At 43.8% G+C, this 243,268-nt stretch overlaps 16 protein-coding genes and 1 non-coding gene across 19 annotated transcripts; 5 read left to right on the top strand and 12 right to left on the bottom strand.

Annotated features, from left to right (window-relative positions):
- Positions 1-726: 726 nt before the first annotated feature.
- Positions 727-29,011, bottom strand: crebrf (creb3 regulatory factor). The gene is made up of 10 exons (XM_072375508.1): positions 28,874-29,011; positions 22,920-23,164; positions 19,292-19,417; positions 17,604-17,779; positions 14,173-15,308; positions 13,884-14,081; positions 12,680-12,869; positions 12,530-12,603; positions 12,198-12,317; positions 727-8,944 (listed from the first exon to the last, which is right to left on the bottom strand). Exons 2-10 carry the CDS (start codon positions 22,926-22,928, stop codon positions 8,826-8,828), a joined length of 2,148 nt encoding a protein of 715 aa, XP_072231609.1. The 5' UTR covers positions 22,929-23,164; positions 28,874-29,011; the 3' UTR covers positions 727-8,825.
- A 4,972-nt stretch (positions 29,012-33,983) lies between these two features.
- On the bottom strand, positions 33,984-48,038 carry LOC140279996 (prenylcysteine oxidase 1-like). The gene is made up of 7 exons (XM_072375242.1): positions 47,839-48,038; positions 46,758-46,964; positions 46,299-46,473; positions 45,272-45,483; positions 44,975-45,115; positions 41,109-41,520; positions 33,984-35,737 (listed from the first exon to the last, which is right to left on the bottom strand). Exons 1-7 carry the CDS (start codon positions 47,945-47,947, stop codon positions 35,488-35,490), a joined length of 1,506 nt encoding a protein of 501 aa, XP_072231343.1. The 5' UTR covers positions 47,948-48,038; the 3' UTR covers positions 33,984-35,487.
- A 724-nt stretch (positions 48,039-48,762) lies between these two features.
- tcerg1b (transcription elongation regulator 1b (CA150)) lies at positions 48,763-67,301 on the bottom strand. Of its 3 annotated transcripts, none has more exons than XM_072374245.1 (20): positions 67,225-67,301; positions 64,491-64,722; positions 63,580-63,732; positions 63,125-63,407; positions 62,802-63,044; positions 62,139-62,198; positions 59,181-59,381; positions 57,084-57,190; positions 55,378-55,466; positions 55,123-55,283; positions 54,943-55,028; positions 54,709-54,840; positions 54,425-54,633; positions 54,168-54,318; positions 51,768-51,932; positions 51,454-51,636; positions 51,138-51,317; positions 50,984-51,067; positions 49,895-49,995; positions 48,763-49,552 (listed from the first exon to the last, which is right to left on the bottom strand). In XM_072374245.1, exons 1-20 carry the CDS (start codon positions 67,269-67,271, stop codon positions 49,351-49,353), a joined length of 3,069 nt encoding a protein of 1,022 aa, XP_072230346.1. In that variant the 5' UTR covers positions 67,272-67,301; the 3' UTR covers positions 48,763-49,350. The 3 variants fall into 3 exon arrangements, with proteins under 3 accessions (XP_072230346.1, XP_072230347.1, XP_072230348.1); XM_072374246.1 differs by having other exon boundaries at positions 55,378-55,463; XM_072374247.1 differs by lacking the exon at positions 62,139-62,198.
- Positions 67,302-69,946: 2,645 nt separating this feature from the next.
- Positions 69,947-72,401, bottom strand: LOC140280279 (uncharacterized). Its single transcript, XM_072375583.1, has 4 exons — positions 72,275-72,401; positions 71,822-72,061; positions 71,512-71,743; positions 69,947-70,250 (listed from the first exon to the last, which is right to left on the bottom strand). The coding sequence occupies exons 1-4, from the start codon at positions 72,393-72,395 to the stop codon at positions 70,052-70,054; spliced, it is 792 nt and encodes a 263-aa protein (XP_072231684.1). The 5' UTR covers positions 72,396-72,401; the 3' UTR covers positions 69,947-70,051.
- A 2,643-nt stretch (positions 72,402-75,044) lies between these two features.
- LOC140279992 (clathrin interactor 1-like) lies at positions 75,045-86,812 on the bottom strand. Its single transcript, XM_072375237.1, has 12 exons — positions 86,609-86,812; positions 83,847-83,951; positions 83,664-83,760; positions 82,078-82,186; positions 81,742-81,918; positions 81,047-81,215; positions 80,734-80,950; positions 80,576-80,657; positions 80,407-80,484; positions 78,126-78,439; positions 76,623-76,803; positions 75,045-76,447 (listed from the first exon to the last, which is right to left on the bottom strand). The coding sequence occupies exons 1-12, from the start codon at positions 86,647-86,649 to the stop codon at positions 76,155-76,157; spliced, it is 1,863 nt and encodes a 620-aa protein (XP_072231338.1). The 5' UTR covers positions 86,650-86,812; the 3' UTR covers positions 75,045-76,154.
- Positions 86,813-92,162: 5,350 nt separating this feature from the next.
- On the top strand, positions 92,163-101,178 carry LOC140279961 (pinopsin-like). The gene is made up of 5 exons (XM_072375183.1): positions 92,163-92,505; positions 94,263-94,431; positions 94,582-94,753; positions 94,827-95,060; positions 101,002-101,178. The coding sequence occupies exons 1-5, from the start codon at positions 92,163-92,165 to the stop codon at positions 101,131-101,133; spliced, it is 1,050 nt and encodes a 349-aa protein (XP_072231284.1). The 3' UTR covers positions 101,134-101,178.
- A 52-nt stretch (positions 101,179-101,230) lies between these two features.
- tpst1l (tyrosylprotein sulfotransferase 1, like) lies at positions 101,231-111,365 on the bottom strand. The gene is made up of 6 exons (XM_072375182.1): positions 111,102-111,365; positions 108,146-108,816; positions 106,384-106,542; positions 106,028-106,281; positions 103,106-103,307; positions 101,231-101,690 (listed from the first exon to the last, which is right to left on the bottom strand). Exons 2-6 carry the CDS (start codon positions 108,551-108,553, stop codon positions 101,655-101,657), a joined length of 1,059 nt encoding a protein of 352 aa, XP_072231283.1. The 5' UTR covers positions 108,554-108,816; positions 111,102-111,365; the 3' UTR covers positions 101,231-101,654.
- A 1,650-nt stretch (positions 111,366-113,015) lies between these two features.
- crcp (calcitonin gene-related peptide-receptor component protein) lies at positions 113,016-118,805 on the bottom strand. The gene is made up of 6 exons (XM_072375335.1): positions 118,729-118,805; positions 117,724-117,760; positions 117,553-117,651; positions 115,167-115,261; positions 115,022-115,079; positions 113,016-113,764 (listed from the first exon to the last, which is right to left on the bottom strand). The coding sequence occupies exons 1-6, from the start codon at positions 118,734-118,736 to the stop codon at positions 113,609-113,611; spliced, it is 453 nt and encodes a 150-aa protein (XP_072231436.1). The 5' UTR covers positions 118,737-118,805; the 3' UTR covers positions 113,016-113,608.
- A 1,903-nt stretch (positions 118,806-120,708) lies between these two features.
- LOC140280070 (serine protease FAM111A-like) lies at positions 120,709-123,904 on the bottom strand. The gene is made up of 2 exons (XM_072375334.1): positions 123,844-123,904; positions 120,709-122,526 (listed from the first exon to the last, which is right to left on the bottom strand). The coding sequence occupies exon 2, from the start codon at positions 122,398-122,400 to the stop codon at positions 120,724-120,726; it is 1,677 nt and encodes a 558-aa protein (XP_072231435.1). The 5' UTR covers positions 122,401-122,526; positions 123,844-123,904; the 3' UTR covers positions 120,709-120,723.
- Positions 123,905-127,758: 3,854 nt separating this feature from the next.
- asl (argininosuccinate lyase) lies at positions 127,759-136,871 on the top strand. The gene is made up of 16 exons (XM_072375245.1): positions 127,759-127,872; positions 128,048-128,242; positions 128,608-128,691; positions 130,578-130,634; positions 130,702-130,799; positions 130,897-130,974; positions 131,061-131,138; positions 133,955-134,007; positions 134,094-134,156; positions 134,243-134,357; positions 134,443-134,527; positions 135,321-135,380; positions 135,467-135,550; positions 135,946-136,026; positions 136,271-136,377; positions 136,483-136,871. The coding sequence occupies exons 1-16, from the start codon at positions 127,858-127,860 to the stop codon at positions 136,625-136,627; spliced, it is 1,398 nt and encodes a 465-aa protein (XP_072231346.1). The 5' UTR covers positions 127,759-127,857; the 3' UTR covers positions 136,628-136,871.
- A 148-nt stretch (positions 136,872-137,019) lies between these two features.
- Positions 137,020-154,099, bottom strand: ca4c (carbonic anhydrase IV c). The gene is made up of 8 exons (XM_072375246.1): positions 153,953-154,099; positions 152,101-152,145; positions 140,873-141,037; positions 140,656-140,801; positions 140,280-140,372; positions 140,138-140,204; positions 139,712-139,875; positions 137,020-138,371 (listed from the first exon to the last, which is right to left on the bottom strand). The coding sequence occupies exons 1-8, from the start codon at positions 154,005-154,007 to the stop codon at positions 138,183-138,185; spliced, it is 924 nt and encodes a 307-aa protein (XP_072231347.1). The 5' UTR covers positions 154,008-154,099; the 3' UTR covers positions 137,020-138,182.
- Positions 154,100-155,223: 1,124 nt separating this feature from the next.
- On the bottom strand, positions 155,224-184,062 carry aldh3a2b (aldehyde dehydrogenase 3 family, member A2b). Its single transcript, XM_072375179.1, is given in 12 exon segments — positions 155,224-155,326; positions 158,763-158,888; positions 158,890-159,002; positions 163,584-163,683; positions 163,774-163,940; positions 164,014-164,155; positions 164,229-164,346; positions 165,798-166,006; positions 166,118-166,203; positions 167,937-168,168; positions 181,308-181,478; positions 183,965-184,062. Coding segments are annotated over 11 exon segments (1,470 nt in total). The 5' UTR covers positions 181,470-181,478; positions 183,965-184,062; the 3' UTR covers positions 155,224-155,311.
- Positions 184,063-189,961: 5,899 nt separating this feature from the next.
- Positions 189,962-191,210, top strand: LOC140279962 (uncharacterized). The gene is made up of 3 exons (XM_072375184.1): positions 189,962-190,132; positions 190,242-190,420; positions 190,519-191,210. The coding sequence occupies exons 1-3, from the start codon at positions 190,000-190,002 to the stop codon at positions 191,107-191,109; spliced, it is 903 nt and encodes a 300-aa protein (XP_072231285.1). The 5' UTR covers positions 189,962-189,999; the 3' UTR covers positions 191,110-191,210.
- A 114-nt stretch (positions 191,211-191,324) lies between these two features.
- On the top strand, positions 191,325-191,398 carry trnat-agu (transfer RNA threonine (anticodon AGU)). Its single transcript has one exon. It is a non-coding gene; the product is annotated as a tRNA-Thr (tRNA).
- Positions 191,399-191,724: 326 nt separating this feature from the next.
- vtnb (vitronectin b) lies at positions 191,725-200,344 on the bottom strand. The gene is made up of 8 exons (XM_072375180.1): positions 200,170-200,344; positions 196,531-196,647; positions 196,225-196,455; positions 194,905-195,044; positions 194,558-194,714; positions 192,584-192,742; positions 192,164-192,499; positions 191,725-192,074 (listed from the first exon to the last, which is right to left on the bottom strand). Exons 1-8 carry the CDS (start codon positions 200,231-200,233, stop codon positions 191,938-191,940), a joined length of 1,341 nt encoding a protein of 446 aa, XP_072231281.1. The 5' UTR covers positions 200,234-200,344; the 3' UTR covers positions 191,725-191,937.
- Positions 200,345-202,478: 2,134 nt separating this feature from the next.
- Positions 202,479-213,349, top strand: slc13a2 (solute carrier family 13 member 2). Its single transcript, XM_072375468.1, has 12 exons — positions 202,479-203,378; positions 205,064-205,192; positions 205,604-205,740; positions 206,964-207,211; positions 207,280-207,457; positions 207,536-207,658; positions 207,759-207,968; positions 208,052-208,152; positions 208,254-208,369; positions 209,869-210,030; positions 210,113-210,250; positions 212,605-213,349. The coding sequence occupies exons 1-12, from the start codon at positions 203,277-203,279 to the stop codon at positions 212,734-212,736; spliced, it is 1,776 nt and encodes a 591-aa protein (XP_072231569.1). The 5' UTR covers positions 202,479-203,276; the 3' UTR covers positions 212,737-213,349.
- A 1,778-nt stretch (positions 213,350-215,127) lies between these two features.
- On the bottom strand, positions 215,128-230,873 carry unc119a2 (unc-119 lipid binding chaperone a2). Its single transcript, XM_072375480.1, has 5 exons — positions 230,195-230,873; positions 220,117-220,230; positions 219,232-219,331; positions 218,967-219,139; positions 215,128-216,572 (listed from the first exon to the last, which is right to left on the bottom strand). The coding sequence occupies exons 1-5, from the start codon at positions 230,457-230,459 to the stop codon at positions 216,460-216,462; spliced, it is 765 nt and encodes a 254-aa protein (XP_072231581.1). The 5' UTR covers positions 230,460-230,873; the 3' UTR covers positions 215,128-216,459.
- Positions 230,874-243,268: the final 12,395 nt, after the last annotated feature.

The raw sequence follows: 243,268 nt of genomic DNA, 5'->3' as shown, positions 1-243,268 counted from the left end.
GTGAGAAAAGATTCTGAGATAAATCCCAAATCATTCAGTCTGTTCAAATATCTGGTGATACAGAACTAAATCCTTTGCATTCAGTATTAAAAACAGTTAAGCAATGAATATCACATCAGCCTCACTGTTTGACATTTCTGAGGAAAACATCTTGAATCTAGTTGTTGTGGTTTTTTAGAAGAAAAAAAGAAAAGGTCGGCGTTATTTTCCTGTAACGGAGCGACCAAAAGTTACAGCGAAGCAAACATTTGCTGAACTTATTTCAGCTCTGTGGGATCTTTATATATCTTATTTCAGCATTATGGACCCACAGCCCCTTGTTTGTTTTAGATTCATTAAAACATTGAGCTTTTTGCACGTTTGCGGACATTTCTTTACTGAGAGCCGCTGTGACGGAGTCAGTTTTGATGAAAACTGGTTTTAAAAACACCTTTTTTTTTAGAAACAATAGACTAAAGATCTAGATGAATATGAACAGTTTGATGATTTTTTGCAGTAATCTCACAGCCATGTCAGGGAAGAACCTGATTCTCTTTAAATGATCACCGGACACTGGCTCCTTCACCTAGCAGCATTGTTATAAAATGATATTTTTCCCTCCTTTCCGTCCATCTCCCTGTTTGATTAGAACTTGTGAGACTGTTGACTCGCTCTGAGCAACCCGAAAACATCTGAATAAAGCAGGAGTTTGAGTCATTAAGTCAAGCAAACACACGAGAACCAGAGTAGGGTGCTAATGGTTTTATTATTTTGATATTAAAATCAATAAACATAATCAGACTAACGTGATTACAAGCAGAGCTGCGGTACCAACTCCCGGCTGATACCACAGAGAAAGAATGATTCAAGAAAAGAGACGAGATAAAAAAAGAAAAACAAAGAGAGGCACAAGAACACAACAGAGATTCAGGGCAGGTGTCTGCAGGGTGTGGAGCAGAAGCTCTGAAACAGAACGAACCAAGACAATGAGAGACATCTCCATGCCTGTGCATAAAGCCACCGACTGTGCCTCAGAGGGGGGGGGGGAAGAGAAGAAGAAGAAGAAGAAGAAGTGACACAATGTAAAAGAAAAAGTTAGTCAAAACAAAAGTAGAAACCCAGCACAACATTTATTACACAACATAAATATAACAACTGTCAAGATATTGTATTTGAACAGGCATATATGTGAACTACAAATATAGACGTCGTTGCTAAAGAGAGGATCAAGTTAGTTTCAGCAGGATACACTTTCTGCAGGTTTCGCTTGTTTATGAAATTAGAATCACCAAGAGATCTATTATAGAGCACTTAGCAATGATGTACAGCCTTCCTACTGAGACCGGGGAGAGGAACACACACAGGACTAACTACAGAAAGATCCCATGCTGTCGATCTACTCAAAGAAGTTACCATACGAGACCAGAAGCATCAGAACAGCGGCGTGGAGCTGTGGAGCTCAGGCTGAGCGCACCTCCTGCATCCTCTACATGAACGGGTTTCCTATAAAATCGCCTTACTGTCCGCTATTATTCGGCTATAAAAAAGAGAGAAAAGAAACAGAACAGATGCTTTGAGATAAGGTTTTTGTTTCGGTTAAATGTGCCTTGCTCCGTGCGTTTTGGCAAGTCTGGAAGGAGATGCGAATCACTGCGGTGGTGGATAATGATGAGCTGGACGTGTAGAAATAGAAATTATTGTCGAGAGTGGGTTGTTGTTGTTTGTTTCAGTAAAAATCAGTCTGCAGAAGGGGGGGGGGGGCTCCCCCTTCATTCACTGCAGAGGGAAGGTGAGGGGTCTCTGCCCACCAGCCTTTAATGACCCCTGGCTAATCTCAGGGGCTCCCTGACGAGACAACTGCGAACCAAAGCCCTTCTAACAAAGAAAAACAATCAATCGAACAGGAAAAAAGCACAGAAGGAGGAGGCAGCGTCTGTCACAGTGAAGTTTTTCCACAAAACTTACAAAAAGTCTCCACGAAAGCTCAAGACAGCAAGCAAACCGCAGAGTTAGCTGGAACAAGAGAGGTTTACTTTGCAAATCAAACCCCCAAAGACACAACACTGACCTCCCAGACAGAGATCACTCAAAGTCACAATGAAATCCTGGTTTCTGTGGAGAAAGCAGGTGAAAAAACAGCCGAGGGCGTCCAGTTGCATCTATAAAGACATTACGGCAAACTGCGAGACTCTTAAGAAGTCAGAGAACCAGTAATACGCGTTGGCCAATTAGTTTAAAAGAGCAGGTTAGCATCTGAAGCTGGCATCAGGGTTTAAATGTTCCCTTAAACGACGACTTCCACCCGAAGCAAGTTGTTTGGAGGAATGTCGATAAAAGCATCAACAGGAAACTGTGGAAACTGTGGGAAAGTGGCTCTAAAAACCTCCTCAGAGCCTTTGAAATGAGTCCAAATCTCTTCTGTTGTCAAATCGAGTCGATCGATTTCCCCATGGAGGCGATAAGTGATCAGCAGGTTGATGCATTGATGACTTTTCTATCCGTGGAATGGCTTCATGCAGTAAGCTGAAGGCTGATTTCATTGTGACTCTGAGTTCCTCCCGGGACTCTCGGACGCCTGCTTCAGTGGAAAAGCTGCTAAGTTTAGATTGAATATCCGTCTCCTCACATGTTAAATTATAGGACTTCACAAATAAATATCAAATAATGGTTTGAACACAGAGACCAAAGAAAATGGCATGACATAATTTTGGGAAAAAAAAGAAAAAGCATATAGAGTCAAAGCATAAATATCAAACAATAATATTAATAAAAAGAGGTTTAAACACATAAGCAAGACAGCAGCCACATAAAGATACAACATTCAAGATCTTTTCTGGATCCTGGTGATCAGAGTCTCCTCCAAACAAAGCCGAGCAACAGGAAAGAAGCGCCACCAGACACTCGTCTGTCTGTGGGATCCTGCTGAGGAAGACTAGTCTACATTCATCAGCAAAGCAGCAGCAGCAGCAGAGTTATACCTCGCCAAGTCTCGCCATGTACAGCAGTCAGAAACACAAGCCTGACCGGAGTCGTCAACACAAAGAACAATATGGCTAAAAATTCAACACAGCCATGTTACTGTAGCACCCAGCCACGGACAGATTAGCACCACAGGTTTCCTCCATGCTCAGTTTGTCGCTGCGTTCGCCACTTAGTGCCAACACTGACTTCAAGGAGGGTCTGGCACTTCATTATAGCAAAGGTACGAAATGTAAAGTCCTTTTTTTTATTGGTTTTTCTGGTTTTTTCTTCCTCTGTTGTCACGAAAAGAGGCAGCAACACAGTGCTCCACGTCCAAACCCCAGAAGAAGAATGCAGGGTTGTTATCTCCCTCTGTCACGGACACAGTGGAAGTTTCCTCGTCTCCACACAGACGCACCAGCACAGATAGCAGCAGCAGCAGCAGCCAATACGGGAAACACAATAACGTGGCGTAGTGGGCAGAGAAGGAGTTAAAAAGAACCGAACCGGGTTTCCCAAAAGCTCGTCTCCTTCTCCTAAAAGCATCCAATCACTCAGACTGTTAAAGGGTCTTTTTCAGGGGCTCAGATGAGCTTTTGGGAAACCCAGCTCCTCGTCTCTGTGGGGAAACCCCCTCCAGACTGACAGAAGGTGCAGATTTGTGTTCTCGTATATTTGATTAAGGCACCTGGTTCAGCAGGCATCATATTTCAAAGGTTTTTCGTTTTTTTCTGTCCTCATAAGCGCAAAAAACCAAGTGCAAGGTGAGGAACGCTGTTGGTCTGTTGCAGGAAATAAAAGACGTGGGACCCGAAAACAAACGGGGGGAGGGTGTGTGCGGTGGAAATCTACTGTAAGTGTGTCACAGACACCCTCAAACCCAAATGTGAAGTCTCTTTGTGCTCGTTCAATAGCAGCAAGTCTGAAGTCGTACGACTGAGAGTACAGAGAGCCCCCGAAGCCATGCAAGAGCTGTGTGACGATTGCTTCCCAGTCTGAGGGATTCCAGATGTCTCTCAGCGCTACGCAGGGGACCAGCATGCAGGAGCTCCTGCTGCATTTCCACCTGGGGGGGGGGGTGATGTGGAGAGTAGTAGCACATAGCCTCCAAGGATCCCGCTTTTTTCTTTTCTTTTCTTTTTTCTTACAAGAACAAGGGAAACATTTGAAATGATACAGAGGAAACTGAAAGACAGGCTCCGGGGTTCGACAGCACAGCCAGCAGGTCTTACTCTTCACCTTCACCGGACCCCCGCCACAGCTCTTTAAAGAGGGGGGGGGGGCACTTAAACACTCTGCTCGTCTCAGTCTGCTGACGATAAAAAAAGTCCTGATATTTTCTCTGGAAACGGGCCTCGTGGAACTCGGTGGCACCACAGAAACAGAAGAGTTTCAGGTGAAGCGCCTCGGCTGCGGTGTCAGACCCAGAAGGCTGTCTTTTACAAAAGAAGCAACGCCGCGCCTGAACAACAGCGATCAAACAGGTCAGTAACGCAGAAATCATCATCCGGCTTCTCTGCACGCAGCAGGAATCCACCAGAATCCTCCTGATTGGTCCAAACAAGGAAAAAGGACAAAATCACGCCATCAACAGAACTCTGAACCCATGAAAATGATCGGGGGGGGGGCACTACTTCATGGATGATGAACAGTAATCAGCACCATGTGACAAACCCCAATTGGATCACTGGACATCGGAGTCAAGTCCTCATGAAGGGAAGATGCTGCAGATTTTTCTCAAATGAAATCTTGTGTCAGTCTGTTGGCCTTTTTTTTTTTTTAAAGTTTTTTTTTAAACTTTAGAGCATTGCACCATAGTGATTGACATTTATAATTCATCATAACACGCACGCACACACGCGCACACACTCACAGACAATATTTTGTACAGAGTAAAGAATGGCGACAATAAGTGGAATACATAAATATATTTTCTTTTTGATTTTTATATGTGATCACATATAGAAGAACGATATTACCCTGATTTGCTGAAGAAGAGCTTTATGGATCCACGTAGCTTTCATTGGACAAGAGTAGCACAAAGTTACACACTCTATTAGCTTAATAGTTGACTGTATAGGATTCATGTCATCAGACGTAAAAAAAAAAAGAAGAAGAGGAAGGAATAGTTTTACTGGCGTGGATTTCCACTCCTTTCCTTACTGTTAAAATGCCACAGAGTCTCCTGGTTTCAATGTAAAGTTGCACAGCTTGCGCCTAAATGTAAAAACCTGTGAGGACTCCTCCTTGAACCGGCCTCACGATCGACAGAAAAACGCGCTCGCCTCTCTCTCGCCTGAACCGCGGTTAGCCCCCTGTCAGACTTTGTATCAAATCATAGCTGAAAAAAAGAGAGAAAAATGCTTCAAAACTTTATCATAAGACACACGTCAAGTAGTTCAGACTCTTTGAAGCCACTTTCATTTCCACGTCTGCTACTCCAGTCGAGGTTGTTTTGAGCCACTCAGGCTGACTGCTTTCGTTGTTGTTGTTGTTGTTGTTGTTGGTTACCGTAGCGACAGGACGATGTCATAAACCCAGGGCGAGCCCGTTAGCTACAAACACGTCTGCCATGTCGTTATTTTCGCTTGTGTGGATGTGAAAAGTCATTTCAGAAGGCAATAAGTGTCCGGATTGAGTCTCCATTTGTAATTGGCTTGCCATACAGTACAGTGATATAGTAACTTCCCCCAAGGCGGCCGGGAACGCGATCTTCCCGGCCGCCCCAGGCTAAACCCCCTCCTCATTAAGTCACAAGTAGAAATCAGTTTACAAATGATAACAATATAGCTCTCTGAAGAAATGTGTCTACACTGTACATCACCCTGAAGAGGAAGCCAAAGCAGAATCTGTTTTTCCATAGGAAACCTCTACTGAAGGCAAATGAATCATGACACCAAGGGGTCAGCATCAGGATCAACGTAGGGGCCCTGGAATCAAAACCCTCTTTTTTTTCTTTGTTTAGTTTTTTCTCGTTTTTCTTTAAGACCACAAACGCACCGTCCCTGACCAGGAAATGGGCCTCTCCTGTCGAGCCTCCCAAAGCCAAGCGATGATACGCTCTCGCACAATACTTCATATCATTTCATGGCCTCGGAAACCTGCGGATCGGACCCTCGCCAGGCCGCACGCACGCCCCCGTTTCCCGCTCCTTCGCAGGCCTAGCCACGCCAGGTAATAGACTTATCCGAGCAAGTAGTCCTCAAGTACACTTGCAGCATTCACACGAGGCCATTTAGCAGCAAATGGAAGAAAAAAAATGCTTTTCTTTTTGTTTGTTTGTTTTTTTTCTTTTTTGGACAAAGTGCTTTTGTTTTTTAAACATATAAGGTAATCTATACATATATCTAACACTTATTAACTAATTTTATTTACAAAACTGCCAAGGAAATAGCTATGGACGGTAGGGGCGAGCAAGTCGTGAGGCTACAGCTACGCAAAGAAGTCAAATAAGATGTATGGATACTCAGAAAAAGCACCGTTACTCCCTTTTTAGACCAAACAGAAAGGATTGTATTATATCATATAGATATAGATATATATAGACACACGTATAGAGCAAGAAACCAGAACAGAAGCCATCTTTTCTGTTGAGGAAACTCTCATGACTTCAACTCAACCTCAGGCTATAATCCGCTGGTTGAATTTTGAGCCGTTGTTTCTTGTGATGACGCGACTCTAAGCGACTCCAGGCTGAAATGCTTTTGGCCTCGTTTCAGCGCCTGAGACGGCGCTGCAGCTGGTTCCTCGCCTGCCCACACATCTCCACAGTGTTGTCCTCTGTCCTCACTAAAGCCAGCTTATTCACATGCTCCGCACCGCCTCCTGAAATAAACCGGGTTGCTTTCACCTCGCCGGTCGGAGAAGGAGAGCAGAGGAGGTCAAGGGGCTGAGTTCAGGTCAAACGAGCCGGTTTGCATTTCCCCTCTCGTCTCCTGCTCCGACCGGCGAACAGAAAGGAGAAGCAGCAGGCAGCTAAAATACAAAAATAGACTGAAAACTGGGTTTTTTCCAGGTTTTGTGGGTTTTTTCCTCTAACTTTCTCGATGCGTCATGCTTTAAAAATGAATCATTGTCATGAAAAGTGGCATTTCACCATTGATAGATACATCCTCAATGCTTCTATGTACAGTACTTTAAAACACAGATCAGTTAATATTCTGCTTGTGAACTAGACCTGGTCTACATACGGAACTCAAACAAGTAACACAGGAACATTTTGGTTATTGTTTGCAACGCTTTGACAAACAAGCAAAAATGTCACATAGCTTATCTACGAGCGCTTGGTTTTGTCCTATCGAGCGCCTTTAACACATCAGCATGTGGAGGGAGGAATCAGTTCAGGAATGAAGTGCTTCCTAAGCAACAAATCTACAGGAGAAGCCCACAGACGGGGTTAATTTCTAGATTTCAAAACACAAAACGAATGTTCCTTTTCTGTACAGAATTGGACCCAAGCTAATTTCACAGTTCTATGAAGTTCCCTGACCCTCCCACATTTCTTACATTCAATACGGCGTCAGGTAAGCTGTGCAAAACCTTACTTTAACTGGCTGGTCGCCATTTCGTTGCATGTGTCTTTGGTACAAAAAACAATCAAAATATAGTGTGCAAATATTTTTTGTAACTCTAAACGAAAAATATCTGTTAACCCGACCCCCGACCCCCCAACACAGAGTACCAAAAACCAAAAGTAATCTATTGCAGAGCCCTCCTATATACACAGACTCTGTGGCATCGCGCAACAAGAGCTTCCATTTGTTATGTACATTCAGAATATCTTTAAACACACATCAAACCCCACAAGTGTGTCCCTCCTCTTATTCACCAATGATCTCCTCCGATTGGCTGGACCTCGGGGAGCTCCAGCCAATCACCTGGTCTCGTTCGGTCCCTCTCGCACACACGCACTCGACCTCACGGGGACACACACACGTACATACATACATACACAAGGCACAATGAATAGAACTCTGATCAAACACTAGTATGAGCACACCAAACTGCCTGGTCAACTCTACTGTACAAAAATGGGAGCCGGTGCCTGGGAGACACTCTCTCTCAGTTTCCTGGAGGAGATGGGTCACCGTTTGTGGCATCTTCGTCGTCATCTTCCTCACGGTTCCCATTACTGGCAGAAACGCCAGTCCAGTTATAACCAGCACAGGGTCAGAAAGCGCCTCCTCCTCCTCCTCAAACGGGCGAAATCAGCCATCTTGGAATCAGCAGGGCGCCTTTCAATTCGGTTTTAAGTGATGGTTTTCTTCTGAAACTACTTCTAACCTCAGCAGGGGAACAGGGGATGGCATGAACATTTGGACCTTCACTGCAAAATGTCTCCTGCCACCCAGAGCCGTTCTCAAAGTGCTTTAGTGAATGGGTCAATTTAACAACCTGGAATTCCTTTTTTGTGTCATTTGGGGGCGATTCCTCCGCGTATAAAAAGAATGACAACTGGATCTTTCTCAATGTTTGACGACGTCTGTAACAAATCCTCTTCATTACCACCTCAAACGAATGGTGTGAAAGTATTCCAGTGGTTACACTCGTCTGCCTGCCTCAACCCGGCACAAAGCTATGTTAAATGCACCTAATATTCAACTGTTTCAGGACGTGCTAGTAGCTGAACACCTAACCACCACCTGCCTGTAGACGTGCTTCTCCCAACAGGCGATGGGTTGGGAGACGGTGATGTGCAGAGACAGGAAGCCGGGGCAGGGGGGGCGCCATACAGGTGCATGGCCAAAACAAGCACACATACAGTGTGTTTCTGTGACTAACAATGTGTATCTACTCTGGGTTGGAGGGGCATGCAGTGTATAGTTACAATGGGACAGCACGGTGGAAAAGTTTAGTCCACTCCTCGCAGTGGACGGGGGTTTTGTCTAGATTTTGGAGGTGGGGACTCGCAGGCCCACCAGGCCGCCGGTGGGATCGCCGCCTCCTGTGTTCTCCAGGATCTTGTTAACAAAGTCTGAAGTCTGCCCAGCAACAGGTGATGGCACTGCACACACAGACAGACAGAAATTCAGAGATGCTGCGGTTGTGAGTCGGCGTCTGAACGCGGTTTCATTTCAGGAGAACCTCAGTAACTTCAGGGGGAGTTTTATTTGTGTTTTAATGCCTTCATCAGTCGGTTAAAGAAGCAGTACTCTGCCCACTTTTCCCGTTTCTACCCTTTATCCAGGGAAGACTTATTTGAGATTCGAGGAAGACTGGACAGTGAATGCAAAGAGGTTTAATTTAATCATTTAATCATCTTTATAGTTGTTACACACTGACTTTTTATGGCAGTATTTTTTTATTATGTGTGTTTTTTTTATCCCAATATATTCTGTTGACCCTGTAAAGCAGAGCTAGTCTGTATATGTCCGGCTTGTGGTGCAGCTTTCTCTCAGAAGTTGTTGCAACAGGCTGAGCTGCATTTCTCATCTGAACTCTGCTCTTTTCAGCTCTCTATCTAGAACAAAAGCTGCAGCTCTCTGAGAACTAAAATTCTCATTTTAAATGCAAGAACCACTGACAGCAAAACTTTGTCAAAGTGTGATTTTATCAGATGATGCTGCATTGAAAAAAATCAGCTTAAAGGGGAACTCCGGTATTTTTAAACCTTATTTCTGGCATGAAATAAGTTAATTTACAGCAGAAAGCCCTCTATAAGCCCCCCGATAGCCGCCAATAACAACAACACAGCAGCTATGAGCTAACAGAGCTATGAGCTAACAGCAGCTATGAGCTAACAGAGCTATGAGCTAACAGCAGCTATCAGCAGCAAACTCTGTGAAGTTATTTTGACAAATAAATTTCAAATATCTTAAAACTGATAGGTGATGGAGACTTTCTGTAAATTAGAGAAATGTTAAGGATGACCCAAAGTTTATGTAGGAAGCAAATTGACACACCTAATTTGCATATTATGACGTCACGGGGTGGCGGCCATCTTGGATTATAGCATTTTTTATGAAATTTTCATGTTTCAATGATGAAATGCAGCCTTTTTCCCGCAGCACTATATGGATGCTAAAACAACAGCAAAATTGAACAGATAACTAATGCACTTGGTTTGGTCAAAGGTACTCAAATGTCTTCCATTCTGGTAGAAGCTCGGCTCCTCCTACTGTAACCACTTCATCCACACGCCCCCCTGCAGCACAGCTCATTCACTCCGGGAAGAACGTCCATCTTACTCAAAGTCCTCGTTCACATTGTCAAAATCTGATAAATATCCTGCCATGTTGCACAAAACTATCAGCAGCAAACTCTGTGTGAAGTTAGCCGACTGTCACAGAGCACGGAGTGAATAAACTGTGCTGCAGGGGGGCGTGTGGATGAAGTGGTCCCAGTAGAGTGCCTGTGTAGAAATCCCTCCGTTAGCTCTCCTATAGCTGCAAGTAGCCACATAACAGCAGCTATGAGCTAACAGAGCTATGAGCTAACAGCAGCTATGAGCTAACAGAGCTATAGCACACGTTCATTCATTCATTCTTCTTAAAGTATTGGTGAAATAAAGACAGATAATGCCTTATTTAGAGGCTGCATCCTCTAAGCCCCGTTCACTCCGTTATATGGATCTCCAGTTATCTAAATATCTTCTGAAGGACGCCGACTTTCACCAAACTGTTCTCTGTGAGCAGATGAACGCATTTCATGCCAGAAATAAGCAGGGACGGCTGGTATAATTGGGCTAACAGGGCTAAGCCCTCCCTACATTATTCAATAAAAATTAGAATATAATATATGACTAATTCAATAAAAACTTTAAACAGATTGTTTTAAATTTTTGATCAGAGGCGGAGCAAAATCTGAACTGAAACCCATGAAATCGGTGAAAACGGGCTAATTATTTACAGCCCAAGCGAAGCAACTCGGTTACACTTGACTTTTCTTCAACATTTGAGTGACAGGTACAGCCCAAAGCCAGCAGATTTGGACCAATCACAGACGACTCTACTTGATTGCATGTGTAGGGCGAAAACGGTTCCCCTTTAAGGATATGTACTGTGGCAGCTATAGCTGCAGGACAGACAGAGCATCACTCCGGGTGGGACGCAGAGGAGTATAAAAGGCTTCGGATGCACACATGCAACGTATTTCATGCCAGAAATAAGGTTTAAAAAGATTACTCTTACTCAAATTCCATCTTACTCAAAGTCGTCGTTCACGTTGTCAAAATCTGATAAATATCCTGCCATGTTGCACAAAACTATCAGCAGCAAACTCTGTGTGAAGTTAGCCGACTGTCACAGAGCACGGAGTGAATAAACTGTGCTGCAGCTGAAGTGGTCCCAGTAGAGTGCCTGTGTAGAAATCCCTCCGTTAGCTCTCCTATAGCTGCAAGTAGCCACATAACAGAGCTATGAGCTAACAGCAGCTATGAGCTAACAGAGCTATGAGCTAACAGAGCTATGAGCTAACAGAGCTATGAGCTAACAGCAGCTATGAGCTAACAGAGCTATGAGCTAACAGAGCTATGAGCTAACAGCAGCTATGAGCTAACAGCAGCTATGAGCTAACAGAGCTATGAGCTAACAGCAGCTATGAGCTAACAGAGCTATGAGCTAACAGCAGCTATGAGCTAACAGAGCTATGAGCTAACAGCAGCTATGAGCTAACAGAGCTATGAGCTAACAGAGCTATGAGCTAACAGCAGCTATGAGCTAACAGAGCTATGAGCTAACAGCAGCTATGAGCTAACAGAGCTATAGCACACGTTCATTCATTCATTCTTCTTAAAGTATTGGTGAAATAAAGACAGATAATGCCTTATTTAGAGGCTGCATCCTCTAAGCCCCGTTCACTCCGTTATATGGATCTCCAGTTATCTAAATATCTTACGAAGGACGCCGACTTTCACCAAACTGTTCTCAGTGAGCAGATGAACGTATTTCATGCCAGAAATAAGGTTTAAAAACACCGGAGTTCCCCTTTAAGAAGCATGATTTTACCACACAGCCTCACATTTTTGTTGGCTATTTATTTCATAGATATTTCTCAAACTAAACCTTCCTTTTCTACGCTGTAATATCTGGTTTTATCTGGTAATCTTGCTGCTTCTGGGTTCTAATTTGATTACAGTCTTTAAATAAAAGTGCTTTTGATATCAAATGTGAGTCACAAACTTTATCCAGTCTGTATCAAATACTGGTGTGTACTGCTAACAGTGTTGTGCACGTGAAGGTTTAATCAAAAGGCTGCCAAAAAGCAGCAGGGGGAGTAATTCATTCCAGATTAAAGCAAAGCAGCCGTGTGATTCTCACCAAGTGTCTCCTGGATGAGGCGCTCCAGAGTGTCCGACATGTTGGAGGAACGCGGAGAAGAGTCCTCCACTCGCATCATTATCTCCTCCTTGATGGCGTTGATCACAAACAGCAGCCGATCTGCAAGATGGATCATGTTTCAGGACAGATAAAGTGACTCAAAATGCTTCTCAGGTGCAGCTTTTTAACAGAAAGAGACGCTGAATCATTGAATTTCTAAAAAGGCGTCGGGAGAGCTAGAAAAACCACGACTTATTACGGATTTAGATGAGTAAATATGGCAGAAAAAAGAAGAAAAAAAGGATGAATACTGAGTAAAAACTGCAACCTACCATACTCTGTACTGAGTCCCCAAAGCTTCACCTTGTTTGCCTCATACTGGGCCTTCTTTTTTAACCGACAAGCCCTAAAACACACAGATGAGTGGAGGTTAGCTCCGAGCAGCAAACCCAAAGTGCCGTGAACACAGGCGCCACGTTTACCTGGACGCCAGCTTGTTCTTCTCCTTGCGGGACCGCGGCCGTGCGGTCAGTGGCAGCTCGCTGACCGGGGTCAAGTCGCTGATCACCTTGTTCAGTTTGCGCAGTTCTGTGCCGATCTGCAGCAGCTTGCGTGGATTGGGAGTCAAGTCCTCCACATCTGTGCGCCGAGACTTCTTCAGCATGTATTTTCCTTTGTAAAAAGTGACAAAACGAAGGCATGAGCGCCATTTTTAATGCTTCAGGAGGCATCAAGCTGGCTTTCTATCGTCATCTGATGCTCAGAGACAAGACTGCAGCACATGCAGTGTGTATAAACTGTATTAGAAGTCAGTATAAAGTGTTAGAAACGATTAAAAGCACATAGTTATTACTTAAGAAGAAGAACAGATCATAATCCCACGTTAAAAACCAGCTAAATAAAGGGGCTCGTGAGTTTTTTGATTGAATTCAATTCAACTTTATTTATAAAGCGCCAGATTACAACAATTGTCATCTCAAAGCACTTAAATAATATTTAAAACTGTGAAATGCACCTTTTTGTGGAATATTTAATGTGATCAGTGCAACAAGCTGCTGCTCGTAGCATCCAAACATCACACTAAGAGCTTTACATGTATTTTCCTTCGTAAAAAGTGACAAAACGAAGGCATGAGCGCCATTTTTAATGCCTCAGCAGGCATCAAGCTGGCTTTCTATCATCATCTGATGCTCAGAGACAAGACTGCAGCACATGCAGTGTGTATAAACTGTATTAGAAGTCAGTATAAAGTGTATTAGAAGTCAGTATAAAGTGTTAGAAACGATTAAAAGCACATAGTTATTACTTAAGAATAAGAATAGATCATAATCCCACGTTAAAAACCAGCTAAATAAAGGGGCTCGTGAGTTTTTTGATTGAATTCAATTCAATATATAGTGCCAGATTACAACAATTGTCATCTCAAGGCACTTAAATACTATTTAAAACTGCGAAATGCACCTTTTTGTTGAATATTTAATGTGATCAGTGCAACAAGCTGCTGCTCGAAGCATCCAAACATCACACTAAGAGCTTTACATAAGTTTTAATGTCAAAAATAAATGAGCCCAAAAGGTCATTTTGTGTCCGATGCCTTGAAGATTCTCACAAAGCTTTTTGCTACCGTTACCAAGGCTAACACGCCTCGGCCGATCACAGACGGTTTATATAAGCGCGAGTTTGTACCGTGGAGAGGCCCGTTCTTCTGGTACAGGTTGCTAGGCAACGTGTGCCTGTCCCACTCCGATGGCTTCAGCATGCGTTCCTGCTTGGAGGGGGTGAGCTGCTCGCTGTACTCCCAGAAGTAGCGGCGCTTGCCTCTCTTCCGGCTGGAGACGCCAGCTGTCAGGCCTTTAATGTCGTCCATCAGCTCCATGTCACAGCCTGGTCGGGCCGGCAAAGAAAAGGGGAAGAATCAGAACAACAGAGAGGGGAGCAGAGGCTTTATTTGGGAAAGGAAGGAAAGGGCAGCTACCTGGCTCAGAGAAGGCGTCACTCATGTCATCGTCTTTGTCTGCTTCATAGTCCTCGTCCTCTTCCTCCTCCTCCTCCTCCTCATTCTCAGACAGCTCGTGCTCACTGCCGAAACCCTCATCGTGGTCTTCATCATCCAAGTCCAGCCCATCGCCGTCCCCCTCCTCCACCTCGTCCTCGTCCTCCTCGTCCTCGTCCTCCTCCAGCTGGGAGGGGCCTCTGTTGGCGAGCCCGCTGCGAGTCAGGAACAGCGAGTAGTTGTGCTCCTCCTCCTTGCTCTGCTCCGAGTCCTCCACCACCAGAACGCCACCGCCGCCGTTAGCCCCCGCCACCGCATCGCCGGCCACCAGCCCAGACGTGCTGCCCTCCAAGGCCTGGCTCCCCTCCTGAGGCACGGACGCCGACCAGGCCACAGGAATCTCTCTCCTCGCCACGGCCTCAGCTTTCCTCTCGAAGCTCGCCAGGCTGCCTGAGCCGCTGGCTGCGGTGGCGGGGGGGCCCACCAGGGTGGCACTTGCTGAAGTGGAGGCCTTTTCGTCTGGAGGCAGAGACAAAGAGGACTCCGACCTGTCAAACTCCGGCAGGGGGGGCCTGTCAGCTGGAGCTCTGAGTGCAGAGCTCACTCGTACTTTCGCCTTGCGTACAAAGTCAGAGCCGTGACAAACTGGGCCCGCCATCTTTGTTCCTCGCCCCAGGGCCTTGATCTGACTCTGGTCCTGGGAGAGGCCGAGGTGGCTCTGGGTCTTGGCCATGGTCTCGGTGCTGGAGGGGACAGGTCTGGTTGCCTTTTGGGAGCCTTCGGGGAAGTCTGGGAGAAGGCTGCGGGAAGCACGGGAAGAGGATGTGGAGCTTGGAGAAGGCCGTACAGATCCGGGGGCCGAGCCCTGGCCGGGGCCCAGGAGTCTTTTACTGTGAGAGGGAAGCTGGGGCGGCTGGGGCTGAGGGGGGGGCAGGCTCAGGTCAACAGGAGGGTAGAGCGCCTCACAGACAGGCAGGGAGTCCTCGCTGTTGAGCTGAGCCAGCGTCGGGGTTCGGCCAATCACTTCCTCATCCTGGTAGGGGCTGGAAAAGTCATCTAATCCAAGGAAGTCCACCTCTTTGGTTCCCCAGATGTCACAGCTGGCCAGCCGTGTATATCTGCCAAAGACATGGAGATGCGCTGAATATAGTTTCCTGTTTGGTTTAAACCACTCAAGCACCCTTTTACAGCCTATAAACACTCGATTTCTCCACTTAACCATCTCCATCTTAGTCTTTAGACTCTTTATTTCTGTCATACGAGCAGAAATGTTTGCAGGAAAGTAAATAATTACTTTAATTCAGCTGAAAGGGTTGGAGTGAAGTGCAACTTCGCCTTCATCACTAAGAAAACGCTGCTCTGAGCTCAAATCTAACTCATCTGACAGGCCGCCTCCTGCTGCATTTTAGGATATTCAAAACACTTAGAAATGCAAGATTTCCAGGTCACAAGCAGGAGGACGGAGGAGTGAGGAGACGAGGGGGCTGAACGATGCAAATGTGATGAGCCTAAGCTTCTTATGTCTTCCAGGGATTATCTGCAAAGCACTAGTTATTGGAAGTGATATTCCATCATCTCGTTTCTTTCTGGCATGAAATACGAACGAAAAAGAAAATCTTTACGACTAATCAGCCAAACAGCAGCTTGTCTGGTGTTTTTTTTACAGGATTTGCTTTGCTGTGTAAAAATAGAAGAATATTTGGGCTTTGGGCTGCTGTTGAGACATTTGATGACATCACTGTAGCTGCTCAGATTTGAGTTTTTACTTCTGTAATAAGAAGAAAACCGAAGGCTTATAGTTCAGTTATAGTCTGTCTGCTTTAATCTCTCATCAGGAGGAAGCTGCTCTGTAAAAAGCTTCTAAAAGAGCAAAACATGGGAAACCAAACAGCACGATTTCATTTGCCTTTGGCTTTCACACCGCCGTCTGTCCTCAGCTGACGCTTCCCACGGGGGTGGGGGGGGGGCTTTACTGCTACGGACTACTACTCAGATGTACTGTGGCAGCTATAGCTGCAGGACAGACAGAGCATCACTCCGGGTGGGACGCAGAGGAGTATAAAAGGCTTCGGATGCACACATGCAACGTATTTCATGCCAGAAATAAGGTTTAAAAAGATTACTCTTACTCTACTTCCATCTTACTCAAAGTCGTCGTTCACATTGTCAAAATCTGATAAATATCCTGCCATGTTGCACAAAACTATCAGCAGCAAACTGTGTGTGAAGTTAGCCGACTGTCACAGAGCACGGAGTGAATAAACTGTGCTGCAGGGGGGCGTGTGGATGAAGTGGTCCCAGTAGAGTGCCTGTGTAGAAATCCCTCCGTTAGCTCTCCTATAGCTGCAAGTAGCCACATAACAGTAGCTATGAGCTAACAGAGCTATGAGCTAACAGCAGCTATGAGCTAACAGAGCTATGAGCTAACAGCAGCTATGAGCTAACAGCAGCTATGAGCTAACAGCAGCTATGAGCTAACAGAGCTATGAGCTAACAGCAGCTATGAGCTAACAGAGCTATGAGCCAACAGGAGCTATGAGCTAACAGCAGCTATGAGCTAACAGCAGCTATGAGCTAACAGAGCTATGAGCTAACAGCAGCTATGAGCTAACAGAGCTATGAGCTAACAGAGCTATGAGCTAACAGAGCTATGGCACACGTTCATTCATTCATTCTTCTTAAAGTATTGGTGAAATAAAGACAGATAATGCCTTATTTAGAGGCTGCATCCTCTAAGCCCCGTTCTCTCCGTTATATGGATCTCCAGTTATCTAAATATCTTCCAAAGGACGCCGACTTTCACCAAACTGTTCTCGGTGAGTAGATGAACGTATTTCATGCCAGAAATAAGGTTTAAAAACACCGGAGTTCCCCTTTAAGAAGCATGATTTTACCACACAGCCTCACATTTTTGTTGGCTATTTATTTCATAGATATTTCTCAAACTAAACCTTCCTTTTCTACGCGGTAATATCTGGTTTTATCTGGTAATCTAGCTGCTTCTGGGTTCTAATTTGATTACAGTCTTTAAATAAAAGTGCTTTTGATATCAAATGTGTGGCACAAACTTTATCCAATCTGTATCAAATACCGGTGTGTACTGCTAACAGTGTTGTGCACGTGAAGGTTTAATCAAAAGGCTACCGAAAAGCGGGATAGCTTAAGTATAGCTTAGTATAAAAGGCTTCGGATGCACACATATCCCATGGAAGTGGGTTAGATGATGGGAGCCTGAACGCCTCTTAGGTTCATTAAAGCTCTCCCTTCCTACTTTATTCTTCCACCTCTTGTATTAGGACACTCTATCAGTTACTGAGCTTAAACCCTGCATGGTGGTCATTAGCCTTAACCACTTGCTGTTGTTTAACTCTAAGAGAACAGACTCTATGACAGATGGATGAATAATGCAGTACCTGGTGAGGTCTTCCCAGTAGGAGTCCCACTGTTCGAACGCTGAGCTGCTGCACACCGTCTCACACTCTCCGAGGCTCATTAGCTGATCAACACCTCCCTCCAGCTCTTTACCGCTATCTCCCACTCCGACTATACTGTCCCCACAGGGACTCTGCCGGTGGGTTATGTCTCTGTCCTGAAAAGGCAGGCAGGAGAATGAAGGTGAGTCGAGCATCTGGGGGGGTGGAAGAAGCTTATAAAGTCCCAGGTTGTGGGGTTAGGGTAGGTAGATCTTAAGCTAATCTAAAGCAGAACAAAAGTCTGCAGAGAAGTCATCAGGGGGGGATGTGTAGGTAAGGAAAGTTGCTTTTAAAAGGTGAAAAACATCCCTGATCCCTGTGCAAAGGCACCTTACACCGAAGTACCGAGCATCACATCAGCAGGAAGGTTTCAGATGAACCCAAATCCAGCCGCCATGAACATTTAGCATCACATCATCGCGTTATCAGGTTTAAATGAGGAGGAAACTGTTTAAATGAAGAGGAAACTGTTTAAATGAAGAGGAAACTGTGCCGCGTTCTCAGAGTCTCCTGAAAACACGGCGTTGGGCTGTGGTCGTTTTAACGTCCTCAGGCCTAAACTACCATAAGATAACCGGTCACCAAACACACCACCTTCCAGTTAATGCGTTGCTATGGTGACACGGAGCGCGTGGCAGCGAATGATTATCGTTCAGCCGACAGCAGACGGTGTTTAAACCTTCCTTCGAGCTCCATGAACGCAACAAAGATGTCACTCGATGAGCCTTTTTGTTCCCAGGAGACGGCAAAATGTTCTGAAGAAGCCGAGCTGCCTTCCTTAAAGGCAGAAATATGTTTTATACAAAGTGACAACTACAAAACTGTGACTTTATATAACCTATAATCTATTATTACCACGACTTAAACCCCCAGAATCCTGAGGGAAGCTAATAGAAATGTGTATATATGCAGGATGAGAGGAACAATATGTTTAATTTACATGCAGTTATTTCTGTCAAAGCACAGCTGTTACTCCCAACATGAGTGAGTGCTTTGTTCTGTTTAGGTGTCCCAGAAAGCCAAATTGCCTCCTGCTTTGTGTTCAGACCCCGGCTGCAGTCTGGTTTGTACAACAGCAGAATCGCTCCATAGCAAATCGGACACATTTAGCTGCGATATCTGTTAAAGTTAAAAGCACCACAGCATTACCGCCTGATGTGGAGTACGATGCATCGTTTAGTCGGGTTTTATGTGCATAAAACCTTTAAACCAGACTGTTAACGCACAGCAGGGCGAGGAGAAACCCAGTGTTAGTGTGTGATGATGTCACTCCTTCTTCCTGCTTCCTACAAGCCGTAATACTACCTGCTGACCCTAATAACTCTCTGAGATTAACAAAAACACCACAATCGCAGGGTTTCTTCCTTCAACTACCAGGATTTTTAGAAGAATCTTTCACGCCTGTCCGTGTTTTGGTGAAAATTGTGGCGAATTGTTCACTGTTTTCAAAGGAAAACGAGCAAAAAACCTTGATTCTGAGAGTGATATCACAGGTTGATCCGAAGAAAAAGCAAAGCAGCTGATGTTTAACTCATCAAGACTAAACGCACGAGTTTCCTGTAGCTGTAACTCAGAGTGAGCAGCTGGAAAAGAAGCTCAAAGGACGGCTACCAAGTGTGGACACTCACCAGTTCGTACATGAAATCTGGGTCAGAGCTGGTGGCCAGCAGCTCAGTGCTGGTCAGGGCCTGGTCCGCAAAAGAGTAGTTCTGAAAGGCGTCCGCAAAGGGAGGCTCCATCCCACTGACGCTGGGCTGCAGCACGACCAATAAAACAAGACAAAATGAGGGAAGTGAAACCAAAATGAGACAAACCTGTTCTGTCTCAGTTTTTAACGGTGTACTTACAACCTTATGGACATTTGCACGATGTTCATTCAGCCTTTTTTCATTCGTAAAAGAAAAGAAAAACAAACAAAAGATTTGTAATTTGCATCTTTTAAACAAATACCAGCGCAAGTCTGGATATGCAAAGGAGTTAAAGAGGCCGCGAGCAGGGCTGATCGACCTGTTGCAGCTGGCTGATTGACAGGAAACGAGAGCGCCATCGGTGAGAAAACAGCGGAAAGGAGCATAAAACTGCTTCAAGAGGCTAATTCAGCTCAAGAGTCTGGCAGAAGATGTTGAAATAAAATGAACACCGAAACAGAGGGGCTACAGCGGGCTAAAGGGAAGCAGCCATGGAGAGTGGTAAAGGACCGGGGGAGACGGCAGGTAAAGGACCGGGGGAGACGGCAGGTAAAGGACCGGGGGAGACGGCAGGTAAAGGACCGGGGGGGAGACGGCAGGTAAAGGACCGGGGGAGACGGCAGGTAAAGGACCGGGGGAGACGGCAGGTAAAGGACCGGGGGGGAGACGGCAGGTAAAGGACCGGGGGAGACGGCAGGTAAAGGACCGGGGGGGAGATGGCAGGTAAAGGACCGGGGGGGAGACGGCAGGTAAAGGACCGGGGGAGACGGCAGGTAAAGGACCGGGGGAGACGGCAGGTAAGGGACCGGGGGAGACGGCAGGTAAAGGACCGGGGGAGACGGCAGGTAAAGGACCGGGGGGGAGATGGCAGGTAAAGGACCGGGGGAGACGGCAGGTAAAGGACCGGGGGAGACGGCAGGTAAAGGACCGGGGGAGACGGCAGGTAAGGGACCGGGGGAGACGGCAGGTAAAGGACCGGGGGAGACGGCAGGTGAAGGACCGGGGGAGACGGCAGGTAAAGGACCGGGGGAGACGGGAGGTAAAGGACCGGGGGAGACGGCAGGTAAAGGACCGGGGGAGACGGCAGGTAAAGGACCGGGGGAGACGGCAGGTAAAGGACCGGGGGAGACGGGAGGTAAAGGACCGGGGGAGACGGCAGGTAAAGGACCGGGGGAGACGGCAGGTAAAGGACCGGGGGAGACGGGAGGTAAAGGACCGGGGGGGAGACGGCAGGTAAAGAACCGGAGGAGACGGCAGGTGAAGGACCGGGGGAGACAGTAGGTAAAGGACCGGGGGAGACGGCAGGTAAAGGACCGGGGGGGAGATGGCAGGTAAAGGACCGGGGGGAGACGGCAGGTGAAGGACCGGGGGGGAGACGGCAGGTAAAGAACCGGGGGAGATGGCAGGTAAAGGACCGGGGGGAGACGGCAGGTAAAGGACCGGGGGAGACGGCAGGTGAAGGACCGGGGGAGACGGCAGGTAAAGGACCGGGGGAGACGGGAGGTAAAGGACCGGGGGAGACGGCAGGTAAAGGACCGGGGGAGACGGCAGGTAAAGGACCGGGGGAGACGGCAGGTAAAGGACCGGGGGAGACGGGAGGTAAAGGACCGGGGGAGACGGCAGGTAAAGGACCGGGGGAGACGGCAGGTAAAGGACCGGGGGAGACGGGAGGTAAAGGACCGGGGGGGAGACGGCAGGTAAAGAACCGGAGGAGACGGCAGGTGAAGGACCGGGGGAGACAGTAGGTAAAGGACCGGGGGAGACGGCAGGTAAAGGACCGGGGGGGAGATGGCAGGTAAAGGACCGGGGGGAGACGGCAGGTAAAGGACCGGGGGGGAGACGGCAGGTAAAGGACCGGGGGGGAGACGGCAGGTAAAGGACCGGGGGAGACGGCAGGTAAAGGACCGGGGGAGACGGGAGGTAAAGGACCGGGGGAGACGGGAGGTAAAGGACCGGGGGAGACGGGAGGTAAAGGACCGGGGGGGAGATGGCAGGTAAAGGACCGGGGGAGACGGCAGGTAAAGGACCGGGGGGGAGATGGCAGGTAAAGGACCAGGGGAGACGGGAGGTAAAGGACCGGGGGGGAGATGGCAGGTAAAGGACCGGGGGAGACGGCAGGTAAAGGACCGGGGGGGAGATGGCAGGTAAAGGACCAGGGGAGACGGGAGGTAAAGGACCGGGGGAGACGGGAGGTAAAGGACCGGGGGAGACGGCAGGTAAAGGACCGGGGGAGACGGCAGGTAAAGGACCAGGGGAGACGGCAGGTAAAGGACCGGGGGAGACGGCAGGTAAAGGACCGGGGGAGACGGCAGATGTGGTCACGCTCTGGACAAAAACAACACTCGAACCTTTTCTCAGGAAAGACAGGAAACGGTCTGGATCTCAATCCAACAGAAAATTTATGGAGGGGAAAAAGAATCCCGCTAAGCTGAACTGCCGACCGCTGTGAGAGGAAGTTGGAAACATGAGCAATGAGGAAATGTGCTTTTCAATGATGAAGTCCTCAAAGAATTCAAGCCGTCACAGAAGGCCGATAGTTTTATTCATAGAAATCTAAATTATTTGAGGTACCTTACGGTTTTATCTGAGCTTTGCCACTTTTTTCCTACAATAAAAAGCTGAATGAACATCCTCCAAGTGTGGTGTTTACCTCTGATGTCATCACTTCATCGGATACAATCCAACTAAACAGTCCAGCTATTAATTCATGAGGAGGAAAGAGTATTAAAAGGCTTTCTTTTGTACTTTTTGGCTGCAATAAGGCTTATATCAGCAGATATTAGCCCAGATGCACCAACTTACATTATAGAAAGCATCTGGGTGTTAGTCTGGTTTAAAGTAGCTCGATTTCAGTCAGACGTTTACACGCATTTTTAAAGAATTTGGGTTATTCTAGTGTGATGTAAATGAGCTTAATGGGTTAATGGAGACCTGCTGCTGTGCTGACATCTAAGAGATCAAAGCAAGACAATGAATGCTGCCGAGGAATCATCTCTGCAGTAAATATATATTAATATAAATAACAATGGGATGAAAAAAGAGCTTTAAAGAGCAACAATCCTCCTCCTCTGGTGCCGACTGTGTTTCTGTTCTAAGAACAGATCTCGTGCATCTCTTTTACTTATTTTGAGTAAATAACTCGAAGTCAGCCCGTCTGCATCAGCAGCTGATTGGATGCAGCATCTTAGCACTGAGCCTGGGTCAGTCTCTAACCTCTTGGGCCTCCTCTGAACTGGGTTCCACATCTGGGATCCTGTCTGTGTGCACATGGCCACTAAAAGGCTCTTTTGTTTCAATCATTTCTGGTAAAAGTCGGGGTTGATGACAGTTTTCGGACTCCTGGGTGGTTATTAGCACATAAGAAGTAGCCGGGTGATGCTACAGCTCCCTTCTTATGTTTATGTTTTTTTGTTTTTATGCATTTATCAGACGCTTTTATCCAAAGTGACTTACAAATAGGCAGATAGGATAAGGGGGTCTTGCCTAAGGACCCCTACTGGAGGTAATACCTTTCATGCAGGGGATTTGAACCCAGATCATACCCCTAAACTATCCAGTCCCTTCTTACCTGAGGCATTGCCAGGCACAGCTGCGAGCTCCAGCGGCGGGAACCTCTGGGTCTCCTGTCCAGGCCCAGTGGTGTGAAGTTTTTTGATCAGTTCAGTAAATTACTGCTGCAGGCGACGGTCGCAGAGTGCAGCCTGCGAGGCTGGAGGGGGGGGGGGGAGAGGGAGAGGATGAGTAACTGGGTTCAACCTGGTCTGGTTGGTCGGTCGGTCGTGGTTGCTTCAGGTTCTCTGTATGCTTCAGGGTCTGTGGTAAAAAATAGAGAATATGTACAGAGTCGAAGCATTAAAACAGAGAGAGACTGAGACAGAAAAAACTTTTTCAAGAACATTTCAAGCTCAGAAGACAATCTGGGATGTTTACAGGTTTGCAACAAAAGAAAAACACAGAAGAAGACAAAGGAATATGTGATCTAATAGAAAGAAGAAGCACGAGCAACAGCTCTGCCATCACACAAGTTAGCAGTAAGGTCAAGCCACATAATTAATAATGCATGTGCAGTTTACTACTGTTAGCCTCTGGCTCCAGAAGCAAAGCAGTGACCCAAAAGTCGTTAATTACAAACTTTCCAAGAAAAGCGAAGCTGAATCTGCAGAATACAGAGCGATTCTCTGTGTTAGTGGAGGCAGGAATAGAAATGTTGTGTCTGATAATCATCAGGTTTTGAAGCTGAAGCCACAGTTTCACAGCAGAACGTCTGCTTTACGAAGCAAAATACAAAATACGCTGCATGTTTCAGTGATCAATGCCAACAAATGGCTTTTTCCCTTCAGATGCATTTATCATTAAACTATTAACACGTTAAAAATAGCGGAATGAAAGTCATTTAAAACATTTTGATGCTTTTGACAGTTGGAATCTGAGTGAGATGCAACTCAGATTTCCTACAGTCGCTGCCACCCCTGAACGCAACTGTCTGCAGCTGATTTTTGTTGTGTTGCGTCCACCAGAACTCCGTCTCAACCTGAACTTAATGAGATCCAACGCCACCTTCCTTTGCTCACTTCCTGCTGGACTGAAACACGTGGACCAATAAAAAAAATCCACCTGCTTTTGCATAGCAAACAACTGAAAATCTGCATGGAGATATGACCCCAACAGGGGGTCACATGACTCAAGATCGCTAACCAATCCCACAGAACAGCATCACTTCCTCTTGTTCAGTCACACACACACACACTTCTCACCCCTGACAGCTCAAACACAGGAAGTGGCAGAAAATACACCAATAACACAAATACACACACACTCTGGTGCAAAAGCACCTGCAACAGTAACACCTTAAACACCAAAAACACATCCAAGCCACTCGTACGCGTTTAATTACCACCAACTACGCTGGAAGCAGCTCAGCCACAGAGGCAGAAACTTTGATTATCATCAAATCTGAAAGAGCACTTCCTTCCTGGGCAGCAGAGTCTGCTTTTACTTTAACAGAGTGAGGAAACATACGGCCTGAGAACAACAAAAACAGCAGCAAAATGCAGAATCTTAGCTGTCGCAGGTGTAAACAGAGGGTCTGGGATCTTACAAACATGCAGAAAGCGAGTCCCAGTGCTGATGCACAAAAAAAAGGATGCAAAAAACCTGTTCCAGAGGCAGAAGTGAGAATAATCCAACTCACAACTCAATGCATGACAAGCTATGAGCCAAAGGGCAAAGAAGGAATTTCATTTCTTTGCTCAAACCTCAACAATAAAAAACTCCAGTGTTAAAAGTCCCATTTTAACCGGGTTCATTGAAGGCGACACCAGCTCGGGCTCAGATTTAGTATTTTAGGTTTAGTATTTCAGATTTTCCTTCCAAGACTTTGTTTCTTAGGATCTATCTCAAAGAAACCCTGACAGATGTTTGCCAAAGAAAGAAAAAGGTTGCTCAGTACAACAGAAATACTGCAGATTCATGCTTAAACGTCTCTTTGCTTTAGTGGAGTCTCAACTCAGGGTCACTGCCCTCGCCCTGACTCTTCATGCGGCACCAAGGCTGCACCGCTCGGCCGCAGCAGCTCATCTCAAGCTGCAGAGAACCGCTTAGCAGCTAACTTTAGCATGCATTGTGTTTCCCACAGAGATGTATGGTTTCCTGTCTGCTGCAAGCTGCAAATGGACTTTTACAACAATACTTTGGCAGAACTCAGCAGCTTTTCTAGGGAGTAAAACAGCAAAAATCACACGAGAACGAGTTGCATTATCAATATTTTACACATGTATTTGTGGAGTGAAGCTGCCCGATCTTTGCTAATAACAGCTATCAGCTAACTATGAAGAGAGAGCAAAAAAAGAGTTGTTTCGTTCACTATCATGCAAACAGCTGACATTCTCCACCTCACAACACTGGCCGTGATCCAAGTGGGCCAATCAGCAGTGTCTTATTCACAAAGAGCTGCCTACTGATACCAGTCAGGCCCCGATTACTGCAGAAATAACAAGTAGGAGCTGCCAGCCTGTTGGAAAGGGACAAGGCAGAGCAAACATCACTAAAGGTCATTAACCTACGAGTCCTGAATGCGTTTGTGGGGAGCAGCAACAGGCCGAAAATAGAAGCTCGCCAACAGTGGATTGTGCTTGAAGGCTGGGAATTTTCATAATTTATTTATGACACAGAGGTATGAGCAGACAGGTGACAGGAGGGCTGCAGTTAAATGTTCTTTAAATGTGTAAAGTGATAAATGTTCGATGCATCGAGATCTTTTGGAGGAAATATCTGAGTTTTACCTTCAGTCTGATAGTTTATGAGTAAACCCTGCGTTAATAGGGATTTCAGGTCACTGAGCAGTTCTCTCACAGGTAAATAATGCTAATAATAAAGTAAATAATGCTAATAATAAAGTAAAAATGCTAATAATAAAGTAAAAATGCTAATAATAAAGTAAATAATGCTAATAATAAAGTAAAAATGCTAATAATAAAGTAAATAATGCTAATAATAAAGTAAATAATGCTAATAATAAAGTAAAAATGCTAATAATAAAGTAAATCATGCTAATAATAAAGTAAAAATGCTAATAATAAAGTAAATAATGCTAATAATAAAGTAAAAATGCTAATAATAAAGTAAAAATGCTAATAATAAAGTAAATAATGCTAATAATAAAGTAAACAATGCTAATAATAAAGTAAAAATGCTAATAATAAAGTAAATAATGCTAATAATAAAGTAAAAATGCTAATAATAAAGTAAAAAATGCTAATAATAAAGTAAATAATGCTAATAATAAAGTAAAAATGCTAATAATAAAGTAAATAATGCTCATAATAAAGTAAAAATGCTAATAATAAAGTAAAAATGCTAATAATAAAGTAAATAATGCTCATAATAAAGTAAAAATGCTAATAATAAAGTAAATAATGCTAATAATAAAGTAAATAATGCTAATAATAAAGTAAAAATGCTAATAATAAAGTAAAAAATGCTAATAATAAAGTAAATAATGCTAATAATAAAGTAAAAATGCTAATAATAAAGTAAATAATGCTCATAATAAAGTAAAAATGCCAATAATAAAGTAAAAATGCTAATAATAAAGTAAATAATGCTCATAATAAAGTAAAAATGCTAATAATAAAGTAAATAATGCTAATAATAAAGTAAAAATGCTAATAATAAAGTAAATCATACTAATAATAAAGTAAAAATGCTCATAATAAAGTAAATAATGCTAATAATAAAGTAAAAATGCTCATAATAAAGTAAATAATGCTACCTGCAGAGCTCATCCAGAGACATTCAAGCATTTCTTTCAAATAAATACAAGTCCAGCTAAATTTGACAGGTTTATTATTGCAGCCTCTTACTGGTTTTGGCTCATTGACTATCTCGATTTTACAGAATCCTACAGCTCAGAGTCCCGAGTATCCTTGCATTCAGCACTTGAGAGACAGCGATCGAGTATATTGGATCGGTACTGCTGGCTGCTGCATTCCTGCCTTCAGATGTGAGGTTCTAGTCCACAACTCCATTCCCAGGGGGAGATTACTGCGAGCCAGAGGCTCCAAAGCTGCAGAGCAGCGACTGGGAGTTGCAGAGTCATTGCGATGCTTATGACAACAAGAGAAATTATGAGCCCCATCTGACCTGGACTAAGCATTTGTCAGTGTTTGTGGAGGTCTTGGAGGTGTAACTAACAGCAACACAGCAATCATCTCTGGAACTGGACCATCTGTCTGACTGTTTGTTCAATTAAACCGATTGATCTGAATACTATAGAACAGTCTGATGGTCAAGAAGTAGGTCAGTGAGATGAATTTAATTCAAATCTAACACACAAAGTTGCTCCTCGTCAACATTGAAGGAATCTTGTGCGTAAGAACATAGTTTAGCGTTTTTCATCTGCTTATTTAAAATCATATTTAACTCAGTCTCTTTTGTTTTTATGTGCCTGTGGTGATTTTTGTCATGTAGAAATGATTAAAAATAAGGACTGAATTGTACGCAAACAACCAATTAAATGGTTTAAAATGAAATAAACCAGTTAACGATAAAAAAAAATCATTAAAAAACATCTATAAAGCGATACAAACTGAATTTGGATGTAAATAACGACAACAAGCTTCACCTGCACTAAAACCCATTCTGTCAGTGAACAGCTTGAACACAATGTTGAAAATATCAGACGGATTCCTCTACTTTGGGAGCATAAAAGCACCTGCGTCTGCATCACGATAATAGCCGTTACATAACAGGCAGATAAACATCACGAGCGACCCATCGTGCACACCAGTAAAGCCATAATGTCACCAGTCTCTACACCCATCACAGACCCTCAGCAAAGCAAAACAAACCTCAATCTACCCATCTGCGCCAACACCCACGTAATCCCGCCGTCCTATTGGTCGAGCCGGGACAACGTCCCGCCTTCCCGCGTGTCTGACAGGACGCGGCGACTGTCAATCAAAGGAGCTGCTTCATCATAAACAGCCTGTTTCAATCTAGGTTGAGGCAGAAGATAAACAACTTGGAGGCCTACATTCCCGTGGCCTAGATAGCTGTATTTAAGATGTCTTTAAAGTCAAATATACCATCTCGCACACAAATCGAAAGCACCACAGCGATAAGCGTGAATAAGTGACATCTGTTCGTGTTTATTCTAAAGAAGAAACACCAATTTAAACGTCCGTGTACCCAAACTGGGTTAATAAACTGTAAAACAGGTAGTTTAGGTGGAAATCCGACCTAATCTAGCACAATTAATGAAGCGATCCCGAAGCCATGTCTTCGGTGGGTTATTCCCCTCAGATGGCATGTAAACATCTGACCGTTTCGGGCTTTTCTCGAGCAGCAATGACTGTGTTCAGTGCTGGGGGGCGTGTACCTTCAGAGACCTCAGCCTGCAAAAAGTCGGTGCCGAGCATGACACTGGCCCACTGAACCGTGCTCTAAAACAACTCCACTTCAAAACTATTCAGTCATGTTCAACGAGACATATCATATATTGGTGAAGGGTAGTTTAAAAGTGAAGTGCAACCCAATCCTCTTACATAAGAGCAGTTTTTAAACATACTAATTCAGAATCAAGCACACACTTTTCAGCATACTGGGCCTCTACATGCACGAGACACAACAAACACACAACAAACAAACAAAATCAGCTGGATGTTGTTGTTTTTCTACAAAGGTTTTAATGCTCAGTGGCCGAAATGCATTTCAGCTCGCCATGAAACATTAGCTAGCTAAATTTCCAAGACCTCCACAAACAGCTGTGATCAATACGCGACACGTCAGGCACCTTCACCTGTCATTAACCAGGGGCTTTATGGCGGAAATCCCGAGTATTGCCTTCTTTTCACCCGCAGCTCAACCAGTATGGCCTCCGTCCGCCCCCTTCCTCATCCCAGCTGAAGCCCGATACACAACAACAACCAGTTAGCTTCAAAGCTAATCCTCCGCCGCGGTGAAAACACACATTCACTGCCCGGTAAAGTTGCCCAAAACTGGGTCAATAACAGCCCGACTCACTTTTAAGGCATCCCGTAGACGTCTCGCTTGGTGTTGGACCTCGTGTGTGTTTCCGTGCTGGAGATAATATGGTTCCCTTTTCAATGGAGTCCACACGCTCTTAAAGCTCTCTCGGGTTTGTTTTGTTTTTCTCCTTCCTGACGGGTTTCTGGAAAGCGCGTGACTCCCGGACCACGTGGTGCGCCGCTGGGCCAATAGGAGCAGAGCTCGTTACGCTTCTGCAACCTATCACCGTTTTTAATTGAAAGCGATCTTACGAAGGAAATTTACTAAACAGAGCGCGCTGGGATGCTCTGAGAAACTCTGACCTCTGCTTCAGAAACGCCACAAACGTCAGGAATTGAATCTTAATGCAGTTTTAATGAATAAAGCTTTAATTTTCGCTTACATTTGTTTTTCTGGTCGAAAATCTAGGTTAATTAATTCATTTTCACATTGATTTTGTCCATTTGTTGACTTTACTTGCAACAGTTTGGGGCTCTTCATGGACAAGTATTGTTGAAATTAGTGTGGCTGAAGCAGAAATTGGCTCTCCACACAATTAAAACAGCACAACTAATAGCAGCCAAGGTTTCTGCATCTTTTACATGTGAGAGACAGTTTTTATTATCATTAGGAATGTATCTCAATAAAAGGAAATAGTCGCTGCCAGATCAGTTCACCACGTATGGATCTATTCAATAAAACGGGTCTAAAACATGATTAGAAAACAACCATTAATAAGGATCTATAGTATAAATGGATTAGATAAAAACAAATGTGTCGCACATTCACAAATTCTTGGTTCTTCCAGCTGAAGAACTGTGTAGGGGGGGGGGGGGGGTAAGAGAAACAAATTATATAAGTAAGGATATTGCTTGGTTAAAAAAAGAAAAGGAAAAGGAGGAGGAGGGAAAAGCAGCTGTCTGGGACAGCTGCCACCCCAATTTCACTGGAAAGAGAAACTGAAATTAAACAACTTAAAGGCTGATTCCAAGAAAATAAATAAACCTAAATAAATAAACTGGTTTTAAAAATGACTGAAGCCTTCAAGCTTTTAAAGACAGACAGAAAGATCCTTTATTGCCATTTACCAACTCAACTGAAGTTCGTCCTCTGTTGTTTTTTGAGATTTTTCTCTCTTTTCAGAGAGAGGAAATGGCGGCCAGACACTAAAACGTTTCTTTTAGTTTCATTATTACTGAGGAGAAGCAAAGGAAAGTTAACCCAGCAGAGGGTCTGAAAGCTGCTTTGTTTCAAGAGCCACAGCTGAGGAGTGAAAAAGAGAATACCCCAAGATGCAGAGGAACTTTGAGAGGTTTTTATGACCTCCATCCATCCATATATATATAGATATATATATGTAAATGTAATTTATTTCTACAGCCCTTTACAACAATCCATTTCGGTTTACAGCAGATAATAAATAAAGAAAAGAATAAGTACAAAACAATAAAATAACAGTAAACGCAATAAAATACAGCAAAATTGAATAAGATAATATAAAAGTGTCTTCTGGGTATTAAAAGCCATCTGTTTTTAGCCCAGATTTAAAGAGGCCCGGGTCAGAAATAAGACACATCTGGGGGGGGGGAGCTTATTCCAGAGCCTGGATTATTAATAATAATAATAAAGAGTATATATCTGGATAAACACAGCAGCCCAAACAGATCCAAAGGCCTTTGAATAAACATGTATTTATCAGACGTTTTTATCCAAAGAGACTTACAAATCAAGATATAACAGCTATATAAAAGCTAACAATAAGCTAACAATAAGCTAACAATAAGCTATATAGAAGGAACCCATGAGTTCAGAGGTCAGAGGTCACAGAGAGATAAGGTGCAGGCACATCAGGGACCAGGGAGAATCATTCAGAGTAAGAAGAATGAAATTTGTGGCGTGTCTGAGTCTGAGTGAAAGAGTTTTGTGGAATTTTTGAGCTTCTAGTGAACTGAGACTTCAAAGGAATTGATCTCTACAGTTTCTCGTTTTTCAAAGCTAATTTCTATTTATTTTAAGCAAAGTTATGGCAAATCTCTCTGTAAAAGCACAAAGCTTCTTGGAATAATGACTGTTTTCAACAAGATTTCTCAGCTTTGGTTTTTCTCTGGCTTATTATCACAGGTTTGTGTATTTTCTCTGCAGATTCTTCTGCCTGGCAACAGAAGAAGCATTTCAGATGACCATGAATTGTACCTTAGACCCACAACCCTCCAAAAGCTGAATGAACACAGAATACAAAGAGTTGCAAATTTAAAAAACACAACATTTTGTTCACATTAGAGCACAGAAAACATACCAAATGTTGAAAGTAGGACATTTTTCATCAAAAATATCAGCTCACCTTGAATTTGACGGCAGGAAAACTTTTTAAAAAGTTGTGAAACTGGCGCATTTACCACCGTAAAGCATCCGCTGCTCCTTTAAAACCATCAGTTAGACCTCTGGGAGAGGAGCGTCAACACTTCTGGGTCTCCCAGGAGGCTACTGCAGCTTCTGAACCAATCAGCAACCAGCAATCAGTGATGCAACCCCACAGAGATAATGAGGGCTATCCTGAACCTGTCCCTGTGTCTAAAGCAGCTTCCTCTTCCACACAAGGGGAAAAAACCCTGACACATCGGCCATCATGGCAGACAGAGCGTCCTTCCAGTCATCAGATATGCAGCTTGCATAATAACCCGTCTCTGGCTGCTGAAACCCAGGAGAGGCGAGCAGGAACCATAATGGAAGGATAAGCCTCTGCATGGCAGGTACCACGACACACTGAAAGAGTGTCTGACATCAGGAAGCCTGTCAGTGGAGAGAAGAGGCTGCTGTGAAAGAGACAACTGAAGAACAGGTTCTTAGCACAAGAGCCATAGAGATCAGAGTCTCCTGCATCAGACAGGACTCCAGCAGGTGCAGGCGGGGCAAAGACCCCTCTGAAAGGGGGTAAGAGTCAGGTGCAGGCGGGGCAAAGACCCCTCTGAAAGGGGGTAAGAGTCGGGTGCAGGCGGGGCAAAGACCCCTCTGAAAGGGGGTAAGAGTCAGGTGCAGGCGGGGCAAAGACCCCTCTGAAAGGGGGTAAGAGTCAGGTGCAGGCGGGGCAAAGACCCCTCTGAAAGGGGGTAAGAGTCAGGTGCAGGCGGGGCAAAGACCCCTCTGAAAGGGGGTAAGAGTCAGGTGCAGGCGGGGCAAAGACCCCTCTGAAAGGGGGTAAGAGTCAGGTGCAGGCGGGGCAAAGACCCCTCTGAAAGGGGGTAAGAGTCAGGTGCAGGCGGGGCAAAGACCCCTCTGAAAGGGGGTAAGAGTCAGGTGCAGGCGGGGCAAAGACCCCTCTGAAAGGGGGTAAGAGTCAGGTGCAGGCGGGGCAAAGACCCCTCTGAAAGGGGGTAAGAGTCAGGTGCAGGCGGGGCAAAGACCCCTCTGAAAGGGGGTAAGAGTCAGGTGCAGGCGGGGCAAAGACCCCTCTGAAAGGGGGTAAGAGTCAGGTGCAGGCGGGGCAAAGACCCCTCTGAAAGGGGGTAAGAGTCAGGTGCAGGCGGGGCAAAGACCCCTCTGAAAGGGGGTAAGAGTCAGGTGCAGGCGGGGCAAAGACCCCTCTGAAAGGGGGTAAGAGTCAGGTGCAGGCGGGGCAAAGACCCCTCTGAAAGGGGGTAAGAGTCAGGTGCAGGCGGGGCAAAGACCCCTCTGAAAGGGGGTAAGAGTCAGGTGCAGGCGGGGCAAAGACCCCTCTGAAAGGGGGTAAGAGTCAGGTGCAGGCGGGGCAAAGACCCCTCTGAAAGGGGGTAAGAGTCAGGTGCAGCATGCATGGAACCAAGAGATGATGTGCAGGAACATCTGGGCCGAGTTTGGGTCCCAAAGTGAAGATGGAGAAGGACGGAGCCAAGACCCTGTGGGACTCCTGCAGATCCGGACTGAGAAGCAGGTGATGGCCGACCTACTGTGGCGCCCCAGAAGAAGGTGGGACCAGAGGTTTGAGACCCCCAGACTGGGAGAGAGGCTCCTGCAGATCTCGGGAATATGCAGAACCCTGGAGCTCCCCGGCCTCTGGTAGAGGAACTGAGGCTGAAAGAGGGAGCACCGCCTTGGAGTTTTTTAAATATACATGTTCTGATATCAGTTAAACATAAATTTAAACTCCAGTGGAGGCAAAGACATCATTTTAACACCAGGATTCATGTCATTTTAGGGTTTTTTTCCAATGTTTTAAACCAAATACTTAATACAATACTCACATTTTTAAAAGTTAACATAATTCATGAAATGTCTGTAACATGCTCAGCTGAAAGTATCCCAGAAAGATGATCCAAAAGCTCCTTTATCTACAGTGAATTATATTAATTCTATTCACTATGACCTGTTATAGAAAATGAAATGTCTGTAACATGCTCAGCTGAAAGCTCCTGAAACAGGAGTTTTGTAAAAATATACATGTTCTGATATGAGTTAAACATGTTTAAACTCCAGTGGAGGCAAAGACATCATTTTAACACCAGCTTCATGTCATTTTAGGGGTTTTTCCCAATGTTTTAAACCGAATACTTAATACAATACTTACAAAAGCTCCTGAAACAGGAGTTTTCATATATATACACACATATATGTGAACTTTCAGTGACTGCAGTCGTCCCAGAAATCAATCGTTTGACTTTAGTGATTAAAAAAGAATCAATAACACAGGTTATTAAAGCACAAGAAGCATAAATGAGCTTCTTTAAGTAGAAGTGAATCACCTCAGAAAGCTCAGGATTCTATTTTCAGCATCCTTGCTGTTTTCTTGCTGCTGGGACATTAGCTGCAGTTCATTAGCTGTAGCCTTGCTGCTGGTGGATTTCACTCCTTAAGCGGTTCTTGACCCTGATTACATCAGATATGACGACATGGAGCACATTCTTCCTTCAGAAAGGCTCCTTTTTACTTTCTCCTGGAGTAAAAGGCAAGAATCTGCTTAAATTTGAGGAAGTTTGTGGATCACGTAGAAATAAAACCACTCATTCTTGTCCAAATAACTGAGGTGATGTAATAACTGGAGTTCACTGATTGGTTGTGTAACTTTTAGCTCAGAAAACAGAAATCCTGAGGATGTTTTTTTATAGATTCACACATTTTAAATACAAAACTCACAGCTCAAGATCTTTATTTCATTAGGATAGAAGAAAATACAGATTATAGTTCAGACATGATCAGACGCAGCAGCTCGTTTAGTTTGACTAAACTCTCAGTTTGAGTCTGTTTCGGTTGGTTAATGAGAACTGAGGCGATAAAAGACTGCTGGGAGTGTGTCGAGCTTCTCTTTTCATGCCAAACCTGCAGCAGACACTCAGAGCAAACACCTGCCAGCGTCTCACTGCCCAAAAAAAGGAACAAATCATCTCTTTTTGTCTGGAAGATCAAGACTTTTCCTCTCCAGCCCGGAAACTTCATATAAATTCAGTAAAATGCCAGAGTTAAAGTGAATAAATACAGTTTTCTGATGGTTCTTTCAGTCCTGTGATTGGCTGCCGTTTACTTGCTCTCCTCCCCAAACTCTGCAGTGATAATGCACCGCCACACACTTCCAGCGGGTCACAGAGACTGAATTAGTCTTTTAGGGACATTATAACACATATTATATGCATCTACCACCTAAGAGTCTTGAAAATAAAGACTTTTCTGTTAAATAATCATCTTATTTCACCAGTTCCCACACAAAAAACCCTTGAACATGAATAGTTTAGTAGAAAAGCTCCATTAACAGGTGATATTTCTCTATATTCATACACTGCTGCTGATTGAAAACCTTGAATTTCAATAGAAGAGCCGTCAGGTGGGATCAGATCCTTCATTTCAGCTCCTTCCCTGCAGTTTCTGATGTCACCACAGCGCTTAACAACACTTTCATTAGATTAAAAGGGTCACATTGTCCATCAACTGAAGCCCTTTGTGGTCACAAGGAAAATCCAGAAATCCATTTCTTACACCTACAAACGAATGCCCCAAACAGTCCTCGCTTGTTATTTAGATTTACAAAGATACGGCCTTCATGCTGGAGACAAAAGCGCCGTCATCCCGAGCAGCAGCAGCGGATCTCTTCCTTTTCAGTCCGGCGTGGAAGCTGGCTGCCTCCACTTCCTGGGAAAAAAAGAGGAGAAAATCTCTCTGCTGGATTACGCAACAACAGCAGCAGGAAGGGGAGATAAAGAAAAGTCTGATGAAAGAGCCAAAAGAGCACAGCACCAGTTAATTATTTTATTAATATGCTACACAAACTGAGGAAAGAAGGTCCGGTTACCAACCCTCAGAGCTACAGCTGAAGGATCCAAACCCAGCAGCTGCCCTGGGATCTGTTGGCAGAACCTGTGACCAGAACATTCACTCAGGAAGCTGACTTTCTTCCCACCGACACACAGAATAAACAGCAGCAGGTTGCTGGGTTTCCGTCTCACTTTGGGCCCAAAACCTCACAGCACAGTCAGCTACATCCTCAGGACTCTGGGCCCCAGCTGGTGCTTACCGGCACGGTTAAAACCAGTCTCAGGTAGCTGTCATAAGGGCGGATCCAGCAGGAGGAGCAGCACCAGGCCAGCATGTGGCTCCGAGCCCGTTTACCTTCAGCTTTCAAGTCCAACTCAAAGAGAAAAGGGGATAATGTTCTGGCCCGTTTGGGCTCACAGCTCAGTCTTGATCCTGTGCATCAGGTCTTTCTGGTCCACCATGTCCGTCTGTCTGGTCCAGCGGTGGTACGCCAGCAGAGCGATGTTCTTGGCCGCCACGGAGCTCATCTCCATGGCGCTGCCGGCCCACTCGATGCCGTTCAGGTAGTAGAGGTTGGGGTGAAGCTCCACTGGCGGCAGCTCCTGGCTGCTGCCGTAGTGAGGGTAGGCCTGCCACTCGGTCACCTGCACCGAGTAGTACGACCTGCACCCCGGGATGGGGGGGCGGGAGGAAAAGCGTTATTAAGGCAGGCAACTGACTGTTTTTCACTTATGAAGAAGGATCCCAGCCATCTATCAGGCCGCTGTGGTTTTGTATGAATATTTCTGATCCTGAGAGGATCCTGAGAGAACATTTCTGATCCTGAGAGAACATTTCTGACCCTGAGAGAACATTTCTGACCCTGAGAGAACATTTCTGACCCTGAGAGAACATTTCTGATCCTGAGAGAACATTTCTGATCCTGAGAGAACATTTCTGATCCTGAGAGGACATTTCTGATCCTGAGAGAACATTTCTGATCCTGAGAGAACATTTCTGATCCTGAGAGAACATTTCTGACCCTGAGAGGACATTTCTGACCCTGAGAGCACATTTCTGATCCTGAGAGAACATTTCTGATCCTGAGAGGACATTTCTGATCCTGAGAGAACATTTCTGATCCTGAGAGAACATTTCTGATCCTGAGAGAACATTTCTGACCCTGAGAGGACATTTCTGACCCTGAGAGGACATTTCTGACCCTGAGAGCACATTTCTGACCCTGAGAGGACATTTCTGACCCTGAGAGCACATTTCTGACCCTGAGAGGACATTTCTGACCCTGAGAGGACATTTCTGATCCTGAGAGGACATTTCTGATCCTGAGAGGACATTTCTGACCCTGAGAGGATCCTGAGAGAACATTTCTGATCCTGAGAGAACATTTCTGATCCTGAGAGAACATTTCTGATCCTGAGAGAACATTTCTGACCCTGAGAGGACATTTCTGACCCTGAGAGGACATTTCTGATCCTGAGAGGACATTTCTGACCCTGAGAGGACATTTCTGACCCTGAGAGAACATTTCTGATCCTGAGAGGACATTTCTGACCCTGAGAGGACATTTCTGACCCTGAGAGGACATTTCTGACCCTGAGAGGACATTTCTGATCCTGAGAGGACATTTCTGACCCTGAGAGGACATTTCTGACCCTGAGAGGACATTTCTGACCCTGAGAGGACATTTCTGATCCTGAGAGGACATTTCTGACCCTGAGAGGATCCTGAGAGAACATTTCTGACCCTGAGAGAACATTTCTGACCCTGAGAGAACATTTCTGATCCTGAGAGAACATTTCTGACCCTGAGAGAACATTTCTGACCCTGAGAGAACATTTCTGACCCTGAGAGAACATTTCTGATCCTGAGAGAACATTTCTGACCCTGAGAGGACATTTCTGACCCTGAGAGGACATTTCTGACCCTGAGAGGACATTTCTGACCCTGAGAGGACATTTCTGACCCTGAGAGGACATTTCTGACCCTGAGAGCACATTTCTGACCCTGAGAGGACATTTCTGACCCTGAGAGGACATTTCTGATCCTGAGAGAACATTTCTGATCCTGAGAGAACATTTCTGATCCTGAGAGGACATTTCTGATCCTGAGAGAACATTTCTGATCCTGAGAGAACATTTCTGATCCTGAGAGAACATTTCTGACCCTGAGAGGACATTTCTGACCCTGAGAGCACATTTCTGATCCTGAGAGAACATTTCTGATCCTGAGAGGACATTTCTGATCCTGAGAGAACATTTCTGACCCTGAGAGGACATTTCTGACCCTGAGAGGACATTTCTGACCCTGAGAGCACATTTCTGACCCTGAGAGGACATTTCTGACCCTGAGAGCACATTTCTGACCCTGAGAGGACATTTCTGACCCTGAGAGGACATTTCTGATCCTGAGAGGACATTTCTGATCCTGAGAGGACATTTCTGACCCTGAGAGGATCCTGAGAGAACATTTCTGATCCTGAGAGAACATTTCTGATCCTGAGAGAACATTTCTGATCCTGAGAGAACATTTCTGACCCTGAGAGGACATTTCTGACCCTGAGAGGACATTTCTGATCCTGAGAGGACATTTCTGACCCTGAGAGGACATTTCTGACCCTGAGAGAACATTTCTGATCCTGAGAGGACATTTCTGACCCTGAGAGGACATTTCTGACCCTGAGAGGACATTTCTGACCCTGAGAGGACATTTCTGATCCTGAGAGGACATTTCTGACCCTGAGAGGACATTTCTGACCCTGAGAGGACATTTCTGACCCTGAGAGGACATTTCTGATCCTGAGAGGACATTTCTGACCCTGAGAGGATCCTGAGAGAACATTTCTGACCCTGAGAGAACATTTCTGACCCTGAGAGAACATTTCTGATCCTGAGAGAACATTTCTGACCCTGAGAGAACATTTCTGACCCTGAGAGAACATTTCTGACCCTGAGAGAACATTTCTGATCCTGAGAGAACATTTCTGATCCTGAGAGAACATTTCTGATCCTGAGAGGACATTTCTGATCCTGAGAGAACATTTCTGACCCTGAGAGGACATTTCTGACCCTGAGAGGACATTTCTGACCCTGAGAGGACATTTCTGACCCTGAGAGGACATTTCTGACCCTGAGAGCACATTTCTGACCCTGAGAGGACATTTCTGACCCTGAGAGGACATTTCTGATCCTGAGAGGACATTTCTGACCCTGAGAGGACATTTCTGACCCTGAGAGGACATTTCTGATCCTGAGAGGACATTTCTGACCCTGAGAGGATCCTGAGAGAACATTTCTGATCCTGAGAGAACATTTCTGATCCTGAGAGAACATTTCTGATCCTGAGAGAACATTTCTGACCCTGAGAGGACATTTCTGACCCTGAGAGGACATTTCTGATCCTGAGAGGACATTTCTGACCCTGAGAGGACATTTCTGACCCTGAGAGAACATTTCTGATCCTGAGAGGACATTTCTGACCCTGAGAGGACATTTCTGACCCTGAGAGGACATTTCTGACCCTGAGAGGACATTTCTGATCCTGAGAGGACATTTCTGACCCTGAGAGGACATTTCTGACCCTGAGAGGACATTTCTGATCCTGAGAGGACATTTCTGACCCTGAGAGCACATTTCTGATCCTGAGAGAACATTTCTGACCCTGAGAGGACATTTCTGACCCTGAGAGGATCCTGAGAGAACATTTCTGATCCTGAGAGAACATTTCTGATCCTGAGAGAACATTTCTGATCCTGAGAGAACATTTCTGACCCTGAGAGGACATTTCTGACCCTGAGAGGACATTTCTGATCCTGAGAGGACATTTCTGACCCTGAGAGGACATTTCTGACCCTGAGAGAACATTTCTGACCCTGAGAGGACATTTCTGACCCTGAGAGGATCCTGAGAGAACATTTCTGATCCTGAGAGAACATTTCCTACTCCAGGATGCATTAAAACTATATTTAAAAAGGAGCATCAGCGGCGTCTCGCCATCATTAAAATCTTTTTCTTTAAACTTCCTAAACCAAAGCAGCCAAAAACTTATGGAAGCGAATCTTGACCAGAATTCAAATTAAAATGCATTTGCAGAAATGCTTTTTTCATTTTAAGAATGTGGCTGAATTATTGGACTCCTAAAGAAAATTAGGAATCAATCCTTACATTTGCATTTTCTTCTTAAAGACTGCACATTATTGCTTTATTAGTCCTTATTAGTCCTTATTAGTCCTGCCCATGATTGGAAACGAAAAAGCAATCTGAGCGGCGCAGCAGACTGAGCTACCCATCCTGTTCTGTAGGGGGCGCTGTGCACATATTATTAGACCCATCCTGTTCAGTAGGGGGCGCTGTGCACATATTATTAGACCCATCCTGTTCAGTAGGGGGCGCTGTGCACATATTATTAGACCCATCCTGTTCAGTAGGGGGCGCTGTGCACATATTATTAGACCCATCCTGTTCAGTAGGGGGCGCTGTGCACATATTATTGGACCCATCCTGTTCAGTAGGGGGCGCTGTGCACATATTATTGGACCCATCCTGTTCAGTAGGGGGCGCTGTGCACATATTATTAGACCCATCCTGTTCAGTAGGGGGCGCTGTGCACGTATTATTAGACCCATCCTGCTCAGTAGGGGGCGCTGTGCACATATTATTAGACCCATCCTGTTCAGTAGGGGGCGCTGTGCACATATTATTAGACCCATCCTGTTCAGTAGGGGGCGCTGTGCACATATTATTAGACCCATCCTGTTCAGTAGGGGGCGCTGTGCACGTATTATTAGACCCATCCTGTTCAGTAGGGGGCGCTGTGCACATATTATTAGACCCATCCTGTTCAGTAGGGGGCGCTGTGCACATATTATTAGACCCATCCTGTTCAGTAGGGGGCGCTGTGCACATATTATTAGACCCATCCTGTTCAGTAGGGGGCGCTGTGCACATATTATTAGACCCATCCTGTTCAGTAGGGGGCGCTGTGCACATATTATTAGACCCATCCTGTTCTGTAGGGGGCGCTGTGCACATATTATTAGACCCATCCTGTTCAGTAGGGGGCGCTGTGCACATATTATTAGACCCATCCTGTTCTGTAGGGGGCGCTGTGCACATGTTATTAGACCCATCCTGTTCAGTAGGGGGCGCTGTGCACATATTATTAGACCATCCTGTTCAGTAGGGGGCGCTGTGCACGTATTATTAGACCCATCCTGTTCAGTAGGGGGCGCTGTGCACGTATTATTAGACCCATCCTGTTCAGTAGGGGGCGCTGTGCACATATTATTAGACCCATCCTGTTCAGTAGGGGGCGCTGTGCACATATTATTAGATTCTACCTGCTCAGCTAATTCTAACGGTGTTTGCACAGTTTGAGGCAGTTTGATCAGCGCCATGATCTGTGATGCGTCCTCTAAAGACCCGGCAATTCAATCAGTTTCCCGGCGCATTTGCAATGTAATGTAATGCAGATGTGCACAGCGCCCCCTACTGAGCAGGATGGGTCTAATAATATGTGCACAGCGCCCCCTACTGAACAGGATGGGTCTAATAATATGTGCACAGCGCCCCCTACTGAACAGGATGGGTCTAATAATACGTGCACAGCGCCCCCTACTGAACAGGATGGGTCTAATAATATGTGCACAGCGCCCCCTACTGAACAGGATGGGTCTAATAATATGTGCACAGCGCCCCCTACTGAACAGGATGGGTAGCTCACTCTGCTGCGCCGCTCAGAATGATTTTTCCTTTTCGAACCAGACTAATAAGGACTAATAAAGCAATAATGTGCCGACTTGAAGAAGAAAATGCAAATGTAAGGATTGATTCCTAATTTTATTTATGAGTCCAATAATTCAGCCACATTCTTAAAATGAAAAAAGCATTTCTGCATTTTAATTTGAATTCTGGTCAAGATTCGCTTCCATAAAAACTCACCAGTTTGTTGCTCATAATAATCAGAGACAAAAGTCCTTTCTGCGGCATTCATGTCAACGGTTACCGTGGTTACCGCACCAAGCCGGAGCGGGACTGACCTGAAGAGCGTTTTGAGCTGAGACTTGTCCAGCGGCTGCGGCGAGAACACCTTGTAAACCGCGGCCTCCTGCGGCTGCTTGCGCCTGAAGCCGGTCGAGATGTTGACGGGACAAACGCTGGCGACGCTGTTGAAGAACACGGCGGGGGTTTCGGTTGTCAGGACGCTGGCAAACGGAAAGAGGCGAGGGTCCGGGAACCCAAAGAGCGACGTGTTGAGGTAACCGTGGACGACGGTTGCCACAGTGCTGTGATAGTTGCCGGGCAGCTGGTCAAAGGGCGGCGCGAAACCTTCGAACCGGAGTCCAGACCCGACACTGTCCTGGAGCGGCGTCGCCAAGACGACGATGTCATACAGCTCCGAGCCCCCCCCCTCTGCTGTGGTGTAGTTCAGCTGGTACTGAAGAGCCTCCCCTGGGGTGAAAACACACAAAAACACCGATAAAGCCCATTATCACGAGTCCTCTGGCAGATCCTGAGCTGCCTGTACACGCTCAACTGGACTCAAACGGGCCTCAAACGGGCCTCGGCGCCCTGAACGCGCTCCGAATATAACGCTGAGTTACCGTACTCTAACAGCTCAGGCCTCAGAGGAAAGTGTCAACTTCCCAGACTGCAGCTCTGACCTAAGAAGGAGCCGATTTTAGCCGCAGAATCACTTCACAACGTCGGATTTCAGCTCCATTTACGTGGATGATTTCAGCTCTATTCACGTGGATGATTTCAGCTCTATTTACATGGATGATTTCAGCTCTATTCACGTGGATGATTTCAGCTCTATTCACGTGGATGATTTCAGCTCCATTTACGTGGATGATTTCAGCTCCATTTACATGGATGATTTCAGCTCCATTTACGTGGATGATTTCAGCTCTATTTACATGGATGATTTCAGCTCCATTCACATGGATGATTTCAGCTCTATTTACATGGATGATTTCAGCTCTATTTACGTGGATGATTTCAGCTCTATTTACGTGGATGATTTCAGCTCCATTTACGTGGATGATTTCAGCTCCATTTACGTGGATGATTTCAGCTATATTTACATGGATTATTTCAGCTATATTTACATGGATGATTTCAGCTCTATTTACATGCATGATTTCAGCTCCATTTACATGGATGATTTCAGCTATATTTACATGAATGATTTCAGCTATATTTACATGGATGATTTCAGCTCTATTTACATGCATGATTTCAGCTCTATTTACGTGGATGATTTCAGCTCCATTTACGTGGATGATTTCAGCTCCATTTACGTGGATGATTTCAGCTATATTTACATGGATTATTTCAGCTCTATTTACATGGATGATTTCAGCTCTATTTACATGCATGATTTCAGCTCCATTTACATGGATGATTTCAGCTATATTTACATGGATGATTTCAGCTATATTTACATGGATGATTTCAGCTCTATTTACATGCATGATTTCAGCTCTATTTACGTGGATGATTTCAGCTCTATTTACGTGGATGATTTCAGCTCTATTTACGTGGATGATTTCAGCTCTATTTACGTGGATGATTTCAGCTCCATTTACGTGGATGATTTCAGCTCCATTTACATGGATGATTTCAGCTCCATTTACATGGATGATTTCAGCTCCATTTACATGGATGATTTCAGCTCTATTTACATGGATGATTTCAGCTCTATTTACATGGATGATTTCAGCTATATTTACATGAATGATTTCAGCTCCATTTACATGGATGATTTCAGCTCCATTTACGTGGATGATTTCAGCTCCATTTACATGGATGATTTCAGCTATATTTACATAGATGATTTCAGCTCTATTTACGTGGATGATTTCAGCTCTATTTACGTGGATGATTTCAGCTATATTTACATAGATGATTTCAGCTCTATTTACGTGGATGATTTCAGCTCTATTTACGTGGATGATTTCAGCTCTATTTACGTGGATGATTTCAGCTCTATTTACGTGGATGATTTCAGCTCCATTTACATGCATGATTTCAGCTCCATTTACATGCATGATTTCAGCTCTATTTACGTGCATGATTTCAGCTCTATTTACATGCATGATTTCAGCTCTATTTACGTGGATGATTTCAGCTCTATTTACGTGGATGATTTCAGCTCTATTTACGTGGATGATTTCAGCTCCATTTACGTGGATGATTTCAGCTCCATTTACATGGATGATTTCAGCTCCATTTACATGGATGATTTCAGCTCCATTTACATGGATGATTTCAGCTATATTTACATGAATGATTTCAGCTATATTTACATGGATGATTTCAGCTCTATTTACATGAATGATTTCAGCTATATTTACGTGGATGATTTCAACTATATTTACATGGATGATTTCAGCTATATTTACATGGATTATTTCAGCTCTATTTACATGGATGATTTCAGCTCTATTTACATGGATGATTTCAGCTATATTTACATGGATTATTTCAGCTATATTTACATGGATTATTTCAGCTATATTTACATGGATTATTTCAGCTATATTTACATGGATTATTTCAGCTCTATTTACATGGATGATTTCAGCTCTATTTACATGGATGATTTCAGCTATATTTACATGAATGATTTCAGCTCTATTTACATGGATGATTTCAGCTCTATTTACATGGATGATTTCAGCTCTATTTACATGGATGATTTCAGCTCTATTTACATGGATGATTTCAGCTCTATTTACATGGATGATTTCAGCTCTATTTACATGGATGATTTCAGCTATATTTACATGGATGATTTCAGCTCTATTTACATGGATGATTTCAGCTATATTTACATGGATGATTTCAGCTCTATTTACATGGATGATTTCAGCTCTATTTACATGGATGATTTCAGCTATATTTACATAGATGATTTCAGCTCTATTCACGTGGATGATTTCAGCTATATTTACATGGATGATTTCAGCTCTATTTACATGCATGATTTCAGCTCCATTTACATGGATGATTTCAGCTCCATTTACGTGGATGATTTCAGCTATATTTACATGGATGATTTCAGCTATATTTACATGGATGATTTCAGCTCTATTTACATGGATGATTTCAGCTATATTTACGTAGATGATTTCAGCTCTATTCACGTGGATGATTTCAGCTCTATTTACATGGATGATTTCAGCTCTATTTACATGGATGATTTCAGCTATATTTACATGGATGATTTCAGCTATATTTACATGGATGATTTCAGCTCTATTTACATGGATGATTTCAGCTCTATTTACATGGATGATTTCAGCTATATTTACATAGATGATTTCAGCTCTATTCACGTGGATGATTTCAGCTATATTTACATGGATGATTTAAGCTATATTTACATGGATGATTTCAGCTCTATTCACGTGGATGATTTCAGCTATATTTACATGGATGATTTAAGCTATATTTACATGGATGATTTCAGCTATATTTACATGGATGATTTCAGCTCTATTTACATGGATGATTTCAGCTCCATTTACATGGATGATTTCAGCTATATTTACATGGATGATTTCAGCTCTATTTACATGGATGATTTCAGCTCCATTTACATGGATGATTTCAGCTATATTTACATGGATGATTTCAGCTCTATTTACATGGATGATTTCAGCTCTATTTACATGGATGATTTCAGCTCTATTTACATGGATGATTTCAGCTATATTTACATGGATGATGACCTCCCAGGAGGAGAGTTTGGAGCAGCAGAATGTCTCAAATGTTTCTTCTCTCAGCCCACGGACACTGGACAAGGAGCGCGTCCAGCTACCAGCTCAAGTTGAGCTCCACTGTGTACGAAACCATTCTGAATGCATCAGCCGAGCAGCTCAACGTGAGGCTGGAGTACCTGAGTGGACGGGGGAGATGGAGTCGACCTGCGCCTGCAGCAGGTTGGTGTTGGCCATCTTCAACAGGCCAGAGCACACGAGCTTGTTGCCTCCTTCCACCGCCCACAGGTTGTTCTGGGCACCAGCTAAAGAAACGGCGCCTGAAAGAAACAGATAAGAGACCAATTATCAGCTGCCCACCAGCTCCTCTCAGCCTGCTTTCCTCTCTTCCATCCTCAACACCCTCCTCCTTACGTTTCCCTTCCCCCACCAGCTTCTCACACCCTCAACTGATCACTTCTGAATACTTGGCTGACCTACAAAAGCAGGGATGCTGACGTTCTGGCCGTAGTTGATCCTCATGACGGGTGCGATGACCTCATCGATGAAGCGCTGCGACACACCCAGCTCCAGCAGCGAATCAGAAAGCGGCCTCTTGGTCATGTTGATGAAGCCGCTGCCTCCCAGAGAGTTCAGGAGCTCCTCCACGGAGCTGAAAGCGTAGCCGTGAGCCTGGTACTTATAGACCCTGCATTTTAGAAACAAATGAAAGTGAGTCAGGACAAACGTCCCAGCAACCATCTGCAGAACTGAGCTGCTGTTGGTTTGGAAGGAAAACAAGAGAGACTGAGGCGATGCAGAGGCAGGAAGCCGACGTACAGAGGAGTAAAAGTGAAATTCTGAGCTAAAGATTTGCCTCCATCAGGTAAGAACTGTGAGGTTTAGCTCCAGCTGACAGCTGTGAGGCGAGTCTGTGCTTCATAACTGTAGCGTTTTCTGGTAAAAGGGTGAAAAGAGCTCAGATTTCATTACAACGGCTCTTTCCATTAGCAAATTCCATGCAGATGCTTTACTCCTGTCATAAAAGGAGTCCAGGTTTTTCTGTGATCACGGCTGCAGATGCATGAGGACAGAAAGAATAACACAGAGCTCAAACTGACCCAACGCCAGGCGGCACTGCTGTGCAACCACTGCCCATTTCTACAGGACAAACTCAGTAAAGAAAGGAGCTTAAATGAATAAAGGCTCGTCCGGATCTAACATACAAATGTGTTGGGCATCAGTAAACGATATAATGCACTTAAACCAGCTCCTTATTGACTTTAAATATCAATTAAATTGGAGATATTTCAGTTGCAACTGTCTTTAGATATGAAAGGGAAAGATCAAAGGTTTCTGTTGCCATGGAAGAGATAAAGCTTAATGCATCCAATCATTTATTATAGTTATTATTATCAATTCCTTTTTAAAATCAGTACAAATACTCCAAAGACCAAAGCTAACTGACCCTGTCTGAGAAATATTAACGCTAATTAATGGTATTTCTTTATTCTCAGCACTTACCTCATGAATTTCTCCATAATCTCCTCCACCCACATTTGGAGGCGTATGAAACTGATTCCGTAGCGCCACCACAGGCGGAAAAGATCCAGCAAGTACCAGTCCGTCTCCTCCAGAATCACCTCTTCCCCGTTAAAAACCGCCGTCTTCCCCGCCACATTGCGCCGATATTTCAAACCTTGAGGGGCGAACAGAAGGTGACACAAAGGAGAAGTGCTAATTAATACCCAAAGTTAATTAATAATGAGGATGTTTTGCAATAACTGGCCTCTAACGGTAGTCTGATTAAGGGTGTCTGGTCATTTATGTAGAAATCAAAGGTTTTAAACTGTGTAAAAACAAATATGAGCACAGAAGAAGTAATAAAAGTCTCTCTTGTCATATTTCCTGACTCTGAGCAGAGATCATTTTCATTCAGAATCACCTTCAGAGGATTTCTCGGCCTCGTTTCTGTTAACTCACCCAGCTGCTTGACGAACTCCTGCATATGGAGGTTGAGGGAGTGGATGATGGAGCCTCCAGACTCGTAGTCGTTGTGATTGACGGTTACCGTGGCGAGACGACCTCCAACGTCAGCCTTTTCGAAAACGTCCATCTGCACCTCGGGGCCAAAGTGCTGCCGCAGGAAATGGGCCGTGGCGCTGCCTCCAATCCCCGCTCCGACCACCGCTGGATGGAGACCAAACAGGGAAAAAATGTGTCCAAGGATGATCAACCACTGAGATTTTTACTGAGTGCTGAAAACGTTGATTTTTCACAAACTATAACATATAAAGACAGCAACACATCACAACCGGGAGATATAAGAGTCGACTTTTGACTTTCAGAAGGGTTTCCTTCTTCATAGAGGAAAAGAAATGCATCGGTCATAATTAATTAGCTGCTCTAGCATGAAATTCACTGGGATGGAAGTTACTAATTATGTTCTCATCATTGTAAGGAAGGAGGCCTGGATGCTAGCTCACAGATCATCAGGTAATCAATGCTTTGACAGTTTTGAATGCATATGCTTCAGATATAACACTTCTAAGTCAGTTATTGCCGTGTTTATTTGAGATAGGGCCTGTGAGAGGTTGTGCTGAGCAGAAACACGAGGATCAACCTTTTCATACAAACCTACCAGTCTTGGTTTGTGCTTCTGGTTTTCGTGGCATAGAGAGCTTCATCTCTGCATTGTGCTGCTTTGGTGTTACAGATAGATGTTTCTTTCTGCTCTAACCTCTAACCTTTCTGAGAAATTATTGGAGGTCTGTTGAGTCACGTGTTGCATTATTACATCATTTATCATTCATTGCAGGAAGCAAAATGCCTTCTAACACTTAAAATTAAAATAAACTAAAACTATTAACTAAAACTATTAAAAAATATATATTCTAAAATTATGAATATGTCCCTAACTCCATAGCTGCTCATAAAAACTAAATGCACAAAAGTGGGATATTTGTCACTAAACGTCATTCCTTCAACATTAGCCTAGCATCGGGCTAACATTAGCTAAATCCAACGGCTGTCCCGAGTGGCTATGAAGTCACAGCTATTTCACCTATTCTTGAAGGTGGAGCTCCGTCGACATGAGCGGATGCTTCCCGGTCTCCAAAAGCCGACCAGGCTGCCAGCACGAGAGCGAAAAGCTGGAGGTGAAAGCCGCCCATAGCGGCAGCAGATGACTGGAGTGAGAGGAGGGAGGTCAGCGGGTTCAGCTGCGCAGCGACGGTGAGGCTCAGGTTAGCTCCTGCTAGTTCTGTGAACAACCATCTTCAAAACAAAGAGGTCAAAGGGGAGCGTCTACCTCTCAGAGAATCGAGCAGATTGTATTTTTGAATGATTCGTTTACTACACAAAGAACCGCCTGACGATGGTGGCGATGATGCAGAAGAATTTACCTCTTAAACGTTCACTCACGTCCGGCAATATCACGTGACTGCGGTCTTATCGACCAATCAGAGAAGTCTGCGCAGTGTAGTTGCTCAGAGCGTACAGCGCAATTACGTCATCGGTGACGTTGCAACGTGATTCATTACAATTTCAAATTACGCTTTGTTTTACAAAAAAATGGCATTTCTTTCTCAAATATTTATTTTTTCAACATTTTGAATGTAAACAAAATCAAAAGAAGAAACCTTTAGTCGTATTTTGACAAACTACAGGTGCAGTGGAGCATTTTGTGGTGCCAGTTCTTGACATTAGTTTATTTGAAAGGCCCAAACCTGTCAGAATTACAGTGGTTTGCAGTAGATGGCGTGGCGTTATTTTACAGTCTAAGCATACACTTTCATGACAAAGAAAATATTTAAGTCAGTGCTAGCTTTTGTTAAATTTTACATATTTAAAAATCTATTTCAGCATTCCTTGACAGTCTAACTTTAATTAGAAATTAAATTAAATTAAAATTAGAAGGGTTTGCTTTCCTAATATTGATGGCAGCTGAGCTTCCTGCTCCTTAAAAACAACACCACAACACATCATGTTGAAAAACAGTGGAAGTTGCCTTTATTTCATTCAACAGAGAAACTGCTGCGACATCGGAGTAAACCACTGAGCTCAAACTAACATTCACACTGGGCCGCTGAAACAATGACTGGCACAGTGGAGCTGTAAGGCTTAAGGACGCCTCAAACAAATGCACACGTACTCAAACATGCGTGCACCACACTCATACACATACGCACAACCTCTCGCACTCTCATCTTCATTTACATCCGCTATCTTACACCTGAGCAGCTGCTCGGGCAGCCGCCTCATCACTTCCCTCTCCCTCTTATGTGGTCAGTCAGAGGGGAGAGGTCACAGGTCACCTTGACATCAGGTAACCTCTGATCCCTGCTGTTGCCTTAAACGCAGGGCTACTTCAGGGCTAAGAGGTGACATAACACAGAGACCTCAACCGTTTATCTCTATGGTACATCTCTAAGCAATATAACCCCCAGCAATAACACTGCAAGGGCAGTCGTGGGCCAAGAGGCCGGGGTTCAGGGGATGCTGAGGGGAGGTCATGCTCTGGCCAAATCAAGGGCTAGGAAGAGTAGGGCATTGGCCGAGAAGGTTATGTGATTGGTCACTTAGTAGAGCGTCGAGTGGGCTCAGAGGCGGTCGGGGGAGGCGGCGGGCCGCGGCGGTCCAAGTCTTCGATGTAGAACATGATGAGCTTCCTGCGCTCCTCGGGGACACACTCCAGCACGAGGTACCGCTTGTCGTTCTGGAGGATCTTCTCCACGTCTTTCAGATGCTGCTCGGACTCTTGGATCAGCTTTCTCGACCTGGAAGGAGAGACACAGGCAGCGATGATGTGGAATCTAAACTCCTTTTAATGGATATTCGCAGCAGTTAAAACAAACCAGGGTCCAAACATTTCACAAAATGAAGATTTATCACCCACAGATGGTCAGAAATGATTGAGAATTCAACTTTAACACGCAATAAACTTCTATTTAAACGACTTCTCCAGCCATCTGCTTTACTCTGAAGAAACATCTGAAGAAGTTCAAGAACAAACCGCCCCCTGGAACTTCTACTATAGCAGGTCAGAGTATCTGCTGGTTCTGTCTGTGCAGTAAAACCACATCTCTGGAGTTTACCGAGTCTCTGGTGGGTGAACCGACCTGTATGTGATGAACTTTGTCTCCTTCAGCAGGGTCCTGAAGTCAGCCTTGGCGGTAATATATTTGTCTTTAATGTAGTCTTCAAACTCTCGCTGTCTTTTCTGCAACCAAAGATTAACATGTGAGAAATTACACCTTTTTTTCCCCTACATCAATGTTACAACTAGGGCTGCCACCACTGCTGCGTCTGCCTTTCTGTCCTCGACACACAGTCAGCCGTGATGTCACAGGAAGTTAAACCAGACGGGCTCTGGTATCGTGGCTCCATGGCAACGGAGCTCAAAAGTGTGGGAGCATTTTAAGAAAACTAAAAGACAAATATCTGTAAGGCAGAACTTCCACAGCAGCACAACGATGCACGAGCACCTGAACAGGAAGCATGTTGTTGTGGCTGATTGTGAAGAGGCACCGTCCTCTTGCTAAGCTAACTGGCTAGTTAGCGGCTAACATTAGCATAAACAGAGAGTTAGCTTGCCACTTACTCATATTGTTAGCTGTAAACGTTAACATTAGCGATGACGATTGGATTAATTAGCCTTAGCACACATATTTCATGTGTTTTCTGTAACGTTATAACAGTGATGTGTTTGAATAGGAACGCTAATGTTTTCTAACGTTACGTTTCAGTGCTAAAAGGTACGTTCATCTTCAATGGACGGCTTTGTTACAAAGCTAGCTACAAGCACACCTCAGCAAGCAAATGTTCCGACTGAGTCCAGACTGAACATGTTGGTGTTAATAATTCCTTAGTTTCAGGTGCCTCATCTGATTTAAAAGCAGCTGTGTTTGATGCCAGAGACAAATGAAGGAAAGAAAAACCTTTTTATGTGTTTGCTTCACAGTTAAATAATTCTTTGTTGCAACAAGCTGCATATTTCATCAAAGGGTTAATGAACTATGACATTAATTGTCTTTTTTTTAGTTAGCATCTACCTTAAACAGTCCAAGCTGAAAGCTAATGATGGTTATATAAGAGCAGCTGCATCCTGGTGCAATAAGCTGCATGTTTTACATTCGATATACGTACGATCTAATAGTTAAAACATTAAAATGCAAATTAGCTCAAGACCTACAATAAGATGGTCTTACTCTGTCGCTGGAGGAGAATTTTATACAGCGAGGGTCTTCCTTGATGACCTTCTTCACCTCTTTCCATGTAGTTGTCAGAGTGATCTGCAACAGAGGACAACATGAGCTGCAGCCCGCGGTCCTTCATCCTGACCAGCAACCCTCCCGTTTTTACCATGCTGGTCTCATCCAGTAGCTGCCTGAAATGCTCTTTCTTCTTCTTTGCCAGCGCTTCCACGTGTTCGTTGAACAGCTTCTCCTTCTCCTCCCGCTCCAGCAGAGACGCAGACTCCCAGCGGTGGTCCTTACGCAGATTGCGGCGGGTTTCTGACCACGTTGCGTCCGAAGAGCGCACCTGAGGAGTGTAGATGATTAAGAAAAGTCTTCTTTTATCTCCACTCAAAGTCTACTTGAACACAGATATCAACAACTTGCATTAATTAGGATTTAATGAAAGGTGACCCGGGTTTTGACACAAAAGAGCGTCTCACCATGTCAGACATGAGCGCTTTGAAGTGCTGGATGGCCTCCTCCCTTTTGTGCTGCTCCCTTTCTCGGTCGATCTCTTTGGTCTGTTCTGATCGGGCCTTCTGCACCTCCCGCTCTCTCTCTCGGAGGCTGGCCTCGATGCGCGCCTGCCGCTCCAACTCTCTTTCCTTGTCGATGTCGATGCTCTGTTGGGTGGGACAGTTTTCTCTGTGAATTCTGCTTGCGATTTCATGCATTTGGAAGATAAAGGAGCACAATCAAACATTCACGGCACAGAAATGATCAAACAGGGACGAAGGAAAGCTGGAGCTCCTACCTTGGCCTGTTTTTCCATGTACTGTTTGAAAAGTTCCTCCCTGAGTGCAGAGCTCTCCACAGCCTTGTATCGCGGGTCTGTCTCTAGCCTCTCTTTCACTTTGCTCCACCGCTGACTTCCCTCTATGTGCTGCTCGCTCAGCAGATCAAAAAAGTCCTGCTTTACCTGCAAAAAGACACCAAACTTCATACCACATCTGTCCAGAACTGTGGGCGGGATCAGCAGAGCAACAGGAGCCTGCAGAGGTCCTGAAAGCTCAAGACATTTGCATCAGTTGCCACCAGAGGGTGCTATAAAACCATATAGAATAGAATAGAAATAGAATAGAAATGTAGGAGAAAGTAATGCAAGTCTTATATGTCCCCAGAGTGACCGGGAGCAGAAGATGATGTCCTTCAGAAACCGTATGTCAAGGCATTTCGCTCAGATTTTTATCCAGAATATCTGGCTAAAGTAAAGGCACAGAAGCTGCCAAAAGTAAGAAAAAGGTCAGTTCTAACCACGTCTGCAGGAGCTGAGTGGAGTCCAGGAGCGTCCCATCCATTAAAAAAACTAAATGTTTACTCAGAAAGTCTGGTCCTCTCAAGAGAGATTGATTGGTGTGAATCATGCCTCAATTACAAAGGATTCCACTGGACCTTAAAGGGGAACTCCGGTGTTTTTAAACCTTATTTCTGGCATGAAATACGTTCATCTGCTCACAGAGAACAGTTTGGTGAAAGTCGGCGTCCTTCGGAAGATATTTAGATAACTGGAGATCCATATAACGGAGTGAACGGGGCTTAGAGGATGCAGCCTCTAAATAAGGCATTATCTGTCTTTATTTCACCAATACTTTAAGAAGAATGAAGGAATGAACGTGTGCTATAGCTCTGTTAGCTCATAGCTCTATTAGCTCATAGCTGCTGTTAGCTCATAGCTCTGTTAGCTCATAGCTCTGTTAGCTCATAGCTGCTGTTAGCTCATAGCTCTGTTAGCTCATAGCTCTGTTATGTGGCTACTTGCGGCTATAGGAGAGCTAACGGAGGGATTTCTACACAGGCACTCTACTGGGACCACTTCATCCACACGCCCCCCTGCAGCACAGTTTATTCACTCCGTGCTCTGTGACAGTCGGCTAACTTCACACAGAGTTTGCTGCTGATAGTTTTGTGCAACATGGCAGGATATTTATCAGATTTTGACAACGTGAACGACGACTTTGAGTAAGATGGACGTTCTTACGGGAGTGAACGTGAACTATGAGCTAACAGAGCAAGAGTAAGATGAGTAAGATGGACGTTCTTACCAGAGTTAATAAACTGAAAAAAACTAAAGCTACGGTAACATGAGCATCAAAAGAAATCCATATTTTAGAATCTTTACCCAAACTCAAGGATGAAGGAAGTCTTTATGTCGTATTTTATTTATTTCATCCTCAATTAAACTAATTCAAGTAATACACATGAAAGCTTTTGAACTATTCTTTCCACTGAATTTACTATCAGCTGTTTTACAGATCTGTTAAAGGGGAACTCCGGTGTTTTTAAACCTTATTCCTGGCATGAAATACGTTCATCTACCCGGTAAGAACCATCTTACTCAAAGTCATCGTTCACGTCGTCAAAATCTGATAAATATTCTGCCATGTTGCACAAAACTATCAGCAGCAAACTCTGTGTGAAGTTAGCCGACTGTCACAGAGCACGGAGTGAATAAACTGTGCTGCAGGGGGGCGTGTGGATGAAGTGGTCCCAGTAGAGTGCCTGTGTAGAAATCCCTCCGTTAGCTCTCCGACCAACTTGTGCTGTTTGCTACAAGAAAGAAACACGGCCTTTTATCGGATTATTCAGACAGAAAAGTCATTACCAATAAGGTTCTTCTAGAATTATTAGAATAATTTGGCTGATCTAGACTTTTATTTCCTCTTTGATGTCAGGGAAACCATTAAATATGCATTTCAACTTTCAAATAAAGGCCACCAGTTCCTAAAAAGCATTTCAGCTCCTCATCAAACGAATGCATCTAAAACTCTTATTAACCTGAAACATAAAAAGGACATTTGTGTGTAAAATGCCTTCGTCAAGGAGGAGTTTCACTGAAGGCTGGCAGAAAATGACTAAAGGAACAAGTGTTTGAGGAGGAAACATTACAGAGTTAGAGGGAAAACATGTGTAGCTTCCACAGAAGAACTGGGACCAACAGAGGTTTGTGTGTGGAGATGCTTCTCACTTTGCAAAGCTTTCAGATTGCATTTGGAGGACCTGCAACAGCACTTTCAGAACACTGTAAACCTTCACATTTAGGTGGTCAAACAGCAGAGGAAAGTCCTGCTGTGGACTGGGAAAGATTCACAGAAGTGTCGACTCCTGGGTCACTTTAGTGCTAACTAACCCCAGGTTTTAGGAGTGTGAATGATACCTTCTCTCCTCTGCTTTTGGAGTCCTCCTTCTCCCTCTTCCTCATTGCGGTGATGAATTCCACGAAGATGGCCTCCCTGTCCTTCATCTTCTCTATGGTCTTAAATCGTGGATCTCTGCCGTGCTTCAAAGCAAATTCACTAAAGGTTGTTCTGCAAAGATCAAAAGAATAATGACCATAAATCAGCGCCACTTGGATTCCCTGCAAAGCAAAGAATTCAGCCCTTTCCAACCGGTAGAAAAGGCTCGTTTCTTTACCTCGGAGTGAGCTTCCCCTCCTCCATCATCCTCCTGAACTCATCCTTGGCCTGCATCAGCTTGTTCTTCTTCTCCTTCCTCTCCTCCTCTGCTCGCGTCTTCACATACTGATCAAAAACCTGCTTCCTCTCCTTTGGGTTCAGCAGAAGGTAACGGGGGTCAAACACGATTTTATGAAGCTCTTTGTCCCAGGTTGAGAAGGCAGACACCTGCAGGGGTGAGGGGTATTAGGCAGTGAAGACGATAAGACAACAAGGTCATTTTCAGGGTGTGGTTTCTGTTACCCCTCTCTCCAGCAGCATTTCTCTGAACTGGGTCATCCTGGCCTCCAGTGGCACGATGGCCCTTTCTCTGGCAGCCCGGAGCTCTGCCTCCATAGCTGCTTCCTTCTCTGAATCTGCTTCCTTCGTGTCCTCCTTCCTGAAATCACAAAGATCAGAGGATGGAGAGGCGGTCTGGGAGCACAGGAAAAGGAAAAGGACAGAGGCTTGATATTTCCTTTAGCAGTACGGGAAAACTTGCTTTCTTTTTTTAGCTTTGCTTGGCTCCTCCTCCTGATTCTCTTCGGTGGAGATGGATATCTCCGGCTCCTCCTTACTGACGCCTGTGGATGAACAAAGGAAATGAATAGGACCACAGACAAAGCAGCAAACTGTAAAAAATGAGCCGTTATTGTAGAAGTGAGCGCTTCTCCACACCGATCTTCTTGCTGTCCTCCAGGCCTCTCTTGTGCGGCGGCTCCTGGATGTGCTTGTCAACATCGGCTCGACCAACCAGCTCCTCGGGACGGTCCCACATGGACAGCCGGGTTGTCGGGTTGTAGAAAAACACCCGATCATCCCCCGTCCACACAACACACCTGAGTGAAAGGAGAAGGAAGACGCCGTGACATCACCAGCGCATTTTTGCCTTCAGGTAAAGTGATGGCGTGCGATTTTACACGGGACGCATACCAAGGTGTGCCAGGGATGGGGTTGGTGGCTATGGGCCTGGCTTTCTGAGCCGCCTTTTCTTCTTCTGTCATCTCTTCCTCTTTAGGCTCCTCCAAAAAAGGGCAGAATGGTGGTTATTAAAGTTCCTCCTAAATTCATCATCTATAGACTCATTTTACAGCGTCCCTCATCATTTATTACAAGAAAAACAGGAAAAAACTGAACTCTGAGCAGCTTTAAAGGGAATATCTGGTCTGAGCTCCTTTATTCTCCAGCCTGAACCCTCTGAGACCAGCTTTCTGTCATTTCTTTAAGGAGTCTTCAGGAATAGCTTTGGTTTCTACGTATAAAAACAGGAAGTTGTGGAAAAAAAAAAGCCTTCTTGACTGATTAAATGATAGATATGTGATTTTCTTCTTTAACAGAAACCAGTTCAGACAGTGAAGAAGCTCAGATGGTGATTCTGAATAGATTTAGAGCCACATTTGCCCTTTTTCTTGTTTCACTGCGTATAAATGCTAAAAAAATAAGGAAAAAGTGTCCGATCAGACGTTCAAATGACTAAAACTATTCTGTAATAATTACATAATTAATCCAGTGTAGCATCAGCTCACAAATTGGACACTTTCAATCATCTCGGATCTGAATTCAACCAACTTAAAGGGAACTTTGGGCGTATTTGAGAAGATTTGAGTAGTTAAACTGCAAAAGTTATGAGCCTAAATTCTTTATGTATTGTCAGGAAAACAGAAAATAGGGATTAAAACATAAAAATAACCAGAATAAAAGGAAAAAAAAGAGTTCCAACGAGCTTTAAAGTCCTCTGAGACAAGCTTTCTGTCATTTCTTTAAGGAGTCTTCAGGAATAGTTCTCCAGGCTTCTTGAAGGACATCCCAAAGCTCTTCTTTGGATGTGGGCTGCCTTTTGTTCCGTTCTCTGTCAGATGATCCCACACTGCTTCAATAATGTTGAGGTCCGGGCTCTGGGGAGGATTCATCCCTCCATAAGACCTGTTGCCACTGATTTTCAGTCCACTTCTTGTGTCCTTTGGCACAGCTCAGCCTTTTCTCCCTGTTTCCCTTCCTTAAGAACGGCTTCTTGACAGCCACCCTTCCATGGAGACCATTTCTGATGAGGCTTGGGCCAACAGTAGATGGATCAGCTGAAGGTCCAGATGCATCTCTCAGGTCCTGTCAGGTCACAGCTGGATTTTTTCCTCTTTCTTAAGGACATCACTTTCAGATCCTGTTCATCTGCTGGAGATAGTTTTTTAGGCCTGACACTTCTTCTTTTGTCCTCCACTTGTCCAGTTTCCTCAAATGTTTTAAGGACTCACTGCACACCATGCTGAGATATGCCAAGTTTTCAGCTAATAGCTCTTTGGGAATCACCTTGTTGCTGCAGAAATCCTATTTTCTGTCTGTCAAACTGTGTTTTCTTTGCTGTTTTTCATAGATGCAGCTAAAGAAATGGGAACAAATGATGTGTCTTTGTGGCAGACACACAGAAAAAGTATTGATCGAGATCAGTTAAAAAGAAGGTCCTTGAAGAAATGCCGAATTCCTCAAGACTTCAGCACCAATTCATCTTCAAAGTTAACTTTAAAGCTTCCAGCCTGACACATCATCAATAAATATTCTACCAATAACATGGTTTGAGAGTTTTGTATCACAACCACTGCATTATTCCTGTCCTTCCCCCAGTTAAATGTGCGACTCTCACATACCTCTCTCTCATTATTAGTGTTCTCGGCTTTGTTTTCCTCGTCCTCCATCTCCATTGCCTCGGCTTCTTCCTGGGCAAGACGCTCTCTGATCTTTTCCGCTTCTTTTTCTGGGAACAGAGATTATTCAGCTGAGTTCAGCTTTCACAAACCAGACGAAAAAGCATTCCCCACAACACACAGAAACCTTCTTAGAAGCCATATCCAATAATTAAAGTGGGACATTTAAACTGCACGTGATTTTTTTCATTATTTGAAAGAAGAAAAACGTTGGTCCTCTTCAGGAAATAAGGAGTCAGAGATCAGAGCCGGTTTCATCCGTGGATCCGACTGACTGTACCAGCAAATCAAGCCAGAAACATAACAGGTTCCTTCAAGTCAAATTCAAGTCTTTTTAAGACCATTTATATAAAAACTTCATACCTATTTCAGCAAATACCTACCAGCAAAGAATTATGTTTTTAATTTGTTCATTTATTTCTCAAACAAATGTTAAAATGTGGACAAAAACATTGGTTTCATCAGCTAGCTTCTTATTCCATGCTGGGAATATGGGGAGTAGAGAGAGTCCTGAACAACTGAATCCACACCAACCATGAAAATTAAACTTTCATCGTTGGTCTGGACCCAAAAGCTGCCTGCAGATCCACTCTAGTTGCGCTAGCAGCTAGCTGGTGTACGTTAGCTGCTTCAGGCACATTAACAGCTAGCTGGCTAACGTTAGCGGGTTGAAATACTCCGGCGATGGAAGGAGTTTGATTCTTCCCTTTGGTTGACTTGATGTCCTTGGACGACTTGGCATGAGACTCTAAAGCCTTCAGCCCATGGTACCACCGGTCTTAACCAGTTATAAAATGCTTGCATTTCTCGCCAAGCGTCGTTAAATTTACATTCCCCCATAAAACATGAAATGGGTAAACGAACGTTAAAAACAAACTTCTTGTGTTGCGCTTCTGCTTGGCTTGTTGCTGTCGCAAAGTGACGTGTTCAGACCCAGAGCAGCTGCATTCTTAATCATTGGTTCCACCTTTCTTTATTCAGGCTACGTTATTTAGTCAAAATAATTGTGGTTAACAAACGAAACTTTTGAGGAGAATGCGATCCTGCAAAGTGAATATTACAATCTTTGATATTTCCTATCAAAATGAGTGGCCGTTCCACCCAATGAGTGGCTCTTCCACCCAATGAGTGGCTCTTCCACCCAATGAGTGGCTCTTCCACCCAATGAGTGGTCCTTCCACCCAATGAGTGGTTCTTCCACCCAATGAGTGGTTCTTCCACCCAATGAGTGGTCCTTCCACCCAATGAGTGGTCCTTCCACCCAATGAGTGGCCCTTCCACCCAATGAGTGGTTCTTCCACCCAATGAGTGGTTCTTCCACCCAATGAGTGGCCCTTCCACCCAATGAGTGGCCCTTCCACCCAATGAGTGGCCCTTCCACCCAATGAGTGGCCCTTCCACCCAATGAGTGGTCCTTCCACCCAATGAGTGGTCCTTCCACCCAATGAGTGGTCCTTCCACCCAATGAGTGGTCCTTCCACCCAATGAGTGGTCCTTCCACCCAATGAGTGGCTCTTCCACCCAATGAGTGGCCCTTCCACCCAATGAGTGGTCCTTCCACCCAATGAGTGGTCCTTCCACCCAATGAGTGGTCCTTCCACCCAATGAGTGGCCCTTCCACCCAATGAGTGGCCCTTCCACCCAATGAGTGGTCCTTCCACCCAATGAGTGGCTCTTCCACCCAATGAGTGGCTCTTCCACCCAATGAGTGGCTCTTCCACCCAATGAGTGGTTCTTCCACCCAATGAGTGGTCCTTCCACCCAATGAGTGGTCCTTCCACCCAATGAGTGGTCCTTCCACCCAATGAGTGGTCCTTCCACCCAATGAGTGGTTCTTCCACCCAATGAGTGGTTCTTCCACCCAATGAGTGGTCCTTCCACCCAATGAGTGGCCCTTCCACCCAATGAGTGGTCCTTCCACCCAATGAGTGGCCGTTCTACCCAATGAGTGGCCGTTCCACCCAATGAGTGGTTCTTCCATCCAATGAATGGCTCTTCCACCCAAATGTTAGAGGAACATTAAACCATCGCAGTGCCTACCTTTCTCTATAAGGGCCAATGGCTTCTCCCAGGTGGACTCCAGTGTGCGGTTGTTGTAGTAGTAAGTTTTGCCATCAGCTGTTTTGTACTCTGACCACTCGGGGAGCTGCAACGATCCAGCCATGGAGGCGGGGGCTGCTGAAAGTGACAGCTGGGGATGCATCATGGAGACCAAAGGCGGGCCCATACCAGGGAGCATGCCTGTTGTTTGTCAGAGACAAGACAGACAGGCCACAGTTAGTTAATTTTTCCTTCTGAAACGCTGACACGAGTTGAACTGCACAGCCTGCATGAGATTAAAACTTCTTCTTCTTCTCTTGTGCCAACTTGAAAACATTATATGAAAAACATAATGCAGAAACCATAAGCTCGGTGGCTTTTTAATGTTCATATGAAAGAATATTGGCTATTCACTCTCACAATTTCCCTTTTGCATCAATTTATTACAAGAGGATTGACATTTCGGATCCTAAATACTAACCCAAATCCCACCTAATTTGATTCTTTGTGACCGAAATGTTCTTCTACAAGAAATCAATGCAAATAGGAAAAAAGTGTTTGAGGGAATCGCCCGTCATCTTTCATCTGGACATTATTCTCCATGACATTAAGGTTGTTTATGTGTCCCAATCCTAACTTTTGCAGAGGTAATGAGCCTCTTTTCTTCAAGGAATCAATGAGAAATGGCCATCTTCTCATCCCCCAAGCCCTGAAGAGCTGGATTCTCACTCCTCAATGATCCTCTGAAGAAAAGGAGCACCTTACCCTTGTCTGAGGCCAGTGTTTCCAGCATAGAGGCTGGAGTCCTAATCTAAGTTGCTCAATTCTTTCCTGAATAATATAATCTGCTGGTAAACAATGACCCTCTCATCTATTTTCATCCTAAAGATAAGAAATGTACAAAGATTGGGCTCTTATCAGTCAGTAGACTGTTACTAAATGCATTTGTTTGATCATAAAGCAGAAGAGTCGACTGGATGAGGCACAAAAAGTATTCATGGGAAGAATCTGCTCAAAAATAAACAGATTTAACATCTCCAACAACCAACTGACAGTGGAAACAGGCTTCATACATACAATAACAAACGAGTAGTGGCCACACAACCACGACCATGCCACAAAGACGACAACCACATGACCACGTGTTACAATAAGAAACAGCAGGGAGGGTCAATCAAGATGGCCTCTTATAGGCCGCTTTACGGGCTACAAAGTTCCTGCCAACCAGCAACATGCCCCAAATTAACCATTTAGATCAGGGGTCGGGAACCTATGGCTCGCGAGCCAGGTGTGGCTCTTTTGATGATTGCAAACTAAATATTCTCACTTGTTTTAATCCATCCATCGATTTTTCATGTCCTGTTCAGGGCTGCAGGAGCAATTGTCCATTATTTTAATTGGATGATACTGGACTACGTTGGCCGTTGTAAAACAGGTAAACGCCCCCTTTTGAATCAGTCTGCTCGGTCGTTAGCTCAAAGCTAACCCTTCGACGAAGAAGATGGCGAAAAGAAAAAAAGAATTCTCCTTTGTGGAGAGAGCAAATTCTGCGGTGTGTCTAGTTTGCAAAGACAAAATTACATCGATGAAACGGTCGAAAAACACGCGCCATGCTACCTTTGCATCAAAATACCCGGCAGGAGACAGCAGAAAGAAAGCGAGCCAAGAGCTACTGAGCAGGGTACAAGCTAGAGCTACTGAGCAGGGTACAAGCCAGAGCTACTGAGCAGGGTACAAGCTAGAGCTACTGAGCAAGGTACAAGCTAGAGCTACTGAGCAGGGTACAAGCTAGAGCTACTGAGCAGGGTACAAGCTAGAGCTACTGAGCAGGGTACAAGCCAGAGCTACTGAGCAGGGTACAAGCTAGAGCTACTGAGCAGGGTACAAGCTAGAGCTACTGAGCAGGGTACAAGCTAGAGCTACTGAGCAGGGTACAAGCTAGAGCTACTGAGCAGGGTACAAGCCAGAGCTACTGAGCAGGGTACAAGCTAGAGCTACTGAGCAGGGTACAAGCTAGAGCTACTGAGCAGGGTACAAGCTAGAGCTACTGAGCAGGGTACAAGCCAGAGCTACTGAGCAGGGTACAAGCTAGAGCTACTGAGCAGGGTACAAGCCAGAGCTACAGAGCAGGGTACAAGCTAGAGCTACAGAGCAGGGTACAAGCTAGAGCTACTGAGCAGGGTACAAGCCAGAGCTACTGAGCAGGGTACAAGCTAGAGCTACTGAGCAGGGTACAAGCTAGAGCTACTGAGCAGGGTACAAGCTAGAGCTACTGAGCAGGGTACAAGCTAGAGCTACTGAGCAGGGTACAAGCTAGAGCTACTGAGCAGGGTACAAGCTAGAGCTACTGAGCAGGGTACAAGCTAGCCAGCAGCAACCCGGCAAGGTGGCTATAATTCTGCTAGCTTTGCTGGATCTTTAGCAATAGTGAGGAACGGAAAACCATTCACAGATGGTGAGTATGCTAATAAATGATATGCTAATATAATATGCTAATATAGGCTAATAAATAATATGCTAATAAAATATGCTAATATATGCTAATAAATTCAGAGGCTTATTATGCTGACATTTAGTTGAATTCACTTTTAAAATATATTATATGGCTCTCATTGAAATAAATTTCCAAATTTTTTGCTTTCATGGCTCTCTTAGTCAAAAAGGTTCCCGAACCCCTGATTTAGATGATAAAGAAAATAAAAACAAGATGTCTGACGGTTCCTGACCGGATCCTGGGGACAACGCGCATCTTTTAGTGAAAGCCAAATATTCTCATGAGAAAAACTCATTCATAAGCTCGTTTCAAACCAAAGGATGGCGGTGAGTGGTTTCTCCATCCGGTAAGACGTCGCCGTGGCAATGAAATGCTGTAGAGTCCCCACAGATACCATAAAACGCACATCATTCACTACCATGCCATCTACTGTAGAGCTGGGAGGCGAGCGGGTGGGTGTTTACCGTTGGTGCTGGGGCCTGCCTTTACACACGGTGCACCTACTATCTGCATCATTGCTACACCTGCAAGAACAACGGACAAGTAAGCATCTGGTTGAACACAGCAAGACACGAAACATCAGCTGCCAAGGTGTGTAAGAGTCTCACTCAAACATCATTATGAAACCAGTTACTGGGTTTCTGCTCACATTTATGAATGCGTTGTGTGTCAAAAGGTGTTGGAGGTTAGCGTGGATACATGTAAGATTTATTCACTTCTTTAGAGAAGAAAATGTAAATAAAAACATTTAAAAACAACAGAAAACAGCCCTCTAACTGAGACCCACACTTTATTCAACAACTAATCATATTTAGAATGTGAATTATCTTTTTTTTCAGTTCAGAATTAAGCGTTTCCACCTAAAACTTGATCTTATTCGTCTGCAAACTTTCATTTTAACCGAGCGGCTAACGACTGAGAAGCTACTGCCCAAACAGAGTCCGTGCGGCTGTTAAACAGCACATAAAAAGACTTTTTCACACTTCATTCCCTGAAGTACGTCACTGAAATGTAGGGTGCAGTTAGAGTGAGCCACACAGGAACATTTCCAGACTCAACAGGACAAAACACAGTAAAGAAGTGCCCAGAGGAGTCCGAACAGCTTGAGGTATCGTTGCCAGTCTCACCTGGTAGAGGGATGTGCATCCCTGGCAAAGGCACCCTGAAAGGTGGCACCATGACGGGGGGGAAGGCAGGTATGGCTGCGGTGGGCTGGGCCACGCTGTGAGGCAGGGCCGCCGGCAGCAGAGGCATGGTCTGCACTGCTGTTACGGGCGATGGCACCGTGGAAACGGTCACCACGGTGACCGGCGACACAGCAACAGTCGAGGTCGCTGTGGGAACAGGGGCGAGGTCTGCTACAATGGTGGCTGGGAGGGACAAAAAGGCTCTGTTTGAGTGTGTGGCGGCCCGAGTGCGACCTGCTGGTGGCGAAAGGTGAGGCGTTTACCTGCGATGCTCACTGAGGGCGAGAGGGTGGTGACGGAGTCTGGGCTGGAGGTGTGTGTGCGAGACGGGGTGGAGGAGGGCGCCTGAGTGGGGGAGGCTGCAGCCGCTGTGCTGGCTGTAGTGTTGCCACTGCTTGAGCTGACAGCCGCAGTCACCCCCACACCTGCACCTGAACCTGCAGCCCCCGCCACGAGGAGAGGGTTAAGTTCAGACTGCTGGATGATCTTCACACCCTCTGGTTTACTCCAGGCCGATTCTCTGGTCCGAGCATTGTAGTAATATGCCTGTGAGGGGGGGGTTTCATCTTTAATAATGTGATGATCTGCATCATTATTCATCTTAATCCAGTTCAGTGTTGAATACATTCAATACAGGCTTTACTGTGGCATTATTATCACATTATTATCACATTATTATCACATTATTATCACATTATTAACTACTCCTTCATCTTACCTTTCCCTCTGGCGTCTTGTTCTCTACCCAGATCTCCTCTGCAGGGTTGAGTGCAGGGTTTCCAGATGTAGGAACAGGGGGCATCCCTGGAGGAAACAGCATCCCCGGAGGAGGTGGCAGGTTACCAACGGGAGGGGGAAGGAACGGAGGTCTCTGCAGTGGAAAAAGAACAAAACAAACATGTCAAGCATATGAAACTACATGAAGTTAGACTGGGGGCCTAAATGTGCAGAAAGTGCAGAAAAGTGCTGGGTCAGATACTCTGTGAAGGACTGGTTCCTGATGAATTTGTGCATCAATTAGGCAACAATTAAAGGGGAATTGCCTTGTATGTAAGAATCAATTGTGGTGGAAGCCAAAGAGATTGTAAAAGGTGCCGAGTCATATCCCTGAGAGCCAGTATTGATGTTATGTTGAAATATATGAAAGGGCCAAAGCTCCCTTTTTGCCTAATAGCTGCCTAATGGAGGTTACTCTGTTCTTCTCCATCATTAAGGCATTTTTAACATTACTCTAATCCACCTGTGAGCAGGTCAGGGCTGACATCACTACTGTAACAATGACTGGTTTAACTACTATAAAAATGACCAGCATTAGCCAGACAACAAGCATGAGATACACTAACAAACAACTTGCATTAAGTACAGAACCAGCAACATTTTCTGTCTTTTCTTCATGAATTAAGTTGCACTTTTTATTTGTTAGTTGGGATGCGTTTAAATGAGCCGAGTCAAGCTAAAAGTTCTCTCATTAGACAACAAAAACACATCAGGATTCTTCAAAAGAGGGGATCAAAGTTAGCTTATGCTACATATCTCTGTGACACCTCACTATCAAGCATTTGGTTCCATTTCTAAAGAAATTCTGGTGTTGTAACAGAACCATAAACTCCCAGATAGATGACCAGTCACCTGGAGATGAGGCGGTCCAATGGGTGGCGGCATGGCTCCCGGCGGTGGGATGGGCGGCATGTTGGGGTCAAACGGTGGACGTGCAAATGGGGGTCTTGGTGGGGGTCCCCTCATCATTCCAAATGGAGGCGGCGGTGGCCTCAGTAGAGGTGGGGGGCCGCGTAACACTGGAGTCTGTGCAGGCGCTGGTGCTGGAGCAGGGCTGCGGAACCGCACTGCCTGCTGCGCCATTCTACCACAGCCAAACAGGACAGGGTTACAATCATGTGAAATAAGGCAAAAGTTCAGCCAACGGGTAAGTCTAATGCTACATAATTAGCTCCTATTTAAGAGTTCTTAGATAGGAAGAATTCAAAGTTATTCAAAGGTAGGTGACACAGTGCATGCTGGGAAAGGAGCACCATCTTGTAAGTTTGGCTTCTTCCATTAAGCTAAGTTTTACTTTGGCTAAAGTGGACAGAAAAGGATGGAAAAAAAGTTATTGGTGATAATTCTATTAGGACTGGGCGATAAAACGATCGTAAAAGCAGATTTGTTATGTGAAATAAGTCAAAAGTTCACCCAACGGGTAAGTCTAATGCTACATAATTAGCTCCTATTTAAGAGACCTTAGATAGGAAGAATTTTTCCCGTATTTATAAGATTCAGAGTTATTCAAAGGTAGGTGACACAGTGCATGCTGGGAAAGGAGCACCATCTTGTAAGATCGGCTTCTTCCATTAAGTTTTACTTTGGCTAAAGTGGACAGAAAAGGATGGAAAAAAGTCACTGGTGATAATTCTATTAGGACTGGGCCATAAAACGATCGTAAAAGCAGATTTGTTATGTGAAATAAGTCAAACACGCGTGAAAGAAAAGTTCAAAAGTTCACCCAACGAGCAAGTCTAATGCTACATAATTAGCTCCTATTTAAGAGATCTTGGATAGGAAGAAACTGGGTTATAAAACGATCGTAAAAGCAGATAAAAGCGTTACATTTACAGTCGATCTATCTACTTGTATGAAATCCAGTGACCCATCAGCTGACTGAGGAAGGAAACTAGGACAAGAGTCGCTGAAGAGAGCCAGACTGTCGAAGTAGTCTAAGTTCACACTCCATCAGTGATATGGAAGATTAATATAAGGTGGAAACTTTTCACTCCAGCAACACCGCAGAAATCAAGGAAATGTGGGACGATATCATCTCATCACCTGTGGCCCCATATGAAAGGCATTAAAAACAAAAAGATCACAACAGTAGATCCAGATTTGTTAGATGTACAAAAGTGTTGTGATCCAGACCTTAATTTGGAATATATCATTACAGTTACAGATTTTTACAGGTTTTACATCCATAATTCTTCTTTAATTACAAGAGGAGAAAACTTCTAAGTTTGTTTGCAAATCTCAGTGTTTACATGGTGTCACTTAACTTTGTATAAAAAACTCTGTTCTAAAGTTTAAAAGTATACTTTTAAAATGTAAAACCTCTATCGGGATCAAGCTCGATCAATATAGAAAATTATATTCTGATACTTTCCTTTGATATAACCGTCACGCCGCTGCAGATTTAAAAAGCCAACATCTGGCCCTGTTTTTACGGAGAAGTCATAATACTTCCAAATACACCCAGCAGTGCGTTTATTTTATGGTCATAAGTCAATATATTGATATCAGATATATATATTCTCATCTTAAAATCCATCACAAATGTGTTTTAGCTTATAGTGGACAGATATCAGTTGGTTACACAGAGAAGAAATGGACTGAGACGTGATTTAAGACACTGATCTGTCAGTCTGGAGCCTAAAAACACGATGCTCTGCAGAGAAAGGGGCATCCAAACAAATCTGTGGCGACAAAGAAATGAGCGACCATCAAAGGAAAATTATTTGGAAGAAAACTACTGCAAATAGTCAGAATATTAGATCAGTATGATATGAATACAGAGGTGTTGTTTAGAATCAGCAGCTGTTTTTCACCTCCCCACAATCAGTTCAAGAGAGTAACAGCAGCAGTACAACTGTTGCTGGGAGTAGCGTGTTTACTGTGGAGGCAGTAAAGAGTCAAAGTGTTTAACAACCATTGTGAATAAGTTACATGTGCGTGGATCCATTTCTTTGTTGCGGGGCTGAGTTTTTGTTGACGTGTCTCAGAAACTCCTCAGACACGTTCTTGATGCTAAATTCACAGGGACTTGGCCAGGGCGCCTTCAGGGGTTATTGCTTTCTTTGCCTTTATGTATTTACGGAACATGCATTTCCCCTTGCATTTACAAGTTGAACTAACCTGGGTCACAGTCTGTTGACGGTGAACGTAATCCAAAACAAAACCTACCAGAGAAAGCAGCCTTTTCTTGCTAACTAAGCTAATAGAGGCTAATCCATTCAAAATATTGAGGGTGTGCTGCTTACCAATTGAAAGTGTCATAACTTAGTTGGCTGGCTGTTAGTTGTTCATGTGGGTACTGTATAAACAAAAACTAGGGGGCGGGTGATGTATACAGCCCAGTAAGATGGAAAAAGTGTCTGTTTACCGCGTGCAACGAGAGGCGAGGCGAGCCGCCAGGGAACATAAGCTAGTTAGCCGAGAGCTAGTTAGCTGGCGTGGCTACATTCACAAGTAACTCATACTGTATTTCACAAAGTCCCAATGCAAACCACCACCGACCAACTGCATATGAAATTTCGGCTGATGTTCCATAAAATATATTCAGCTGATATTAATTTGAAGATTGTAATCGATGTTAACAGACCTGTTGTCGTTGAACCCGATAGTCTCGTTCTCTGCCTGGTCCGCCATTACAGGAAAGTGTTACTGCTCTCTTCCTGGAAACGCCCCTAAGTGGCTTCTAATTTTCCTATTCGCTGATCCCTTGTGTCAATCACAGTGAAGCCCCAAGTTTGCGCGCTCTGATTGGACAACAATTTTCTCGCGAACGTTCAGCTAAGCGTTCATTGGTCCTTTTGGGTCCCGTTTTTCATGATGTCTTTGTTCAATCTGTACACGGCTCAGACTGTATGGTACTCGGTGCTGATGATAAGAAGGTGGACTATCACCTGCACTGCTTTTTACCATGATGAAGGGTATTTCCTGTGCTTTTGTGTGCTTATTTAAGCTATGTTGTTGAACGCAGCGGTATTACACCAAACACTGCACTTTTATTGGAAACCACGTACGTAAGAAAATATGCAAACCTAACATTTTTAATTTGTCGTTCCAAGCTAACAATTCACTAATCATTGAGAAAAAATGTGATGTACACATTTATTTAGTTAGACAATGAAAGTTCAGCATATTTAAAGCATATTTCTACAGCCATGACTTTAAATCTCAGTTAAGACTTCAGTAAAATTCATAACATTTTACTCTTATTGTTGAGTTGAGCTTAAATGCAACTATTTTTCCCTCCTATCATCTTATTGAGCAAAATAATAACGATACAGGAATAAAGAATGAAATACAGAATTTGTAGCAAGAATACTTTTTTAAAGTAATACAAGGGGGAATAACATTAACTTTGGTTGTCTTCCTGCATATTTGCATTTAGGGATATGAAACTTTGCCAATAAGGTCAATTATATATCTGTTTATGGTGTTTATTTGTTTATGATCTTCCCGAAATAGTTCTATAGAAGCCAGTTCGTTATTATATTCTAATAAGAATTCTTCATAGGGCAACAAAAGACCATCTCTGTTGAATAACTGATCAACATTATTGTCAAACCAATATTGCACCTTTTAGTACAAAATGCCCTTCTTATTCCACGTAAAATAACTGAAGAGAGGAGACCACGACAAGAGAGCCTGGTGGTGAAAAGCAGGCATTTTTACAGGGATTTTATCCTTAAAATGACAAACAAGAATGAAGTTTATATTATATTGATCTGTTAAATAAAGGTAGGGTTTCCGATCAGCTGTTTCAGCCATTTTTAGGTGTTCCATTTAAAGTGAGAGAGCACAAAAACACTGTGCCCACCTTTTTCAGAAGAATTTGTAAGAGCTGTAACAAAGTAAGTGAGCTGAGAAACTCCTTCCACTTTGGTTATGGACGCCCTGCTTCTTAGGAGCCTCTGATTGAATAAAAACATTAAAAATCTCTGTAAAAGAGGGTTAAAGGTCAGAGTGACTGTTTGTTTGTTTGTTGTTGATCCGTTTCTTATCGAGATATTACAAAGGTCAGATTTGGAGCAATCTTTGATATCCACGAGTCCACATTTATTAATATTCCAGTCTAGCCGGGAAGCTTTTGATTACATCGATGTGTTAGTTTTGCAGAAACAAAGTTCTGTTTAATTCTCCACCAGTAAAAGAGGTACGTTATACGTCATTTGATGCAAACGCATCTTTTCTGCGTTCACATGTGGAGGAAAGCTTCTGGCACACATATGTCAATGTAATTTATTTATAAAGCCCTTTACAACAATCCATTTCGGTACCAAAGTGCTTTACAGCAGATAATAAATAAAGAAAAGAATAAGTAAAAAACAATAAAATAACAGTAAAAAACAATAAAATAACAGTAAAAAACAATAAAATAACAGTAAAAACAATAAAATAGCAGTAAAAAACAATAACAGTAAAAAACAATAAAATAGCAGTAAAAAACAATAAAATAACAGTAGAAAAACAATAAAATAGAAGTAAAAAACAATAAAATAGAAGTAAAAAACAATAAAATAGCAGTAAAAAACAATAAAATAGCAGTAAAAAACAATAAAATACTGCAAAATTGAATAAGATAATATAAAAGTGTCACCATACTACTGGGTATTAAAAGCCATCTGAAATAAGTATGTTTTTAGCCCAGATTTAAAGAGGCCCAGATCAGAAATAAGATGCATCTCGGGGGGGGGGCTTATTCCAGAGCCTGGGGGCAGCAACAGAAAAGGCTCGGTCACCCCAGGGCTTGTATTTTAACCTGAACACTTCCAGCTAAAGTTGTTGACCTCAGAGCTCCACCAGGGTTACAGTTAAAAGCTCAGATAAATACGATGGGGTGAGGCTGTTAAGAGCTTTAAAACCAAACTTTAAAAGTTTAAAATCAGTTCTATGAAGGACAGGAAGCCAGTGAAGGGAGTTAAGAACAGGAGTGATGTGCACAGGTCTGTTAGTGTTGGTTAAAGACGGGCAGCAGCAGCATTTTGCACCAGCTGAAGGCGACTGAGAAAAGTCTGGGAGACATAAAGTCCATTGCTGTGGTTTAACCTTGAACTTATGAGGGCATGGAGGCTTAAAAACATTTAACTTTGTAAATATGAAACATATGAAAACTCCAGTATACCCTGAGGCAGATCCTTAGGCTGGATTTAATTCTCACTAAAGGGTTTACTTCTTTAAAGATCCAAGTATAATTAAAGCTATGATGTATGATGCATTTTATGTACTTTGGCTGTTACTCTCATACATTTGTGAATAAAATACGCAATTTCAACACAAATTCAACATTTTATTTGATTTTTTTAACGTGTGGTGGCTTAAAAACAGGTAGAACAACACAGTATTTTATTTCTGTGACCATACGAACAGCATTTGATCTAAACCTGCTTTATGTGTGCTGAAAATCTCCTAAAGTCCTCCATTTATGCTTCTCGTGATAACCGAAGGCAGCTGTGTTGAGTGTTAACAACATCGAGCTGTTCAGGATCATGCTCCTGCTGCAGGGTTTCCCTGCCAAAGGCATCCAAGGCGAACCCCCCCCCCTGCTGGTAGGTGTGGTACAGCTGCTGGTGAGTGTGGTAGTGACTCTGTTCAAGAGGACAACTGCTGGCAAACGGGCACCTGCAAAAAGAAAGTACAGTCAAAGCATGTAAAACAGCAAAATGCTGCTAATAGTTTGAATAAAGTGCAGAATCTGGGTATGAAAAGCTTCTAAAACGGCTTAGAAATACAAATATCAAATGTATTTTGCTTGTCTTTGTAGTTTCTATTCACGAATAAACAAAAGAACCAAACAAAGCAGACATATTTCCTATAAAATGCAGCCTGAAAAGCTTGTAAAACTGCTTAAAAAACAAATATCAAATGTATTTTGCTTGTTTTTGTGGTTTCTATTCATGAATAAACAAAAGAACCAAAAAAAGCAGGTTATCTGACATATTTCCTATAAAATGCAGCATGAAAAGCTTCCAAAACTGCTTAAAAATACAAATATCAAATGTATTTAGCTTGTCTTTGTGGTTTCTATTCATGAATAAACAAAAGAACCAAACAAAGCAGGCTATCTGACATATTTCCTATAAAATGCAGCCTGAAAAGCTTGTAAAACTGCTTAAAAAAACAAATATCAAATGTATTTTGCTTGTTTTTGTGGTTTCTATTCATGAATAAACAAAAGAACCAAAAAAAGCAGGTTATCTGACATATTTCCTATAAAATGCAGCCTGAAAAGCTTCTAAAACTGCTTAAAATACAAATATCAAATGTATTTTACTTGTATTTCTAGTTTCTATTAAAGAATAAACAAAAGAACCAAACAAAGCAGGCTATCTGACATATTTCCTATAAAATGCAGCATGAAAAGCTTGTAAAACTGCTTAAAAATACAAATATCAAATGTATTTTGCTTGTCTTTGTAGTTTCTATTCATGAATAAACAAAAGAACCAAACAAAGCAGACATATTTCCTATAAAATGCAGCCTGAAAAGCTTCTAAAACTGCTTAAAAATACAAATATTAAATGTGTTTTGCTCGTCTTTGTGGTTTCTATTAAAGAATAAACAAAAGAACCAAACAAAGCAGGTTATCTGACATATTTCCTATAAAATGCAGCATGAAAAGCTTCTAAAACTGCTTAAAAAAACAAATATCAAATGTCTTTTGCTTGTCTTTGTGGTTTCTATTAAAGAATAAACAAAAGAACCAAACAAAGCAGGCTATCTGACATATTTACCATAAAATGCAGCCTGAAAAGCTTGTAAAACTGCTTAAAAAACAAATATCAAATGTATTTTGCTTGTCTTTGTGGTTTCTATTAAAGAATAAACAAAAGAACCAAACAAAGCAGGCTATCTGACACTATCTGACTATAAAACGGTTCACCTTGCAGAGTGGGCCTGGAGCATGGAGCAGGACTCAGAGGAGTGAGATGAATTGGGACAGTAGCCCACGGTGTGGGGCGCCAACATGGGACACGGGTTCATGCCGACTCCCAGTAAGCTGGACTGGTCCTGTGAGACCTTAAAGGCGCCGCTCGAGCCCTGCTGCCGTCCTGCTGGCTGCACAAAGGTCAGCGCCTCCCTGCGTTTCCTTCTCCTGGGACAATATTCATAATCTGGAATGACACAGAGAGGTTTGCCACCATCTTATGCATCTAATGTCCAACATTCAGGGGCTCTGGAAGGATTCCTACCCGGGAACTGCTGCTTATGCACGTCCCTCAGCTTCAGGGCGGCTTCATAGTAGGGCCTTTGCTGCTCCTCACTCAGCCGGGACCAGATACAGCCCAGCTGGAAACTGACGTCCTTACTTTCAGCGCCGGGGAAGGCTTTCTGCACGGCGCCGCGGTGGAGCCGAGCCCAAACAAGAAAGGCGTTCATCGGACGCTTGATGTGGCCATTCTTGCCTCGCAAAGACTGCAGTTGCTTCACGTCTGAGGGAGGACATTTGGGTGCGAAAAGACGTGCGTTTTTGAGGATTTGGAGCGATAATTTGACCACAGATGTTCAGTTTGTCATCTACATTGTGGCATTTTGTATTTGTGAATGGAGACAAAAAATAGCCTTATTTTACTTACTAATTTGCTACAAAACTCCTGAAAAAGGACACTTTTATTAGGTTTTGTCCCTTGCTATCATCACGGTACCTTCCTCTGTTGGCGGGGGGGTGAGTGTGAGGACGGGATCTCCGCCTTCCTGCCTTGCAGAGGGATGAACAGGTTGAACCTGGCCGTGTTTCAGGGGCTCTCCGGCTGCACCGGTCTGCATCTTGACAACCTGGTGAAGACCTGAGAGAAATAAAATAAGGCAGGTTCCTCACCGACTTGGGAACCCGTGAAACTCCTCAGTGCGTACCCACCTTTGCTGGAGGTGAGTAACGGCCTGGCTTGAGGCCGCGCTGTTTTTGTCCTGACTTTTCCAGTCCTGGGGCCATTTCTGGTCTCCATCTGCCACCTGAAGGTCCCGGTTGAGTCCCTGGTTCTGTTTGAAATACAGCAATTTAGGGGCGTCTTCCTCAAAGGTTGCTCGTCCCGTTTGACGCCTCCTGTCCGTTCCTGGTGTCGTTCTTCAACTTGACTTTGGTCTCCTCCATATCGTGCTGAATTAAAAACCGTTGCCGGGCAACAGAGAATGTTTTGTTTCGGTGCCCGTTGCTAAGTTACCGGTAAATTAAAAAAAAAAAAAACAGAATTTAATAGGAAAACAGCTCAATGAAGGGTTTTTCCATCCATAAAATGATGATAGTTGTGTTTAATCTGGTATTAATTCAGCCAGTTGGCTGAAATATCCCCATATTGCAGAGTTCTGCTTGTGATTTAATGTAAACCTGACAGTAACATTACCTTTTCTTACCTCCAGACTCCAAATGCTAGGGGCACATACAGGGGATGGTGCATAAGAACTTACACCCTTTCCAGGACAAATCCATCTATTCTTTGTACTTAGCAGGTCTCATGCTGGATTGGATGCTGTGCTACTGTTGGTAACAGTATCTGACATCTGTCATGATGCATAACCATGGCAACGGGAACGTTGCTAACCCGTTGGAGCAGCTAACTGAGCTCAACCAAAAAGCCACAAGTAACAAAACCCTGAATCAAAATGAGTTGAATGGGGAGGTTTTAGATGCTGAGCAAGAACTTAATGGGGAAGAGTGAAAGGTTAAAGTAATGCTGCGATAGAAATTCATTTTGGGGATTAATAAAGTATCATTGAATTGAAAATTGAACAAAAACTAAGCTAAAAAAAAAACTAAGTACATCCTTCCACAGGAATTAAGAGGGTAAGAAGCAGCCAGGAGCTGCTGATCAATGCTCTGATTAACTGATCAATGCTCTGATTAACTGATCAATGCTCTGATTAACTGATCCTCAGTCAGTGTGAGCAGCTCTATAAAAGCAGGAGTTCTGTCAGTTTAACACGATGCCAAGGAGGAAAGACACCAGCAATGATCTTAGAGAAGCAGCTGCTGCTGCCCATCAGTCTGGGAAGGGTTATAAGGCCATTTCCAGACTATCTGGAGTCCATCATTCTACAGAGAGAAAGATTATTCACAAGTGGAAAACATTCAGGACAGCTGTCAATCTTCCCAGGAGTGGACGTCCCAGCAAGGTCACCCCAAGGTGAAGAAGCCCAGAGCTACATCTCAGACTCTACAGGCCTCAGTTAGCATGTTAAAGGTTAAAGGTCACCCCAAGGTGAAGAAGCCCAGAGCTACATCTCAGACTCTACAGGCCTCAGTTAGCATGCTAAAGGTTAAAGGTCACCCCAAGGTGAAGAAGCCCAGAGCTACATCTCAGACTCTACAGGCCTCAGTTAGCATGCTAAAGGTTAAAGGTCACCCCAAGGTGAAGAAGCCCAGAGCTACATCTCAGACTCTACAGGCCTCAGTTAGCATGTTAAAGGTTAAAGGTCACCCCAAGGTGAAAAAGCCCAGAGCTACATCTCAGACTCTACAGGCCTCAGTTAGCATGTTAAAGGTCAAAGGTCATGACAGCACAGTTAGAAAAGGACTGAACAAGGATGGCTTGTTTGGAAGGGCTGCAGGAGAAAGCCTCTTCTCTCTAAAAAGAACATGGCAGCACAGCTTAGGTTTGCAAAGCTGCATCTGAACAAAGCTCAAGACTTCTGGAACAATGTCCTTTGGACAGACCAGAGCAAAGTGGAGATGTTTGGTCCTAATGCACAGCAGCACGTTTGGAGGAAACCAAACACAGCATATCAGCACAAACACCTCATACCAGCTGTCAAGCACGGTGGTGGAGGGCTGATGATCTGGGCTGGTTCTGCAGCCACAGGACCTGGGCACCTTGCAGTCATTGAGTCCACCATGAACTCCTCTGGATACCAAAGTATTCTAGAGTCAGATGTGAGGCCATCTGTCCCACAGCTAAAGCTGGGCTGAAACTGGCTCATCAACAGGACAAAGATCCCAAACACAGCAGCAGATCTACAGCAGAATGTCTTCAAGACGAACTGAAGCCACATTGTCAACAAGAGTGAGCCAACATCTCCCCACCATGATGTGAGAGACAGATAACATCAAACAGTGAAAGTTACTGCTCCCAAAGAGGTTTTACGAGCTGTACTTTACTTTTTAAACCCGCTGCTTCTGCACATTGGCCTTGTTTTTAGTTAAAAACTGATGTGTTTTCCAGCTGGGGTTGTATTTAAGGACCAAATGACTTGTTCTTGTGTCCTGATAAGTAAAGCCTTTAAACTCTAAATCTAAAACTTCGAGGCTGCATGAAAGTTGCACAGCAGCAGATATCATCTGCATCCGTTCGGACATAAATTCAGTGTTAAAAATCAACAGCTGCGACGTTCTGCTCAGAAACAAACAAATAAGTAGGAAAAAATGAGCAAAACAAATGTTTTATGTTATAATTTAATGTTTTGAATGAAGTACAGAAAATATAATCAAATCAAAAGATCTGTACTGAAGAAAAAACACTGAATCAGATGTGCTATGACTCTCCCAAATGAGCATCAAACTCAAAAAATATTAAAGTAAAATCTATGGAATTATCCTTCTGAGAGTAACAAAATAAAGATTTGGTCATTTGGAGGGCAGTGCCTCGGAAAATGACTGCGTTTGCACATCAAACAGAGAAAACCGGACAATCATTCACCCCAGAACCCCAGAAATCAGCCTTTAAAAACTCAGCAGCTTACTTCTTTAGCTTCTGCTCTATCTAAGCCACACAAACGAAGGGGGATCGCATCAGTTTGAGGTAATGGTTGTTGAGTGACCCCCCCCCCCCACCCCAAAGAGACTCATCTCAACCTGCAAATGAGACAAAGGCTGCATAAAGAGAGAATATCGGTGGTAGTCTACGTAAGAAATACTGACTGTCCCTTTAATTAGGCATGAATGTGCAGCAGAGCACAGTTTCTACCTTAAGCAGAGGTCTAATAATGCAAAGAGCCTGATGCATATTTGCTAATGTTGTCTCTGGAACATCAACAGCTTTTTATTGAGCTACTCAGCATCCATCTGTGGTACACTGCCTAATAAAAAGAGGAGGGCAGACAAAGACAGGAAAAAAGGGCAGTTTGCTTACCTTAATTTACATTTCATTCACACTCCTATGGCTCAAGTAGAAAAGCAACCACTCAGTCCTGTTTGAACATGTGCACTCTGCCCCCTGCTGGAGGCCCAGAGGACTCACTTTCTCTGTTGGAATAGAATCGGTAATGGCTTGAATTTAGTTAAAAACATGATACTCTTGTTGAAGTGAAGCCTTCCTGTTCGAGCTCCCTGTACCGACTGAAATCTTAGTGCAGCTACAGAAACAAACTGAATGAAGGGAGTTACGGAAAGCATGTGAAGACAAAGGTTTCTCCCAGCAGGGACGTCTGTTGACACCAGTTCTTGTTTTCTTTGAGTGATAGTTTCAAACTTTAGCCCCAGTGGCTGCTCCACAACCTCCAGGATCCTGGTGCCTGCTCCCCAGAGAGAGCAGACAGTGAAACATGCAAGGTTGCCTTCAAGTCCAGCAGTCCTCCTGGCGCTCACACACACCTTCATTTCCCAAAGTTGCCAAAGTTAGCGAAGGCATCTTGTTTGGGCGGGACCACAGCTGGGGTGATGGAGTGGCTGAGGCCCATTCCTACCCCTGGAACCCCCATCATCATCGGAGCAGCCATGCCCATATTCATGTTCATGTTCATTCCCATCATGCCCGGGTTCACAGGGATGCCACCCTGCAAACCCATCGTCATGGCGCTGCCCGGAGGTCTTATGGGCGTCACATGGGGCGGAGAGCTGAGGCTGAGTCCTCCAAAGTTCTGAGCCAGCAGGTTGACGGGAGGCACTCCTGCACAGACACACAAGGCCACAGCTAAACTGAGTTATAAGCAGATCAAACCTGCTGAATAGTTACTCTGACCAGGCTAATCTGAACAGTAAGAGTCTGTTTTTTATGCTATTTTCCCCCTAAACAGCAAACTGTGTCCCCATAACAGTCCAACACTGAGCTCAGAGCACTGTACCTTGTTGCTGGATGATATTATTGAGAGTGGGGGGGGTCTTGGTGGGGTTGAGGCCTGCTGAAAGGAAGTCGAGGCTGATGTTGACAGAGGAATCCGACCAGGTTGATCCTAACGAACCTTGACCTCCGACGCCAGCCTTCTGCTGTTGTCCTATTGGCTGCTGAGACACGCCTCCCAAACTCTGAATGAAATTAAAAAATTAAATTAACATTAAACCATCACTAAAGATGAAAAACTAAAGCTACGGTAACATGAGCATCAAAAGAAATCCATATTTTAGAAGGTTTACCCAAACTCAAGGATGAAGGAAGTCTTTATGTCGTATTTTATTTATTTCATCCTCAAATAAACTAATTCAAGTAATACACATGAAAGCTTTTGAACTATTCTTTCCATTGAATTTACTATCAGCTGTTTTACAGACCTGTTAAAGGGGAACTCCGGTGTTTTTAAACCTTATTTCTGGCATGAAATACATTCATCTACCCGGTAAGAACGTCCATCTTACTCAAAGTCGTCGTTCACGTTGTCAAAATCTGATAAATATCCTGCCATGTTGCACAAAACTATCAGCAGCAAACTCTGTGTGAAGTTAGCCGACTGTCACAGAGCACGGAGTGAATAAACTGTGCTGCAGGGGGGCGTGTGGATGAAGTGGTCCCAGTAGAGTGCCTGTGTAGAAATCCCTCCGTTAGCTCTCCTATAGCTGCAAGTAGCCACATAACAGCAGCTATGAGCTAACAGAGCTATGAGCTAACAGAGCTATGAGCTAACAGAGCTATGAGCTAACAGCAGCTATGAGCTAACAGAGCTATGAGCTAACAGCTAACAGCAGCTATGAGCTAACAGCAGCTATGAGCTAACAGAAGCTATGAGCTAACAGAACTATGAGCTAACAGAGCTATGAGCTAACAGAAGCTATGAGCTAACAGCAGCTATGAGCTAACAGAGCTATGAGCTAACAGCTAACAGCAGCTATGAGCTAACAGAGCTATGAGCTAACAGCAGCTATGAGCTAACAGAGCTATGAGCTAACAGCAGCTATGAGCTAACAGAGCTATGAGCTAACAGCTAACAGCAGCTATGAGCTAACAGAGCTACGAGCTAACAGAAGCTATGAGCTAACAGAAGCTATGAGCTAACAGAGCTATAAGCTAACAGAAGCTATGAGCTAACAGAGCTATGAGCTAACAGAAGCTATGAGCTAACAGCAGCTATGAGCTAACAGCAGCTATAGCACACGTTCATTCATTCATTCTTCTTAAAGTATTGGTGAAATAAAGACAGATAATGCCTTATTTAGAGGCTGCATCCTCTAAGCCCCGTTCACTCCGTTATATGGATCTCCAGTTATCTAAATATCTTCAGAAGGACGCCGACTTTCACCAAACTGTTCTCTGTGAGTAGATGAACGTATTTAATGCCAGAAATAAGGTTTAAAAATTCCAGAGTTCCCCTTTAATTGATAAATGGGGGAAAATTCAACCTTCTTGTGGCACATACCTGTTGCGAGCGAGACAGGGGCATCGTTGGCATAGCAACAGATACTCCTGGCGTCACCCCTCCCAGAGAAAAAGTCATGCTCTGAGAGGCACTGAGCGTCGCATGTGGATTGGTTAGCTGATGGTTAACTCCACCCATCAGGTCAAAGAGCTCAGCAGACGGTGGCACAGAGGGGTTCGAGGCTGGGGCCGGGGGGGCACTGCCAAAGAGGTCACTGACGGGCTGGGAGGGGCCACAGCTCGATGGAGGTGGAGCATTTCCTGAAAAGGCATTCCAGTCCCCGAATTCTCCGTTTCCATTGGACGATGTAGCAGCTGGTCACAAGGAAAAAAAAGCTGTTTAACTGTGAGTGAAGCTAAGAGTAACTAGAAAAAAAGCTGCGAAACAGCTGTGAGAACTGCTTTTTAAGTTGAATGGGATTAGGTGAACATGGTCAAAAAGCTTAATCTAGTGAAAATTTAGCAGAAATCAAGTGAGTAATAGTTAAAATGGCTTCAGTGTAATATACAGCAGGGAGTGGAAGAGTGATGTCATCAGTGATGTCATCAGTGACAGGAATGTTTGTCAACAGCTGCAGCTTAACAGCTCTCTCCCTGTATAACCTGTAGAAATAGCTTTTTTGGATACTATGACCTCCTGTGAGAAAACCGGAAGAGCGAGGAAAATAATTTGAAGACCGTAAGAAGCAGAAGGCTTGGAGGAACGCAGCAATGTAGTTTTTATTTCAATGGAGTGAAAAAAATTTAAACGGCAGCGAGTTGAACACAGTTGAACCTGTCTCTGGTGTCAGACCAAGTTTCCATTGGAGTTAGTGAGAGAAATTGAAAGGTTTCTCTCGCTTCAAGGCTCATAGCTGAAATTCTGTAAATGTGAGCTATTTAGTATCAGCTGAAAGAGAACAAGTGTACCTACATTTTAAGGTATAACTTGTTTGTCTGAGTTAAACCGTATGAAAGTTAGACGAATTTGTTTGAATATCAGAAAAAGTTAAAATGATCAGTGTGCCACTCTAATCTTCTCATTCATAAAAATCAAGAAGGAGCAAAAATGTTCATGTTTTTTTAAACTGTCATATTTCAAAATTGGCTTAATATTTTAAAAAGCTGAATCATTTGGTAATAGCTGAATGTCTTGTGAACATTTTAAAGTTTGAATGGTGTCTCCAGCTGAATGTATGTTGAACTAGTTAGGTTGGAAAGAGGAGGACGTTTTTGAAGAGTTAAAAGAAATTTCCATTCATTTGAATGACGGGAAAAATTTGAATAAAAGTTAAATAGTTTAAAAAGTGTAAAATATATCAACACCAAAAGTCATAGCATAAATCTCCTGAAGGAGCTGAACGTTTTGATACCAAAATTGTTGAAATCGGTGAAAGATTGCAGGAGTAGTTAAGTGCCAAAAAAGAGAAACAGGAAAACAATAGTGAGAATGCCTTAAAGCAGGGGTCGGGAACCTATGGCTCGCGAGCCAGGTGTGGCTCTTTTGATGATTGCATCGCAGATAAAACTAAATATTCTCACTTGTTTTAATCCATCCATCGATTTTTCATGTCCTGTTCAGGGCTGCAGGAGCAGTTGTCCATTATTTTAATTGGATGATACTGGACTACGTTGGCCGTTGTAAAACAGGTAAACGCCCCCTTTTGAATCAGTCCGCTCGGTCATTAGCTCAAAGCTAACCCTTCGACGAAGAAGATGGCGAAAAGAAAAAAAGATGACGAGTATCGTACATTTCAGGCCGAATGGACTGAAGAATTCTCCTTTGTGGAGAGAGCAAATTCTGCGGTGTGTCTAATTTGCATTTTGCAAAATTACATCGATGAAACGGTCGAAAAACACGCGCCATGCTACCTTTGCATCAAAATACCCGGCAGGAGGCAGCAGAAAGAAAGCGTGCCAAGAGCTACTGAGCAGGGTACAAGCTAGAGCTACTGAGCAGGGTACAAGCAGCCAGCAGCAACTCGGCAAGGTGACTATAATTCCGCTAGCTTTGCTGGATCTTTAGCAATAGTGAGGAACAGAAAACCATTCACAGATGGCGAGTATGCTAATAAATAATATGCTAATATAATATGCTAATAAATTCAGAGGCTTATTATACTGACATTTAGTTGAATTCACTTTTAAAATATATTATATGGCTCTCATTGAAATAAATTTCCAAATTTTTTGCTTTCATGGCTCTCTTAGTCAAAAAGGTTCCCGACCCCTGCCTTAAAGCATTCTCACAGTGATCATTTCAGAGAGGTTCAGGACAACAGGACCTGACAGAAGGAGTTTACCTGTGCAGGTGGGCAGGCTGGCAGAGGCTGCAGGTGAGGAGAAGTCAGCGAAGCCTCCAATGAGGTCTGAGCTGCCTGCTGCATGGATGGACACCAGCACTCATTCATAAACAAGACACAAATGTGTTTCTCTCCTGATAGAAAGTGATGGAAAGCAGACTGTGGATACCTGCTGCCGCGCTCTGATTGGACGACGGATCGATCACAAGCAGGTCTGCGAGACCGCTGCTCGAAGACTGTCTGACCGACGACTGAGAGGAAGAAACACGGCGATTAAACACATGCCCAACATTAAACTGTGAGCCACGGGAGGAAACAAACACACACCATCTCCTCTGGGCTGTTGTCTCCCGTGTAGTGGGCCGCGGCGCCCAGGTCCAGCGTCTTGCTGCTCGCCGCCCCGCTGCGTTTGCGCGTGGTGGTCGTCGTGGTTTCCGTTGCTTGTGTGATCTGGATGCTTTTCGTTGTGACGGTCTCCTCCTCATCTTTGAACTCGATCGTGTCCTGCCTGCCGTTTCTTGACGATCTGTCCTCCTCGTTGTCACTATGGCAACCAGATCTACATCAGCACTCAGGAGATGATGCTTCTGTTTGCTTTGTCTGCTCTTATTGCCGGAGCTTCTTCTCAGAGCACGCCTACCTGATTCTGTCGGGCGAGTCGTCTCGTTCCTTCTTCCTGAACTTGTTGAGCGTGTCATCGATGGTGCTGCCTATCTTATCACTGATCTCTCCCAGCTTTTCGCTGAAGGGGAAAGCTCCTCGGCTCTTGTCCCAGTCCTCATCCCACTTACTCCGATCCAGTTCATTAGCTGAAAGGAAGCGGTCACAAACAGAGACTCCTTCAGATTTCAACCACATTTGTTGTCTCATAGCTAAAGTTTAGCTATAATAACGATTAGATCAGTTATCACATATTTTTGCATTAAAATCACATTTACAATCATCTAAATGCAGGAAAAGGCATACAAAGCAGGCCCAAAAGATATATATTGTTCCATTTTCTACGATGAAAATCCTGCCTTTCGTTGGCTGTTAATAAGCTCATTAATAGTTGAGATGAAATATCTACTTATCAGTCTTTTGAACTCATAATCTGGAGCTTTTTCAGCTCATTTAAGCTCTCATCACTTCCTGGTTGCATAAAGGTCATCCTCTGCGTTTAATTTAATAACCAAAGACAGTAATTCAACCTTTTTTAATCACATAATAAACCAATATGTCACTTTTCTTGTGAATAAATTTAAACTGTTAAGACCCATAAAAAATGCCCGTTTCTTTAGGAAATAACGCTTTAAAAGGAACATTGGATTCTAACTTGCACCATGAGCTACTTACAGTTTTTAAAGCCGCCCCCTCCTCCGCCCATACTGTCAGAAGACACTCCGATATATTTATCCTTGTTCTTCTTGGCTTTTTTCCTCTCCTCTCTCAGCCTGTCGTCGTCCTGGATGAACTCCACCATCTCCTTCACCTTCTGACGCACATTGATGCCCTGATCCTTCCCGTTCTCATCTGAACTCGAACAGAAACGCAAACAGAGTCAAAGGCAGAAGCAGCGCCTCAAACTGCAGGAACACTTCCTGTTTACGTCATTTCCTACGACCAACGCAACATATGACACATCTACAGAGACGTTGAGAAGAATAAAAAGGTTTTAAGCGAGTAACTTACCAATAAAGTGGTAGTTTTCCAGTGATCGCAGGTCGTAGATGTGCTCTCTGGCGCTGGTCACCACTCTCTCAGAGCCATTTCTGATCAGGTAGGCCAGCAGAAGTAAGGCCTGCGAGGAACAACATCTGATGAAAATCTGTTCTAAAGCCAGTTTCTGCCTCCAGTCTTATTCTCCTTGTGAAAGGATCTGAGCTCACTTTTCCTTTGCTCTTGCATAATTTATATGATTTTTACACAGAATCCAGTAACTACAGAGCGAGATCAGAGTGATTCCTGCTTATTCCCTCTGAAAAAACACCATCACTTTAAAACAAGTTCACCAAATGTTTCTGTTTCTGTATTTATCAGACGCTTTTATCCAAAGATTAGAGAAGATGCTCATTGGAAAGGCTGGTGGTGTGTCGCTGTCTAAGTGAGTTTTTTCAGATTTTCTGGTAACTTAAGTTCAGTCAAAGGTTTCCTTTGAATCCTTTAGCTTTTCCTCTGGTGAACCATGAGGGTTATGTTCTGTTTCTGTATTTATCAGACGCTTTTATCCAAAGCGACTTACAAATGAAGATATAACAGCTTTATAAAAAGCTAACAATAAGCTCCATAGAAGGAACCCAGGAGTCCGACTCTGTCAGAGGGGACAGAGTAGAGATAGGGTGCAGGCATAGAAGGAAGAGCAGAAAGATAAAGGGCAGAGATAGAGGGGGGAGGGAAGTACAAGGTAAGTGCTGGGATAGGAGGTGCTCTCTGAAGAGCTGGGTTTTCAGGAGCTTCTTGAAGATAGACAGGGACGCCCCTGTTCTGGTAGCGCTCGGTAGGTCATTCCACCATCGTGGGACGACACATGAACAGAGTTTGGATTGTCTTAGGCGTGGTGTAGGAGCTGCTAGACGACAATCCTGGGACCAACGGAGGGACCCAGTTGGGACAGAAGCCTTTGCAAGAGCATTCAAGTAGATGGAGCCGCTCCATTAAGCTCTTTGTAGCTAACATCAGGGACTTGGATCTGATGCAGGCGGCTAAGGGCAGCCAGAGGAGCTCAATGAACAGAGGGGGGACGTGTTCTTTTAGGCTGATCCAAGACCAGACGCACCGCCGCGTTCTGGACCATCTGCAGAGGTTTCACAGGCTGGAGACCAGTTAGGAAACCAGTTAGGAAAGCAGTTAGGAAACCAGTTAGGACACCAGTTAGGAAACCAGTTAGGAGACCAGTTAGGAGACCAGTTAGGAGACCAGTTAGGAGACCAGTTAGGAGAGCGTTGCAGTAGTCAAGGCGGGAGATGACCATGGCCTGCACCAGGAGCTGGGGGGCATGTTGGGTTAGGTATGGTCTGATCTTTCTTATGTTCAGTAATGCAAAGCGGCTGAACGAGCAACCGAGGTAACGGGATCTTTGAAGGTTAGTTGGTCATCAGTCATGACACCCAAGTTTCTAGCAACCTTTGATGGAGCCAGAGACAGGGAGGTCGACAGCAGTTAGAAAAATGGAAAGTGTTCATTTGGAAAACAAAAAGAAAGATAAATGTGTAGCAACCCAGTCCATCTGATGTGTAAACACCCCTGTGGGGGTCTCTGGGACCCACTTTCAGTCGTACCTTGTACACTCGTCTCCAGTTCTTCTTGTTGTCCTTCAGCATCCGGGTCCAAAGCATGTTCATCACCTCTGGGAACTGCTCGTACATGAAGGTCGACCTACACACAGAAACACACAGAAACTGAGGTCTTAAAACGCGCCTCAGTGCGCTCACAGCAACCCACCCGCTGCGTGTTGCACCTACTTGGCTATCTCTCCCATCAGTTGACCCGAGGGTCCCCAGGGGTCATCGTTGGTGGCTTCTCTGACCTTGGACTCGATCTCAGAGTAGTTCATCACCACATTGGTGCTGTGGACACAAAGACATCCTTTCTTTAAAGTGAAATGATTCGTTTTAAGCAACAGATTTGATCATTTTATCTAAGTTCTGCTGAAAAACTGTCAACATGTGGCTCTGAACTGCCACAAAAGGCAAGATAACGCAGCAGGAGCTGCTCTTACCACCAGTTTACAGACAGCAAAGGCCATATTTCACTCCTAATCTGCAGGAACAGGAAAGCTGCTGCTGCCAGTTCTGTGGAGGCAGATCAATAATGGAGCGTATTCATCAGCCCCAGCCAGGCGCAACCACCTCCCTACTCTTATGTCCTTTCTTCTTGTTGGGTTTCCTGCTCTGAGTGGAGCCCACTGTTGCAACGAGGCAGTGGAATACGGGGGGTGTGACTTCTGCAAGGCCCGAGGATTTCTTTATGTCTCAGTCTAAACCAACAGGATGGGATGAGCTCTTCTTCTTTGGGGCCTTTTTTGGCAGACTCAGTCTAAACCAACAGGATGGGATGAGCTCTTCTTCTTAGGGGCCTTTTTTGGCAGACTCAGTCTAAACCAACAGGATGGGATGAGCTCTTCTTCTTTGGGGCCTTTTTTGGCAGACTCAGTCTAAACCAACAGGATGGGATGAGCTCTTCTTCTTTGGGGCCTTTTTTGGCAGACTCAGTCTAAACCAACAGGATGGGATGAGCTCTTCTTCTTTGGGGCCTTTTTTGGCAGACTCAGTCTAAACCAACAGGATGGGATGAGCTCTTCTTCTTAGGGGCCTTTTTTGGCAGACTCAGTCTAAACCAACAGGATGGGATGAGCTCTTCTTCTTTGGGGCCTTTTTTGGCAGACTCAGTCTAAACCAACAGGATGGGATGAGCTCTTCTTCTTTGGGGCCTTTTTTGGCAGACTCAGTCTAAACCAACAGGATGGGATGAGCTCTTCTTCTTTGGGGCCTTTTTTGGCAGACTCAGTCTAAACCAACAGGATGGGATGAGCTCTTCTTCTTTGGGGCCTTTTTTGGCAGACTCAGTCTAAACCAACAGGATGGGATGAGCTCTTCTTCTTTGGGGCCTTTTTTGGCAGACTCAGTCTAAACCAACAGGATGGGATGAGCTCTTCTTCTTTGGGGCCTTTTTTGGCAGACTCAGTCTAAACCAACAGGATGGGATGAGCTCTTCTTCTTTGGGGCCTTTTTTGGCAGACTCAGTCTAAACCAACAGGATGGGATGAGCTCTTCTTCTTTGGGGCCTTTTTTGGCAGACTCCGTCTAACTAAGGCAGTTTTATTCAAACAGAACTACAATAAAAGCATAATGACAGCTTTGAAGTGTACTGCCTCATCCCAACACGTCTCTGTATGATGTAATGAGGTCTAACAATGAGACTAACTGCGGTTATTGTTACATAACTGAATGCAGCCTTTTTTAAAGTGCTCATCAAACACAGCGAGTACAATAAGCTACAAAATGCTCAGAGTGTTAACACTGAGCCAGAAGGGGAACCTTTCAGTTCACCCCCAGCTGTGCCAGCAGAGGTGTGGCAAAGTCCAGATTGAATCTGGCAAAGTCCAGATTCATTTCAATAAGGAGCCGATCTCACAGAGTTATGGCTGAGGTCAGTCAACATTGACTGGATTATGATAAAAAGCATTCCTACTATTCCACTCTTCCAGCCTACATGCTATACCTGGAGCGGGAAAAACATCAGAAACATCTAAAATATGAAACTGACTCCATCAGTTAAAAGGATTTAACCTTTAAAGTTGGAGCTCCTGATCCAAATCAAACATTTAAAACCTCAACACTAGAAATGTGTCCACGGCTTTGCAACTAAATCAATAACTATGCAAATGGTTAAAGATAAACAGTTATATCATTAAAGGAAGTAAACACGTCTGTTATTCTTAACCAAGCTGGCTGCATACATGAGATCTGAAAGGTTTGATCAATGCTCAGACAGATAAAACTCTGCCGGTGTTATTAAATAATTTTAATGGGACTGGACAGGGCAGGAAGCTGCTGCTCCTCATCTCTTTTGGGTTTGAACAAACAGCACAGCGCAGCAGGAGCACGACAACACTAGCATTAGCTGCTGCAGTGGGATGTTTGGGCCTCCAAAGACCGGTGAGGCAGCTGTGCGGGAAGCACAGGGTTCACATGCGGTTATTTATCCGCTCTGATCCTCTCCACACCGTTAATTAAAAGGCCTCGTGTCGGTGTATAATGTTGGAGGTAGCGGGCATCATCAGGGCGGGACCGGGCGCGAGGCTGCAGCAGAGGAACATCACACACGCGCACACACACGACACACCAGACCTGGGCTTAGCATAGCTAACGGAATTAGCTAACTAATAGCATCCGTTATGTGTGAGGCACAAACAAATTCCCGATCATGTTGCTGTGTTTTCCCCTTCCTGGGGTCATTTAAAAGGACCACAGCAGGAGATACCGCGGAAAAACAAATGTCTTCATGTGTCACAGCGTTAAGGATTGGCTTACAGCCAGCTGCTAAAAGCTAACAGCTGAGGGCTAGCTCTGTGACGTCACGGCCCGTATCTTCTCCTCCGTCAGCGATAAAAGCTGCTGATGCTGCCCGGCTGATGCCGCCGGACTGGCCCGTTAGCTCGGAAGCCGCTTAGCGGTTTAGCTTCGGCTAGCGCGCGGAGCTCCGCCTGCTCCTCGGTACTCACGCTTTGTCCACGAGTTCCCTGACTTTCCACATGTTCAGCATCTCCACACGGAACCGCGGGCTCGCCGCCTCAATCCTGCGTCGCCCCCGTGTCTCTACGCCGCCCAAGCCAGAGGTGGTGTCCGGTTACCGACGACAGTCCCTCCGCTCCTCGATGAGCTCCGGTGGCACAGCGGCCGATGCGGGTAACGGACCGACCCCAGTTGCTACGGAAACGTCGTCTTCTGTCGACGTCACCGAGGCGTCGTGACGCGCCCTCACAGAGTGAATCACAGGCTTTTTAAGGCAAAAAGTCAATAAAATATATCAGTGCTTCACGTTTAAGTTTGTACAAACAATTTCTCATCAATTTGCACTCTAATGACTAATTTAAAACTCTTCTTTGGAAACGTTTGGCATGTTCACTGTCACACAACAGTAGTATGGTGACACTTTTATATTATTTCATATTATCTATATTATATTATATATATATTATATCATATTATATATATTATATATATTATATTATCTATTTTATATTATATTATTTTATATGATCTTTTATTTTTATTTTATTTTATATTATCTTTAATTTTTATTTTATTTTATTTTATATTACCTTATTCAATTTTGCTGTATTTTATTGCGTTTACTGTTATTTTATTGTTTTGTACTTATGCTTTTCTTTTATTTATTATCTGCTGTAAAGCACTTTGGTACACCGAGATGGATTGTTGTAAAGGGCTGTAGAAATAAATTATATTTACATTTACAACTGACTTCTCTTATTTTAAAAAAAGACAGATTATTTATATTTGGCTCCAGATTAAACGGAAATGCTTTTTTTACAATAAAAAAAAAAGAGTCAAACCAGAGCCGGACAACCTTCAGTTCAGATGCAGACAACTGTGGGTATAAAACCATTTCTAAATATTCTTGGAGTGTTTCTCGGAGCAAAGCGGGTTCTGCAACTCTGCAAAAAAGGCGGTTTGACACCAAGTTTCAAAACTGAGTAAATTTGCAAGGGTGTGACTAAGATCAGGACCTAAAAGTCCTCTGCAGAGATCAGGGAAGATGCCAGGGCAGCCATCTCAGTTAGGCTTTTATTTTACAACAGGATGGAAACCACACGGAGTGAAGGACAGCCATCTTTGGCTGTAGTTAAATTCAATTTAGAAGCAAACAAATCATTTGTAGCACATTTCATGTACAAAACAATTCAAAGTGCTTTACATAAAACAAAAGCATTGAGGCAGGGAGCGGAAAAAGCATAAAAATATGTGAAAGAATATAAATAGAAAGAAATAAAATAATTAAAATGAATAAAAACAAGCAACAAATAGCAATAAATTAAAAATGTAGCGTGCATTTGAGTGTTTTTCTCACCAATGAGGAATTTAAGAGCCACACTCACATCATTTTAGAGCTCTTTGGCCTTCTTTAAAAATTAGACGTAAACTACAAAATGATTCTGGTGTGTTAGAGTCAGAGAGTCAGAGAAAGGATGAAGACAGCAAGAGAAGAGAAAAAGAAAGATTATATGTGAGAGATACATAAATAAAGAGAAGAAGGCTCAAGATGATTTACTTTTCCTTAACTTTCTGTAAAGACCGAATATGAATTTATTTAACTTCCTCGTCTCCTTTCTCCTCCGTTTTCCTGCTCTGGACCCAGAAATCATTCACTGTCAAACATCTGGATTTCCATAAGTCATCTGGAGGAGAGAGAAGCGAGGAAACACTCCTGGAAGATGTTTCCTGCTGTCTGACGGGGGTTTGACACATTAATACTGTCTCATAAACTCAATTAGAAATAAATCTAAGCACGATTGCAGCCATCTTTAAAGCTGATCCCATAAATAATGACACCCTGACCCTCTCCATCAGGTGAGTTTACACCAACCTCCTCAGAAAACAGCACATGTTGAGCTTCTGTTGATCCTCCCTCTAACTACATGAATATAAACTAAAATCTCTTTATATGTGGCTGAGAGGACGACATTCAAATGTTGTTTTTACCACAAAGAACACATGAGCTGGCAGGAGATATTTGATATCATGTCCCAAATGTTGTGGAATTAATTTCCCAGTGGATCCTGAAGTCTGTTTATTGGCCATCAGAGCAGCCTGTGGACTGAAAATTAATCATTTAGGACAACTGGGGAAAAGCAAAGATGGCAGCTATGAATTGGTAATATGAAGGATTTTCCGTTACGTCAGCCTGTAAAATGAATTTAATCAAGGTCACGATTCACAATCTGATGTTCTGTATCTCATAGAATTAAATATTGTTGGTGTTTTGCGGCCTAAAATAAATAGAAGTCAAGTTCTCTCGTAAGCTTTGAACTAAAGTTAGTGTAGGAGTGTCCATGTGGTGACGGCCTGGGCTGCATGTCTGTGACCTCATCAGCACACAGAGGCCAGTTCGCTGCCATCATGGGTCGGGCTGCAGTGGGAGAATCCAGCTGTGCAGCTGCCCTCTGGGGCTCTGGGGCTACAAGGGGAAGCAGCCGCACTGGAAGCTGCTTCTTCTGCTTCAGCTGTTTGTGTTTAACTACAAACTGGTCATAAATGCTCTAGATCACATATGTCAAAGTCCGGTCCTCGAGGGCCGCTGTCCTGCAGGTTTTAGATGTTTCCCTGCTTCAAAGCACCTGATTCAGATGAAATTGATCTCTTTGAAAGATTGTTAAGTTCTGCAGCAGTCTGCTAATGATGCATTGATCTGATTCAGGTGCGTTGAAGCAGGGAAACATCTAAAACCTGCAGGAAAACATCTAAAACCTGCAGGAAAACGTCTAAAACCTGCAGGAAACGTCTAAAACCTGCAGGAAAACATCTAAAACCTGCAGGGAAACTTCTAAAACCTGCAGGAAAACATCTAAAACCTGCAGGAAAACATCTAAAACCTGCAGGGAAACATCTAAAACCTGCAGGGAAACATCGAAAACCTGCAGGAAAACATCTAAAACCTGCAGGAAAACATCTAAAACCTGCAGGAAAACATCTAAAACCTGCAGGAAAACATCTAAAACCTGCAGGAAAACATCTAAAACCTGCAGGAAAACATCTAAAACCTGCAGGAAAACATCTAAAACCTGCAGGGAAACATCTAAAACCTGCAGGGAAACATCTAAAACCTGCAGGGAAACTTCTAAAACCTGCAGGAAAACATCTAAAACCTGCAGGAAAACGTCTAAAACCTGCAGGAAACGTCTAAAACCTGCAGGAAAACATCTAAAACCTGCAGGGAAACTTCTAAAACCTGCAGGAAAACATCTAAAACCTGCAGGAAAACATCTAAAACCTGCAGGGAAACATCTAAAACCTGCAGGGAAACATCGAAAACCTGCAGGAAAACATCTAAAACCTGCAGGAAAACATCTAAAACCTGCAGGAAAACATCTAAAACCTGCAGGAAAACATCTAAAACCTGCAGGAAAACATCTAAAACCTGCAGGAAAACATCTAAAACCTGCAGGAAAACATCTAAAACCTGCAGGGAAACATCTAAAACCTGCAGGGAAACATCTAAAACCTGCAGGGAAACTTCTAAAACCTGCAGGAAAACATCTAAAACCTGCAGGAAAACATCTAAAACCTGCAGGGAAACATCTAAAACCTGCAGGAAAACATCTAAAACCTGCAGGGAAACTTCTAAAACCTGCAGGAAAACATCTAAAACCTGCAGGAAAACATCTAAAACCTGCAGGGAAACATCTAAAACCTGCAGGGAAACATCGAAAACCTGCAGGAAAACATCTAAAACCTGCAGGAAAACATCTAAAACCTGCAGGAAAACATCTAAAACCTGCAGGGAAACATCTAAAACCTGCAGGGAAACATCTAAAACCTGCAGGAAAACATTGAAAACCTGCAGGAAAACATCTAAAACCTGCAGGAAAACATCTAAAACCTGCAAGAAAACATCTAAAACCTGCCAGACAGCGGCCCTCGAGGACTGGAGTTTGACATCCCTGCTCTAGATTAAAAGCAGTGAGCTCATATTTTAGCTCAGACGCTTTCACACATTCTGGAAGCTGCTTCTTCTGCTTCTCATCAAGGGCGTAACCATGGTTTAGACATTGGGGGGGTCCAAGAAAAACAAAATTGTTGAGTGCATTATCTACAATTCTTTATTTATATATGAAAAATTGGACATTTAGAACATAGTTTAGAGGACTACATTGACCATGTAAGTTCACATCTAAAGGAATAGTGTAATTTCTCCGAGACAGTGACTGCCCCCCCACTTTGTTTTGGTTAGTTGCTTCCTGTTTACTGACCTTAAACACACCTACCAATTACAGTTCTGCTCTTCCAGTAGTTCTGTAGCAAATAGGACAGCTTCCAATGGAAAACCACCAAATACCCAAAGCATGTTTATGGAAATATTTTAATAAGGACAACTAATGATGTAACAAATTACAGACTTTTCCTTTAACAGAAAATGTGCTGAGGACTTTTAAGTCCAGGTTCATTTCTATTGTCTCAAAATGTGCATTAACAATGAAAAGTCTAATAGTCTAATGTTATTTTTGTTTTAAGTTGTTTTATTTTGAAAGGGGGCGGAAGTTTATTTTGTTGGTTCTGTGTTGGATTTCCTGTTCTGGTACAATCTGCTCTGTTGAGCAGCGGCTCCGTCAAAAGTAGAAGTCCAACGTAAAGATAAGGAGAGCCGCTGCTGAGACGGCGGCGCGCCCGGCGGCGCGCCCGGTGGGTCACTCTCATTGGCTGTTAGCATCACCAACGGCCACCGCGGCGCAGCCGTTACGTTCCCATGGTAACACACGGAAATAAACTGAAAATAAATAAGACATAACAAGAGACCGATCCCTTGACAGGGTTCATAAAAGGAGAACATGCCTTTTACATGTTTTCTTCTGTATATTGGGGGGGACAGGTTGGTGTTTTCTCAATATTGGGGGGGACACCACCCCCCCCAAAGAATGCGTGGTTACGCCATAGGCTTCAGCTGTTTGTGTTTAATTACAAACTGACTAAAAGCAGTGAGCTCAGAGTTTAGCTCAGACGCTTTCACACATTCTGTCCAGCATGTAAGAAACTGAGCAGGTTAACTTAGTTTTTTACTCAGAATATATGATATTATATGATATGAGTGTTTGTCACTTTCATGCCTTCTTGGCTCCTCCTGAGAGTGGGTCAAAGCTTGTATTATTGATGAGTTGGCTCATTTATTGGTCCCCAATCTGCTCCCCAACATAGCAACAAGAGCAAATGATGCTCATCCGTTTCACTCGTCCTTCCCTCTCTGAGCTGCTGTTTAGTTTCAGGCTCTGATGATATTCAAAGTTATCAAAGATGCAAAAGAATTAAATCTTATTTCCACAGTTCACCGTCTGCATCAGCAGTTTGACACAGTTAAAGGGAGCAGGGTAGCTGCCCCCCCCCCACTCCCCTCAGCCTCCCGGGTATCTCAGCATCTTGTGGATGTGGGTGTATGACTGTTACGCGCGTGCTCTGCCCACTATAAATGCCTCCGATAGAAACTCCTCTCTCTAAGCCAACCCTTTCTCATTTTAAGAGTCTCTCCTCGTGTGTGCCCTGGTTGCCATGGGGACCCACCTGCAGCATAGCAACAACCTCAGCACCGAGCAGAGCCCCGGATCGGACCCCGGCGCCGGCGCCCTGAGCCGGGCGGGTCACACCACGGCGGCCGTCGTCCTCGGCTGCATCCTGGTCCTGGGCTTCCTCGGAAACTTTCTGGTTCTCTTGGTGTTCTCGCGCTTCCCCGGACTACGAACTCCGGTCAACCTGATCCTCATCAACATCAGCGTCAGCGACATGCTCGTCTGCCTTTTCGGGACCCCGCTCAGCTTCGCGGCCAGCGTGCGCGGCAGGTGGCTGACAGGCGCCTACGGGTGCCGGTGGTACGGTTTCTGCAACGCGCTTTTCGGTAGGTGTCGGAGGACTTTACTCACCTCACTAAGTCGTGTTGGAGTGAAGCAAAGTTTAATGTGAGCCACCTTTAATGAGGTCAGGATAAGGAGCAACACACTGAAAATAAAATGCAGCCTCAAATTGAATTAAATCTGGATCATTCAGGCGATTTTTCACATTCAGACACATTTCTTATTCAGTCACAGATACAAGAATACAGAAATATAACAGAGGAACTCACTGATTACAACTTTTTAGATTTTTATTTAGTCAAGTGATGGATTAATCAGCTGTCAACAGCTGACAAATCATTTTTCCTTAGTGAATCATCCAAGAAACTCTTATAGAGTCTTGCTCCTTTAAGTAAAAGTAGTAGAATTAAAGACTATTATCTAGTTATCGCAGCAAAATGCCTGTAAGCAGGTGATTTTCAACATGTATGTAGATAATTCGGATGTCAGAAACCAATCAATACCCCAGGAAAGGTAATTTATGTGTTTGTCATTATCTGAATAAGTAAATTATGCTTTAGTGTGTTTTATTAGAGCAACATTCTCACAACCCTATGAGCAAGAGTTCAGTAAAAGACGGAAGTTGGAGTCTAATCTGCATTTATATTGCAGCTGGTTGAGATCTTTTATGCTCTGTTGGGTACAGAAATGAGTCTGACTCTTGTTTTTGTGGAAGGGAGGAACAGGAAGTCCAGAACTTAGAGCAGATAAATGGGGTGGAGTTAATAAAAGGGGCTCATTTGGGCCTGTTTTCCTGCACTGAAACACCTGGGAGCAGCTGAGCTGAGGCTCTACTTTTTAGATGTTTGAAAGCATGATTTAAATATGACTTGATCAGTAGAGAATAACCATTTGGCTGTTTATTAGTGGTATGAATGGTTTGTTGGGAGGGGACTGATCTATTGAATTATTGTTTAAAGACATCAGCCAAGAAGGCTTAAGCAGTGCTGAGATATTTTAAAATAGATTTTATTCTTTCTACAACTAAACTAACATGATTTTCTCTGAATGTTGCCCCCAGTCCCCTGCATGCCCAGCTGGAATGAAGGTTTTCAATGGATATGTGTCTAAAAAAGCCAAAAACTGCTTTTCCAGGTTTATTTGAGTTTGTTTTTAATTCATCATTTGGGCATTTGGTGCAGTCCAGTCCCAGGGTTGCTTTGTTTTTAACCATCTCATGTTCGGTTTGATTGTATCTTTTGTCTTTTATAATTTACTCACTCTAGAGGTTAGTATTTTATCAAAAAATACGTTAATAAAATGTATATTTTTTGTATAGCAGCCTCTGGTTCCAGTTTATTGTGGGTCTGTGCAGTTAATATCACTTGGTCACATTTGTTTTGGATCTGATGTGAATCATTCAATAAACTCTTATAGAGTCTTGCTCCTTTAAGTAAAAGTAGCAGAATTAAAGACTATTATCTAGTTATTCTGAATTCTGATGTCAGAAACCAATCAATACCCCAGGAAAGGTAATTTATGTGTTTGTCATTATCTGAATAAGTAAATTATGCTTCAGTGTGTTTTATTAGAGCAACATTCTCACAACCCTATGAGCAAGAGTTCAGTAAAAGACGGAAGTTGGAGTCTAATCTGCATTTATATTGCAGCTGGTTGATTTTTCTTATGCTCTGTTGGGTACAGAAATGAGTCCGACTCTCGTCTGTTTTGGATCTTTGGCTAAAACATCTGGATTTGAAGTGTTTTTCTTGTGCTCTGCTGTTATTTCATGCCTCGGCTCCCTGGCCGGGTCTCCCTGCAGGTATCGTGTCTCTGCTGTCGCTCTCCCTGCTGTCTTTGGATCGGTACTCGGCGCTGCTGCGCAGCTCCCAGTCGGACTCCTCGCAGTACCGCAGGGCCCGACTGGCAGTGGCAGTTTCCTGGCTCTACTCGCTGGTCTGGACTCTGCCGCCGCTGCTGGGCTGGAGCAGGTTTGCGCCGCCACTGCACGAACCTCACTGTTCACAGAACCTGCCAGAGGACTCTTTTCTATGTTGTTATCTTGTAATATACGATGTAAAAACTAAAAAAATAGAAGATAGATTAATCATTTAGGTTCTTTCGACTGAATTACGGTCCAGCTACGGTCCGGAGGGTCCCGGCACCATCTGCTCGGTCCAGTGGCAGCAGCGCACGGCCGCAGCTCGCGCCTACATCAGCTGTTTGTTCATCTTCTGCCTCTTCCTGCCGCTGCTGCTCATGTTCTTCTGCTACGGCCGGATCCTGCTGGCTGTCCGAGGCGTGGCGCGACAGGTCAGTGCGCACTTTGACCCGTGACCTCTGGCGCGTGTGCATTGCGCAACCTCTCCCCTGGTTTTTCTCCCAGGTGGCCAGGATCAACAGGTCCTCCGCTGAGTGGAGGGAGAGCCGCGTCCCCCTGATGGTGGTCACCATGGTGACGGGCTACCTGCTGTGCTGGATGCCGTATGGCGTCATGGCTTTGCTCGCCTCCTTCGGCCGGCCAGGTGTGGTGCCACCTGCGTTTGGTTTGATTCCGTCACTGCTGGCTAAGAGCAGCACTGTCCTGAACCCCGTCATTTATGTGCTGCTCAACACCCAGGTGAACTGTGACGTCACGTGTTTTTATATCTTACTTTGTTGTTCTTTTTGATACAGTTTTTATCTCTTGGCTCTGAAAACTTTGTCTCCACAGTCAGTAAATAATATTAATCTGAAAAGAATTGTCAGATTAATGTCTTTTGGGACCATCATCTGACCCCCAGCGAACATTAGATGGTACGTCCCACCTGTCAGATGAGCTTCAGCTCCATCCATTCATTCATCCATCCATCCATCCATCCATCATTAATCCATCCATCATCCATCATTCATCCATCCATCCATCCATCATCCATCATTCATCCATCCATCATCCATCCACCATTAATCCATCCATCCATCCATCCATCATCCATCATTCATCCATCCATCCATCATCCATCATCCATTCATCATTAATCCATCATCCATCCATCCATCCATCATCCATCATCCATCCATTCATCCATCCATCCATCATTAATCCATTCATCCATCCATCCATCATTAATCCATCCATCATCCATCATTCATCCATCCATCCATCCATCATCCATCATTCATCCATCCATCATCCATCCACCATTAATCCATCCATCCATCCATCCATCCATCATCCATCATTCATCCATCCATCCATCATCCATCATCCATTCATCATTAATCCATCATCCATCCATCCATCCATCATCCATCATCCATCATTCATCCATCCATCCATCATTAATCCATTCATCCATCCATCCATCATCCATCCATCCATCATTAATCCATCCATCATCCATCATTCATCCATCCATCCATCCATCATCCATCATTCATCCATCCATCATCCATCCACCATTAATCCATCATCCATCCATCCATCCATCATCCATCATCCATCATTCATCCATCCATCCATCATTAATCCATTCATCCATCCATCCATCATCCATCCATCCATCATTAATCCATCCATCATCCATCATCCATCCACCATTAATCCATCCATCCATCCATCCATCCATCATCCATCATTCATCCATCCATCCATCATCCATCATCCATTCATCATTAATCCATCATCCATCCATCCATCCATCATCCATCATCCATCATTCATCCATCCATCCATCATTAATCCATTCATCCATCCATCCATCATCCATCCATCCATCATCCATCATCCATCCATCATTAATCCATCATCCATCATCCATCCATCATTAATCCATCATCCATCATCCATCCATCATTAATCCATCATCCATCCATCCATCCATCATCCATCATCCATCCATTCATCCATCCATCATCCATCCATCATCCATCCATCAATCCATCCATCATCCATCCATCATCCATCCATCATCCATCCATCCACCATCCATCCATCCATCATCCATCCATCATCCATCCATCCATCTTTCCATCCATCTTTCCATCCATCCATCCATCATCCATCCATTCATCCATCCATCCATCCATCATCCATCCATCCATCAATCCATCCATCATCCATCCATCATCCATCCATCATCCATCCATCCATCCATCATCCATCCATCATCCATCCATCCATCCATCATCCATCCATCCATCCACCATCCATCCATCCATCATCCATCCATCATCCATCCATCCATCTTTCCATCCATCTTTCCATCCATCCATCCATCATCCATCCATTCATCCATCATCCATCATCCATCCATCATTAATCCATCATCCATCCATCCATCCATCATCCATCATCCATCCATCCATCCATCCATCATCCATCCATCATCCATCCATCATCCATCCATCATCCATCCATCCACCATCCATCCATCCATCATCCATCCATCCATCATCCATCCATCATCCATCCATCCATCTTTCCATCCATCTTTCCATCCATCCATCCATCCATCATCCATCCATTCATCCATCCATCCATCATCCATCCATCCATCATCCATCATCCATCCATCATTAATCCATCATCCATCATCCATCCATCAATCCATCCATCATTAATCCATCATCCATCCATCATCCATCCATCCATCTTTCCATCCATCTTTCCATCCATCCATCATCCATCCATCCATCTTTCCATCCATCTTTCCATCCATCCATCCATCCATCATCCATCCATTCATCCATCCATCCATCCATCCATCCATCATTAATCCATCATCCATCATCCATCCATCATTCATCCATCCATCCATCAATCCATCCATCATCCATCCATCATCCATCCATCCATCCATCCATCATCCATCCATCATCCATCCATCCATCTTTCCATCCATCCATCATCCATCCATCATCCATCCATCCATCTTTCCATCCATCTTTCCATCCATCCATCATCCATCCATCAATCCATCCATCATCCATCCATCATCCATCATCCATCCATCAATCATCCATCCATCCATCTTTCCATCCTCTCCACACTCACTCCTGAGGACAGTTTCAGAGACACCAGTTAACCTAAGATGCATGTTTTTGTGGGAGGAAACACTTTCCATTGTTATTTCAACGCCAATAAGATCATTAAATATTCTACAATCTGACTGTTTCAGATGTTGCTCTGAGAGTTAACTCTGCTCACTGACCGTAGATAATAAAGCTCTCTCTGAAGAGCGTTTACCTACTTATTAAATCCTTTTAGCATCACTTCCCTTTAACACGACTGTCACGGCGGTGCTGAACCCTCACATGATTTGCTGTTATTTCTTCCTCATTAACAGGGCAGAAACTTAAATGCAGCAAGCCTACAAACCTAAAATGTTTGTTGGAAATATGATCCTTCACCAGATGTTTTAGGTAGCCATCAACATGCTTCCAGCTGCGTTATCATGTCCTTTATCCTTCAGGTTTTGGTGCCTTTTATAAAGGTCTTAATGTGAGAAGCAACATGTTAAATGGGGAAAACTCACTTCTACCAGATGATGTGGCTGCAGGCTTCACCCACACCTCACTCTGCTCCTCAGCTTGAATCTTGAGACAAAGCCATGATGATCAGACAGATAAACAGCACACTGCACATCTGTAGAAAGGGTCAAAGGGCAGAGGGACCCGTCTAAACCTTCGTTTGTGACCACACCGCCAAGAATACACCGGATGACTTTATAGAAATGAGAAAGCACTGATGTCTGGTGTGAATCTAGACTTACTGCATGTGTGGCAAGGAGCGGGGTAAAATAAGGAATTGGATGGGCCAACAACGCCACCTGGGGACCCCAAGATATAACAACTGGAATATAAATACGTAGAAAGACACTGAGGAGGCAGAGACAGGAACGTAAAGAAAACTACATTTATTGAAAATGCTGACGAATAAAGCAAAAGTAAAACTGCTCCTGCAGAAAAAGAAAAGGGTTAAACACAAGATACCTTTGTAAAATGATTTTTATTAACAGAAAGGAAGCTAAAAGGCAGACTATAACAATACTAAAACCCAAACAACAACAACAGAAAACTAAAGTCAGTGGGCTGGAGCCTCAGTGGGAGGCAGACTACTGGGAGAGTGTGTCCCTCCTTCTTAACCTGGGATGAAACAAGACAAAAAGAAACCACTACAACCACACTAGAAGTGCCCCAGTGTCTACTTGCATGCAAAATGGGAAGTGAGCCCCCCCCACGGTGCCCAGCCTCCCACCTGATGACAATCAGGCCACACTGAAGCTCAAAGGAACAAACAAAGAGTTAACAAAACCAGCAACTTAATCCATAAAACAATATTACAAATGTAACTGGGACAAAAAAACACTTAAACTAACCAAACTGGATAAACAAAGAACTACACAAAACAGAACAAAGGGAAACAAACCAAAAACTGTGGAAAACAAACTAACAGCACAGCAGCAACTAAACCTAAAAGACAAAACAGCATGTTAGGGAGAAGCCAGATTCCATCACACACACATGCAGGATGGGGACCCTACTCACCACATTAATCAGGTAACTGCTCAGCAACAGGCTGAATGGAGCCATTTTCAGCCTTTATATGGTCACCCCACACAACCTGGGGAGGAGCCAAAGAGGTGGCCACCTGGGTTGCATTATATAACCCTTAGGTCCACCACACATGCACTTTCTTTCTCTTGCTCCTCTATAGGAACTGTGGTAATACCAGCAGTATGTGGTGTCTTTTCCATCTTTAAAATTTCAATTCAATTCAGTTTTATTTATAAAGCGCCAGATTACAACAATTGTCATCTCAAGGCACTTAAGTAATAAAGTCCAATTCAAGCCAATTGGAATTCAATTCACTGTAATCATAATCCAATTAATTCATATGGAGCTAATTCAAAAAAATTAATATCCGAGCTAAGGAAACCAACAGATTGGACCGAAACTTGTCTTCAGTCCAATCTCCCGTCCTGAGCCTGAGGGACTGTGGAAAGGAACGACTCCCTTTAACAGGAAAGAACCTCTGGCAGAACCAGAACCAGGAAGAAACCTCTGGCAGAACCAGAACCAGGAAGAAACCTCTGGCGGAACCAGGAAGAAACCTCTGGCAGGACCAGAACCAGGAAGAAACCTCTGGCAGAACCAGAACCAGGAACAAACCTCTGGCGGAACCAGGAAGAAACCTCTGGCAGGACCAGAACCAGGAAGAAACCTTTGGCAGAACCAGAACCAGGAAGAAACCTCTGGCAGAACCAGAACCAGGAAGAAACCTCTGGCGGAACCAGGAAGAAACCTCTGGCAGGACCAGAACCAGGAAGAAACCTCTGGCAGAACCAGAACCAGGAACAAACCTCTGGCGGAACCAGGAAGAAACCTCTGGCAGGACCAGAACCAGGAAGAAACCTCTGGCAGAACCAGAACCAGGAAGAAACCTCTGGCAGAACCAGAACCAGGAAGAAACCTCTACCAGAACCAGGAAGAAACCTCTGGCAGAACCAGACTCAGGAAGAAACCTCTGGCAGAACCAGAACCAGGAAGAAACCTCTGGCAGAACCAGAACCAGGAAGAAACCTCTGGAAGAACCAGGAAGAAACCTCTGGCAGAACCAGAACCAGGAAGAAACCTCTGGCAGAACCAGAACCAGGAAGGGTGGCCATCCGCCTCGACCAGCTGGGGTTTGAGAAGACAGAAAAGAGGGAAAAGAGGGGGAAAAACACCATAACGCCATTCAAAGGATACCTGCTGGAACAGGGAAACACAAGTTAATAACCACAATAATGTCACATGGACATAAAATCATTTGTGAAATTAAACAGGGGGAAAAAGAGAGCAAAGTGAGGAAAGGTGTGACAGATGAGGTCCCCCAGCAGTCTAAGGCTATAGCAGCTTAACTATGGGATGTTTCAGGATTACCTGAGCCATCCCTAACTATAAGCTTTATCAAAAAGAAAAGTTTTAAGCCTAATCTTAAAAGTGGAAAGGGTGTCTGCTTCCCGGACATTTACTGGCAGCTTATTCCACAAAATGATGCTAGAAACTTAAACTTAAACTTAAATGCAGCAAGCCTACAAACCTAAAATGTTTGTTGGAAATATGATCCTTCACCAGATGTTTTAGGTAGCCATCAACATGCTTCCAGCTGCGTTATCATGTCCTTTATCCTTCAGGTTTTGGTGCCTTTTATAAAGGTCTTAATGTGAGAAGCAACACGTTTAATGGGGAAAACTCACTTCTACCAGATGATGTGGCTGCAGGCTTCACCCACACCTCACTCTGCTCCTCAGCTTGAATCTTGAGACGAAGCCATGATGATCAGACAGATAAACAGCACACTGCACATCTGTAGAAAGGGTCAAAGGGCAGAGGGACCCGTCTAAACCTTCGTTTGTGATCACACCGCCAAGAATACACCGGATGACTTTATAGAAATGAGAAAGCACTGATGTCCGGTGTGAATCTAGACTTCCTGCATGCACTTTCTTTCTCTTGCTCCTCTATAGGAACTGTGGTAATACCAGCAGTATGTGGTGTCTTTTCCATCTTTAAAACGATGTTTGTGTATGTCTCAGTTCTCCAGGTGTTTCCTCCATATGATCCGGTGCAGGTCAGACGCTTCCTCCAGTCCAGCTCCTGCCCCCCCCACAGAGGAGCTGAACACTCAGCCGGCCTTGTTCACAAACCAGCAGGTCCACGAAACGTGAGACGACAACGATCGTCTTTATTTGTGTTGTGTCGGCCAGCGGCCACTGGGGGGCGCTGTGGGTTGTGAATAAAATATGTACACTGCATCAAATAAGGTGAAATTTCAGCTCTTTTTATTGATATTCAACAAAAAAAAATTAAAAATCCTCAATGATGGTCAACACCAAAATAATTTATTAGGAAAATAAACATACATCTTCAAAAATATACAGTCATTATGCCTCATGAGCACTGAACTCTCAGCGAGAGAATTTGTCTTAAGACACATTCACATTGTGATGAAGCTGTTAACAAGTTACAGACATGATGCAACACTTTCAGGAGTCCGATGAGAAGCAGCGAGCCTCCCTGAGCAGGCCGTCCACCGCAGAGCTGAGATGCAAACCACTGGATGAGTCCGCCATTCAAACACAAGTCCTGTGAACAACTTTAAAACACACGGGGAATACTAAAGTCTGTCCTGTGAGGTCCAGTTCCTGCTGAGCTGGAAGTCCGTGATGAAGATGAGCAGCACAGCCGTCTAACTGGGGTGAGGAGTGTCTGCTGCCTTCACTCTCTGAGGAGGAACGAGAGGTTAGACCTGAGATTAGATTAAACCAGAAGGCTGCGATTCATCTGGAACTGCAGGGAGGACGTCTGAACCGCTGCGTTTTCCGACTGAGGCTGGATTTAAAGCCGTGTTCAGGAGTCTGTGACTGCACTCAGAACCTCTGCAGAGACATTTTGGCCTTTAAATTAGGGCTGGACGACATGACGATATTAAATCGTGAAGGATTGCAACGTGAAGACGATCCGTAACGATCTGTCAAACTGCAGATCGTGGATCGTCTCGGGCACATTCTATAAATTGCAGTTCTATGCTGATGCATTACATCATCAACCTGACCGACCAATCACAGCGAATTACGGCCAGTGACGCGCTTTCAGTTGTGGATTTTCCACAACTGATCAAGCGCAAACAAATGTAAGTTTGAACAGAAACTGTTCGCATGTCGGGTGGCAACAGGACGAAACTTGTACCATCACTTGAAGAGGAAGCATCCAAACAGTATGCTGAGAGCCAAACAGCGAGGGGCCCGGCGGCACCGGCACCGCAGGGGAGGCAGTGGCTAGCGTAGGCAGCAGCTAGCGTAAGCGGCAGCTAGCGTAAGCGGCAGCTAGCGTAAGCGGCAGCTAGCGTAGGCGGCAGCTAGCGTAGGCGGCAGATAGCGTAGGCGGCAGATAGCGTAGGCAGCAGCTAGCGTAAGTAGCAGCTAGCGTAAGCAGCAGCTAGCGTAGGCAGCAGCTAGCTAAGACCAAAACGGACAACATTAACTCAGGCATTTGACAAAGACTCTCCGTATGACAAGTCAAGCAAGCGATGGAAAGACGTAACAGAAGCAGTTAGCTTTTATCTTGCAAAGTATCGGTAACGTTCAAGACGGTAGAAAAGGTTCGAAAACCTGCTTCCAGTAGTTGAGCCGCGGTACGAGCTGCCCAGCCGAAAATTACTTCTGCAACACCGTCTGTTTTTCACTTTTCAATTTAAGATCGTGATAAAATCGAAATCGTGATTTTATTTTAGAAAAACCGTGATATGATATTTTTGCCATATCGCCCCTCCCCTACTTTTAAAAGCCGTGTGGACCCACCCATAATTAATGCTGCGGTGACTTTACAGCAGAGTGACAGCAGCTGCCCTGAGACGACCAAAGAACTGTCACTAATAACACATTTTTAGACTTCCTGTCCTCACTGGTTCCCCTAAACCTGTCGAGTTTGAGCTCTTCTGTGTCTTATTAAACCCGTTTTAAGCCAATGTGAAGATGTTTATTCGTTTAAGGATTTGGGAAATGTTCGTTCACAGCGATAAATGGATGGAATGTGGCAAAAAAAAACCACAAACGGGTCAAATGTTGGACAAAGAAAGAATGCAACAGATAAATGATGTGAAAACAGAACATTTTCTGCTAAAATCGGGTGGTTCTTCACCTGCGAGTGGTTGTGAGGAAACACCAGGGGCTCTGCTTTGGTGTAGTCGGGAGGGTTGGCGTGCGGATCGTAGCCAAGCCGGGCGAGCATGGGGGCGATTTCGGCCATGTCGCTGATCACATCAGAGGGGATGTGCCCCACCCACTTGGACAGGGCTTCTGTGTTCACGGGCTTCATCACCTGGTCTGTGGAGCGCTCCACCCTGAAAGAGACAAGCACTCGGATCATGGTGTGCATGTGACCAAGATGCTGGAATATGTCACCAGCTGAGGAAAGACGTGGCAAAAAAGATGCGTTCGGAGCATTTCCCTTTGATGTGTGAGACACAAACAGACGGAACTGTCCTTTAAAGCATGTTTTCAGCCAATTTACACAAATACAGAGAATACTATATCAGATCGTATCTTTAGGAATGAAACTAAACACTGAAATGACCTTTTTTCTGTTATTTAAGCATTTTTAATCGCCTTAAAAAAGAAAAAAAACCCAGAAGCACATTTCTGAAAGGGTTACAAAACATCTGCATGACTAATGCTGCACCAGATGCTGCATAACTAATCAAAATAAGGTGTTAATTCGCTCAGAATCGGGCCAAATTCCTCCACAAACACAGGGTTAAGCAGTGTGCCGAGGCCAGACTCCCACCTAATCCCGAGCCTCTGCCCTGCCAAGCGACGCTTCACCTAAATCACCAGAAACAAGCCGAGCAACGAGAATAAAGAGGCCTGGAAGCTTTGCTTGACCTTGAAAGCTTTGGCTGCTTTAGAGGCGACTCAGTCAGCTCAAGAACGTGGCTGTTATTGTGCTGAAAACCTGCTTCGCAGCCTGTGCTGAATGCTAATTAATCGGAGAATAAACACGGCGGGTTTTGAGTCTGGTTCTGGCCACAGCCCTGTTTATGCACCCATCCTAAAAATAAAGCCAGCCTCAGAGACTCGGAGAGCTTCTTTCTCACCGACATCAAAGCGTCTGACATGAGAGCGGAAACAACAACTGTGGGCCACGCCGGTCCCATGGCCCGATGGAGTAAAAGCAGCTTTTATTTCAGGCCAGTCCGTGCAGTTTTAAATGGCCCACATAGTGCTGTGCGTAGCAGACTCTGACAGAATAAGACGGTAATGGCAGCAGGGAGGTGAGAAAAACACCCTTCTGCAGCCTGAACAAATATGTAAAAGCTCAAAGTTGGCAGGTGGGGCTGAAATAAGCAGAATAAAGCCTGTTTCATTGCCTCTGGGTCCCTACTGTGCACGACTGAGTTAAACATCACAGAATGATTTGTGGAAACATCCTTTATAATGACCAGTGGAAGACCACCAGCATCCCCCTGATGGCCACAGGGGTCCCCCAAGGTTCAGTACTGGGACCTCTTCTCTTTGCCATATGCACCAACTCACTGGGACAGATCATCCGATCACATGGCTTCTCACACCAATGTTATGCTGATGATACCCAGCTCTATCTGTCATTCCCACCTGACGACCACACGATCTCAGCCTGAATCTCAGACTGTCTCTCTGACATATCAACATGGATGAAAGCCCATCACCTCCAACTTAACCTCCCAAAAACTGAACTGCTGGTCTTCCCAGCCAAACCAACCGTACACCACAGCATCTGCATCCAAACTGAATCTCTTGCTCCATCAAAGATAGCTAGAAACTTGGGTGTCATGATTGATGACCAACTAACCTTCAAAGATCACGTTACCTCGGTTACTCGTTCTTTGCATTAATAAACATAAGAAAGATCAGACCATACCTGATCCAACATGCCCCCCAGCTCCTGGTGCAGGCCATGGTCATCTCCCACCTTCACTACTGCAACGCTCTCCTAACTGCTCTCCTAACTGCTCTCCTAACTGGTTTCCTAACTGGTTTCCTAACTGCTCTCCTAACTGCTCTCCTAACTGGTCTCCTAACTGGTCTCCTAACTGGTTTCCTAACTGGTCTCCTAATTGCTCTCCTAACTGGTTTCCTAACTGGTCTCCTAACTGGTTTCCTAACTGGTCTCCTAACTGGTCTCCTAACTGGTCTCCTAACTGGTCTCCTAACTGGTTTCCTAACTGGTTTCCTAACTGGTCTCCTAACTGGTCTCCTAACTGGTTTCCTAACTGGTTTCCTAACTGGTTTCCTAACTGGTCTCCTAACTGGTTTCCTAACTGGTTTCCTAACTGGTCTCCTAACTGGTCTCCTAACTGGTTTCCTAACTGGTTTCCTAACTGGTTTCCTAACTGGTCTCCTAACTGGTCTCCTAACTGGTCTCCTAACTGGTTTCCTAACTGGTTTCCTAACTGGTTTCCTAACTGGTCTCCCAGCCTGTGAAACCTCTGCAGATGGTCCAGAACGCGGCGGTGCGTCTGGTCTTGGATCAGCCTAAAAGAACACGTCCCCCCTCTGTTCATTGAGCTCCTCTGGCTGCCCTTAGCCGCCCGCATCAGATCCAAGTCCCTGATGTTAGCTACAAAGAGCTTAATGGAACGGCTCCATCTACTTGAATGCTCCTGCAAAGGCTTCTGTCCCAACTGGGTCCCTCCGTTGGTCCCAGGATTGTCGTCTAGCAGCTCCTACACCACGCCTAAGACAATCCAAACTCTGTTCATGTGTCGTCCCACGATGGTGGAATGACCTACCGAGCGCTACCAGAACAGGGGCGTCCCTGTCTATCTTCAGGAAGCTCCTGAAAACCCAGCTCTTCAGAGAGCATCTCCTATCCCAGCACTTACCTTGTACTTCCCTCCCCCCTCTATCTTTGCACTTTATCTTTCTGCACTTCCTTCTATGCCTGCACCCTATCTCTACTCTGTCCCCTCTGACAGAGTCGGACGCCTGGGTTCAAGGTAGGACGCTAAAGCAAAAAAAGCTAAAGGATTCAAAGGAAACCTTTGACTGAACTGAAGTTACCAGAAAATCTGAAAAAACTCACTTAGACAGCGACACACCACCAGCCTTTCCAATGAGCTCCTCATGGTGCAACACCGCCGAGTCCCACTGCAGCTCCAGGAAATTAAGCAACTTCCTCATTTCCTGCTCTGGGTGGAGAACAAGCCGCTCGTAGTGCACGGGCAGGCATCTGGCATCCCCGGCCGCCTGGCACTGGCTGAACATGGTCTCCAGCGCACTGCTCCACTTGGTCAGGCAGTCCCTGTAGCTGGTCAGGTCGAACCCTGAGATGGTCACCTGTGAAAGGAGGCGGAGTCAGAGGATGTCTGCTTTACCCTGCCTGCTGGGAAGTATGAGCCAGTGAGAAAGGAAATGGTTACCAATGAACAACGAGCTCACCTTGCGTGATATCATGGAGTGCACGGTGGCCCGTCCGTCTCGCAGCATCAGCACAAATTTAGCTTTCGGGAAGATGCGCGCCAAATACGACAGAGACTTCAGGGCAAATGGGTCCTTGTTGCAGAGGCGAGGCGCAGGTTCCCCGTGGCCAACGATCACCTGGAACACAGTTAGAGACGGAGCATGAAGGAAGGAACTGTGGGTGCAGAACAGGCAGAAAGAAAGCATAACTCTGGCTTTTCCCTGAGGCAGAACAGGAAATGGAAACCTGACAGGTGCAGTTTGATAGATAAATGAGTGATTTGGTTTCTTCAAAGCCTCACACTGCAGCTTCTCTAATCATTTACGTAGTTTATGCTTCCTCAAAATTCCCCACAAGCACTTTTGCTGCTTTGCATGTTGCTCATACTTCTGCTACGTAACAAAAGCATGTCCCATGAGTTTTACAGTCGGATTCAGGAGTTTTACAGTCGGATTCATGGGTTTTACAGTCGGATTCAGGAGTTTTACAGTCGGATTCAGGAGTTTTACAGTCGAATTCAGGAGTTTTACAGTCGGATTCAGGGGTTTTACAGTCGGATTCATGGGTTTTACAGTCGTATTCATGGGTTTTACAGTCGGATTCAGGAGTTTTACAGTCGGATTAATGGGTTTTACAGTCGGATTCATGGGTTTTACAGTCGGATTCATGGGTTTTACAGTCGGATTCAGGAGTTTTACAGTCGAATTCATGGGTTTAACAGTCGGATTTAGGAGTTTTACAGTCGGATTCAGGGGTTTTACAGTCGCATTCATGGGTTTTACAGTCGCATTCATGGGTTTTACAGTCGCATTCAGGAGTTTTACAGTCGAATTCAGGAGTTTTACAGTCGGATTCAGGAGTTTTACAGTCGGATTCATGAGTTTTACAGTCGGATTCAGGAGTTTTACAGTCGAATTCAGGAGTTTTACAGTCGGATTCAGGAGTTTTACAGTCGGATTCATGAGTTTTACAGTCGGATTCATGAGTTTTACAGTCGAATTCAGGAGTTTTACAGTCGGATTCAGGAGTTTTACAGTCGGATTCAGGAGTTTTACAGTCGGATTCATGGGTTTTACAGTCGGATTCAGGAGTTTTACAGTCGGATTCAGGAGTTTTACAGTCGGATTCAGGAGTTTTACAGTCGGATTCATGGGTTTTACAGTCGGATTCAGGAGTTTTACAGTCGGATTCAGGAGTTTTACAGTCGGATTCATGGGTTTTACAGTCGAATTCAGGAGTTTTACAGTCGAATTCAGGAGTTTTACAGTCGAATTCATGGGTTTTACAGTCGAATTCAGGAGTTTTACAGTCGGATTCAGGAGTTTTACAGTCGGACTCGTGGGTTTTACAGTCGGACTCGTGGGTTTTACAGTCGGACTCGTGGGTTTTACAGTCGTATTCGTGGGTTTTACAGTCGTATTCAGGAGTTTTACAGTCGGATTCATGGGTTTTACAGTCGGATTCATGGGTATTACAATCGGATTCATGGGTTTTACAGTCGGATTCATGAGTTTTACAGTCGGATTCAGGAGTTTTACAGTCGGATTCATGGGTTTTACAGTCGGATTCATGGGTTTTACAGTCGAATTCAGGAGTTTTACAGTCGGATTCATGGGTTTTACAGTCGGATTCATGGGTTTTACAGTCGGATTCATGGGTTTTACAGTCGGATTCATGGGTTTTACAGTCGGATTCAGGAGTCTGATAGTGTTCCAGAGCACACTGCCCCGGTCAACGTACCTCCAACAGGAACGCTCTCACGGCTGAGTCCAACACCTGGTCTGTGACGCCAGCCTCGTCCAATCGTATTCGCTCCTTAACCGAGCGGCTCCACGTCGCCCTCATGGCCAAGAGGCGAGGAATGACCCGAGTCTCCTCTCCGCAGCGCACGGCGTTGTGGGCGTCCAGCATGACCCGCATCAGAGTGGTGCCGCTCCTGGGAAAGCCGCCGATGAAGATGATGGGCGTGTCTTCGGGGAAGTGCTCAGTCAGGGACAGGCTCTGGTTGCCCGAGCCCAGGTTGAGCTCCATCCAGCGGTAGCGGTGGCTTTTGGGGGGGCAGTCGATCCCGCTCATGCCCAAGTAGAGCAGGGAGGCGGAGCAGAGGAGCACGCAGCCCAGCAGCAGGTTCGTTCTGGAACTTCTCATCACAGCTGGGTGTGTTTGGGCTCAAAAGGACGTCAAATAAAACTCAGCGGCAGCTGAGGCCGGTGCCTGGAATCAGGTGCGACTCGTCTGAAATGTCAGTTAAGTTCAGGTGGAACCCGACCGGTTCTGGTTCTGATGCTGAAGAAGATGTGGACTGGGACGACTCCTCACTCCTCTGCAGCTCCTGTGCCTCGTTGTAGGAGAGCAGGACTCAGGCCCGTCAAGCCCCGTAAGCAGCAGCACGCCTTCCCCATGGTTCCAACCTGAAAGATGAGGAGATGCCAGAATAAAGACTGCCTCCGGTTTCTTCACAACTTTCTGAGGAACGCAAGGCCCAAATGACGCTACTCTGCAGCTCCGATAAAGAGTCCAAACCTCAGCTCCTGACCGGTGAGCCAAGAACACTTTCACACACTTCCACAGGGGCTGAAATGCATCCAGCTTTAGTTGACAAAGCAGCCATTTAGCGCCTCTCCTCTGGGGAGCTGCTTTCTGCTGAGCCATATCAAAGTTCACTGCGGCAGGCCACACACACACCTCTGAAGCTACCGATTACACTGTTTTTATTCTCTCTGACGGCTTCCGCCACACTGAAACACTGCAGAATCTGGTGAAGCTCGTGTTACTACTGACCAACTTCCCCATTTCTCAGTTCCATCAGTGGCAGACTGATCTACTTCCTCTTTTCAGCCAGGACACTCGCACACAAACGTTTGTAAAAGACAGAAATAAATCAGTGATGCCATCAGAAGAGATGATTTATGAACATTTCCTGATTAAAGCAGTTAGTCGGATTCATTTGGAAGCTACAAAATAAAAAAATTAAGCTTTTTTCAGTCTGAAATCGGCCTCCATTTGGCGCTGCTTCTCTGCCATCTTTCCAGCCGGATTCAGGAGTTTTACAGTCGATTTCAGGAGTTTTACAGTCGGATTCATGGGTTTTACAGTCGAATTCAGGAGTTTTACAGTCGATTTCAGGAGTTCTACAGTCGGATTCAGGAGTTTTACAGTCGGATTCATGGGTTTTACAGTCAAATTCAGGAGTTTTACAGTCGGATTCATGGGTTTTACAGTCGAATTCAGGAGTTTTGCAGTCGAATTCAGGAGTTTTACAGTCGGATTCATGGGTTTTACAGTCGAATTCAGGAGTTTTACAGTCGAATTCAGGTGTTTTACAGTTCTACCGATTACACTGATTTTATTCTCTCTGACGGCTTCCTGAAACACTGCAGAATCTGGTGAAGCTCGTGTTACTACTGACCAACTTCCCCATTTCTCAGTTCCATCAGTGGCAGACTGATCTACTTCCTCTTTTCAGCCAGGACACTTGCACACAAACGTTTGTAAAAGACAGAAATAAATCAGTGATGCCATCAGAAGAGATGATTTATGAACATTTCCTGATTAAAGCAGTTAGTCGGATTCATTTGGAAGCTACAAAATAAAAAAATTAAGCTTTTTTCAGTCTGAAATCGGCCTCCATTTTTTTCTTTCCTGCTCTGGATACTGAGCCCCAACATCTGGGCGCCCCAACATCTGGGCGCCATGTGGGGAGCAGAGCAGGAGTAGCCCGCCTGGAAAGCCTCTGTTTTTTAGAGCAAAACGAGAAAACAGCTGGAAATGTCGGGGCCTGCTGCCTGAAGCCATGTCCCCGGGCTTCTCAAACAACCCACTCTGCTGCAGATTAGATTAAGCCACCAGGAATTTGCCCCCACCCCAGCAGATTAAAGCTGCTGGATCGGGCAGATAAGAAGGCGTATTTTCCATTTTTTAAAAATCGTTCTCTTAACCAATTTATAAATTCAGATAAGCCGCCATCAGAGTGTCATCATCTCACTCATCGGCACTAGTTGCCCTCTCAGATAAATCCGCAAAGTGGCCTTGGAAAGGCCACAGAGCTCAGCGCTGAAAGCCCAACAAACAAGTTTGGAAGAAGGAGGAAATGGTGACCTGTGATCGCTGAGATGGCTGCCGGCGGATTCTGGCCCCTGAACTACTGCTTTTATTTCCTGCTGCATGCTAGCCTTCTTTAGGGGGCAGAAAACAGCTCATTTCACCTGAATGTGCGCGAGCACGGACACTTTCCTCCTGCTCAACGGTCCCCTGCCCGTCACGCGCTCACGTACCGCCGCTTGTTTTCGTTTTCTGCCGCACGAGCTGTTCTTGCTCCCCCCCCAAAAACAAAAAAATATGTAAAATTCACGCTGCAGCCTCTTCAAAAGCACCCGCTCGTTGCGGTCCAGCTGTGCGCGCGCGGAGGTGTATGACACCCGGTCAACATTGCTTGTGGAAATGAGATTAACGTCTGGCTGCAGGGCGCGGGCCCGCCAGGCACGCACGCACATCTGGCCTGGCTGACGCTGCGTGGAAAACGCAGCCGCCAGGTGAACGACCTGCTGGCGAACACCGTGACAGGAGCAGCTGCCCTCCGCGCCGCGCGCACATTTAACGTGGCACACGAGCACGCATTCCGTGGAATCAGCGAACAGCCTTGTAACTTGCACATTTTAACCCCCCCTCCTCCCAAAAAAAAAGGGTGTCCACTCACCAGCGTCCGTGAAACTGCCGAAATGCGAAGAAAAAACACGCAAGATCCTCGATCCAAGAGGCTGAAGCGCGCAGCTCCTCTGGCCTCATACACGCACAGTTTCTTCTCCCCCCCTCTGTAGTCGGAGGTTTCACGGCCGTGATGTCCATAACATGTTGCAAATCCAAAACCACGCAATTACACAACGTTTCTGTGCCGCTTTCAGCGCAACTTTGGACCGAGTAGTGGACGGTTTCCACCGCGGAGGAAAAAAACACACAAGCCAGACACGAACAGGGAAAGCTGGCCGCTGATTGGTCGGCAGCCGCACCAATATCGGCCTGGTCGCTTCCTATTGGTGGGAATATTAAAGGGCTATTCCGCCACGGTGAAAGGCTCCCCCCCGTAACTCGGGGCTGAAATTACTTTACCACATCGATTGGTATGCTCTCAGTAAAAGCCCACCGGGGAAATTAAATCACAGCGTGGGGTTTAGTGGAGGTTAAAGCCGCCTCACTTAATTTACCCATCTTTTCATTAGCAACAGACTTTGCTTTGCTCTGTGAGAGCTACAAGAATCTTTATGACAGCTGGAGGCCAAGTTTGACCAAAATTTACACAAGTATTCCTGTCAAAACGCCCTAAAACACCAACTCACCTCTGAAATGCCTCTGAATAAGCGACACATGGATAATTAATTAGGTAAGTTCATATGCTACGAGGAAGCAACTATAAATAAATGTGTTTTTTTTGTTCCTGTCGATTCAAAGTGTCATATTTATTCATATCTGCTATATAACTCATATAATGATAAAAGAGAGTGGTAATCAAATGTGTTACTTTCATCTGTTTTTTATTTAGAGTGACAGATAGAACGTTTACGTCTTTTTGCATCTTTTCATCCTTGTTTTCTGGTGTTTCTGTCGTCTTTCTTTATGTTTCTTTGCTTCTCTGTAGATTTTCTACAGGTTTGATGGTTTTGTGGCATTTCTCAATGGTCTTTGTCTGTGGTTTTTAAAGATGTTTCACATTTTGTTCTGCTCATTGTGTGCCTTTTTGTACATATCAAATAAACTGTGGTCATTTTGATGTTTATTCATGAGGTTCTGCATGTTATTTTGCATTACTGCGGTTATTTTCTGTCTTTTTGTGGCTGCAGTCTCCACCCAGAAGGGCTGCTGGGAGAAAAATCCGCAGCAGGGCATCTATTGACCTTGTTCAAGCCAGTTTACGCCATCTGAACAGTTTGCTGATGCTGCAACGGTATCTTCTGCTTTTGAGACGTCTGACAAGCTGCTGATTTTGTGACATTTTCAGGCAGATTTTCAGTTTCTGTTTCAGTGAAACAGACAAGAAAAACAAACCCTTTTCTTTTTAAATCTGGTTTTTATCAAAGTATTTGGTGAGATGCTTTAGTTGTATCCTGTTTCTTAAATGCTGAAGTCTTTTGGAGGCGTATCCCAGGTCCTTTGCATTAAACTCTGTGACATGTTGAGCTTTCTGACCCTGTGCTATGAAACAGGATTAAGGCTTAGTGAGGCCCGGCTTTTCAGGGTCACAAAGGCTGTTCATTTCCTTTTCTCAGCACACGTGAAAGCTCAAACCCTGAAGTAGAATCAGATTCAGAAAGACAAATACAGTGTAGATGCTGAGAGTCTGCAGCCCATCTTAGAGAGCGTTTAAAAGTTTTAGCGCTGCGAGCATCAGGAGAAACACACATATGCTCAGTGAGCAGAACCACTTATCCACTTATAACCGATTACAGCACTGAAGCTTACTCTGGTTGACTTTTCAAGGTTCGGGAAGAATGTTGAGATTCTTCTGTCCGAATCACTCGACTGCGCCTGAAAAACAACAAACTTTGGGGGTAATTTGACAGTTTTCTGCAGGATTATTAACAGGAGGTTTCAGCCTCCTGGGTGGACGAGTCTATTCTAGCTATTCTGACTCTGCAAGGTGCTCCGAAAACACAGGAAACCGCTCTGATATGCTAACAGGAAACCAAAGACAGAAAGGTATACGAGTCAAAGTGCATCCTTCCTCTGCGGCAGCGAGAAGAACACGAGCCGATCCCGAGTCACGGCTTTGTGCTCAAAGTCTGCCGCCTGCCTTCTGGGTTAACGTCTGAGTGGTTTCAGGAGAGCAGCTGAGAAAACTTCAGCCTCAGGGGAACGAATGCAATGAAACAAAGTAGAAATAGGAACATTTAGATGGAACTAAAGGAGCATTTAGCAGCATCACACAGGTGGGTTTAGCCTCAAATAAGCTGCTGCGAGATGAGGAGAGAAGATGAGACTTTAGAAGATTTAATTCACCTTCAGTTTCTCACAGCTGGGCACACATGTGAAGTCCTCATTTTAAATGTCCTGCAGCACTCAATCATTGAGAGAAACCTTTCTAATTCAAAGCAGAAGTCAGGCTCTGGATGAGCAGTAATGATGAGATCTTTCTGCCGGTGGCCAGGCGCTCGCTGTGCTGCGTTCAGACGCCAGAAGCCACCGTATTTCTAGCTTTATCCGCAGTTCTCCTCAGTTCTGACCAGTGTGTTCAGCGGCTTCATCCATCTCTACGTCGGCTGCAGCAGCGTTTTCCTGCTCCGGGTCGCCTGGGAGGACGTCTGCTACCGACTGGATGAGCTCCCCGATCTGTTCCTCCGACAGCCGCTCCTCACTTTCCTCGACCATCTGAACACAGGATGAAAAGAACAAAGGCCTTCTGTGATAAATCATCACTGATTTTACTTATTTTTCTAAAAAAAACAACATCTGGTGCCTTGCTTGACCTTAAAGTCTGTGGAATATTTTTTCTGGAGCTTTTGACCACATTTTCACGGCAGATGGAGTTCTACTAAATCTGAATGTTTGAATTCAAACTTTATATGCCAAATCTGCCTCTAAATATCTGCTTATTATATTTGTTTCCATAAAAAGAATTAACTCTGACATTTGTGTGTAAATATACACTGAGTTCTGTTCTGGGTTCTGTTTGATGAAGGCGAACTGAGGCCAGATCAGCCTGAGGTTCTTTGCTTTTTACACATTTTTCTGTCTCATTGGAGACTTTTGAATTAGTTTTTTTATGTCCTTTGTTTCTTATTGTTGATATTTAATTTAAAAAATGCTAAACGAAACATTATCTCACATACATATATATGGATTTTATAGGAATATACAAACATATGGATTCAAATATGGATTTTGTAACCATAGCCTTCAAAAACTATCACCAAAAGGTGTTTGAATGCATCCTATTTAAGTTTAATCTGTTTATTAAACCTCCTTTTATCCCCACCTTGCTACTCTTTCACACACATTAAAGATATTAAACATATGAATACATACAGCAGACATCTTTCACACACATTAAAGCTCATATGAACAGCAACAGACTAAAACTGCATTAACAACACCAGCTCTGACTTATCAGCCCAGAAGAGTCAGAGGTTCTGCAGCAGATTTCAGTCCTTTACTGACCAAAAGCCGTCTCCAGTTTAGTAAAGCAACAATATTTCACTGATGCTTTCATTATTTCATGTCTATGAGGCTGAATGCAGTCAATTTGATTAAATCCTACTCGTCTATAAGCTAAGCTAACTTCTGCTTCCTCTTTTTCTGTTGGATCCAGGGCTGCACTGACTCACATTCAATGGCACAAAGTGATATTCCAGGAAAACCTGCCAGAAAAAGTCCAGAAAAACCCAGATAAACAAAAAAAAAATCCTTAAACTCTCTGTGGAGCCTAAAATCCAAGAGTGCAGAAAAAATATTTCCATCAGTAGGAAACGTATGATGTGGAATAAACAAAGTAATGAAGTCACCTGTCAGTCAAATTCAGCCAAAGTTGACATATTCCTCTGTTTGCTGTCAACAACTAGAACTAAAAACGTCTTAGTGTCAAACTCTAACTATTTCAGCCAGGAAAAGTGAAAGAAATCGACTCACGAGCTGAATTTCCACTGCAGTCTGCGGTCGGTGGTTCAACAGCTGCAGCTTCTCTGCCCTGGTGACACAAAAGGAAGGAAGCGTTTATGATGCTGGATGTTTGAAACACTCTAATTCTCAGGGAAAAAGCTCCTTTTTGACTGACTTTGTGAGTTTGTGAGGCATCATGGTGGTGATGAACTGTTTGACAATCTCAGGGCTCTGCCTGCTGCAGGGTGTGTTGGACAGGTACTTCAGCGTCTGGGGGGGGAATGCACAGCGTGGCCATGATTTAATAAACTTTACAGGGGGGGGGGGTCAAAGTCAAATTCATTTGTGGCACATTTCATGTACAGAACAATTCAAAGTCTTTATATAAAATAAAAACACTGCAGCAGGGAGCAGAAAAGCATTAAAAATATGTAAAAGAATATGAATAGAAAGAAATTAAACACTTTAAATGAATTAAAACAAGCAACAGTCTGGATAAGTTAAAGATATCCTGCAGATTTCATGCATAGAACATGAGAAAAGACCTGGATTTAAAAATGTCTCCATTTGGTGACAGTTTAATCTCTGGGTTAGGGTTAATCTAACCTAAGTTTAACCCTATCTCTGACAGTTTGTTCCACTTGTTTGCAGCATAGCAGCTAAATGCTGCTTCTCCATGTTCAGTCTGGACTCTGGACTGGACCAGCTGACCTGAGTCCTTGGATCTAAGAGCTCTGCTGGGTTTAGATTCTCTGAACATATCACAGATTCTGGGATTTATAAACCATCAGCAGGCTTTAAAATCTATTCTGTGACTGACTGGAAGCCAGAGTAAAGATTTTAAAACTGGTGGGATGTGTTCAGATCTCTGAGTTCTGGTTAAAACTCCAGCAGCAGAGTTCTGGATGAGCTGCAGATGTTTAATGCTCTTTTTGGGAAGTCCAGTTAAAAGACCATTACAGTAATGGAGTCTACTGGAGATGAATGCATAGATGAGTTTCTCCTGGTCTTTTTGGGAGAGAAAACCTTTAATTCTGTTAATGTTTATGAGTTGGTAAAAAGCTGCCTTGGTGACAGCTTTGATGTGGCTGCTGAAAGTCAGATCTGAGTCTATCAACACTCCAAGGTTACCAACTTGGTCAGTGATTTTAAGGGCCCGAGTCTCAAGATATTTACCAAATGCTGACCCTCTTCTCTTTGCTACCAAACAGAATTTTGTCTCAGTTTTGTCTTTATTTAATTGTAGAAAATTCTCTCTCATCCAGGAGTTTATTTCCTCCAGACACTGACAGTTTGTCTGCTGGGCTGCAGTCGTCTGGTGACAGAGACACATAAAGCTGTGTATCGTCTGCATAACTGATAATTGATGTTAAAGTTCTGCAATATCTGACCCAAAGGGAGCATATACAAGTTAAACAGAAGAGGTCCAAGAATTGACCCCTGGGGGACTCCACAAGTCATGGCCTCTCGCTCAGATTCATAGCTGCCGACTGTAAGAAAATAACTCCGGCCTTCTAAATAGGACCTGAACCGGTTAAGGACCAGAAAGTCCAGCCCAGTTTTCCAGCCTGTGCAACAGGATTCTGTGATCTACAGACGCTGAGATCCAACAGAACCAGGACTGAAACAGAACCAGAATCAGTATTCAACCTGATGTCGTTTAACACTTTGAGCTGTTTCAGTGCTGTGATGACATCAGAAGCCTGATTGAGAGTTATTGAGCTGGTTAAATACAACTTTCTGAATAATCTTGGATATAAAAGAGAGATTAGAGACAGATCTGTAGCTGTTAATCACAGAGTTCTCTTCTTTAGGAGTGGCTTAATGGCAGCTGTCTTTAGTGACTTGGGAAAAATGCCTGATGCCAGTGAGCTGTTAACTATCTGTAGGAGATAACTTTCTACTGAAGTAAACAGTTTTTAAAAAGTCAGATGGTTTTATGTCCCGAGTGCAAGTTGTTGGTTTCCTCTAAGATTTTTAAATCAATCATATTAAATCGTGACATAACATCAGAGTTAGTTTAGTTAGATTCGAGGTTTTAGACACAGATTAGTTGAATGTTTTGTCTAATTATTTAGATTTTTTGGCAAATTCGTTGCATTTCTCAGTGGAGAGGAGGTCTGGGTTTGACTGTTTAGGAGGATTTATGAGTTTTTCAACCACAGCAAACAGAGCTGGAGAATTGTTGGCATTCTTATTAATCAGTTCAGATAAATTCAGCTCTCTGGCCTTGCACAGCTCATTGTTAGAACTACGCAGGCTTTGTTTGTACAGCTCAGAGTGAATCTGAAGCTTTGTTTTCCTCCACTCAGTTTTCCTGCATTCTGTTCTCTGGTTTTTGACCGTTGAGGTGTTTTCTGTTTGCTTGGTGCTCCTGATTCTTGCAGCAGCTTCCATTACATAGCTGTGGCCTCCCTAAACTGAGCACTTGTTCTCTCATTAATGTACCTCTTTTTACCTGAGAAGCTGGTTAATCAAGTAAGCTGAGTAATCAATAAATAAAATAAAATACAGAAATGTTTAGACAAGGTCAATAAGAAGAAAAGGAGGAGGAGGCCCACCTCATACATGATGGTGTTGAGGTTCTGCTGCCCGGCGCTGTGTTTGCTCTTCCCGCTGTCTTTCCTCTGCTCCTTCAGGTCCGTCAGGAGTTTGAAGACCTGAGAAAATCAAACCGTGTTACAAACTGATCCTTCGACTGAAAAGCAGAAGAACTTCACCTGAGGCCTTACCTCATAGTTACTGAGCATTGCAGCGTTTGCATTTTTCCTGAAAAGAACAAAACAAATTAGGTTTACAGGTTTGAAACAATCTGAGCTGCTCCAAGCTTTTCTCACTGGATCGACACGTTTTTAAATAGATTCCCATGTTTACTGAGGTTATAACTGCAGGAATTCTGACGTCAAACAATCGCTGAGGTTAAATAACAGTTACAACAATGCTCTTTGTTTTTTTTATTGCTTTCTAATAATTCTATAGGTCATTAAATTCAGTAAATGCATATTTTCTCTGAGGTTAATGAGCAAAATAATGGCCTAATAATCCTGCCATTACAGAACAGCCTTCGCTCAGGTCTGAGACGTTCAGATGCAGCTGAAACCTACGGAGGATGGAGGTTGTTTTGGTTCCAGACAAGTGATCAATAATGCCACATTTTTTGGAGTGTATTTGATAAGAATTTATTATGAAGCAACAGATTTCACTGTCAGTACCTGCGTGGATTATGATTAGTTTGGTTGTTTAACAGGGAAAATGCTCCAAATACATCTATTCTAACGTGGTTTTGGACAATCCTGACTTTAGTAAACTACAGAGAAAGTAAATTAGATTAGATTCCCCTTTATTGTCCCACAGTGGGGAAATTCACATTATTATTTCAGTACTATTTAAATATGACAACAAACAGTCGCTCAGACGCTGATCCAGACAAAAATGACCAAATATCAGTGAAAATACCGGGAGTATTGATTTAAATGTTACTGATCTCTGTTCTCACATCAGTTCTGTAAAAGAAAAACTCTTTTGTCGCGCAGAACGACTTGAAAATGTGTCTCGGACCGGTTGTGTTGCTACACTCGTGCGTCTCAATCGCTAAATGAACCGGAAGCTAAGAGCGACGCGGTTGTTGCACCTTTATTCACGACGTTTAGCTTCATTTCCAACAAACAGTTATACAATACATACTTTATCTAACAGTTTAAAAAAAATATTGAGAAAATCTATCAGAAGAATCTTACACTTCCATTTCACCAAGTGCTTTGGTCCGTTTCCGCTGGGTCCGTGTAGAAACCGTACAGCGGCTCAAATGTTCCGCCACCAGTGACGGCGGAAAATCAAACCCCAACTACCGCAGCAGCGTTTGTGGTGGCATCTGTTGGCGTTTTTAGACCCAGCAGAACAGAGTTAAAACACAACAACAGCAAGGTGTGGAAAGTTACATAGATCCAAATGACAAATGTGAAAGATTAGCTTTAGACAGGTAAAACAGCTCCCCCTCGTGTTCAGTCCAACAGAAAAATGGATGCTTCGATGAACTGAGGTAGAATGGATGAAGCTAAATCACCTTCTTTTAGTTACGGCTCGATAACAAATCACTCAAACCGAGAGTCCAAAATACTCATATATAAAAATGTACTGTGCTACATATGAATATATTGTTGTCAGATGTCACATTAACTCAAGCCTGGCCTTGAAAAAACAGTGAACATCACTGATCATGTTGTTATTCTTTTTGGCAGATGTGACTTCATGTTTGTCTCATATCTAAAGACATAATATAGAGATAATCTGTGCCACAGAAAGTTCTGTTCAAGCTGGTGTTTTCACTTTATATACAGTTATAATTACATATACGAGTAGAATTCTTTATAAATGTAAACATAAAAGCAGATAAATCCAAATCCAAATGATGGAGTCATGCATTTTTTTATTCAACATAGACTGAATATTACAATTATTTCACCATTGACATTTTTTCTCATGTAACCATGTAAAAACAACCAGTGATCAACAGATTAAGCAAGTAAAAAAAAAAGACAACAAAAGTACAATGAAAGAAATCAATAAATACGTTACTAAGTCAATTAAAACATTTAAGAAGCTTTATAAAAATATCCCCATTTATATTGACACCATGGCGCCAGGTCCACCGGAAGTCGGCCATTTTGAGTGGAACATGGGTTTTGGCGCCATTTTTCCCCGTTTCCACACCTCGCATTTGATCGAACTCCTCCTACACATTTCATGCTACAGGCTTCAAACTTGGCCATGTTACTCTCAAGCCATGGGGGACTAAAAGTTATGGAAATCTTTCTCAAACCTTAAAGGGTGTGGCCGTGGCAACGCCTCAAAGTTCGACGACTGGCCATTGCTCGCCATGAAAACAAAGAAGCTTTAACTCCCACATACATTAACCAATCTACCCCAAACTTCAGAGGCTGCACTTGGGCTCCACCCAGAACGCATACATATGACCAAACTTACACAAGCTTATAGCGCCACCTGCTGGTGGTCATAAACGTCACTTTTTACGCCCGGCGGTACTACGCCTGACTGGGATTCTCACGTCCTGCTGTGCGGTGCGCATCGGACGGAGTCCAGCTCATACCCCGACGTGCGCACGTGCTCGGGCCTGATCAATGCTGCTTACAGCTTTAATGATAATTCTTTTTTAAAAAAATGCAAAAGGCAACAAAGAAAGGCAAACAGATATTTGGATATTTCCACAGTAATCACCTCAGAAAATATACACACAACCTTTGATAATACTTACGGTTTATAATGAGGGATTGGATAGTGTAGTGGTATGATTTCATGCCAGCTTTCATGTGGGAGATCTGGGTTCAAATCCTCTGCATGAAAGGTACTGTCTCCAGTAGGGGTCCTTAGGCAAGACCCCCTTACCCTATCTGCCTACCTGTAAGTCGCTTTGGATAAAAGCGACTGCTAAATGCATAAACATAAACATAATGTGTAGTGCATAGTTATGCTGAGAACTTTGAGTTATGAGCGCGACAGGCTTTTAGTTCTCAGCATGAACAGAATGTTTAAGGTAGAAACTGAATAAGAGACTCTTTATGAACAAAAAAAACTAAGAAATAACCAAGCATTAAAATGACAATGGAGGAAACCTTTATCCTCAGACTCAAATCAAAGCTTAAAGTCACCTGATATCTACCATATTTGTTGGGTGAAAAAGCTATCCTGACACGATGGGACTGAGCTCTGCATCCTCAGTTAATATCCATGGGGACGGGCTCCTCTTTCTGGCAGAGGAACTCGGAGAATACCCTTAAAGATGCGTCTCTGGGGTCCTCTGAATGGGCGACTGCTTTTTGTAACAATGGAAGATGTCTGCTCTCGACCAGGTGCCTCAGATCTTCCATAACGTTTTGGTGTCGAGGGGAAGGGTTAGCAAGATATTCCTTTAGCACATCAAACCGTTCTCTTTCAACAGTCTGGAAAATGATGCGTTTAAAGATGTCAAACAAAGGCTGGCCGTACTCTATGACGCTCCGGTTCTCACCCGCTGCGCTGGAGTAGGCGTATCCCCCGGTGTGCACGGCAACCACATTACAGTCCCTGTCGAACACCGGAGAGCCCGAGGAGCCAAAATAAAAACAGGACTCGTAAGTCAGAGCCTTTTGATGAACAGACGTTGCCACGTTCTCAAAGAAAGAGCTGGTGACCAGTTGAACACACCCCTGATTTTCACGGTTGTGTCTCCCCACAACCTGGAGGCGGTTCTGAGAGGGAACAATCAAACATGGATCTATTTTTTTCACACCACCATAAGGATGCCCAATGATACAGATTCCACCCTCTTGGGGAAGGAAACCGAGGTGTTTAACCAGAGCAACAGGCAGCGCATCATCGGTCCGCAGCCTTAACAAGGCCCAGTCCCTTCCTGACACATCAGGGATGTACTCAGAGCAAACAACCTCCTCCACATCGAGCCCTTCCTCTTTCTGCTCCACACTTTCATACCAGAAATGGACAGCCGCCCTCTTATAAAGCTGCCCGCTCTCATTCAGAGCGTCTCGGATTACATGGCTGTTAGTGAGGACACACCTGCCAAACAGGAGAAAGCCACTTCCACACGGCCTCCCACTTATTCTCACCTGGCACACAGACTTACTGAGATCCAGGAGTTTCCTCATGGTTTGCACATCTCTGCACATCTGGTCGTTCTGTCCGAACTCCACACGGAGCAGATTCTGAATGCGAGAAAGCTTCGGTGCCGGAGTTCTTAAGCCTTTCACACACTCGGTAAACTGGGAGGATAAATGGCTCTGCATGGTTTTTGAACGAGGCATTTCCTGCACTAAGCTTTCTGGCTCCAGGTTACCATTAAGATCGCTTTTCTTATTCTGCGTGCCGCCGTCCTCGGACTGGCTCTGAGATCCACCTGACGCCATGTGAGCATCATCCAGGCTGCCGGGCTGACTGACAGGTGGACTCGCCTTATTGAGCAGTATAATCTGGAAGGTTTTACCACTGAGATCATCCACGAGGCGGGACAGCTCGGTGATGAAGCCGGTGTCTGTGTTGGAGAGCGCACAGTTCTTTTTGAATATGGTGGAAAGAAAACGACCGTCTCGCCGTAGAGCTTCCTTCACTCTTTCCCCTTTGTACGCATACACTGTGATTTCATGCGTCAGTACTCTAAGGGCTGGATTTCTCATGATTTTCACTAAGCTTTTACCTCCCTTTACGCACAAATGAAACATCACCAGATCACAGGATGGTTTCACTGCGACAGCCATCGGTTTCTTTGGCCTTTCCACAGCTTTCACATACTTTACAGCCAGATACTCTTCGTTTCTGATCAAGCTACAAGGAAAGTGTGAACATAACGCTCTTCTGCCTCTTACGATAACAAGCTCTTTGTCTTTGTGCTTCTCTGCCATTTTCCTAAACTCTGGGCTTTTCTTCAGCGAGTTCTCTACAGTTCCTGCTTTATTGCAGGTTATGGTGAAGGTTCGGTTCTTATTCTCGCACCACGTAAAAGAGTGGGTTGGGTGCAGCTCCCCTTCCTATAAAGAAGATACAGACATGAAGAGGTTATTCTCAATTCATTTAGTCAAAGTTATGCAATATCTAAACTAGGGCCGGGACTCGATTAAAAAAAAAAATTAATTAGAGGCTTTGTAATTAATTAATCGAAATTAATCACATTTTTAATCGCATATAAATATTTGACCTGAAAACAGTGAAAACTCCATCCATCCACTCACCAGGTTGAGATTTTCAAATATAGTACAAATTTTGTGAAAGCGCGCTCATGAGTGAGGTACATCATGTGAGTCATCGCAGCTGCCTGACTGGAGGTGCTGTTGGACTCCGCACTTCTCCTGGTTTTATGGTAGCTAATGGCGGGGCTAACAGGAGGGCTAACGGTGGGGCTAACAGTGGAGCTAACAGTAGGGCTAACGGTGGGGCTAACAGGAGGGTTAACGGTGGGGCTAACAGGAGGGCTAATTGCTGGGCTAACGGGAGGGCTAACGGTGGGGCTAATGGGAGGGCTAACGGTGGGGCTAACGGGAGGGCTAACGGTGGGGCTAACGGGAGGGCTAACGGTGGGGCTAACAGGAGGGCTAACGGTGGGGCTAACAGGAGGGCTAATAGTGGGGCTAACAGGAGGGCTAATGGTAGGGTTAACGGTGGGGCTAACAGGAGGGCTAACAGTGGAGCTAACGGTAGGCCTAACAGGAGGGCTAACGGTGGAGCTAACACAACTCCTGGTGGGGCTATAGCCCCACCGAGCCCTTCGCTGGCGCCACCTATGTCTGAAGTCATGAAGGTTAGTTGGTGCTCCAGTATAATCGGTATGTCTGAAACTCATCCAGTGAGAAACGTTCCGCGGTGCAAAAATAAGTGCGATTAAAATGCATTATTTTTTTTAACACATTCATTTTTATGTAATTAATCTTAATTAACGCGTTAAAGTCCCGGCCCTAATCTAAATATTACTAAGTTATCTTAAAGGGTTATTCATTTAATTCTTCTCTGCTGATAGGAGAAGAGCTGATTTTCATCTAAAACTGCTGAAACCTCAGTGGTTTAGAGCAGTCTGAGCGACTGTTTGTCATGTTTTACACTGTTTAACTTTTGCATTACACAGCTGAGGCGACATTTTCCTCAGAACGAGTGTTGCTCAGGTATTGTGGCGTAAAGCCACTGAGCCACAGTGGCTGTGCACGACAATGTTCTTCTGGAGAGAAAGTACAGCCTGGCTGTGAATGCCATCAAAAAAACAAACAAGCTGCTGTGTATTTATGAGGTTTGACTTGTTTTAGACGTTTAAAATCCCCCGCCTCTCCTCCCCAGCATGTAAAATAAACGAGACAAACCTTTGCAACTCGCAAATCAGGAGGCGGAGCGTTGTCATCGTTCTGGTTGAGCGGGATTTCCTTTGGGAACCAGACAGAAAGTTACCTTAAGTTACGCAGTATTCAGTCTTTATTCATTTTCCCTTTGGAAAAACAGAGAAGTGTGATTTCAAAAGACTCAAAATCAGTACCTGAAGGATGATTGGCTCATCTTTAGCAGCCATCTGGTGGTGGCTTCCTGCTGGATGTAGATTCTGTGGAGCCTAACCCACAGGAAAATAGAAATATATATGATTTGATTTGAATTATTCATAAAGTATGGATACATTTACCTGACTTCACCTGAGGACAATAACAGGAAGTGTAACCAGGGCTCTCACAGTCTGGAGGGGATTACTCTGTCAGGAGAGGAGCCTCAGCTTCACCACATTTATTTTGCTTGTTTAAAACCACTTCGATTATTGATCAGAATCTGAACCTTTCAGACTCACACAAAGCTTTCAGGAACATCAGGCACATCTGGATGAATGGCTTTACGTTGGGCTTCAGCTTTAAATTTCTCTCTATTACGTCCATTTTTCTTGTCTCCACTCCGTGTGCGCGCCTATGCGCGTGCACCTGTAAAAATGACCGCGTACCTTTGGGCACCTGCGTGTCACCCCTCTTTCAACGCTTTAAAAAACGGTTTAAAACGGTTTAAAAACCCCTAACCCTCGTTTTCCTCCATTTTTATCACGGTTAACACTGCTGCTACTTATTGTGATTAAAACTAAAACTAAAAATTAAAACTAAAACTCACCAAAAATGAGGGAAAACAACCTCTAACGGACACGGCTTGACAACAGGATCTCCTCCGTGGCACGGACAGATTGTTACTTCAATTTCGCGGTTTTCTCTTCTTCTTCTTCCTCTTATTTTTCCATTTTATTGGCAGACAACAAGCTTTAAGGTGCATTACCGCCATCTTCTGTACTGGAGTGTGAACCAGAGTAAAATACACACACATTTTTATATATTTATATGTATAAATATATATATATATATGTCGCTGGAGCTTTTGACCCATCTGTAAAAACTTGAATATATTCTTTATAAAACTGATGATTTCTTCCATGATATTCATTTAGGTGCTTATTCTGCTAAATTATATCGTGCAATTGTACAGATTCCATTTTTCGTAATGTACTATGAGGCATCATTTGCCTTGACCCCCACCATAGCTTCACCAAACTCTAACTCTAAAACTAAAACTTCAAACTCACCCTCTCTCTTCATCCCTGCACTATAGCAATATTCCTTTTTTTAAATGAAAGCCTATCTCCATGTCCTCTTAAATTCACCCATAAGTACTTTCCTACGCATGTTTAATAGCATTTTAGCAGCTTCTACTCAGTGCACATACTGGGGAAGTTTTAAGTAGCTCCCATAGAAGCCTGAGCCTGAATTAAATGTCCAAGTAAAGAGATAAGTTTGTGCATTTCTTTCTTTTACTATAGTTTTACTGGTGGATTTTATTAACGTGCAAATAGTAGCGCCATGATTAACAGTTAATTATTCTCTAAAATAAATACCCTGCACCCTACATTTAACAGAGCAAAGGATAAATGATAAGTAAATGAGTGAGTTATATAATAAAAAGGGACAATCCAAGGAGAAATATGCATTTTAATAGAGCGGAAAACTGCATTCAGACTTTGAAATATTTTGATATACTGCTCTTGGATGTCTGGAGGGTTTCCCATCGAGCACATTATTCAAATAAAGTTGTTGGGATTTAAATGTTCTGCTTCAAAACATTTATATCCCAGGGACAGGGGCAAAAATATGTGCCAAAAATAAGACGAGGACTGAGAGCCCAGCGTGCCTGAGATAGCAACTGCTTGGTCTGTGGCAGTGAAGGAGGGTCAGGGGTTGAAAACTCAGAGGCCAGCATTTTAAGCTTGGTTTTTGTTGGAAACATTATATAGTTATACTATGACAGAAGAGTCCTTCCATCTTTCCTCTTCTATGATTCAAGCAAAAGTGTTTTGACTCTGGTACTAGTCTTTCCCATAATATTAACTGGTGAGAAGCACCTCTTATGTTCCTTCCCATAATAATGAATGGTGAGAAAAGCGCCTTTTCTCATAACATTGTGTGATCAGCAAGCATAAACTACATAAATAGCTGGAGCACCATTTTGTCAGGGAGACAACTCTGAGCAGCTTCCTGACAGGTTGTGTGGACTTGTCTCTTTCTTGCAAGAAATAAATGTTTTGTGTTAATTAATCGTATCCAGCGACTCTGAGCCTAATTTTACAGAGAATTTTTCTAACATATTGGTCCTTCGAGCCGGATTCTAAGTCCCTTCCACCTTCCAGAAGCGGAGCTGAAACTGTGCACGGGGGAGTCCAGGACTCCTAACTGAAGTCCTCTCAGCAGGGTTTCTGAAAGAGGCCGGCTGCCACTGGCTGGAGGAAAGGTGACAGAATCTATTTTTGAATCAGTGGACAGACTCGCTGGATTCTTCTTTGTTTAACTTACCAGTGGATTTATGGTAAGGAACCCTTTGTGTTACTATTGTTGGTTGGAAATAGTGTGATTATTAGGGAAAATTTTGATTAATTAACTAGCAATTGATGGAAACTGGAGGCCTTTAAATAGATTGAGTCGTTGCTATTTTCCTAAGAATATTACTATTTCGAATGCAACCTAGTAAAGAAGCCTCAACTGTAATTAATGGTAATTCACTCTCCTCCCCCCACAGTCTTGGCTACCAACTACTGCAGCTAACAAGTTAATAAGAAGAATCTGTAGCAACTGTTGCAGTTTTTTAATTATTTTCTTACAATGTTCACAGCTGCCCTTAAATAGAGCTCATCAGTCCAATAGTGTAAAAAAAGATATAACTCAGGTTTGCTCAGTTGAGTTTGATGTCTTTGTGAGCGAACATGAAGCTAACACTGCGTCGTATTTACAGCGTTGAGCTCAGCACAGGTTCACAGGTACCTGTGAACGCTCCTCACTGTGAACGCCGTGAACACCGACTTAGAAATGACATCCTGCTGAAAAGCAGCTGATCTAGACCTTTTTTTCCTCTCAGTAAGGTAATTATGCATCCCTATACAGTTCTTTTAAATATGAGCCACCCCTTATTTCTTTATACTTAGCTTCCAAACAGCTACACTTGCTTGATATCTTTTAAAGTGGTGTTGATTAATAGTTCTTCAGGCTTTCGTTCCAGTTTTTCTTTGGATGTTGCCTGCTGTTTCACTCATTTTCCAGTCCCTGTATCTGATTCCTTTCAGATTAATGACAGTATTTTGCTTGTTAAGCCACTCGACACTGACCAATGAATCATTTAACAGAAAAAATCGTGAAAAAATCCAGCTGTGACCTGACAGGACCTGAGAGATGCATCTGGACCTTCAGCTGATCCATCTACTGTTGGCCCAAGCCTCATCAGAAATGGTCTCCATGGAAGGGTGGCTGTCAAGAAGCCGTTCTTAAGGAAGGGAAACAGGGAGAAAAGGCTGAGCTGTGCCAAATGACACAAGAAGTGGACTGAAAATCAGTGGCAACAGGTCTTATGGAGGGATGAATCCTCCCCAGAGCCCGGACCTCAACATTATTGAAGCAGTGTGGGATCATCTGACAGAGAACGGAACAAAAGGCAGCCCACATCCAAAGAAGAGCTTTGGGATGTCCTTCAAGAAGCCTGGAGAACTATTCCTGAAGACTCCTTAAAGAAATGACAGAAAGCTCGTCAAATGAGATTGTGTTGAATAATAAGGGTGCTCATACCAAATACTGACTTTAAAACTTCTGCAAGAAGCTTTCAGGCATTTTTTTTCTGCTTCCCACCGCCGGAAACGACACCTTCCAGCCTCGGTGACGTACCGTGACGTAGCAGCAGAAGGAGCTGTGACGTCTCCGCTGACGCTTTTTAAAGCGACACCAGCAGCTTCAGTAAAAAGCGCCTCGTTCCCGCTGCTCCCATTGAACATCCGACTTCCAGCGTCTTCCCAGCGGATACATACACTGCTGTTGGTTAACATGTCAAATACCGAGGTAAGCTTGAACTGAGCAGACCGCGACCACAGCTGGGATTCACGTGTTGTTTTGACGGCCAGCTGGAGGCTGACTGAACAAGCTGTCAAACTCCTTTTCCACCGCAGCTAACCCGACCAACCCAGCACATTTCTGCTAGCTGAAGTTCATGTTCTGCCTCTCTGTCTGTCTCCAGGGGAATAAGCTTTGGGGCGGTCGTTTCGTGGGAGACACCGATCCAATCATGGAGAAGTTCAACGCGTCCATCGGCTACGACCAGAGGATGTGGGATGCTGACATCCGAGGGAGCAAGGCTTATGTTAAAGCTCTGGAAAAGGCAAAGCTGGTCAGCACGGACGAAATGGAGCAAATATTACATGGGATGGATCAGGTGTGAACACATGAAATAGTCCCGAACCTGAACGCGTCTGCAGCTACGTCATCACCGAGTCCTCTGTGGTGCGGACTCTGGTTAATGGAAGAAAATGTGCCATGGTGCAGGATTCCTGTTTTCTGCTGAGTTCGTAGTGAACAAAAGTGTCATGTGACAGGTGTCAGCTGCCAAACAGCTGCAGTTACTCTTTTATTCGGGTCAGGGTTCAGCGCCCCCTCTATCCCGATCCTTTCCCCTTTCATTGGATACACAAAGAAACACAAGCAAAAGTGTTGTTTAGGATTCTTTAATTTGGTCCTTTTCAAAGTTTAAAGCAGCAGTGTATGAATTCAAGGTGACACGGTCCTCCTTTTGTTCTGCAGGTTTCTGAAGAGTGGTCTAAAGGTGTTTTTGTGATCAAACCTGGAGATGAAGACATTCACACAGCCAACGAGCGTAGGCTAAAGGTGAGGTATGGCCCGTCTGATGCTTGGTGAACTGCAACCATCTGCATTTACTCCTTTACTTAAATACAAGCTTCATGTAGCGGTACATTTTTTTCCTTGTAGACAGACTACAAACTAAACTCAAACAGAACAAGGGAATAAAACTGTGGCAGAAACAAACGATGTGCCAGAATATATATATATATATATGGGTCATATTTAAGGGATTTAACTAACTTATATGGTCTTATATATAACTAACTTATGCTGACTTATATGGTCGTATGAATTGGTGGACTTGATGATGTAGGATACTGTCATCAGATGACGACATAAACAATAATTCCTGAGGAATTATTTATTTTTTATTTATTTATTACTGTGATTAAAGTGAAAGAATAAAGCAAACAATGAATTGATCCTTTTATCACTTTGTTTGCACGATGATATTTGCAGGGATGTCAAACTCTGGTCCTCGAGGGCCGCTGTCCGGCAGGTTTTAGATATTTTCCTGCTCCAACACCTGATTCAGATCGATGCATCATTAGCTGGTTTGTGCAGAACTTAACAATCTTTCGAAGAGATCCATTTAATCTGAATCAGGTGCTTTGAAGCAGGAAAACATCTAAAACCTGCAGGGAAACATCTAAAACCTGCAGGAAACGTCTAAAACCTGCAGGGAACGTCTAAAACCTGCAGGGAAACACCTAAAACCTGCAGGGAAACATCTAAAACCTGCAGGAAAACATCTAAAACCTACAGGAAAACATCTAAAACCTACAGGAAAACATCTAAAACCTGCAGGGAAACATCTAAAACCTGCAGGAAACGTCTAAAACCTGCAGGGAAACATCTAAAACCTGCAGGAAACGTCTAAAACCTGCAGGGAAAACATCTAAAACCTGCAGGAAACGTCTAAAACCTGCAGGGAAACATCTAAAACCTGCAGGAAACGTCTAAAACCTGCAGGGAAACGTCTAAAACCTGCAGGAAAACGTCTAAAACCTGCAGGGAAACGTCTAAAACCTGCAGGGAAACGTCTAAAACCTGCAGGAAACATCTAAAACCTGCAGGAAACGTCTAAAACCTACAGGGAAACGTCTAAAACCTGCAGGAAAACATCTAAAACCTGCAGAGAAACATCTAAAACCTGCAGAGAAACATCTAAAACCTGCAGGAAACATCTAAAACCTACAGGGAAACGTCTAAAACCTGCAGGGAAACGTCTAAAACCTGCAGGGAAACGTCTAAAACCTGCAGGGAAACGTCTAAAACCTGCAGGGAAACGTCTAAAACCTGCAGGAAACGTCTAAAACCTGCAGGGAAACATCTAAAACCTGCAGGGAAACGTCTAAAACCTGCAGGGAAACGTCTAAAACCTGCAGGGAAACGTCTAAAACCTGCAGGGAAACATCTAAAACCTGCAGGGAAACCTCTAAAACCTGCAGTGAAACCTCTAAAACCTGCAGTGAAACGTCTAAAACCTGCAGGAAAACGTCTAAAACCTGCAGGACAGCAGCCCTCGAGGACCGGAGTTTGACATATGTGTGATATTGGCTGTCCCTCGGTGACATAGATCGCTTTAATCTTCCAGAAAGCTTTTAGAATTAGATCGATGAGTTTCCTGGAATGAATATTTATGATGTATTTAGGTCTTTTTTTCCCCCACAAATGCTCAGTAGCACATCAAATGTGTGTTCCTCCACCGCTGGTTTCAGAGTAGTGCAACAGAACTGTTTACTCCCCTTTGTTACTTAAGTAATTTCATTAATCTAACTAAAGAACTTCTATATTTCCTCTCAGAAAGAAAAATGAGAGTGCTTTCATGCTGTTGCCCTGCAGACCTGGAGGTTTGCTGATGGCTCTTATGAGAGACGCCGCTGTCATGTTGCTTCCTGTGTTTCCAGGAGCTGATCGGGGCGCCTGCAGGGAAGCTGCACACTGGCAGGAGCAGAAACGATCAGGTTTGTTTTGATGGGATTAACATAAAGGACGAGCAGATGGAGTATTTTAAGACTGCGTGTTTACCAGGTGGTCACTGACATGAGGCTGTGGCTGCGTGACGCCATCACGACCCTGACGGACAGTGCGCTGCAGCTCGTATCTTCCATGGTGGAGCGGGCGGCGGCGTGAGAAAAACGCACGTACAGGCACACGAAAACGCTGCTTTATCGGTAACGCCGCTTTATTAAAGCGTTCTTCCTCTGTTGTTCCTGTGTTGATCAGGGAAATCGACGTCCTTTTTCCCGGTTACACCCACATGCAGAGGGCTCAGCCAATCAGGTGGAGCCACTGGATTCTAAGGTGATCCTCGGAAGGCGAAACTTTCAGGGCTTTTAAAAGTTAGACGGTGTGTTGTTGATGTGAGTTTTCCTCTTCTTCTTCCCCAGCCATGCTGTGGCTGTGAGCAGAGATGTTGACCGTCTTCTGGAGATCAAGAAAAGAGTAAACATCTTACCTCTTGGCAGGTGAGCTCATCCCACTGTGAACGCTCCCCACTGTAAACGCTCCCCACTGTGAACGCTCCCCACTGTGAACGCTCCTCACTGTGAACGCTCCCCACTGTAAACGCTCCCCACTGTGAACGCTCCTCACTGTGAACGCTCCCCACTGTGAACGCTCCCCACTGTAAACGCTCCTCACTGTGAACGCTCCTCACTCTGAACGCTCCCCACTGTAAACGCTCCCCACTGTGAACGCTCCCCACTGTAAACGCTCCCCACTGTGAACGCTCCTCACTCTGAACGCTCCCCACTGTAAACGCTCCCCACTGTGAACGCTCCCCACTGTAAACGCTCCCCACTGTGAACGCTCCCCACTGTGAACGCTCCTCACTGTGAACGCTCCCCACTGTAAACGCTCCCCACTGTAAACGCTCCCCACTGTAAACGCTCCCCACTGTGAACGCTCCCCACTGTAAACGCTCCCCACTGTGAACGCTCCCCACTGTGAACGCTCCCCACTGTAAACGCTCCTCACTGTGAACGCTCCTCACTCTGAACGCTCCCCACTGTAAACGCTCCCCACTGTAAACGCTCCCCACTGTGAACGCTCCCCACTGTAAACGCTCCCCACTGTGAACGCTCCCCACTGTAAACGCTCCCCACTGTGAACGCTCCTCACTCTGAACGCTCCCCACTGTAAACGCTCCCCACTGTGAACGCTCCCCACTGTAAACGCTCCCCACTGTGAACGCTCCTCACTCTGAACGCTCCCCACTGTGAACGCTCCTCACTCTGAACGCTCCCCACTGTAAACGCTCCTCACCGTGAACGCTCCCCACTCTGAACGCTCCCCACTGTGAACGCTCCTCACCGTGAACGCTCCCCACTGTAAACGCTCCCCACTGTGAACGCTCCCCACTCTGAACGCTCCCCACTGTGAACGCTCCCCACTGTGAACGCTCCCCACTGTAAACGCTCCTCACCGTGAACGCTCCCCACCGTAAACGCTCCTCACTGTAAACGCTCCCCACTGTAAACGCTCCCCACTGTGAACGCTCCCCACTGTGAACGCTCCTCACTGTAAACGCTCCCCACTGTAAACGCTCCCCACTGTGAACGCTCCCCACTGTGAACGCTCCCCACTGTGAACGCTCCTCACTGTGAACGCTCCCCACTGTAAACGCTCCTCACTGTAAACGCTCCCCACTGTGAACGCTCCTCACTGTGAACGCTCCCCACTGTGAACGCTCCCCACTGTGAACGCTCCCCACTGTGAACGCTCCTCACTGTAAACGCTCCCCACTGTGAACGCTCCCCACTGTGAACGCTCCCCACTGTAAACGCTCCTCACTGTGAACGCTCCCCACTGTGAACGCTCCCCACTGTAAACGCTCCTCACCGTGAACGCTCCCCACCGTGAACGCTCCCCACTGTGAACGCTCCTCACTGTAAACGCTCCCCACTGTGAACGCTCCCCACTGTAAACGCTCCCCACTGTGAACGCTCCCCACTGTGAACGCTCCCCACTGTGAACGCTCCCCACTGTGAACGCTCCTCACTGTAAACGCTCCCCACTGTGAACGCTCCCCACTGTGAACGCTCCTCACTGTAAACGCTCCTCACTGTAAACGCTCCCCACTGTAAACGCTCCCCACCGTAAACGCTCCCCACCGTAAACGCTCCCCACCGTAAACGCTCCCCACCGTAAACGCTCCCCACCGTAAACGCTCCCCACCGTAAACGCTCCCCACCGTAAACGCTCCCCACCGTAAACGCTCCCCACCGTAAACGCTCCCCACCGTAAACGCTCCCCACCGTAAACGCTCCCCACTGTGAACGCTCCCCACTGTGAACGCTCCTCACTGTAAACGCTCCTCACTGTGAACGCTCCTCACTGTAAACGCTCCTCACTGTAAACGCTCCTCACTGTGAACGCTCCTCACTGTGAACGCTCCCCACTGTGAACGCTCCCCACTGTGAACGCTCCTCACTGTAAACGCTCCTCACTGTAAACGCTCCCCACTGTGAACGCACCTCACTGTGAACGCTCCCCACTGTAAACGCTCCTCACTGTAAACGCTCCCCACTGTAAACGCTCCCCACTGTAAACGCTCCTCACCGTAAACGCTCCTCACCGTAAACGCTCCTCACCGTGAACGCACCTCACTGTGAACGCTCCCCACTGTGAACGCTCCCCACTGTAAACGCTCCTCACTGTAAACGCTCCTCACTGTAAACGCTCCCCACTGTAAACGCTCCCCACTGTAAACGCTCCTCACTGTAAACGCTCCCCACTGTAAACGCTCCCCACCGTAAACGCTCCTCACCGTAAACGCTCCCCACCGTAAACGCTCCCCACCGTAAACGCTCCTCACCGTAAACGCTCCTCACCGTAAACGCTCCCCACTGTAAACGCTCCCCACCGTAAACGCTCCCCACCGTAAACGCTCCCCACTGTAAACGCTCCTCACTGTGAACGCTCCCCACTGTGAACGCTCCTCACTGTAAACGCTCCCCACTGTGAACGCTCCCCACTGTAAACGCTCCTCACTGTAAACGCTCCCCACTGTAAACGCTCCCCACTGTAAACGCTCCCCACTGTAAACGCTCCCCACTGTAAACGCTCCCCACTGTAAACGCTCCCCACTGTAAACGCCATGAACGCTCCCCACTGTAAACGCTCCTCACTGTGAACGCTCCCCACTGTGAACGCTCCCCACTGTGAACGCTCCTCACTGTAAACGCTCCCCACTGTAAACGCTCCCCACTGTGAACGCTCCCCACTGTGAACGCTCCCACAGACGTGGCCAAGCAGCTAAATGAATGCCGTTCTTTTTCAGTGGGGCCATTGCTGGAACTCCTCTGGGCATCGACAGGGAGCTGCTGCAGAAAGGTCAGACCTCTTTACAGTTGTTGTCTTTCACCTGCAGCTGTTTTGTTGATGATTTATGAATTTAAAATTGACACTTTCTTTTGTAGAGTTGGGATTCGATGGCATCAGTGTAAACAGCATGGATGCCACAGGCCAAAGAGACTTCGTTGGTATGTAAAAGTTGCATTTCAGTCAGCTGTCCTACTGAAGTTGATGTAAACAAGAAGTATTTTCTTTTATCAACTCCTGTTTTCAGCGGAGTTCTTGTTTTGGGCTTCGTTGTGCTTGACCCACCTCAGCAAGGTGGCCGAGGACCTCATGCTCTACAGCACAAAGGAGTTCTCCTTCGTCACCCTCTCTGACGCCTACAGGTCAGTGTGTGACTCAGGAGCATCTCGTGATGATCTCAGGACTGTGGACTGAACAGCTGTTTCCCCTTTTTATTTGTGTTTGCAGCACAGGCAGCAGCCTGATGCCCCAGAAGAAGAATGCTGACAGTCTGGAGCTGATCAGGAGCAAAGCCGGGCGTGTCTTCGGCAGAGTAAGACTTAGAGATTCAATTAAAGATTAAATTCTATTCTGAATCTAACAGGGAGCCAATGAAGAGAAGCTAAAACTGGAGAAACATGATCTCTGCTGTTAGATCTCAGCAGAACTCTGGCTGCAGGGTTTTGGATCAGCTGGAGGCTTTTCAGAGAATCTGTGGGACAGAACAATAATAAGGAATTACAGTAGTCGAGATGCACACTTATAAAAGTTATAAAGAGGGTTATCTTTCATAATGATCGCTAATACCTTCTGTGTTAGGGCAGATATAATAATATTCATCTCACATCTTCTCTCAGATAACTGGAGTTCCTTTCAGCATAATGAGGTTTTTTTCACACGTAGGGCAGATATGAGGGCAGTTTTAATGCATTTCCTGTCACAAGATTGAGTTTACTGACGTCTGTTTCTGTGACAGTAGATTATATTATTTGTTTTGTGTATTTAAATCGTAGAGTTGCAGCCATTTGCCTTTACGCAGGGCGAGGTTTAGCTGAGGGGTGACGCAGTAACTTATTGTGACTCACAACATGTGTAATAAGGAGAGATCACAGGAAACGTTGTTGAAATGAGTTCAGTTTGGCGTTTAGACTGGTTTGTATGATGTGATGCAGCGGTTTTATGAATGAAGGGAGGCGATTGGACTGATTGGGTACCAAAGTAGGATTTAGAAAGAGCTGAATTTGACGGGGAACGGTACAAACATGTCTGTTCATGAAGCTTTTACTGCTTTCTCCTGAGAAACTCTTGTTTTACTTGTCAAACTTGTGCTTTATTTTGCATTTCAGTGTGCAGGATTCATGATGACCCTGAAAGGCCTGCCCAGTACTTACAACAAAGACTTGCAGGTATGAAACGACATCTGTGTTTTGTGTCATTTCAATTCACAAGAACGGATCTGGATACTTTCTCTTTGTCCTACCGGCTGTCTCAGGAGGATAAGGAGGCCATGTTTGAATGCTACGACACTGTTCATGCCGTGCTGCAGGTGACAGCTGGAGTCATGTCGACTCTTAAGGTCAGAGTTCACGCCTCTTAATTTAAAAAAAGTGAAGTGAAGGGAAACTGGTGCTTTTCTATCTGTTTTTCTAGTTACGGTTAATAAAAAGGGACAAAAATCCTCTGAATTCTTCCCACATTGGGCAAGAAAACGATGAACAACAATCGGTGAGCAGCTTCATTAATCCTGCAGCAGGTCAAAAAGTCTTTCTTTTTGCCATTAAAGGCTGAGGAAATCTGGACGCTGTTGTCACATAAAGGAAAAACCAAGCTTGGCTGCACTGACACACATGCTGGGAAACAAATGCATGGCCTTTGGCTTTGTTTTGGGTCTTTTTGATGGAAAAAAAACCCAACAAACTGTTATAGCCTTTCAGCCTTTTCTCTTTCTGTTCTTCTCTTTCTGTGTTTCAGATCAACCAGAGTGTGATGGAAGCTGCCCTCAGTCCTGACATGTTGGCGACTGACCTGGCCTATTACCTTGTGAGGAAGGGGGTGAGTGGTGCCTGTTTTTTAAAAAAAAAAAACATGTTATTTCAGAGATTTTTGTAAGAATCTGTAATAAAATATATGAATTTGTTCTAGTTGCTGAAGCTGCATGTAACTCATTGATTGGTCCATGACTTTAGCTTCCAGATGTTGTATTTTTTGGTTTATTTTGTGCACTTTTGTGCCTCTTCCCCTGCGGCAGAGGAAATAAGCTACGAGTTAAACTACCGTGTGATGCTCTGTGTTGCAGGTGCCATTCAGGGAGGCCCATGGTATCTCTGGTAAAGCCGTGTTCACAGCTGAATCCAAAAACATCGCCTTGAATCAGCTCACTGTGGAAGACCTGACTTCTGTTAGGTGGCTGGCTCCTTCAGTCACACATACTCACTTATACGCTGCACACTGGACTGCAGTCTGCTGATCTAAGGTCTGATTTAAATCCCTTCTCTCGGTGTGCTGCAGCCCTCTGTTTGGAAGCGACGTCTCCTCGGTGTGGGACTACAGGAGCAGCGTGGAGCAGTACGGCGCCCCCGGAGGCACGGCCAAGAGTAGCGTCGCTGCGCAGGTGGAACACCTGAGGAACTGGCTAAAGAAACTGGCACAGTGACTTCTGCCCACCTTAAGACTTTGAATCAGGTTTACTGCAACGGTTTATATAAGTTTGAGCTGTCAGACTGAGGTCAAAGTAATGAAAGTAAGCTGAAAACCACATACTACTGTCTCCTCTTTAAGTGAACACTGCAGTCCGATGGTTTGTGATCTCAGGATGTTTTTTATTGATCAAGTTTGACCCGACCATCGTGTAACAGCTGGAAAAATGAATAAACATTAAGACTGAAACCATTCTGATTATCGAACCACTTCACATGATTTACCTTCCTTTTAGTTAAGTTCGCTGCACTGAAATGAAGCCAACTTGTTAGATTTAAACCATAAAAAGCTGAAGTAAAAGTAATCTCAAAGCTAAATGAATCCCACAAAGACCAAACAAATCCACTGGTTTGCATTTATTGTTCATTATTATAAATCTGTTGTTACATTTCTCCCCAAATTCATTTACACACGTTGATTATGAAACAGTACGTGAACAATATCATGTATAAACAAAGATAAAGTATGTTTAAGAAGTGCCTTAATCATCTGACACTGTTTGATTGCATCATTAAGATGGTAGAAAATGTAAATTTAGCCGCTAACGCTCGAGGAAAAGTCCTTCAGCCTATATTTTAAAAAGAAAGAGAATGATATACACCCCTAACATCATCACACTTCTGCTTTAGTGAAGACTCAAGTACTATAAAGCCTTAATGTGTAGATATAAAATGAAAAGATCTGAGAATGACGTCAAACATTAAGGCCTTCTGGGTAAAAATCTCTCCTTTACATGATGCTAGCATATTAAAACTCCCAGAGAAATCATGTCCTACATATTTACTCATTAAAAACCAAAGATTATAGAGTCATTACTATTTAAAACAACAGGATATGAGTCTGCATTAATGCAAGCAGCTGTGGGAAACTAAACTATAGGACGTTAGCATTAGCATTTAACACAAGAAGCATCTGAAGCTGACATTTTCACCTGATTACAGAGACACATATTCTATTTTCCTCGGGTAAATTAAAGGCATTTTACTCGCTATATTTGAGATCTCTCTCCCTAAAGCACTTATGTGAAGTCTGTGGTGGTGCTGGAGGAAAACTCAGGGGACCGAAGTAGTCGCAGCAGCAGTTTCCACACATGAACACATGAGGTTTTTGGATTTCTGTGCAGAGAATTAGGTTCTTCTACAGGTTCTGTTCACACAGCAGGAGATTTATTTGTTGTTATTGCTGCTGCTGTTATTAAGCATCACCTCAAACAACCTGGAGATATATCACCAACTGGCTGGATAAACCCAAAGCTAATTAGTGATATATATATATATATGATGGCTTAAAGGCATGAACAGAATCCAGCATAAAGTTTGAATAGTGGGCCAGAGCTGCTGCTGATCTGAGATTATGAATGACAGGACTGAGTATAAAGGACATCTGACGCAGTATAACATCAGCTGCATGTAGAGGTTGCATGTGTGCAAAGTGCATGGACATCAGAGGCTTTTTACAAATAGGTCAAGATCTCACCAGGGTTTGTCGGTTAAATGAAAACAGACGCTGACTTAGAGTATCAGAGCCATTGTTGCGAGGATGACTGAGAAAACACTGAACCGCAGGTGGGTCACACTCTTCTGGGCTGCAGCCGACTTGGAGCGGTACACGACTCTGCCGTCCAGAGGCTGCGTGGGTCTGAAGATGTCCGTCATGGGCAGTCCAGTCCAGAATCGGCACTGCTTAACTATCGCATCCAGCTGTGAAGCAGAGGAAAGTGTTACCGACCGAGGAGATTCTGTCTCAGACTTTAGGTGTTTACTGTCCACTTTGCTGCTGGTTTTTTGTTTTATTGTAAATGTAAATGTAATTTATTTATAAAGCCCTTTACAGCAATCCATCTCGGTACCAAAGTGCTTTACAGCAGATAATAAATAAAGAAAATAATAAGTAAAAACTAATAAAATAACAGTAAAAATCAATAAAATAACAGTAAAAACAATACAATAACAGTAAAAAACAATAAAATAGCAGTAAAAAACAATAAAATAACAGTAAAAATCAATAAAATAACAGTAAAAAACTAAAATAACAGTAATAAATCAATAAAATAACAGTAAAAAACAATAAAATAACAGTAAAAATCAATAAAATAGCAGTAAAAACAATAAAATAACAGTAAAAAACAATAAAATAACAGTAAAAATCAATAAAATAACAGTAAAATTGAATAAGATAATATAAAAGTGTCTCCATACTGCTGGGTATTAAAAGCCATCTGAAATAAGTAGGTTTTTAGCCCTGATTTAAAGAGGCCCAGGTCAGAAATAAGATAAAAAAGCTCAGATAAATACGATGGGATGAGGCCGTTAAGAGCTTTAAAAACAGACTTTAAAAGTTTAAAATCAGTTCTATAAAGGACAGGAAGCCAGTGAAGGGAGTTAAGAACAGGAGTGATGTGCACACATCTGTTAGTGTTGGTTAAAGACGGGCAGCAGCAGCATTTTGCACCAGTTGAAGGCGACTGAGAGAAGTCTGGGAGACATAAAGTCCATAGCTGTAGTTTAACCTTGAACTTATTAGGGCATGGAGGCTTAAAAACCTTTTAACTTTGGCAACTTTGGAAAAAACTAGTCCTGAAAACATTGTTCATTTGTTTGTCAAACTTCAGATGACTGTCAAAGGTCAAAGGTCACTCCCAGATTTCTGACAGTTGAACTGAGCTTTGAAGACAAGGTGCTAAAATCAGCCGTCACGGTTTCCCCAAACACAATACATTCAGTTTTATCATTTAAATGTAGAAAATGTTGGGTCAACCACTGCTTAATGTCAGCAAAACAATCAAACTGTTACTATTTGGCTTCACTGGCAGATAGATTTATAGGTAAATCGTCTGCATAACAGTGAAAAGAAAGGTTGTGCCTGGCTATAAATGACCCAAGTGGTATAATGAGAAGAGGATAGGGCCAAGAATAGATCCCTGTGGGACTCCACAGGAGACAGGAGCAATGGAAGAGGACAGGTCAACCATAACGGAGAAGGTTCTGCTGGATAAGTAAGATGTAAACCACTCAAATAAAGAGGTAAAGAGGTGGGTCACCTGTCCACTGCTGATGGACAAGGTCCTGTGAAACACCGTCCATGCGACTGCCTGCTCACACCCCGGCGTTGTCATGGAGCCCACGTAGCGGTAGTAACTGTGAAGGTCCTTAGCAACGGGGATGATGTCGCTGAGGCGGAAGTTTGTGATGACCGTGGTGCTGCCTTGACTCAGCGAGAAACGGAGAGAAGTCAAAGAGAGCCGAGTTAGATACATTCAAACGTCATGTTTTGGTCCTTTTCTTTTCACTCATTCAGATGCTTTTGTGTCTCGAGCTCAGTTTGAATCTACTTGTTAGCGTTAGCATGTCTTTGGTCATGCTGATGATGACTTTAGTGCTTTTAGCCTCCCTTTATTCGCTCTGTTGGTGGTACCAGGAGCTTAAATGTCACATAAACTTAAATATAACAGAAAAAAACTCCACACCATTGTTTTGCACTTGGCCCAGAGCAGCAATGACGTTGTCCAAGTGAGGATGATCTTCCGTAGTTTCCTGTGAGGAGACATCGGTGAACATTGTGACTCGAGCTTTGCTCATTGAAGAATGCACATCGGGACGAAGCTTTACCTCAAACAAGAAGGCCAGCAGAGCTATTCCTGCCATGTCGTGCTCTGCCTCGGCCAGAGAGCCGTACGGCTCCTTGATGTGGACAATGTGCAGCTGAGACAGGAGGAGGGAGTTAAAGGGTGCAGGAGTTCACTTTATTCTGCAGATTGTGTTGAAATATTAACTGATTCTCGCCTGGTCTTCATTAATAACAGGCAGGCACAGCTTTCCAGGGAATTTAGCTGTGAAATATGTAGTAAATACTACAAATTTCAGTTATTTTGAACCTGTTTTGTTTAATTCTGGTATAAATATGCATCATTTTCTTAGGAGCCTGTGGAGAAATGAATAAACTAACAGCGTTTTTTATCTGACACACATGGAATAAACCCTCTACCTCCATGGGAAACCTCTCCCCGTCGATGGTGTGCTCTGATCCGGGTCTGCCGTTCCCTCCCCAGTGGAAGTGGAACTGGGCAGCCCGGTAGGTGCCTGGCAGAGCTCCTCCGGTCAGCCTCACCGCCTGAGGCAGCGCAAAGTGAGCTGCGGAGAAGCGAGAGCGTCAAACTCTGTTCTGCGCATGTCTTAAAGAAGTGTTCCAGGGGCTTTATTACCAGAGTGTCCTTTGTTTTCCACTGTGACGTTGATGACGTCAGCGTGACCGATGAAGTTGAAGGGCGGCAGGGCGCTGCTGACGTGCACTTTGCTCGTGACGATGTTGATGGGTGACTGGCGCAGTCCTCCGCAGCGGGGAAACTGGGTCGCCCAGCGGCTCGGGTCTGAGCAGCAGAAAGAGATTTAAGACTTTTCGAGTTCAATCTTAGTTCCTTTAAGGTTTTATTTCCTTTATTCCTTTAATTTTTGTTCTATATTATTTTAATTATATCTTTTAACCATATGAGCCGAAAGCTTTTATCTATAGGTCAGTTTTATTTCCTTTACTCCTTTAATTTTTGTTCTATATTATTTTAATTATATCTTTTAACCATATGAGCCGAAAGCTTTTATCTATAGGTCAGTTTTATTTCCTTTAATTTCTGTTCTATATTATTTTAATTATATGTTTTAACCATATGAGCCGAAAGCTTTTATCTATAGGTCAGTTTTATTTCCTTTACTCCTTTAATTTTTGTTCTATATTATCTTAATTATATGTTTTAACCATATGAGCCAAAAGCTTTTATCTATAGGTCAGTTTTATTTCCTTTATTCCTTTAATTTCTGTTCTATATTATTTTAATTATATGTTTTAACCATATGAGCCGAAAGCTTTTATCTATAGGTCAGTTTTATTTCCTTTATTCCTTTCATTTTTGTTCTATATTATTCTAATTATATGTTTTAACTATATGAGCCGAAAGCTTTTATCTATAGGTCAGTTTTATTTCCTTTATTCCTTTCATTTTTGTTCTATATTATTCTAATTATATGTTTTAACTATATGAGCCGAAAGCTTTTATCTATAGGTCAGTTTTATTTCCTTTACTCCTTTAATTTTTGTTCTATATTATGTTAATTATATGTTTTAACTATATGAGCCGAAAGCTTTTATCTATAGGTCAGTTTTATTTCCTTTAATTTCTGTTCTATATTATTTTAATTATATGTTTTAACCATATGAGCCGAAAGCTTTTATCTATAGGTCAGTTTTATTTCCTTTATTCCTTTCATTTTTGTTCTATATTATTCTAATTATATGTTTTAACTATATGAGCCGAAAGCTTTTATCTATAGGTCAGTTTTATTTCCTTTAATTTTTGTTCTATATTATTTTAATTATATGTTTTAACCATATGAGCCGAAAGCTTTTATCTATAGGTCAGTTTTATTTCCTTTATTCCTTTCATTTTTGTTCTATATTATTCTAATTATATGTTTTAACTATATGAGCCGAAAGCTTTTATCTATAGGTCAGTTTTATTTCCTTTACTCCTTTAATTTTTGTTCTATATTATGTTAATTATATGTTTTAACCATATGAGCTGAAAGCTTTTATCTATAGGTCAGTTTTATTTCCTTTATTCCTTTAATCTTTGTTCTATATTATTTTAATTATATGTTTTAACCATATGAGCCGAAAGCTTTTATCTATAGGTCAGTTTTATTTCCTTTATTCCTTTCATTTTTGTTCTATATTATTCTAATTATATGTTTTAACCATATGAGCCGAAAGCTTTTATCTATAGGTCAGTTTTATTTCCTTTCATTTTTGTTCTATATTATTTTAATTATATGTTTTAACCATATGAGCTGAAAGCTTTTATCTATAGGTCAGTTTTATTTCCTTTATTCCTTTCATTTTTGTTCTATATTATCTTAATTATATGTTTTAACCATATGAGCCGAAAGCTTTTATCTATAGGTCAGTTTTATTTCCTTTAATTTCTGTTCTATATTATTTTAATTATATGTTTTAACCATATGAGCCGAAAGCTTTTATCTATAGGTCAGTTTTATTTCCTTTATTCCTTTCATTTTTGTTCTATATTATTTTAATTATATGTTTTAACCATATGAGCCGAAAGCTTTTATCTATAGGTCAGTTTTATTTCCTTTATTCCTTTAATTTCTGTTCTATATTATCTTAATTATATGTTTTAACCATATGAGCCGAAAGCTTTTATCTATAGGTCAGTTTTATTTCCTTTATTCCTTTCATTTTTGTTCTATATTATTTTAATTATATGTTTTAACCATATGAGCCGAAAGCTTTTATCTATAGGTCAGTTTTATTTCCTTTATTCCTTTAATTTCTGTTCTATATTATCTTAATTATATGTTTTAACCATATGAGCCGAAAGCTTTTATCTATAGGTCAGTTTTATTTCCTTTATTCCTTTCATTTTTGTTCTATATTATTTTAATTATATGTTTTAACCATATGAGCCGAAAGCTTTTATCTATAGGTCAGTTTTATTTCCTTTATTCCTTTAATTTTTGTTATATATTATTCTAATTATATGTTTTAACCATATGAGCTGAAAGCTTTTATCTATAGGTCAGTTTTACTTCCTTTATTCCTTTAATTTCTGTTCTATATTATCTTAATTATATGTTTTAACCATATGAGCCGAAAGCTTTTATCTATAGGTCAGTTTTACTTCCTTTATTCCTTTCATTTTTGTTCTATATTATTTTAATTATATGTTTTAACCATATGAGCCAAAAGCTTTTATCTATAGGTCAGTTTTATTTCCTTTATTCCTTTCATTTCTGTTCTATATTATTTAAATTATATGTTTTAACCATATGAGCCGAAAGCTTTTATCTATAGGTCAGTTTTATTTCCTTTAATTTTTGTTCTATATTATTTTAATTATATGTTTTAACTATATGAGCCGAAAGCTTTTATCTATAGGTCAGTTTTATTTCCTTTATTCCTTTCATTTCTGTTCTAAATTATTTAAATTATATGTTTTAACCATATGAGCCGAAAGCTTTTATCTATAGGTCAGTTTTATTTCCTTTATTCCTTTAATTTCTGTTCTATATTATTTTAATTATATGTTTTAACCATATGAGCCGAAAGCTTTTATCTATAGGTCAGTTTTATTTCCTTTAATTTCTGTTCTATATTATTTTAATTATATGTTTTAACCATATGAGCCGAAAGCTTTTATCTATAGGTCAGTTTTATTTCCTTTATTCCTTTAATTTTTGTTCTATATTATTTTAATTATATGTTTTAACCATATGAGCTGAAAGCTTTTATCTATAGGTCAGTTTTATTTCCTTTATTCCTTTCATTTTTGTTCTATATTATTTTAATTATATGTTTTAACTATATGAGCCGAAAGCTTTTATCTATAGGTCAGTTTTATTTCTTTTATTCCTTTAATTTCTGTTCTATATTATTTTAATTATATGTTTTAACCATATGAGCCGAAAGCTTTTATCTATAGGTCAGTTTTATTTCCTTTATTCCTTTAATTTCTGTTCTATATTATTTTAATTATATGTTTTAACCATATGAGCCGAAAGCTTTTATCTATAGGTCAGTTTTATTTCCTTTATTCCTTTAATTTCTGTTCTATATTATTTTAATTATATGTTTTAACCATATGAGCCGAAAGCTTTTATCTATAGGTCAGTTTTATTTCCTTTATTCCTTTAATTTTTGTTCTATATTATTCTAATTATATGTTTTAACCATATGAGCTGAAAGCTTTTATCTATAGGTCAGTTTTATTTCCTTTATTCCTTTAATTTTTGTTCTATATTATCTTAATTATATGTTTTAACCATATGAGCCGAAAGCTTTTATCTATAGGTCAGTTTTATTTCCTTTATTCCTTTAATTTTTGTTCTATATTATTCTAATTATATGTTTTAACCATATGAGCCGAAAGCTTTTATCTATAGGTCAGTTTTATTTCCTTTATTCCTTTAATTTCTGTTCTATATTATCTTAATTATATGTTTTAACCATATGAGCCGAAAGCTTTTATCTATAGGTCAGTTTTATTTCCTTTATTCCTTTAATTTCTGTTCTATATTATTTTAATTATATGTTTTAACCATATGAGCCGAAAGCTTTTATCTATAGGTCAGTTTTATTTCTTTTATTCCTTTAATTTCTGTTCTATATTATTTTAATTATATGTTTTAACCATATGAGCCGAAAGCTTTTATCTATAGGTCAGTTTTACTTCCTTTATTCCTTTCATTTTTGTTCTATATTATTTTAATTATATGTTTTAACCATATGAGCCGAAAGCTTTTATCTATAGGTCAGTTTTATTTCCTTTATTCCTTTAATTTATGTTCTATATTATTTTAATTATATGTTTTAACCATATGAGCCGAAAGCTTTTATCTATAGGTCAGTTTTATTTCTTTTATTCCTTTAATTTTTGTTCTATATTATTTTAATTATATGTTTTAACCATATGAGCTGAAAGCTTTTATCTATAGGTCAGTTTTATTTCCTTTATTCCTTTAATTTTTGTTCTATATTATCTTAATTATATGTTTTAACCATATGAGCCGAAAGCTTTTATCTATAGGTCAGTTTTATTTCTTTTATTCCTTTAATTTCTGTTCTATATTATCTTAATTATATGTTTTAACCATATGAGCCGAAAGCTTTTATCTATAGGTCAGTTTTATTTCCTTTATTCCTTTCATTTTTGTTCTATATTATTTTAATTATATGTTTTAACCATATGAGCCGAAAGCTTTTATCTATAGGTCAGTTTTATTTCCTTTATTCCTTTAATTTCTGTTCTATATTATTTTAATTATATGTTTTAACCATATGAGCCGAAAGCTTTTATCTATAGGTCAGTTTTATTTCCTTTATTCCTTTAATTTTTGTTCTATATTATCTTAATTATATGTTTTAACCATATGAGCCGAAAGCTTTTATCTATAGGTCAGTTTTATTTCCTTTATTCCTTTAATTTCTGTTCTATATTATTTTAATTATATGTTTTAACCATATGAGCCGAAAGCTTTTATCTATAGGTCAGTTTTATTTCCTTTATTCCTTTAATTTTTGTTCTATATTATCTTAATTATATGTTTTAACCATATGAGCTGAAAGCTTTTATCTATAGGTCAGTTTTATTTCCTTTATTCCTTTAATTTTTGTTCTATATTATTCTAATTATATGTTTTAACCATATGAGCCGAAAGCTTTTATCTATAGGTCAGTTTTATTTCCTTTATTCCTTTAATTTTTGTTCTATATTATGTTAATTATATGTTTTAACCATATGAGGCGAAAGCTTTTATCTATAGGTCAGTTTTATTTCCTTTATTCCTTTAATTTTTGTTCTATATTATCTTAATTATATGTTTTAACCATATGAGCTGAAAGCTTTTATCTATAGGTCAGTTTTATTTCCTTTATTCCTTTAATTTATGTTCTATATTATTTTAATTATATGTTTTAACCATATGAGCCAAAAGCTTTTATCTATAGGTCAGTTTTATTTCCTTTATTCCTTTAATTTATGTTCTATATTATTTTAATTATATGTTTTAACCATATGAGCCGAAAGCTTTTATCTATAGGTCAGTTTTATTTCCTTTATTCCTTTAATTTTTGTTCTATATTATCTTAATTATATGTTTTAACCATATGAGCTGAAAGCTTTTATCTATAGGTCAGTTTTATTTCCTTTATTCCTTTAATTTTTGTTCTATATTATTTTAATTATATGTTTTAACTATATGAGCCGAAAGCTTTTATCTATAGGTCAGTTTTATTTCCTTTATTCCTTTAATTTATGTTCTATATTATTTTAATTATATGTTTTAACCATATGAGCCAAAAGCTTTTATCTATAGGTCAGTTTTATTTCTTTTATTCCTTTAATTTCTGTTCTATATTATTTTAATTATATGTTTTAACCATATGAGCCAAAAGCTTTTATCTATAGGTCAGTTTTATTTCTTTTATTCCTTTAATTTATGTTCTATATTATTTTAATTATATGTTTTAACCATATGAGCCAAAAGCTTTTATCTATAGGTCAGTTTTATTTCTTTTATTCCTTTAATTTATGTTCTATATTATTTTAATTATATGTTTTAACTATATGAGCCGAAAGCTTTTATCTATAGGTCAGTTTTATTTCTTTTATTCCTTTAATTTCTGTTCTATATTATTTTAATTATATGTTTTAACCATATGAGCCAAAAGCTTTTATCTATAGGTCAGTTTTATTTCTTTTATTCCTTTAATTTCTGTTCTATATTATTTTAATTATATGTTTTAACCATATGAGCTGAAAGCTTTTATCTATAGGTCAGTTTTATTTCCTTTATTCCTTTAATTTTTGTTCTATATTATCTTAATTATATGTTTTAACCATATGAGCCGAAAGCTTTTACCTATAGGTCAGTTTTATTTCCTTTATTCCTTTAATTTTTGTTCTATATTATCTTAATTATATGTTTTAACCATATGAGCTGAAAGCTTTTATCTATAGGTCAGTTTTATTTCCTTTATTCCTTTAATTTTTGTTCTATATTATCTTAATTATATGTTTTAACCATATGAGCCGAAAGCTTTTATCTATAGGTCAGTTTTATTTCTTTTATTCCTTTAATTTCTGTTCTATATTATTTTAATTATATGTTTTAACCATATGAGCCGAAAGCTTTTATCTATAGGTCAGTTTTATTTCCTTTATTCCTTTAATTTCTGTTCTATATTATTTTAATTATATGTTTTAACTATATGAGCCGAAAGCTTTTATCTATAGGTCAGTTTTATTTCCTTTATTCCTTTAATTTTTGTTCTATATTATCTTAATTATATGTTTTAACCATATGAGCCGAAAGCTTTTATCTATAGGTCAGTTTTATTTCCTTTATTCCTTTAATTTTTGTTCTATATTATCTTAATTATATGTTTTAACCATATGAGCCGAAAGCTTTTATCTATAGGTCAGTTTTACTTCCTTTATTCCTTTCATTTTTGTTCTATATTATTTTAATTATATGTTTTAACTATATGAGCCGAAAGCTTTTATCTATAGGTCAGTTTTATTTCCTTTATTCCTTTAATTTCTGTTCTATATTATTTTAATTATATGTTTTAACCATATGAGCCGAAAGCTTTTATCTATAGGTCAGTTTTATTCCTTTATTCCTTTAATTTTTGTTCTATATTATCTTAATTATATGTTTTAACCATATGAGCCGAAAGCTTTTATCTATAGGTCAGTTTTACTTCCTTTATTCCTTTCATTTTTGTTCTATATTATTTTAATTATATGTTTTAACTATATGAGCCGAAAGCTTTTATCTATAGGTCAGTTTTATTTCCTTTATTCCTTTAATTTCTGTTCTATATTATTTTAATTATATGTTTTAACCATATGAGCCGAAAGCTTTTATCTATAGGTCAGTTTTATTTCCTTTAATTTCTGTTCTATATTATTTTAATTATATGTTTTAACCATATGAGCCGAAAGCTTTTATCTATAGGTCAGTTTTATTCCTTTATTCCTTTAATTTTTGTTCTATATTATCTTAATTATATGTTTTAACCATATGAGCCGAAAGCTTTTATCTATAGGTCAGTTTTACTTCCTTTATTCCTTTCATTTTTGTTCTATATTATTTTAATTATATGTTTTAACTATATGAGCCGAAAGCTTTTATCTATAGGTCAGTTTTATTTCCTTTATTCCTTTAATTTCTGTTCTATATTATTTTAATTATATGTTTTAACTATATGAGCCGAAAGCTTTTATCTATAGGTCAGTTTTATTTCCTTTATTCCTTTAATTTTTGTTCTATATTATCTTAATTATATGTTTTAACCATATGAGCCGAAAGCTTTTATCTATAGGTCAGTTTTATTTCCTTTATTCCTTTAATTTTTGTTCTATATTATCTTAATTATATGTTTTAACCATATGAGCCGAAAGCTTTTATCTATAGGTCAGTTTTACTTCCTTTATTCCTTTCATTTTTGTTCTATATTATTTTAATTATATGTTTTAACTATATGAGCCGAAAGCTTTTATCTATAGGTCAGTTTTATTTCCTTTATTCCTTTAATTTCTGTTCTATATTATTTTAATTATATGTTTTAACCATATGAGCCGAAAGCTTTTATCTATAGGTCAGTTTCATTTCTTTTATTCCTTTAATTTCTGTTCTATATTATCTTAATTATATGTTTTAACCATATGAGCTGAAAGCTTTTATCTATAGGTCAGTTTTATTTCCTTTATTCCTTTAATTTTTGTTCTATATTATTCTAATTATATGTTTTAACCATATGAGCCGAAAGCTTTTATCTATAGGTCAGTTTTATTTCCTTTATTCCTTTAATTTCTGTTCTATATTATTTTAATTATATGTTTTAACCATATGAGCCGAAAGCTTTTATCTATAGGTCAGTTTTATTTCCTTTATTCCTTTAATTTCTGTTCTATATTATTTTAATTATATGTTTTAACTATATGAGCCGAAAGCTTTTATCTATAGGTCAGTTTTATTTCCTTTATTCCTTTAATTTTTGTTCTATATTATCTTAATTATATGTTTTAACCATATGAGCCGAAAGCTTTTATCTATAGGTCAGTTTTATTTCCTTTATTCCTTTAATTTTTGTTCTATATTATCTTAATTATATGTTTTAACCATATGAGCCGAAAGCTTTTATCTATAGGTCAGTTTTATTTCCTTTATTCCTTTAATTTCTGTTCTATATTATTTTAATTATATGTTTTAACTATATGAGCCGAAAGCTTTTATCTATAGGTCAGTTTTATTTCTTTTATTCCTTTAATTTCTGTTCTATATTATCTTAATTATATGTTTTAACCATATGAGCCGAAAGCTTTTATCTATAGGTCAGTTTTATTTCCTTTATTCCTTTCATTTTTGTTCTATATTATTTTAATTATATGTTTTAACTATATGAGCCGAAAGCTTTTATCTATAGGTCAGTTTTATTTCCTTTATTCCTTTAATTTTTGTTCTATATTATCTTAATTATATGTTTTAACCATATGAGCCGAAAGCTTTTATCTATAGGTCAGTTTTATTTCCTTTATTCCTTTCATTTTTGTTCTATATTATTTTAATTATATGTTTTAACCATATGAGCCGAAAGCTTTTATCTATAGGTCAGTTTTATTTCCTTTATTCCTTTAATTTTTGTTCTATATTATCTTAATTATATGTTTTAACCATATGAGCCGAAAGCTTTTATCTATAGGTCAGTTTTATTTCCTTTATTCCTTTCATTTTTGTTCTATATTATTTTAATTATATGTTTTAACCATATGAGCCGAAAGCTTTTATCTATAGGTCAGTTTTATTTCCTTTATTCCTTTAATTTTTGTTCTATATTATCTTAATTATATGTTTTAACCATATGAGCCGAAAGCTTTTATCTATAGGTCAGTTTTATTTCCTTTATTCCTTTCATTTTTGTTCTATATTATTTTAATTATATGTTTTAACCATATGAGCCGAAAGCTTTTATCTATAGGTCAGTTTTATTTCCTTTATTCCTTTAATTTTTGTTCTATATTATCTTAATTATATGTTTTAACCATATGAGCCGAAAGCTTTTATCTATAGGTCAGTTTTATTTCCTTTATTCCTTTCATTTTTGTTCTATATTATTTTAATTATATGTTTTAACTATATGAGCCGAAAGCTTTTATCTATAGGTCAGTTTTATTTCCTTTATTCCTTTAATTTTTGTTCTATATTATCTTAATTATATGTTTTAACCATATGAGCCGAAAGCTTTTATCTATAGGTCAGTTTAAAGCTTTTATCTATTTAGTTCATTTTACACCTTTTTATCTTATTTTACTGCCTTAGTTTTTCAGTTTTTAGCTCCAGTGGTGTCTCTCTGGGTATTTATGGGGGTAGGAGGGTTTATTTGTTTTCTCATTGCTGTTTTTAGCCTCTGTTTAAAGTCTAAAAGGTGCCATAGAAATAAAATACTAACTAATCCTGCTTTTCCCACTGAGAATGAACTCCGTGGTCTCTTACTTTCAGTGTTCTGCATTACTTTGGGTTATTAATGAGGAATTTAAACCCATTTTTCAGTCAAGACGTTTATTCCTGAACATCTGGCCTGTTGTGGTGTGACTTTTGGACAAAATGCTGAGCTGCTACATGCTATTCCTGGAGAAACTGCGTTTCTTTTACAACATTTAAGCTCATCAGCAGGTTTTTAGACATGAGAAGCTATGGCGTAACCACGCATTCTTTGGGGGGGTCGTGTCCCCCCCAATATTGAGAAAATACCAACCTGTCCCCCCCAATATTCAGCAGAAAACATGTAAAATGCATGTTCTCCTTTTATGAACCCTGTCAAGGGATCGGTCTCTTGTTATGTCTTATTTATTTTCAACTTATTTCCGTGTGTTACCATGGGAACGTAACGGCTGCGCCGCGGTGGCCGTTGGTGATGCTAACAGCCAATGAGAGTGACCCACCGGGCGCGCTTGCGTGTGTTACCATGGGAACGTAACGGCTGCGCCGCCGTCTCAGCAGCGGCTCTCCTTATCTTTACGTTGGACTTCTACTTTTGACGGAGCCGCTGCTCAACAGAGCAGATTGTACCAGAACAGGAAATCCAACACAGAATCAACAAAATAAACTTCCGCCCCCTTTCAAAATAAAACAACTTAAAACAAAAATAACATTAGACTGTTAGACTTTTCATTGTTAATGCACATTTTGAGACAATAGAAATGAACCTGGACTTAAAAGTCCTCAGCACATTTTTTGTTAAAGGAAAAGTCTGTGATTTGTTACATCATTAGTTGTCCTTATTAAAATATTTCCATAAACATGCTTTGGGTATTTGGTCGTTTTCCATTGGAAGCTGTCCTATTTGCTACAGAACTACTGGAAGAGCATAATTGTAATTGGTAGGTGTGTTTAAGGTCAGTAAACAGTAAGCAACTAACCAAAACAAAGTGGGGGGGCAGTCACTGTCTCGGAGAAATTACACTATTCCTTTAGAGGTGAATTTACATGGTCAATGTAGTCCTCTAAACTATGTTCTAAATGTCCAATTTTTCATATATAAATAAAGAATTGTAGATAATGCACTCAACAATTTTGTTTTTCTTGGACCCCCCCAATGTCTGAACCATGGTTACGCCCTTGATGAGAAGCAGGTGGTTGTCAAATGTCCATCACCTGTGGTTACCATGGTGACGTTAATCGACACTGAAACTGCTGCTCCTCAGAGGAAAGGCTCAAACGTGACGTTTCTTTAAGGCTGTTGTGTATTTTATGAAGGTTTGGGGCAGATTTTCAGCCTTTTTTTAGTTTTTGCTCATGCACACCTGAGCCTGGAGAAGGAAACTGTCTGTAGGTTCGTGGCTGAGGACCCTCTTACCTTTACACGTGTCATCACAGTACTGGCTCTGGTAACACCACTGAGCTGCAGAAAAAGCAAAGCATCACACTTTAGCTGAAGTAAACTCAACCAAACAAGCAGCCCCCCTGAAGTTAATAAATGAGCATTAATTGAGCTCCCTTTCACGCTCTATTAGAGCTGTGCAGGGTTTTTCCCTCGGTCAGCAGCCTCTCTAAGCTGACCTGCTGATGTGTTTGTTCCATGCAGCTGAACTTTGAGAAGTCAGACACCGACAGATATACATTAAAAGCATTAAAAGCATTAAAAGCAGCATTATATTAAGTTCACAGGGCACTCAGGGGCTGCTGAGCTCAATAAAAGGAAAGTTAAAGGAAGCTTTTCTCTTCCTTAAAGTCCTTTTGGATTTGATTATGTTGTTTAGTCCCACTCTTGGGCAGCCATTGAACCTGATCAGAACTGCTCTGTCCAAAGGCATTTATCAGTTAATTAGTTATTATTATTATTATATTAAACATCTAAATGAAATAACTCCTCCCTGCTGGCATAAAAAAGGTTTTTTGGAGCTAAATGCAGCCTTCTGAGTGTCACCAAGACAAAACATTTTGGTTTGCACAGCTTTTAAAGTCCCAGGAAGACTTTTACTGATTACCATGGCAACTACAAACTAAGATCCTACATTCATGCATTTTATCTTAAGGAAGCCGCTCTTCCAGGCTGTATTCATGCTCCTGGCGATGAGTTGAAGGCTGATTTTGCTGTTGTTGTCACACTGATTGAATTGGACACCCAACTCCTTCCCTGCCTAAACGAGCCCCTCCATCAGGTGAAGTCACTTAGTGTGGTGCTGCAGTTGTGTATTGTGCTGCTGATGTGAATGAAAGTCCAGTGTCTGACTCCTCGGTGGGAATGAAAGCTGCTATAGAGAACCTTTTAGCTAATATAGGACCGCAGATTAACTTGGCTGCCTCCCACAATGCCGTTCTTTGAAAGGGGACAACAGTTCTCACCAGGTGAGAACAATGCACAGGTTGAGGCTGGCTTTGCTCCACCTGGCTCCTACACCTGTTAGACTGAGCAGCAGAGAAAAGACAATCCAGTCATTTACCGCCCGCTTCACTTTGTTTTCTGTGAATTCTTTTATTTCTGCAGAAATTCATCACTTAAATTAAGTACTTGGAGCAATTTGAGCTGTGCTCAGAAGATTTTAAAAGAAAAAAATCACACATTTTGCATAAAACAGCTGTTCATTAGACCAGCTGCACCCTTTGTCTGGTGAAACCAACCATTCAGAAATGTTGGAAAGTCTTTTAGACGTGTTTTTGTGCAGGTTTTCCAGTTAGTTAATCAGCAGAAACTGCAACTGTCCTCATTATCAATCTTTCAAAGCACTTTTTAAGGCAAACTTTGGACACTTCCAGCCGCTCAGATGAGAGAATCTGCAGCTTTATTTCCTCTTAATCGAATATTTCTACTGTTGCTTTGACAAAATCAGGCATTTCACAGGTATTTGTAACTGTTTACACTGCAAAATCCAGTGTTTTCAGAAAAAAAAGAGCTGATTATTCATCAATAATGAAAATAGTTGCTGGTTGTTCCCACTTAAATCTCACTGGCTGAGGCCAGTTAGTCAATACTGCTTAAATTAGACTTCTAAAGTAGCCAAAATGAACAGTAACAGGAAGATTATGTGAAAACAAAACACATATTTATGAGTAAAGCTCTTTTTTCTCCTGTTAATCATCTTGAATAAATTATTTCCTCAAACGTTTTGCTCACAACTTGATTTAAAAAGCTAAAAAGGTGCACAGATCTTTGTTTTTTGCACAGTAATGGTGCCAGTACTGTCCGTGCATGTGTGATTATGTCCTACCTTTGCACTGAGAGAACAGAAGAAGCAGAATCTGGAGGAAGAGAGAAAAACCCATGATCGGGGACGAGAGAAGCTCCTCCTGGACTGTCTGCTGCCCTCACATTGTGACTCGGATCAGCGTTTTAGGGTGGGGTTGAGGGGGCGGGGGTCAAGAGGTGTGTGCATGTGCACGTTAGTCAACACCAGACAGCAGGGAAAGCGTGGCTTTGAGCGGTTTTAGGCTGTGAAAAGTGTTTTATTCTACAGGCAGCATCATTTGGTGGAGAACTTTGAAACGGCAGCATTCCTCTGGGTTTTCAGCCCTTTAATCCGGCACCAGCCTGATGGTTTCCCTTCCTCATCGAGTCAAAATGTCTGCTGTGAAGGCTGCAAATCAACCAGAAAAATGTCTTTTTGCTGCACATTTAAAAGGCTGCATGTTAATGTGAAAGGAGGGTAAGTTTTTAATTATAATAATAATGATGCAGCCTTTTCAAAAACAGCTTATTTTAACCGAAAAAAGATCATTTAATCAAATTGATTAACAGAAAATTCATTTTTTTGCATTACGAATACAAAAGAGTTTCTTTCCTGGGATATTAGAGAACTTAAACTAACTCAGAATAACCCTATTTATCTATAATGTGTTCAGTGGAGGATCAAATCTCCCCTGAAACACAATAAAGACTCACAAACTTACCATGTAGGAATAGATTTATTTCCATCATTAGTTATATATATAGATATATATATCTTCTAATTACCAAGGCTTGAAATGTTAATGGTGCAATAAACATTTTACTTTAGTTTAAACGGATCATAAAACGGTTTCCAAGAGTATTTACATTTGTTAAAGGCTTTCTGAGGAAGACTGAATAATAAAAAAATCCTTCACATGATCCCGTTTGGTTCTGATGAACCGACGTCAGCTGGGGGGCAGAAACAAACACCTGCACTGTGAAATCATCGAACCTGATCAGGTTCACGGCCGAAACCAGCTCAAAATGATCCGTAGTGGCAGTAAAAACAGACTCCTGGTTAAAATAGACCAACGTTTGCCGGCCCGGGCCCTCATGTAAACATTCACTGTTCCTTAAACCTGGCGTTATACTGTAAATCCTACAGTAGCTCCACCATTTTGGGGAAAAAGTGTGCTTAAAACTCTGGTCTGACCAGTAAAAACGGAACACAAATATAAGAGCCATGGCAATAAATAATTCCCTTCATGAAATTAAGTCGACGGCTAAATGCTCCATTGTTGAAATGATAAATGGATTAAGGCAACCCCCGAAAGGTCCGCTGCAGATGCTGAGATCTGAGACCCAGATCCGGCAGAGGAGGAGAGGGCGGACGGTCTGTGGGAGGAACAGCGGGGCGTCTTCACTGGAGGTACTTCTGGAAACCAAAGAAGAAGAAAACACGCAGTTTTAGCATCTTTCTCAGGGTCCAAAGGACAGAAGTCTGCTGTCAGTTAAACTCTGAGTGCAGGGAAGAGGAGGGTGGATGAAGAAAGGCTGAATCCCAGCGTTAGCTTTCCTGTGAAGCACAAGTACAAAAGAAACTCCTAATCTGGAGGCTTCAGAGCTGCAGCCCAGTGCCTCAGAGCCGAGTCTGTGCTATAACCCGGTTATTCATACTGTGATTTACACTTTTTGGACAGGAAGACAATGAGATGAGGCGGAGGACCTCCGGAGGAGCACCAGGAAGCACAAATGTACCGTACTGTTCGGGCTGTGAAGCACTTTAAATGACACAAAACTCAGAAAAGTCAAACTTTAACTCAGCTGATAGCGTAGAGTTTGAAACCCGCTCCTAACAGGAGACATTTGTGGGGCAGCGGGTATAGAAAATGAATGAATGAACGCACCTTAACCCTTTAGGCGCCAGAGGGTTTTTTTTTTCGAAAATCCTTGATTTTGACAAATAAATTTCAAAATATCTTCAAACTGATAGGAGATAGAGCCTTTCTGTGAATTAGAGAAATGTTAAGGATGACCCAAAGTTTATGTAGGAAGCAAATTGACACACCTAATTTGCATATTATGACATCACGGGGTGGCGGCCATTAAATCGCTCGGTGAAGAGCTCCTGATTCAACTTGCTGTAGCTCAAAAAATTACATTGAAGGATGATGTTTTTTGCATCAAATGTGAAGTTTGACATGTCTGCCAACCAGAAGTGGAGAGCAAGAACAAAATATGACGTTATTTCTGCCACAATCGGCCGTTTTATTCAAGGCTCAGAGGGTTAATGTTGAAGCACAGATCGAGGCTCCTGACTACGGTGGCCTGGATGCTCAATCCAAGCAGTGCAGCTTCGTAGCTTATCAAGGCCGAGCTAAAACGTTTTGACAGGTGTTTGAACGCCACATAAAATCGGTTCCAGGTCAGAAAGCACAACCAGGATTAATTCATTCATTAGGCGCAGCGCATATTAAGAAAATTAAAGGATTTTAAGTGCGTCTTATGGTCCGAAAAAACGGTATTCGTCCCATCCTGCGCCGTGCAAAAGCCACACATGCAGCTACATCGAGGCAGGGCGACTCATTACCGTAACACAGAGTGTGAAGCCCCGCCTCCTCCACTTCCTGCACGCCCTCCTCGCGTGGCGCTGGACAGACGAGACGTCGGTGGCACTTTTAATCCTTTAATCCTTCATTTTAGGAGTCTTTTTGGCTCCCTTTAAGGTCATTTACTGTCCTTCCTCTGAGTGTAACATGGTCAAAGTAAACTGGCTGTTAAAGGCCACCCTTTATGTAATGTGGACGCCTCAATGAGAGAGAGAAGAATTATTTAGGGACACAGCAAAGGATCTTTTAAGTTTTTAAATGAATAAATAATACTAATTCTGAAAGATCGTACAGTTTGGGAGCTTGTTTTTAATGTGATAACGAGGGGATTCTGGTGAACTTGAGACCAAAGAAGTGGAGCACATCAGTCCAGCTGTGAGGTCTTTCCACCGGCTGCCGGTCCATCAGAGGATAGACTTTAAAGTTCTGATGCTGGTCCATCAGAGGATAGACTTTAAAGTTCTGATGCTGGTCCATCAGAGGATAGACTTTAAGGTTCTGCTGCCGGTCCATCAGAGGATAGACTTTAAGGTTCTGATGCTGGTCCATCAGAGGATAGACTTTAAAGTTCTGATGCTGGTCCATCAGAGGATAGACTAAGGTTCTGATGCCGGTCCATCAGAGGATAGACTTTAAGGTTCTGATGCCGGTCCATCAGAGGATAGACTTTAAGGTTCTGATGCCGGTCCATCAGAGGATAGACTTTAAAGCTCTGATGCTGGTCCATCAGAGGATAGACTTTAAGGTTCTGATGCCGGTCCATCAGAGGATAGACTTTAAGGTTCTGATGCCGGTCCATCAGAGGATAGACTTTAAGGTTCTGATGTTGGTCCATCAGAAGATAGACTTTAAGGTTCTGATGCCGGTCCATCAGAGGATAGACTTTAAGGTTCTGATGCCGGTCCATCAGAGGATAGACTTTAAGGTTCTGCTGCCGGTCCATCAGAGGATAGACTTTAAGGTTCTGCTGCCGGTCCATCAGAGGATAGACTTTAAGGTTCTGATGCTGGTCCATCAGAGGATAGACTTTAAAGTTCTGATGCCGGTCCATCAGAGGATAGACTTTAAAGTTCTGCTGCCGGTCCATCAGAGGATAGACTTTAAGGTTCTGATGCTGGTCCATCAGAGGACAGACTTTAAAGTTCTGATGCTGGTCCATCAGAGGATAGACTTTAAAGCTCTGATTCTGGTCCATAAAGCTCTGACCTCTGACCTCCTGACCCACTATGAACCTCCCAGACCCCTCAGGTCATCTGGATCCGGTTCTTTATCAGCTCCCAGAGTCAGAACCAGACCTGGAGGAGCTGCATTCAGCTTCTATGCTCCACATGTCTGGAACAAACTCCCAGAAAGCCTCAGATCAGCTGAAACTCTCAGGATTTAAGTCCAGGCTGAAGAAACATTTGAATAAGTTTCAAAACGGAATCATATTTTAACTGATTTTATCTTTAAATGTGTAATTCTGAGTTCATTAAACACATTAAACACATTAAATGTGTAATTCTGAGTTCATTAAACACATTAAATGTGTAACTCTGAGTTCATTAAACACATTAAATGTGTAACTCTGAGTTCATTAAACACATTAAATGTGTAATTCTGAGTTCATTAAGCACATTAAACACATTAAATGTGTAACTCTGAGTTCATTAAAAACATTAAATGTGTAATTCTGAGTTCATTAAACACATTAAACACATTAAATGTGTAACTCTGAGTTCATTAAACACATTAAATGTGTAATTCTGAGTTCATTAAGCACATTAAACACATTAAATGTGTAACTCTGAGTTCATTAAACACATTAAATGTGTAATTCTGAGTTCATTAAACACATTAAACACATTAAATGTGTAATTCTGAGTTCATTAAACACATTAAACACATTAAATGTGTAACTCTGAGTTCATTAAACACATTAAATGTGTAATTCTGAGTTCATTAAACACATTAAACACATTAAATGTGTAATTCTGAGTTCATTAAACACATTAAACACATTAAATGTGTAACTCTGAGTTCATTAAACACATTAAATGTGTAATTCTGAGTTCATTAAACACATTAAACACATTAAATGTGTAACTCTGAGTTCATTAAACACATTAAACACATTAAATGTGTAATTCTGAGGTCAGTTCTTAAGCTCAGATAGGTTTAGTCCTGCCGCTGGCTTCCCTTCGCACTGTTTAAACGGACCAAACCATCTTTATAAGACATATTTAGCTGTTGCTTTGTGGCAACCAGCCCAGCTTCTCTCACCTGCAGCACGGCAGCAGCCACCACTGCCAGCACAGCCAGGAGCGCCATGCGGCCCAGCCAGCCCAGGTCCATGGTTTTCAGAATGAAGAAGCGCGCCCAGCCCAGCTTCTTGGGGGTGTGGGGGGGGGTAGCGCATGCTGTTCACGCCCTCCATGTTCAGCTTCTTGATGAGACAGCTGCGCAGGTGACTCAGCTGGTCGAAGCTGTGCTTGCCGTGGTAGCAGCCCATGCCGCTGTTTCCTGAAATATGGAAAGTTTGGTAGCTTTTTATTAAAATAATCTGCCTAAAATGGGAAGGAATATGTTCCATTAGCATTAGCATTAATTAGCATTAATTAAAAGTATTTTTGATGTTCAAAAGAAGAAAAACAGTATGAAAAATAAGGTATTCTTCATCAAAGATGCAGTAAATCACACAGTTTAGTAGCTTTCTATTAAAATAATCTGCCTATGATGGGGAGGAATATGTTCCATTAGCATTAGCATTAATTAGCATTAATTAAAAGTATTTTTGATGTTCAAAAGAAGAAAAACAGTATGAAAAATAAGGTATTCTTCATCAAAGATGCAGTAAATCACACAGTTTAGTAGCTTTCTATTAAAATAATCTGCCTATGATGGGGAGGAATATGTTCCATTAGCATTAGCATTAATTAGCATTAATTAAAAGTATTTTTGATGTTAAAAAGAACAAAAACAGTCTGAAAAATAAGGTATTCTTCATCAAAGATGCAGTAAATCACACAGTTTAGTAGCTTTCTATTAAAATAATCTGCCTAAAATGGGGAGGAATATGTTCCATTAGCACGGTTTGCACCCATGAGACCTTCTTAAAGTCATTGTTGCTTTGTTTAAACGTCTTTTGATGTTAAAAAGAACAAAAACAGTCTGAAAAATAAGGTATTCTTCATCAAAGATACAGTAAATCTCACAGTTTAGTAGCTTTCTATTAAAATAATCTGCCTAAAATGGGGAGGAATATGTTCCATTAGCATTAGCATTAATTAGCATTAATTAAAAGTATTTTTGATGTTCAAAAGAACAAAAACAGTCTGAAAAATAAGGTATTCTTCATCAAAGATGCAGTAAATCACACAGTTTAGTAGCTTTCTATTAAAATAATCTGCCTAAAATGGGGAGGAATATGTTCCATTAGCACGGTTTGCACCCATGAGACCTTCTTAAAGTCATTGTTGCTTTGTTTAAACGTCTTTTGATGTTCAAAAGAACAAAATCAGTCTGAAAAATAAGGTATTCTTCATCAAAGATGCAGTAAATCACACAGTTTAGTAGCTTTCTATTAAAATAATCTGCCTATGATGGGGAGGAATATGTTCCATTAGCATTAGCATTAATTAGCATTAATTAAAAGTATTTTTGATGTTAAAAAGAACAAAAACAGTCTGAAAAATAAGGTATTCTTCATCAAAGATGCAGTAAATCACACAGTTTGGTAGCTTTCTATTAAAATAATCTGCCTAAAATGGGAAGGAATATGTTCCATTAGCACGGTTTGCACCCATGAGACCTTCTTAAAGTCATTGTTGCTTTAATTAAAAGTATTTTTGATGTTCAAAAGAACAAAAACAGTCTGAAAAATAAGGTATTCTTCATCAAAGATGCAGTAAATCTCACAGTTTAGTAGCTTTCTATTAAAATAATCTGCCTAAAATGGGAAGGAATATGTTCCATTAGCACGGTTAGCACCCATGAGACCTTCTTAAAGTCATTGTTGCTTTGTTTAAACATCTTTTGATGTTCAAAAGAACAAAAACAGTCTGAAAAATAAGGTATTCTTCATCAAAGATGCAGTAAATCACACAGTTTGGTAGCTTTCTATTAAAATAATCTGCCTAAAATGGGGAGGAATATGTTCCATTAGCACGGTTTGCACCCATGAGACCTTCTTAAAGTCATTGTTGCTTTTATTAAAAGTATTTTTGATGTTCAAAAGAACAAAAACAGTCTGAAAAATAAGGTATTCTTCATCAAAGATGCAGTAAATCACACAGTTTGGTAGCTTTCTATTAAAATAATCTGCCTAAAATGGGGAGGAATATGTTCCATTAGCACGGTTTGCACCCATGAGACCTTCTTAAAGTCATTGTTGCTTTTATTAAAAGTATTTTTGATGTTCAAAAGAACAAAAACAGTCTGAAAAATAAGGTATTCTTCATCAAAGATGCAGTAAATCACACAGTTTGGTAGCTTTCTATTAAAATAATCTGCCTATGATGGGAAGGAATATGTTCCATTAGCACGGTTTGCACCTATGAGACCTTCTTAAAGTCATTTTTGCTTTGTTTAAACGTCTTTTGATGTTCAAAAGAACAAAAACAGTCTGAAAAATAAGGTATTCTTCATCAAAGATACAGTAAATCACACAGTTTAGTAGCTTTCTATTAAAATAATCTGCCTATGATGGAAGGAATATGTTCCATTAGCACGGTTTGCACCCATGAGACCTTCTTAAAGTCATTGTTGCTTTAATTAAAAGTATTTTTGATGTTCAAAAGAACAAAAACAGTCTGAAAAATAAGGCATTCTTCATCAAAGATGCAGTAAATCTCACAGTTTAGTAGCTTTTTATTAAAATAATCTGCCTAAAATGGGAAGGAATATGTTCCATTAGCACGGTTTGCACCCATGAGACCTTCTTAAAGTCATTTTTGCTTTGTTTAAACGTCTTTTGATGTTAAAAAGAACAAAAACAGTCTGAAAAATAAGGTATTCTTCATCAAAGATGCAGTAAATCACACAGTTTAGTAGCTTTCTATTAAAATAATCTGCCTATGATGGAAGGAATATGTTCCATTAGCACGGTTTGCACCCATGAGACCTTCTTAAAGTCATTGTTGCTTTAATTAAAAGTATTTTTGATGTTCAAAAGAACAAAAACAGTCTGAAAAATAAGGCATTCTTCATCAAAGATGCAGTAAATCTCACAGTTTAGTAGCTTTTTATTAAAATAATCTGCCTAAAATGGGAAGGAATATGTTCCATTAGCACGGTTTGCACCCATGAGACCTTCTTAAAGTCATTTTTGCTTTGTTTAAACGTCTTTTGATGTTAAAAAGAACAAAAACAGTCTGAAAAATAAGGTATTCTTCATCAAAGATGCAGTAAATCACACAGTTTAGTAGCTTTCTATTAAAATAATCTGCCTATGATGGGAAGGAATATGTTCCATTAGCATGGTTTGCACCCATGAGACCTTCTTAAAGTCATTGTTGCTTTGTTTTAACGTATTTTGATGTTCAAAAGAACAAAAACAGTCTGAAAAATAAGGTATTCTTCATCAAAGATGCAGTAAATCACACAGTTTAGTAGCTTTCTATTAAAATAATCTGCCTAAAATGGGAAGGAATATGTTCCATTAGCACGGTTTGCACCCATGAGACCTTCTTAAAGTCATTGTTGCTTTAATTAAAAGTATTTTTGATGTTCAAAAGAACAAAAACAGTCTGAAAAATAAGGTATTCTTCATCAAAGATGCAGTAAATCACACAGTTTAGTAGCTTTCTATTAAAATAATCTGCCTAAAATGGGAAGGAATATGTTCCATTAGCACGGTTTGCACCCTTGAGACCTTCTTAAAGTCATTGTTGCTTTGATTAAACGTCTTTTGATGTTCAAAAGAACAAAAACAGTCTGAAAAATAAGGTATTCTTCATCAAAGATACAGTAAATCACACAGTTTAGTAGCTTTCTATTAAAATAATCTGCCTAAAATGGGGAGGAATATGTTCCATTAGCACGGTTTGCACCCATGAGACCTTCTTAAAGTCATTGTTGCTTTATTTAAACGTCTTTTGATGTTCAAAAGAACAAAAACAGTCTGAAAAATAAGGTATTCTTCATCAAAGATGCAGTAAATCACACAGTTTAGTAGCTTTCTATTAAAATAATCTGCCTAAAATGGGAAGGAATATGTTCCATTAGCACGGTTTGCACCCATGAGACCTTCTTAAAGTCATTTTTGCTTTGTTTAAACGTCTTTTGATGTTCAAAAGAACAAAAACAGTCTGAAAAATAAGGTATTCTTCATCAAAGATGCAGTAAATCACACAGTTTAGTAGCTTTCTATTAAAATAATCTGCCTACGATGGGAAGGAATATGTTCCATTAGCACGGTTTGCACCCATGAGACCTTCTTAAAGTCATTGTTGCTTTGTTTAAACGTCTTTTGATGTTCAAAAGAACAAAAACAGTCTGAAAAATAAGGTATTCTTCATCAAAAATGCAGTAAATCACACAGTTTAGTAGCTTTCTATTAAAATAATCTGCCTAAAATGGGGAGGAATATGTTCCATTAGCACGGTTTGCACCCATGAGACCTTCTTAAAGTCATTGTTGCTTTAATTAAAAGTATTTTTGATGTTCAAAAGAACAAAAACAGTCTGAAAAATAAGGTTTTCTTCATCAAAGATGCAGTAAATCACACAGTTTAGTAGCTTTCTATTAAAATAATCTGCCTATGATGGGAGGAATATGTTCCATTAGCACGGTTTGCACCCATGAGACCTTCTTAAAGTCATTGTTGCTTTGTTTAAACGTCTTTTGATGTTCAAAAGAACAAAAACAGTCTGAAAAATAAGGTATTCTTCATCAAAGATGCAGTAAATCACACAGTTTGGTCACATGCTTCGGAAACTTCGGTTATTTAACCATCTTTGTTGGTGCAATAATTCATTTCTGCCACTAGAGGGCAGCAGATCACTCCTGACTTTACAGCAGACCTCCTTTACTTTGCTGCCTCGGGGCACAGTAAATGAGAGAATCGGTAAAGCTGTTTCTACTGTTTCTACTGTTTCTACTCACCGACTCCACCAAACGGCAGCGAGCTGACAGAATAGTGAACAAGACAGTCATTGGCCAGCAGTCCCCCACTCGAGGTCTCGTCTCTCATTCTCTTGATCACCTTCAGAGTGAAACATCTCGTCTGAATCTAAACCGTCTGCATCTGTTGCTTTGAAATGCAAAGGAGCAGCAACTCTCTGCTGTAACTTACCTTATCGTCTGCTGAGAACACATACAGGGCCAGAGGTTTCTCTCGCTTGTTGATGAACCTGATGGCCTCGTCCAGGCCAGAGACGGGCAGGATGGGGAGCAGAGGTCCGAATATTTCCTCCTGCATCACCTTTGAGTCGGGCTTCACGTCCCGCAGAACTGTGGGAGCTAAAGGCACCACAAGAGCTCTATTTACCACACCTTGCAGAAGGAAATGTGAGAGAAAATGCCTGATTTTTACCGATGTAGCAGTCGGACTCGTCGTTTTCTCCTCCCACAGCGACGGCGCTGTCCTCCAGCATCGCCATGATCCTCCTGAAGTGGCGCTGGTTGATAATTCGACCGTAATCAGGGCAGATCTTTGGGTTTTCTGTGTAGAACTCCTGCAAAAAGCATGAAAGCATGAAAAAAACCAGCTTTTTGACACGTCAAAGCCCTGCTTCGTGTCTCCAGTACCTGGATGGACTTCTTGACCTCTTCAATGACCCGGTCCTGAACACCAGGATCACAAAGGACGTAGTCGGGGGCGATGCAGGTCTGACCGCAGTTGGTGTATTTTCCCCAGGCGACACGCCTGCACAGCAGTGGAAGAGTTAAGATGGGGGATGCAGAAAGGAACTCTGACAGCTGGAGTCACATTATATGAAGACAGGTCAGTGTTAAAGGGGACATATCATGTAAAAATCACTTTTTTCTGTGCTTGGAGGCCTGTTTTTTGGACATTTGAAGCCACTTCCAACTAAAAAAATCATTTTTTGGGGCCCTTATATCTTATATTCTCTCTGTTTAATGTTTTTTTACATCCTGACACGGCGTTCTTTCATTTTTAACTAGTCTGAAGTCAGAAGTTGTGATCTCCATCATCCAAAATAAGCTTTACCCGCTGGTTCCAGAAGGCTTAATCAGCTGAAAACCCTGAATTCAAACATTAAAGTTTACGAATGAACACCTGAAACTAGAAGAATGTGTCTGAATATGCTGAAAGGTGTTGAAGGGCGCTGCCTTTGACCTTTGACTCTTATTTTATGATGCCTTGGTTTATCAAAGCCTTATGACAGCAGTGGAAGAGTTAAGATGAGGGATGCAGAAAGGAACTCTGACAGCTGGAGTCACATTATATGAAGACAGGTCAGTGTTAAAGGGGACATATCATGTAAAAATCACTTTTTTCTGTGCTTGGAGGCCTGTTTTTTGGACATCTGAAGCCACTTCCAACTAAAAAAAATCATTTTTTGGGGCCCTTATATCTGAAAATGTGTCTCAGAGAGAGATCGGAGCATATTTTCAGTGTAAACTGATGTGACTTTATGGGTTATTCTGCCTCTTTAGCACCACCTAACTTCAACTTCAGATGATGCTGCATTTGCTGCACCTTGGAATCGGAAAGTGGAAACTCTTCTGCTCTTGCTGCTATGATTAAATCTCCTCATTGTTAGCTTATAATTCTCTCTGTTTAATGTTTTTTTACATCCTGACACAAATATCTGACTTCTATTTGGCGTTCTTTCATTTTTTACTAGTCTGAAGTCAGAAGTTGTGATCTCCATTTGTCATTGAATGCACCATCTGCACAGCAGCTGCAACGGCTGCTAAAAAACAAGTTTTGGTGAAATATTTGCCTATAAAGCAACAGTTCTTAATGTTAGCCAATAAAAACTTGGAGGAATGGGTTTAGGGTGAAGTCCAGGGTTTAGGGAACTGAAATGTGACAAAAACGAGGCCCCAGTGGTGTCTTTAACCGGCCTGTTACTTAATAAAAGTGTGTGTTGTAACAACCTGCTCTTTCCACACTTCTGCAGGGGAATCTGACATAAAACCTGCCAGTTTGGTGCCCTGTGTGAGGCTATTTACTGCTAAAATTAGCTTGTAAACCGTCTCTCTGTGTTATTTTGACCAAAGTATGTCACATACAGTCGATTAAGGCCTCAGGAAATGGTGTCAACTTGTGAAAAAAGGGCCTAATATGTTTCCTTTAAAGAAAACGAATGCATTATAAGACCAAGCGATAGGGAACATGACCCCGACCTGCAGGCTATGCTAATGTCGCAGTCCTTGTCAATGTAGCAGGGGCTCTTGCCGCCCAGCTCCAGGGTGACGGGTGTCAGGTGTTTGGCGGCAGCTTCCATGATCACTTTGCCCACCATGCTGTTTCCGGTGTAAAAAATGTGATCGAATCTCTGCTGCAGCAGCTGCTGAGTCTCTGGCACCCCTCCGGTAACCACTGGATACAGCTCCTGACACACATCAGAGGACACATATGTCACTGATTTTACTCTGCATTTAATAACTTATTTAACCTGGTCTGAACTGATTTTATCCCCTGATGTTACCCGATCTTTCCTTACTTTGTCAATGTAAAGTGGCAGCAGGTCCTCCATGACTTTTGCGGTGTGAACACAGACCTCTGAGGGCTTCACCACCGCTGCATTACCTGCACAGGTAAATGTGAAAGGCAGCACACAGCATATGAAAAGAGAGAAAGACCCCAGATAATGCTAAATATCATTAGATGCTGCTCAGTGGTGCATTCAAGAACCAGAGACAGCAACACCCAGCTTGATGTTCAGCCTGATTTTAGCAGGTAAAGTTGTGTATATCTCAATAAAATAAGCTGGTTCCAGAAGGCTTAATCAGCTGAAAACCCTGAATCCAAACATTAAAGTTTACGAATGAACACCTGAAACTAGAAGAATGTGTCTGAATATGCTGAAAGGTGTTGAAGGGCGCTGCCTTTGACCTTTGACTCTTATTTTATGATGCGTTGGTTTATCAAAGCCTTATGACAGCAGTGGAAGAGTTAAGATGAGGGATGCAGAAAGGAACTCTGACAGCTGGAGTCACATTATATAAAGACAGGTCAGTGTTAAAGGGGACATATTATGTAAAAATCACTTTTTTCTGTGCTTGGAGGCCTGTTTTTTGGACATCTGAAGCCACTTCTAACTAAAAATATCATTTTTTGGGGCCCTTATATCTGAAAATGTGTCTCAGAGAGAGATCTGAGCATATCTTCAGTGTAAACTGATGTGACTTTATGGGTTATCCTTCCTCTTTAGCACCATCTAACTTCAACTTCAGATGATGCTGCATTTGCTGCACCTTGGAATCGGAAAGTGGAAACTCTTCTGCTCTTATTTTTTGAGCTGCTATGATTAAATCTCCTCATTGTTAGCTTATAATTCTCTCCGTTTAATGTTTTTTTACATCCTGACACAAATATCTGACTTCTATTTGGGGTTCTTTCATTTTTAACTGGTCTGAAGTCAGAAGTTGTGATCTCCATCATCCAAAATAAGCTTTACCCGCTGGTTCCAGAAGGCTTAATCAGCTGAAAACCCTAAATCCAAACATTAAAGTTTACGAATGAACACCTGAAACTAGAAGAATCTGATTAGAAGAAGCTGCCTTTGACCTTTGAGTCTTATTTTATGATGCATTTGTTTATCAAAGACTTATGACCCACTGTGCTGACATCAGCATTTATGTAAGATCTGATATAGTTGGAGCACAAAGTCCGTGTTGTGCAAACATTTGCTGCAGGCTCCTCTGTCCCAGAGTGCTTCAGCCTAAGCAGGATTTATCTAAGAGCTGCACTTCACCCACTCCTACAGCACTAATAAGCAATGAAGCTGAGAATTCTGCATCGTCATGCTGAGCAGCGACAAAGCAACTCTCCACACGGAGATCTGCATTATAAAGGATCCCAGCTGAGCCTTTACACAACCACAGAGATGAATTATTCATGGAATCACTCGTTCCTCTGCAGCTGAATCAGACTCTAAGCTTGAACAAAGCAAAGTTGCACGATACATTTTCTGCTGACAGAACCGATTGTTCGGTCTGTAAAGCGACGCTTTTATTGTGGTGTAGAGTTCACAGAGTGACCTCTGACCCACTAATCACAAAAGACGTTTGGCGACGCCTCGAGAGGAACTGGAACAGCTATAATCACACGATGGGGGAACTCTGACTGCATGTACTGGACCCAGATCTGTACAAATATGAGTAACTCTGTGGTTTCTGCCTGTTTTTAACTGATCTGCAGTCTTTGAGCTCTTAAATGACTCGTTTGAACGCAGGGAACAAATGTTGCACCACAAATCTCACCAGGAGAAAACTACACATGAATGTGGCCCTAACTGCATCACCCCCCCCAGCTTGTACCGGCAGCGATGGCTCCAATGAGCGGCTGGATGGTGACGGCCCAGGGGTAGTTCCAGGCCCCGATGATCAGCACCACCCCCAGCGGCTCCGGCTGGATGTAAACGGTGTCCGAGAGCGTCAGCAAGTTCTTTTCCACGGGCCGGGGGGCCGCCCACTCCTTCAGCTTCCTGATGGCCAGGCTGATCTCCCCCTCCAGGCCCAGAGTCTCGTACAGCTGCGTCCCCACTTCACTCTGAGGGCAAAGACAATGATTACGGTAAGGTTCTTGCCATAAATTCAGTATTTATTTGTAGCAAAAATCTAAAACCCAGTAGCCTACAGGTCATTTGCACCAATAATCTAAAGAAATATCATATTATGAACCTTATGACAGGTGACCTGATGAATATTCTGAAAAATGCACCGACAGCTCCTAACTTTGCGCGATATTATGGTCGCTTTTAGTCTGAAAACGTCTCTATGGGAAGCAGGCAGGTGACAGAGAAATTAACTCATTAGTTCACTGTCATTAAAAGGCTTTAATCTCTGTTTAATGAACATTTCCTGTTGGATCAGTGGAACCAGTTCAACGTTTACCTCCACCTGTGGCTCTTTGACTCCGTCTGCTCATCAAAATGACTTATTTAGAAGTTTCTTTAAAAGAAAACAAGTCCCTCGAGCTTTAAAATGTCGCAGATGGAGCTCCACAGTTCTGTTAATATGCAAAATCAGCCCCCCCACACACCAAAAGACTTAGAAAAGACTTCTAAAGACTAGTGTTTAGGGTTTTTAGTCCCAGACTAGCCTCAGACTAAAGACTTTACAAAGACTATAACTAGATTTTTTAGATTTTTTCCCATCATGCTCAGCAGAAGTTTTATAAAAATGGAGGAGAAGCAGCTTTTAGCTGCAGCTGCTCTGGTCTGTGCAGTGGTTTGTAGTGAAAAACCAGTTAGACTCCAGTTAGACTCCTAAAGACTCCAGTTAGACTCCTAAAGACTCCAGTTAGACCCCTAAAGACTCCAGTTAGACTCCTAAAGACTCCAGTTAGACTCCTAAAGACTCCAGTTAGACTCCTAAAGACTCCAGTTAGACTCCAGTTAGACTCCTAAAGACTCCAGTTAGACTCCTAAAGACTCCAGTTAGACTCCTAAAGACTCCTAAAGACTCCAGTTAGACTCCTAAAGACTCCAGTTAGACTCCTAAAGACTCCAGTTAGACTCCTAAAGACTCCAGTTAGACTCCTAAAGACTCCAGTTAGACCCCTAAAGACTCCAGTTAGACTCCTAAAGACTCCAGTTAGACTCCTAAAGACTCCAGTTAGACTCCTAAAGACTCCAGTTAGACTCCTAAAGACTCCAGTTAGACACCTAAAGACTCCAGTTAGACTCGTAAAGACTCCAGTTAGACTCCAGTTAGACTCCTAAAGACTCCAGTTAGACTCGTAAAGACTCCAGTTAGACTCGTAAAGACTCCAGTTAGACTCCAGTTAGACTCCTAAAGACTCCAGTTAGACTCCTAAAGACTCCAGTTAGACACCTAAAGACTCCAGTTAGACACCTAAAGACTCCAGTTAGACTCGTAAAGACTCCAGTTAGACTCGTAAAGACTCCAGTTAGACTCCAGTTAGACTCCAGTTAGACTCGTAAAGACTCCAGTTAGACTCGTAAAGACTCCAGTTAGACTCGTAAAGACTCCAGTTAGACTCCTAAAGACTCCAGTTAGACTCCTAAAGACTCCAGTTAGACTCCAGTTAGACTCGTAAAGACTCCAGTTAGACTCCTAAAGACTCCAGTTAGACTCCTAAAGGCTCCAGTTAGACTCCTAAAGACTCCAGTTAGACTCCAGTTAGACTCGTAAAGACTCCAGTTAGACTCCTAAAGACTCCAGTTAGACTCCTAAAGACTCCAGTTAGACTCCTAAAGACTCCAGTTAGACTCCTAAAGACTCCAGTTAGACTCCTAAAGACTCCAGTTAGACTCCTAAAGACTCCAGTTAGACTCCAGTTAGACTCCTAAAGACTCCAGTTAGACTCCTAAAGACTCCAGTTAGACTCCTAAAGACTCCAGTTAGACTCCTAAAGACTCCAGTTAGACACCTAAAGACTCCAGTTAGACACCTAAAGCTTCCAGTTAGACTCCTAAAGACTCCAGTTAGACTCCTAAAGACTCCAGTTAGACACCTAAAGACTCCAGTTAGACTCCTAAAGACTCCAGTTAGACTCCAGTTAGACTCCTAAAGACTCCAGTTAGACTCCTAAAGACTCCAGTTAGACTCCTAAAGACTCCAGTTAGACTCCTAAAGACTCCTAAAGACTCCAGTTAGACTCCAGTTAGACTCCTAAAGACTCCAGTTAGACTCCTAAAGACTCCAGTTAGACTCCTAAAGACTCCAGTTAGACTCCAGTTAGACTCCAGTTAGACTCGTAAAGACTCCAGTTAGACTCGTAAAGACTCCAGTTAGACTCGTAAAGACTCCAGTTAGACTCGTAAAGACTCCAGTTAGACTCGTAAAGACTCCAGTTAGACTCGTAAAGACTCCAGTTAGACTCCAGTTAGACTCCTAAAGACTCCAGTTAGACTCCTAAAGACTCCAGTTAGACACCTAAAGACTCCAGTTAGACACCTAAAGACTCCAGTTAGACTCGTAAAGACTCCAGTTAGACTCGTAAAGACTCCAGTTAGACTCCAGTTAGACTCCAGTTAGACTCCTAAAGACTCCAGTTAGACTCCTAAAGACTCCAGTTAGACACCTAAAGACTCCAGTTAGACACCTAAAGACTCCAGTTAGACTCGTAAAGACTCCAGTTAGACTCGTAAAGACTCCAGTTAGACTCCAGTTAGACTCCAGTTAGACTCGTAAAGACTCCAGTTAGACTCGTAAAGACTCCAGTTAGACTCGTAAAGACTCCAGTTAGACTCGTAAAGACTCCAGTTAGACTCCTAAAGACTCCAGTTAGACTCCTAAAGACTCCAGTTAGACTCCAGTTAGACTCGTAAAGACTCCAGTTAGACTCCTAAAGGCTCCAGTTAGACTCCTAAAGACTCCAGTTAGACTCCTAAAGACTCCAGTTAGACTCCTAAAGACTCCAGTTAGACTCCTAAAGACTCCAGTTAGACTCCAGTTAGACTCGTAAAGACTCCAGTTAGACTCGTAAAGACTCCAGTTAGACTCGTAAAGACTCCAGTTAGACTCGTAAAGACTCCAGTTAGACTCCAGTTAGACTCCTAAAGACTCCAGTTAGACTCCTAAAGACTCCAGTTAGACACCTAAAGACTCCAGTTAGACACCTAAAGACTCCAGTTAGACTCGTAAAGACTCCAGTTAGACTCGTAAAGACTCCAGTTAGACTCCAGTTAGACTCCAGTTAGACTCGTAAAGACTCCAGTTAGACTCGTAAAGACTCCAGTTAGACTCGTAAAGACTCCAGTTAGACTCGTAAAGACTCCAGTTAGACTCGTAAAGACTCCAGTTAGACTCCTAAAGACTCCAGTTAGACTCCTAAAGACTCCAGTTAGACTCCAGTTAGACTCGTAAAGACTCCAGTTAGACTCCTAAAGGCTCCAGTTAGACTCCTAAAGACTCCAGTTAGACTCCTAAAGACTCCAGTTAGACTCCTAAAGACTCCAGTTAGACTCCTAAAGACTCCAGTTAGACTCCAGTTAGACTCGTAAAGACTCCAGTTAGACTCGTAAAGACTCCAGTTAGACTCGTAAAGACTCCAGTTAGACTCGTAAAGACTCCAGTTAGACTCCTAAAGACTCCAGTTAGACTCCAGTTAGACTCCAGTTAGACTCCTAAAGACTCCAGTTAGACTCCTAAAGACTCCAGTTAGACTCCTAAAGACTCCAGTTAGACTCCTAAAGACTCCAGTTAGACTCCAGTTAGACTCCAGTTAGACTCGTAAAGACTCCAGTTAGACTCCTAAAGACTCCAGTTAGACTCCTAAAGACTCCAGTTAGACTCCTAAAGACTCCAGTTAGACTCGTAAAGACTCCAGTTAGACTCGTAAAGACTCCAGTTAGACTCCAGTTAGACTCCTAAAGACTCCAGTTAGACTCCTAAAGACTCCAGTTAGACACCTAAAGACTCCAGTTAGACTCGTAAAGACTCCAGTTAGACTCCAGTTAGACTCCAGTTAGACTCCTAAAGACTCCAGTTAGACTCGTAAAGACTCCAGTTAGACTCCTAAAGACTCCAGTTAGACTCCTAAAGACTCCAGTTAGACTCCTAAAGACTCCAGTTAGACACCTAAAGACTCCTAAAGACTCCAGTTAGACTCCAGTTAGACTCGTAAAGACTCCAGTTAGACTCCTAAAGGCTCCAGTTAGACTCCTAAAGGCTCCAGTTAGACTCCTAAAGGCTCCAGTTAGACTCCTAAAGACTCCAGTTAGACTCCTAAAGACTCCAGTTAGACTCCTAAAGACTCCAGTTAGACTCCTAAAGACTCCAGTTAGACTCGTAAAGACTCCAGTTAGACTCCAGTTAGACTCGTAAAGACTCCAGTTAGACTCGTAAAGACTCCAGTTAGACTCGTAAAGACTCCAGTTAGACTCGTAAAGACTCCAGTTAGACTCCTAAAGACTCCAGTTAGACTCCTAAAGACTCCTAAAGACTCCAGTTAGACTCCAGTTAGACTCCTAAAGACTCCAGTTAGACTCCTAAAGACTCCAGTTAGACTCCTAAAGACTCCAGTTAGACTCCTAAAGACTCCAGTTAGACTCCTAAAGACTCCAGTTAGACTCCAGTTAGACTCGTAAAGACTCCAGTTAGACTCGTAAAGACTCCAGTTAGACTCGTAAAGACTCCAGTTAGACTCGTAAAGACTCCAGTTAGACTCCTAAAGACTCCTAAAGACTCCAGTTAGACTCCTAAAGACTCCAGTTAGACTCCAGTTAGACTCGTAAAGACTCCAGTTAGACTCGTAAAGACTCCAGTTAGACTCGTAAAGACTCCAGTTAGACTCCTAAAGACTCCAGTTAGACTCCTAAAGACTCCAGTTAGACTCCTAAAGACTCCAGTTAGACTCCTAAAGACTCCTAAAGACTCCAGTTAGACTCCAGTTAGACTCCTAAAGACTCCAGTTAGACTCCTAAAGACTCCAGTTAGACTCCTAAAGACTCCAGTTAGACTCCAGTTAGACTCCAGTTAGACTCGTAAAGACTCCAGTTAGACTCCTAAAGACTCCAGTTAGACTCCTAAAGACTCCAGTTAGACTCCTAAAGACTCCTAAAGACTCCAGTTAGACTCCAGTTAGACTCCTAAAGACTCCAGTTAGACTCCTAAAGACTCCAGTTAGACTCCTAAAGACTCCAGTTAGACTCCTAAAGACTCCAGTTAGACTCCAGTTAGACTCCAGTTAGACTCGTAAAGACTCCAGTTAGACTCCTAAAGACTCCAGTTAGACTCCTAAAGACTCCAGTTAGACTCCTAAAGACTCCAGTTAGACTCGTAAAGACTCCAGTTAGACTCGTAAAGACTCCAGTTAGACTCCAGTTAGACTCCTAAAGACTCCAGTTAGACTCCTAAAGACTCCAGTTAGACACCTAAAGACTCCAGTTAGACACCTAAAGACTCCAGTTAGACTCGTAAAGACTCCAGTTAGACTCCAGTTAGACTCCAGTTAGACTCCTAAAGACTCCAGTTAGACTCGTAAAGACTCCAGTTAGACTCGTAAAGACTCCAGTTAGACTCCTAAAGACTCCAGTTAGACTCCTAAAGACTCCTAAAGACTCCAGTTAGACTCCAGTTAGACTCCTAAAGACTCCAGTTAGACTCCTAAAGACTCCAGTTAGACTCCTAAAGACTCCAGTTAGACTCCAGTTAGACTCCAGTTAGACTCGTAAAGACTCCAGTTAGACTCCTAAAGACTCCAGTTAGACTCCTAAAGACTCCAGTTAGACTCCTAAAGACTCCAGTTAGACTCGTAAAGACTCCAGTTAGACTCGTAAAGACTCCAGTTAGACTCCAGTTAGACTCCTAAAGACTCCAGTTAGACTCCTAAAGACTCCAGTTAGACACCTAAAGACTCCAGTTAGACACCTAAAGACTCCAGTTAGACTCGTAAAGACTCCAGTTAGACTCCAGTTAGACTCCAGTTAGACTCCTAAAGACTCCAGTTAGACTCCTAAAGACTCCAGTTAGACTCGTAAAGACTCCAGTTAGACTCCTAAAGACTCCAGTTAGACTCCTAAAGACTCCAGTTAGACACCTAAAGACTCCTAAAGACTCCAGTTAGACTCCAGTTAGACTCGTAAAGACTCCAGTTAGACTCCTAAAGGCTCCAGTTAGACTCCTAAAGGCTCCAGTTAGACTCCTAAAGACTCCAGTTAGACTCGTAAAGACTCCAGTTAGACTCCAGTTAGACTCCAGTTAGACTCGTAAAGACTCCAGTTAGACTCCAGTTAGACTCGTAAAGACTCCAGTTAGACTCCAGTTAGACTCGTAAAGACTCCAGTTAGACTCCAGTTAGACTCGTAAAGACTCCAGTTAGACTCCAGTTAGACTCGTAAAGACTCCAGTTAGACTCCTAAAGACTCCAGTTAGACTCCTAAAGACTCCAGTTAGACTCCAGTTAGACTCGTAAAGACTCCAGTTAGACTCCTAAAGGCTCCAGTTAGACTCCTAAAGGCTCCAGTTAGACTCCTAAAGACTCCAGTTAGACTCCTAAAGACTCCAGTTAGACTCGTAAAGACTCCAGTTAGACTCCAGTTAGACTCGTAAAGACTCCAGTTAGACTCGTAAAGACTCCAGTTAGACTCGTAAAGACTCCAGTTAGACTCGTAAAGACTCCAGTTAGACTCCAGTTAGACTCCTAAAGACTCCAGTTAGACTCCTAAAGACTCCAGTTAGACACCTAAAGACTCCAGTTAGACACCTAAAGACTCCAGTTAGACTCGTAAAGACTCCAGTTAGACTCCAGTTAGACTCCAGTTAGACTCCTAAAGACTCCAGTTAGACTCCTAAAGACTCCAGTTAGACTCGTAAAGACTCCAGTTAGACTCCTAAAGACTCCAGTTAGACTCCTAAAGACTCCAGTTAGACTCCTAAAGACTCCAGTTAGACACCTAAAGACTCCTAAAGACTCCAGTTAGACTCCAGTTAGACTCGTAAAGACTCCAGTTAGACTCCTAAAGGCTCCAGTTAGACTCCTAAAGGCTCCAGTTAGACTCCTAAAGACTCCAGTTAGACTCGTAAAGACTCCAGTTAGACTCCAGTTAGACTCCAGTTAGACTCGTAAAGACTCCAGTTAGACTCCAGTTAGACTCGTAAAGACTCCAGTTAGACTCCAGTTAGACTCGTAAAGACTCCAGTTAGACTCCTAAAGACTCCAGTTAGACTCCTAAAGACTCCAGTTAGACTCCAGTTAGACTCCAGTTAGACTCCAGTTAGACTCCTAAAGGCTCCAGTTAGACTCCTAAAGGCTCCAGTTAGACTCCTAAAGACTCCAGTTAGACTCGTAAAGACTCCAGTTAGACTCCAGTTAGACTCGTAAAGACTCCAGTTAGACTCGTAAAGACTCCAGTTAGACTCGTAAAGACTCCAGTTAGACTCGTAAAGACTCCAGTTAGACTCGTAAAGACTCCAGTTAGACTCGTAAAGACTCCAGTTAGACTCGTAAAGACTCCAGTTAGACTCCTAAAGACTCCAGTTAGACTCCTAAAGACTCCAGTTAGACTCCTAAAGACTCCAGTTAGACTCCTAAAGACTCCAGTTAGACTCCTAAAGACTCCAGTTAGACACCTAAAGCTTCCAGTTAGACTCCTAAAGACTCCAGTTAGACTCCTAAAGACTCCAGTTAGACACCTAAAGACTCCAGTTAGACTCCTAAAGACTCCAGTTAGACTCCAGTTAGACTCCAGTTAGACTCCTAAAGACTCCAGTTAGACTCCTAAAGACTCCAGTTAGACTCCTAAAGACTCCAGTTAGACTCCTAAAGACTCCTAAAGACTCCAGTTAGACTCCAGTTAGACTCCTAAAGACTCCAGTTAGACTCCTAAAGACTCCAGTTAGACTCCTAAAGACTCCAGTTAGACTCCACTTAGACTCCAGTTAGACTCGTAAAGACTCCAGTTAGACTCCTAAAGACTCCAGTTAGACTCGTAAAGACTCCAGTTAGACTCGTAAAGACTCCAGTTAGACTCCAGTTAGACTCCAGTTAGACTCCTAAAGACTCCAGTTAGACTCCTAAAGACTCCAGTTAGACACCTAAAGACTCCAGTTAGACACCTAAAGACTCCAGTTAGACTCGTAAAGACTCCAGTTAGACTCGTAAAGACTCCAGTTAGACTCCAGTTAGACTCCAGTTAGACTCGTAAAGACTCCAGTTAGACTCGTAAAGACTCCAGTTAGACTCGTAAAGACTCCAGTTAGACTCGTAAAGACTCCAGTTAGACTCCTAAAGACTCCAGTTAGACTCCTAAAGACTCCAGTTAGACTCCTAAAGACTCCAGTTAGACTCCAGTTAGACTCGTAAAGACTCCAGTTAGACTCCTAAAGGCTCCAGTTAGACTCCTAAAGACTCCAGTTAGACTCCTAAAGACTCCAGTTAGACTCCTAAAGACTCCAGTTAGACTCCTAAAGACTCCAGTTAGACTCCTAAAGACTCCAGTTAGACTCGTAAAGACTCCAGTTAGACTCGTAAAGACTCCAGTTAGACTCGTAAAGACTCCAGTTAGACTCGTAAAGACTCCAGTTAGACTCGTAAAGACTCCAGTTAGACTCCTAAAGACTCCTAAAGACTCCAGTTAGACTCCAGTTAGACTCCTAAAGACTCCAGTTAGACTCCTAAAGACTCCAGTTAGACTCCTAAAGACTCCAGTTAGACTCCAGTTAGACTCCAGTTAGACTCCAGTTAGACTCCAGTTAGACTCGTAAAGACTCCAGTTAGACTCCTAAAGACTCCAGTTAGACTCCTAAAGACTCCAGTTAGACTCCTAAAGACTCCAGTTAGACTCGTAAAGACTCCAGTTAGACTCGTAAAGACTCCAGTTAGACTCCAGTTAGACTCCTAAAGACTCCAGTTAGACACCTAAAGACTCCAGTTAGACACCTAAAGACTCCAGTTAGACTCGTAAAGACTCCAGTTAGACTCCAGTTAGACTCCAGTTAGACTCCTAAAGACTCCAGTTAGACTCGTAAAGACTCCAGTTAGACTCCTAAAGACTCCAGTTAGACTCCTAAAGACTCCAGTTAGACACCTAAAGACTCCTAAAGACTCCAGTTAGACTCCAGTTAGACTCGTAAAGACTCCAGTTAGACTCCTAAAGGCTCCAGTTAGACTCCTAAAGGCTCCAGTTAGACTCCTAAAGACTCCAGTTAGACTCGTAAAGACTCCAGTTAGACTCCAGTTAGACTCGTAAAGACTCCAGTTAGACTCCAGTTAGACTCGTAAAGACTCCAGTTAGACTCCTAAAGACTCCAGTTAGACTCCTAAAGACTCCAGTTAGACTCCTAAAGACTCCAGTTAGACTCCTAAAGACTCCAGTTAGACTCCTAAAGACTCCAGTTAGACTCCTAAAGACTCCAGTTAGACTCCTAAAGACTCCAGTTAGACTCCTAAAGACTCCAGTTAGACTCCTAAAGACTCCAGTTAGACACCTAAAGACTCCAGTTAGACTCGTAAAGACTCCAGTTAGACTCGTAAAGACTCCAGTTAGACTCGTAAAGACTCCAGTTAGACTCGTAAAGACTCCAGTTAGACTCCTAAAGACTCCAGTTAGACTCCTAAAGACTCCAGTTAGACTCCAGTTAGACTCCTAAAGACTCCAGTTAGACTCCAGTTAGACACCTAAAGACTCGTAAAGACTCCAGTTAGACACCTAAAGACTCCTAAAGACTCCAGTTAGACTCCTAAAGGCTCCAGTTAGACTCCTAAAGGCTCCAGTTAGACTCCTAAAGGCTCCAGTTAGACTCCTAAAGACTCCAGTTAGACTCGTAAAGACTCCAGTTAGACTCCAGTTAGACTCCTAAAGACTCCAGTTAGACTCCTAAAGACTCCAGTTAGACTCCTAAAGACTCCAGTTAGACTCCAGTTAGACTCCTAAAGACTCCAGTTAGACTCCAGTTAGACTCCTAAAGACTCGAGTTAGACTCGTAAAGACTCCAGTTAGACACCTAAAGACTCGTAAAGACTCCAGTTAGACACCTAAAGACTCCTAAAGACTCCAGTTAGACTCTTAAAGACTCCAGTTAGACTCCTAAAGGCTCCAGTTAGACTCCTAAAGACTCCTAAAGACTCCAGTTAGACTCCAGTTAGACTCCTAAAGACTCCAGTTAGACTCCTAAAGACTCCAGTTAGACTCCAGTTAGACTCCTAAAGACTCCAGTTAGACTCCAGTTAGACTCCTAAAGACTCGAGTTAGACTCGTAAAGACTCCAGTTAGACACCTAAAGACTCGTAAAGACTCCAGTTAGACACCTAAAGACTCCTAAAGACTCCAGTTAGACTCTTAAAGACTCCAGTTAGACTCCTAAAGGCTCCAGTTAGACTCCTAAAGGCTCCAGTTAGACTCCTAAAGGCTCCAGTTAGACTCCTAAAGGCTCCTAAAGACTCCAGTTAGACTCCTAAAGGCTCCTAAAGACTCCAGTTAGACTCCTAAAGACTCCAGTTAGACTCCAGTTAGACTCCAGTTAGACTCCTAAAGACTCCAGTTAGACTCCTAAAGACTCCAGTTAGACTCCTAAAGACTCCAGTTAGACCCCAGTTAGACTCCAGTTAGACTCCTAAAGACTCCAGTTAGACTCCTAAAGACTCCAGTTAGACTCCTAAAGGCTCCAGTTAGACTCCTAAAGGCTCCAGTTAGACTCCTAAAGGCTCCAGTTAGACTCCTAAAGACTCCAGTTAGACTCCTAAAGACTCCAGTTAGACTCCTAAAGACTCCAGTTAGACTCCTAAAGACTCCAGTTAGACTCCTAAAGACTCCAGTTAGACTCCAGTTAGACTCCAGTTAGACTCGTAAAGACTCCAGTTAGACACCTAAAGACTCGTAAAGACTCCAGTTAGACACCTAAAGACTCCTAAAGACTCCAGTTAGACTCTTAAAGACTCCAGTTAGACTCCTAAAGGCTCCAGTTAGACTCCTAAAGACTCCAGTTAGACTCCTAAAGACTCCAGTTAGACTCCAGTTAGACTCCAGTTAGACTCCTAAAGGCTCCTAAAGACTCCAGTTAGACTCCTAAAGGCTCCTAAAGACTCCTAAAGACTCCAGTTAGACTCCAGTTAGACTCGTAAAGACTCCAGTTAGACTCCTAAAGGCTCCAGTTAGACTCCTAAAGACTCCAGTTAGACTCCTAAAGACTCCAGTTAGACTCCTAAAGACTCCAGTTAGACTCCTAAAGACTCCAGTTAGACTCGTAAAGACTCCAGTTAGACTCCAGTTAGACTCGTAAAGACTCCAGTTAGACTCGTAAAGACTCCAGTTAGACTCCTAAAGACTCCAGTTAGACTCCTAAAGACTCCAGTTAGACTCCTAAAGACTCCAGTTAGACTCCAGTTAGACTCCAGTTAGACTCCTAAAGACTCCAGTTAGACTCCAGTTAGACTCCTAAAGACTCCAGTTAGACTCCAGTTAGACTCCAGTTAGACTCCAGTTAGACTCCAGTTAGACTCCAGTTAGACTCCAGTTAGACTCCAGTTAGACTCAGTTTTTAGTCTGGGACTGTGGAAATCGTTTGGTGTGTTTGAACACTCCTGAAACGCATGTAAACACGTTAGTCCAACACAGCTGAAACACTGACTAACAGCCAGATAATACAGCTGGGGATCGAATAACTCTGAATGAACTCAATAATGTCTCTAATGTTTTCTACACCTTTACATAATTCAGTCAATAGTAGGACGGTGGTGAGTGAGAATGAGAGTGAAGGAGAAGGTGGAGAGACCTGAGTGTGGGAAAGCCGGAAGAACTCAGGAAACTGAGCAGAACTTAACTGAACTACAGCCAAGAACAGCCTCTTTGTTGCCCCCAGCGAGCAGGGCAACGACGGACTCTAAAGAGAGAAGACATGAGGGCAAATGCCAGATCTCCTCAACTACCAGGTGAGCAAAACAGAATCACCTGGGGCCACTTGAATCACACCTCACTGGTCGGTCTTTCAAAGTATCCTGGTTTGGTCACACTTCTGCAGCGCACCACCTCGCCACAGGAGTCCCCCAAGGCTCAGTACTGGGACCTCTTCTCTTTGCCATCTACACCAACTCACTGGGACAGATCATCCAATCACATGGCTTCTCACACCAATGTTATGCTGATGATACCCAGCTCTATCTGTCATTCCCACCTGACGACCACACAGTCTCAGCCTGAATCTCAGACTGTCTCTGACATATCAACATGGATGAAAGCCCATCACCTCCAACTTAACCTCCCAAAAACTGAGCTGCTGGTCTTCCCAGCCAAACCAACCCTACACCACAGCATCTGCATCCAAACTGAATCCCTATCTCTTGACAATAATGATGAGAAAGAAGCTCATTTGCATGACAGCTGACTGATAAAGATCAGTCAGACGAGTCAGGGGCTCGAGTCTGGAAAACACACCTAATTAAGTGTGACCCCTGCTGCCAATCAGTCATGTAGTCTGAACCCTCCAGGCCTTAAAACCAGGAAAACACCCTGTGGAGTGTGTGCAAAACAACTATGTGTCAACACTGAAAATCCTGTAGTCTTAACTTGGATTAATGTGTTGCTTAATGTTCTGAATCAGCCTCTCTGGCTCCGTCCAAAGTGGAAAAGCTCCTTCGTAGTTTTGGCTGCTCGCTTTGCTCATTTAAGTCCCTGCAGAAAAGGTTAAAAACTGGGTGTCCAGTCTGTTTGATAAGGGGGGGGAATGGGCTTAAAACTCAGCTGCTTTCTGAGAACATTTTCTGTTAACTGCTCTTAAATCTAAGGAGAATTTCTGAGAAACAGAACCTGCTACCACCTGTAGAAGTTAGCTGATGTTCAGCTAAAGAAAAGGAAACTAAAGAAACCTTGACTGGTCCTCTACTTTTATATAGAACAATAAAAGTTCATTCTAAAAGAATCTTTCACTGTGAATAATAACTGTGAAGGATTAATTAAGAATAAAACCAGAATGAACCGAGGAGAAAAGTCACATTTTAAGGGAAACCTTAGGAAGAGGGCTGTCAACTGCTGATTTAAAGGAAAACTCTGAGGAAAATCCCATCTAAAGGATGCTTTCTTGGACTCATCACTCACTTTATTGAGGTCTTTTTTGATGGTTCATTCTAAAAGAATCTTTCACTGTGAATAATAACTGAAGGGTTCATTAAGAATAAAACCAGAATGAACCGAGGAGAAAAGTCACATTTTAAGGGAACTTTAGGAAGAGGGCTGTGAACCAGCTGATTTAAAGGAAAATCCCATCTTTTTTGGACTCATCCCTCACCTTATTGAGGTCTTTTTTGATGGCGTCTGAAATCTCCTTCTGCCTCTCAGTGAATAACCGCTGCAGGTTGTTCAGCTGGTGGATCCGGTGCTCCAGAGGTTTGGACCGGCCCGTTTCGAAGGCCTTCCTGGCTCGAGCCACTGCCTGCTGCTCCCGGGACATCCTGAGAACCTGAGAGTGAAAAACGATGAATCAGTTCAGTTAAACAAGTTCTTCTGTGGCTTTGGTTCACTTCTAAAGAACAACACCAGCTTCATTCTGAAACTCTGCTCACAAAGAACCCAATTTAACTTCAAACTGTACTAAATAAACATCTCATTTATGACCGTGGCTCATTATCTTCAAGTAATAAAAGAATATTTGTGTCTTTAACTGGGTTTGATGGACCACCATCAGATAATAAAGGTCATGTCTATGCAGATAAATAGCAAAGGTTCCCAAAAATTCAAGCCCTGTTGCATCACTTCATTCAGCTCCTTTCTGGTCCCTTTAAGTTTTTAAAGAGTGTCTTACTGGACAATACAGTGAGACTTAAAGTGAACAGCTGCAGGGACTCATCAGTTGGGGATAATTGGTCCAGATAAAAAAAAGCAAGCAGTGTGCAGGCTGGTAAAGATGGTAAAGGTGAAGATGTAGCCTACAGCTACATAACAGCTACATAATTCACGGTAATATTAACAGAACCGGTCTTATGATACATGTTTTTAGATGAATTTGCTGTTTTTTTACTTCAAACTAAATGCTATAAAGTAAAATGTAGTAGAGTATTTATTACAAAAGCTAATAGCTCAACGTTTCCATGAGGAGACAGCAGAAAAAATGGTTAAATAATAATAATTTAAGGCTGTAAGAGAAGGGTTCAGGTCCATCTGAAACTGTTAGAATGAGCGTGAAGCTTCAGTTTGTGCTGAGCTTTGTTTACAGGCAACAAGGACAGAGCTGCAGAGAACACAAAGCACCTCTGGGTCTCCCTTAAAGGTGCATTAAAGGCAACATGCTGTGATATGAGGAAGGTACAGAGCTGCAGAGAACACACAAAGCACCTCTGGGTCTCCCTTAAAGGTGCATTAAAGGCAACATGCTGTGATATGAGGAAGGAACAGAGCAGCAGAGAACACACAAAGCACCTCTGGGTCTCCCTTAAAGGTGCATTAAAGGCAACATGCTGTGATATGAGGAAGGAACAGAGCTGCAGAGAACACATAAAGCACCTCTGGGTCACCCTTAAAGGTGCATTAAAGGCAACATGCTGTGATATGAGGAAGGAACAGAGCTGCAGAGAACATAAAGCACCTCTGGGTCACTCTTAAAGGTGCATTAAAGGCAACATGCTGTGATATGAGGAAGGAACAGAGCTCCAGAGAACACACAAAGCACCTCTGGGTCTCCCTTAAAGGTGCATTAAAGGCAACATGCTGTGATATGAGGAAGGAACAGAGCTGCAGAGAACATAAAGCACCTCTGGGTCACTCTTAAAGGTGCATTAAAGGCAACATGCTGTGATATGAGGAAGGAACAGAGCAGCAGAGAACACATAAAGCACCTCTGGGTCACCCTTAAAGGTGCATTAAAGGCAACATGCTGTGATATGAGGAAGGAACAGAGCTGCAGAGAACATAAAGCACCTCTGGGTCTCCCTTAAAGGTGCATTAAAGGCAACATGCTGTGATATGAGGAAGGAACAGAGCTGCAGAGAACATAAAGCACCTCTGGGTCTCCCTTAAAGGTGCATTAAAGGCAACATGCTGTGATATGAGGAAGGAACAGAGCAGCAGAGAACACATAAAGCACCTCTGGGTCACCCTTAAAGGTGCATTAAAGGCAACATGCTGTGATATGAGGAAGGAACAGAGCTGCAGAGAACATAAAGCACCTCTGGGTCTCCCTTAAAGGTGCATTAAAGGCAACATGCTGTGATATGAGGAAGGAACAGAGCTGCAGAGAACATAAAGCACCTCTGGGTCTCCCTTAAAGGTGCATTAAAGGCAACATGCTGTGATATGAGGAAGGAACAGAGCTGCAGAGAACATAAAGCACCTCTGGGTCTCCCTTAAAGGTGCATTAAAGGCAACATGCTGTGATATGAGGAAGGAACAGAGCTGCAGAGAACACAAAAAGCACCTCTGGGTCTCCCTTAAAGGTGCATTAAAGGCAACATGCTGTGATATGAGGAAGGAACAGAGCTGCAGAGAACATAAAGCACCTCTGGGTCACTCTTAAAGGTGCATTAAAGGCAACATGCTGTGATATGAGGAAGGAACAGAGCTGCAGAGAACATAAAGCACCTCTGGGTCTCCCTTAAAGGTGCATTAAAGGCAACATGCTGTGATATGAGGAAGGAACAGAGCTGCAGAGAACATAAAGCACCTCTGGGTCACTCTTAAAGGTGCAGTACCCGCACATTATTTACATTCAACATCCGGTTCATGCGTCACTACGTAGCGGACCTTTATCGCTTTCAAACATCTTACTAAACAGCGTAATCTGTGTAGCTATGGCCCCGCTGGGTGGATTTTCGCTCCGTGGCGGTCGCTGTAAAGCTTTCAGATGCTGTTTCCCTTTGCCTAACCGCGTCCGTCGGCTCGCGTGCGCGGCTCAGCTGACCGCTGCCTTTTTTCCTTAGAGACATCGCACCGCTCCCAGCCTTTAACTCCTACCTTGGTGAAGTCTGTGGCGCCTTCGGGGTGATTCTTCTCCGTCCGGATTGTGTGATAACCTGCAGCGCTGCAGCTCAACAATGACAAGAGGCTGACAAACAGCCTCCCTCCCCGTTAGGTCCCACCCACACGAGGCCGGCGCGCGCCGCCCCGCCGGGGATTGGGCTCCAGCTTCACCCACTGTCACCGCACGAGTCCGCATTGGTGCACACCTTCATTTCTCACCGAAAACTCGACCACTGGACGACAAAATCCTTATTCTAGTGGTTCCTGGCTGTTTCTCAGGCGCCATAATCAGGTCAAAGTTTTAGCGCGTTCATGGCTCCATGAACACTAAAATCCTGCAAGTAAAACCGGAAATATATATATTTAAAGTACAGCCTCTTAAAATAGTGATCTGTAGGAATATATCTACCTCCCTTAACAGGAGGATACTGTTAGATTATTCATTTTTTTCCGGTTTTTCTTGGCTGAAGTTGGTTTATTAAGTTAGTGGAAGACAGTACTTTATGTGTTTTGTTCTTAAATACATTATCTGCCACAACTCTGTGATCTAAGCTCTACTTTCTGTGCATTTGCTGCCTTATAGTGCCAAAGAGTCGAAGGAATGGATGACAGCCTGTGACTCTAAGCTTGCTTTCTTTGCTCCTTGTTATTTATCTTGCTTTGAAATCCTCCCTGAGGGTCTTTGCCTGAATAAAAGCACAGAAGTTTCTCAGTTTTTTAACTGATTCTTTCATTTAAAGCTGCATGTCACCACTTAAATAAAAGCTTCTTTTGTTGAGGCTTTTTTCCTCAAAATTACTCGAAAACAGTTGAAAACATCAAAATAATTCAAGTAAAACACTGAAAGTAATCATATTTAGGAAATGTGTTCATCACAATGTCAGATTTACACGACTACGGGTCCTAAAACACTTCTCAATCTGCAGATTTTCACTGATCTTTTTATCTTTTTATCTCTTTTGTGAGACTCAAAGTGTAGAAAAAGCACAGCTCCAGCTAAAGGGCAGTGGATTAGATGCAGTGGCCTCTGATAGCGCTGTTTCTGGGAGCCGTTTAGCCTCCTGCAGGAGTTAAAATGTGCTGCATTTACAGAGTTTGTTCACATATTATCCAAAGTGAATAAGAGACAAAAAGGTTGCTGAACATTTAAAGGTTTTCTGAGGCCTCGACCTCTTTGAAATGTTGTGAAACGGCATCATATGAATAAACCTCTGACTCACAGCTGTTTGGATTGGACACTGGGGACATGTGGCAGGTATTTTTTGTGGATTCATGTGAACAAATGACCACAATTTCTTCTTTCACTCTCATGCTGCAGTTTTACAGTCCTGCTGGATTCCAGCAGTTTATCTTCCCTCTGAGCTGTAATATTTCTTAATATTTCTTAATATTTCTTAATATTTCCAAATTCAATTCAATTCAATTCAGCTTTATTTATAAAGCGCCAGATTACAACAATTGTCATCTCAAGGCATTTAAGTAATAAAGTCCAATTCAAGCCAATTGGAATTCAATTCATTCTAATCATAATCCAATTAATTCATATGGAGCCAATTCAAAAATAATATCCGAGCTAAGGAAACCAACAGATTGGACCGAAACTTGTCTTCAGTCCAATCTCCCGTCCTGAGCCTGAGGGACTGTGGAAAGGAACGACTCCCTTTAACAGGAAGAAACCTCTGGCAGAACCAGAACCAGGAAGAAACCTCTGGTAGAACCAAAACCAGGAAGAAACCTCTGGCAGAACCAGGAAGAAACCTCTGGCAGAACCAGAACCAGGAAGAAACCTCTGGAAGAACCAGAACCAGGAAGAAACCTCTGGCAGAACCAGGAAGAAACATCTGGCAGAACCAGAACCAGGAAGAAACCTCTGGCAGAACCAGAACCAGGAAGAAACCTCTGGCAGAACCAGAACCAGGAAGAAACCTCTGGCAGAACCAGACTCAGGAAGGAACCTCTGGCAGAACCAGAACCAGGAAGAAACCTCTGGCAGAACCAGACTCAGGAAGGAACCTCTGGCAGAACCAGAACCAGGAAGAAACCTCTGGCAGAACCAGGAAGAAACCTCTGGCAGAACCAGACTCAGGAAGGAACCTCTGGCAGAACCAGAACCAGGAAGAAACCTCTGGCAGAACCAGAACCAGGAAGAAACCTCTGGCAGAACCAGAACCAGGAAGAAACCTCTGGCAGAACCAGGAAGAAACCTCTGGCAGAACCAGAACCAGGAAGAAACCTCTGGCAGAACCAGAACCAGGAAGGAACCTCTGGCAGAACCAGAACCAGGAAGAAACCTCTGGCAGAACCAGGAAGAAACCTCTGGCAGAACCAGAACCAGGAAGAAACCTCTGGCAGAACCAGGAAGAAACCTCTGGCAGAACCAGAACCAGGAAGAAACCTCTGGCAGAACCAGAACCAGGAAGAAACCTCTGGCAGAACCAGAACCAGGAAGAAACCTCTGGCAGAACCAGAACCAGGAAGGAACCTCTGGCAGAACCAGAACCAGGAAGAAACCTCTGGCAGAACCAGGAAGAAACCTCTGGCAGAACCAGAACCAGGAAGAAACCTCTGGCAGAACCAGAACCAGGAAGAAACCTCTGGCAGAACCAGAACCAGGAAGAAACCTCTGGCAGAACCAGGAAGAAACCTCTGGCAGAACCAGAACCAGGAAGAAACCTCTGGCAGAACCAGAACCAGGAAGGAACCTCTGGCAGAACCAGAACCAGGAAGAAACCTCTGGCAGAACCAGGAAGAAACCTCTGGCAGAACCAGAACCAGGAAGAAACCTCTGGCAGAACCAGGAAGAAACCTCTGGCAGAACCAGAACCAGGAAGAAACCTCTGGCAGAACCAGAACCAGGAAGAAACCTCTGGCAGAACCAGAACCAGGAAGAAACCTCTGGCAGAACCAGAACCAGGAAGGAACCTCTGGCAGAACCAGAACCAGGAAGAAACCTCTGGCAGAACCAGGAAGAAACCTCTGGCAGAACCAGGAAGAAACCTCTGGCAGAACCAGAACCAGGAAGAAACCCCTGGCAGAACCAGAACCAGGAAGAAACCTCTGGCAGAACCAGAACCAGGAAGAAACCTCTGGCAGAACCAGGAAGAAACCTCTGGCAGAACCAGAACCAGGAAGAAACCTCTGGCAGAACCAGAACCAGGAAGAAACCTCTGGCAGAACCAGGAAGAAACCTCTGGCAGAACCAGAACCAGAACCAGGAAGAAACCTCTGGCAGAACCAGGAAGAAACCTCTGGCAGAACCAGAACCAGGAAGAAACCTCTGGCAGAACCAGAACTAGGAAGGAACCTTTGGCAGAACCAGAACCAGGAAGAAACCTCTGGCAGAACCAGAACCAGGAAGAAACCTCTGGCTGAACCAGGAAGAAACCTCTGGCAGAACCAGAACCAGGAAGGAACCTCTGGCAGAACCAGAACCAGGAAGAAGCCTCTGGCAGAACCAGAACCAGGAAGAAACCTCTGGCAGAACCAGACTCAAGAAGAAACCTCTGGCAGAACCAGACTCAGGTCCTGATCCAAATCCTTTTGGAGCGGAGCCTTTTCCGAGCTCAGCTCCTGTTTCTCAGCTCCAGGGAAGCAGTTTCCACATCAAACGCAGAGCCTGGGTTGTGTTTGCGTATTGAGAAAGAAGCAGAGCGTCATTCACACCTGAAGGGAGGAGTGTGGACCCACAGAACCAGCATGTGTCTGTGCACACACTGAGTTTGAGAGGTAGAACCTGAAGGGTTCACACCAGCAAAGAGGCAACGGTTTATATTGTGTGTTTCCTGTGGTCAGCAGCACAGTTTGGGCTGGAAAAACCTTAAAAAGCTCACCGTGCCTCTGATTTTAAACTTAATATTAAGGTTAATTGTGTTCGTAAGAGGCTAAAAGGCTCCTTAGTTTAGTAAAGAAGTGAGTCTTCCAGGGACGCATCTTTAGAAAACAGAGCATCTTTTTAAATAGAAAACAGCAGATGGATCAAATGCTGAAGAAGAGACATTTAAATGGTTAAAAAAGTTTAAAAAGGACCAGGAAACCCTGGAAAGGTTGCGTAATCCTGGAAATAATAAGTAGGTCAGTGCATTCCAGAGAGGATGTGTGTTTTAGAGGCAATGAGGGCAACAGTTATTCTCATATTCCTCAACTTGAACTTACAAACAAGCCGGCGATTTGATCATCTGCTGCAGAAGAAATGTCTTAAGAGCAGGGAAGAGATCCAGAACATTTCCATAAACCACTGAACTCATCAGGGCCGATCTGGGGTGAGGAGGAGAAGTGTTCTGGGTCCAAACCAAAGGGTCCAGCTGCTGCTCTGGTCTGATTCCAGCCCAGACTTGTCATCCAGTGAGAATATTTGAAGAATTATGTCACAAAAACACACAAGAAGGAAGCTCCTGGACTGCAGAGCAACTGAAATCATAAAATCAAAGAACTCCTGAGGCCTGGAGACGACTTCGGCTGGTTCTCCTGAGTTTGTTGTGATAACTGATAATATGAGCCTTTAAAAGGTGTCCCAGCTCTGTAAAACACAAGCTCATGTCCCATTTAGGCCTTTACAAAGTGCAGGTTCTACATTTTAATGTTTGAGACACAGTTAGAGCTGTGTTTGCATGCTTTAGTGCTTCTTTTTCTTAAAAAACACGTCTTATTTTCACTCTTATGTAATATATTGAATGATTTATTCGATAAAACATTCTGCCTCCGTCCTTTCCTCGGTACACAGTGAAATAATTGGTCCAATACTACCACCTGGTGTATATCTTTTTATCTGTAATTCTTCCCGCGCCACCGGAACAATAACAGTTTGTTTTAACTCATTTCAAACTAAAATATCGCATTTTTCATTGCGAAAAGTGTAAAATGAGCTGTTTTTGGGTTTATTTCTTCATCTTATTCGCTTATTCTTGAGCTTCCAATGAAAAAATCGGGCTAACGATCTAAAGCTGGGTTCTGGAGACATGTGACCCGGTTTCGACGGCCCATCTGATCTGTTCACAGTATCGATCGGCTGCGGTGTTAATCTAAGTCATGTGACCTTAACAGTCCATTGTTTACGTGAGCTGGAGCCTAAGTAGGACACTTAACTGCTCATTTGTACCAATAATCAAGTTTAATGGCTTATTTTTTAAATCAGTTAATCTTATCTTACCTCACGTGACCTCAGGAACTATCCGGCATCCATATCTTGAATAAAAACACAGTTTAGTGGCTTTAATACACGCTTTCTTACCCTGCCTCGTGTCTGGAGCTGCGCTGTGAGTCTGGCACCAACTTGGGAACTGGCTGCGCGTTGGACTGCGCGTTATCCGGTGTTTTGATGTCTCCAATCGGTGGAAATGATGCAGAATAAAGAAAATTTGTCACCTCCACGTATCACACTTATAGAGCTACTTCAATACACTTCCACACTATCCACACACACACGTGTTTTGTTCCTCGTGCGCGCCAGGAGGCTGCGGAGGAGAGGATGTGCCTCAGACAGAGGCGTCTGAAACACGTGAGAAGATATTTAATGAGTGAAGAACATCTCGTCGTTTAGTTGTACATAAAAGATGGAAAACTTTTCTCTCAGTCCCGTTAACATTTATATTTTTAACTTTAGAGCGTTGCAAAGAGCGAATTAAACAGCTAAAACCACGTGCACTTTCTTCTAGTTCGATATTTATAAAACAAATCATTTTACTTCCTCTAATATCTGCACAAATCTAGTTTAATAATCTAATTTATCACCTCTTCAGCCACATTATTTTCCTTTTTTTCCAGATTTAACAGCTGATTGCAGCGTCTAGGTATAAGAACAAGCTCAGTCTTGTCTGAATGCGCGCATTAATGGGTGATCTGGGATCAAACACACACCTATTACCCGGACAGCCATTAACAGGTGTGCACCGCATCAAAGGCACGCGCTAGTAAGGACTAACTCCACCCAGGGTCGTCCTGCGTGTCAAAGTATAAATCCTTCCGGTGTCTTGTGTTTTCGCAGAGTCGAGAAGACCTGGGACGCTGTTCCACTTAGTTTGAGCTCCCTGAGGATGGCGCGCGGGTCGGATTATTTTGGCTGTAACATGTCTGAGATGCTCGCGTTTTACTCGGGACAGTTCTGGCCTACAGCCACGGCCCTGGATGCACAAAACGATGACGGTTACACGCATGAATCCAGGAAAGGTGAGTCGACGGAGACACGCCTAATGCGTGTTTTATTTTGGTTGCAAATTCTGCCAGGAAGTGTTCAGTATTCTCAAAGAAAAGCTCATGACTTGTTTTCTTCCTGCAGTGCACCATGAAGCTGGCTTCAGGATCCGATCAGAGACCCAACGCCGCCGGAAGCGCACCACCTTCAGCAAGGCGCAGCTGAGCCAGCTGGAGAGGGCCTTCTCCGCCACACGGTACCCAAGCATCAAAATGAAAGAGTCCCTCTCCTCCATCACCGGCCTACCGGAGTCTAAAATCCAGGTTGGTTATGTGGCTCGTGCTTTAAATGCGCGATGGCACCACGGGCCTCACGGTTTCAGCGTTAAACTAATTGCTAATTGCAGTGAATTCTTTTCCAGGTCTGGTTTCAGAATCGACGCGCCCGCTTTTTCAAGAGCAAAAAAGCAAGAGAGCCCTCCAACCCCCGCGCGGACTGCCTCCACCCGCACTTCACCTGCACGCCTCCACCAAGCCCACCTTTTCCTCACCTGGCTCCTTCATGGTCGCCCAGCCCCAGCCTGCCCTCCCCAGCAGGCTACCCGGCTCCAAGCCTCCCTCAGTCCAGCAGGCTGTCAACAATCCTGGACAATCAGGTTATGACCTCTGACCTTTCTGCATCCTGTTTGCCTCAAGGCGACCACCTCCAAACCTCGGACTTCATTGATTACCACCAAAACGCTTTATCCCACAGTGAACTTGAAGCATGGGATTTCACGGAGTTGGAGGCTTTCCTGGGGGGTCCCCAGCCGGAGGGCAGCCGCTGCAGCCCCGCAGCGGCGCACTACGAGCCCAGCAAGAGCCTCCAGAGTCCGCTGGACCGAAAGGGCTCCGGCAGCAGCGAGGAGTGCCCGACTGACCTGTCCGATCTGTGCTTCCAAGACCTGCTGGGCGACTTCAGTCTGTCAGATATGGACGTTTCTGCTGCGATGATTGATTATGTTTTGGGATGACTTATATATATATATAAAAAAAGACGGTACATACTTGAAGGAAGTTGCAAATAGAGAGCTGGTTATATAATTTATGCAGTAGTTTCCTTAAGGAAAGGTTACGTAGGAAATATTTATATATTGTAATGTATAAGAAGAAAGAAAATAAAGATCATTATCCTCCAGTCTCTGAGAAGATCATTCATAAGGCGTTTTACGGCATTATGTCGTCATGTGGCGCCGTGGCTTAGTTGGTTAAAGCGCCTGTCTAGTAAACAGGAGATCCTGGGTTCGAATCCCAGCGGTGCCTTTTGCCATTTTCACTGCTTTTACGGTCTATTCAACACACAGAAGTTCACGAAGATCTTTAACGGTGAACTTATATCGCAAATTTCGTATTTGACAAAGTTAAACGGTTTATAGTTAAGATTTGAAAAAAAAAAATAAACAAATGAGGTCTCAAAGCTACTCATCGGCAGCTGTATGAAGCACACATTAACTATAAAGGTCACATAAACTTTAAGCATAGCACAGGTAGTAAAACACAGTATAAAACAGCACGTTTTAAAGCTCAACGCTGTAAAAAACAAAAACACCTTAACTTGGCTATGGTTTGAATTTAGTCAAAGACTCATCTGGAGGACAAATAAAGATTTATTTAAAACTGTTAAAACTGGTCAGACTGAAGAGGTCAGCACAGCATCACTGAGCAGTGGTTTATTCTTGCCCTGTGAGCGTTTTACAACTCCAAAAGGTAAATTAATAACGTGCTAAATGCTGCCTAAACAACTGTACTATTGAGCACATGGTGCCACAGTTAAAAAGCGATTGTTAGGTGGGTTTCTCTGCCTATCTCTTCTCTGCCCTGGATGCTTCAGGGGCCTCTTCACGCCTGCAGCCCAGCCAGTACTGTGCAATGGATCGTGGGTAAGGAGGGTCTGCAGCAGCCACCCTTTTCGTCTGCAGAGACACTCTGAAGTACTTATCTGCCGTCAGAAAAGCAAAAGAAAAGCCAAAAGACGTTAAAGTAGGAGGTGCAAAGAGCCTGATTTACACATAAAAAAAGGATGAATACCATTCTTGAAGAAGTAGACATTTTGAACCGGGGTGCTTTTGTCGTCCTGCTTTGGGGTTTCTTCAACGATGTCGCTGTAGTCCTCGACTAAATCAAACCAATCATCATAGAGCCACAAATCATCGAACACGGAGCGGCTGTGCCTCGTTCGATGCCGGTTGCCACGGCGCTTGCTGGGCCTCTTCCTCCGTCTGCTTTGCCTCCTCCCGGCTGGAGGAGAAGGCAGCGCCGGCTTGGGAGTGACGTGCACTCGGCCCACCACAGCAGCGTCCACAGGAGGCCTGATGCCCTGCCAGTCCCTGCTGATGGAGCGAGGGCCGGGGCTGTGACTGGTGTCTAAACCATCAGAAAGGAGCAAGACGATGAAGACTCACGCTGCGTCAAATTAGGAATAAGAGGTGATTACAGGCAGGTTCTTACAGGAGCCTCCAAACAGCTCTGTGAAGAAATCCTCCAGGGTGTGATCGCAGAACAGGTCGGTGTACTGCGTGAACAGCATAGACGGGGAGGCCCGGGTCATTTGGACACACTCCTCGTGGGTCGGCTGGTGCTTGAACTCATACTGGTAATATCTGTCCCCTTAAGAAGACACAGACACAGCTTGATATAAGGCTGGGACACCCAGCTTTGTGGCCAAATTTAGACACATAAACCATCATTTTCTAAATTCAAAGGACTCCCCAGGGCAATAAATAAAATGAGAAGTGTGGTAATTTCCTCTAAAAACTGACTTCCACGCTCCACCAGAGGACTGGCCCCCTGCTGGCCACCGATATGTTTGCATGTTTGAGGCATTTCCACCTGAGCCTCACTGTTCAGATGAGAGAAATGCATCGTTTCGTGGGTCGGCTGGTACTTGAACTCATACTGGTAATATTTGTCCCCTTAAGAAGACACAGACACAGCTTGATATTAGGGTTTTTTTCCATCTAAAGGCTGGATACCTGGTTTCTACGTCTCTCTGCAGACACCCAGCTTTGTAAACCATCATTTTCTAAATTCAAAGGACTCCCCAAAGCAATAAATATAATGAGAAGTGTGGTAATTGGGGACTGGATAGTGGTATGATTGCCACCTTCCATGTGGGAGTCTAGAGTTCAAATCCCCTGTATGAAAGGTACTACCTCCAGTAGGGGTCCTTAGGCAAGACCCCCTCACCCTACACGCCTACCTATAAGTTGCTTTGGATAAAAGCGTCTGCTAAATACTTAAATACATTAACATAAACATTAATTTCCTCTAAAAACTGACTTCCACGCTCCACCAGAGGAGTGGCCCCCTGCTGGCCACCGATATGTTTGCATGTTTGAGGCATTTCCACCTGAGCCTCACTGTTCAGATGAGAGAAATGCATCGTTTCGTGGGTCGGCTGGTACTTGAACTCATACTGGTAATATTTGTCCCCTTAAGAAGACACAGACACAGCTTGATATTAGGGTTTTTTTCCATCTAAAGGCTGGATACCTGGTTTCTAAGTCTCTCTGCAGACACCCAGCTTTGTAAACCATCATTTTCTAAATTCAAAGGACTCCCCAAGGCAATAAATAAAATGAGAAGTGTGGTAATTGGGGACTGGATAGTGGTATGATTGCCACCTTCCATGTGGGAGACTAGAGTTCAAATCCCCTGTATGAAAGGTACTATCTCCAGTAGGGGTCCTTAGGCAAGACCCCCTTACCCTACATGCCTACCTATAAGTTGCTTTGGATAAAAGCATCTGCTAAATACTTAAATACATTAACATAAACATTAATTTCCTCTAAAATCTGACTTCCACGCTCCACCAGAGGAGTGGCCCCCTGCTGGCCACCGATATGTTTGCATGTTTGAGGCATTTCCACCTGAGCCTCACTGTTCAGATGAGAGAAATGCATCGTTTCGTGGGTCGGCTGGTACTTGAACTCATACTGGTAATATTTGTCCCCTTAAGAAGACACAGACACAGCTTGATATTAGGGTTTTTTTCCATCTAAAGGCTGGATACCTGGTTTCTACGTTTCTCTGCAGACACCCAGCTTTGTAAACCAAATTTAGACACATAAACCATCATTTTCTAAATTCAAAGGACTCCCCAAAGCAATAAATAAAGTAGGGGTCCTTAGGCAAGACCCCCTCACCCTACATGCCTACCTATAAGTTGCTTTGGATAAAAGCGTCTGCTAAATACTTAAATACATTAACATAAACATTAATTTTCTCTAAAAACTGACTTCCACGCTCCCCCAGAGGACTGGCCCCCTGCTGGCCACCGATATGTTTGCATGTTTCAGGCATTTCCACCTGAGCCTCACTGTTCAGATGAGAGAAATGCATCATTTCTCACACATTACAGAGCAGAATGAATGTAGCTGGGTTTGAAATCTGCAAAAATACTTCTGATCCCAACGTAAAAACCTTTGAAAAAGTAAGCTTTCTCCTTTCCGCGGTGGTTCGGTGCTGGTACGGCAAAGGCGGCATCAATGTCAGCGGGTATGCCCTCGAAGCCGATGGAAATGTCGCGTGGATAGTCTTCATCCATGACATCACCATCAAACCTCCAGTACTTCTTCCCCTGTGACAGAAAGCAGTGGAAAACGTAGCGTCCCTGAAACATTTTAACTGGGAGAATCATTGACAGGGTTCTGTCAATGATTTATCTTATTTATAAGACACTTTTACTTTTATAAAGTCCAATTTAAAAGCATTGAACGGGCCACTTACCCCTGAAACTGGTACAAATGTCAAGAATCACACGCCCCTACCTTAAAGATGTAGGACTTTCCCTGGCAGTTGATGCGTGTGAAGGCAGCGCTGATTGGTCCAGAGATTCCCCAAACATCCTGGATACGCTTGGGGTAACCAGGAAGTACGGACGTGTCATCCAGTTCAAAGAAATATTCACCTGGGAGACATGAGAGCAGGCCTTGGATCAGTTTGGATGGGTCATATGAGCCCAGTTTAAGTGACTCAGCCAGGGTGACGGACTGAAAATGTTCTGAACAGAGAGACTGTGGAGAAGAAAGGCTTTTTGTGCACTTTCCCCCCATCTAGTGTCTGAGGGAGAATAATTAGCAAGATTTTCAGCAGTTCTTTAGACTATTCTCTAATTATTAGCTTTTCATTTAGCTTCTTGACCCTTTTTTGTAATCCAAGAACAAAAAGTCTGCATTTAAAGCTACATTAAGGACTATCTATTGTTACTTTAACTGAATAATTAGCAAGATTTTCAGCAGTTCTTTAGACTATTCTCTAATTCTTAGCTTTTTATTTCGCTTTTTGACCCTTTTTTTGTAATCCAAGAACAAAAAGTCTGCATTCATAGCTACATTAAGGACTATCTATTGCTACTTTAGCTGAATAATTAGCAGGATTTTCAGCAGTTCTTTAGACTATTCTCTAATTCTTAGCTTTTCATTTAGCTTCTTGACCCTTTTTTGTAATCCAAGAACAAATCAGAGTTATAAGTTGTTGTGTTTAATTTCTGCTTTAGCCATAAGAGGGATGAGTAAAATGTTTCCTGGTGTTATAATTGGCTTTGTTCTTAGACATTTAAATTCATATTCTGTATTTTACTAAATAATCTATGTTCCTAGCTGGTACTTTTCCACTTTGCTCATGGTCCAAGACCTTAGAATGACATAAACAACTGGGTCAGATAGAACATCTCTATTGGAGCAGATAGGTCTGGTACATTAGATCCGAGCCTAAAACAGTTTTATCACATCCAAAGAACACAACAAGGACAGTGTTTGGCCTGATTATGCCACTAAAAACTGGCCAATTATACAACCTCTGTGAGATAAAACTAGCTATAAATATGAAATGTTTCTGGATATCGGGGCTCTGTCCCTCCGAGTCCAGCTGCAATATATTTTACTATGTGACCACTAATAAATACTTTATTAATAAAAGATTTCTCCAGCTTGTTCTTGGGCTTCCAATGAAAGGATCGGGCTAACAATTAGAAGCTGAGGTGGCTTTACAGAGGCTCCCTGGATCCTCCGACATGTTACTGTTGAACTGAATCTAACATTGTAACATTCATCTTGAAATGAAGCCTTTAGTTGAGTTGAAAGTCCTACCTCTGAATGCATAGATGGAGCCGTTCTTCAGCTGCAGAAAGGCATCGAACGCCTGGCCACTGCAGGATGCTGCATCAGGGTCGGCATGTGGGGGGGGCTCCTGTGTGGTGGCGGGTGGGGGGGGCGAGGAGGCAGGAACCGTGGGTTCAGCAGTCGGCATGAAGGTCGTGGTGAAGTCGGAGGGTCTCGTCCCTGATTCCTGTGCTTCGTCAAAGGTGTCTCCCCGAGAAACTGGGGGTGGAACATCGTAACATGACGGCGTTTCCAAAATAATTCATCAAGGAAGTTTTCCACAGATGCGCTTACTTTTTTTGGGGCAGATGCTGTCGAAGTCCACGCAGCAGCTTCCATAAAACACACACATGGAGTCACACTGGCATTTGCTCCGTGAGCTGAAGGCGCCGCAGCGACCCACACAGGACTCTGTGGAAATGGAGTTCTTTAGACTATTCTCTAATTCTTAGCTTTTTATTTAGCTTCTTGACCCTTTTTTGTAATCCAAGAACAAAAAGTCTGCATTTAAAGCTACATTTAGGACTATCTATTGTTACTTTAGCTGAATAATTAGCAAGATTTTCAGCAGTTCTTTAGACTATTCTCGAATTCTTAGCTTTTTATTTAGCTTCTTGAACCTTTTTTTGTAATCCAAGAACAAAAAGTCTGCATTTAAAGCTACATTTAGGACTGTCTATTGCTACTTTAGCTGAACAATTAGCAGGATTTTCAGCAGTTCTTTAGACTATTCTCTAATTCTTAGCTTTTTATTTCGCTGCTTGACCCTTTTTTGTCATCCAAGAACAAAAAGTCTGCATTTAAAGCTACATTTAGGACTGTCTATTGTTACTTTAGCTGAATAATTAGCAAGATTTTCAGCAGTTCTTTAGACTATTCTCTAATTCTTAGCTTTTTATTTAGCTTCTTGACCCTTTTTTTGTAATCCAAGAACAAAAAGTCTGTATTTAAAGCTACATTAAGGACTGTCTATTGCTACTTTAGCTGAATAATTAGCAAGATTTTCAGCAGTTCTTTAGACTATTCTCTCATTTTTAGCTCTTTATTTCGCTTCTTGACCCTTTTTTCTAAAGCAGTTCTTTAGACTATTCTCTAATTTTTAGCTTTTTATTTAGCTTCTTGACCCTTTTTTGTAATCCAAGAACAAAAAGTCTGCATTTAAAGCTACATTAAGGACTATCTATTGTTACTTTAGCTGAAAAATCAGTAAGATTTTCAGCAGTTCTTTAGACTATTCTCTCATTTTTAGCTCTTTATTTCGCTTCTTGACCCTTTTTTCTAAAGCAGTTCTTTAGACTATTCTCTAATTTTTAGCTTTTTATTTAGCTTCTTGACCCTTTTTTGTAATCCAAGAACAAAAAGTCTGCATTTAAAGCTACATTAAGGACTATCTATTGTTACTTTAGCTGAATAATTAGCAAGATTTTCAGCAGTTCTTTAGACTATTCTCTAATTCTTAGCTTTTTATTTAGCTTCTTGACCCTTTTTTGTAATCCAAGAACAAAAAGTCTGCATTTAAAGCTACATTAAGAACTATCTATTGTTACTTTAGCTGAAAAATTAGCAGGATTTTCAGCAGTTCTTTAGACTATTCTCTAATTTTTAGCTTTTTATTTAGCTTCTTGACCCTTTTTTGTAATCCAAGAACAAAAAGTCTGCATTTAAAGCTACATTAAGGACTATCTATTGTTACTTTAGCTGAAAAATCAGTAGGATTTTCAGCAGTTCTTTAGACTATTCTCTCATTCTTAGCTTTTTATTTAGCTTCTTGACCCTTTTTTGTAATCCAAGAACAAAAAGTCTGCAATTAAAGCTACATTTAGGACTATCTATTGTTACTTTAGCTGAAAAATCAGTAGGATTTTCAGCACTTCTTTAGACTATTCTCTAATTTTTAGCTTTTTATTTAGCTTCTTGACCCTTTTTTGTAATCCAAGAACAAAAAGTCTGCATTTAAAGCTACATTAAGGACTATCTATTGTTACTTTAGCTGAAAAATTAGCAGGATTTTCAGCAGTTCTTTAGACTATTCTCTAATTTTTAGCTCTTTATTTAGCTTCTTGACCCTTTTTTGTAATCCAAGAACAAAAAGTCTGCATTTAAAGCTACATTAAGGACTATCTATTGTTACTTTAGCTGAAAAATCAGTAGGACTTTCAGCAGTTCTTTAGACTATTCTCTAATTCTTAGCTTTTTATTTAGCTTCTTGACCCTTTTTTGTAATCCAAGAACAAAATGTCTGCAATTAAAGCTACATTAAGGACTATCTATTGCTACTTTAGCTGAATAATTAGTAGGATTTTCAGCAGTTCTTTAGACTATTCTCTAATTTTTAGCTTTTTATTTAGCTTCTTGACCCTTTTTTTAATCCAAGAACAAAAAGTCTGCATTTAAAGCTACATTTAGGACTATCTATTGTTACTTTAGCTGAATAATTAGCAAGTTTTCAGCAGTTCTTTAGACTATTCTCGAATTCTTAGCTTTTTATTTAGCTTCTTGACCCTTTTTTGTAATCCAAGAACAAAAAGTCTGCATTTAAAGCTACATTAAGGACTGTCTATTGTTACTTTAGCTGAAAAATTAGCAGGATTTTCAGCAGTTCTTTAGACTATTAACTAATTCTTAGCTTTTTATTTAGCTTCTTGACCCTTTTTTGTAATCCAAGAACAAAAAGTCTGCATTTAAAGCGATTTTCAGCAGTACTTCAGACTATTCTCGAATTCTTAGCTTTTTATTTAGCTTCTTGACCCTTTTTTGTAATCCAAGAACAAAAAGTCTGCATTTAAAGCTACATTAAGGACTATCTATTGTTACTTTAGCTGAAAAATCAGTAGGATTTTCAGCAGTTCTTTAGACTATTATCTAATTCTTAGCTTTTTATTTAGCTTCTTGACCCTTTTTTGTAATCTTAGAACAAAAAGTCTGCATTTAAAGCTACATTTAGGACTGTCTATTGCTACTTTAGCTGAATAATCAGTAGGATTTTCAGCAGTTCTTTAGACTATTCTCTAATTCTTAGCTTTTTATTTAGCTTCTTGACCCTTTTTTGTAATCCAAGAACAAAAAGTCTGTATTTAAAGCTACATTAAGGACTGTCTATTGCTACTTTAGCTGAATAATTAGCAAGATTTTCAGCAGTTCTTTAGACTATTCTCTAATTCTTAGCTTTATATTTAGCTTCTTGACCCTTTTTTGTAATCCAAGAACAAAAAGTCTGCATTTAAAGCTACATTAAGGACTGTCTATTGCTACTTTAGCTGAATAATTAGCAAGATTTTCAGCAGTTCTTTAGACTATTCTCTAATTCCTAGCTTTTTATTTAGCTTCTTGACCCTTTTTTGTAATCCAAGAACAAAAAGTCTGCATTTAAAGCTACATTTAGGACTATCTATTGCTATTTTAGCTGAATAATTTGCAAGATTTTCAGCAGTTCTTTAGACTATTCTCTAATTTTTAGCTCTTTATTTCGCTTCTTGACAATTTTTTGTAATCCAAGAACAAAAAGTCTGCATTTAAAGCTACATTTAGGACTGTCTATTGTTACTTTAGCTGAAAAATCAGTAGGATTTTCAGCAGTTCTTTAGACTATTCTCTAATTCCTAGCTTTTTATTTAGCTTCTTGACCCTTTTTTTGTAATCAAAGAAACCAAAAAGGTAAGAAATAACCGTATTTTATAAGTTTATCACGTGCACTTCACTCTTAAACCTGTAAACATGCACTGATAAACCAATAAGTAGTGCACAGCATCACTTTAGAGCTTCATACTTCATGCAATACAGTCCGTGAACCCATTCAATTAGATGCAGCTGCAAGCAAAACCAGAAACTAACTATACATACAAACGCATCCAATTTTAGGAATTCAGTAGCAGCACGAGGACACTGTGATGCTGGGTAACGCACATACAACAGTCTGTTACTGCGGAGACTTACCCTCTGCAGCAGAGGCGGCGTCCAGCAGGAGGACAAGGCCCAGCAGAACCACCGCTGGCTGCATGTCAGCTCCCAGGAAATATTCAAACTAAAGCGATGGAAATGTGTTGATATAATCACAGACAGATGAAATATCAGATGAGTTCGGCTGAGTGCCCCACTTTGGAGTTTTGCACCGTGTGCAAGGGATCAATAGCTGTTTCTGTTCGGAGCCTGATGGCCCACACACATCTGCACTCCTGATTGGTCGCTGCTCAGCTGTGATAATCATTAAGCTGCGATGGTCGATCTGCCCTAAAAACATCCCACCGTAGGATAGCACAAACGGGACCACTTTGGCACACATATTTGCACCTTTACCCTTATAATTGTGTTATTCCTTAAACCATATCACCTGTAAATGCTTTGCTGATGATCTGCTTGGTTGAAAAATGGTTAAAAGCCGAACCAGCACCTGCAGAAAGGTGTCTGCAGCGCAGATAATACTGTTTGTTTGCTGCGTTTGTAGCGTGGAAAGAAAGCAACAAGCGTTGTGTAACCAGGGCAGTCTTTAATCTCTATTGATCTGTGTCCCCAAAGCAAATACAGTGCAAATGTAACCCTGATAACTGAGTGATGCATGACAGCAAAACAGACAACGTGAGAGATATTCAATAAATGTGGAGCGGCTGGGTTTTTCATTTGGGATTAAGTCCAGCGGGAGATTGTCGGACTGGAGTTTCTGAGCGGATTCGGCACAGTGCAGAGACGCAAAGTCTGCGCACGGAGAGATTACAGGAGCGTTTGCTTCCCTCATCGCTCACCGAGCAGCGTTTGTCAGATTCCTCCACCTCAGCTGAGAGAAACAGGAACAGAAGCATAGAATATAATAATCCAAACAATAAGGAAGGAAAGTCAGATTGTGTTTATCGGTAGATAGTTTTAATCAAATCCAGCAGAAACGGTCCATAAAGCCGGTGTCACGTGGACTTTGGCTGTCTGTGCAGCTGTTTCAGGGAGTAATGTCTGGGCTGCTGTCATATCTCCACCAGCTCACAGGAATAAAGCCCAGCAGGCACAGAAAACCTGCAAAAGTACATGTAATTGGGATTAAAAAGTCAAGTTTGGGCTTTTTTTTCGTCTTCCCACGTTGCAGGAGTTCAGGATTCTCCGGCAGCAGCCTCCCAAAGCTCATTATGATCAGATGTGTGTTTAAGAAGCATCTGGAGAGGTTAAAAGTTGCTGTTCGTGCTTTAATCCGGTCATAATCTGCGTCCTGTGCCTTTAGACTGACCGTCACTAAACGATTATCTAATAATAATAAGAATAATAACTGTAAAATGATTTTTTTCCCAAATTTTTTCACATTAAACTGAATGTTACATATAATTAAACCTTATTTTACACTTTTTAAAGTGATAAACATGTTTGAATAACTGCGACCAAACACTTAAAAACATAATAATCCGTGAAAACACTCTTTAATGAGTCTTAAAAGATCATAACCTGCAACAGATGAGAAGTCACTGACTCAGAAAAAGCTTTTATATGGCTCTATTTTCCACGACAGGCTTCTGTTGTTGGCAGCATTATCAGCGAAGTTTTTTACTGGCGTGTTTCCTCTTTTATGCCAAATATCAGTAAACAAGTCAGCGTCCTTGCCGGTAATGATAAAAAGCTCGGCTTTCCGTGCACGAGGATGGCCAAACCTTTGATCTGCTCTGTATCTGCGGCTGTAACAGAGTTTGCGCTCTTATTCTTTAATGTGTGGGATTTAATATGTGACACATTCAGCCTCAGGAAGGGTTCATTTCCTTTGGAAACATCCCAACTCTCAGTTAGCGACTTTATTTCTTACAAATTACATTTAATCGCTCAATTTTTCAGGTCAGGGAATTAATAAATGATCATTTCTTATCACCAACGGGTATATTTAGATTTACATCGGTTATACATTGATAAACTACACTGATATGGAATTTGAAAGCATGCCAAGTAATTAAGTGGCCATAAATGACTTGATTCTGGCTCATTTCTTATTGCAAAACAAGGATCCGAGCCTCAGAAATGCTTGAACAAACCTGTTCGCTGTGCTATCGCATCAGTGTTTGGGTTCAGTTCTGCTGCGCTTTACGACTTAATGGGAGCCGTCTCTTATCTCAATTGAAGTGTAATTAAAGTAATTCGTAAAACAACAGAAAGCTTTTTAGGCCCATAAAACCCTTCAAATGACATTCAAATCCGAGTTTGAGGGTATGAGCTGAAAACTATGATGCTAATTAAGTTTAACCTGCCAGTTTCACATCAACAAAGCAGCACTTAGAGATAAGACTGGACCTTTAGCGACCTGGAGTCACAGCGGGGATCCAGCAACAAAAGGCTTCTCCACGGAGCACAAACTTCCAGTTCTGCGCTCATCTTTGAGGTCAAAGTTAGACATTTGGTGTGACCGTTTACCAGCTTTCAACCAGCTGAAACGAAGCTCAGAAAACGCAGATGTGTTTGGAACAGATGAGACAAAAACAAGGTCCTGAGACGTCTGAATCAGGGTTTTTTTTATCTTTATTCAACATGTTAAAACAGACTTTCTGCTGACTGTGTCGGTTTATTCCTTTAAATTCAGACAAACAAAACAGTGGAGCAAATATGGGACTAAAACATGCTTCAAATCCAAGTTTTCAGTGGAGTTTTTCAGCTTTTTGTGCCACAAATCGTCTCAACGTCAGATCCACGGCTGTCGGTGGGCTGCTGCTCAGCCCCTGACCTTTGGTTGACCTTTGGTTGACCTTTGGACCAAGCTGCACTCCTTCACCTGATAAACCCTCCCATTGTTTTGCTATCTGTCTCAGCTGCCAGCCCCCCCACCTTCCTGTACCTTCACTGCTACCTTTTGCCCTCTCCCAACAGTTTCATCTGCCTCTCTGTAAAGAATTATATCTCCTTAGTGTTGGGTTAATGTTTGATTTGCCCCCACAGATATAGACCGTAAATTCAACAGATTCTTGCCTCTTTACCTGAGCACATCTCTACAGTTGCATCACCTGGCTTCCTCCTCCTCACTTCGGCCTGTTTGTCTGGATCAGCTGTCAAACCTCAGGAAAGTCTTTGCTGGTTTCTCTGCAGGCATCATGGCGAACTTGTTGAGGTGGCTCTGGTACCACAGAAACTATTTCATCATTTTCCTCACTCCACTCGTCTTCCTTCCCCTGCCGCTGGTCATTCCTACTTCGGTAAGCAGAAAATGGCTTTTTAATATAGTTCTAAACCTTTATTTCTTCAACTTAATTCTTCTTCACAGCACAGCTGGTATCTGTCAGGTGTCCCGGTAATAAGAACCTATAATTAAAGCTGAATTCATTAAACCAAGGAATTTGTTTTCAGCATTTGGTAACTTTTAAATCTGTAAGTGGTCTTTTAAACTGTTTGAGACGCAAACACTTTATCAGTAGCTCCAACTTCAACATAATCAGGCAAATAGCGCCGCTGAAGACATGCTTTTCGGTTTTTTAATGCTGACTCAAACATATTCAGACACCAAACATCATGGATTTAAACTCAGTTTTCACTCAATAAATCTTTACTGACGAGTCTTTGTTGGAATTATGGATAAAGCTGTTGCTCATTTTTCCAAAGAAAACTTTAAAACTCACCCATGAAAAGGAAAAAAGGAGCAAACTTACTGCGTAGAGAACAAGTTAAAGCACCGTTTGTATTTCATACACCGTGAATAATGACTTAAAAAGGCCTCAAAAATGCAAATAACCAAGAAAAACGTCCAAAAAGCAGCTGGGATGGCCTGTCTGGCCACATTCATTTAGATTTTAGTCTTTAAATTAAATTCCCTTCATATAACCACAGAATAAGTGATTGAATTGAAAATAAAGTGAGCAGGTTTAGTTAATTCTGAGCACCTCCTAACGCCAGTTTCATGATTAATATTCTATGTTTTTCCATAACTGCACAACAGAAATAAAGCAAATAAACAGTTTATTTCTCCCTCTTTCACCATAAGAAGTGAATGGTACAGAGACATGGAACATTTAGCATTAAACGGGACAAATATAACCTTAATTAACGTGTTTTACACTTTTTAAGGTATAAAAGTTTCAGAGGCACCAAGCAAACCTGCAGGATTTGCTGTGGAAAGTTTTCCATCAGGTCTTTTTTTACTGAGGAACCATAAATGTTATCTTGGGAGACACGAGCATTTATTTTATGATCAAGGCTTGCTGCTATCTGCATGTTTAAAGTCTCAAAGCCTTTTAAAAGGAGGCCGGTGATTAGACAAAGGAGACATAGAAGCTGATTAACTGTACACCATAACTCTGTGTCTGACTCTGCTTCTGTGTGCTTTTTCCTGTGCAAAATCCAAGCAAATGTGTGTCTCTCTCTGCCAAATATGCACATTTGGAGGCATGTGCACAGCATGCATGGGGATTTATTTGCTTTGTCTGAAAGTGAAAGGCAAACAGAGCAGAGATAAGAAGCTAAAGAGGCCACAATTAGACTGGGGTGTCTAAATCTTGCACCAAATGAAGTGGATCTGCAGGGCCTCAACAGAGCAGACTTAAAGGAGCTGCTACAGCATGATCTGACAGCCTGGTGTGTGGTGTTGGTCCCAAAAAACGTGACGTATAGAACAAAAGCAGAAAAATAACAGTCCCTCCTCCCGGGGGAAGCAGTTTATGGAGCCTTAACTTTAACTTATATTCAGATTCATTTAAACACAGTTGTGTTCCAGTATCCTCCCACAGATCTTTAGCTCAGCTAAAAGCTTTTAGCACCGCTACAGATGCATCTGGCTCTGAAAGCTGAGCTGAATATCAGCCACAGCAGGTATCTCACTGCCTAAAAGGCCTGGTGCAACACTGCTGCTGCCCGTTTGCCTCACATCCTCTCCTCTCTGTGTTTACAGCAGGCGAAATGCGGCTATGCGATCATCATCATGGCCGTGTACTGGTGCACGGAGTGCATGCCCCTGGCTGTGACCGCCCTGCTGCCCATCGTCCTCTTCCCCGCGATGGGCATCATGAAGGCTGGAGATGTACGGTCCCCTTTGAGCTTCTCTGATATTTTCAAAGGCTGTTCGTGGGATTTCCTTTTTGCGCAGAAAGATCCAACGAAAAGTGTTAAAACGAGAAGGGAAAACGGGAGAGAATGAGAACGAGAGCAAGAACGTTTAAATAGGTCATTAGATATGTGCAAAACATATTCACCCAACAAGAGAAGGAGGTCAGGAAGACCTAAGAACTCCAGCAGAACTTAGATAACTAACCCACTGACGTCATCTGAAGTGATATAACACAGCGAGCTGAAATATATGGTCTGAGCGAGCCTTTATTATCCCAGAGCTCCACTTTTATTGCAAATAAATGAAATGTAACGACACGTCCACAGGTTACTGCAACACGATGCCTTTGTCTCCTTCAGTGAGTGTCTGCGTTGTCTTTTTCAGGTCAGCATCGAGTATCTGAAAGACTCAAACATGCTGTTCATCGGCGGCCTCCTGGTGGCCATCGCAGTGGAGTATTGGAACCTTCATAAACGCATCGCTCTGCGCGTTTTGCTGCTGGTTGGGGTTCGACCATCCCTGTAAGAGACTCCTTTGATAGCTAATCTGTGTAGATCTGACGTTAAAAACGAGATTTGTGGCACAAAAAGCTGAAAACTTGTATTTGTAGCAGGTTTTATTGCTTTTTAGGGTTGAGTTTTAGGGTTTTCCCACTGAAGAGCGCTGCTCACTGGCAACAAAAAGCTGATGGCGAATCAGTCAAACCCAGACCTGTACTCTGAATCCTGAATTATGCTTCCATGTTAGCCTTTATTAAGGCTGCTGAAACCTTCTCAGAGACGGAAAACAAGCCACAGTCAGGACAGCTGACACCATGGATCAAAGCAGAGGGCATCCCTTAGTGTCGGTTGAGCTAAACACGGTGAAATGGCGCAGATCCGCTTCAGTTATTGTTTTAAACCTGACCACAAACTTCGTAGTTTGCATTCCTAAACGCAACCAGGAAATTGTGATCAGTTGTAAATCAGATCAAACTGATGTGGAAAAAAACTGAGTGAAAACAATTTAATAGAAAATCATCTGATCCGATCTGTGCCGATCTGTTCCGATCTGATCCGATCTGTTCGATCTGTTCTGATCTGTTCCGATCTGATCCGATCTGATCCGATCTGTTCGATCTGTTCTGATCTGTTCCGATCTGATCCGATCTGATCCGATCTGTTCTGATCTGATCCGATCTGTTCGATCTGTTCTGATCTGTTCTGATCTGATCCGATCTGTTCTGATCTGATCCGATCTGTTCTGTTCTGATCCGATCTGTTCTGATCTGTTCCGATCTGTTCCGATCTGATCCGATCTGTTCGATCTGTTCTGATCTGTTCCGATCTGATCCGATCTGATCCGATCTGTTCTGATCTGATCCGATCTGTTCGATCTGTTCTGATCTGTTCCGATCTGATCCGATCTGTTCCGATCCGTTCCGATCTGTTCCGATCTGTGCCGATCTGATCCGATCCGTTCTGATCAGCATTTCTCTGGCTTCCTTTAACTCTGAACATGTCAGATTGATCTTCCTCCTGCTCCATTCCTTCCCGGCTGCACATCCTCATAAATAGCTAATCTAATTGCAGTTGCAGAGACTTTTGTCTTGATTCTTTGACCGATAAACACCAAACGATGCTGTCAGACAGCTTAAAGACACACAAAAACCCCTGCAACAGGAACTAAGTTGGCTCTCCTGCTCATGAGCCCCGTTAGAAGCTCCTTTTCAGCAGGCCACTGAGGTCATTTCATTTTCTCACAGGTTGATGATGGGCTTCATGATCGTCTCGTCCTTCCTGTCGATGTGGATCAGCAACACGGCCACCACAGCCATGATGCTGCCCATCGCCCAGGCTGTGCTCCAGCAGCTGAAAGCAACTGAGATCCAGGCGGAAGAACGGGACATCCAGGCTGCAGCTCAGGAAAACCACGGCTTTGAGCTTGAAGTCACACAAACCAAGGAGGGAATTGTAGATGAGAAGAAGCCAGCGCAGCTGCAGAATGGCGACTGTAAGTTAAAGGCCTGCCGTGTCCTCCAGGAGGATTAAACTCTGTGAGTAACTTTGTTCATGTTCCAGGTGAGCATGGGAATGTGATGGATCACCAGCGGGAGCTCAGGAGAAAAGCAATGGATGCCAAGTATGACCTCCTGACCAAAGGGATGAGTCTGAGTGTGTGCTACTCAGCCAGCATCGGCGGCACCGCCACCCTCACCGGCACAACCCCCAACATCATCCTCCAGGGTCAAATCAACAAGTGAGCCATCAACAAACAGAACCGAACCAGCCTCATCCAGTTTATGCTCCTCTTAAATCTCTGTTTTTCCCTCTAAAGGCTCTTCCCTAAGAACGGCGATGTGATCAACTTCGCCAGCTGGTTCGCCTTCGCCTTTCCCAACATGCTGCTCATGCTGGTCATCTCCTGGTTCTGGCTTCAGTTTATGTTCCTTGGCTTCAAGTAAGTTGGTCTCAGGAGCCGTAGAGACATGTTTTTCACATTTAAAGCTGTCAGGAAGCAGCTCTGCTGAATGATTTCTGGACTGATCTCCTCTCCGAAGCCTGAAGAAGACGTTTGGCTGCGGAGTGAAAAGCGACGCAGACAAGGAGGCGTATGCTGTGATGAAGGAAGAGTACAGGAAGCTGGGTGGCATGAGGTTCTCAGAGGGCTCGGTGCTCACCATCTTTGTGCTGCTCGTGCTGCTCTGGTTCACCCGGGAGCCCGGCTTCATTCCAGGCTGGGCCACAGTCCTCTTCAATAAAGATGACGAGTGAGTCTCTTTCTGCTTTTCAGCCTTTATCCTCACAGAAAACAGCAGAAAAACCTACTGAGATAACTTTCTGCGTCTCTCAGGTTCGTGTCAGATGGAACGGTCGCCATCTTCATGTCGATGCTCTTCTTCGTCATCCCCTCCCGGCTGCCCAAGTGCAGCAGCTACGGTAACAACGAGGCAGGTGAGCCATATCCTGGGTTTTAATGGAGTTCAAGCCACCGAACCTTCAGCAGACCGTGAATAATGACTGTTTCATGCATGAAATTCACCTTGGTGTCACAGGTAAGCCGATAAAAGCCCCCCCAACGCTGCTGAACTGGCAGGTGGTCCACGAGAGGATGCCTTGGAACATCATCCTGCTGCTGGGAGGAGGCTTCGCTTTGGCTGCAGGCAGTGAGGTGGGCACCCAAAAACAGCACCTTAGCTCCTCTTAAGACATTAAAGACACGATTGTTCTGGTTTAAAATGTGCAGAGCCTCAAGAAACAACAGTAAAGTGTGAATTAGCTCTAAGATTGAAAGGGTGCTTAATGAATTAGCAGCAGAGATCGTTTTTTAAAAGAAAAAAGCCCAAGATGAGCTTCATCAGCTGATGATTTAACTGTTGATGATGCTGCATTACAGCGGCTGCTTGAGTTTTCACTGCAAAAAAAGCCTTCAAAATTCTCCGTTTTAGTGGCTTTATGTCGTTTTTAGACACAAAAACAAAGTATTCTCCTCACTATGTTCCTAAAAAACAGTCAAAGTTAGAGAAAAGCCCAAGATGAGCTTCATCAGCTGATGATTTAACTGTTGATGATGCTGCATTACAGCGGCTGCTTGAGTATTCACTGCAAAAACAACAAAAAGCCTTCAAAATTCTCCGTTTTAGTGGCTTTATGTCGTTTTTAGACACAAAAACAAAGCTATAAGAAGTCTTCTCCTCACTATGTTCCTAAAAAACAGTCAAAGTTAGAGAAAAGCCCAAGATGAGCTTCATCAGCTGATGATTTAACTGTTGATGATGCTGCATTACAGCGGCTGCTTGAGTATTCATTGCAAAAACAACAAAAAGCCTTCAAAATTCTCTGTTTTAGTGGCTTTATGTCGTATTTAGACACAAAAACAAAGTCTTCTCCTCACTATGTTCCTTAGAAGAGTTTCAAAATGCAATTTAATTACAGTTTCTCGAACAGATGGATGAGTAATACTAAAATAATATGATATAATAAGAGAGATTTATGCCACAGTCTTTTTTTAAAAGAAAAAAACAGTGAAAGTTAGAGAAAAGCCCAAGATGAGCTTCATCAGCTGATGATTTAACTGTTGATGATGCTGCATTACAGCGGCTGCTTGAGTATTCACTGCAAAAACAACAAAAAGCCTTCAAAATTCTCTGTTTTAGTGGCTTTATGTCGTTTTTAGACACAAAAACAAAGCTATAAGAAGTTTTCTCCTCACTATGTTCCTAAAAAACAGTCAAAGTTAGAGAAAAGCCCAAGATGAGCTTCATCAGCTGATGATTTAACTGTTGATGATGCTGCATTACAGCGGCTGCTTGAGTATTCACTGCAAAAACAACAAAAAGCCTTCAAAATTCTCTGTTTTAGTGGCTTTATGTCGTATTTAGACACAAAAACAAAGCTATAAGAAGTCTTCTCCTCACTATGTTCCTAAAAAACAGTCAAAGTTAGAGAAAAGCCCAAGATGAGCTTCATCAGCTGATGATTTAACTGTTGATGATGCTGCATTACAGCGGCTGCTTGAGTATTCACTGCAAAAACAACAAAAAGCCTTCAAAATTCTCCGTTTTAGTGGCTTTATGTCGTTTTTAGACACAAAAACAAAGCCATAAGTTGTCTTCTCTTCAAGTAATACTAAAATAATATGACAAAAGGCTGACATTTCCATGTTTCCAGGTGTCAGGCTTGTCCAAGTGGCTGGGAGACAGCTTGGCCCCTCTGCAGAGCATCCCTCCCTTTGCCATCTCCATGATTCTCTCCCTGCTCGTTGCCACCTTCACCGAATGCTCCAGCAACACGGCCACCACCACCCTCTTCCTGCCCATTCTGGCTTCAATGGTAAACCAGGCACATGCACACACTCCCAACGTGCACACAATCTCTTCCGTGTACACCACCCTGCTGTGTTTTGTGTCTTAAGGCGATAGCTATTGAGATCCACCCTCTTTATGTGATGCTGCCCTGCACCATCGCTGCCTCGCTGGCGTTCATGCTGCCTGTGGCTACTCCACCCAACGCCATCGCCTTCTCCTTTGGAAACCTCAAAGTCATAGACATGGTGAGACGCTTTCTTTCCTCTCATTTAGAAGATTTAATAGGTGATGTGTTACTGAAACTTTAGGCTTTACTGTGAAAGGCTCAAATGGGAAAGGATGATTTTGGCTTTAAGTGGAGCAGAACTTTTTCCTACCTGCAGCAGAGAGCTCTCAGTCTGAAGGATCAGAAGCTCTCCTGCTGGCTGAGCTAAAGCCAAACGGTGCTCAGTACAAGGCTGCTGTAACGGGGGGTTTATGGACCCAAAAGGAGTCAGAAGACAGTGGTAGAAAGTTCAAGGCTTTACTGAGACTCTGGAAGATTTAGAAACCGGCAAACAGGAATCAGGAGAGGAGAGGCAAAGTTCTTGGTCAGGGACAGAAGGTCGAATTACCAGGAGGCAGGGAATCAGGGAAGCAGGGAATCAGGGAATCAGGGAAGCAGGGAATCAGGGAATCAGGGAAGCAGGGAATCAGGGAATCAGGGAAGCAGGGAATCAGGGAATCAGGGAATCAGGGAAGCAGGGACTCAGGGAATCAGGGAATCAGGGAAGCAGGGAATCAGGGAAGCAGGGAAGCAGGGAAGCAGGGAAGCAGGGAATCAGGGAAGCAGGGAATCAGGGAAGCAGGGAATCAGGGAAGCAGGGAAGCAGGGAATCAGGGAATCAGGTAATCGGGGGAATCGGGGAATCAGGGAATCAGGGAATCAGGGAATCAGGGAATCAGGGAACCAGGGAAGCAGGGAATCAGGGAATCAGGTAATCGGGGGAATCGGGGAATCAGGGAATCAGGGAATCAGGGAATCAGGGAAGCAGGGAAGCAGGGAAGCAGGGAATCAGGGAAGCAGGGAAGCAGGGAATCAGGAAAGCAGGGAATCAGGGAAGCAGGGAATCAGGGAATCAGGGACTCAGGGAAGCAGGGAAGCAGGGAAGCAGGGAATCAGGGAAGCAGGGAATCAGGGAAGCAGGGAATCAGGGAAGCAGGGAAGCAGGGAATCAGGGAATCGGGGTAATCGGGGGAATCGGGGAATCGGGGAATCAGGGAATCAGGGAATCAGGGAATCAGGGAACCAGGGAATCAGGGAAGCAGGGAATCAGGGAAGCAGGGAATCAGGGAAGCAGGGAATCAGGGAATCAGGGAAGCAGGGAATCAGGGAAGCAGGGAAGCAGGGAATCAGGGAAGCAGGGAATCAGGGAAGCAGGGAATCAGGGAATCAGGGAAGCAGGGAATCAGGGAATCAGGGAAGCAGGGAAGCAGGGAATCAGGGAAGCAGGGACTCAGGGAAGCAGGGAAGCAGGGAAGCAGGGAATCAGGGAAGCAGGGAATCAGGGAAGCAGGGAATCAGGGAAGCAGGGAAGCAGGGAATCAGGGAATCAGGTAATCGGGGGAATCGGGGAATCGGGGAATCAGGGAATCAGGGAATCAGGGAATCAGGGAATCAGGGAACCAGGGAATCAGGGAATCAGGGAATCAGGGAGTCAGGGAATCAGGGAGTCAGGGAAGCAGGGAAGCAGGGAATCAGGGAAGCAGGGAATCAGGGAAGCAGGGAAGCAGGGAATCAGGGAAGCAGGGAAGCAGGGAATCAGGGAAGCAGGGAATCAGGGAAGCAGGGAATCAGGGAATCAGGGAATCAGGGAATCAGGGAATCAGGGACAGGTCGGTGCCGGTAAAGCTGGCAGGAGAACGCTGGAAAGACTTGGCAAAGATGACTAAACTGTGACAGCTGCTGCAGGGGAACATCTTTCCCGCTCTAAAGCAACTCAGCCAGAAGAAGTTCCATCGATTTGAACGACACCACGATGTGTTTGTTGTGTCCCTGTAACCTGGAACATCGCGCCACAGACCCTCCGACATGTTCTGCTCGGGTGGAAGCGAGACAACTGTATGATCTGGAAGAGATGTGGAGGAGAAATGACTCGAATCGCTGTGAAAGCTTCTGGTTCGAGTTGTTTTAGAGGCAAAAATGTGCTCTTCTGGCAGCCATGTTTGAGCAGTAGTAGCCTCAGATTCTCCGACCTAAGAGCGCTCCAAGTGCTGCACATTAAAACACGATTTTCAGGGAGTCCCTTTAAGCTGTCACCGTGGTTACCGGTAACCAGCCGATGTTAACTTGTGATCTGATGCACCAAATGGGATCATTGTCTGTTTCATAGGAGCAGCAGAATCGATTTAATGTTAATTATTCATGCAACAGTTTCAGATAAACATGCACGGTTGCCATGGTGAAATGATGTGCACGTGAGATACTGCGGGGCGCCACCGTTAAAGTGGCCTCCTGCACACTGACACAGCAGTTAAAGCTGTTTATATGGACGACCTTTCGCTTGTTGGGAACTTTTATAGATTTCACTCCACAGAATATGACTCTCGGCTCTTTCAGGTCAAAGCTGGCTTCATGCTGAACATCATTGGGATCCTGTGCATCAATCTGGGCATCAACACCTGGGGATACGCCATGTTTGACATGGGCACCTTCCCTCATTGGGCCAACACTACTCACAGCCAGCCTTGAGCAAGCGTGAGATAAAGATGACCAACAACTGGGTGTTAAATGTTCTGTATGGTATATATATATATGTTATTTTATCAGGGCCATGAGGTTTGATCAAATCTATTTGGCACTAATAGTCTGATTAATGCACATAAGAAAATTACAAATTCAAACCAGTGAGAGAAGCTCTGAAAATAAGAAAATGAAAACAGAAAACAAGCGTCTAATTTAGGCACAAGATGGTTTACAAGTCTGGTTTCTAAGTGTGTGTACAGTGTTTAGATGAACCACTCAGAGTTATTATAGTTTGAAATCTTGGTTTATAATGATAGACTCGGTTAAACAGTCATGAAGGACTCTTAACTTAAATGCATCATTAAACGTTAAGATTTCCTCATGCAGCAGCCGACCGTCAGAGAAAGCATGGAGGTCATTTCCTTATTCGTGTTTTCCTGAACGCATCATGATCTTATCAATCCGTTTATCATTTACCGGTGATGCACACGTGTTTGAGTGATTATCTGAAACAATGGGAACGTTCTGACTGATGCTAAATGTAAACTAGACTGATTTGAATTAATTGTATCAGTTAATTTAATTTATTACTGTGGTCCTTTTGTTGGACTGTGTTTTTTTTGTTTGTTTCTTACCACAAGCACTCATCAGCTTCATGTTTAATGATGTTAAACTTGTAAATACTTGAGGTGATTATGTATAAACTTGTGTTTTTTTGGAAAGCTGCACATAGACTTGTCCTGACCTAACTTCAGAGAGCAGCCTGTGAGCTCAGAGGTTTCCCTGTGGGAGCTACTTGAAATAACAAGCTTATAAACAGTCGTGGGGGAGCTGCTAATGCGTTCAAAAAGCAGAGTCCACATGAAGGAGATACGGCCGATAATTACCTTTGCAACAATATACGACTTCCAGCGACTGAGGATGACAGTAAAAATAACGTTTAACCTTTAACCTTAAGCAGTTTCTAACGCCAACCAAATACAAATGTGGCAGATATTGGGATTTCTTACCCAAACTAGTTGCCATTACTGCCAAAAAGCAACCAGGAACGGATGAAGTTTCACTGTAAAGTGTTGTTTTTACACTCAGAAAACCAGCAAAATGGCGCCGGCCCTGATGTAAACATGTTGGATCCCTGAAATCCTTTTTTTTAACCGAGTTATTGTCCAAAGCCGTTAAGGATGTGGGTGTTTTGTACACAGTGTGACACTGAAAGTGGTGAAACGGGTCCATCCATTTTCTCTTTACGAGGATACTTTAAAATGCATTTAACGCTTGATGCAACGACCCGTTCTGGATGCTGGAACACGTGCACGACTGGCAACCTCTCAGAAAATGTCCACTGAAGAGGTCAAGAATGGAAAAATTCACATTTCCACTTAAAAAGTGTCATTTTACACAATCATGACACCAAATAGCTTCGTTTGATTGTTTCCTCCACTTCCTAATTTCACTGAGAAGTTACCAGAGTGTGCAGAGCAAAGCTGCCCTTTGCTGGAGGAAAACAACTAGCATCAGACTCTTTTAGCCTGTGATCTGAAGCACTTACAGACCTAAGCTGAGTCTGAATGAGTTATTCATGCTTTAAGTTCCCCTACTGAACAGCTTCAAAGAAAAAGCGACATTTAATGCATTTAAAAACCCTCACAGTGCTCATAATGTCTCATTTCCTGAGCTTGCTGAAAAATAACTGTTTAAAGGCACCCGGGAGGTTGATTTGAAGGTAGCACACAAGTCATGTGATTGGAGACCAAACAAATGCTCATTTATTACCACGTTACATCCTGTTTGTCGCTTTTTGATGCCCTGCAGGGAAGCACTCCAAAAAACTAGAAAACTAGAGCTTTACATGTGCTGCTAGGCTAACCTTTTACCTGGAAGCAGCGCTAAGCTAGCAAGGCCTGTAAGCTAGCAAGGCTAGCTGCTTTAGCCCTTTTTAGTGTAGATTTAAGCCAAGCTCTCCTGGCTCCAGCCTCACATGGAACAGAGCAAATAAAACCTCCAGCTTGGACAAAATGTCCTGAAGCATCAAGGAAGGTGAGAACACAAGTAAATGTATCAGGAAGGTGTCACTAATACTGCGTTCAGTGAGTAGAGATTAAAAGGCTGGTTGAAGGATAACTGTGAGATAAGAGGCTGCCAACAGGATGTGTCTGCAGTGAAGGTCGGTTTCTGTCACGTTTATTACCAGAGAACGTAATAAACTGGAAACAAGTGAGGACAGGGCCTGAATGTTCCAGGAGAGCGGCGTTTCTTTCACATTACATGTGACATACGGTCTAATAAAGCATTATCATGCAGACGGTGTCTCTCCTTCATCCACTCAATTACTTCAAAAAGTCCAATAAATCTTTATTTCACTTTTGTTCAGTCACACAAACATTTTTTAGACTTTACACGAGTTAAAAAAGTACTTTTTACTATGACGATTCAGCCATTCATAAAACTCTTCTACATATCTGTCCTGACAAAAACACTCGAGTCAGTCAGTTTAAACTCGATCCGAGTTCCTTCCTGTTCGTTTTGCAGCCTTTTTTTTCCTCTTGTGCAACTTAAATAGGCCCAAAACCACAAATCCATGGAAATCTGTCTCACTTGAGAGAGAATAACAATCTAAATCACTGTTTTCTACGTTGATCTGAACTCACAGCAGACCTGGCTCAACTAGCATTTGAAGATAATTTACATTTAAATAGCTTAAGTGTAATATGAAGTCTTTAAAGACTAAGAAAAATAAGAATATGTGAAGATATGACCCCAGAAGTAAAGAACCATTGAGATAGTCTTGAGTCAGGCTGTGTCTTAGCAAAATGTGCATAATTGGGTTTAGAGGCATTCAGGGACAAATCTGTTAAAAACACTCGAATCACTGGAATGGAAACATTTTACAGGCAAAAATTAGGTAACAGAGAGACAACATTTCACCACAGAAACATTAGACCGAACACACATCTTTGGGGATTTAATTGCTTTGCTACATTCCCCAAACTTCTTCTCTCACAACTTAATTCTGAAGTCGGCGTTTTTTTCCCCTCCTCTTCCCCAACTTTAACTTTAACTTGGACACAAAACGTGCAACTTTACAACTGAGAATTTCTTTATCGCTTTAACTGGAAAACGCACAAGGTACATTTATGGTCTTATCAGAACAGCTGATTGCTCATTGCTATGAAGACGTTGTGCTTTGAGAAAATACACTGAGCCCTACTGTTAATACAGGTTACACCACCCGACCGGGAAATAAGGAGGAAGACAAGTAGGAAATGAGCTAAAAGGTTTGAAAATCTACTTTTTCAGTTAAAATTATACATTTTTTTTAATTACCATTCCAGTAATCATGCTAATTACACACACACACTCATACAAAAAGACCAGAAACACACGGAAACCACTCAGATTCTCCCATAAACTGACGGTTTTAGATAAGAAATTTGGAAGGAAAAAGGTTTTGTTTTACTTCATGAACCATCTGATAAATCCTAAAAAAGTTGCTCAGCCGCTGGTTAAACATGTGGTGTGCAGCGCCGCCGCTGCTATGCCTCCATGTGTGTGTTTGGGTGCGTGTCGCCTCTTTGCAGGACAGATATCTATGTGCCTACACACAGATCGGGGCTGATGCAGCTGCTCTCGGATGCAGCCTCTCAGAAGGAAAAGAAAGAGAGAGACGGGCTGCTCGGTTGGTAACTCTGTTCTCTGGTCGCCTCGCACTTCGGTCCACAGGGTTAGGCTCTACGTCCCGCCGTTGTACGAGTAGTCCGCCTTGTTGTGCATCACCAGCTTATTGTCCACGAAGTAGAAGCTGTCAGACTGCGTCTCGTACGGGTTTTGGATCATCTCTCTGACTGTGGGCGGAGACAGAAACATCTGTTAGGTCCCAGCAGAGTCCATCCGACCTGCTCACCAGATGATTTTAGGGATTAAAAGAGGAAAAGTAATCACCTCTTTTGAATGTGCGTTTCTCTGGCACTGAAAGCTACAAAGGAATATCTCAACAAGCCTCGGTTACAAGCACTTTGACAGCTTTAAGTGAATAAAAGCAGAAAGCAATCACCAGCAAAACTGCAACAACCACCGGCTCTTAATGCAATGATAACAACAGCAGACTGAAAAGAAATCAAATATCTCAGAATTATTAAGTCAATTAGCAACTTTGGGTGCAGAAAGAACATCCCAGCAGTAAAGAAAGGGATTAGTTTATCACTCTGTGGCAGACTGTGAGGGCAAAGGTTCAAGAATAATGCTTCTGAGAGGTCAGCAGCTGTTTGGCACTGCTAAAAAATAGGCAAAAAAACTGCACAGACCATAAAAATGGAGCTTTTTTAGAGGTCAACAAGACCAGCAAAGCACTGTATAGATGGAGAGAATGAGCTCATTTCATTATTACCAGTAAATATCATCTGGGTTTTCAGGTCGTGGCTAAATAAAAACACTAGATCCAAATCTGGATGCAGCTTTATGTCAAAATAATCACATCAAAGGTTCTTTTTGTGAACATTCAGTTCAATTTTTCAGATTTCAGCGCATTTCAAAGTAGTTTGGGGCTCAGTATCTTGGGATATTTCGGCGTAAAGACCAGTAAAGTAGAGGATAGAACCCTCCAAATGAGCTAAAACACAAAAAACACATTCATCCGAAGGATGGAGCCGAATAAGTGAGGCACAACTGGACTCTTCCTCCATCGCCCCCTTGAAGCTGAATGCAGGTATGAAGGAAACGCCTTCACTGACTCTCACTGATGTCCCTCTCAGGCTGAACTGTGAGCACCGCTGACTCTGGTATCTGGCTCCATCATCAGGTCAAAACCAGATTCAGCCAGCTACGTTTAAACAGCTTCATGGCTAATGATAACAGACGTTAAATTGCTTGCTTTGCATCAGAGCCTTTGCACGGTTAGCTTAGCATACTGATGTAGCTTCTGCAAGGAAATGTGTTTTAAAGGCTCGTCACATAGCATTGGATTGGATTGGATTGTCTACACACCTTTATTTAACACCTTCATGGCTAATGATAACAGATAAAAACTGTTAAAAACACGTAAAATTGCTTGCTTTGCATCAGAACCTTTGCACGGTTAGCTTAGCATACTGATGTAGCTTCTGCAAGGAAATGTGTTTTAAAGGCTCGTCACATAGCAGATTGGATTGTCTACACATGGCTAACACCTTTATTCAACACCTTCATGGCTAATGATAACAGATAAAAACTGTTAAAAACACGTAAAATTGCTTGCTTTGCATCAGAGCCTTTGCACGGTTAGCTTAGCATACTGATGTAGCTTCAGAGAGTTGCTTGGATAGCTGGAGGCAGTAAATCCTACAAGGAAATGTGTTTTAAAGGCTCGACACATAGCAGATTGGATTGGATTGGATTGTCTACACACGGCTAACACCTTTATTCAACACCTTCATGGCTAACGGTAACAGATAAAAACTGTTAAAAACACGTAAAATTGCTTGCTTTGCATCAGAACCTTTGCACGGTTAGCTTAGCATACTGATGTAGCTTCTGCAAGGAAATGTGTTTTAAAGGCTCGTCCCATAGCATCGGATTGGATTGGATTGTCTACACATGGCTAACACCTTTATTCAACACCTTCATGGCTAATGATAACAGACGTAAAATTGCTTGCTTTGCATCAGAGCCTTTGCATGGTTAGCTTAGCATACTGATGTAGCTTCTGCAAGGAAATATGTTTTAAAGGCTCGTCACATAGCATTGGATTGGATTGGATTGTCTACACACCTTTATTTAACACCTTCATGGCTAATGATAACAGATAAAAACTGTTAAAAACACGTAAAATTGCTTGCTTTGCATCAGAACCTTTGCACGGTTAGCTTAGCATACTGATGTAGCTTCAGAGAGTTGCTTGGATAGCTGGAGGCAGTAAATCCTGCAGGGAAATGTGTTTTAAAGGCTCGTCACATAGCATCGGATTGGATTGGATTGTCTACACACGGCTAACACCTTTATTCAACACCTTCATGGCTAATGATAACAGATAAAAACTGTTAAAAACACGTAAAATTGCTTGCTTTGCATCAGAGCCTTTGCACGGTTAGCTTAGCATACTGATGTAGCTTCAGAGAGTTGCTTGGATAGCTGGAGGCAGTAAATCCTGCAAGGAAATGTGTTTTAAAGGCAGATTGGATCGTCTACACGCCGCTTTACGCAGAAAGCACATAAAGCGGCGTGTGTCTGACAGAGTTTGTGCACGTGGTCGTGTGCAGACTTACTAATGTCCTCCGACAGAGGCGGGAACTCATAGATGTGCTCACAGGTGTTCTTGCTGCTGGGCATGCAGAAGCCAAACTCAAAGTCGAAACTCTTCAGCAACTTCTCCCTGAAATAATGTCTCTCGATCATCCTGAAGTTCTCAATCGGCTTATCTCCGACTGTGAACTCAACCCTGGATGGAGGAGGGTGGACAGAGAGAGAAAAGCACGTCAGAACAGCAACTGCAGCCCGTAAAAATAGAGCCTGATGCACAGTCTCACTTACGTGGCTCCAACCTGCCGCAGGCGGAGGAACGCCGGGGTGAACTGGTAACGGACAAACCGGCCGGCGTTCGGGTCGATGTCCCTCTTTTCTCCTGCTTTATCTAAGGCCAACACCACTTTTATTAAATAAATGCTTTCAGACTCCTGAGTCTGCTGATGGCTCCTCACCGGCTGACAGAAACTGCATCAACCAACTGAGAAAAGCAGCATCAGGGGAATATCTACAATAAGGGATGTGTTATAACTAAGTTTACTGCAAGGAAACCTTCTCTTTTACAGGATGTTCATCAGAATTTATATTAGAAACATTCAGTTAATCCATGTCGGTGATGAAAATATATAATAAAAAATATGAATAAATAGACAGCTGGAAGGATATGAATGCTTTCTTTAAAATATATTCTACAAAAATAAACATGTCTTATCATTTCCAATCGATCTGCTATGATTATTCTTTGGTATTTTCTGCCTTTGGCAGCATCAGGGGAATATCTACAATAAGGGATGTGTTATAACTAAGTTTACTGCAAGGAAACCTTCTCATTTACAGGATGTTCATCAGAATTTATATTAGAAACATTCAGTTAAACCATGTCGGTGATGAAAATATATAATAAAAATATAATAAAAAATATGAATAAACAGACAGCTGGAAGGATATAAATGTTTTCTTAAAATATATTCTACAAAAATAAACATGTCTTATCATTTCCAATCGATCTGCTATGATTATTCTTTGGTATTTTCTGCCTTTGGCAGCATCAGCTCACTGATATTTGCTGAAGTTTCTGTGCAACAGCCATGATTTGGGTCACATCTCTCTGCTTTCACGAGGATACAGCGTGGAAAGCACTTATTGAGCTCCACAGGATGGTCAGAGACTTGCCTGCAGACGGAGGCTTGGTGATTTCGAACAGAACCGTGGCCGTCTCCATGTCTCTGATCTTGAACCTGGTGAAGTCGATGTTGTAAATGTTCTGGTCCGGGCCGCACAGATAATCTAAGAGGATGAGGAGGCTCAGATTAGGCAATATATGATAATAATGACAATAATAATGACGTAAGAGTTGGATTAAACACACCAAAGGCAAAGATCTCTCTCTGTCTCACAGAGGCTCTTAGGTTTTTGTAGCTTCTCTTGTCACTTCCTGTTTTATTTTGAAATTAACAACTCCTCTTGTTTCAGATAACTTGCCCTTCCTCCCGTGTCTCATTGTCTTCCCTGATTCCCAAAGTGTTTCCCCCTGTTCCCCTTGGTTCCTCAGGTGTATTTAGTCTGTGTTTCCCTCGTCTCGTTGCCAGTGTGTTGAATTGTCTTTCGAGCTTTCGTCCTCCAGCCTCCAAAGTGACCAAAGCCTCAGTATCCTAAGTGTTTATTAATGATTTCCTCCTTGAGAGTGATTTTCTGTTGTAAGTTTTGCCATAGATTTATTCCGTAGTATCTCCGGTAGAGAAGAGTCTTTGACTTATAATTATAACTTTCATAGCAGCTCCATTAGAAGGAGCCTCCTTTTATTTATTGGTTCGTTAAATTTCTACAGAGCCTCCGACGGTTCGGATAAGTTTATTTGTAAGATTTATATAACCTTTTATTTTTTCCTCCTAGCGTGGAGAGAACTTTCTTTTGATAAGTTTTATAGTCTCATTCTCCTCCCCAATAGGTATAGAGAAGAGTTAGGAGTTTATCATCAAGTGACTATCATTATATAAATAAAATCTGATTATTGATTCTACCCTGGATCTGAGTCCACTGCTTCCACGGATCGAGACACTTTCTGGGACACCGAGAAGCTCCAAGGCTCTCTGTCTCACAGAGGCTCTTAGGTTTTTGTAGCTTCTCTTGTCACTTCCTGTTTTATTTTGAAATTACATCTCAACCACAGCTGGAAAAAGTCACAGCTGGAAATGACTTTTTGGGGATTTTCGTCCAGACTTTTACTGAAGAAATGTGCAAAGTGAGTTATTTCAACATGCTTTTAATAAAACTACGTTTCTACATCAACAGAAAACTCTTGTTGTGTCTATAACTGAAAGGATGCTTGATGAGATTGGACTGAAGACAAGTTTCGGTCCAATCTGTTGGTTTCCTTAGCTCGGATATTATTTTTGAATTGGCTCCATATGAATTAATTGGATTATGATTACAATGAATTGAATTCCAATTGGCTTGAATTGGACTTTATTATTTAAGTGCCTTGAGATGACAATTGTTGTAATCTGGCGCTTTATAAATAAAACTGAATTGAATTGAATGTAATAATGCTGCAGCACAATGTCGGGCTCAGCTTAAGAGTGAAAAAAGAAGAAGAAAACTGCTGCAGGAAGTTGTTTTCTCTTAAAAAGCTCGATCTGAACAGGAGTAACGAGGGATTTCACTAACCCACGAACACGAGTGGACGAAGAAAGGTGCTGGAATAATATCAGGAGAAACAATCTGACAAAACAGTGGACCATCTTCAGTTTGAGCCAACAGACAGAACACCAACCCATAAGCAGCCAGTAAGAAAAGAGAAGGGGGTTATTTTTATTCCCCTAATCCTTCCTGCCCTTACCAGGCAGTGTCACTGCTTATTAGAGTTCCCCAGCAGAGCAGACACTTCCTGCTTCCTCCCTGATCCCACACTGCCGCTCAGATCTGTGCTCGTAGAGATGCTGCCGCCCCCCCGCCTCATTTAGGATTATTTCAGGGGATCCTGCTCATTCGGTCGGTTTTTACTTTCTGTTGAGGAACAAATGGCACGACTGCTGTGTCAGCATCTGCCTGCTAAAAGAACCAGAGGAGGAAATGGAGTCTGGGGGGTGATTTAATCACTAATGATGGCAGCTCTGACCGGCCACCAGCTGCTCTGAACTCAAACCCGTTATCCCAGTCTCACAAACCTCAACTGTTAATAATGTTCATACAACAGGAAAAAATCCTCCTCGGTGTTTCATCAGGGAGCATCAGGGAAATGTTCTGCTGGAAACTGCAGGCACATGACGGCCAAACGACGCTCTCCTCAGCAGATTCATAACAGTTTTACTTAACTGTGCAGCTGTTCGGTCATAGAATTACAGTTTTATTCAACCTCAGGGTTCTAATTACTGTGTTTTTGTTGCACAAAGTAGTTTTTCCTCTCGGCTCCTAAAGCTAACATCAGCGGACTGCTCTAATGAAGCGGCAGAGCGGCAGGAGCCGGCCGACTGGGGCTGATAAAACCAACAAAGTGAAGAAACACACATGCACCGGAGAGCAAAGATTGCTATATAATATGTTTGCTAATGAGATCCTTAGTTTAAAGTGAGACTGAGAACCAATCAGGATGAAAGTGTTACTAAGCTGTCCAGCCTTGGCAGATCATTCCAGCATGTTATCCATCATGTTTATGGATGAAAAGTCCCTGAAGACACACCACCCCCCCCAGGTCCCTGCAAGCTGTCAGCTCCATTAGCTGCACGAGCTGAAGGGTCTTGATGGAAGTGATGTGACTTTTGCTCCTCTCTCAGCCGAGCTCGGCTCTTCTGAACACATCACCAGAATATTCTCACAGAACCTGAAACTAACAGAGAAAACCCCCCCGAAGCAGGGCTGTGATTTGAGCTGGTTGTGCCACCACAGCTCTTCTTTTCCTAACCTTGTGCTAATAGTCATCTTTGAGGCTCCTAATGAAATCCCACGAGGACAACGAGGTTGAATTAGAGATTTGTTGTGTGTCCCAGTGGCTGCTTTTGTGTAATGACACCTGAAGGGTCTTTAATAAAGCCCACAGTCTGCTACCTTTGAGCTCCCCTTACTCATCTTTCAGAGGGAAAACTGCAGCTGAAAACCAGAGAAGCTCTCCTGCTGTGACAGTAAACAGCCACTGAAGGGCGTGCAGGCCGGATCAAGTTCAAGTGTCTTGTCATTGTAGCGGAAATAAGGAAGAAGAAAAGTCGGCTGAGTAGGAAATGAGCTAAAAGGTTTGAATTATGGAACATAAGCCAAGCATTTAAGAGTTGAAGCTCATCTGAAAATCACAGCTTTTCTACTCTAGACGCTTCAGATCTTTTGCTGTGCATGTCCCAGTTTGGTTAATCATGTTTTCATGTTATGTTCTAGTCATGTTTTTCCTCTGTTCAGTTCACTCTAGTCACCTGGTTAATTGTTCACTCCCTCCACAGTATTTAGCTTCCTGGTTTCCTTTCAGTCACGGCAGAATCCTCACTATCCCTCCATGCTTTGCACCAAGATAAGTCTGGGTTTCCTGCCTCATAGCCTCGTTTATATGATCATAGCCACAGTTTGTTACCATAGTCTTTGTATTTCATGGTTCTGATTTTGTTCCACAGTTAAGTGTTTTTGATCCGGCTTTTGTTCATGCTCCCTGTCTTGTTTGTGGAATAAACCTTGTTTTTTTGGAACTAAAAGAGCTGCATCTGGGTCCTCCCTCCCCATCACCTGCTGGAATGGAGTGGACCTGCTGATTTAAAGCAGTAATGGGTGAGATGTTTCATGATTCCTGGGATACAGAAACAGTTTGTGTTATGATTTAAAAATAATCACTTCTCCAACAGCAACAAAAAGCCAGCAGATTGAATTCCTCCAGGTTTCCCATCATAGGAAACAAGCTTCTGTGAGATTGTGTTGCGACTTCATGGCGTCCTGTGGCTGTGCAACAAGCCAAGTATCAATAGATAAATTGGTTAATGTCGCAAAAAGTTTAAGTTCCACAATAAAGGTTAAAAAATCTGAACAAATCCCATGTTTTCCTTGCTTTGCTCCCCATACAGATGCAGCATATGATTAGATTTGCTGGCATCTTAATACATTTTCCACTAATTAAGAGGGCAAAGGGGAGGCTGATCAGCTAATCCATGGATTTGTAGTCCAATACAACTGTCTGCACTTTTCCACCTGCCTCTCACCCCCAGATGGTTAGGCTTCAGAGTTAAAAGTGCACGGTTAGACCTGCATGCTGCATGTTCAGAAAGCTGCAAACGAGCCACATGCTTATAAACTGTACTATTCACAGGTTTCTGCCATGTTACAGGGGCAGAAAACGATGCCTCACCTCTTATTCTGTTTATCTTACAGCACTATGACGCACAAATGCACCTGTTTGCCTGCTTTCTGGCGTGACCGGTGCGCCGTAAACTGCTACATCTTCATTCATTTGCTCTATAGTTTCAGATTAATGGGTCTGAAACAGCTGGAACCAGTTTGGAGAGCAAGAGGAATCAGTGAATCATGTAACCAGTCTCCCACTAGGGAGAATAGGGCTGGATTCAGCATGCTTTTCACTCTTTTCTGTTATCAGCTGATCTCCTGCCTGTACCTTCACTGCAGGTGTTGAAATCAGCAGTTTAGAGTCACTGTAGATCAGGTGATCCACAGTCCAGCACGGACACCACAATGTGACCTAAATTCAACCAAAATACTCGGCTCTGAACATTTTTTGAGCAGCTCAGCCAGTTTATGCTAGGGTCCAGACCCGAGGAACCTTCCAGCATCAGGGTTTAAGATCACTGGCACACGAAACCATATTAAAGGCTTATAAACACAACCTGCCTGCTGGCAGAAATATCAGCTGACACTGTTAATGGGATCTAGTTCAATGTGTCCCACTTCAGCTGCAGACTGGTGGCTTCAGTTTGCATGTACTGGCCTTTTTTCATCTCTGTAAATATCCTTTATCATTTTAATAAAGGTATTTTTAATGTAGCTGTGTGATGTAAGAGAGTATAACATGGAAGTGAATGCACTTCTCTGTAAGTTTAAGGCTTTTCTCTCTCGTTTTTTATTCAACATTTCAAATAAAAGTAGAAAAAGGACAAGTTTAAATCAAAGTTAGATAAAATAAACTATTTAACAGTAATAAACTGCAGTTAAATTCACTTAGAGCCTATGTAAGGGTACCCTACACATGGCTGTCTTCAGTTCAGACCTTTTCCTCATCTTTTCAGAGAAGGTCTCCTTTCCTGACACCCGAACGCACCCTCTGACCTGCACGCCTGGTCCACTTATGCTCTGTCGATTAGATTTAAACTGATGCAGCACTCAGCCTGAGGACCAGGGGTTCTTACTGCACTCAGGCTTCAGAGCTATGGCCTCAAAGAACTGACATAAACATTCATCTATTAAAAAACTTTGGAATTCTACAGCCCAAATAAAGTCTCCTGTACAGTTGTACAGTCATGTGACAGAGAAATGTGGCTCTCTAACAACAGATCATTGACATCAAGTGGCCCTGCAGCAACCAGATGTTCCTGAGCAACAGGGTGATCCTAACAAACAGCTGTTGTGTGCACAGGTTTGACTTGTTCTGAGCTAAATGTGGCACAAGCTGCTGAACTGCAACAGCATGCATTCACTTACCGGCACACCCTACTGGGTGTTATGCTAGGTTTAGAAAAAGTGAACTAGCTGCACGGTCAGTTATCTCTTGTCTTTCATTTACATGCTTTGAGTCTGTTTCCATGAAAAGAAAGCACTCCCTGAGCTTCTTTTCACAGAAAGAGACCACAGAATCACATCGAACATGAAGTGTCTGTGTCTAAAACTGTCTTCCATCATCTGAGACCACTCAAAGGACTTTACAATAAAAATGATAGGGAGAACAAACCACTTAGATGGGAGAAGGAAGGCACTTACGCAGCTCACGTGCACTAATCCGGTTTAGTTTCTCATATGAAGGCAAATCGAACTAATCACTAGAGAGAGTGGGGGGGCATTGGGAGAGACGCAGTGGGGACATCGCTGGGTGAAACTGCAGCAAAGCGATGAATATCTCAAGTATTTTCTAACATGTGGTAAAATGTGCCGAATCACAAGAGGAAGAGTCTCAAAATGCCATGTCATCATTCTGTAATTAGCCAGAAAAAAGTTTACAAAAAGCATAAAACAGTAAATCTGCATAAACTGCCTGAACATTTCATTAGAAGGTCAATGTTAGCATTTAGCAATTTAGCTCAATGCTAAACGCATTAGCTAAATGCGCATTAGCTCAATGCTAAACGCATTAGCTAAATGCGCATTAGCTCAATGCTAAACGCATTAGCTAAATTAGCTCAATGCTAACATTTCAGGCTAAGACGTTTCGGTAAAATTCTGTTTGAAGGACAGATGAGTTTGAATACTTCACTATGTCATTTTTATTCATAATGTCATCAAATATGTTTGCACACCAGTAACTATTTACTATATTACTGTTTTTTTGTGAAAACACAAGCATCCAGTTAACAGGCTAACTGAGTTTCAGGTTACTCAGCTCAGCCCAGAGTCACAGTGAGGTGATGAAAGGACTGCTTTAAAATGAAAGGTAGAAGGAAAGGCACCTGCTGCTCAGTGAGCCTCCAACAGGGCGGCTGCTTAAAGACTGATCTACAAACACCTCCAAGCATCAGAATGTCACGTCTCAGTGATCTCTTTGAAAGGCGTCTTTGTTTTTCTTTTTTATCCTAGAGTGAGCATAGATGATATCTGTGTCAGCACTTCCCTAATTTTATAGCCCATCTATGCTGGCCTTGTTTCATCAGCTGCTCCATCATAACGATATATGGTGCAGATCAGTTGCATCAGATCAGCACACTGCTAAATTAGTGCCGGCCTAAGTGGGTTATTCAAAGATCCTCTAAATTCTAACCAAGCTCCTGGTTAGAATTTCCTGCAAAGACCTGCAGATTCTCTGAAAATAAAATAAAAAAGTATGAAAAAAGGGCCGTAGTTTTGCTACACAGGTGACTTTGCTCTGACTAAAGTCTTTTTTCCTTGTTCAATCACTTCCTGTGGCCACATTTCTTATTGATTTGTGTTTGTTCAGGTCCAGCCGTGTCGTCCAGTATCTCAAACACAGCCAGCTCTCTTCTCTCCACAGATCAAGGGAGCAAACTTGATTATAAAAAGACTTAATATCTTTTAATTGTACGTTATTAACCAGCAGACGGAGAGGAGCAACTGAGCAAGGACCATTTATCCGGTCTGAACGTTATTTCCCTTATTTCTAATGTTAATCACCTTCTCCACTAATCGTTTGATCAAAATAAATGTCGATAATCACTACATTCTCAGACAAAAACATATAGTAAGTATGTGTGTTTGAGAAACTGAGACTATCAATCAGCCGTTAAGTAGTACAGCTCAAGTTTTTCTCACATTATCGATCACATGATCGCGCTACGTTAGCATTTCTGAGCACAACATAAGCGCAAACTAAGAAAAGAAAGTGTTTCTACATGCATTTGCACTGTGACTCCTTCTGTGGTTACCCAGAGGAAGAGGCAAATGCATAAAGAGAAGATGAGGAACTTTGGTAGAGGTTATAACTGCTGATAAAGCTAAATGATGGCTGCTTACACCAATCCATAATAGGAAGTAGCTCCCAACAAGGATTGCTGTTTGCTTTGCACGAGTGTAATCATGCGTGTGACAGTGAGGGTGTTGGCAATAAAAAGCTGTGTCAATGTGACCGGAAACCACCAATACCAGAGTGCTAATAGAACGAGATGCTCTGTGCAGTCAGAAAGATGAAGTGAAAGACACAGTAACACAAAACCAGAGGAAACTAGCTTATATCAGGGTGTGTTGCCCAACAAGCAAGTTTAAAATGAGCATTTGTTCTCCTCTGGTTCTGGGAAACTGTGAGAAATATAGTTGATTTCATTTTATAGACCAAAAATTAACGGTTAAATCAATGTCAGATTAACCAACAATAAAAACAGTCACTATATGCAGCCTTAGAAGAAAATATTGTCTCAGAAATCTATTTATGGAGCTGTTTGTTGAGCATAAATGCCAAAAACGTACTGCGTCCACCTCCTGAAATGTCAGCAATTGCAGATTCTCTCTTTTGTGCATCATAAATTGAAGACAGGATGAAGACAAGATAAGATGAGTAAACATAGAGTTACATAGAGTCTGAGTGCTTTTTCACATTTAATGATACAAAAAACTTTTCCCCTATTATTGGTACATAAAACGGCTTAATAAGATATTAGGAAAATATGCAAAATCATTGATGAATGCTGCGATATTTAAAGCAACCTGAGCTTGTTTCAGTCAAAGTAAAAGTTTCTTTGCAACATAAACACCGTGCACGTTGATATCTGAAGTAAAAGACCAAAACCTGTATTCAAATATCAAGAAAAACATGACAAAAAAGGCAAAAAAAGGCAAAAAATCCTCTCCTATAGGAAGCAAAAGCCAGAAAAGGTTCCTTTGAGCTGTCATTTTATCACTGAACAAAACAAAATACTCCCAAATATTTGGGAATAAAAAAAAAGTGCAATCCCAGGGGAGCTTTATTGCTGCTCCGAGGCGCCGCAGTGATGCAACAGATTAAGTTTAGGATTAAGTTAAGTACATCTGGATCAAATCCGTCAGCTCATTTGATCCAGATGTCAAATCTTTATCAGTTCAAGTAACCTGGATTAATTGGGAATAATTGGCAGGAGCCTGCTTCAAAGTGACCTTTCTGAGAGTTTCTGAGAAGATTCCTCCTCTGATTCTGTGACTCAGCGCTGCTGTCAGGCCTGTCTGACTTGTGTCGAGCGCCTTCAGTTTTGCATCACGCCTCTTAGAGAGGGAATCAATTCCAGCCACTTGAGAATCTGAGGCAGCAAAAAAACAACAGAGGGGCTTCTGTGGCGTCTCAGAGGAGAGTTCGGGTTGCTTCCTGCTTCGTTTGACAGCCGATAACGTGTTAAACGAGTGTTAAGTGTCCAATTCTGTCCATCGGGGGACAGTTAAACAGGGGAGGAAAGCAGGGAGAGACAGGAAGTGTGTGGGAGAGCAGAGACGCACGATCTGCTGGCTGTAACCAAGGGGGAGATGCTCCACGTTGCCGTGGTGATTCAAGCGTGTATCCACGTTGCCGTGGTGATTCACACGTGCCTCCTCCTGCCTTCAGCGACAGGAAAGACAGGAAAGTGAGACTTTGCAGGACCATAATAGGTCCAGAGTGGAGGACGGAACCATTTTGATGTTCATGATCAACATCAAACTTCAAAGTACGGCAAAGTGCGGCCTCCCCTCCGGCTTCTGATGAATTTACACAAGCTCCCAGACTTTTGGATGGCTGTGACTGAAAGCCAGCTGAGCCAAAGGATGTTCCCAAAGCTGCGTAAGCTGTGATTATGCCGGAGTGAGGAGTCATCATAACTTCACCTTCCTCTATTCTCTCCCAAGAAAGATAAATAAGATTAAAAAGAAGGATTAGATAGTGGAAAATATGTAAAAATGTGGCTTCAATTAGCTAAAAAAACAGGTGCAGGACAAAAAAACGAACTTAACTCATCATTCTTTTCTAAATCAGCTCATTCAGATGTGTTTGAACCTTTTAAAATACCTGCAAACAAACCCAGCAGCATCTTATTACATCCCTGCACCGTAACCTGTTGTGTAAGCGGCCTTTAAATAGTCAAACGTCCTTTGGCCACCTGTTGGCTAACTTTGATGGAGGTGTACGTCAAAGCTTTCTGGAGATTTGGAGGTGTGACATAATACTAATTTAAAAAGAAAGCAAGTAGATTCTTCATTGTGAAGCTTAAAAGTGCCCAAAAAGACATAAAGTGTGCATAAAGCTGAGAGACAGAATGCCTCCTTAACTACTGATGATAATAATGAAATCTGTCAGTAAAACACATCAAATGATCCTGCAGTGAGGAGGAGGTTTGATCCCTGCTGAAAATGCTCGTGCAACAATTGATTTTCACGTGTAATTTGGGGACTAATGCCTGGCTCCATCAGCTGCCCAGCCTGGTGATTCAAACCCTGGTCCCCAGTCACCCACCTCCCCGCTCAGGCTCCACGTGTCAAAGGGCAAACCCATCACAGATGCCAACAGAGAGGCTTTATGCACATTTGCTGAGACGTTAAAAGCAGGATCAATATTCGAAGCATTACTCAACGGGGCCTGCAGATAACATAAAATGACGCGATGCGTGACTCACGCGGGAGCATTTGCGCACCTTTGTGCTCCTTTCTCACGCACCAGCGGCGGTGAACTTACTCTCTGTGATCTTCTGCAAGCCCAAAACATCCTCCGGAGTGATCGCCGTGCTCGCTACCAGGTCCTCCTCCATGGTGACCGGGACCCCCACCTCGGCTGAGTTGCAGCCTTTCTTCACTTTCATCGTCTGCTTCGGGCTGCCGCTCCCGGTGCTGTCCGTGCCGCTGTCGCTGCCTCCGGCGTCTCTGGCTGGATTACTGCCGGCAGGCTGCTTAACGCTTGATGGGTCCTGGCTGTTGCCTCTGCTGGTACAAGAATAGCTCATTCTCCACTCCTCCTCCCCCTCTCCAAACCGAGGGCTTCCAAGATACAAAACAGTTGCCTCCCTCCCTCCCTCCCTCGCCAAAGGATGCAGAGTTGCTGTCTGTTATCCGGTGCTTAATTCAAATCCGCTTCGTCTCTCTGATCCAGCAGCCTGGTCGCATGCAAACGGCCGCGGAGGTTACCCAGAGGGCTGGAGGCAGAGAGCGGACTTCGGGCTCTTTCGCAGCCGCTTTCCTGCGCAGCTGCTCCGTGTCGACCGTGTGAAGTGAAACTGGACGTGTGAGGAAAACAATGTGCCGGGTTTGAAATGGAAAGAGAGGCGGCAGATGGCCGCTGAGGAGGGGGAAGAGGCTCAGCCGGCGTTTCTGCGCACTGTCTGCGCTCCAAGCAGGCGACGCGCGCAGCAACAACCACAACAAACAGCTGCCTGAACACGCCTGACGCTGGCAGTGCGTGCACACGAAAAAGCACAGAAAGGAACAGTCGTCACGCCTGGAAGGGCTGTGCGTTAACGTGCACGCAAAGCACGCCGCGTTACAAACAAGCAGCACATTCAACCCCACCGTGGAGGTCAAGAGTTCAGCTTATCTGCTCTCCCTAAATGCCAGTTTCCCATAAAAAGACGTCATTTTTCAAATATCTCTACGAGCTCCATCGTGTTTTACATCAATTATGCGAGAAATGCGAATTAAATGTGCACTTTTCAGTGTTCTGCATTAATTTAACAGTCTCGATTTAATATTCTGGACTGGAACTACTTCCTAAACCAAATGTTGAGGAAATTAAACTTTAATTAAACTTTAACTTTGAAATTGCTCCATGGAGCTACATCACAACAGCCAAGAATGCCAGAAAACTATAAGGATAATCCAGTAAATTCTCTCTCTCTCCATCATCATTCATCTCTAATTAATCCTAAACCTTCAGACTGGAAACTTTTGAGCCTTAAAATATATTTTCTCTTTGGTACCAAAGTATTTACTCTGAGCAGTTTTCATTTGACTGTTATCCTGTAGGTTCAGTGCAATATTTTCACACAATTTCTGGCACATTTTGCGTGTTATTTGCATGCATTTGGACTTTTAGGTGTGTCTTTGAATGCAAAGTGTCATCTTTTTAACCTACAATGACATGCAAAGAACCCAAAATGCACAGTAATGCATTTCATGAGATTGTTCAGGGTATCTAAGGTGGTATAAAACGAATCTATGCAAGAGGATTTTAGGTGTTTGCTCAGTTTTATTCAAAACTATTCAAAATATTCATTTCCCAAAACTGTATTTTTTCAATAATTTAATTAATTTATTTAAAACAGTGTCTGTTTATACATGTTAAAAGTCAATTACATTACATAAAACCTGTAATAGCACCGTGGCTGTGATAAAAAATCATGTGCAAAGATAAATCTGTAAATCTTATTTGTGTCTTATGTATCTTATTTGATTGGCCAACCTGCAAATTCAGCCCAAAATGCGGGACATTTGTGGCCAAATGTCAGAAAAAATCTCTCAAAATTAGGCTCAAAGTCGCTGGATACGATTAACACTATTAAAACATTTATTTCTTGCAAGAAAGAGACGAGTCGGCAGAACCTGTCAGGAAGCTGCTCAGAGCTGTCTGCTAACTAAATGGTGCTAATGCTATTTATATTGTTTATGCTCTCTGGCCACACAATGTTATGGGAAAAGGCATTAATATGCATTTAATGTTATGGGAAGACGAGTTCAGGCAGTCAAAAACACTTTTGCTTGATACATAGAGTTATGAGAACCAAAAGACAGGAGGAGCCCCCCCCCCCATCACAGAAACTCTTATTCTTGCAGCTTTTCTCATAGTATAACTCTAACATTTCCCTGTTTATGCTAAGAGGAAAAAGGGAAAAACTCTGCATCTTGAACAATTAACATTGAATCATTTTAAATCATTAACATTGAATATTTTCCACTGTTGGCAGTGGAAGAAGAAGAAGAAGAAGAAGAACATCCGTGTAACATAACAGTAAATGTGGATCTAATCATTTGTCTTCAGCTTCTAAAAACTGTAACGTTTCACATGTAGAAGGACGGAGGAAAGTTAACGCCTCCGTAAACTCGCTCTCCTTCCGTTTTATGAGGCCAAATCACGGCTAACAGCGAGCGTTTGAGCGTGCATCTCTGTATGGAATGAGTGAACACGGCTGTACAATTTATGAACTTTTGTTGTTAAACTGCAAAGTATCGTATCGACATAGCTGCAACACGTTCTGTCATGAGATCTGTCACGGTTTTAGGCGGCAGGACCCAGGAGCAGGACTCAGGAGCAGGACTCAGGACGCAGGAGCAGGACCCAGGAGCAGGACCCAGGAGAAGGACCCAGGAGCAGGACTCAGGAGCAGGACTCAGGACGCAGGAGCAGGACCCAGGAGCAGGACCCAGGAGAAGGACCCAGGAGCAGGACTCAGGAGCAGGACCCAGGAGCAGGACTCAGGAGCAGGACTCAGGAGCAGGACTCAGGAGCAGGACTCAGGAGCAGGACTCAGGAGCAGGACTCAGGAGCAGGACGCAGGAGCAGGACTCAGGAGCAGGACCCAGGAGCAGGACTCAGGAGCCAGGAGCAGGACCCAGGAACAGGACTCAGGAGCAGGACCCAGGAACAGGACCCAGGAGCAGGACTCAGGAGCAGGACCCAGGAGCAGGACTCAGGACGCAGGAGCAGGAGCAGGACCCAGGAGCAGGACCCAGGAGCAGGACCCAGGAGCAGGACCCAGGAGCAGGACCCAGGAGCAGGACTCAGGAGCAGGACCCAGGAGCAGGACTCAGGAGCAGGACTCAGGAGCAGGACTCAGGAGCAGGACGCAGGAGCAGGACCCAGGAGCAGGACCCAGGAGCAGGACTCAGGAGCAGGACCCAGGAGCAGGACTCAGGAGCCAGGAGCAGGACCCAGGAACAGGACTCAGGAGCAGGACTCAGGAGCAGGACCCAGGAGCAGGACTCAGGAGCCAGGAGCAGGACCCAGGAACAGGACCCAGGAGCAGGACTCAGGAGCAGGACCCAGGAGCAGGACTCAGGAGCAGGACCCAGGAGCAGGACTCAGGAGCAGGACCCAGGAGCAGGACCCAGGAGCAGGACTCAGGAGCAGGACCCAGGAGCAGGACCCAGGACCCAGGAGCAGGACCCAGGAGCAGGACCCAGGAGAAGGACCCAGGAGCAGGACTCAGGAGCAGGACCCAGGAGCAGGACTCAGGAGCAGGACTCAGGAGCAGGACTCAGGAGCAGGACCCAGGAGCAGGACTCAGGAGCAGGACTCAGGAGCAGGACCCAGGAGCAGGACCCAGGAGCAGGACTCAGGAGCCAGGAGCAGGACCCAGGAACAGGACTCAGGAGCAGGACTCAGGAGCAGGACCCAGGAGCAGGACTCAGGAGCCAGGAGCAGGACCCAGGAACAGGACCCAGGAGCAGGACTCAGGAGCAGGACCCAGGAGCAGGACTCAGGAGCAGGACCCAGGAGCAGGACTCAGGAGCAGGACCCAGGAGCAGGACCCAGGAGCAGGACTCAGGAGCAGGACCCAGGAGCAGGACCCAGGACCCAGGAGCAGGACCCAGGAGCAGGACTCAGGAGCAGGACTCAGGAGCAGGACTCAGGAGCAGGACGCAGGAGCAGGACCCAGGAGCAGGACCCAGGAGCAGGACTCAGGAGCAGGACCCAGGAGCAGGACTCAGGAGCAGGACTCAGGAGCAGGACTCAGGACCCAGGAGCAGGACCCAGGAGCAGGACTCAGGAGCAGGACCCAGGAGCAGGACTCAGGAGCCAGGAGCAGGACCCAGGAACAGGACCCAGGAGCAGGACTCAGGAGCAGGACCCAGGAGCAGGACTCAGGAGCCAGGAGCAGGACCCAGGAACAGGACCCAGGAGCAGGACTCAGGAGCAGGACCCAGGAGCAGGACTCAGGACGCAGGAGCAGGAGCAGGACCCAGGAGCAGGACCCAGGAGCAGGACTCAGGAGCCAGGAGCAGGACCCAGGAGCAGGACCCAGGAACAGGACTCAGGAGCAGGACCCAGGAGCAGGACTCAGGAGCCAGGAGCAGGACCCAGGAACAGGACCCAGGAACAGGACCCAGGAGCAGGACTCAGGACGCAGGAGCAGGAGCAGGACCCAGGAGCAGGACCCAGGAGCAGGACTCAGGACGCAGGAGCAGGACCCAGGAGCAGGACCCAGGAGAAGGACCCAGGAGCAGGACTCAGGAGCAGGACCCAGGAGCAGGACTCAGGAGCAGGACCCAGGAGCAGGACTCAGGAGCAGGACTCAGGAGCAGGACTCAGGACCCAGGAGCAGGACCCAGGAGCAGGACTCAGGAGCAGGACCCAGGAGCAGGACTCAGGAGCCAGGAGCAGGACCCAGGAACAGGACTCAGGAGCAGGACCCAGGAACAGGACCCAGGAGCAGGACTCAGGAGCAGGACCCAGGAGCAGGACTCAGGACGCAGGAGCAGGAGCAGGACCCAGGAGCAGGACCCAGGAGCAGGACCCAGGAGCAGGACCCAGGAGCAGGACCCAGGAGCAGGACTCAGGAGCAGGACTCAGGAGCAGGACTCAGGAGCAGGACTCAGGAGCAGGACCCAGGAGCAGGACCCAGGACCCAGGAGCAGGACCCAGGACGCAGGAGCAGGACCCAGGAGCAGGACCCAGGACCCAGGACCCAGGAGCAGGACTCAGGACGCAGGAGCAGGACCCAGGAGCAGGACCCAGGAGAAGGACCCAGGAGCAGGACTCAGGAGCAGGACCCAGGAGCAGGACTCAGGAGCAGGACTCAGGAGCAGGACCCAGGAGCAGGACCCAGGACCCAGGAGCAGGACTCAGGACGCAGGAGCAGGACCCAGGAGCAGGACCCAGGACCCAGGAGCAGGACCCAGGAGCAGGACCCAGGAGCAGGACTCAGGAGCAGGACTCAGGAGCAGGACCCAGGAGCAGGACTCAGGAGCAGGACCCAGGAGCAGGACTCAGGAGCAGGACTCAGGAGCAGGACTCAGGAGCAGGACTCAGGAGCAGGACTCAGGACCCAGGACGCAGGAGCAGGACCCAGGACCCAGGAGCAGGACCCAGGACCCAGGAGCAGGACCCAGGACCCAGGAGCAGGACTCAGGACGCAGGAGCAGGACCCAGGAGCAGGACCCAGGAGAAGGACCCAGGAGCAGGACTCAGGAGCAGGACCCAGGAGCAGGACTCAGGAGCAGGACCGAGGAGCAGGACCCAGGACCCAGGACGCAGGAGCAGGACCCAGGACCCAGGAGCAGGACTCAGGACGCAGGAGCAGGACCCAGGAGCAGGACCCAGGAGAAGGACCCAGGAGAAGGACTCAGGAGCAGGACCCAGGAGCAGGACTCAGGAGCAGGACCCAGGAGCAGGACTCAGGAGCAGGACCCAGGAGCAGGACTCAGGAGCCAGGAGCAGGACCCAGGAACAGGACTCAGGAGCAGGACTCAGGAACAGGACCCAGGAACAGGACCCAGGAGCAGGACTCAGGAGCAGGACGCAGGACCCAGGAGCAGGACCCAGGAGAAGGACCCAGGAGCAGGACTCAGGAGCAGGACCCAGGAGCAGGACTCAGGAGCAGGACTCAGGAGCAGGACTCAGGACCCAGGAGCAGGACCCAGGAGCAGGACTCAGGAGCAGGACCCAGGAGCAGGACTCAGGACCCAGGAGCAGGACCCAGGAGCAGGACTCAGGAGCAGGACCCAGGAGCAGGACCCAGGACCCAGGAGCCAGGAGCAGGACTCAGGAGCAGGACTCAGGACCCAGGAGCAGGACCCAGGAGCAGGACTCAGGAGCAGGACTCAGGAGCAGGACTCAGGACCCAGGAGCAGGACCCAGGAGCAGGACTCAGGAGCAGGACCCAGGAGCAGGACTCAGGAGCCAGGAGCAGGACCCAGGAACAGGACTCAGGAGCAGGACCCAGGAGCAGGACTCAGGAGCCAGGAGCAGGACCCAGGAACAGGACCCAGGAGCAGGACTCAGGAGCAGGACCCAGGAGCAGGACTCAGGACGCAGGAGCAGGAGCAGGACCCAGGAGCAGGACCCAGGACCCAGGAGCAGGACCCAGGAGCAGGACCCAGGAGCAGGACCCAGGAGCAGGACCCAGGAGCAGGACTCAGGAGCAGGACTCAGGAGCAGGACTCAGGAGCAGGACTCAGGAGCAGGACTCAGGAGCAGGACCCAGGACCCAGGAGCAGGACCCAGGACGCAGGAGCAGGACCCAGGAGCAGGACCCAGGACCCAGGAGCAGGACTCAGGACGCAGGAGCAGGAGCAGGACCCAGGAGCAGGACCCAGGAGAAGGACCCAGGAGCAGGACTCAGGAGCAGGACCCAGGAGCAGGACTCAGGAGCAGGACTCAGGAGCAGGACCCAGGAGCAGGACCCAGGACCCAGGAGCAGGACTCAGGACGCAGGAGCAGGACTCAGGAGCAGGACCCAGGAGCAGGACCCAGGAGCAGGACCCAGGAGCAGGACCCAGGAGCAGGACTCAGGAGCAGGACCCAGGAGCAGGACTCAGGAGCAGGACCCAGGAGCAGGACTCAGGAGCAGGACCCAGGACCCAGGAGCAGGACCCAGGAGCAGGACCCAGGAGCAGGACTCAGGAGCAGGACTCAGGAGCAGGACTCAGGAGCAGGACTCAGGACGCAGGAGCAGGACCCAGGACGCAGGAGCAGGACCCAGGACGCAGGAGCAGGACCCAGGACCCAGGAGCAGGACTCAGGACGCAGGAGCAGGACCCAGGAGCAGGACCCAGGAGAAGGACCCAGGAGCAGGACTCAGGAGCAGGACCCAGGAGCAGGACTCAGGAGCAGGACCCAGGAGCAGGACCCAGGACCCAGGACGCAGGAGCAGGACCCAGGACGCAGGAGCAGGACCCAGGAGCAGGACTCAGGACGCAGGAGCAGGACCCAGGAGCAGGACCCAGGAGAAGGACCCAGGAGCAGGACTCAGGAGCAGGACCCAGGAGCAGGACTCAGGAGCAGGACCCAGGAGCAGGACTCAGGAGCAGGACCCAGGAGCAGGACTCAGGAGCCAGGAGCAGGACCCAGGAACAGGACTCAGGAGCAGGACTCAGGAGCAGGACCCAGGAACAGGACCCAGGAGCAGGACTCAGGAGCAGGACGCAGGAGCAGGACCAGGACCCAGGAGCAGGACCCAGGACCCAGGAGCAGGACTCAGGACGCAGGAGCAGGACCCAGGAGCAGGACCCAGGAGAAGGACCCAGGAGCAGGACCCAGGAGCAGGACCCAGGAGCAGGACTCAGGAGCAGGACCCAGGAGCAGGACTCAGGAGCAGGACTAAGGAGCAGGACTCAGGACCCAGGAGCAGGACCCAGGAGCAGGACCCAGGAGCAGGACCCAGGACGCAGGACTCAGGAGCAGGACCCAGGACGCAGGACTCAGGAGCAGGACCCAGGACGCAGGACTCAGGAGCAGGTCCCAGGACGCAGGACTCAGGAGCAGGACCCAGACTCAGGAGCAGGACTCAGGAGCAGGACCCAGGAGCAGGACCCAGGACCCAGGACTCAGGAGCAGGACCCAGGAGCAGGACCCAGGACCCAGGAGCAGGACCCAGGAGCAGGACTCAGGAGCAGGACTCAGGAGCAGGACCCAGGACCCAGGAGCAGGACCCAGGAGCAGGACTCAGGAGCAGGACCCACGAGCAGGACTCAGGAGCAGGACCCACGAGCAGGACCCAGGAGCAGGACCCAGGAGCAGGACCCAGGAGCAGGACTCAGGAGCAGGACCCAGGAGCAGGACTCAGGAGCAGGACTCAGGAGCAGGACCCAGGAGCAGGACCCAGGAGCAGGACTCAGATGCAGGACCCAGGAGCAGGACCCAGGAGCCAGGATCCAGGAGCAGGACCCAGGAGCAGGACTCAGATGCAGGACCCAGGAGCAGGACCCAGGAGCCAGGATCCAGGAGCAGGAGCCAGGAGCAGGACTCAGGAGCGGGACTCAGGAGCGGGACTCAGGAGCCAGGAGCAGGACTCAGGAGCCAGGAGCAGGACTCAGGAGCCAGGAGCAGGACTCAGGAGCCAGGAGCAGGACTCAGGAGCCAGGAGCAGGACTCAGGAGCAGGACTCAGGAGCCAGGAGCAGGACCCAGGAGCCAGGAGCAGGACTCAGGAGCCAGGACCCAGGACCCAGGAGCAGGACCCAGGAGCAGGACTCAGGAGCAGGACTCAGGAGCAGGACTCAGGAGCAGGACTCAGGCGCAGGACTCAGGAGCAGGACCCAGGACCCAGGAGCAGGACTCAGGAGCAGGACTCAGGAGCAGGACCCAGGAGCAGGACTCAGGAGAAGGACCCAGGAGCAGGACCCAGGAGCAGGACTCAGGAGCAGGACCCAGGACCCAGGAGCAGGACCCAGGAGAAGGACCCAGGAGAAGGACCCAGGAGCAGGACCCAGGACCAAGGAGCAGGACCCAGGAGCAGGACTCAGATGCAGGACCCAGGAGCAGGACCCAGGAGCAGGACCCAGGAGCAGGACCCAGGAGCAGGACCCAGGAGCAGGATCCAGGAGCCAGGATCCAGGAGCAGGACCCAGGAGCAGGACCCAGGAGCAGGACCCAGACCCAGGAGCAGGACTCAGGAGCAGGACCCAGGACCCAGGAGCAGGACCCAGGAGCAGGACTCAGGACCAGGACCCAGGAGCAGGACCCAGGAGCAGGACTCAGGACCAGGACCCAGGAGAAGGACTCAGGACAAGGACCCAGGAGAAGGACCCAGGAGCAGGACTCAGGAGCAGGACCCAGGAGCAGGAGCCAGGAGCAGGACTCAGGAGCCAGGAGCAGGACTCAGGAGCCAGGAGCAGGACTCAGGAGCAGGACTCAGGAGCCAGGAGCAGGACCCAGGAGCCAGGAGCAGGACTCAGGAGCCAGGACCCAGGACCCAGGAGCAGGACCCAGGAGCAGGACTCAGGAGCAGGACTCAGGAGCAGGACTCAGGAGCAGGACTCAGGAGCAGGACCCAGGACCCAGGAGCAGGACCCAGGAGCAGGACTCAGGAGAAGGACCCAGGAGCAGGACCCAGGAGCAGGACCCAGGAGCAGGACGCAGGACCCAGACCCAGGAGCAGGACTCAGGAGCAGGACCCAGGAGCAGGACCCAGGAGCAGGACCCAGGACCCAGGAGCAGGACCCAGGAGAAGGACCCAGGAGAAGGACCCAGGAGCAGGACCAAGGAGCAGGACCCAGGAGCAGGACTCAGATGCAGGACCCAGGAGCAGGACCCAGGAGCAGGACCCAGGAGCAGGACCCAGGAGCAGGACCCAGGAGCAGGATCCAGGAGCCAGGATCCAGGAGCAGGACCCAGGAGCAGGACCCAGGAGCAGGACCCAGACCCAGGAGCAGGACTCAGGAGCAGGACCCAGGACCCAGGAGCAGGACCCAGGAGCAGGACTCAGGACCAGGACCCAGGAGAAGGACTCAGGACAAGGACCCAGGAGAAGGACCCAGGAGCAGGACTCAGGAGCAGGACCCAGGAGCAGGACCCAGGAGCAGGACCCAGGACCCAGGAGCAGGACCCAGGAGCAGGACCAAGGACCCAGGAGCAGGACCAAGGACCCAGGACCCAGGAGCAGGACTCAGGAGCAGGACTCAGGAGCAGGACTCAGGAGCAGGACTCAGGAGCAGGACCCAGGAGCAGGACCCAGGAGCAGGACTCAGGAGCAGGACCCAGGAGCAGGACCCAGGAGCAGGACCCAGGAGCAGGACCCAGGAGCAGGACCCAGGAGCGGGACCCAGGAGCAGGACCCAGGAGCAGGACCCAGGAGCAGGACCCAGGAGCAGGACTCAGGACCCAGGAGCAGGACCCAGGAGCAGGACCCAGGAGCAGGACCCAGGAGCAGGACCCAGGAGCAGGACCCAGGAGCAGGACTCAGGACCCAGGAGCAGGACTCAGGAGCAGGACCCAGGAACAGGACCCAGGAGCCAGGACCCAGGAGCCAGGACCCAGGAGCCAGGACCCAGGAGCCAGGACCCAGGAGCAGGACTCAGGAGCAGGACTCAGGAGCAGGACCCAGGAGCAGGACCCAGGAGCAGGACTCAGGAGCAGGACTCAGATGCAGGACCCAGGAGCAGGACCCGGGACCCAGGAGCAGGACCCAGGAGCAGGACCCAGGAGCAGGACCCAGGAGCCAGGAGCAGGACTCAGGAGCAGGACCCAGGACCCAGGAGCAGGACCCAGGAGCAGGACTCAGATGCAGGACCCAGGAGCAGGACCCAGGACCCAGGACCCAGGAGCAGGACCCAGGAGCAGGACCCAGGAGCAGGACCCAGGACCCAGGAGCAGGACTCAGATGCAGGACCCAGGAGCAGGACCCAGGACCCAGGACCCAGGAGCGGGACCCAGGTGCCAGGAGCAGGACTCAGGAGCAGGAGCAGGACCCAGGACCCAGGAGCAGGACCCAGGAGCAGGACCCAGGAGCAGGACCCAGGAGCAGGACCCAGGAGCAGGACCCAGGAGCAGGACCCAGGAGCAGGACTCAGGAGCAGGACTCAGGAGCAGGACCCAGGAGCAGGACTCAGGAGCAGGACTCAGGAGCAGGACTCAGGAGCAGGACTCAGGAGCAGGACCCAGGACCCAGGAGCGGGACCCAGGAGCAGGACCCAGGAGCAGGACCCAGGAGCAGGACCCAGGACCCAGGAGCCAGGAGCAGGACTCAGGAGCAGGACCCAGGACCCAGGAGCAGGACCCAGGAGCAGGACTCAGATGCAGGACCCAGGAGCAGGACCCAGGACCCAGGAGCAGGACCCAGGAGCCAGGAGCAGGACTCAGGAGCAGGACCCAGGACCCAGGAGCAGGACCCAGGAGCAGGACCCAGGAGCCAGGAGCAGGACTCAGGAGCAGGACCCAGGAGCAGGACCCAGGAGCAGGACCCAGGAGCAGGACCCAGGACCCAGGACCCAGGAGCGGGACCCAGGTGCCAGGAGCAGGACTCAGGAGCAGGAGCAGGACCCAGGAGCAGGGAGCAGGACCCAGGAGCAGGACTCAGGAGCAGGACCCAGGACCCAGGAGCAGGACCCAGGAGCAGGACCCAGGAGCAGGACCCAGGAGCAGGACCCAGGAGCAGGACTCAGGAGCAGGACTCAGATGCAGGACCCAGGAGCAGGACCCAGGACCCAGGAGCGGGACCCAGGAGCAGGACCCAGGAGCAGGACCCAGGAGCAGGACCCAGGACCCAGGAGCCAGGAGCAGGACTCAGGAGCAGGACCCAGGACCCAGGAGCAGGACCCAGGAGCAGGACTCAGATGCAGGACCCAGGAGCAGGACCCAGGACCCAGGACCCAGGAGCAGGACCCAGGAGCCAGGAGCAGGACTCAGGAGCAGGACCCAGGAGCAGGACCCAGGACCCAGGAGCAGGACTCAGATGCAGGACCCAGGAGCAGGACCCAGGACCCAGGACCCAGGAGCGGGACCCAGGAGCCAGGAGCAGGACTCAGGAGCAGGACCCAGGACCCAGGAGCAGGACTCAGGAGCAGGACCCAGGAGCGGGACCCAGGAGCAGGACCCAGGAGCGGGACCCAGGAGCAGGACTCAGGAGCAGGACCCAGGAGCCAGGAGCAGGACTCAGGAGCCAGGATCCACACCCAGGAGCAGGACCCAGGAGCAGGACCCAGGAGCAGGACCCAGGAGCAGGACCCAGGAGCAGGACCCAGGACTCAGGAGCGGGACCCAGGAGCAGGACCCAGGATAAGGACTCAGGAGCAGGACCCAGGAGCAGGACCCAGGACTCAGGAGCGGGACCCAGGACCCAAGACCCAGGAGCAGGACCCAGGAGCAGGACCCAGGAGCAGGACCCAGGAGCAGGACCCAGGAGCAGGACTCAGGAGCCAGGATCCACACCCAGGAGCAGGACCCAGGAGCAGGACCCAGGAGCCAGGATCCAGGAGCAGGACCCAGGAGCAGGAGCAGGACCCAGGAGCAGGACCCAGGACCCAGGAGCAGGACCCAGGAGCGGGACCCAGGAGCAGGACCCAGGAGCAGGACCCAGGAGCTGGACCCAGGAGCTGGACCCAGGAGCGGGACCCAGGAGCAGGACCCAGGAGCAGGACTCAGGAGCAGGACTCAGGAGCAGGACTCAGGAGCAGGACTCAGGACCCAGGAGCAGGACTCAGGAGCAGGACCCAGGAGCAGGACCCAGGAGCAGGACCCAGGACCCAGGAGCAGGACTCAGATGCAGGACCCAGGAGCAGGACCCAGGACCCAGGACCCAGGAGCGGGACCCAGGAGCCAGGAGCAGGACTCAGGAGCAGGAGCGGGACCCAGGAGCAGGACCCAGGAGCAGGACTCAGGAGCAGGACCCAGGAGCAGGACTCAGGAGCAGGACCCAGGAGCAGGACTCAGGAGCAGGACCCAGGAGCAGGACTCAGGAGCAGGACCCAGGAGCAGGACTCAGGAGCAGGACTCAGGAGCAGGACCCAGGAACAGGACCCAGGAACAGGACCCAGGAACAGGACCCAGGAACAGGACTCAGGAGCAGGACCCAGGAGCAGGACTCAGGAGCAGGACTCAGGAGCAGGACTCAGGAGCGGGACCCAGGAGCGGGACCCAGGACCCAGGAGCAGGACCCACGACCCAGGAGCAGGACTCAGGAGCAGGACCCAGGAGCAGGACCCAGGAGCAGGACCCAGGAGCAGGACCCAGGACCCAGGAACAGGACCCAGGAGCAGGACTCAGGAGCAGGACTCAGGAGCCAGGACTCAGGAGCAGGACCCAGGAGCAGGACCCAGGAGCAGGACCCAGGAGCAGGACCCAGGAGCAGGATCCAGGAGCAGGATTCAGGAGCGGGACCCAGGAG

Source organism: Leuresthes tenuis, unplaced genomic scaffold (genome assembly GCF_036924035.1).
Source record: "Leuresthes tenuis unplaced genomic scaffold, fLeuTen1.0.hap1 SCAF_21, whole genome shotgun sequence".
Taxonomy (NCBI): Eukaryota; Metazoa; Chordata; class Actinopteri; order Atheriniformes; family Atherinopsidae; genus Leuresthes; species Leuresthes tenuis.
Note: the sequence above shows the minus strand (reverse complement) of the source record. Positions and strands in the feature narration are given on the sequence as shown.

Bases quoted from the DNA above. Each gene is read 5' to 3' on its own strand.
- LOC140280070 (XM_072375334.1), bottom strand. From the start codon at position 122,400: ATGGCAGAGAAGCACAAAGACAAAGAGCTTGTTATCGTAAGAGGCAGA.
- LOC140279961 (XM_072375183.1), top strand. From the start codon at position 92,163: ATGGGGACCCACCTGCAGCATAGCAACAACCTCAGCACCGAGCAGAGC. The intron at 92,506-94,262 runs GTAGGTGTCGGA...GTCTCCCTGCAG, and splicing joins TTTCTGCAACGCGCTTTTCG to GTATCGTGTCTCTGCTGTCG. The intron at 94,754-94,826 runs GTCAGTGCGCAC...TTTTTCTCCCAG, and splicing joins TCCGAGGCGTGGCGCGACAG to GTGGCCAGGATCAACAGGTC.
- LOC140279996 (XM_072375242.1), bottom strand. From the start codon at position 47,947: ATGGGCGGCTTTCACCTCCAGCTTTTCGCTCTCGTGCTGGCAGCCTGG. The intron at 46,474-46,757 runs GTGAGTTAACAG...TCGCCCCTCAAG, and splicing joins GGAGTTCGTCAAGCAGCTGG to GTTTGAAATATCGGCGCAAT. The intron at 45,116-45,271 runs GTCAGCCAAGTA...TGTTTCTTTCAG, and splicing joins CAGCATCCCTGCTTTTGTAG to GCGCCGTTTCTTTAGCTGGT.
- tpst1l (XM_072375182.1), bottom strand. From the start codon at position 108,553: ATGAGAAGTTCCAGAACGAACCTGCTGCTGGGCTGCGTGCTCCTCTGC. The intron at 106,282-106,383 runs GTGAGCTCGTTG...CTCCTTTCACAG, and splicing joins ACTCCATGATATCACGCAAG to GTGACCATCTCAGGGTTCGA. The intron at 103,308-106,027 runs GTGAGTTTTTTC...TGTCTCTTTCAG, and splicing joins GGTGGTGTGTCGCTGTCTAA to GGTGGAGCGCTCCACAGACC.
- tcerg1b (XM_072374245.1), bottom strand. From the start codon at position 67,271: ATGGCGGACCAGGCAGAGAACGAGACTATCGGGTTCAACGACAACAG. The intron at 63,408-63,579 runs GTAAGATGAAGG...CCCCCCTCACAG, and splicing joins ACAAGACGCCAGAGGGAAAG to GCATATTACTACAATGCTCG. The intron at 51,637-51,767 runs GTAGGAGCTCCA...CCCACCCAACAG, and splicing joins ACATGGAAAAACAGGCCAAG to AGCATCGACATCGACAAGGA.
- LOC140279962 (XM_072375184.1), top strand. From the start codon at position 190,000: ATGGCGCGCGGGTCGGATTATTTTGGCTGTAACATGTCTGAGATGCTC. The intron at 190,133-190,241 runs GTGAGTCGACGG...TTCTTCCTGCAG, and splicing joins CACGCATGAATCCAGGAAAG to TGCACCATGAAGCTGGCTTC. The intron at 190,421-190,518 runs GTTGGTTATGTG...ATTCTTTTCCAG, and splicing joins TACCGGAGTCTAAAATCCAG to GTCTGGTTTCAGAATCGACG.
- vtnb (XM_072375180.1), bottom strand. From the start codon at position 200,233: ATGCAGCCAGCGGTGGTTCTGCTGGGCCTTGTCCTCCTGCTGGACGCC. The intron at 195,045-196,224 runs GTAGGACTTTCA...CATGTCTCCCAG, and splicing joins CTCCATCTATGCATTCAGAG to GTGAATATTTCTTTGAACTG. The intron at 192,075-192,163 runs GTATTCATCCTT...TTCTGACGGCAG, and splicing joins TGTCTACTTCTTCAAGAATG to ATAAGTACTTCAGAGTGTCT.
- slc13a2 (XM_072375468.1), top strand. From the start codon at position 203,277: ATGGCGAACTTGTTGAGGTGGCTCTGGTACCACAGAAACTATTTCATC. The intron at 208,153-208,253 runs GTGAGCCATATC...TTGGTGTCACAG, and splicing joins CTACGGTAACAACGAGGCAG to GTAAGCCGATAAAAGCCCCC. The intron at 210,031-210,112 runs GTAAACCAGGCA...TTGTGTCTTAAG, and splicing joins TGCCCATTCTGGCTTCAATG to GCGATAGCTATTGAGATCCA.
- asl (XM_072375245.1), top strand. The intron at 130,800-130,896 runs GTGAGAAAAACG...TGTGTTGATCAG, and splicing joins ATGGTGGAGCGGGCGGCGGC to GGAAATCGACGTCCTTTTTC. The intron at 136,378-136,482 runs GTGGCTGGCTCC...GGTGTGCTGCAG, and splicing joins GAAGACCTGACTTCTGTTAG to CCCTCTGTTTGGAAGCGACG.
- crebrf (XM_072375508.1), bottom strand. The intron at 14,082-14,172 runs GTAGCTGCCCTT...CGGCCCGACCAG, and splicing joins TGACGCCTTCTCTGAGCCAG to GCTGTGACATGGAGCTGATG. The intron at 12,604-12,679 runs GTAAACGTGGCG...TGTGTGTTTTAG, and splicing joins AAGAACAAGCTGGCGTCCAG to GGCTTGTCGGTTAAAAAAGA.
- unc119a2 (XM_072375480.1), bottom strand. From the start codon at position 230,459: ATGAGCTATTCTTGTACCAGCAGAGGCAACAGCCAGGACCCATCAAGC. The intron at 219,140-219,231 runs GTAAGTGAGACT...TCCTCCATCCAG, and splicing joins CTGCGGCAGGTTGGAGCCAC to GGTTGAGTTCACAGTCGGAG. The intron at 216,573-218,966 runs GTAAGTCTGCAC...CTCCGCCCACAG, and splicing joins GCCTCTGTCGGAGGACATTA to TCAGAGAGATGATCCAAAAC.
- ca4c (XM_072375246.1), bottom strand. From the start codon at position 154,007: ATGGGTTTTTCTCTCTTCCTCCAGATTCTGCTTCTTCTGTTCTCTCAG. The intron at 141,038-152,100 runs GTAAGAGGGTCC...TCTGCTGCTCAG, and splicing joins CTGTGATGACACGTGTAAAG to ACCCGAGCCGCTGGGCGACC. The intron at 140,802-140,872 runs GTAATAAAGCCC...GCTTCTCCGCAG, and splicing joins GGAAAACAAAGGACACTCTG to CTCACTTTGCGCTGCCTCAG.
- crcp (XM_072375335.1), bottom strand. The intron at 115,080-115,166 runs GTCAGTCAAAAA...TTGTGTCACCAG, and splicing joins ATGCCTCACAAACTCACAAA to GGCAGAGAAGCTGCAGCTGT. The intron at 113,765-115,021 runs GTGAGTCGATTT...TCCTGTGTTCAG, and splicing joins CTGCAGTGGAAATTCAGCTC to ATGGTCGAGGAAAGTGAGGA.
- LOC140280279 (XM_072375583.1), bottom strand. From the start codon at position 72,395: ATGCAGACCGGTGCAGCCGGAGAGCCCCTGAAACACGGCCAGGTTCAA. The intron at 72,062-72,274 runs GTACCGTGATGA...GTCCTCCCTCAG, and splicing joins CCCCCCGCCAACAGAGGAAG to ACGTGAAGCAACTGCAGTCT. The intron at 71,744-71,821 runs GTAGGAATCCTT...GTGTCATTCCAG, and splicing joins GCATAAGCAGCAGTTCCCGG to ATTATGAATATTGTCCCAGG.
- LOC140279992 (XM_072375237.1), bottom strand. From the start codon at position 86,649: ATGCTGAACATGTGGAAAGTCAGGGAACTCGTGGACAAAGC. The intron at 81,919-82,077 runs GTAAGTTACTCG...GTTCGAGTTCAG, and splicing joins GGAAAACTACCACTTTATTG to ATGAGAACGGGAAGGATCAG. The intron at 76,448-76,622 runs GTACAGTGCTCT...GTGTCTGTGCAG, and splicing joins TAATATCATCCAGCAACAAG to GAGTGCCTCCCGTCAACCTG.